The 288,358-nt window shown below is 37.7% G+C and overlaps 1 pseudogene across 1 annotated transcript; it reads right to left on the bottom strand.

Moving 5' to 3' along the window:
* Positions 1 to 20,306: 20,306 nt before the first annotated feature.
* LOC307102290 (DNA-directed RNA polymerase II subunit RPB3-like) lies at positions 20,307 to 21,131 on the bottom strand (annotated as a pseudogene). Its single transcript has one exon. The product of its transcript is annotated as a DNA-directed RNA polymerase II subunit RPB3-like (transcript).
* Between the last annotated feature and the right edge of the window lie 267,227 nt (positions 21,132 to 288,358).

The following is a 288,358-nucleotide window of genomic DNA, read 5'->3' on the forward strand; positions in this document are numbered from 1 at the left end:
CCAGATAATAAACTCAGTTTTATTTGTATGTATAAAAGTTAATGAAAGCCAATCAAAACACATTAAAATGAATTGCATGTAAAAAAAGCTGCACCTTATCCTCCACACTTTTCAAATTTCTTTTGTTATTTTTATAGTCATACTTTTAAAAAAATGTCCATTGTGAATGTGAAAATTGACTCCCTAAGATACAAAAAAAAAGTGTAAATATCTGATATTAAGCTAGTCCCTTCAGGACTTTCAGATTTGGGTCCGAACATGTCCACGCCAATACACTTATGTCAACCTTAGAAAGTAATTCAACCTTCTTTGAATCTCAAAGTGTGTAAAAAAAAGGGGGGGCAGATAATATAGAAAACATTAGGTTTTATGATAATTAAATTCACGAACATCATAAAATACAACTTCAAGTGTAAAGGCTGACTGAACAGATGTGGCAAAATGTAGTTTTGCTTATAAGCACACACACAAATGTAACAGCAGCTGAAAAAATGTAAATAAATACCTGAGATTTCTGGTTCATGACAAAATGACAAACCAACACAGTATGCTGGTGGTGGGGGGTGTGTGTGTGTGTCTGGAGATGCCAGTGAAGAAGTGTGAATATGTGGGCTTCAATAATTATAGCATATATGTGTGAAAACTCTCAAGGATAAGATGGCAGGGGCAACCTAGTCCACAAAGGAAACATAATGCATGGGAGAGGGGGCGAGCTTCCATGACTTGGGGGGTGAACAGGCAGTCTGGAGTTTTTTTTGTGTTTTTTTTTTTTTTTTCTGTTCATTTTCTCCATTTGTTGGCTGTCCCCACATCACTGAGGGTTAACAAACAACAGCCACAGCAGAGAGCCACAGTCAACGGGGGTAATATCAAAATCATGTCAAGGGTGGCTGGGATTAAGAAATGATAAAATCGATTGCAGGCTGATTACCAGGACCCACTCAGCTCTTCTCCTTTCTTCCACTCACACCCTGAGAATTCGTCAGTCAAGGGAGATAAAGCATTTTAAGAAGCAGAGTGCTCAGGGAGCTGATACTCTGTGTAACACCCAGCCACATGCATGCCACAGGAAGAAAGAAGAGAGAAAGGAACAGGGGAATGGATTCCATCTGGGTGAGGCCAGGGTCGATGGCTGTTTCACTCAGCCACTTTTAACTGCAAGGATGTAAGCGCATTTGTTTCAGATTGACAAAACTACAGTTATCAACATCAAATGGCTTAAAACAGCAAAATTATCCTCTCACGGTTCTGGAGCCAGAGTCCAAAATCAAGGTGTCAGCAGGCCATACTCCCTCCAGAGGCTCTAAGGGAGATTCAATTATTTTCTTCTTTCAGCTCCTGGTGATTGCAAATGTCCCTTAGCTTGTGGCCGCATCACTCCAATCTTTGCCTGTCTTCTTATTGCCTTCTCTCCTTGGTGGTTCAAATCACTCCCAGCCTTCTTACAAGGATGTATATATGGAGACATTTACATGGAGGCATTTAAGGACCTCCAGGGTAATCCAGTATAATTTTCCTCACCATCCTTCACTTGATCACATTTGAAAATACTCTTTCCAAACAAGATTATAATAACAGGTTGCCAGTTGAGGGCCTGATATTTAGGGAGGCCATCTTTTACTATATCACAGTGAGTACTGACATCCAGGCACATTGTTGTGCTGAATCAATATCGGTTTCTGTCAATAAGAAAAGGGAAGAACATGAATATTCAGTAAACAGCTAGAAACAACCAATCATAGGCAAAAATTATAATATAAAAAAATAGAATTTAAAGTAAACAACATCATGAAGAACGAAGCTGTTATAAACTGATAAAAGAAATAATAAGAATATACAGTATTCATGTAGATTAACAGATAAGCTATTGCATCAGAATTGTTGTATTGGTCGGCCCATTGGTCTTGAATGCACTTTCCTCTAATATGTACATTGCTTGCACCATCATCTATTTCAGATGCTTAATCAAAGCAGAACTGTTTAAACAAGTCTTTCTCCCATCCCTGTAACTTTGTTCTTATTGCCTGCTGTATTTTTTCTATAGCACTAATTGCTATCTCAAATCCTATATGTTATGTTCATTTATTCTCTACCTTGGCATCAGCACCCCCAAGAATGGAACCTTGTCAAGAGTAGATATTTTTCAGATTTTATTCAATACTCTGCACTCAGTGCCTAAAAGAGTGATTGACATACAGTGGGTACTAAAAAAGAATGCTGAGGAAATATATTGATTGAACAATTATGAGCATGGATACACTAATTTAGCCAGAACAAGAAACAATTAGAAGACTTACGGATAGAGATAAATCAGTGTTCGAGATTTTAAAATACCCATCCTAGAAATGTTAAAGGTCAAACAAGTAATACATAAGTAGAAGATTTAAATAACACAATAGTTACAAACAACACACAGCTACAAATCATTCTTCACTGAGGACACAAAATTGATTATGTTCTTATATACAAGGTAACAATATTACACAGACTAGGTTTTCCAAATAAAACTCAGTGGAGGGAGAGTGGGATGAATAGATGGGACACAATGGATTTTTAGAACACTGAATACTATGCTGTGTGATACTGTATTGGTGACTATAAGTCATTATATACTTGTCAAAACCCATAGAACCCATGTACCACCCAGAGAATGAACCGTAATGTAAACTAGGTTTTATTAGTTAATTAAAATGTATCCATATTGGCTCATCAATTGTAATGAATATACTACACTACTGCAAGATATAGGAAAAACTTGTGGAAAAGTAGTGGGGGGTATATGAGAACTCTAGGTACTTTCTGCTCGATATTCTTATAAATGTAAAAGTGCTCTAAATATAAACTCTATTTAAAGAGTGGAATGGGATTGGTAATCAATTACATGTAGTATCTGATATAATAAAAAGCTAATATGCAAATTGTCCCCTGGGAGTTCGACCAACCAGGAGTTTGACTGACAAAGAGTTCGACTGTTCACTATAACATGCACTGACCACCAGGGGGCAGAGTGGAACTAAGAAAAGTCCTGGACGACAGCCAGCAGCTGGGGAAAGAAAGGCCCTGGCCGGCAGCTGGAAGGCCCCGATCGGCCCTGATCTCCAGCCAGGCCTAGGGACCCTACCCGTGCACAAACTTTGTGCACCAGGCCTCTAGTGTCTATAATAAAGCAAAGTATTCTTAAGTATATTTTGTGTTAAAAAGAAATTTGTATGGAAACTTCAAAATAATGAAAATATTATATGCCAAGATTTGTGAATATCATTTAACTGTTACTTACAGAATAGTGTATAGCTTTAATTAGACTGATCAGAAAACAGTAACCCAATACAAAAAGGTATAAAAATATAAAGAAAGCAAATACCAAAAAAAGTAGAAAGATTTAAAAAATTGGATTTTAAAGAAACAGAAAAACAACAAAAAGTCACCAATGAACAGTATGAACAAACATCAAATGAAGTAGATACAGTTTTTGAAAACAGACCCAAAGAGGAGGGAGAAAAAATGAGAAATATGAAAGCAAATAGAAAAATAACTGCAGATACAACAAAGACAAAAAATATGGGATAAAAATATAAAGTTGTATATATGCATTTATTTGTATGAACATGTATAGAGTAATTACCAAATAAAATAGACATATTTATTAAAGATATAATTTTTCAAAATTTATATTTGATTTAGAAAACCATTAAATATTCAGAGAATTGAAAGGTCATTGAAGACCTTTGTCACATACTATTGCCACTTTAAAAAAACACCATGCCTAACTAGTTTTACAGGTGAATTTTTCTATAATTTCCAGACTGATAATTCCATATAGTAAAAGTCTTTCTGAAAAATATAAATAAAGGAAAAAAATTCATAGCCTTGGGAGAGGGGAGGTAAGGGAGAGAGAGAGAAGCTAATATATATACATATATATGTGTATGTATATATACACACACACACATTTACATCTATATATATATAAAAGCCTAAGCGACCAGCTGACTGGCTGACTGGCCGGTAGCTATGACTTGCAATGACCACAGGGGGCAGACGGTCTGACCAGTAGCTATAATGTGCCCTGACCACCGGGGGCGGACGGTCAATGCAGGAGCTGCTGAGCTGAGGTGACTTGGCAGCTGCAGTTCTCAGGTGAGGCACCTGGAATCAGAAAGGAGGGAGCCTAATTCTGGGGTGCGTCAACTGAGAACCGCCCTCTCACAATTGGGGACCCCTCGGGGGATGTCAGAGAGCTGGTTTTGGCTCCATTCCTGCAGGCCAAGCTGAGGGACCCCATTGGTGCATGAATCCATGCACCGTGCCTCTAGTATATAATAATATACATTTTAATTATAGGTAGGGATTTAAGAAAATATGAATTTTTAAAGCCTATATATCAAACAGAATAGTTTTCTATCTTGTACAGGAAATGGAAGTAGGGATGTGAGGGGGGAATAAAACAAAGGCCATGAATAACCAGTCACAGCAATACTCTATGAAGTGAGGTCTATGATTAATTCATTCCTCTGCACCTGGTTTCCAGTAAAAATTGAACAAGAGTAAAAAGAAAATAAATAAATAAGCTAATATCTAATGTGTCAAAACCAGCAGCCACAAGACAAGGAAGAAGAGGAGGAGGAAGACTGCAGTGATGACAAAGAAGTATCTCTGGTCCCCGCAGACAGAAAATTTTCTTACCAAAAAAGGACCAAAAGTCCACATGTATATCTGAATCACACACACACACACACACACACACACACACACACACCTTATGTCACTTGTTCTCAGAATGTGGTCCTAGACTGCAAGCATCAACATTCTTAAGTTTCCATCAATATGGGAATTTGTGAAATGCACATTCTTGAACTTTACCAGGGATCTTCTGTATCGGAACTCTAGAAATGGAGCCCAGAGATCTGTGTTTCAACAAAGTGCATGCTGTGCGGAGCAAAGGGAGATAATGGGGGGTGGGGGGGGGGGGAAACAAAGGGGAAAGCTGTAATACTTTCCATAATGACAATAAATTAAAAACAAACAAAAAAGAAAACACACACACAAAATAGTGCATGCTGTATTTGAGAACCCCTTCTTTAAAAAGAAGTTTTACTGGTAATATAATACAGGAAGTTAAGACCATAGGCCTTGTGTTTGTAAGGGGCCCAATAATTCATTGTCCAATCTGAGACACCTTTGTGTTTAAAAAGGGAGTTAGTAACAATTACAATTTTTATTGTAATAAACTACCGTGCCAGATTTACTTTATACTATGGATAGGAAGAGAGTCCCTGTGAATATTTGGCAATGAGAGCATGCATTTAGAAAAAACAAAAAGTTAACTTTGTACTACTCATGTGATGCAGCTACCCCTAGCCTGGAGATGAACTAAAAGCTGGTCCTGAATCAATGAGCTCCATAGGTCATTGCAGGGACAACTGCAAAATCACATCATAAGGTCACCTTGGCCGTCCAGGGCCAATATGCGTAGAAATGTGCAAGAAGCTGGTTCCTGAGAGTGAATTCACAAAACTTACAAATTACCAAATGACATTACAGTCATAAGAGTGAGTCACACTAGAGCCATTAACAATTGAAAGGCTCGTGCTAACAAAGCAATCTGCAGGAGACTTTAAAAATGTTTGAAATAAAAGAGGGTGGTTTGAAAATGATTGCTTTGGGGGGAAAAACTAGATTATATAAACAGAATAAATTGTATTTAAACTATAATATTCAATGAAAAATAATTGGATCATGATCAGTTTTGAGATTCCTCTCTAGTAATAACTGGTACAAAAGCTCCAGGATCTGAATATATGTAGGTGTGTGTGTGTGTGTTTCTGTGTGTGTGTATGTGTGTGTGTGTGTTTGTGTGTGTGTAGGTCAAGAAATACTTTCACTAGCATAGTTTAGTTATAAATAATAATAATAACTTTAAAAATCACTACATGCCATCCACATTCCTATAAACAAGAAAAAAAAACAATTTCAGATTCCAGAAAATATGTAAGACATAAATGCTGACTATATAATTTAGTTTTGGACATCATTACAAAAGAGAATCACTTGTTTTGATGTCCAGCTTTTTATTTCTTGGATTATGGCTTTCCTAAAGAGATACATTTTGAGGAAGCTTGCTGAGCTAGAATTCACTATTTGGAAATAGTGGTTATGTTGTATTTACAAACGGAATAGATGTATTTTGACCTGAGGACTATTAGATAGACATCACACTCAGGCTGGGCACACTCTTCCATCTTGTGGATCTTTGTAGCCTGGAATTAATTCTGATAATCACCTTGAGAAGATATAAAGCAAGCTACTCAGCCCACCAGATGTACATCTTCTTCATTTACATTCTATTATCTAGAATAAAACCTGAAGTTAGATTTTTTCATATTTAATATACAAGATTTTATTTAAAATATTTTATTTAAAATATTAAAGATGTTATTATACATGAAAATAAAGTGGGGAAGTCACACTACCTCTGCTTAATAACTTCTGGTAAAATATATTATTTCAACATCTAAGAAAAGTATTTTATGAAAAAGTGTAACAACTATTAAATGATTTCCCCCCTAGATTTATTTTCTGCCTCATCTGGCTAATCACATTTCCTTCAGTGATTTTAATTAGTCTTTCCCAAGGCGTGTGGTTATGGAGAGCTTCATATAAAATAAAAGAAGTAACACCTATAGAATAGGTTAGTAGAAATGACAGGTTATGTTACTGATTCTTCAAGTCTTTAGGATCACTTCAAGACAGAATTGCTAATTAACTATACCAGTAATTTGCTCAAGGAGTGACAGATTGGGTACCCAAGGCTAAATCAGTGGATAAGAATATAATCACATAATTTTAAATTTTTATAAGACATTTTCTGAAATGATCTTTGTGGCTTTGGCTCAAAGCTATTTAGACATATGATGAAGACTATCTTGATGAAATAAAAATTATAGTTGCAATTGTTGCCATGTGTTAGACTATCATTGCTGTTTATGTTTCTTTCTCCTTTCCATTTATATCCCCTCCTCCTGCATAATGACTAACTTTAATTCTTAAATTTACACATTTCCAGCAAGGAGTATTGCTAAACAACAAACAAAAAATGGATTAGATCTCCATAATTCATATTGATTCATTTGTTCACTTAATAAGTGGAGTTTAAAGATAATATGAAATATCAGGAAATTGTTAATAATCTTAACATTCTTAGTCCTACCTTTTGTTTTCTCTTTCAAATTTTCAAACAAAACTTAATGCCATTTCTTTAAGTACCATCCATTTTTTGAACATTTAGGTAAAATATAAACTTGTTGCCCAGTAGAATTTCTTAGGTGATTAGAAGACACCTCTCTTCTTCTTCCTCTCTTTCCTTCATCATTTCTTTCCCTTTTCTTTCAATAACTTATTGGATTTTATTCCTAAATAACAGAGGCTAAATCCATATAAGAATTTCAGAACATTTTGATGAAATAAGAAAGGCAGTTGGTGGATCCATTATTACTGAGATGTACCAATCAGATATCTTCTGTTTAAATTCAAACTGTTTTGGGATTGCCTAATACACACACACACACACACACACACACACACACACACACACAAGTGTGTGTGTGTGTGTGTGTGTGTTGGGAAACATACATGCAATTCATAATATAAAATACATTGTACTCTACAGATGATCATAATATTACTTACATTTTTACTTACATATTTTATTTTATTTTATATATTTTTAAATATATTTTATTGATATTTTACAGAGAGGAAGGGAGAGAGATAGAAAGCTAGAAACATCGATGAGAGAGAAACATCGATCAGCTGCCTCCTGCACATCCCCCACTGGGGACGTGCCCGCAACCAATGTACATGCCCTTGACCGGAATCGAACCTGGGACCTTTCAGTCCGCAGACCGACACTCTATCCACTGAGCCAAACCGGTTTCGGCTACTTACATATTTTAAATCTTATCAAATATATTTATATTTTTAAAACAATTCTTTCCTTTTGTTGAGTGCTCAGCATTTTAAGTTGACAGCTTACTAGTGAGTGAATGTACTATTTCTGTAATGCACATTTTTTGTAGGAAGGGTAAAAAATAATATGTTTCTCAGTCTTTCTCCTCTCCTTGCTTATTGGGGTTCTGACCTAGTCTGGTTCTTCAGATCTGCACAATGAGGATTGTGGAAAGGAAAAAAGGTAGAAAGGACAAAGGCAACTCAGTCGGATTATCACAGGAAAAAGGCTAGGGTGAAGGATGGACTGCTCTCCACTCCGGCATAGCAGAAGGCATAGCAATAAGTTCGAGGACCGATTGGAAAGAGCAATGGGAAAGTGAGTTCAACCAAAGTAGCAGGGTGAGCCTCTCAGTAATTTTCAAAGTATAGACAGTAGAATAAGACAGATATTTTTAATAATAATTTCTCTGGACAATACTCTTGGATGCCCTGTAATGTTATTGAGATATGGTTGCAATGACTAACATTTCTTCTGCTCTAAGTATGGATCACATGATCATTGTTTTGATACAGTGACATATTATAATTCAAGTGAGTAGTTAGATTACCAGTCATCTCAGGCCTCCCAAAGACCTATAAACAGGACTTGTAAAGCATAGCAATATAAATTGAAATACTGTTAAAAACTACATTGCAATAACTCTTTGCAAAAAATAGCTCTATAAATATTGTATTAATTGGTATTGTTTACTAGTTTCTGTTAATTGATATTGTTTATGTTTTAGCCTATGATGGCTCTATTAAAATAATTATCAAGACAAGATCAGGTGAGTAAAGCCCCAGGGTGGGATTAATAAGAGAATGTCACAAAATTTTGTATGTGAAGATGAATTTAAAGCAATTGAAGATATACTTTTTTTTTCCTAATTCTCTCACCTTGTAAATTATACAGTTCTAATATGAGTGTCTTTGTTTTCTTTGGGTATAAAATAACATGAATATCTCCTTTATTATTTATTGAGTAATTGAGAGGAAGGAAACAGGGAGAGTTGTTGGTTTTACTGGGGCAAAGACGACCCAACCAAGACTTCTAATTTTGTAGATGGGAGCACCAGAAAGCCATTTCTGATTAAATTAAACTTGCTTTTGGGGTCTAAGTACATTTTTTTTCAAATCATTAGTGTCTAAAAATATTAGAGTCAGACTCAATTTATTTGAGGCCAAGTTTAAAATGCTATTGCAAAGGTGATTGCATATTTTTATTTAAGCAATAAGGTCAGATTTTAATTATTAAAAATGTTTTATTTTATTATTCATGTCATATGCATAGAAATATCTTCATTTATTAATTGATAGCATAATAATTATTAAATTTTGAATTATAAACTAAATTCTCTTGAACTTAGAAGTGTTTATTTTTGCACCCTTTTGGCAAAATAAATCCAACATGCTGAGTTTGTCTGATGATTGCTGGGGAGAATTGCCATTAAACCTCAAGCTGTTCAAACTATTTCTCAACAGCTTTCAGGGTTATCATTGCTCACATGGCATTGAGATAGATCCCAGTCCTGTAAACAGTGTTCAAAGCTGATGCCTTGCTCTGTAAAGCAGTTCCTGTTACATAAATCTTAGATGCCATAAAATCTCTTGACAGGAGAGGGGAAATTGATGGGCGATTACTACTGAAAGAATGATTGACAGCAAGACAATGCAGGGCATCTTTGACTGAGGGAAATGTGACCCACAGAGGACTGCTTTTTCAACCAACAGAATAAATAAGAAAATGCTCTTAGCTGTGAAAGTTCTTCTAAAATGACTGCTTATGACAAAAGCAGGGGGAAAAGAAGTACAACTCTATATATTGAAGGATAACAGTGACCCAAATTTTGCTTTTTATAAGGTAATGATTCTCAGACCTGTACATATATCACAGTGATTAGTGGTACTTGTGAAAAATGTAGGTTTTTTATTCTCACTACAGATCTAGAGAATTATAACTCAAGGATGGAACCTTGGTTTCAGCATTTTTAAAGAATCATAGATAATTATCCTAAATAGCTGAGTTCCAGAACTACAACTAAGGAATACTTTTAATGTAGTCCTTAAAAATATTTAGCTTCTAGCCAACAGAAAGTCTATTTTTACCACCTTTATTTCCTCTATACTAGTGGTCGGCAAACTCATTAGTCAACAGAGCCAAATATCAACAGTACAACAATTGAAATTTCTTTTGAGAGCCAAATTTTTTAAACTTAAACTTCTTCTAATGCCACTTCTTCAAAATAGACTCACCCCGGCCGTGGTATTTTGTGGAAGAGCCACACCCAAGCGGCCAAAGAACCGCATGTGGCTCGAGAGCCGCAGTTTGCTGACAACGGCTCTATACCATGGATTTTATATTACGTACATATATACTTTTTAATCTTTGGAACAGATTGAGCAATACCATTTCCTTTTTTCTAATAACTTCAAATATTATCTGTTATCTAAAGACTAAGATTCAATCTCTTTGATCAAATTTGTAGTATTTGACAATTTCTCTTTATTCATTCTTAAACACTTATTTATAATATCATATCCTCAGCATTCTTTGGTCATGCCAAGCACTTCCAGTCAACAAGGTTGGGATGGCAAGAATACTGGTTTCATTATTTTTGTCAATGATAGCATCCCAGAAGTAATAGTTGACACAGAGATATTTGAAGTTACCCAGGGATTTAAACTAGCAAGGTAGAATCAAACAAACAAATAAAAAATAACAACATGATTTAAGGAGTTGAGTATCCAGTATGCTGGGGAGTGAATATTGGAACAGTGGATCAAAGTGATTAAGATTAATAGAAAGGATTATAGAACTGGGAGGGATTATAGGCTGCGATAGTTAGAAACATATACATGAAATAGAAGACAGATGAGGAAACAATGAAAGTTTGATAGAAGAATGACAGCAACTGAAATTATTGATGGATAAAAATACCAGAGAGTGGTATTACCAATTTTGCTATAGAAATCTTCTGGAATTGTCCAAAATAAACCTGAATTGGTGGGTTCCTGCTGTGGTGGAAATAAATGATTATTGGCTTTAAAAGGATAAGCATCTGTGAGATAAGAATGTTGAATAATTGATATAATATCTCAGAATGTTAACAAGAATTTGGGTAAAGGGGGAAATGGTGAACAAGAGACAAAAATATTATTAGAAAAGTGGGGTGTGTGGAAGAGTGAAGGATGACTGTGACAACAATGGAAGAGGAGATGTAAAATCATGATATGGACTTTAAATAAGGAGATATTTTTAAATGTGGTAGTATGATTTTCTAGAGTAGAAAGAAGCAATGATGATCATCCCCTCTTTTTGTCCTGGACCCAACATGGTATGTATGGAAAAGGTAGTTTCTTATAACTAATATGTTTTAAAGTGTCAACAAACATAAATTATTTGTTATAAATTTAAAACTATGTTATATTTTATAATAGAAGAGGGGTGAGCTTAAAATATAATTAGGGAGACATATCTGCACTCTGACAATGTATGAACAAGAGACTAGGTTAAAAGTAGTTTAAAACATTTGAAAATGACCCCTGTACACTTGAGAAGAATGTATATTCTGTGGCTTTGGGGTGAAATGTTCTGAAGATGTCAATTAATTCCATCTGGTCTAGTGAGTCATTTAGGATTGATGTTTCTTTGCTGATTTTTTGTTTAGAGGATTTGTCCAATGGTGATAGTGGGGTATTGAAGTCTCCTACTATGATTGTATTGCTGTCAATCTCTCCTTTGATATCTTCCAGGAGTGTTTTTTTTTAATGTATTTCGGTGCTCTTGTATTGGGTGCGTATATGTTTACCAGAGTTATTTCTTCTTGTTGGATTGCTCCCTTTAGTATTATGAAGTGGCCTTCCTTATCTCTTGTTATGTCCTTCACTTTGAGATCTAATTTGTCAGATATAAGTATTGCTACCCCCGCTTTTTTTTTTTTTTTCATTTCCATTTGCCTGAAAAAACTTTTTCCATCCCTTCACCCCCAGTCTCTGTGCATCTTTTTTTCTGAGGTGGGTTTCTTGTAGACAGCAGATATATGGGTAATGTTTTCTTATCCAATCCATTACCCTATGTCTTTTGATTGGGGCATTTAATACATTTACATTTAAAGTTATTATTGATAGGTACTTGTTTGTCGCCATTTTTATTCTTTACCTCTGTGTTCCTACTTCACTTCCTATTTCTTTTTTTTTTATAGCAGACCCTTTAGCATTTCTTGCATTGCTGGTTTGGTGGTGATAAATTCCCTTAGTCCTTTTTTATCTGTGAAGCTCCTGATTTCACCTTCAATTTTGATTGATAGCCTTGCTGGGTACAGTATTCTTGGATTCAGACCCTTCCTTTGCATCACTTTGTATATTTCATTCCATTCCCTTCTGGCCTGATGTGTTTCTGTTGAGAAAACAGTCACTAGGGATCCTTTGTAGGTAACTTTCTGTCTCTCTCTGGCCGCTTTTAAGATTCTTACTTTGTTGTTGGTGTTTGCCAATTTAATTATAATGTGCCTTGGTGTCAATCTTTTGGGGTTCATTTTGCTTGGGACTCTGTGAGCTTCTTGGATTTGTGTGGGTTTTTTCTTCCCTATATCAGGGAAGTTTTCTGTCATTATTTCTTCAAACAGGTTTTCTATTCCTTGCTCAGTTTCCTTTCCTTCTGGCACCCCTATTATGCGGATGTTGTTTTGTTTTATGTTGTCCCAAAGTTCCCTTAGGCTCTCCTCTTGCTTTTTAATTTTTTTTTCTAGAAGTTGCTCTACTTGGGAATTTTTTCCTACCTTGTCTTCTAGCTCACTGATGTGGTCCTCTGCTTCTTCTAGTCTACTCTTGATGCTTTCTATTGAGTTCTTTACAGCAGCGATGTCATTTTTCATTTCTTCTTGATTCTTCTTCATTTCCTCTTGGTTCTTACACATATTGTTGAATTTGTCTTCCATTCTTTTCATCCACCTTATGGCCATTTCTCTGAATTCTTTCTCTTACAGGTTGCTTGCCTCCATTTCGTTTACTTCCTTTTCTGGTGATGCCTGCTTTTCTTTCATATGCAGGCTGTTTCTTTGTCTCTGCATGGTCTGTCTTCTCCGGGTGTCTGCTTATGTAGTTCTCTCTCTCCTTTCTGTGGTGGAGTGTAGAACTCCTCTGAATCTGCGTGCTTGTGCCACTTGGGAATCAGTGTTCTCGGGTTCGCAGCTGTTCAGTGGGTGCCATAGTTGTAGATTCCCTGTGCTTTTCTGGCTCCCGATAACATCCCAAAAGTAGTTTAAAATATTGATCATATCCTAAGTATGAAATAATTATGCACCAGGATTCTAAATCATAAATATTCTATTATTGTGTGGAGAACCCATTTTAAGTTAAGTTCAGTAATATAAGAGATTATTTATCTTCCTAGGCTAGAAGCTGGAAATAAAAGGTATAAATGTGTAACTCATATCTGTTATTATGTAAACAAAAATATTAGAGGCTTAAGTTGATGCCGAAGATGAAGTTAGCGTTTTTATTGATAAAAAGTGAAATATCTCATGGGAAAATACCAAGAAATCACAGAGCAAGGGGATGAATGGATACTCAATCTGACTAATTTATTGTATCAAAGTGAAGCTGATCAATGTATAATTTTTACTTGCTTGGACTTACGATGAGAAAAAGATAACTAAATGTATATACCAAATTTGTTTTATATTGCTTACAATTTGTTTAATATACACATAAATTACTTGCCTTGGCCTGGTGGCTCAGTTGGTTGGAGCAGATAACCAGGTAGCAGGTTCAATCCCTGGTCAGGTTGCATATAGGAGGTCATTAATTGATATTTCTCTTTCTCCCTTCCTCTCTCTCTAAAAATCAATAAAAACATATCCTCAAGTAAGAAATTTTTTATATTTATTTTATTATTATTTTTTAATATACCTTTTAATTTATTTCAGAGAGGAAAGGAGAGGGAGAGAAAGATAGAAACATCAATGATAAGAGAGAATCATTGATAGGCTGCCTCCTACACATCCCACACTGAAGATCAAACCCACAACCTAGGAATGTGCCCTGACCTGGAGTTGAACCATGACCTCCTTGTTTGTAGGTTGATGCCTAACCACTGAGCCACAATGGCCTGGCCGTGTCTCAGGTAAGGATTAAAAACAAACAACCACACACACACACACACACACACACACACACACACACAAACACACACAAACAAAACAAAAAAACTACTGTGTATGTATTATTGGACTAGCAAATGTCAAAAATTGTAATTACTAAGAGACTTGAAAGTCGAATCACATCAGGCTTGGATCAACTCTTTCATTAATTCCTTCATTTAACATTTAAATAGCCCTATTATTATTAAAGTCTAATGGTGGAAACCAATTTGCAAAATCATACAAACAAATGTAGAATAGTAATTATGTCAAGCTAATCCTGAAGTAGTGGTGCTTCAGCTGACAGTCTAAAGGATGAGAAGGAACTAAGTAAAGAAAGAAGAGACATAAGGTGTAAGTCCCTGTCATATGAGGAATTATTGGTGACTTCACAGACCTGGAAGAAGGCCACTGTGACTGGGCACAGGGAATTAGAGGGAGCTTAGTGTAAAATTAGAATGAACATGCATACAAAGACTAACTACACCAGATCTTTTTTGACCATATTCAAGATATTTTACTTCATATTTAGAACAATAATAAACCATAAATATCATTTAGCAATGGCTTCAATAATTCTACAGTATTAGCAAATGCACCAATCTCAGCAGCAAATAATGCTAAGATTATTTACCTGATAAAACTATGTGGGTTTTTTTTGGCGGGGGGGGGGGGGGGGAGGTGAGCTAAGTTAAATCTTCTCTTCATGTCTCTTATTCCCATTTGGAACATAAATTAGGCCAGATAAGATCTTTTTAGTGATGGTGGAGGCACTAGAAGGCAGGTGAAAATCACTATGACCTGGGTTTGGAACTGGATCCTTTTCAGTTCCAACTTCAACTATTGGCCAAAGCAAGTCATATGGTTGGATATAAGATCAAGGGGTAGGGAAATATACTCTTCTACTGGGAAAGGAGAAGCAGTAAAAAATTATGCATATTAACCAAATGTACCACAATATGGGAAAAAGTTAAGTGTGTGTGTGTGTGTGTGTGTGTGTGTGTGTGTGTGTGTGTAAGAGAAAGAGAGGGTGGGGAGAAGGGAGTTAGAGAGATAAAAGAAACATAATAAAAATACCTTTTAAGACCTAACTGGTTTGGCTCAGTGTATAGAGCGTTGGCCTGCGGACTCAAGGGTCCCAGGTTCGATTCCAGTCAAGGGCATGTACCTTGGTTGTGTGTACATACCCAGTAGGGAGTGCGCAGGAGGCAGCTGACCGATGTTTCTCTCTCATCAATGTTTCTAACTCTCTATCCCTCTCCCTTCCTCTCTGTAAAAAATCAATAAAATATATTTTTAAAAAAACATCTTTTAAAATATTTTTTAAAAAGGATTTTCATTCAATATGGAAAAATGAGATTTATCTATCATCTATCTGGGACTCTGTAGTATTCTTCATGAGAAACCATTGTTCTTTGGACTTGGATGATGAGATAGTGAAAAATAAAAGTGTATGAATTTGGAAGATATTTAACAGAGACAATCAACAAAAGTTGATGATATTTTGATTACAGGGGTAGAGTGAGAGAAATTTAGTGAACAGTAAGGTTCCTGAAATGACAGCTTTGAACATATGATGATGCCATTCATTGGAAAGGAAGCAGAAGAAAAGGGATAAATTTAAAAGCCTGAATCATGATAAAGAGTTCTCCTTTGGAAATATAAAACTGAAAGTGCTTATGACATTTCCAAAAAAGGAGTAAATAATCAGAGAGTTTGATATAAGATTAGAATCTTAGAGGAATATATTTCCTGAAGATAAAAATGTTGAGTAGATGAAATTCCCAAAGGAGAACACTGAGAAACATTCATGAGGGAGGTCTTCATGAAAGGCCCAGGTGGAGGAAGGTTAGTCTTCAGAGTGTCAGAAGAAGGAGAGCGGAAGATAAAAGAAAAGCCAGGGAATGGTGGCATCATGGAGCCAAGTGAGGAGTGTGTTTCAAAAAGAAAGCAGGTAAACAAGAGTCAAATGCCACTTGGAGGTTCATTAAAATAAAAACTAAAAGGTTTCCATTCAATATACTGATTGCTGACATCATCTGTATATATAAAGCCAAGTGACCGTTACAGCCGGAACCAGTGGAAGGATAGGAACGACCAGTAGCTGTGACTCACACGCACTGCGGCCTGCCAGACTCCACCTGTGCATGAATTTGTGCACCAGGTCTCTAGTGGTAAGATAAAGACATATGTGATTAGGTTTAAGACTGGAATATAGAGTGGTAGGTTTTAGATAAGAAGTATTCTAGCAAGGGTTTCTTTGTTTGCTTTTTCTTTTACATTTTACTTAATTTTACTGAGAAAATCACCAATGCCATCATCATCTTCACCCTCACCCCCCAAAAAGCTAAAACAACCAAATCTGTGGTTATAGGACTGTGTGTCTCATATCCCTAGGTTTTTATCCTTCTTTAGCCTCTAATTCCTTCTAATTTAAAAGTAAATACTCCTCAAACTTTTACTAGTGTTCAAAATAATATGTGCACATAAAGAGTACAGAGTAGTGTTTTAAGAGAATGTGGTACTCCTCTAAAAGCAATTACAACAAATAGTGGCATGCCAACAGGAGCTGTTAAAAGTTATGTTGCTTACCTGTTGTTGGATGGCAGCATATTAGATGTCAGTGATGTGAGTGGCAAAATAATGCTCTAATAAAACACAAAAAGCAGATGCAAAGGCTTAGGCTGAGTGTTATACAGTTAAAATTATATATTTTAGGTTCTGAGTGTATTGAGAGTAGAGAGTGCTACATTTCATTAAGGGATCAACTTTCTGTTTTAAATGTCCGTACTCTACATTATGTTTTGAACAGGCTTCCCCCAAATTAATGTTTGCAGTAACAAATATATTGAAACCCAAATGAATGTGAAATCTTTGGTTTTGACGAGAGAGAAGCTACTCTGATCCATTTAATGCTAATTACATAAGTGCTGACTATGAGCACCAGAAATGTTCAGTCAAGTAATTTTTTGTTTTTGTATGATTTAAATTCACATTGAAACTAAGTGTTAGAACAGGGAAATGTGATACCAGCCTTTCTCCCAGGAGACCATTATCAAAGTCAACACTACTCAGAAAATACTAAGTACACTGGCAAATATGCTGACACACACAGATCTTTACAGTTCAGTTAGAAATGGATATGCTTGAATGGTCCAAAAAAGTCATGTGAAATAACATGGAATAATTCAAAACAATTAGTAAAAATCCCTACAAAGCTGCATTTTTACATCCATGACAATAGCAATGTGTATTATAAAATATAAATTTGATTCTTTAAGATGATATCCAATATATAAAAGAGCTGTGTTTAAGTAATGAAGATACTGTTTTTTTACATTATAGCTACAGCAGTGACTATATAACAGGTAACAAATAAGTGGTTGTTGAATAAATAAATTTCATAAAATTATTTCCTGACACATAGAAAGTAAAACAAGAGACTTCAGGGTTTTGTTCCATATTGATTTTGACCTGCCTGATGGCAGGTAGATAATTCTTTAGTCAGAAACACTGATCAGTAATATGGTTAGGGGCAAAATAACTCATTTTCCACTTAATATTAAAAGGCTGCAGATAATGTTTTCAAATTAATTCTCAATTGTTTACTTTAATTTCTTAAAATATTTCAACTATAAAAAATTGCTTTAGGTGGTACTTAAAGAGTTTGAGCAATTTATTACATGATCTGTTCTGATTTCTTTTTTGTTGTTGTTAGATTTTCACTTGTAGGTAACAGAGCACTTGATTACATAATCCTAATGTAACAGACAGGTACAATTGTTAATTTTATTTATTTATTTTATTAAGGTATTATATTTATACATATCTTACCATTGCACAATTGTTAATTTTAATGTCAAATGCCTTCTTTAAGGTGATCATGGGATTCTCTATTTCTGCAATCAATTCTGAAATCTGAATAAGGTGTATTTATATCATTGTTATATTTATGTCATCTTTGGATGTTTTCCCATTTTTTCAACCTATATGTTTTGCACTTGCATCATAATAGTAAATGATAGCTTCATAGTTTTTATTTTCAAAAAGAGGAAGTGTTAAAAAATCTGTCATGTAAAACACTAATTCTGATTACACTAGGAGCACCTTCAGTTATTGGTTATGTTAATTGAATGTGGTTTGGGGAAAAGTGTCATCTGCCTTACAGCATTCATTTGCATATTAATAACAAAACTTTGTTCAGTAGAAACGTTTTCTGATTAAAGTGCTAATGTAAGAGCTCCCTTAGAGATTATATGATCTCAAATTATGAACTGGAATAGTCATAATTTCTAAAAGAAAAAAGTCTTCTCAGACAAGCTATTTTCATAAAGGAGCAAGGGAACAGATTGAAACTACTGGTACTATGTCTACACACACCAAAGAGTAAAGAAAGCAATGTTCTAAAGCATGTTACTGAAAATTACTGGTTCTTTTGCAAAAAGAAAAATTTCCCCTAATATTTACAGAACTTTATGGTGGCTGGATGAGGTTTCCAGTGTTCTTGCAAGGAGGACTCCTGTGTGAGCTTACCCCTGAGGCTGGCAGGAGGTTGGGAATTCTGGCACACACACCCACTATGGCCAGCAGTGACTGAGACTTTGAAATAGTGATATCAATACTCAGAAATATTTAAGCTGCTTCATCTGTCTGGAAGCCCTCCCATCCCATATGTTTGAAGCCTATGGAAAGACTCTCTTCTAAATTTTATTTCAAAGAGCTAAATTTCTAACTTTCCTGGGTCAACGTTGCTTAATTTAGATTTTTAAATACATATGTAAAATTATGTAGACTATAGTATCTTTTGCGAAAGTTTTAGAAAGCTATGTTTTCTAAAAATAATTCTTTTTTAAAGAACTCCAATTATTTAATCCAGCTGCTTCAGACTCTACTTTGCAATTATGCAGCTCTTTGGTTGAATACACACTCATCTTATCTCATGAAGATCATAATTTTGTATTACTCCATTGTGGTTTTACAATTTGTATTATGTAACATTCTTTAGGACTTGACATCCATTCCCTTTTCATATTCATTATTTCATTTTCCTTTTGGGAAAGAGCATAAAGTTTGAATTCAATTTATAATAGTTTGTAATTATAAATATATGGGCATCAGCATATAGTAAACTCTTACCTTGTAGGTTTTTTATGTATCATTTTATTTGCGACTTAGATTTTTCTTTTCAAATTACTTCCCTTTCCAAACAGGCATAAGATATAAAAAAGGCAAGTTTTTACTTTCTTCAACTTATAAATAGGTACTAAAAAAGAAGATAATACTACTGACCAACAATGACTTATGACAATGTATTTGCATTTAATCTTTTTTTTTTTGTGCTTTTTATTGCCAAAAATAAAAACTCTACTGTTAATAAATATCCCTTCCTTTCTGTACTGTATCTCCGGTTTTCTCCAATGCCTCCCGCCAGACTGCCTAATTAACTGCTTTGGGTCTATTCCTACCAACAGGACTAAGGGGTCAAGGCCAGACCTTCATTAAGGCCCTTGCCCACCCCTTCCTTTCCCCTCCCCTTTCCTCCCCACCCCAAACTAATTAAGCAGCTCAGTGGCAGTGAAGTCGTAACTGATGGGTAGAGAATGAAATACAGGGTTTATTTGGGGGTGGGGTAGGGAGGAGCGGCCAGGGTCTAAAGACACTTGGGAATTTGAGCGAAGCGTAGGCTGACCATGGGCAGGGGCTGGGTTTGGAGGCGGCCTGAGTGAGACTTCTAACACTCAATCCTAACAGCGGAAACCTGAGGAACAACTGTGAAATGCTAACTTTCACACAGAAAGTAAGTCAAGAGCTGAAATGACCAAAAGAGGGGCGTCTAGCTCAGTAGTTTTCAACAGGGAAGCAGTACGACCTCTATAAGCAGACAAGGCGGGAGGGAGGTCTGGGTTCTGGGGAGACTAGCCATCAGCCGGCAGGGCCAGGGATGCTGCATGCTCAGTGAAGGACTGTCCTGCCTCAAATACCAGGGGCACCCCCGCAATCTACCTGGGACCAAGCAAGACTGGGAGGGCACCCTTGCCCTCTGCTACCTCTCCAGTTGGTGCTGATGGCTTGCCAAGAAGTTAAGTACAACTGTCGGGACTTCAGGAGCTAGGAGGGTCTCAGGAGACCTGCACACAGCTGCTGCTCGGATCCTTTTCTGCTAGGTCGGATGAGCTGCGGCTAATTTATGGTGAGGAGGTCACTCTGGATCTCGTGGCTCAACTGGGTCTGTAAATCACTTAGCTTCTTCTTCAACTCAGAGAGGGCTGAGAGGACGATGGTTTCAGGGCGCAGAGAGCCACAGGACTCCACGTTGTAGTCAAACCTCTCCTTTGCCATTGGGGTCATTCGGAGCCTGGGACTCATCTTCACCCAGCTCTGAGTACTCGCTCTTTGGCCACTCCTCTGGCTTGGGGTACACTGTGTGCCTCAGGGCATTGTCGGGATCATATTCAAAAGCCACCCCTGCAGTCGGGTTCCACTTAGCATGTTCCTTGCCAGAAGCCCTTCTCGGCATAGGCACAGAGTCTCAGCTCCTGGCCCTTTCGCAGCCTGACGATGAGGATGTCATCCCGGTCCAGATAGTCATTGGGGTCGTTATCTGGGTTCGGGATGTCACTGGAATGACCCGGGGGCTGTTGGAGATGAGGTCCCGAGATGTGACATGACGAGTCTGGTCTTCGTTGCACCGCACGTGGAGAGTGAGCTCCACCGAGCACTCGGGGCAGAACTCCTGGCACGTGCGGTCCCAGGAGCACTGCAGCCTGTCCACAATGTCATCGCTAGTGAGGGGGTCAATCCAAGCCTCTGAGCCATGAACTCGTCGTGAAGGACTGAGGAATTGGCGTCAATCTGAACCCAGTCAATGGCTACTATGGGCCCCTCGGCGATGAAGACCCTCCGAATAGAATTGGCCACAGCTAGGTCCATATTCTCGATGATGAACTTGACATTCTCATCGGTGAGCTCCGTGATCCGCATGGTGGGTTGGTTGGCACATGGCATCAAGCTCCACCAGCGGCGGGCCGCCGGCATCAACCTGCATTTAATCCTTTGTTCTCTCTTACTAGTCTCACTTGGCATTGGCAGAAGTCTGTCAGTTAAGTCAAGAAGAAGAAATTGAGACCCATAACTTGACCTCATTAAAGCACTGAGCTACAAAGGATAGACATAGATAACACATGAAGTCCTATTACATTATATTACACTTAGAAATTTACATACAACTTCCTGTTGGACATATCTATCAAAATGCTTCAGAGATAATTATATGCATAAGTTTATTTTCTTCCTCCCTTCCTTGACCTGCCTTCCCTGTCTTGTTGAATAGTACCATCAGATACCTACTTACTTATACCTAAGTTAGAAAGTTGAAATTTATCCTGTTTCTTCTTTTTCATTTAGCCTTTAATATCACTGGGGATACAACTATCCATTTTGCCCTAACATTTCTTAAATTCTTCCTTCCTGCCCATCCTCACTATAATTCTTTATTTCATATCTCTATCTCCTCTCTTCTGGGCTCTACTAGAATCCCCATGACGGGTTCCATTTATGATGTATAAATGTGACCATGCCATTTTTCTGCTAAGAATGCTTCAGTGGTTTCTTTAACTTTTAAGGTGAAGTCTTCAAAAGACTTTGGCATGTAAGAATCTTTCATATCCTAACAATTATTACCTACCAAGTTCTATCTCTTGCCATCTCTTTTTCAGCTTCCTTCCTGCTGTCCTTTAATCATGGCACTCTGTGTTTTTTCTGAGTCGATGTACATGTTTTTCCTTCAGCATAAGCATGCCTTTCTTTTTAGCTTAACTAATTCGTATCCCTCCTTCAAACTATTAGAAAGATATTTTTGCTCTCTTTGCTGTTCTTCTGGGTTTTCATGCAGTTTCTATGAATTGCTAGAACATCCCATTTGATATTATTCAGTTCTGATTAGGTTAAATCACGATTGTCTTCCACTCAACCTAAACACCCTGAAACCAGAGATTGTGTCTTTTGTTTCCTCTAATTTCTCACAGTTCACAATTCATATGATTTTGTTGAATGAATAATTGAATGAAATAAGTCAGATTAATTTACCACTTATTTAATTTGTCTTGGTTTTGCTGTTAGGAGGTTTTCATAGCATTGCAAACAAGCAAACCTACATGCAGCACAATCAATATGTCTGCCTAGGTAACAAAGGACTGAAACCATTCTATTCATGTGGAAAAGTCACTGCTACATTATATTCCTTAACTCCATCCGTATAGTGCCCTAAGCCTAAAACCTCAGAAATATCATCGGCCCTTATTCTCTTTAATTGTCCACACCCAGTATTCAGTAACTCCTTTTGATTCTATCCCCTAAATGTCTTTTGGAGCCTTTACCTAGCTCTTCTCTTAATTCCTACAGCCACTGTATTAGCTCCTGCTCCTGCTCCTGTCATTTCTCATGGAAACTTATCTCCTTAAATAGCTTCCCCTTCTCTGCTCTCAACCATGTGTAGACTGAAAAATAGACTCATCTCTGCAATATCACTATGGTCATAATTATAACATAGAAATTAAGGTATGACAGAAAAATCCCATATTTATACCCAAACTACTTTATTTTTCTCTTGGACACACAGCTAGATTTGATGTTTCAGATTCCATTAGTGACAGACAACATTTCAACTGTAATTCATGTTGGACCGTAACCTGAGTAAACAATGTAACTTTTATTTTGTTAATGTGATAAGATTCTGGAGCTTGTGTGTTAAATGATCTAGATTTACTATTTAATGAGATTAATCCATTTGATAACCATGACATTGTGGTTAAGAACATGAGTTCTTAAATTGCAAATGAGTCCTGGCTCCAACTTTACCACATATGGGTATTTAGGAAAATCATTTTCTCACACTACATCTGTGTTGTCTGTTCTAGAAAATGGTAACAGTCTCATTGGGATTTGAATTTAGTAAGTACTGGCTATTACTATCTGTAAAGCAAAACATGATAGTTCTTACCATTGTAGGTGTTTTTTTTTTGAGGATTAAATGAGATATGAAAAATTATTTAATACAGTACTTGAAACATTTATGTGCTTAAGTAAATTAATAGATGTGGCTATTATAATTATTACTAGAGGCCCGTTGCATGAAGATTTGTGCAATAGGCCTTCCTTCCCCTGGCTGCCAGCACCTGTTTTCCTCCAGCACCCAGGACCCAGGCCTTCGTTCCAGCCGCAGCAGAGAAGCCAAGCCTCTTCAGTCTTCAGTCTTCAGTCCTCTTCAGTCTTCAGTCTTCAGTCTTCGCTCCTGTGCTTGCGTATGCAAATTAACCCTCCATCTTTGTTGGGTTAATTTGCATACTCACTCCTGATTGGCTGGCAGGCATCACGAAGGTACAGTCAATTCACATATTTCTTTTATTAGTGTAGATTATCACAAATGTGAATTGTACCATTCAAAGTCCTGACAAGGTATTGAATGATATTGACCCCAATCTTATTACAACTTTAAGCAATTCTAAAACTTAAAACATAATAATCTCTCAGCTATCCAACAAGATGCTGCTTATACAAATGTTATCTACTTTTAGTTTGGAACAAGAAGGAATGCAAAGACAGCATCGACCATTTGAAACTTCAAAGATCACTCCCTTCCACCCCAACAAGTGGTGAGTAAATAATAAAATGCAAATTGCTTTTTGGCTATGGGCCCAGAGGTAGGAGGGGAAGTTAGTCCAAATAATGAACAAATTGACAGTTGTTACTTCAATGAGTGAAGTTTGCTCTGCATGCTGTATCCCTTCATTATAGTTGACAGTGGCTTTAAAATCCCAGTCATGTTTTTTTTGTAACAGGTACTAGGTCTTATCTCAAAAAGCTAAGATTTAAGATATCACTAATATGGAGAAAATGGGAAAAATGACATTACACGATTTAAGTATATATAAGAAGATATTTAAACCTACTTCAGACTCTGATGTTTCTAATTTTATGAGTCAAGAAACTTAAACAATGTCACAAACACATGATTTTCACTTATAGGTACAATTGAATTATGAATAACAGCTGTGGTTTTAGATGCTGAGAATGAAAATGAAATAGTATAATATTAAACTCTTCTTAGAGTATATTTAGTCTAATTAAAATGTGCTGATATAGACTTAAGCAAGTAATAATTGCCTGGATTTTAAGACTGGAGGCAAAGCTCAGTTGTTAACTCAAGCAGGTCACTAACACACTGGTAAAATGCTCACAGGATATATCATGTGTGTCTTTCTATTTGTGCATGTTATATATTGTATTTAATATTGAAGATGCTAAAACTATTTGGGTTAAATAATACATTTTGGTATAACTTGATAATTTATTATTATTACCTTGTAAATTGACCATTTTCAATGTGTTATTTTATCATATTTTATTTTCTTCTTTCCTACCCACCTTATTTCTTTTGATAGTAATAGATAAATACAGAGTGGTCTCTACTGCTTGGTAGTTAGAAGCTATAAAATCTACTAGGCAAAAAAGTAATATTAGGTCTCCCAAAAGCTTAGGAATTTATGTCTGCACTTGGTAAATACCAGTGAGTTACTAATCAAGTATTTAGCATTTTGACCAGCAGATCAATACATTAAATATTTTAAAAAATTAGAGAGCTGAGCCTTTGGCAGGGTAGCTCAGTTGATTGGAGCATCCTCCCAATACACCAAGGTTGCTGGTTTGATCTTCGTTCAGGGCACATACAAGAAGCAACCAATGAATGCATACATAAGTGGAACAATATCTTTGACTTCTCTCATTTCCTTCTCCTGGCACTTATGATTATTTTTCTGTGTCTATCAAATAAAGCCTTTTCTCATTAGAGGTATATGATTTCCACTTAACCCTGCACACCTCAAAACAATCTGCTCAATCACATTCAAGATTTCCCATCTTCCTCAGGGATTTTTTTCTCTAGAGGTCACAAACTTAAGTCTTTTCAGGAACCAGTTTTCTAATGTGAATATGTGGTGACATTAAAAGGAAGTGGTGGGGCCTGTGGCAAGGGTATAGAGCATACCCTACCTAAATACATTCAAATGTAAAATGTATAAAACCTTGTATTTGCCAAACGAAACAGAGATTCTACTGCTAGCTGCCAGTTTGCTAATCTTGGCCATGGGATAGAGTCCCAAATCCTTGCCATGCCCTATGCATCTGGTTCTTGCCTCTGACTCAGACCATATTCCCATCATTTTGTGATATGCACCCAGGACTCCAGTTGTTTGCACCTCTCTCTATCCTTTCTATCAGACCTTGTGCCTTTTCACAGACTTATGTCTCTGTCTGCTTTCCCTTCCCAGGGATCCCTTTCATGCCTCTCTAGGACTGCTTGGAAAACCATTTCTTAATCTTCAAGTCATATCTCCTTTGAGAAATATTCACTCGAGTCAAATAAGTGGCCTGTAACATAATGGCTGCATAACTATTACAGAATCAATCTCGTTTATAAAACTGTAATTATTTATGTACCTTTTGACATCCCCAATACATCTGGCTGATTTTAAGGATGTCTTACTATAACCATATATTATTTTATTCTTATTATTTCTTATATAGACACAGACGCCGGTCTCCTGTATCAATTAACAATTGATTTCTGCTATGAGGTTTTGTTCCCCTCACATAATGAAATTAGAAATGTGAACCACAATGCTATCCAATACCTACCTTTTCAATTAGCCTTTGTTAGCTTATAGAGATTACATCAAGGTTATAAGAGAGCTGCTTCAGTTCCAGCATCACAACCATAATTGGGGCAAATGGAACCAGAACGGCCAAAGGTAGAAGGTATGTGCTGCCTACGGTACTTCTCTTTAGAGTTGTTTCTCATAAATAATCAAATAGTTACTCCCGATTATATTATGTTATGTAAGCACTTTTAGCTACTAGGATAAAGCTAGGAAATAATAGATTTTTAGTTGGATCTATCTTTACCCTGAATAAAATTGGGCTTTGCTAGTGAGGAAGAAAAGAATGACTTGTGGCTTCCTTATATGTCTCCTGGTCATCATTATTTAACACTTCTTTGTGGACTTCACAGCGTTTTTTGAACAAATATATTTTAATAACTGTCTGCCAATCGATGGGTTGATATGAAGAGGAAAATAATGGAAGCACTACAAGACATCACCAGGACAAATTTAAAAAACGCAGAAGGACAGTCTCACTGTTAGAGTTCATTTAGTGTATATGGAAGCTTATCTATAAGGAAATGAGTAAGTCTGAATTCCTGGACTGGAATGTGGTAGAAATAGTTGTGGATGAGCATGATTTCTAGTAACTGCCTCTGCTGAGAAAAAGTAATATTTATGCGGGATCAACTTGGTTTGGACTTTCCCTGGACTCTCCCCTCCCCCAGAGAGCTCCACATTCAGTTGCACTTTCAGCAGTGCTACACTTTCAACCTCTGTGTGTAATCATTTGTAAATCACACATGAACACGGCTCATTTACTTTATTCTCTGATGCTCTTAGGGATAGACTTCCTAGAAAACATACAACTACAAAATCTCTCTTTTTTTCTTCACCTACTATTGATTTCACAGACCACTCACCTTCTCTGGGAAACCTTCTCCTTGCTCAGAATGTTCCAGAGAAAGCTGCCTACTCTGAGTATACACGGTCCGAGCCTGGTCAGGCCCTGACCACAGGTTCTCTGCCTCGTCTTTGGGAGCTGGATTTTCCCAACACTCTGGTAATCAGTCTCCTGATGTCCAGGCTCTCCTCTTTAATCTCTCATCCCCAGGCTGTCAGAGGACTTTCTGAACAAGAGTCTGAAACATGCTATTCTCCTGCTTTCCCTTCTTTAACAATCTCCATTGGTCAAAATATTTAAGCATGGTATCAAAGGCTGTTCAAACCTAGACTTTAAAATCTACAGAGAGAGTAAATAGATTAATGGATGCCCGGGGAGGGAGGAGGGACAGGGATTAACAGTAAATGTACATGAAGGGTTTTATCAGTGATAAAAGTGTTCTAGAACTGATTTATGGTGATGCACAACTTGGAAACTTACTAAAAATATCATCAAATTGTTCACCTGTAATGGGTGAGTTTTATGATATGTAAAATATGCCTCAATCAAAATGTTTCTTTTCACGAGTGCATTGCATCTTTGTTGTTTAGGCAATTACCCAGGAACTGCTGCTTTCTGCTACTTTGAGTTTGGGCAATTTATTAAAAATTGACATGGAAATGTATTTTAATGCATTATATTGAGGTTTCTTTCAAATTTGTGAGTTGGAGCTGAGTGATGTCCGGATAAATACAAGGGCAATATTAGTGAAGGCTACACTGAAATCAGCTCTAATACCTCAACTTCCCTCCGCATCGACCCACTCACAGCTTCTTCAGATTGTGGAGGTCTTCTTTACCAGGGAAAATTTCCCAAGACGTACTCTGAAAAAAAATTAAGGCAAATATAGAATAGTAGTAGGGATGCTTCAGGGACATAGTAATTGCCCTTAAACCTCCAACCTCAGAGTTAGAAGTCTTAAAAAAGAAACATAAGCCTGCAACAAAATGGTATTATGATCAACAAGACAGTGGGTTTCTTGTGTGTGTTCTTTTGTTGTTTTTATTCCTATTCCCCTGACCTGAGTGCTCACTATAAGTTCTCACTAAGACGCTGCGGCCCAAATTGGATATCACTAAAGCAACCTCCTCTCTTTAGTAGCAGTACTTTCCAAGGCTACACAAGCAGTGAGTCCTGCAGTTAATATGTAAACACATGTCTTTTTATCATTAATTTTGTAAGTCATATAGTTTTCAAGTGGACAATTTTATAATACTTGATCTATATATTGCATTGTCTTCCCACCACCCAAAGTTAAGTCTCCTTCTGTCACCATACACTCAATCTCCTCTACCCTTCACTTCCCCTCCACCCCTTTTTCCTCTGGTATCACCATACTGTTGTGTGTGTCTATGAGGTTTTGTTTTAAATGCAGTCCTTTTGACATCAAATAGTGTGTGCTTTACAGAAAAAAACTAGATGCTATCAGTATCAGGACAAATTGAGCTCATGAATTCCTCCAATCCACCAATTCATTTTTTTAAAATATGTTTTTCTTTATTTTAGGGAGAGAGAGAGAGAGATAGAAACATTGATGAGAGAGAGAGAGAGGGAGAGAGAGAGAGAGAGAGAGAGAGAGAGAGAGAGAGAGAGAGACATTGATCAGCTACCTCCTGCATGCCTCCTATCAGGGATTGAGCCTATAACCCAGGTATGTGCCCTGACCAGGAATCCAACTGGTGAACTCTTGGTTCATGGGTCAATACTCAACTATTGGGCCACATCCACAGGCACCAATTAATTTTTGCAGAACAAAAGGAGAATTTGTCTTACTGGTAGATGTGTACAGTGCTGACTCAGAACTTGTGTTGGAACTTCTTGGCCTCCAGGTCTTGCAGGTCATGAATGGCAAAGGCCAGAGATTTGCAGTATTCGTGTGGGAGAAGGCATCTTGTTTCTCAATGATGATATCTTTGCTCCCAGTAATGGCATGTCAATGAGCATGCAGGGACCACCCACAGCATTTAGCTCCAGTGATGAGATGCTGAAACACTCTCTGGGTAAAGTGAGTCCAATTGACAGCTCTCCAGAGAGAAGTTTCAAAATCTTATAACTATTTGTCTCCAATTGGAGGTCATATAGAAAGGATAGGTAGGGTGACCTCCTAGGGGGCCATGACCACTTTCCTCTATTTTATTTTTTTTTAGCTCATATAGAACCATCAGAAGTCAATCTTAGATACCTACATGGTCAAAAATTGTATTTGTTTAAGAGCTTTGTGGCAGGTTCTCAGGAAAATATCATTGTATTTTTTATGAAGAAAAATAAAACATTTTGCTAAGCAATATTTATAATAGTTATGTTTGATGCTTTTATACTTGCTTCTCTTTCTCATTCTACATGCATTTATTTTCCCCCTTTTGTCACTTTAGAGTATAAAAGCATGTTCCACAGCACTGAAAAATGGTAAGTATCATCTCTCTTCTTTTCACTCTTCATTTTTCTGCTACCATTGTATACTGGCACTATGTGCATTATAGGCTCTGACACATCTTTCCTATTTCTGAGAGATACACAAGAAAATGACAGGGCACCTTCAGGGACTATAATATGTCTGGGGGAAGAATATCCAGATATTGTCTAGAACCTCTAACAGTGCATTGTCCATAAGTATGGGGTGTTTGAAGAACTATCTCTCTTGATTAGGAGGTATTTAAATTTAAATGGTCTTATATATGCTCTGACATACACAGGAGACACTTATATTCTATCATGAGAGTAACTCTTGGGCTGCTACAATAAATATGGTTTTATTTTGTTGAACAGTTCTCAAGATTGCCAATATTGATCTTCTTTGATAGTATAGAAGTGCACAATATTAGATATTTGGAAGAGGGAGGGCAATTAAATACATACAAAACATTTTGACTCTATTATATTCCCTTCTAAAAAAAAAGACAAAAAGTAAATGTGAGAAGATACAGAAAGTACAGGTGAAATCATGAGGAAAAACATACTGTGAGGCATTTCCAATGCTAAATTAAATTTGAAAGAATGTTTTTAAAAGTAACTTATTTTATTTCATTCATGAATTAAATATAAGAAATGTTTACTATTTTACTTCTCAGAGATGTTATAAGGGTTAAATTACACTATTTGGAAAGTCTATCAAAGATGTTTCTTTAAACTCTACAAAAAAAGCAGTTTCTGATTTATAGTTTCCAATATTTTCTCATCAACTAATCTAATATCAAGAAAAAATAGTTGATTTTATTTTTATAATGGCAAAAATACGAATTGAAAAGACAACATACTTTTGTGAGAATCTGTGTTGCATAATACAGTGGTATAAAATATCTTAAGTAGGTTAAGGCCATTCTATTTCAGAGAGGCATGCTTTTATTATGAAAGCATATAACTATTCAATTGTATTGCTTTTATAAGTATAATTCCATTGTAAAGTTGATTAGAAATTATCATGAAGTGAAAATTTGGGAAACATGGTTTAATCTCTATACTCCTGGAGCACATTTGCCATATGTGAATTCACTGACCATTTTCTGTTCTATTTTTATTTATTATTTTTACACTTCCTTCTTGAAAGTATCATTGAGTTTTATGAGTTAGATTGTTTAGTGGAAGTTCACTGGATGCATTCCAAAATCTAATTACTTGGCTTAATTGAAAAACTCTTAGATTTGTGCTGGGTGGTATTTTCTTATTCCATAGATAATAACTCAGTTTTCTCTTCCAAGTAACCTCTTCCCCAAACCAAGCAAAGACTACAAGTACTTAAACTGTGACTACCTCCTGCTTATCATTAAAAAAAAAAAATAGAGAAAAAGCACAGATTTTCTCTTTCCTGCAGTATTGATAAAAGAACACCTCAATCTTAGAAAGGAAAAAAAATGTTTGCTGGAATTTGGAACTAACAAATTGTCAATATTCCACACATAAAGTGAAAGTAAGTTTCTATTTTACTTCAAAACATGTAAGGACCTATTGTGAGGTTTGTTATGAGTGACAGTTTAAAAATATTTTCTATAAACAAATATGGAATATAGTTATTTGACATTTAATATAGCTCATGTAAATATATATATTCATTACCTAAAAGAGAAGGAAGGAAAACAACCTTTCTGGGTATATGTGGTATTCCATTTGGGACTTAAAACTTTATATTTTACATTAAAAGGAAACACTAGGACTTCTGGTCAGGATGGTGCAGTAGATGAATGCTTTTGTCTTACTACCTTTAAGATACTCTCTTTGTCTTAGATTTTTGCTATTTTAATTATGATGTGTCTGGGTGTAGGCCTGTTAGGATTCGCCTTACTTGGGACTTTCTGTGCCTCCTGAACTTGTGTGACTTTTTCCTTTACTGGGTTAGAGAAATTTTCTACCATTATTTCTTCAAACATGTTCGCTATCCCTTACTCACTTTTTAGACCTTCTGGTTCTCCTATCATGCGAATATTGTTATATTTCATGTTGTCCCACAGCTCCCTTAAGCTGTCCTCCTGTTTTTTAATTGTTTTTTTCTTTTTGGTTCTCTGATTGAGTGATTTTTTTCTACCTGTCTTTTAATTCACTGATCTGATCCTCAGCTTCCCCTCATCTGCTGTGTATTCCTTCCAATGTGTTCTTTATTAGTGCTGGGTCATTATTAATTTCTGACTGGTCTTTTTTTTCATAGTTACTATATCTTTTCTCATGCTGTTGAGCATCTTTGCCATCATTATTCTGAACTCTATATCTGTTAAATTTCTTATCTTCAGTTCATTTAGCTCTTCTTCTGGAGAATTCTCTTGTTCTTTCATTTGGGGCTTGATTTTTTGTCTCCCCATTTTGGCTGCCTGTTTGGGATTGTGTCTATGTATTAGATCAATGTGCTACAACTCCCAATCTCTACTGTAGGACAATGTCAGACACTGTTTCTAACTAGCCCTGTTTGTATCTTTCAGCAATCCACAGCTTGTGGCTCCCTTTGCTGGGACTGAGTACTGCTTTTCCTAGCCCGGCCCAGAATGAGATCAGGCAAAGATTCAAATCCTCTGCCTGCAGTCTGATTGTTACTCAGTCTTGATTAGCCACAGTCTATCAACCACAGGGTCGGGTGAGAGGTTTTCCAACAGGGTGGGGCAATTGGTTCCTCCTCAGGCAAAGCTGCCTGGATGGTAATGGTCTGCTGTAGAAAGATGTCCTCTGCAGCATGAGGGAATGACTCAGCATAGGAAACCAGGTGGTTGCCCTCTGAGCTCCAGCTCTAGAAGCCCCAAACCTAGATTCCACTCAGACAGCTCTAGTCCACTTTGCCCTCCCTCTGCCAGAGCCCAAGGTAAGTGGCTGCACATGAAATTTTGTGATGGCAGAGTTCTCAGTGGAACCTCCCGAGGCTGAGATATCTCTCCAGAGTTTCAGCTACTGTCTGTGGGAGCCCAGCCAGCCCTTTTGCACCTCCGCACTTCCTACCATTCTGTATACTATTTGGTCTCCACTTTCCCTCCTTGGTTATCAGGCTTCTCTCCAGTGAGTCTTCCATTGATTATTGAGGATGGTTTTTCTGTATTTTAGTTATAATACCAGTTTGGTCCTGGGAGAGTTTCAGGGTAGTTTCCACTTACTCTGCCACCATTTTGGATCCCCCTAGTAATAAATTTAACCAAGAACACAGATAGACACCTGTATTTGAAAAATTATATGACATTGAATAAAGAAATTGAAGACAATGCAAATAAAATGAAGCATATACTATATTCAAAATAGAAAAGATTAACATCATTAAAATGTCCATACTACCTAAAACAATCTATAGTTTCAATGAAATCCCTGTCAAACTACCAGTGGCATTTTTCACAGAATTGCAACAAATAATTTTAAAGTTTATATGGAACCACCAAAGTAAAAATTGAACAACCTTATGGCCCAGCAATTCTACTTCTGGGTATTTACCCAAAGACATCCAAAACACTAATTCAGAAGACATATACACCCCTGTGTTCATTGCAGCATTATTTATAATAGCCAATATATGGAAGCAACCTAGATACTTATTGATAGATTAATGGATATATCCTATTTAATAAAAGAGTAATATGCAAATTGACCATCACTCCAACACAAGATGGCTGCCCCCATGTGGTCAAAGATGGCTGCCCCCATGTGGACACAAGATGGCCAGCAGGGGAGGGCAGTTGGGAGGGATCAGGCCAGCAGGGGAGGGCAGTTGGGAGGGATCAGGCCAGCAGGGGAGGGCAGTTAGGGGTGACCAGGTTGGCAGAGGAGGGAAGTTGGGGGTGACAGGGCCTGCAGGGAAGGGCAGTTGGGAGGGACCCAGGCCTGCAGGGGAGAGCAGTTGGGGGGGACCAGGCCTGCAGGGGAGGGCATTTAGGAGTGACCAGGCCTGCAGGGGAGGGCAGTTAGGGGTGACCAGGCCTGCAGGGGAGGGCAGTTAGGGGCAAACTTGATGGCAGGGGAGCAGATAGGTATCAATCAGGCTGGCAGGGGAGTGGTTAGGGGGTGATCAGGCTGGCAGGCAGAAGCAGTTAGGGGCAATCAGGAAGGCAGGCAGGCGAGCAGTTGGGAGCCAGCAGTCCTGGATTGTGAGAGGGATGTCCAGTTGCCCTACCAGGATCGGGCCAAAATGGGCAGTTTGACATCCCTTGAGGGGTCCCAGATTGGAGAGGGTGCAGGCTGGGCTGAGGGACACACCCCTCCCATGCACGAATTTCGTGCACCGGGCCTCTAGTATATATATATAAATATATATATATATATATATATATATATATATATATATATATGTATATATATATATATATATTATCAAACTCCATGTTCCCTGTGCTGTTCTTTCCATTACATTATATCAAAACTGTCAAACTTATCTATTCAATAATATTCAACAAGAGTTTATATAATATTTATTTTGTTCTGAGTTTCTGTAAGTGATGGGTTTATAGTGATAAGAATAACTAACAAAGTATTTGCATGAAGGAATTAATGTGTTGTCTAGCATCTAGCTGAGGTTGAGAGGGCTTATGTATTGCCCAACTATCACACTGAGAAGAATTTTGAAGAAATATTTTTATCAGACATAATCAAGTGGACATTTGTTGCACTTTGAAAAAGATGGTTATAAAGGGGCTCACAAAATATATGCACAAAGTAAATGTCTAATTAAAAAGAAACATATAAATGACCATTAATTTTTGCAAGTCCGAGCCCCTTTCTCTAAATAAGGTAAAAAAATAACAACTTTATAATCTATTTTTGCATAAATTACATGCATAACACCTTGCTCAAAATTCATATATTTGCTCCTTAATAATGGAATAAGAGAATTAAAAATACTTGAGAAGCAATTTAAATGTATAGTCCTTTTAAAATCTTGCAATTCCCTCCTCGCCCCTCAACTTTTTGGTTGTCTTACCCACAGCAAATATGGCAGCATAATTAATTTTTTTTAGCTACTACTATATTTATAATTTTTAAAGCCATTCTATTTAATTTAACTGGAGCATTATTTTTGCAGTTATATGTCTATGACTTAATTTCATCGGTTTATTTTACATTTTACTAATTACATAATATAATAAGGCAATTTGCATAAATTAAACATAGAAAGAAAAAACTAATGACTTTTGATAAGCATGCAAATTGAATTGTCAGACAAAAAAAATGCAAAGGTTACAAAGTACATGAGGGTGTTAACCATAAGCATTTATTTTGCCATAATTTTCTATTGGTGAACTTTATGGGGGAAATGATATGTCAGTTAATTTAATGAATTTGTTAACTGGCGGTAAATTAATTGAAATATATAGACTATAACAATATAAAAAATTTAGTCCATTATTCTACAGCATTTTAATTTATTAATTCTATTCTCTATATTTAGTATTAGTACTAATAGTTATGAAACTAATATATACATCTAAAATAATAAAAGCATAATATGGAATTAGACCAGACAGCTGAACAACCTTCTGGACGTCATTTCAGATTTCCTTCTGGATGAAGCCATGGCAGGCAGCAGGGGCTGAGGCAGAGGTGGGTAGGGGTGATCAGGCAGGCAGGCGAGCAGTTAGGGGCGATCAGGCAGGCAGGCAGAGTGGTAAGTGGCGATCAGGCAGGCAGGCGAGTGGTTAGGAGCCAGCAGTCCCAGATGTGAGAGGGATATCCGACTGCCAGTTTAGGCCCAATCACTCAGGGATCCCTGCGGGATCGGGCCTAAATAAGCAGCCGGACATTAGACATCCACCGAGGAGTCCCAGATTGTGAGAGGGTGCAGGTCGGGCTGAGGAACCCCCTCTGCCTGTGCACGAATTTCATGCAGTAGGCCTCTAGTTAGTTTATAATAAATGCAATAGTTGAAATAAAGAAAACAACATGTTGAGCATCTTCTAGGTCAGTTTTTTTTTTTTTTGACATCTAATTTTATACTTGCAATAGCATACTGTAGTTTGCCTGTGAGCAAAAGGGGGCTCACAAATAATATTATTTATCAAAAGTCATAGATCTAGTAAATTCTGAATTGGAGTATACATTAGTTTAGCACTAAAGGCACTAAAAATTCAACAAGATTTTATATAATATTTGCTTTGTTCTGAATTTCTGTAAGTGATGGGTTTATAGTGAAAAGAATGACTAACAAAGTATTTGCATGATGGAAATTGCTTCCTGGATTAAAATCAGAAATTAAACAAGTTAAATAAATATGATAATTTTAGATAATGATGAATGTAAAGTAAAACAATTATAGTGTTATGTGATAAGTTTTGAACAGGAAAGAAAATATTACAGAAAAGGTAGATTTTTATAATTTAAAATGTTTTTTAAAATTTATAATATTGAAATCTTTGCTTTGAAAATATCATTAGGGTTATTAATAACATTGATAAAAAGTTTACTTCTTAACTGCATTTTAATATATATTACCCACCAGTTAATGATTATCAATGAATTACTTCAAACTTCTTAATGTATTATAATCAAATAAATAGTATTTTAACTTATGTCAAAGTTAAAGCCATATTTCCTTCTATTGACATTTATGATGGATGATTTCAAATTAAGATTATGATTCTAGTAAATATAGTTATTTGAATAAAGTTTTAATGGACAACTAGGAAATTAAGAGTTGAGAAAAGTATTAACTGGCTTTTTTAGGGTGGCATATGGAACTTAAAATATATGCTCTACTGTTAGGCATCGTCTTCTATTTATATCATAGAGCACTAATTCTGAAAAATTTTGACAATTATTGTGGAAAATTATAATAAGATTATAACTGTGCAAATAAATCCTGAATTTAATTCCATAATAACTGAAAAGAGGTGAGAGATTAATAGTAGCAATAGAATAATTTATTTTTTCTTTGCTGAATGTCTTTGTAAGATTTACTTTATATTCTATTTATTAGAGAATTACATATTAGCAAGTTCAAAATGCACCTTGATTGCCATTAAGTAATTTAATTCATTATCATTATTATTCAGAATAATACAATATATTTACATGACAGTTTTCCAAGAATTAGTAAAGAGCTTAAGATATATATATGGTGTGCTAGTCCTATACAAACACTGATTAACTCAAGGCAAAAGGAAGTATATTGGAAGTCTATTAGCAGGTGACAGGATCAATGGGAAGGCTGGGAACTGGTTCAGGAAGGATGCTGAAGAACAGGGTAGAATAAGAGGGCATTACAGAAGCTCAGGGTTTAGAATTGTGATGTTTACTGTTTTTGCTGGTTTTGCTGCCACTTGCCCTGGTAACTCTGGAATTTTATTTCCAAACTACTGGAGTTTTCGTTTCATTTCACTAACAACAGTGGGAAAATATCAATAAATTTTTCTGTCTCTGAGACTAGTTTTTAAAAGTCTTACATTGACTCAGCACCCTAAGAATCCATCCTAAATCACACATCCAATGAAATTCTGTCAAGTAAGAGCAATAGAATTGTTTTCAGGCAGCAAAACTTCCCTTCTAGTTTTTTGTTTGTTTTAACATTACTGTGGTGAGTGCTGGAATCTGGACTTACCAGATAGAGAGAAAGCAGAGTGGAGAGTGGGAGGCATTAGGAGAAATGGTTTCTCTCTTCTAGGTAACTTTATCAGCCAAGGTTGTCATAGAATCTTTAAATCAGTAGAATAACTTTTCAGATAAAGAAGATCACTTGGGTTTGAGCATACCCTGAGTCTTTCTAATCTGTTATATATCTCTTTTTCAATGATCAATATTCCAATCCCCCACAAATGTCTTACATTTCACATTGGGATCTTATGAGGCTGGGGAATTATTTCCTTGTACAATCTGACAACCCCCTGGAGCAAATGCTAACTTCTTTTACTGACACTCCTTAGGTGTCTGTAAAAGGAACCTAGGAAAGGCTTATGTTTCAATCTTTACATCAAGCTGAGAATTTAGAAATCTGACCTTGGCATTTTCTTTCAAATTATGTATGATATTGACTGGTTTATAGCAATTGCCACTCAAACCTTAAAGACTATTTTCAGTGGGCACTTTTTTTCCAGGTGACCAGAGAAATAGATCAGATATTTTTTCCCAATGTATGCTGTGAAATCACAAATCTCTATTTTTTAATGCTAATTGGATGTTCACTCTTTTCAGGCCCAGATTTGCCGGAAGACAAAGCCCAGATTTCTCTATGTCCCTACAGGTCTCTGAGAAGCTACTCCAATTTTTATGCTAGTCATGGTTTGCGGTTACAAATAACAGAAATAAATTAAGTGGGAAAGGAGTTTTCTTGGAAGGGTTTCAGGTGAACTATAGATAGAACCAATAGGAAAGCTGGAGAATCAAGCTTGAGGAACAGCCAAGGCAGGCGAGGCACGGCCAATATGGTTCCACAGGGACCGTGTGCATCCCATGGAGCTGTGAGCCAGCTGGACCTTGGCCATTGCCTCTGGCATTTCTGCCAGTAGCAACCTCAGCCTTTCTCATATTCAATACACGGCCTCACAATTCCATTACATTCTGAATGCCTTGCCAATTTACTTCAACTACGCACCCCTGCTAATTATAAAAGATAACCAGGTAATCATGGTTTACAATGTACTGTGTGTCAGATATTTGCTGGCCTTTAATATTTATATCTAATCTAAATATTACAACTGGAGTTGAATTGTCCTCATTTTAAACATGAAGAAATTTGTCTCAGAATTTAAGTAATTTTCAAAAATATCACATAACTGATATTGATGTGGCTGTGTTTGTACTTCAGTCTATCCAACTCCTAAATTTATGGTCTCTCATTTTACCTCCTCCATCACTAGCTAGATTTCCTGGTTTATTTTTATTTTGGGTTTTGGAAGTAAACTGGCTTTGCTGGTCTTTTGTATTACAACTCAAGACAAATACTTGTGTTTGCTCTGTTTTTAAGCCAGCCCTGCTTAGGTATACTGCTGTCTATTAAGAGTGATACTACATTGCCTCCCACTTGCAAATATTTAGAACAAACTATTTTAAAAGTAAGCAATAGGCATCAAAAGGAATGTTATTAGGAGAATTACACAAAGCCCAAATAATTTTTTTAATCCTTACCCGAGGGTATTTTTTTCCATTGATTTCTAGAGAAAGTGGAATGGAGGGAAGAGAGGAAGAGAGAGAAATATTGACATGAGAGAGACACATCAATTGGCTGCCTCCCACACACACCTGTATGGGGGCTGAGAAACCTGCAACCAAGTACGTGCCCTTGACCAGAATCAAACCTGCTGACCACTCACCGAATGATGCTCTAACCACCAAGCCAACCCAGCCAGGGTCCAAATAATTTTTTTTTTTTTTAAATTCAGTAGATTGCTGGGAAAGGTTGTTGGATTTTACTCTTTGTCTTGTTTTCTAACCAGGAAATACAACGGTATATAAATAAATATAATATTGGTCCAATGTAAAAACAATGATAAATTAGTAGGATAAAGGAAAATATAAAGGCTTAAATATTTGCAAAAGTAGAACCTAAGAATAAAACAAGGCCAGAACTTGTACGTGACCATGAAGTGTAATCAAAATATAGGTGGTGGTCAAATGTACAATGGCCCACAGGCAAGGCAATGAACTCAGCTCTAACGTTATAGACTTCAACTGTCTCAAAGGTCACAACTCTATTTTGTGGAAGTGTAATTTAAGCGAGACAGAGATGAAACAGAGAAACACAGAACAGAAACAGTGAGGAAGGAAAGTTCAACTAATCTTGTCCTTGTTTTTAAAATAACCTGTTTACCTTTTTGAATAATTGCCATTTTAGTGTACTTAAAAGTACCTGCTTTGGGAATTGGTTCTCTAATCATTTATAGACCTTTACGAACATTATTAGATAAAGAGCATAGTAGCTATTTAAGTCAGTCATGAACTATTTGTATTTATACAGACTTAATTTTGAGTTCCACCTCTACCACTGACAAGCTGAATGATCCTGGCCAATTTTTAACTCTTAGTTTCTGCATTATGCCATTGGGTTATTAAAAAGGTGAAGTTAGAGACTGTATGTAAAATACTTATATTGTATACAACATACTGTTACAGCTTCTCATTAAATGTTAGCTGTCATCATCATCACCATAATTGTATTATAAAAATGATAAATTAACCATTTTAAGCTAATTGCCAACATCATAATTTAATGACAAATTACTAAAACTACAACAAGGATAGGTTCTGTCTTCATTCTCATTTACAGACTTGAGGCATGAAACAAAAATACAAGTATTAATCCTTACAATGAGTAAAAGTAACATTATTAATAAAGAATAAAAGTTATACCTAGAAATAGAAACAAAAGGAATAAGGTACTTTTATTCAGTAGCAATATATTTACTAAATAAATAAAATCCAAAATTTTATATATTAGTTTTGGAAATTCAGTCATTAATTTTGAAAATTAACTCATTATTTAATTTGATTAGATTTATAGTATATTAGTAGATTAATTTTGAGAGTAAACATGAATAGCCCCTGAGGAGAGGGCAACTATTATAAAAGTAGATGGTCAGGAGGAATTTTGCTTTATATGTATAGTTCATTTTCTTTTTTACAATAATAATTTTGAATTTATAATTATTTTTAGAACTCTGAGAGGAGAAAATATTGTAAAAAATATGTATAGTCATATTCCCTAGTTCCTCTTCTGCTTTTATCCCTTTGACCCATTCAGGTTAGGCTTTTACTTTCATTGCTCTAAAGAAACTGCTTATCAATGTCACCATCTCACTAAGTTTAATGGCCAATTCTCAAATTTTATTTTATTTGACCTACTGGCAGCATGTAATCCAGTTGATCATTCCCTCATTCATAAAACACTACCTTTATTCTTCCATGTTACATTTTTCTTGGCTGTCTTATTTTACTCTGCTATTTCTCAATGACTTTCAATATCTCTCCAACCTCCAAATATCTGGGATATCTGAGATCTCAGACTTCGGCCCTCTTCTCCCCTTTACCTATGTGTATTTCCTTTATGTTTTTATATAGGCTCATGGTTTTAATTGCTGTTGATACACTAAAGATCTCCATCTGTGTATCATCAATCTAGGTCGCCTACCACTGACTTTCAGAATCATTTAATTGACTTGCTGACATGTCCATTTGATATCTAATAGGCATTAGAATGTAATATGCATAAATTCAAATTTTTCTTCCCATACCTGCTCTTAAACACCTTCTTTCTTATTATGATGACAATTCTTACAGTTGCTTGGACCAAATAACTTTGGGGTATCCTTGATTCCTCTCCCCATATATTTATCTGCTTATCAACAAATATCATTGATCTACCTTGAAGCATACCAAAATATAAATACTTCTCACCACTTTTGTCATTATTTTCCTGAATCAATCTACCAGATTCTTTAAATCTCTGTTCAAATGCCATATTCTCTTTGAGTCTTCTATAACAATCCCATATAAAAATTTTTTTAAATATGCTTTTATTAATTTGTAGAGAGAGAGGAAGGGAGAGGGATAGAAAGAAAGAAACATTGATAAGAGACATACATCAATCGGTTGCCTCCTGCACACCCCCTACTGGGGATGAAGCCCACAACCTGGGCCTGTGCCCTGACCTGGAATCAAACCAGTGACCTCTTGGTTCATGGATTGATGCTCAACCACTGAGCAACACCAGCTGCGCTCCCATGTAAAATTTTCACAGCCATACACATCCAAAAATTTCCCTTCCATGCTACCTTTTCCTCTTTTTCACTTATCAATCACTATATATTTTGCTTATTATTTTTATTAATTGTTTCTCCTTTTTATAATATAAGCTCCATAAAGACAATGGTTTCTGTTGCTTTTGTTGGTGGCTGGATATACAGGACCTAGCATATTACCAGTTGTTAGCTAGAGCTAGAAATTTTAGTTGAAAGAATGAAACAATGAAGGAATTACATAAAGGTCAATCTCATAAATGATCATAGCAGTGCAAATTAACATAACCGTGAGATATGTCTTAAATTGATAAAAAATGAACAATGACTAAACATTGTAGAAGGAGTAAAGCAATATGAGTTAAAATATTTGGAATGAACAGTTCGACTTGATAATTCTATATCTAGATATTTATGTTAGATATAGTATGTTTATTGCAGTGATTCACATTTGTACAAAAATAAAATAAATTTATTTAAGTAAATGAAATAGTGAAATATTATAATAATTATACATTGTATATTTATTGGACACAAGATGATCTCTCTATTGAGTATATAAATATATATGTTTTAAATAAACTTTATTTTTGAGGAAAGTTTTAGGTTCACAGAAATATTGAGTGAAAAGTGCAGAAAATTCCCTTATACTCACTGTTTCCATACTATCAACATACTCAGTGGTATATTTGTTGCAATAGATGAACCTACATTGATCCTGTCAAGTGTTATCTATCACCCAGTATCTTCATCATTCCTCATCCATGGTTTACAGGAGGGATCACTCTTGATATTGTACATTCTATGTCAATTAATTCTTCAGAGAACAATATTATAACAAGACAGTTAAAGCATAATATTCATTGTTAGTTAAAATATAATTAGAAAAATTCTTGATCCATGAAGCAAAATATTAACTTTGATTTTTCTCAGGGCATTAGTAATGAAGATGATTCTTTTGGCTACCTATACTTTATACATTTTATGTATAAGGGAATTTCATATTCTTCTAAAATGTGCTAACATTTGCTTCTAGATTTCTACCATTATAAGTAATTAATTTGTATGTGTCATTTTTTAAAAAATGATCAACTCAGAAAACTTACAAAATTATTAAAATTGTCTCTGAATTCATGTAACAGAATGGTTTATCACAATTATTAATAGGTCCACTTTCCTGCACATTGTATTGTATTAAATATTTACAATGAAATAAAATGCATGTTCAAGCTATTACATTATCAAGCGAAAATCTGAGGTCCCCAGTGATCTTAAACTGATCCAATATCCCGGAACTAGAACTACATTCCAAAATGGGGGAAAAAAGGGCTATCAACCTACTTTCACTCTTGAATTTAGTGCTGGAAATAGTTTTTTCAGCTTAGTGGTGAGGGTAACGGGTTTTTGAAAGATCACTTCTCAGTGGAGAATGTTTAAGATACCCTAGTATCTTGCTTGCCTCAAGATATCAATTCCCATAAATTGTACAAAACTAATCAAAGGGTCTAAAAGTATTTCTACTAAACATGTAAACTATTTTTTTAAAATTGAGAATAACATAATGCCTTCAATATTTCTTATTTTTGTAAGTATTCATGGGACAATGGAGAATGCACATTTCAGTAAAAAGAAAAATATAAATTAATAGAAATAGGTATATTGATTGCTTTGTTCTGTGATTTCAGTATTTCTACATAAAATTACCCTAAAAAGAATGAAAGGTCCTGCGACCTGATTGCAAAAATCAGACTACCACAAAATTTTAGAAATTTGTTCTTAGAGGATGAAGTGATAGTCTTACATAAATTCTCAATGTGCTTTCTGCTGGTTTAGAGAAGACAGATGTAAATTGCTCATTAGAAAATGTTGTTCAGTAGAGAATTTTTTACTGCTTCTAAGGAACTGTTAATCTATTTTGAAATTACTCATTTTATTTTACATTAAGTATAGAAGATAAGTGTTTTACAAATATCTCAGGATTTGGGGTAGTAGCATGAATTAAAGTTGTAGAAGTACCATCCTTTTAGCAAAAATGCAGAGAGCTACAAGTTTAAAGACAGAATTTTCCCTGTAGCTCTGCCATTGAATAGTTGGTCCACTTGGTTGAATCAATTAATCAACACTTTCACCAGATTTTTCTAAAGGAAAATTACGCTCTAACATCACATAACTCCAGGAGATGTTATATTTATCTGAGTTTTATTTTTTTAAAAACACATAAGCTTTCTATATTAGTTTTATGCCCACATGCCAGTAGATCATGTCTTTTTAACCTTCCTTGTTGTTTTGCTTGGACACTTGCAGAAAGATAATTTACTGTTAAAATGATTTGGAGATAAATTCTGGTGGCTGCATTGAAAAATGAAAATCTTGAGAGATAATATAAGAAGTATGTGTGTGTGTGTGTGTAGTGCAGAAAGAATTAAACTTTGATCTTAGCCTTTAGAATAATTTAGATATATCACCCCAAAGATATACTTAGATATATCTTTGGAAGATCTAGTTGCTACGCAATTGAAATGGAGCAGGATGGATTGCAGTAGAATTAGTTTGTTATGTCTGTATTTGGTAGTCTCTGTATTTTATGCTGCTGCATAAATATGCATAAAACCAATCATTCAGAATTTTTTATTTTTGTTTTGAAGTCAGAAGACATAATGTTTCTTTAGGTCTACTTAAAGAGAGCAAGGAATAACTTATTTGTGTGTTCTGTCAATAAAAATAACACTTACAATGTTAAGAATAAGTTCACATATCCCTAATTGTGTGAATCTCTGCTATGTAATATTTATCCCAAATGGAATAAATAATTAATGAGCTAAGGAGAAGATAAGCATAAAATTTACAATGCAATTTTTTTTATTTAACTGGTATCATAGTATGTCAATATTTTTTAAATTAGTAGTGTGAATAACCATACCATGTAATAACACCTGGAGCAGAGCATATGTTTGTACCTGTATAGATATTGTAAAATATCTAATTATCCAGAATTATTACACACAGAAATATATTAAATATTAAAACTGTAATTCTTAACAGAGCATCCAATTAATGCTGCAGTTGTTGGTGTTTCTTCATTCACTCTATACTCTGAGTTCATGGAGGTCTGGGATTCAGTTATAACTGTTTGTTTGTTATTTTGTATCCCATGCAGTGGACACATTTCTGACACTTAATTGGTCGAGTTACTGTTTGTTTCTTGCACTCTTTCGGGTACCAGGACTATGAAAGATGAGGTTACTACTACTACTACTTCATTCCTGTAGCTTGCAGTCTACTCAAAAACTATGCAACAACTAAACATTCAAACAAAGGTAACCTATGGTCATGACCAATGTTATGACAGCCAAAGCTGTCTGTATTGGAGAATTTAACCTGATTGTTAAGGTAAGCTAAGCTTCCCTGTGGCAGTATTGAAGAATGTGCCATCTGAAGGCCATCTCAGGCCAAAGGGAACAGCTTGTTCCTTCCTCCTGTGGCGGGAAGAGCATGCTCAGCACAGAGACTGAAATAAATCACATTTAATTAAAAACTAGAGACAAAACTAGACTATGTCAAGTGGCCACTCGATAGGATTCTGCACAGGTTACTCTGCATTATACTCCCCAGGTGTGTTTTCATTACAGCATTTATCAATTCCCATCCAAATCATTTTACTTAGCATGTACATTTTTTTTTAAATTTCCGCCAGGAGAATACAAACTCCACAAAAGCAGGAACCTTTTCTTATTCGCTCTATGCCATAACCTCAATACTGAGAATAATGCCAGAATATTGTAGATGCTGAATAAATGGTTCATTCAATGAAAAAATGATGAAAAAAATGCCATTGTCTTTTACTACAGTGCCAAAAAGTGATAGGACAGAACATGTACAAAAGAAAGCTCATCCATCAGCTGGGAAGTACATGTCATTTTTTTAAAAGGTAGAGTTAGAGCAGACACAGCATGGTAGCAGATAGGTGGGCTGTCCAGAAAAGCCTTTGCCCAGTGAGTTAATAGTTTATTCTTTCTCAACACTTCTCTCCCTTCACTCTTCATTCCATTTACATTTATCTAATGAGATGTATTAAGAGCGTTGAGCCTTCATGCTCTGATTGGCAAAATGGTGTTATAATAATGTATCTGACATGTTGTAAGGACAGCAAGAGAAAAATAATCGAGCATAGAATATATATTATGGTTGATAATCCACATACAGGATTTAAGAAGCTCTTGTTGCTCCTGCTGATGCTCTTGCTACAGTCAGTGTCTTGGTGTTGGAGGAGCTGACTCTACAATGGAGTTTAGTGATGATCCTAGGAAGTGGCCTTGGAATGAATGCCTGTGGAAGGAAACTGGAGGAAGTAGAGTACACAAGGGAGCTGGGGGCAGGGGGGGAAAGAGGGGGGATTGCAAGGTGGCTAGTTACAGCCTTAGCTGACCCCATAGGTAGTTCCAAAGCTAAATGACCCTTTAGAATTTTTCTCTAATGGGCTTACATGACCAAGCTTTTACTTTTCTTACTTCTTCACTCTTTGAATGTAGGTATCCAAGGAGACATGTGACCTTGTGGCAGGGGGGCTCTTTGAGCTGAGACAATTCGTGGAGGGACTGACAGTGAATGCAACAAGTTCTTTGATAAGGGACTTGGGTATATGTCACTATGTCCAATATACCGGCTTCTTGTTTCAGATGCCAAACTTTTTATATCCCTGACCCTCTCTCAAGATCTAGGAGAAAGATTGACCTGATTGAGTAGCAAGAGAGCTCTAATCCAAGTTATTCCTCACATTGCTCAAGAAAAACTTTTATTCTATTCTAGCCAGTATGCCATTGTTTCATGGAATTACCCCTGTGTGACAACTATGGTGATAGATATGTATATACACACATCCTCTTTCTTGCAAATACAACATTTTTATTGTGGTAAAAACACATTACATAAAATTTATCATCTAAACCATTTTTAAGATTAATGTTAAGTAACCTATTTAATAAAGAGGGAATATGCTAATTGACCATCACACCCTCACAAAGATGGTGGCACCCACAGCCAATAAGGAGGGAATATGCTAATTGACTGCCACGCCCTCAAAGATGGTGGCACCCACAGCCACAAGATGATGGTACCCAGTCTCAGCCGCACCAGGGCTGCAGGCATGCGGCACAGCCGGGCCCGCCCCTAGGCAGGTCTGGCCGCTCCACGTGCCTGCCTCTGGAGTCTCCCAGTCCCCTCAGCCCCCCAGCTGCCCAGGGCCGGCCCGAGGCAAAGGCAAGCCTCGGATAGCAGCTGCCCAGCCACCCAGGGCTGGCCCAAAGTGCAGGCAAGCCTCAGATGGTGGCTGCCCAGCTGACGCCCGAGGCGCAGGCAAGTCTTGGACGGCAACTTCCCAGCCGCCCAGGGCCAGCCCGAGGCAAGGTAACCAGAGCCAGCCGAGGCTTGCGCTGCCGGCAGTGGCAGCAGCAGAGGTGTGATGGGGGCATCGCCTTCCCCTGATCACTGAGTCGCCTCCTGCCCTGGAGGGCTCCCGGACTATGAGAGGGGGCAGGCCGGGCTGAGGGACCCCCCCTCCAGTGCATGAATTTTCATGCACCGGGCCTCTAACCTGTTAAATATATTCACATTATTGTGAAACATATCTCCAAATCTTGCAAGTATGAAACTTTACATTCATTAAACAAAAATTCCCATTATTTCCTCTCCTAAACCATTCTACTTTCTGTTTCTATTAATTTGACTACTTTAGGTAACTCATATAAGTGGAATCATACAGTATTTGTATTTTTGTGACTGGTTTATTTTACTTAGTTCAATGTGCTTCATTAATATTCATGCTGTAGCATGTGACAAGGTTTCCTTTCTTTTTAAGGCTGAATAATAAATATTCCATTGTACATATAAACCCTATTTTGTTTATACATGCATTCATTTACATATCCATTGACAAAAATACTATTTTTGTAAACAAATAAAAGGAGGTTCAGATTGGTGAAAACATTACCCTACAATAAGAAGTAGATAGGAAACAAGTTCAAGACTCAAACCTAGTATTTTGGTCTCTAATTCAGATTTCTTGAACTAATTGATATCTAAGGTAATTTCATTCCCCAAACTCCAAGTTTATTAATGAACTGAAATATATCTTCACACAACAATAATCAGTATATTTTACTTTAAAAATACATTACTGATATAATGCCAATGCCTTGGCCAGGGTCTTAGAAAGAGATGTTCAAAGAATGCTCAATATTTGTTGATTTACTTTAAAGGGATAAGAACTTAAGTTCCTGTCCAGGGAGTTTATAGTATATAAGTAATTATTACTGAGTATATTTAAAATGATACTATTGACATTGTTTCATAATGTAAAATACAAATTTAAAAAAAGATAATAACCAGATATGACTTACTGTACCCAATGAATATATGAAAGTAATATATTTGGCTTATGGTTATATTGATAAAACAAGTCTATATTTAATTCAATCATTTTTGTTTGGTTTGTTACAATTTTTAAATTTTACAACTTTAATCATTGATAGCATTTCAACTTAAAGCAATACCTAAAATCTGAAAACTCAGTTACTAAGAAGATTGTTCAAAGTTGTAACCCTCTTCCTCTTTTGGGGAAATTTTCCAATGCTCTAAAACAGTGGCTCTTCTCGGACCAGTAGCATTGGTATCATTTTTGTTGTTAGAAATTAAAATTCTGAATCAGAAATCCAGGGTGAGGAACCAATTAAGCTGAAATTTAATAAGTTTCTATATTGGTGCATGTTATAGTATTAGTGCAATTGAGAATCACTGATCTGGATTATTTGATAGGAGAGAGGTTGATGTACTTAGATAGCGTATATGAAACTTGGGAGTGGTCACATACATTGAAGGAGGGAGAGACTGCTGACAGAAACTGACTCTAGGCTGGGAAAAAAATGAGGAAATGTCTAAGGGAAGATAGAATATTTCCTTGTATTAATCTTAATTGATATGAAAAAAAAATATCTCCCAGAAAAGAATCAAGCTTAGAAATGCAAAAACAAACAAATAAAAATATATCTCAGACTTTTCCATGGAACCCAGATCTACAAACACCTGGGGAATATTAAAAAATACAAATATCTAGACTTCACCAGTATTTTCCCCTCCACAGTTTCCTTAAGGGCCCTGAGATTTCCATTCTGTGAAACCTTTGCAGGTTGAGAAATTCAGCTTTACTATGACTAATCCTGCAATAAGCATGCCTACCCACCTGACTACAGGAGTGATTCCCAGCCTGAGCTTGGGAGAGAGAAAGGAACTTGTTTTATGTTTCTTGTGGTTTGTTATTGTTTTCATTCAGATAATTCTGATATTTATTCTGGCTTGGGAATTGCTGCTGATTTCAGCATCTTAGTGATTTCCTAGTTGAGAAAAATGAAAAACTTTAGCAATTCTTATTTTGTTTTTTTCCAGTAGTTATTTTTGAAACAGCTATGTCTTAGGTAACTGGGCATTCATGAGACTAAAATATAATAAACTTTGATAAACTTTAGAAACACCAATAAACTTTTGTTTGTTTTCCAGTATAGCACTATAGTAAACATAGAAGCAACAATAAAAATAATAGGTAAATGTTATAGAACCCCCACTGCTAAGAATGCTACTAAGGACTTTACTTATATGCTAACCTGTATTTCTCATATCTCTCTCTATATTTTTTTTGGGGGGGGGTTGGTTGTTTAGTTTTTTTAATTGAATTTATTGGCAAAGCGGGATTTTTGGACTGGAACATGTGGTGTTCCTCTGAGCAGGGTGGTTCCCCAGGTTCTTTGTCTGTGGGAGTTGAAGAATAAATCCATGGACAGAAGATGGTATAACAAAGGTGGAAATTTATTGAAGAACAAGTACAGGCTCCCATGTGGGGAGGGGGAAAGGGTCCCACTGAGTTCCTTTTCCCTACTGTTTATAAAGGCTGCAGACCTTTGTGCCTTGATGTCCCCTGTGATTGGTCACTATTCCCTTTACTGGTTACTATGGTAACTCCTGAGTTCAAAGGTGGAACCTCACTTGGGACTTGTGAGGTTTTCCTCCCTTCCTTTCTTTTTTTTTTTTTTTTAATATATTTTATTGATTTTTTACAGAGAGGAAGAGAGAGGGATAGAGAGTTAGAAACATCGATGAGAGAGAAACATCGATCAGCTGCCTCTGGAACACCCCCTACTGGGGATGTGCCCGCAACCAAGGTACATGCCCTTGACCGGAATCGAACCTGGGACCCCTAGTCCGCAGGCCGATGCTCTATCCACTGAGCCAAACCGGTTTCGGCCCTTCCTTTCTTATTGTCTTCCCATTCCCTTTGAGCTTTCTTCTTCTTCCTTTGAAGGGCTTCCTTCTCTTTATTTTGTAAATATAGACCTTCTGCTGTTCCCAGATCCCTTATTCTATGGAAATGTACCTGTTGCAGCTTTTCAGCTTCCCTATTGTGGACGAAAGGAGCCACATGCTAACCTGACAAGCTCAGGGGAGGCCTGCGTGGCAGTCTTGCAAACTCAGAGACCTGGAATAACCACAAAGGATGGTTTGAAAATTAAATATTTAACTACAAACAGGTTATAGTGGGCAGTCATTCCTAAGCTGATACCTTCCCTGACAAAGATCAACTTAGATCTTCTTTCCTGAGCCCATTTGCCTTTTTGCCTCTAAGATAACATATCTGTGAGATGTCTGGGTAACTTGTAACTTCCTTCTTTTGCTGGAGCCCCTGGGGCACAACCAAATGTGGTAGGCGCCAGGGCAGATGCCTCAAATTCCTTCATTATCCTGTTAATTGTTCCTGTACCCACCTAAGTATGTGTCCATCATTTTACTTTTTGTCCAATCCCAGGGGTTTCCCACCGTTTGACTTTATCCAATGAATTTCATGTAGCCCACCTATGTCCCTCCTTTGATGGCAATGTATAAATACAGATGTAACCCACCATTCTTCGGAGCATAATCTCAATTCGTTGAGGTTCTGCTTCCCGGCATATGTCGACAGTTTGGCTCAAATAAACTCACTAAAATTCTTTACAGGTTTCAATGGTTTTTTCGTTAACATTACTTGGCGTAGTCGGCAGGATTCCAAAGAAAACTCACCCAGGATCATCCTATGGACTTGGACTTGGAGCTAGGATCCAGCAAAGGGCCCGTTGAGCCCACCGGTTCTTCGCCCATTGGGTGAACGTGGGTGAGTCGTCTCTTGGATCCAGGACCTTCCCTCGCTTTGGTAGAGGGTCTGACTTTATTTGAGCTGTTTTAAAATCCTCGAGGTGGAACCAGGGTTGACAGAACCCCAGGTTAAGGGTTGGCAGAACCCAGGCTAAGGCGGGACTGGAGAAAAAAAAATGGGTGGCTGGTTTTGATTTTGGCTTTTCAATTGGAATTGCTGAGAGTCTGAGCAAAAGTAACTTTCGCCGTATAAATGAGCTGAACTCATTCAGCTCCGAAGATAAAGGGGCAACATTTTCTTTATTTTTAAAGAATAGTCCGATTCTGAGGTGTTCTTAGATGACTAAGAATTTTGTGGAAGTGTCAGAAATGCAGGAGCCCCATCTGGAAGTTCCGACACAACTGCTAAATGGCTTTTCTAGGGGGCCACCATAAGATTTGGTCTGCCCGGGCCCCAAAACTTTTTTTGTGGTTTTAGACAGCCGGGAGAGAAACTGAGGCCACATTTGACCTACTACATAACATATCTAAAGTTTGCTCAGACTACAGATATCCAAAAATAAAAAAATTTAACATGGGAAATTGTGCCTCCAAGGCTAGAAGCTCCCAAGACCCCAGCCCTCATTTAACACTCCTGATAAGAAGCCTTTACTTGCAAGTACTTAACAGAAATGAGAAAATTTAACTAGAAAATATTAACTGAGGAATGACCAGAAAAAAGAAAGAAAAAAAAAATGCAGTTTGTTTGGGGTACCTATGTTAATATTTTGCATGCAGAAAAAAAAAAAATGCCGGCTCTGAAATTAAAGTGAATGAGTATATGGGAAGCGTATCTTGATTTGGAAACTAGAAGCTTCTAAGAAAAAATTTTCTTCCAATAAGATGGAAATTAATAAAAAAGATTTTCAGAGACTGTTTCAGAACTATTTTGAAGTTAACAAATGTCTACAGCCATTTTTGAATAGTCCTTTGGGAATGTACTGAAATTCTAGAGAGAGGCAGTTCCCGAACCGGGGACAAAAGACACTGCTTTGGTAATTTTAATGCTAGACATTCTCTGGTGTAAATTCTTAGTGTGTTTTCTGCGCGCCTGTATAAGAGTGTTGATGTTTTTGTGTCTCTTTGTTGTTGTTTAATTTGTTGAAAGAAGAGGCAACTCCCGCTTTGGGGAAGCCTAGTTGTGTGTGGTGGGGTTGAAAGCGTGAGAGAGATTGCAAGAACGTCCCAGCAGCTGCCAAGAATTCTTATTAATCTTGGGGGCTCTTCTTGCTCTCCCTCTCAGGGTTCAGCCTCCAGAAACAGCTAGTGAGATTTCTGTCTGTTTGTCTGAAAATATAATTGTGGCTGTCTATCTTTTAGGGATTTGGTTTGCTCTTTCCTTATTTGTTGTGAGAATAAACAAATCATCTTCTCTGTCAAAGAATAGTTTAGACAGCCTCCATTTTGGACTGTGACTTGGCAGCCGCCATGTTGGCCGCATGGTTTGCTTCTTCCCTTGAAAGAGCAAGGGCCAACCCCTCCCTTTGAATTAGCCAATCGGGAAAGACCGTGTGCCTGAGCTCCAATCAAGAGCAAGGACAGGTCACGTGCGTTGTTAAGGCACTCTGCTTCAGAAAGAAACTTGCAGAGATTCTCAGAGCCAAGTTCAAACAGGAAACTTTAGGAGGGTAGCATGTGTCCAGTCAGGGACACTGGCAAGCCAAGAGTCATGATTCCCTGTGGGGGCGTCTGCCAGTGATACTCTGGGTATTTGCGTTTCACATATTGGGAGTTTATGTATTATTTTCAATGCTCAATACACTGCTTACAATAAGCCATGTGCCTCATTTTAAACTCTTACATATTATTCTTTATATGTTGAAATTATAATTGAACCTAAAGGTATACAAATTTTATATTATTCTCTATGTCATTTTACAGGGATTATTACTTACCAAGAAGTTGTTGTCTTGGAATGTTATATTTTATAGAAAAGCAAAGTTTTTATCAAATCTATAACCATGCCACTTTTAAATTTTTGTCATTTGTGGACAGCTTTATTCTGATGCATTTGTAGGTATATATGTCTAGAAAAATCCATGAAAAGGACTCAGATTTACTCTAACTTGCAGGCTTCTAAGCAGGTCATATTTTGAACTGGATGAAGATTTATAGAACTTCAAGGAATAAATAAACAAAAACAACTATGGGACTAAATGAATTGAAGATAATTATTCTTATGATTCTATTTAAAATATTGTTGACTCTTAAATCTCTTGTTTCCTGAATATAGGGAAAAGTAAAGAGCAGACATTCTGCATTATAGGAACTAACAAATTGGTAACAGATTCATTTCACAGTGCGCTCCCGGGAGACGAAGCGTTCAAAGATCATGGCTTACAACCAGGAGATTTGCTGTCTTAGAAAAGACACCAAATAAAAAACTCTCCAACCTCATTGGAGGGGACCTTACCAGGTATTACTAACTAACCCATGTGCAGCTAAGCTTAAAGGAGTTAGCTCATGGATTCACATTTCTCATTTAAAAAAGGCATCTGACTGTGAATGGACATCTACTCCCATCTCTGACACCATCTCCGTCTGCAGCGGAGATCACAGACTTTTCAAGGACGAGAAGTCGCTGACCACGGAGGCAGACAGCTATCCCAAGATGACGTCAACAAGGCCTGTATACTCACAAACTGATAGCTTGTTTTTATATCATCTGATTGATACTGATTGAATGTACATAAAATGATTTTCATATTATTATCATCCTTATGGTTCCCTAGTGGAAACAATGTCTACCCCCCCAGACCTCTTTCTTTATTAGATATGAAAAATTTAACTTAGATACCTGCTAACCTTTCCTACCTACTATACAATGATGTTCTGGTTATCAGGTATGATAGTGAAATTAATGCCTTGTTAGCCACACATTGGTCTTCTCCTATCAATATAAGCTTTGGTTGTTGTTGTTGTTGTTTTCTGGCTCTATCTATTATAAAGGACCCACCTTAGGCAAATACCTCCAAGAATATTTCCCTGATAATTCCACTGGTAGAATTGTATATGGATGTAATCTGGATGAATATTGTATGGCTATAGAGATGGGTGATGAATAGCTAAGAAAAACACCTGGATATGATGGCCAAAGGCTTGCAGCAGCCTGTCCTATCTGTCATAGCATACCATGTCCTCGGACTCACCAGCCATGCTCTTGTGGCTGGATGTCTGTGAAACAAGAAAGAAATCAATGGATCCCATTTCAGAAATTATTGACATCATTTGGTGGGTAGAGATGTTTATAATTACCCCTCCATCCTTGCATCCTGGATGCTTGTGGGAAGCCCTATGGAATACTCAAACTCTAGCTCATTTGGGGGTCACCTTCCCCATTTAACTATGGCATGGGAAACTCAACATTTTGGGCTCCACTCAGTATACCCTAACTGCTCCCAAGCCATAGCTACCCAATGGCAACAACATTCCTGGTGGATCCAACAACATTGGTCCCCCTAAAAGAAGCAAAAGGGGAATACTTGGAGCAGTAGGGGCTGGCCTTGGTATCCGGGACAAGCTGAAGTTGTATGTAGCTAATGAAGAATGTCATTCATTAGAAAAAGATTTTTATCTCAAATAGGTCACATAGAGGGAATGCTGTTTCTGGAAGAAGGAAAAACAGTGGGAAGCAGCATGGAAAGATAATAAAGCCTTAGTTTAATGGATAGAACAGGCTCGACAGACTAAAAACTCATGCCCAAACCCAACAATGGGAACATGCTTGTGCCCTAATTCAACTGGGCCTGTTGTCTATGCTAATGCAAGGAATCTGAAGTGGCTATGAAACAATGGCCAACTATAATGGCTGCAGAAGCCCAGGCCAGACACTTATGGGACTCATATGGTTCCCCAGGCATTTGGAAAATTTTAAATGGGAAATGTGATCTACAATATTGTGTTTTTAAAAGCCCAGGTGCGAGTTAAATCCTAGGCTTAAATTCCCAGTAGTTCAACTGGCCGGCATAGGGACCATCCTCAATAATACTAGAATACTTCCAATGGGAAGTAGATGGGCCATATTTAAAAATAATAAACAATGTGAACCCATCTCACTGTCTGAAAATTGGAAAAGTGAATGGTTATGCCCTCAATCCATATGGAATACTGAATTCACCCAGTCCTGGCTTATTGTATCTACCCCAACGAATAACAATATAGTATATAGGAAAGGGGCGTTTTTGCTGGGAAGGGTTAAAAGCAATCTTTACTGTAGTATCACCAAGTTTACATTAAATAATACTAGAATATGGTGTAATACTGAAATTATAGTCAGAATGACTTTGCCTGGTGTTCATAAAATCTGTGATAATATTGATACTGAAAAACCAATGTATTGGGAAATTGAACTCCTCCCCATGAAGCCATTTTTATGGGAACTAATTGGCCAGAAGAAAATTAGAGCTTCTAGATAATGAAATAGTAGAGTCTTAATTCATTTGGCCAAACATATCATAAGGTACAAATGACAGTGGATGAAGGAGGAAAGCATAATTAGCTTAATAAAAGATTATGATAATACATGTAAAGGGTTTTTTGGTTAGCTGTGATGCTTGTTCCCCTTAGAATTTTCCTTGTCTAGTATTAGACATTTTCTGTTCCTAATCAGTGTTATTGGTTTACTATTGTTACTTTTGTTCTTGATATGTAAATGTTATATTAGATGCAGAAAAGCAAAACGTAAGACAAACAGCAAAAAGACTCGGATCATGGTGGCTCAAAATTAGAAATGATCCAGAATACTTTTTAACAAGGACATATAGGATTTGACTGCCTCCCATTTACCTGCCTTTTTAAAATATATAATTCGACCTTAAATGCCATCTAAGGTTATGGTCTTGCCCCATCCCCAGTGGTCCACCTGTTCAGCAAGACATGCTGACACTGAGACATCCTAGGAATGAGCCTTCCTAGCACCGTGGGACTCCATTATCCAACCAAAAGGTTGGTCATCAATGCATCCTTTGGATTGATTTATGACCAAAAGGGGAATGTGTGGACGAAAGGAGCCACATGCTAACCTGACAAGCTCAGGGGAGGCCTGCGTGGCAGTCTTGCAAACTCAGAGACCTGGAATAACCACAAAGGATGGTTTGAAAATTAAATATTTAACTACAAACAGGTTATAGTGGGCAGTCATTCCTAAGCTGATACCTTCCCTGACAAAGATCAACTTAGATCTTCTTTCCTGAGCCCATTTGCCTTTTTGCCTCTAAGATAACATATCTGTGAGATGTCTGGGTAACTTGTAACTTCCTTCTTTTGCTGGAGCCCCTGGGGCACAACCAAATGTGGTAGGCGCCAGGGCAGATGCCTCAAATTCCTTCATTATCCTGTTAATTGTTCCTGTACCCACCTAAGTATGTGTCCATCATTTTACTTTTTGTCCAATCCCAGGAGTTTCCCACCGTTTGACTTTATCCAATGAATTTCATGTAGCCCACCTATGTCCCTCCTTTGATGGCAATGTATAAATACAGATGTAACCCACCATTCTTCGGAGCATAATCTCAATTCGTTGAGGTTCTGCTTCCCGGCATATGTCGACAGTTTGGCTCAAATAAAGTCACTAAAATTCTTTACAGGTTTCAATGGTTTTTTCGTTAACACTATTCTATGGAGATACACCTTCTGCTGCTCTGCAGCCCTGCGCTTCCTCCATGGTCCCCTTAATTTCTAAAATTTCTAAAATTTAAAATTTCTGTTTCATTGGGGTGACATTAGTTAATAACATTATATAGATTTCAGGTGTACGATACTGTAATACATCATTGCATATTGTACTGTATGTCCACCAGCCAAAGTCAAGTCTCCTTCTATCTAAGGTGACCAGATTTTAACATTGGTAAAGCGGGATACCATTGACCGGGTGGGGGGGGGAAGGGGGGGGGATTCTTGATTAAAAATTTGGTCTATATGGAACAACAAAAATTTTCATAGAACACAAAAATAGTATTGTAATTTATTTTTTTAAATTTCAACATAAGTAAAATTTACAAATATAATAAATAAATAAAATTATGTATAGTATTATTTTATTCTTTGGCATATTTCTCATTTGAGTGAATTTTTTTTTTTAGTAGATTGCTGTCGTTGTTTAAACGGTCATTAAATTTTTCACAAGAATTTGTTAAATTATATTTCACACATAAAATGGCTTTCAAGGTCTCAACACTTAATTGTGATTTTTCTGATGTCCACACTTTATTTACCATAGAAAAAACGCGTTCAGTCGCAGCATTAGCTCCTGGTAAGGACAGCGCGTATTCCACAATTTTTAGTGCATTATTTATCCTGGCTAAATAGCCACATGGCCGCCGAAACCATATATTCCCTTCCCGTTCTCCCGCTGTTCCCTAGCTTGTCTTGCATTCTTTCCAAAAATCGGGACTTTTTTAAAATGCCGCGGGACGTGGGACAAATTGTTAAAAATCAGGACTGTCCGCCAAAAGCGGGACGTCTGGTCACCTTACTTCTATCACCATTTATTCCCCCTATACTTTCTTCTACATCTCCTTACCCCACTTTCATTCTGGTAATCACCATGTTGTTGTCTGTATCTATAAGTGTTTTTTGTTTTGCTTTGTTTTACTTAATCTCTTCATGTTTTCACCAAGTTCCCCAAACCCCCATCCACTTTAACAGCTGCCAGTCTGTTTTCTGTATCTCTGAGTCTGTTTCTATTTTTTTAGTTTAATTTGTTCATTAGACCTTCACTCAAGAAATTTTAAGATACTGAAGAAAAAAAAAAGAAGAAGATACACATAAATGAAAGCATATACTTAGTGTTAATGGATAAGAAGAATTAACATCATTAAAATGATCATACTATCCAAAGCAACCTATAAGTTCAGTGCAATTTCTATCAAAATACCAATGTTGTATTTCACAGAACTAGAACAAATATTCCAGCAATGTATGTAGAACCACAAAAGACCCTAAATAGCCACAGCAATCTTGAGAAAGAAGAACAAAATTGGAGGTATTATGCTACTATTGCAGAAGACCGGAGAAAACCAAGCAACGCTTAGAGAGATTGGAGTTCCACTTTATTATCATTACGCACAGTCCCAGAGAAAAATGTCTTTCAAATTCTGGGCAAAGCAACCTGCAGAAGTTTCCATTTTATTAAAGAGCCAGCCCTATGTGTGCTTAGTGGTTATCTCACTGGAAGCTTGTGGCCTTGAAAACAACACAGTTCTATTCAATTAAAAAAATACATCTGGCATGGCATGAGAGCATGGGAGTATCGAGTCTCTGGCCTACAAGGTCAGACAGCTAAGTTTTTCTTCCTTATTATTCAAGCAGGTTAGAAAGCAAAGTTATTTTTGCAGAATAAGGGGCTGTCTAAAAATAGCAGAGTTGACTTATAGAATAAGGGACTATCCAAATAGCAGAAAATTTCAAACAGTAGTTTTATAGGGGTTAGCCTTCTCACTACCTGATATCAAACCATACTACAAGGTCATAGTAATCAAAACAGCAGGGTACTGGCGTAAAAATAGACATGTAACTCATTGGAACGGAATAGAGAGTCCAAAAATAAACCCATGCCTTTATGGTCAATTAATATTCAACAAAGGAGGCAAGAACATACAATGGGGTAAAGGTAGTCTATTCAATAAATGGTGCTGAAAAAATTGGACAAATATGTGCAAAAATATGAAATTAGACCAACTTCTTACACCATAAACAAGAATAGACTCAGGATGCATTAAAAATTTAAATGTAAGACTTGAGGCCATAAAAATCCTAAAGGAAAACATAGACAGTAAAATCTCAGTCATTTCTAGCAGAAACATTTTTTTCTGATTTGTCTCCAACAGTCAAGGGAAACAAGAAAAAATAAACAAATGGGACTATGTCAAACTAAAAAGCTTTTGCACAGCAAAGGAAACCATCAACAAAATGAAAAGACAACTCACTGAATGGGAAAATATATTCACCAATGATATATCTGGTAAGGGGTTAATATGCAAAATTTGTAAGAACTTATAAAACTCACCAAAAACAAACAATCCAATAAAAAAAAATAGGCAAAGGACTTGTATAGACAATTCTTCAAAGAGGACATACAGATGGCCACTAATCATCAGAAAAATACAAATTAAAACCACAATGAGATGTCACCTTATACCTGCCAGAATAGCTATCATCAATAAATCAACAAACAACAAGTGCTGGTGAGAATGTGGAGGAAAGGTAACTCTCATGCACTGCTGGATGGAATGCAGATTGGTGCAGCCACTGTGGAAAACAGTATGAAGTTTCCTCAAAAAATTAAAAACAGAAATGCCTTATGACTCACTGATTCCACTTCTGGGAATATATCCAAAGAAACTCGAAACACTACTTTGAAAAAATATATACACCCCTATGTTCATGCAGCATTATTTATAATAGCTAAGATTTGGAAGCAGCCCAACTGTCCATCAGTAGAGTGGATAAAAGAAGCTGCGGTATATTTACAAAGTGGAATATTACTTGGTCGCAAAAAGAAGAGAATCTTACCTTTAGCGAAAGGATGGATGGACCTGGAGAGTATTATGCTAAGTGAAATGAGCTAGGAGAGAAATACAAATACCATATGATTTACTTATACATGCAATCTTGTATCTCCCTATAAAAGATTCATTTTTATTCACTCCATCAGACTCACAGGGAAAACAACAGAGGCTCAGGTAGTTTAAGCAATTTGCCCCAAATCACCAAGTTTGAGAATGTAGGATTCAGAACGAGAAGCCAAACTTCTGATTCCAGAACTTCAGAACTTAACCACCATGTTACACTTAAGAATGAATTTTAGCCAATGTAAGATTTGCCATTCAAAACTCTGTTAATCCAGTTTTAAGTATGGTCTTATTGTCATATTTTTAAGTAAAATTATCGACAAGTCTTTACATTTTGATCCAAATTCATTGTACTCTATATATTTTTTAATATACTTTATTGATTTTTTACAGAGAGGAAGAGTCAGGGATAGAGAGTTAGAAACATCGATGAGAGAGAATCATCGATCAGCTGCCTCTTGCACACCCCCTACTGGGGATGTACCCGCAACCAAGGTACATGCCCCTGACCGGAATCGAACCTGGGACCTTTCAGTCCACAGGCCGATGCTCTATCCACTGAGCCAAACCGGTTTTGGCTTACTCTATATTTTTAATTTTAAAAGTAGAGTGGCATTTCCTATAGTTGCTACCAGCTTTGGAGGCAACTACCCATGGGATATGAAAGCATGCTCTAGTAAAACAGTTGTTGGCACAAACTTATTTATTTATACATACACTGAGTGGCCAGATTTTTATGATCTCTGAATGCAGAATAATCTGGCCACTCAGTGTATGTATGTATATGTATGTATGTATATATATATTAGAGGCCCGGTGCATGAATTTGTGCATGGGTGGGGTCCGGCCAGCCTGGCCCGGGGGTGGGGACATGGGCGGTTGGCCGGCCTGCCTGCTGGTCGAACTCCTGGTTGAGGGGACAATTTGCATATTAGCCTTTTATTATATAGGATATACATTGAGTGGCCAGATTATTATGCATTCAGAGATCATAATAATCCGGCCACTCATTGTATAGTATAAAGATATTAATTTAGGCATAAATATATGCAACATGTGATAAATATGAATACCATGCAGAGAGAGTCTGATGATCACTTAAGCTTCCCAGCATTTCCAAGGCAATGGCTATGTAATTACTTCATATTATTAGGGATTCCATTTGAAGATCATTTATTTTCCTCATCCTTTGTATGGAGAGGCAATGGAGATTTCATGAAATAAGCTGTTCCTAAAATGTTTCCCCGTTGATGACAGCCTAGTCACTAAAAACAAAAATGTTCACATTGTGTGCAAGGAAAGTTTTGATCAATGTTTTACAATGTGTCATTATCAGGTAACACTTCTTCACAGTAGGTAATTAGCAGGTGATAATGAGAATCAAGTCCAAAATTTCACATATGCCCCTAAAAACTATACTTCCAGCAGGTGGAAAGAGCTGAGAAATCGAGGTGCAAAATGCTTTTCCACACATTGCTTAAATAAATAGAAAGGTAAATTCTTTTCAAAATCAGAAAGCTGGACAAATGTCAGAAAATCAGAATCTGCAAATAATCAGATGGTACTACTGATCATTAACTATGGATTATCTATTGCTTGCATTATGCCTTGGTTGAACTAATTTTAAAGTAACAGAGAGTATTTTCATGATAACTGATTCTGCACAAATATCTTGGCTCATTTATAATTAATAACAAAAGTTAAAACTTATTGAATATTGAGCTCCAGCTGAGTATACAGGACAATACCCAATGTAATATGTGGTATACTTTTATGTTAACAACCTACTGTCTTAGAATCTCTATCACCAAATTGCCACAGTAATAGACATATGCAATTAAATACAACATGATGGTTAAATTCTAAAGCTGTGGAATCAGATGTCTGGGTTCTCATTCTGAGACCAATATGCTTAAAGTGGATGATTTTAAACAAATTGCTTAAATTACCTGAGCCTCTGCTGTTTCCCCTGTGAGACTGGTGGGATAAATAAAAGTGACTCTTTGGTAGGGAATACAAGAGACAGGTGAAAATAAAAGCACAGTCCTTAGCAGAGTACTTGGGAATGCAGGATCCATAATTTTAGCTATTATTTTTACTATTACTTCTACTTCTATTATCATCATCATGTATCTAGCAGAGCGCTGGTATTACTTACCTAGATATTCCCAGGGACAGGTAGAATCGTAAGCTGTTACAAACCACTACTAAAACCTGGAATAGGATCTGGAATTAGCTTCCCACCTAACATAGAAAATGTTTTATGGAATGGAACACATGGCTGGTTGGTTTTGAGAAAGTATAGTGGTAATAGGAAGAGATGGAGGAAAGACTTTAGCGCTCACAGGAACTGTTGCCTCAGGAAGGCAAGCTTAGCTGGGTCCTAGGAATTGAGCCCCTCATTACTGCATGACAACACTGGACTATCAGTGACGCAACACATCAAAAGAATAATGGAATGTTTTCTCAAAGACAGAGTGAAGGATTAAGGAACAAAACTGAAATTATGCAGAAGGAAAAACGTTGGTAATTATATTGATATTTATGGAGTGATAGGCTTGTGCACAGACTATGCCAGGAGGGGTGGCAAAGTCACGCTTCTGTAAATAACATTGCTGCTTAGAGTTTTAATGTGCGCATTAAGCAATCCCAATTGAATTTCTAGAGTGATTTAAAAGTGTGCAAACACATATAATTTGAATATATATATATATATGTACATATATGTATATATATACATATACACATATATTCTGCTAATGAGAGAAGAGGAATGGATATAATATATATGAGTTATAGTATATTCAGATATTACAGATATTACATTTGTGACTATTTTTTTAGTAAAATTACCACACAACAGCTTACCTTCAACTCCCCAACATTTTAAAGGTGTTTTAATGAAACAATTTCCTTCTACACAACTCTTATTACTTGTGCTATAACAGATTATGATATACCCCATGAATTTCTACATAAGATAAAGCAAAGTGACCTTCCACAGGATTTTATAGTAAATCTGTGAAAGTTATAGCCCTATATTTCCCTTAATTAACCTGCTATAATAATAATAATAAAAAGAAATACTTACCCATTTTAGCCCCTCTAAGATTGCTCATTCAGACTCTACAATTGTTATAGTAACTGGCTACTGAGAAATGCCAAAGGCATTCATAGAAATCTAGAGTTCATCAAAAGGTTCTACTTTATTAGTCTTTGCTGTTGAGTAAAATCATACTTAGTGAGCTGGAAAACAAGGTAGAGAGGCAGGACTATGTTTTGAATAACTAGATAAACATTTGCAAGGAAGCACATATTTCTGCATATTTTTCCTAGATCCACATCCCTAACCCCTAAACCTTGCTCCGTTTCTAGGATTTATATTGCTATTTATTGCTACAATTGGTCAGTGAACATTTTAAAGTATATTAGCTAATGATGGCTGGCCTCACATTATCTTTGAGTCTGAGAGTAGTACATATCATTGTGATGAGACAGAACGGCTAACGAGAGAAGAGGTAGATGTTAATTTCCAGTGAGGCGATTGCTTTCCTGTGTTGAATTAACTATTTCTGTTGTTTAGCATATTCCCAGATTCCCATCACCTTTGACAAGATATGATATGAAGCTTTTTGGAGAAAGAATGCCACATTATTTTACTCTGAGCCTCATGTCTCTGTTCCTTTCTTTTCTTTTTTTCTTATAAGCTGGAGGTTACAAGCTAAATTCATTTTTAAGGACAGTGGAAAGTCATCAACGAATTATTATAAATTTTATGATGCTTAATGCCACTCTTTGTGATGAGTAGTTTTTGTGTTTATTTGTTTAAAAAGATGGCATTGCAATGGGAAACACATACTCTAGCAATTTTACAGACCAATAAATAAATCCGTATTATTAATGACCGCTGTCAGAAAGTGTCTTGTGTTAGATTACTGGCAATGGTTGGTGCCGAACAGATTCTTGGTAATAAGATCCTTGATTCTCTGGAAAGGTAGCCTGACAGATTAACTAACCTGTGATTTATCCAATCAAGGACACTCTCAGAAAGATTTGAGTGTTTCCCTCCCTTTCAATCATAATAATGACTCTAGTTAGCCCAGGATTAAGATAGGCACTTTTTTCCTTTAAAATGTTAGAGGGAAAAAATCAAGCCATGCTTACTAGCTTTTGTTACATTGCGGTATTTTTCTAGATATATAAAATGGTGAAAAATCTTGGTTTTATGACTACAGATATCTACTAATTATTATCATTCTTTTTGAAAACAGGATGGGTTGGCTAAGGAATTATATTCATTTTATATTCCTGCTGTACCAGATTTTCACAGATTTAGTGGATTTCAACAACATAACTGTATCCTATCTAATAAAGAGGAAATATGCTAATTGACTGCCACGCCCTCAAAGATGGCAGTGCCCACAGCCACAAGATGGTGGTGCCCAGTCCCCTCAACCCCGCCGGGGTGGCAGGTGTGTGGCAAGGCCGGCTGTGCGCCTGCCTCCGGAGTCCCCCAGTCCCCTCAGCCCCCCAGCTGCCCAGGGCCAGCCCAAAGTGCAAGCAAGCCTCGGATGGTGACTGCCCAGCCAACACTCAAGGCACAGGAAAGCCTCAGATGTCAGCTGCCCAGCCACCCAGGGCCGCCCGAGGCTCAGGTAACCAGGCCGGCCGAGGCTTGCGCTGCTGGCAGTGGCAGCAGCAGAGGTGTGATGGGGGCATCACCTTCCCCTGATCGCCGGGTCACCTCCCGCCCCTGAGGGCTCCTGGACTGTGAGAAGGGGCAGGCTGGGCTGAGGTACCCTCCTCCAGTGCATGAATTTTCATGCACTGGGAAATCTGAATTGATCTCTCCAGAATAAAATCAAGTTGTGGGCATGGCTGTATGCCTTCCAGAAGCTCTAGGGAGAATCTGTTTTCTTACTTATTCAACCTTATAAGGCTACCGCATTCCTTGGCTAGTGGTCTTTTTCCCAGATGAAAGCCAGCAATGACCAGTTGAGTTCTTTTTACACTGCATCCTTCTGATACTGACTGTCCTGTTTCCCTCAGTCACTTACAGGGATCCTTGTAGTTAGAGGGGGACACATCTGGATAATTAAGGAGAATCTCCACATCCCAAGTTCAGCTGATTAACAACTTCATTTTCATCTGCAACCTTAATTTCCCGTGTACCATAACATACTAATAGGTTCCAGAGATTAGGAGGTAGACATATTTGGGAGGACAGTATTCTGCCTACTTCAGGATATAAATCAATTTTTCACAATTCATATAGAAAATAATGTAACTAAATTCACTGTAGCTAAATGTTTTAAAAGTTGGAGTCTGGCAATTGTCTTAGGTTCTTTTATCAGTTCAATATTACTTACCACTTAAATAATCTCTGCCCAACTACTGGAATTAGATTCCTGAAAGCCTTAGAGATAAAAACTAAACCCAAGGAAATTGAATTTAATAGAAAATATTAATAAAAGGAGACATACATGTATATATGCACATATACATTTTAACTACTCACTGAAACAAAATATATCAAGACAACCAAAGAACATTCACTTACATAGTATATATTTTATTGGTATAATAAGTGTTTGGATGATAAAATTCAAAATTTGTCATTTTTTTAACATTTCTGAATTTGGAATTCATCATTCAATTGTGATTTTTCAAGTGGGAGTTATAAAGTACTCATTTGTCTGCACATTGCATCAAAAGTTACAGAATAATTTTAACTATCTTGGAAGAAAACCCAGACACATAGTGAAAGCACTTTTAAGAAATGCTGTAGTACAGAAACTCTCACTGGCAGAAAGGATAATGTGTAGAAATACACACACGTGCACACACACAGACACACACAGTTGAAGAGTTTCAGAAGATTTGGACACTGAGTATGAAAACGTTTTAATGGCACTTTAACCAATATACTGTACCTATATTTTCTTTTTAAGGTAAACAAAAGTATAACATTATACTAAAGAATATCAATAAACACAAAATAAAGTATACATGATAAGAAAATTTAACAGTTTTACTAGCAGCATTTCTTTCTTTTTTTCAGATATCATAGATACTAAAATTTTAATAATAGAATATTATTTTAAAGGTATGCTAATAAATTTGATAGCTAGGATGAAATGTTTTAGACCCTTTAAAATTTATTAAAACCACCCTGATCAGTGTGGCTCAGTTGGTTGGGCATTATACCATGCACCGAGGGGTTGCTGGTTCATTCCAGGTCAGGGCACATGCCCGAGTTGCTCCATCCTCAGTAGGAGATAGAGGGAGGTGCAAGAGACAGTCTATCTGTGCTTCACTATCAGATTGATGTTTCTTTTTCTCTCACTTCCTCCCTCTCTAGAAATCAATAAAAGACTGTCAGCTGATTTCTCAACAGAAACTTTGTAGGCCAGAATGAAGTGACAAGAAACATTCAAAGCGATGAAAAGCAAGGACCTACAACCAAGATTACCCAGAAAAGCCATTATTTAGAAATGAAGGTCAGACAAGAAATAGCTAAAGGATTTCATCACAACCAAATCAATATTATATGAAATGTTAAATGGTCTTTAAGAAGAATAAGAAAAAGAAGATAAAAATATAAACAATAAAGTGACAATAAATACATATCTATCAACAATTGAATCTAAAAGTAAAAATAAATAAACAAGCAGAATAGAGACACAGACCCACAGATAGAACTTTTGGATGGATGCCAGATGGGAGGGAGATTTTGAGGGTGGAAAAGGTGAAGGGGCTTAGAAGTACAAATAAGTAGTTATAGTGTAGTCATGGGGGTATCAAGTATAGCAAAGGAAATATAGTCAATAATATTCTAATAACTATGTATGGTGTCAGATAGGTATGAGAGAGAGTACAGGAAAGTTTGTATGTTCTGTTGTATAATACAGATGATATGTATTATATTGTCTGTGCAGCTACTGATTTGCCACAAATTCAATGAGAAAACAAGTCAATTATATATTTTTGAATACCTGCTATGCATAATGTACAGTAAATTTATATGAAAGTTAAATAGGTCATAGTCCCTGCTCTCAAGGACTTTATATGTTATTATTTTTCCCCTTTTTAAAATGTTACACCAATGAACCTTAATATTTCAAGAAAAATGATCTTAAATATAATAGTTACATGCAATAAACATTAATATCTCAAGAAAAACGATTTTAAATATGATGTTACATGCAATAGACACCAATTATTCAAGAAAATGATCTTACATATAATAATATTACATGCAATAAACATTAATATTTCAAGAATAAAAGGATTTTAAGTATAATAATATTACCCAAACTGTATTAATATAGTATAGCACAAAAATTATAGGAAATGTTAAAAATCTGCAAATAACAAGATTACTTCTATTATATCCTAGAATATTTTTCCCCCTCTGGGTCTAATTTTGTTCATCAGATTCATCCAAACTTGGAAATACATAATTATGTATTAAAAAGAATATATATATTAAGAGTCAAAAAAAGAACTTGAATAAATCTAATACTCAAAAGGCTAAAAAATGTATCATGAAATCAAGAAATATAACTCTTTTTCTTTTAACTGCCTACCATCCTATATAATAAAAGCCCAGCGACCGAAATGGTAGAAGAACCAAAACAACTAGAGACCAGAACACCACGGCCCCTTGCCCAGGCTGGCCCCGCCCCCCAGGGAGCGGTTAGGGCGCCCCTAGGCAACGCGACAGGGTGCGAGTTTGATGGGGGGAAAGTCTAAGAAATATGGGAGAAGGCTTAAGGGTCAGCAGGGTTGGTGTGGTTGGCCCGGAGTAAGTTTGGAGTGTGCTGGGGAAGGAAGAGGAAGATCCGATTGGAAAACGGCTCAGCACAGTACCTTTCTCATTGCAAAGCGGGACAGCGCCAGCCGTGGACTGAACGGGCGGTTGTTTCATGAGTGCACTTGGGACCGACATGTTCATGGCAATGACAGTACTCCCGAAACAGCACTGATTCCAAATAGCAAACAGCTATCAATGTCACAGAACAGAAAAATCCTCTCCAACTAGAGGCCCTGGACTTTGCAATGTGACTGAAGGAAACACCACTTAAGGAGGAGCTAGAAAAACCGGAAGTATGCGACCAGAGGATTGTAGGATTGTGGAGGGTGCCTGGGCACCTACTGCTAGAATGTGAGCCTGTTATTGCGCATGTACATAGTCAGCCCTATACTAGTAGTCCTCAGTCTCACAGTATTAGGGCGTGACTTCTGGAGGAAAATTATTTTGATTGAGGTTTGCTGTTCCTTTGCTGTGAGGAAGATCAGAATTAAAAGTTTCCTTTGTTACCTTGGTTTGAAGTGGAGGAAAATGGGATAGCAACGAATAGGAAACTTTGGAGAGAGTGAAGGGCAGTTTGTCCAGCTGAGAACTCAGAATTAGAGTTTAATTGGGATAGAAATCCTGCTAATAGCACCTGATGCCTGAAATCTGAGCACTCTACTTTGAGGTTTACCAGTTCAAGTTTTTGGAGACTGCCTATTAAAACATTCCAAAGTGCAGAACACCATGGCCCCTCGCTCAGACTGGCCCCACTTCCCTGGGAGCAGTTAGGGGCAATCAGGCAGGCAGGCAGAATGGTTAGGGGTGATCAAGCAGGCAGGCAGAGGTGGTTAGGGGCAATCAGTCAGGCAGTTGAGCAGTTAGAGGCTTCAGGCAGGCAGGCAGAGCGGTTAGGAGTCAGTGGTCCTGGATTCGGAGAGGGATGTCTGACTGCCAAGTTAGGCCTGATCCTGCAGGGATCCTCTGAGGGTCCTGGATTGCGAGAAGGTGCAGGCCATGTTGAGGAACGCCCCCCCCCCCCAGGCACGAATTTTGTGCACCAGGCCTCTAGTACTACTATAATACATTTTCCATACATTAAAAAAAAATTTAAATATATTTTTATTGATTTCAGAGAGGAAGGGAGAGAGAGAGATAGAAACATCAATGATGACAGGGAATCATTGATTGGCTGCCTCTTGCACGTCCCCCACTGGGGATCAAGCCCGCAACCCAGGCATGTGCCCTTGACCGGAATTGAACCTGGGACCCTTCAGTCTGCAGGCTGATGCTCTATCCACTGAGCAAAACCAGCCAGGGCTTCCATACATTTTTGATAAATATTTTTGATTACCTCTTTATATAATGACAATTTTGCAATTTTTTAGAAATAAAAAAAATCAATTGACATTTCTTTAGCATGGTTGATTTAAATTAATGTTTATTGTTGATAGTTTTAACAAGAAGTAGATGTGAAATAAATTATTCACTTACACTTTTGTCAGTTTACCAATTTGAAATGTTCATATATCAGCTTTTGGCCTCAAACTTTTCAAATCTTGTTTATCCTCTAGTAAACCACATACTTCCAAAATAGAGTACCACTAGGGTAAGGTTTTTCTGGAAGCTATCCTTATACCAGAGTTGATGGTAATAATTTAATTATACAGGGAACTGGCTGCAATTCATATCATAGTTCCTAATAAATGCAAACAAAATGTGCCCCTATTCCTAATGTACCTTAGCCAGACCCTAAAATCACCTGCTTATTCCAATGTTACCAGTCAGAAAGGGTGGGTGATGGGGGGAAGTAGACTTAATCATTGAGATGCTATCTTCAACCAACTGTGTAAAAGCATCTTATTTTTACAAATTTAACAAAATTATATAATTATATGAACACATTGTTGAGGTCCCTCCTAGGAAACTGAATGAGATGAAACAAGTAAGGGCCTTGAAATTCAAACTTCATTCTCTTCCCAGTAAATTTTCCTCTAGGTCTTACATAATAAATTTAAGTACCTCATCTTTCATTTTAAATAGTTATGCATATACAGCCATTCACATTAATTTTGTAAAAAACTATCCTGCTCCTATATTGTCTATAACATTAATAGATATGAAAGAATCACATTATTGGGTTGATTCTCACTTAATAGTGGTAGATAGTAGTATATTCCTTCATTGCACCTATCTCGTCATAGTAGTTGCTTGTGAACTTTGTCACCTGTCTGTAACCATGAAGTTTTCACCAGATCATTAGCAGGCCACAGGCCAGGTTGGAGGGGTAGATTCAACTGAGCTCCTGTGGCCTCTTCATTTCAACATTTTATTTTTGTCTTAAGTTCCATGAAGTTGTTATTCTTGGCATACTTATCATATCATTATGATTATTTTACCTTTCTTTCTGTTTTCATCCTAGGATGGCACAGAGAGAAATGGTGAACAACTGAAGTTATTTCTCTTTTCTCTGAGATGATTTGGTGGAACAGAGGGTCTTCACATTAGCAGATATTGCCAGCGCTTACCCAGCACCCTGGGATGTCTATTGAACAGCCTAGTCTGCTTCTCTCCAAATCTGAGAGTTGTATTGAGCACTGTTAATGCCCTGCCAAGATCCCCTTGGATCCCTTTTATAGATTCTACACATCTATTCTTACTTTCTTCGTGCTTTGTTTCTAATGGCTTTGCAAAGGGTTAACGATTTTTTCCTACAACACTCACAGGATCAATAACTATTTCTTTGGAAAAACTGAGAGCTTCAACTTTTAGACTAAAGTGCCTTTGTTTTTTCCTTGCTAAACTCCAAACCAAGGAGTGTAATTACTTTTCTAGGCTTGCTCACTCTTATCTATTTCTGAGAATGAATAGATGTATCCATTTTTATTCCATACATATTTGCCTTATTCCACTCATTCTTGTTTACATATTTCTTTGCCTTATGACCAACCTAAGTAGATGAGACATATTAAATTTATGCTAATTCCCAGGGGCAAGAGCAATCTCATGGACTGAATTTTTCTCTTTTTCTTTTTTTCTATTTGCTGGTGCTCTTACTTGGGACCATTGATAGCTCAGCAGACTATCCTTGGAGATTCCAGAAAGATGAAAGTGGCTGAGAGTTTATTTACATCCCTTGAGGCAGCTCATAGGTAGTGGTAGACTGGTGCCAGAAAATGAAGGCTCAATTCCATTGCCTGAAGGTGGGCAAACTGAGATATAATTTATACCAAGGGATCCCCTGCTGGGTTAGCCTGGGGACTGGAATTGGAATCACTTGGAATCAAACTCTTGCTTAGATTCTCTTTCTATGTCTTGCTTGCCCCACTCCCTTACTGGTTTACCCTGGGAGCACTTTCCTTAGTAAATCACTTGCACATTAATACCATCTCATGGTCTGTTTTTCAGGAACTTGAACTAAGACAGTGGTATTTTTGAAAATTTATTAGTATTCTCCCATTAACTAACAACAGAATTGTCTATTTCTTTCCATGGCTATAACTTCTCACATTTTGTGTCTGAGAGTTGTATTTATGGACAACATGGGCACACACGCGCGCACACACACACACAGCAACTACTCCAAACCCAGACAGAAAAGTAAGACATGTGGATATGGATTATCTCCAGTCAGTTTCCTATTGTTAACTCATGTGTGAGCATAGCATCTTGGAATGCTATGAATACTCAAGAAAATTTTAGGAACCAATGAAAGCAATTTTTTTAATATTATTAATTGTGTCAATACAGTTACTAAGAGAAGTGCCTACTGGAAACTTTCTTTTCATATTTTTCTTTCCATCTCTGTCAATCTTCTATCTACATATCAATCAATATATTAGTTTCCTACATATTTATCATTTATCTATTATAGATAGGCAGATAGGTTGTATGGGGTACACCTCTCAAATTATAGGATGAAAGTACTGTGGACATGTTATCTTTTTTCCATGTTTTAGTATGTTGAGAAATCAATAATATCACCAATATCTGACTTGGTTTAGTAGTTAAGTTAGCTGAAATCAGCAGCTTGGTTCACTGTGCTATTACCAGACTAGAAAGCTTACATTCAATCAGTTACATACACCATGTCAAACTTCTCTTTATGACGTATATGTTTACCCTATTAAAAAAATCACACTCATATTTCAGTACTCTCTAAAGTGAGTGGTTGATAAATGACAAGTGGAAAAGAAAGGTTGAAGTAACTGTGTTAAATAAAACATCTGAAGTGCACTTTATTTTGCAGTGACAGCTAGTAAAATAATAGTTATTTATTCTGAGTATTTCCTGTTCAAAGGAAAATATGTTCTCGGGAATGAAAAGTAAGAGGAGATATAACAGAAATTCTGATGATTTCTTCTCAGGAGGAACTTGAACTCCAGTTAAGTGGTTTCTGATCTTTTTTTCTTTTAATCTCTGACATCTATCTAATAAGCAAATACAAATTTGAATTGTCATTCTCTGTCATTTTTTCTCAAACCATTTCATGTCTACTTTTAACAAACATAAAAATATCTCCCCCGCCCCATTTTCAATATGCTTTGCCCCCAAACCTCCTCCATAGCTTTAAAAAATATATATTTGTTCAGTTATAATTTGTCCAGCATTCTTTTTCATTCTCACACACAAAAAAAACAGTTTTCATTAAACCCTAAAAAATTCAAAGACTGTTCTGTCTTCAAAAGAAGTTTCAACGCTTGCTCTATCAGGAAGGGATGATTATTGGCTCTTGCCAGTTTTATGTTGGGAATATTGATAATTAAAATCAGAATATTGGTCATATATTTTTCTTGCTTTTGTTAGAAGAAAAATCTCTGTCATGATAACTCCTATAAAGTTAAAACTATAAAAGTAAATTAAACATTCTTATCTGTTTATTACTTTCTCAAAATTTGAATAAAATATATATTGAGAAATAACAATGATGCTAAAAGAAGAAATAACAGTAAGAACTCTTCTAGAAAAACAATTTTGCCAAGTGTTGCTCAAATCATTAGTGATCAAGGAAAGGCAAGAAAAATTTAAAATTAAATACCACTAAGCACCCAATGAAATGACTAAAACTTAAAATCAGTATTAAGTGTTAGTAAAAATGTGGAGCAACTGCACTTTCATACATTTCTGGGGCAGGATGGAATGGTACAACCACTATGGAAAACTACTAGGTGTACCGGTTAATAATGCAGATTTTGTAATCAAAGAAAACACGATAATTTCAAGAGAAACATCAAAAGTGCTTTATTCAAAGTAATATCCATAGCTAGCTACACATTTCCCCATCTTTGAGGTAATTTGTGGATACCGTCCCAATAGAACTTTTCTTGTTTTGAGTCAAACCATTCAGAGACCCAATTTTCCACTCTTCATACGTTTTGAAGTGCTGCTCAGAAAGTGCGTGTGCCATCGATCAGAACAAGTGGTAATCTGAAGGAGCAAGGTCTGGGGAATACAGCGGGTGGGTTAATACTTCCCAGGCAAGATCTTTTAATGTGTTTTTAACTGGTTTTGAAGTGTGTGATTGTGCGTCATCATGAAGCAAAATTACTTTGCCATGTCTTCTGGAACATTTTGGTCATTTCACGATCAAAGCATGGTTCAAATTGATTATTTGTTGTTGGTAACAATCAGTATTAATGGTTTCACCTGGTTTTAGAAGCTCACAATACACCACACCTTCCTGATCCCACCAAACACAGAGCATTGTCTTCTTTCTGAAGCGATTTGGCCTTGTAGTCGATGTTGATGGTTGACTGGATCAACCCGTGATTTTGTGCATTTGGGATTCTCAAAATAAATCCACTTTTCATTGCCAGTCACAATTCGATGCAAAAAAGACTTTCTTTCATGCCCTTGAAGCAACATTTTACTGATAACTTTTCGGTTTTCCATTTGTCTTTCGTTCAGTTGATGTGGCACCCATTTTCCTTCCTTTAAAATCTTTCCCATTGCTTGTAAATGAGCGGAAATTGTTTGCTGAGCAATGTTTAATCTTTCTGCAAGTTGTTTTTGAGTTTGACAGGCATCTTCATCCAATTATGCTAGTAATTGTTGGTCTTCAAACTTTTTCGGTTGACCTGGACATTCTTTGTCTTTCACATCGAAATCATCACTTTTAAAGTGTTTAAACCAGTGTTCACAACTATCTTTAGATGAAGCATGTTCACCATAAGCTTCCTGAAGTATACGATCTCTTTCAGCAGCATTTTTTTTCAAAATAAAGTAATGAATTATAACTTCCCACAAATGCTATTTTTTGGCACAAAATTCGACATTTTTAAGCGTAAAAATATCTATGATGTTAACACCTTCAGCAAATTTGACATATGAAGTTTTGACAAAAGAGCATACATATCAAATCGCATATATATCAACATATGTGTAACTCCATCTGTTGAAAAAAAATTGCCTTATTAACCGGTACACCTAGTAATTGGCAGAGTCTACAAAGTCAGCCTTAAGATGCAGCAATTCTATTGCTGAGATAAATAAAAATATTAATCACAAAAAGTCTTTCATAAAAATATACATAGTAACCTTACTAATAATAACTCTAAATTGGAAACAAACTAAATGTCTATCATCAGGAGAATTAGAAGTATAATAAAGGTAGAAACTATAGATATAATATCCAACCACACTGATGGATCTCAAAACACATGATGAGTGAAAGAAGATTGATGCAACAGCATAAATTCTGAAGGATTCCATTTTTGTGAAGTTCTGGAATAGCCAACACTAACAAATGAGGATATCTGACCACTTACCTTGGGAGAGGTATTGACTGGAAATGATCATTAGGAAACTTGCAGGGACAATAGAAAAATCCTATAAATTGATCCAGATAATGGTTACCCTGGTGTTTAAATTTGTCAAAAATCATAAATATTGTATAGTTAAGATCTTAACTTTTTAACCTTTATTAGTGAAAGAAGAACTAAAACAACTATGTGTAGGTGCTGTGCTATAAATTGTATACAATGTGAGGCAAAAGTAGGCTTACAGTTGTTCATATGGAAAAATAATACAATGATTAATAAGTAATAATATAAGAATTAACTCCGTTTTGCTTACTTACAACTGTAAGCCTACCTTTGCCCCACCTTGTATGTGTTATCTCTTTCGTTTTTACAGCAGTCCAGTGAATGTACACTGAGTGGACAGATTATTATGATCTCTGAACGCATAATAATCTGGCCACTCAGTGTGTGTGTGTGTGTCTGTGTGTGTGTGTGTATTTGGCCCAGTGCATGAATTCGTGCATGGGTGGGGTCCTGCCAGCCTGGCCGGGGGGAGGGGACATGGGTGGTTGGCTGGCTTGCCTGCTGGTCAAACTCCTGGTCGAGGGGACAATTTGCATATTAGCCTTTTATTATATAGGATATACACTGAGCGGACAGATTATTATGCGTTCAGAGATCATAATCTGGCCACTCAGTGTATATTCTGTTTTCTAACATATAAATAAAGACATTCTGTATCTGATGCATTCATTTATTTGACCAATGTATATAAAGCAAATGGAAAAGTCAGTATTCAATCTAAATCTATGATTATTATACTGTTGCTTTTTTCCATTATAATCCTGAAGTGGCTAAGTAAGTTTTATATTAAAGTAATATAGCAAATAAGTTAAAAAGAATATAAAAGAGGTTGTGAAAAACATAAAAATACAAGTAAGCACAAAAGAGGATAAGTCAAAAACAAGCACTGAGAAAATGGAAAACATGTAATTAACAGAAAAACTATTATTAAAAGGAATCCATTGTTCCTTGTCAAATATTAAAACACTAGAGGCCCGGAGCATGAAATTCGTGCACGGCGGGGGGGGGGGGGGGGGGCCCTCAGCCCAGCCTGCACCCTCTCGCAATCTGGGACTGCTGGCTTCTCACTGCTCACCTGCCTGCCTGCCTGCCTGATCGCCCCTAACCACTCACTTGCCTGCCTGGTTACCCCTAACCACTCTGCCTGCCTATCTGATCACCCCTAACCGCCTCTGCCTCAGCCCCACCACCGTGACTTTGTCTGGAATGAGGTCCAGAAGGTCATTCAGCTGTCCAGTCTAATTAGCATATTATACTTTTATTATTATAGATGAATACGTAAAATTACAACATTAAGATAAAATGTTTTATACCAGAGAACACCAGGAAGAAAATGCCAAAGGAAGACATAGGGGCAACGTGATGGTGCACAGGATCCTCAGTGCAGGCCGCAACTCACTCTCTGTGACTTGGGGTGAGTCGTTTAACCTTCACCTTATTTTTCCTGCATGTAAAACTAAAAAGTTAAATAATGGTTTTCATTATAAAACTGTGGGGAGGATTAATTAGGTAATATTCTCAGGAGCTTTGAGATTAAATGCCTCAAATAAGTGCTAAGTATAAAAAACAAAACTAAAGAGGTACAATCAGAAAATACACAGGTCAGAGAGATGAAAAGAGAAAAACAGGCTTATGAAAAAGAGGAAAGATGGAGTTTGAAAGATATAGAAGGGGGCAGTTTGGAAAATTTGATAAGTTTGGAAAAAATTAACTCCAAATAAACACATACAAGAAAGCAAATATGTTTAAAATGATGCTGATATGTGCTAATTTGTTAAAAATATGACATTCTGAAAACACACATCAACATAATTGTACTGCAACAGAAACCGTAAATATTTTCTTTGCGAGATCACAGGATGTGCTAGATTTACCACATCTATCACATCCACGCTGTCTCCTTTCATTTTTGTCAAATCTGCTTTTAGGTGTCGCATGCCTATCCCGTGTGCGACCTTTGTTCCCAGGTTCTACTTATCCCTATCGCCTACTCTAACTGTGTGAGATTCATGAAGTCAACCCCAAATAAGATGGATGGGACTCACTGACCACAAAGGGTTTCAGTGAACTGTGAAACAAGGAAATGAGCCAGTTTCCAGAAAGAAAAAGAAAAAATTGGATGGGCTAAGCAACTCTAAAGCCAGTTACTGTAGTAAGCTTGACTGTATAATTTCCTCAAACCAAATGAGAATTTCAAGGAGACAAAAAACAAAGTGACAGTCTGCAGTTTTTTCAAAAGCATTGGTGTTTGCATGAAGAATTTAGTTGAAAATGAGTTTGGAATAGAACCGAAATATTTATTAGGAGTTACCATATGAACCACAGGTAAAATGGGAGCTTGAAGTAGAACCAGTATAGTTAACAGTAGATACTGCAGGAACACTGACCAGTCGGAACAGATGCTGGCAATCAGCAACTGAACTGGTACCTGCCCAGCCAATATTTGTCCTGAGTTGGACCAGTGAGTGGTAAGCAAAACAGTGTGGTTGGCTTGGTTTAATTCCAGGGCCTCCTTCTTTTCTGATTAACCTTTTCTCTTAAGTTTTACACACCTGGTTGTTGACCCGTGTTCTGTTGCCTTTACTAGTAAGCTTCCCACTAGCCTTTCAGGTTCACTCAGCATATCATCTTTCTCATCTTGACTCTGTGATATACATGATCTTTTAGCACCTATGATATCCAAATTCTAATTTCTTTTGGTCTGAAATTACTTTTTAGGAAAAATGTGACCTGATAAACTAATTTACACTAAGGCATTATAAAAATGTAGCACATTGGGGAGCTACTCTTTCTGTGACCCATAACAAACTGCATTCAATAAAAAGAAAGGAAAGGAAAATAAACGTTTGTGTTTTTTTAGCAGGTACTTCCAGGTAGTAGATTAATCTAGAATCCCTCAAATCAAACGTGTTTTTTTTAATCTATATGTCTTTCACCTTAGGATGACCTCTAAAATAAATATAAAAACCTAACTTACTTGAATCTAATGCTTAGGCCACCATTTCATGATACTATCTTTCCTTGATCCCCTTTGTACCTCTCTTGAAATTTACGGTTACTTATGTACTTTTTTATCCTGTCTTCTAAACTATGAATGGTAGTGTCATATCTGATTCATCTTTGTATACCATGTAATGAATATAGTATATCTGTCAGATTAGGTAACGGATACTATATTACTAATACAGCAACAGGCTCCTAACAAATTTTTGTTTCTTTGTTTTTTTTTGTTTTTAATTTGAATAATACAATGATTGAAGGATGGTTGGGTGAAGCAAATATGGCCATTATTTAGGAAACTATCCTTTGATGCTACCAAAAAGAAATTACGATATCAGATTATCTCCCAAATCACAATTCTGAACATATTTCCTTCCAGTGCAAAAACCTTATAAGACTCCCATGGCATGTAAAAACTCAAACTTCCCATATAGGAATTAAATTTATTTCCAGGATTGGGATTCAAATTTACTTTTCACCTGCATTGATCATTGTATACACTTACGTGTCCAGGGAAGGCATTTTAGCCAAATTAGATTTTCGCTATTTCTTCACCATGCCATTACATTTCTCATCCTTCATGTATTTTGAGAGCAGTAACCACATTCTCCCCAAATTTATAATGTTTACTAGTGCTCCTGTGAAACATTTTCCCCTATTAATATACATTCCACATCTACTTCTCACTATTTGTTGTTTATATCTGCTGAGGGCAAGGGTTACATCATATCTGTCATTGTACACCCTGTTTCTTTTAGTGCAGTACCTGTGATGTGGCCTCTCCTGTGGCATCATGGCGAACTCATCTCAGTAATGTTGGTTACCAGACTTCAAGGAAATAAAAAAACAAAAAGATCCGAGTCCTATTTTATATGAATAACTACACACAGAACCACCAAAGGCTGATGAGCCTGGAGTAAGTCTAGAGAAGTATCTGAGAAATTATTGTTATGGATGAGAAAATTTTAGGTGTCTTCTAAAGCTGACTGAAAAATCTGAAAGAAATATGTAAAGGAGGGTTCCGGTACAAGGTATAATTGTGCCAAAGGATTCTGTGGATGACTATAAAAAACAGAAACAAACACTCAATTAATATATTTATCTAAACAACCAATTTCCTCCCAGAAGGAAACAGCACTTAATTAATTTGTCTGAACAAGATTCTTAACTGTGAATTCTCAGCTATGCTGTTAATAGGGTCACCTAAAAGACCAACTAGAAATACACATGTATTGGAAGGAGGAATTGGAAAACTATGTATACTAAGAACCTTCAATTAGAGGCAATTATTTGATAAAGTTATTGTCCTGCTTTAAACGCATTATTAGAGATACTTTCCCAGAGGAAATTGGTGCAAAGGGAATTGGATTAAGTATAAAAAGCTAGTTCAGATTCTATTGGTTTGAAAGGAACCTGCTAACTCCTTGCTGTCTTTGGGCCCATCCCTTATCCCCCTTCTATCAGGTGCAAAGTGGATCACCTTTGACTCTTATCAGTTCTATCTATCTTACCTTATAATAGAGAAACATGCAAATTGACCGCACCTCCGCTATGCCCATGATTGGCCGGCAGGAGGCTGAGGGCGGGACTCCGGGTGGCATATCCGCTGTTGAGTAGATCAAGATGGCGGTGCCCAGTGGCCGGGCCCATGCCACCGCTCCCGGGGGTGCCTGGGGCCATCGGCACCCCGGGGGGCGTGGCCGGGCCCATGCCACCACTCCCCGGGGTGCCTGGGGCGATCAGCACCCCAGGGGGGCATGGCCGGGCGATCAGCACCCTGGGGGGGCGTGGCCGGACCCAGGCCGCCACTCCCCGGGGTTCCTGGGGCCATCGGCACCCCGGGGGGGCGTGGCCGGGCCCATGCCACCACTCCCCGGGGTGCCTGGGGCGATCAGCACCCCGGGGGGGCGTGGCCAGGCGATCGGCACCCCGGGGGGCGTGGCCGGGCCCATGCAGCCGCTCCCAGGGGTGCCTGGGGCAATCGACACCTGGGGGGGCGTGGCCAGGCCCATCCCGCCCCTCCCGCCGCTCACGGGGGTCCCGGGGGTCGATCGGCCACCCGGGGGGGGCGTGGCCCGGCCCCTCCCGCCCCTCCCGGGGGTTCCGGTTCGATTGGCCACCTGGGGGGGCTTGGCCGTGCCCATCCCGCCCCTCCCACCGCTCCCGGGGGTCCCAGGGGCCGAGGCTTTCCGGGCCTTGGGCACCAGCGGGGAGCCTGCACCGATCACAGGAAACCACTGGGGGTCGGCTCCTGTGATCGGTAGCAGGTACGCTGGGTGCGGCCAGCCCAAGGCCAGGAAAGCCTTGAGCGGAGGCTTTCCCGGCCTTGGGCACCAGTGGGCAGCCTGCAAGGATGGCAGGAAACCACTGGGGGTCGGCTCCTGAGATCCTTAGCAAGGATGTTGGGTGCCGCGGAGCCCAAGGCCACCGCCCGGGGCCAAGCCCCGACCCTGAAAAAGGCAGAAGGCGGTGGCCACAGCCAAGGCCTGGGTTCCTGGTGCCGTCAGAAAACTGGTGCAGGCAGCCAGGTGAATGAAGGTCTATTGCACGAATCTTCGTGCAAACGGGCTACTAGTTATATATATAAAAGCCTAAGTGACCACCTACTGGCCAACCATCCGGTAGCTATGATGCACACTGACCACCAGGAGTCAGACGCTCAGCACAGGAGCAGAAACCATAGGCATGGAAACATGAAACAGACTTATGAATCTCAGAGGGAAGTGGGGAGGGGAGAGGGTGGGAAGAGATGAACCAAAGATCTTATATGTATACTAGAGGCCCGGTGCACGGATTTATGCACTGGTGGGGTCCTTTGGCCTGGCCTGTGCCCTCTCGCAATCCGGGACCCTTTGGGGGATGTTAGACTGCCGTTTCAGCCCAATTCCTGCAGGCCAGGCTGAGGGACCCCAATGGTCAATGAATTAAAAATAGCTTGGTTGATAAAATTATATAAAAGGAAAAAGAAACTTCTAGCCATGTCCAAGAGCTATTGAAATCATTTTTTCTCCGAATGCAACATTTTTAGAAAGCTTCAGAAGAATATTTTCAATAGTGATAGCAAATGCCTTAATTTGATGTTAGATCAGAGATACCCAAAAATTCTTAGAGTATCAGGATAAACTCAATATTTAAGGTCTAATACAAATTCAGGAAAATTCCATTGGCTAATTTATGTTGGATCTTTACTTAGGCTTTTCTGCTAAAGGAACTTGGGTCAACTATGTCTTTAAATTAAACTTGTGATTGAAATAGGCTTTGGAAAGTGCATGCACAACTATAGAATGACAGATGAACTGAACAACATTGCCAGATATTTTATTTTTGACACTGTTTTATGTCTGTGCCAGATAAACATATTTGTTTGGCATATAGTAAAGAATTTAAAGCATTTGTGTAAAGTCTGATCTGTAGTAGTATAAAAGGGAGCTATTTGTATAAAGGGAAGCTCTAGGGTGTAGAAATATGCATCAACAGACCAAAAAAACCAAACACTTTGCATATCTTAGAATATCAACTGAGACAACAAATAATAAACACTTATCTATTAAGCTCCTAAGCGTTGCTGCTTTATATTCTCTATTCAGGAAAATAACTAAAAAACTTAATGTGTTTATAGAAACAACCAGAGAAAAGAAAACCCTTTGAGAGCATAAAAAGGTCCAGAATTAAAGAAAACACTTTCAAGAGAGTTTTTTGTTTGTTTGTTTTAGGGGAATAATAGAGGTGAGTCAGAAATTCAATTAAAGTATATTCAGCACTTGGAAATTCTAACAATCTAAAGGGTGATGTGACATACTACTTACCCAAGGCTACTTTCTTCCTACAGCGTCTAGCTCTCAATAACGTATTCACCACAGTGGAAATCTCATCTGAATTTAGAAGGTGTTCTGATTTCCCTCACACCAGTCATATTAGGGGAAGACAATTATGCTTGGAAAATATTTCCTATGCGCAGTTATGGTTTGATTTTGAAATTATGTATAACTCACATCACCATGAGATCCAATTGACTACAAAAATAAGTACGCATTTTGAAATTTTATGTATGGGACATTAACCACCAACACATGTATGGGGCATTTAATATCCATCAAAAAATGAAATTAAATCAGAGAGATGTCAGAGGAATGGCAGTGTGAGAGATCCCCTTGGTCTTTCACCTTGAAGTGTCAACAATTAGAACAGCTATAATTCAACAAAGGATGCCCTGCTCAACGCATAAACGCAACAGGGAGACCCACTTATTGTAACATCCAGAAGTGGGCAAGTGGGAGCGAACTGGGGAACCAGGGAAGAGAGAAGTAAAAAAAGCTGCGAGGAGCCATAGACACAGCCCTACAGCCAGGAGCTTAAGGTGGGGCTCAGCCTGGAAGGGGAGGAATCATGTTGTGGCTGGCACTCTCTTCAGCCAGGAGAAGCAGAGAGAGTTGGTGGGCATTCCTGCAGGAGTGGGCAGTAGTAACTATGGCTGATCCCAGTGACATGGGCAAGGGCACAGCATAGAGGCGCTGCCGCATCTGTCTGGTGGTCAGCATACCAAACAGAGAAACAAGCCACAGAGCCTGGCCGCCCCTTAACCTCCCAGAGCTCCCTCCCTTCGCCCTTGGTTTTGCGTTGCCAAGTACATTATCTGCAAACCCAAGAACTGTTACTACAAAATCACTTTTTCCCTGAGCAAAGTATACTCTGTGACTGGTCCCAGAATTGGGGGGACAGGGGGAACTCTGCAGAGGTCAGAGGTCATCATTATTGGGAGGGCAAAGCAACTTAGAAGGCTGCCTAGTTACCCAGGCCCACCTCACCCCCATGCATCATGGTTAACTGACAGCAGCCTCTGGCTACAGGGAACTACACTGGGGTTTCAGGGATTTGGAGCCCCACCCCCCACCTCATTTCCATGTGGGGTTGCCCCCTGGGACTGGGGTGACCAGTTCACTGGAGGGACTGCTGGATCATATGGCACCTTAACCTACATTCCCATTTTCCTGCATCCCACAGAGATCTGAAATGCCAGAGAAGTGCAAGAGAGCTAAAAACTTGTGATTCAACATCACCTATTGGAAAATAATAGAAAGACTTCTGTGTATCAATCGACCAGAGAAGTGACGATCATACATAGAGGCCTCAATAGAGAAGGAATCCATCAAACCCAGGAATAACCAAGATAGCAAGGAAACTCAGAAAGAAAATTCTAAAATCTCCAGAAAACAAACTTAAGGACATGGAAATATGTGATTTAAATGACTGAGAGAATTCAAGCTTGCAGTGTTTAAAGAACTTAATGAGGTGCAAGAAAATACAGATAGGCAGTTTAATTAGCTCAGAAAACACAACCAGTACTTTACCAAAGAAATTGAAACTTTAAAAAATTACCAAGCAGAAATTTTGGAGATGAAGAACTCAATAAAAGAGATCAAGAATGAACTTGCGCCCTAGCCAGTTTGGCTCAGTAGATAGCACATCAGCCCCATGGACTAAAGGGTCCTGGGTTCAGTTCCAGCCAAGGGCACATACCCTAGCCCTAGTTGAGGCTCCTGAAGGAGGCGGCCTCTCGATGTGTCTCTCTCACATTGATGTTTCTCTCTCTGTGTCTCTCCCTGCTGTGGGAGGCAGCCTATCAATAATTCTCTCTTATCATTGATGTTTTTATCTCTCTCTCCCTCTCCCTTCCTCTCTGAAATCAATAAAAATATATAAAAACATACAGTGACATACTAGTAATAACAAGTGTTAGAGATGTCGTGGAGAAAAACAAACCTTCATTCACTGCTGATGGAATGTAAACCAGTAGGGTCACTATGGAAAAGAGTAGTTGTGGTTCCTTGAAAAATTAAGGATAAAGGTGCCATATGATCCAGCAGTCCCTCTTCTGGGTATCTGTCTGAAAAACTCAAAAATATTTACTCACAAAGTTATATACACTTCTATGTTCACTCCAGTATTATCCACTATAGCTAGGACATGGAGACAACCTAAGTGTCCCATATAGAATATGGATAAAGAAGATATGGTACATATATACAATGAAATACTACTCAGCGATAAGAAAAGATAAAATACTGCCATTTGTGTCAATATGGAGGAGCCTTCAAAATATTATGCTAAGTGAAATAAGTTAGTCATAAAAAGCAAAGAACCATATGATTTCACTCATATGTGGGATATAAAACTGAAAGTTTAGACACAGACAGCACTATAGTGATTATCAGAGGAAATGTGGTGGTGGGGTAGCTAAGGGTGAAGGGGCCAAATATATTGTGACAGAAGATGATTTGACTTTGGGTGGTGGGCACACAATGCAATACACAGGTCATGTATCATAGAATTGGAAACTTGAAACCTTACGAACCAATGCCACCCCAATAAACTTAATAAAATATAAAGAAAGAAATAAAAAAATTAAAAATGAAATAAAACCAGTAGGCAGTACTTTGGTTCAAATTTAAATTCTTTTTAAAATATTTGATCCTAAGGCAATCCTAGAAATGAAAAATGTTATTGAATAGAATATAAACTCTGTGTCAAGCACTGGTCTATTCTGATAACTATTGAAACACTTTTGTAATACTAAGTACATTTTAAAACAAAATAACTGCAATTTTTCCCTCCAGATGATTGTATTGTATGGTTGTAACATATGCCATTTTAAAATTTTTCTTTTTGGAAAATTAAGCAGGTGGTTTCTAATTGTACCATTCTGTAAAATGTCATTTGAGTATTCTCAGGAGAAACAAGCTATTGCTTCCTGGTTGTGGAAGAAGGGGTTCCTAGAAGTGAATTTGCTATATAAAAAATATGTACATTTTAGGAATTGTTAGGTACTAGAAAATATCTGCTGAAAAAGTTTATCCCATGACCAGCTTCATGATTGACTGTATTACAGCCTTCCCACGTCTAGTCAAGATCTGCCTTGAAAAGGATGTAAGCATAAACTTTTCATCTCACCCTCCCCAGACCTAATAGAATTGTCTACCCACAAACATTCTGCTGAGTTAGTATTTTAAATAAATCCGCTTCTGGTTTGGCCATTTATACTCAGTGCTGTTCCTTTCCTCCACACTGCCTCATAAATCATCTCCTTTCCCATGTACATGCCAGACTTCTCTACTAAGAAATTCAATCTTTTTATTTCAGAGTGTTTTAGTCACTCTTTTTTTTCAAGTTCTAGGGCAATTCTTTGAAAATTCTAAATATTTAGCAAATGTTTGCTGAATAAAATTAGCCATGGAAAATATATCCTAATGTGTATAGATACACTGACATATGTGTGTGTGTGTGTGTGTATACACACACACACACACACATATATATATGGACATAATACATTGATATAAAAGTTTATGTATTTATATTAACATTTATATAAAATATTAGAATGATATTTCCTTTCTGAGTCACATGGTGACCATTTTAAGCAGATATAGTGTTTGAGTGTATTTATATTAATATATATGTATATATATATATATATATACACATATGTGTGTATATATATATATATATATATATATATATATATATTTATATGGCTAATAAGCTAAGTGTCTGACTGTCTGACCCATCGCTAATGACACACACTGACCACCAGGGGACAGATGCCAATGCAGGAGCTACCGAGCTGCAGTTACTTGGCAGTGGCGGTTCTTGGTTCATGCACCCCAAGACCAGAGAGGAGGGAGCCCGATTCCTCACAAGGCCACATGATTCCACCTTCAGTCATGGGTTATGTTGTTGCTGGGGCACTGTTGGCCCTGAATCTGGTTTACTGCACACTGCGTTTGCATTCCACACCCTATACAACAACCACTTTGCAGAGTACCCTCCCCTAGGGGGATGTCTGAGAGCCAGTTTTGGCCTGATCCCTGCAGGCCAGGCTGAGGGACCCCACCGGCAGGAGGGATCCCGCTCACTCCACAGATGCCAGGGAGAGACTGCAGGAGGTTGGCTCCGGGGCATGTCCGGCCCATCTCGCCGAGTCCCACCTCGCCGGCCACCTTCTAATTAATTTCCTTTCAATGTGCATGAATCTGTGCACTGGGTCATTAGTATTTATATAAAATACTAGAATGATATTTCCTTTCTGAGTTACATAGTGACTATTTTAAGCAGATATAGTATTTCAGAAATGACATCTTTGTAATAGGGAATTCTCTTTGTATTTACAAAGACAGCCAATGCAACCTTAGTTGTATTTATCTGCAAAGGAGCCAAATTTAGATAAAGTGACAAAATAAAACCTAAAAATGTTTCCTTAAATGAAATCAGTTAGATCAAAAAAACTCACTGGAAGTGGAATGCAAACTTGTTTATGCCAAACACCCGACAGAGGTTTTTGCCTCTTTGTTAAGTTTTCTGACTCTGCATACTGGATAGAACCTGATAGGAACTTCCTGGCATCATCTTGTGGGCTTGCTCAGAGTAGAGCTGTGATTTTTCTAGTATTACTGCTGATGGTTGACAGCTAATCCTAATGGAAAAGCAATGCCATATTTGCTAATCCTAACAGAGAAGCTAAACCACTTTCACTTTCAATCTGAAAATCCAAAATCAGATGAGTTTTTTAAAACAAGTTGCCATATTAAATTCTGTCCCAGTAAATATAAGACATGTTTAGCTGTGAACATAAATATTTCAAGTCAATTGCTGTGTATGAGAATATCAATATAATAACTTTCCCCCCTTGTTATAAAAAATAAAAGAGAGTCATTTTCACAACTGTATTTAAAAGGCCCACAAAATTTATCATAGATTATTAAAGAAATGACAACCTTTTCTTCACCATAAACAAACCACTTTAAAATTCATAGCATACACATGAATTCATGTATAGTTTTCAAAATTTTATTTTTGGAAAAAGCTAATGTAAGAAACCACATAGCTAATTTTATGTAAGTACTAGTGGCCCAGTGCACGAAATTTGTGCACGGGCAGGGGGGTTTCCTTAGCCCAGCCTGCACCCTCTTCAAACGGGGACCCCTTGTGGGATGTCCAACCGCTGGTTTAGGCCTCATCTCTGTGGGATCAGGCCTAAACCAGCGATTGGACATCCCTTTCACAATCTGGGACTTCTGGCTCCTAACTGCTCACCTGCCTGCCTGCTTGATTGACCTGAATTGCCTCTGCTTGCCTGCCTGATTGTCCTTAACCCCTCTGCCTGAGTGCCTGATTGTTCCTAACTGCCTCAGCCTGCCTGCCTGATCACCCCTAACTGCCCTCCCCTGCTAGCCTGATCTCACCCCAACTGCCCTCCCCTGCCAGCCTGGTTTCCCCCAACTTCCCTCCCCTGCTGGCCTGATCTCACCCTCAATGGCCCGCCCCTGCTGGCCTGATCTTACCCCCAACTGCCCTCTCCTGCTGGCCTGATCACCCCTAATGGCATCTGCCTCGGCCCCCACCACCATGGCTTTGTTCAGAGGAAGTTAGACGTCCGGAAGATGGCTGGTCGACCGGTCTAATTAGCATAATACCCTTTTAGTAGTGTAGATAGATTATGTAGGATAGGATTGCTTAAATGGGGGTGAGGAAGCCTTTTTCATTAGGAGGAGATGCTCTTGGCAGACAAAAATACATAATCCCTATATCTGGACTAATAGCCAGCCATATGCACTATACTGCCAACTGGTCATTAAAAAATTGAACCACTTTCTTACACCTTACACCAAATAGCTGTTGCCCTTAAAACCCCTCCTCAGCCCCCACCTTAGGTTCTGCCTTCACACTTAACCCAGATTTGGTTCTGATTGGTTGGTTTCTATGCCAGTCAGTGTCTCCGGGCCTATCAATGGGCCTGATCAGAGAGGCGGGGCTGATCAGCAGCCCCATCGGAGGCCGGAGAGAAAGAGAGAGGCAAGTGCTGATCAACAGCTGCCATAGGAGGCTACAGATCAAACCCTGCTTCTCTCTCCCCGGGCCTCTCTTGGGGCCTGATCCACAGCCCCCTTGGCAGTCAGTGCTGGGTCGGGGCCCCATGGTCAAGCCTTCAGTTGTTTTGGATGTTACAGACCCTGGGATTTTATATATTAGGATTTAAAAATGTTATTGGCAAATAAAATTTGTACATTATACACATTAGAAAATATTTTCTCATACGTATCTTACAGTAATCCACAAATGAATAGTAATATTTTACTAGAATATATTTTAACATCACAGGTGAAATCAACTACATTATGAGGGGCTTGAGTCAGTGGTGTAGTGGAGTGGAAATAGCTCATACTGATCACAAGAGCTGATTGCTAAACTTCCAAGAATTTTCCCAGCTAGTTGGCAGCACATTGGTAGCTTAATGTGAGCCATGTTGAGAATATTTACATCAAGAAAATTCCAAAGAGTAGAGCCATACCACTCCACTCTAATCCATAGCAGTTTAAACATTTACCAGTATATCTTTGGGATGGACTATATCTTTTACTTCTCACTTTAAAAAATATATTTATATTGATTTCAGAGAGGAAGGGAGAGGGAGAGAGAGATAGAAACATCAAAGATGAGAGAGAATCATTGATCAGCTGCTTCTTGCACACACCACACTGGGGATGGAGCCCTGACCGGGAATCGAACCCTGACCTCTTGATTCATAAGTCAATGCTCAACCACTGAGCAAAACCACTGGGCCACTTCTCATTTTTTTAGGTACAATATGGAAGCTATGATAATCTGTTTATAAAATAATGACTGTCTGAGAATTAATAAATAGTGGTGGTAAGATTAAAATATGCTCTGGCCTGGCAGTTCAGTTGGTTTCTATCTCAGGTCAGGGTACTTACAAGAATCAACCAATGAATGCATGAATAAGTACAACAATAAATCGATGTTTCTCTCTCTGTCTCTGAAGTCCATGAGTAAAAAAAGATTAAAATACAAGATAATTTAATAAAATCGCCATTTCACTATATTTTTATTTTTTATACTAATGGAAAAATATATTTTAAAAGTACTGAGCTACTGGATGGAGACTATGATTTAAAAGGGGTTCCTGTTGTCAGGAACTATTTTCCATATGTCCTATGGAAAAGCATGTTAAGTCCATTTCAAGTTTTCAAAGCTCTTTTATATTATTTTAAATTTAATTCCCACATTAAACAATAATCTTATAAAAAATATTAGAATGGTGACAGATGTAGATAAAAATAGATCATGGACATAAAATCAAATGTTGCCCCCTCCACCCACCATTCCCAGAAAGATGACTGGAGGTAGGCAGTCCACTGAGTGTGGGTCCTCTGTAGCCAGTGTGCAGAACATTTGCACTGTAGACGTGTCACGGATCAATTTTAGGTTCTTACCAGCCCAGCCTGATTCGTTTTGTCTTTGCTTCAAGAACAAATCTATATTTTAAAATGTTACATTATATTCATTTTATTTATCCTTTATTTATATATCCACTTGCTTATTTAACTTAAATTTAGTTCCCTTTTTCCTCTGTCTCTCCCCCACCATTTTCTTGGTAATTGCTATAACACTCCTGTTCTTCCTGCAGTGTTTTTCAAGAAGAAAGGGAACTCATTAACATCATGTCATACTGTTGTTTCCATAGAAACAAACATTGTCAACTGGAGATAGCTGATCATGCATTTGCTTACTCAGTAACTTCTCTATGCCCTCATAAGGCCTGCTTAAGAGACGTGCCTCTCTTTAAGAGAAACCCTTGGAGTACTTCAGGTATTCAGATCTTGTAGTGAGATGAAATAGCTGAAATAAGCCTTATAAGGAGTTGGATGATACCATGCTTCCAGATCAAATTAATTAGTAGACTTGCTATGATATTAATAAAAGTACATATTTAAAACATGTGGTTATTTGGGTTAAAATTACAACTAATTCTTTATGAAGCTAAAATGTGTTAAATACTTTAAATTAGTTAAGATGCAAAATATATTAACAGTATAATAATAGTTTTAAAAAACCTGTGGCACAAACAAAGCAATTATACCAAAGCAGAGGAGACAGACTGATCTAAGGTATGTGGTCATTCTCCTGGTAGATCCATTCAGTATGTAATATAGCTACCATATGTTATTTTTCCTAGGAAATGACCCAAATGATATTTTAATATTTAATTGTAACATGATACAGTCTTATTTATTTAAAAAACTTATATTTTTACCTCAAGTAATATTTGATTTAATTAGTGAGTTAACTGTACAGGTTAATATACATATCACACAAAGGCTTGCTGATCCAATTAAAAATTAGCTCAGACAAAAATTCCCATGAAAGATTTCTAAAGTGCTAACAGCAAAGACTATTTTGGTATTTACTATGCTTAATATTGATTCTTCAAAGACATGTTTTATATCTCTGTTCTTTTGTAACTTAACTGTTTTTTGGTATAAATTATTTGAATTCAAATATAACTTCACTTTTAACAAAAAGGTTTGTAAGTTTACTAAAATCATAGTGGCTTTCATATTATTATTTAAAGCCTAAGGAGAAAAGAAGTTAAGGATTTTTTAAAGACTCATTTGTGCATGTTTTCATATGTCTCTTGGCTCTCTGAATGTCCTCATTCGACAAGTGTCTATTTAGGTCATTTGCCCTTTCTTTCTAATTTTTCAAGTTGCAAAATTTTGATTGGGTTGTTTATCTTCCTTTTGTTAATTGTATGAGTTCCCTGTAAATGTTGGAGATAAAACCCTTATCGGAGATAACATTGGCAAATATGTTCTTCCATGCAGTGGGCTTTCTTGTTGTTTTGTTGATGGTTTCTTTTGCTGTGCAGAAGCTTTTTATTTTGATGTAGTCCAATTTGTTTATTTTCTCTTTAGTTTCCATTGCCCTAGGAGCTGTATCATTAAATACATTGCTATGACAAATGTCTGCTGTTTTTCTGCCTATGGCTTTTTCTAAGATTTTTATGGTTTCCCATCTTATGTTTAAGTCCATTATCCATTTTGAGTTTATGTTTGTGTATAGTGTAAGTTGTTGCTCTATTTTCATTTTTTGCAAGTATCTGTCCAGTTTTCCCAATACTATTTATTGAAGAGACTGTCTTGATTCCATTGTATGGTCTTGCCTCCTTTGCCTACATTGAGCATAATGGCTTGTGTCAATTTTTGGGTTCTCTGTTCTGTTCCACTGGTCTATATGTCTATTCTTGTGCCAGTACCAGGCAGTTTTGAGAACAATGGCTTTGTAGTATAGCTTGATGTCTGGTATTGTGATCCCTCCAACATTGTTCTTCTTTCTCAAGATTGCTGCAGCTATTTGGGGTCTTTTTATATTCCAGATGAATTTTTGAAGAATTTGTTCTAGGTCTTTGAAGTATGCCCTTGGTATTTTAATGGGGAATGCATGAATTTATAGATTGCTTTGGGTAGAATGAACATTTTAATGATGTTGATTCTATCAATCCGTGAACATGGTATATTCTTCTATTTGTTCATGTCTTCCTCTATCTCTTTTTTCAGCGTCTTGAAATATTCTGAGTACAGGTCCTTTATCTCCTTGGTTAAGTTTATTCCTAGGTATCTTAATTTTTTTGTTGCAATGGTAAATGGGATTGCTTTTTTAATTTCTCTTTCTGTGAGTTCATTATTGGTGTATAGAAAAGCCATAGACTTCTGGGTGTTAATTTTGTATCCTGCTACATTGCCAAATTCATTTATTAAGTCTAGTATTTTTTTGATGGAGTCTTTGGGGTTTTGTAGGTACAATATCATGTCATCTGCAAATAAGGACAGTTTTACTTCTTCTTTTCCAGTTTGATGCCTTTTATTTCTTCTTCTTGTCTGATCGCAATGACTAGCAATTCCAGTACTATGTCAAACAGGAGTGGTGATAGTGAGCATCCCTATCTCGTTCCTGTTCTTAGTGGAAATGGTTTTAGTTTTTGCCCATTGAGTATGATGTTGGCTGTGGGTTTGTCATATATGGCTTTTATTATGTTGAGGTATGATCCTTCTATTCCCACCTTGCTGAGAGTTTTCATCAAGAAAGGGTGTTAGGTTTTGTCAAATGCTTTTTCTGCATCAATGGATATGATTATATGGTTTTTATCTCTGTTTGTTTATGTGATGTATCACATTTATTGATTTGCAGATATTGTACCATCCTTGCATCCCTGGAATAAATTCCACTTGGTTATGGTGTATGATCTTTCTAATGTAATGCTGGATTCAATTTGCTAGAATTTTGTTGAGGATTTTGGCATTTATGTTCATGAGGAATATTGGCCTGTAATTCTCTTTCATTGTGATGTCTTTATCTGGTTTTGGGATTAGGGTAATGCTGGCTTCACAGAAAGAGCTTGGAAGTGTTCCTTCCTATTGGATTTTTTGGAATAGTCTGAGGAAGATAGGTTTTATTTCTTCTTTGCATATTTGATAAAACTCCCCTGTGAAGCTGTCTGTTCCAGGGCTTTTGTTTGTTTGAAGATTTTTGATTACTGCTTCAATTTCCTCCATAGTTATCAGCCTATTCAGATTTTTAGATTCCTCCTGGTTGACTTTTGGAAGGTCGTGTTTTATTTTAGGAATATATCCATTTCTTCTAGGTTGACCAGTTTGTTGGAGTAGAGTTGCTCATAGTATTTTTTTGTGATTCTTCATACTTCTGTGGGGTCTATTGTTATTTCACCTCTTTTGTTTCATATTTTGTTTATTTGGGTCCTCTATCTTTGCTTCTTGGTGAGCCTGGCTAGAGGTTCATCAATCTTGATAATCCTTTCAAAGAACCAGCTCTTGGTTTCATTGATCTTTTGTATTGTTTTTTTTTTTTTTTTTTGGACTCTATGTCATTTATTTACACTCTGATCTTTATTATTTCCTTCCTTCTGCTCACTCTGGGCTTTTTTTTGTTGTTGCTTTCTTTCTAATTCTTCTAGTTGCAGAGTTAGATGGTTTATTATCAATTTTTCTTGTTTTTTGAGATAGGCATGTAATGCTATGAACTTCCCTCTCAGTACTGCTTTCATTGTGTCCCAAAGATTTTGGATTGTTGTGTTTTCATTGTCGTTTGTTTCCAGGATGTGTTTTATTTCTTCTTTGGTAACACACTCATTGTTTAACAGTATGCTATTCAGCCTCCAAGTGTTTGAATTTTTGTGATTGTTTTTACTGTAGTTGATTTCTAATTTAATGCCATTGTGATAGACTCTTTTTGAAAGAGGACATTCATAAAGCCAAGAGACATATGAAAACATGCTCGAAGTCACTAATCATCCGAGAGATGCAAATCAAAACAACAATGAGGTACCACCTCACATCTGTCAGAATGGCTATTATCAACAAACGACAAGTGCTGGAGAGGATGTGGAGAAAAAGGAACCCTCGTGCATTGCTGGTGGGAATGCAGGCTGGTGCAGCCACTGTGGAAAACAGTATGGCGTTTCCTCAAAAAATTAAAAATGCAACTGCCATTTGGCCCAATAATACCACTTCTAGGAATATATCCCAAGAAAACAGAAACACCAATCAAAAAGAATATATGCATCCCTATGTTCATAGTGGCACAATTTACAATAGCTAAGATTTGGAAACAGCCTAAGTGCCCATCAGCAGATGAGTGGATTAAAAAACCGTGGTAAATCTACACAATGGAATACTACGCTGCTATAAAAAAGAAGGAATTCTTACCATTGGCAACAGCATGGATGGAACTGGAGAGCATTATGCTAAGTGAAATAATCCAGTCAGTGACAGAAAAATGCCTCATGATCTCACTCATTTGTGGATAATAAAGAACATTATAAACTGATGAACAAAAATAGATACAGAGGCAGAGAAGCATCAAACAGACGGTCAAACTACAGCAGGAACACTGGGAGGGTTTGTGGGGGAGGAAGGTAAGAGATCAACTTAAGGACTTGTATGCATGCATATAAGCATAACCAATGGATGCAAGACACTGAGAGGGAGGTGAGGGCATGTGCCAGGGGGTAGGGGAGGCTGGGGAAGGTCAATTGGGGGGGAAAAAGGAGACATATGTACTACTATTTGTAATAATTTAAACAACAACTCATTTGTAAGTATACACATCTCTTGCTATTAACTTGATGACTAGATTACTCTTTCTCCTAAGGAAGGGCTGTACAAATTCTCTCTTCTCTCTCATTGGTGTTTCTCATCAAAAGTTTAGAAACTGTTAATTATTTTGGCAAAATATTTATATTTTAAATAAGTAGGCATATTATCTTCATTTTCTATAACAAGACAGATTTGAAAGTGATTTTTTTTAGTTATCTGCTGAAAAAGTAGATATAGTCATACTGTTATTTGAAAATCTCTAGATTAATAGAAGCCAGTTTTAGTCATAGTAATTTTAAAATATTATTTTTTATTTTAAATCTCATCATCAAATGTGCACAGTTAGTACCTGCTTGTCATTGACACTGTGCTGATTGTCATAAAAAGAAAAAGAAAACATGTATGTCTCACATTCATTATTAACTTATTTTAATAAAATAAAATTATTACTTTCCAGTTTCAGTGTCTGTAATAATCAGCTGGGATGTTTTTTAAAAAATAAAAGTGTTAGCAGCCCACCAGCAGAGAAATAATTTATTAGATGTTAGGGGAGATCAAAGTTGTGCATTTGACCCAGCCGCAAGCAGGAAGACCCTCGCTTCCACCTCTGCTTGAACACTGGCAAATACTTGTTTGGGCTTGTCTTTCTCATAGAATTTTGTCAAAAGTAGCAGGACTCAGAATTCTGTGATCCATCCTCTTCCCTTACAGCTACAAGTTCAAAGGTATTTGTTGTGACTCCCAATTATTGCAAGTTATAGTTCACCAAATGTTTGTCCTAAAGACAAGTATCACAAGCTAATCATCAGGCTGGATAGCCTTTTTTCTGTCTGCTGTCCACATACCAAGACAAAGCCCATATGTTTAAATTTTACTGCTACAAAGCCCCACTTTCAGGTACCAGTTCCTGCATTAGTATTCGGGCTATGCTGTTGTAACAACAAAAACACATTTAGTGGCTTGAAAAACATGGGAGTTTACCTCATACAAAATAGTACAGAAGTAAATTATTCAGGGCTGGTGGAAATTATCTGCTGCAAGAAAACATTTAGGGATCCAGGCTTCTTTCATCTTGCTCTATCAGCTCTAAGTGTTCTGTCCTTGATCCCATCATCAATGTTAGTTAGCATCTATATCCACATTCCAGACCTGAAGGAGGTGAATGAGGAAATTCAGGGTTAGTGGCTTTATATTTAAAGTAATGATCCAAAAGTTGCTCACATAATTTCTCTGCATATACCACTGGCCCAAGTGAGTACACGGGTGCATCTACACTAAATGAGGCTAAGAATTATATCTTATTGGGTTATTGGGTTGTAACTAAAACTTGGGAGCTCCACTATTAAAGGAGAACAATCAGCACTCAATGCCACAAAACAGTAGCTGTGAAGGATGAAAAAATTGAATGGAAAAATATTATTTGCTATTCAAATGTTAAGTTTTAAAAATTATAATCTCTATTATTACTAAAACACTCTTTTCAGATCCCCATTCATTGTGCAATATTCCTCCTATAGAAAACTACAGGCTTGGTAAAAATAATTTTACTATTTAATTTACTAAATGAGAAATCATCTGATTAAACAAATAAAATAAACCTAAGGCCCAACAATTTCCGAATTTGTAAAACCAAAAGTGAACCCATTCCACACACAGTCCACACTGACTCAGCACTTTTATGCAGAACTAGAGGCCTGGTACATGAAATTCGGGCACAGGTAGGGTCCCTATGCCTGATCGGCAATCAGGGCAGATTGGGGCCTTCTGGCTGCTGGCCGGGGCCTTCCTTCATTCCGCATCACCCCCTGGTGGTCAGCGCATGTCTCCTGGTTGAACTCCCGCTGGGACAATTTGCATATTAGGCTTTTATATAGAGAGATAATTAATATGAAATGATATGTTAGGGTTATTTGGTCTCTAATGTCCCTTCCAGCAATAACACTCCATGATTCGTACTGCAAAAAGTGAAAATTTCTTTATATTACTAAATATTAGCATAACATATTTACATTATCATTTTTTTTCAATTTGATTAACTTAAACCTATCAGATAAAGAGCTATACATCTTTTGAATTTAATACCTCTTACCTTAGAGATAAAACTTTTCACATGCACCAGAGCCATAAAATTCTGGATCCTTGTCAGCCATCTAGAAATACTAAAAATAACTAGCCATCCTGGAAACTTATATTAGCTTCACACACTAAAAATTTCATTTTCTATTTTCATACATAAAATATACAATCATTCTGTATGTACTATAACATTTATATAAATGAGATAATAACAGTAAATGTTAATATTTGTACATTTGCCCTTTTGCTTAGTTATAAGAAACTTTTTCTTAGTCAATCAGACACCAGATTTACCTATCTTTCATACATATTCTCAGAGGTTCTATATTTCCATACCAAAGTTATCTAATATAATTGGCCCTTAAAAAAATACAAGAAAAACGCCGAAACCGGTTTGGCTCAGTGGATAGAGCGTCGGCCTGCAGACTGAAAGGTCCCAGGTTCGATTCCAGTCAAGGGCATGTACATTGGTTGCGGGCACATCCCCAGTAGGGGGTGTGCAGGAGGCAGCTGGTCGATGTTTCTCTCTCATCGATGTTTCTAGCTCTCTATCCCTCTCCCTTCCTCTCTGTAAAAAAAAAATCAATAAAATATATTTTTAAAAAAATACAAGAAATTGTTTATCTTGTACAAGGGAAACAAAGAAACAAAAATTACCTACTGTAATTTAGGTGATTCATGTCAAGACACCTGAATAAGATGGTTATATAGTTGCTAATATTCATCTAACTGGTAATACCCTAATTTATGGGACATTGTCTATCCTTTATTGCAAGCTCAATCCTTCATCTTTCCATTATCCTAGAAGAAATTCCATAATTTTAATTTACTCAGAATTGAGTTTTGAGCCATAAATGAAAGAACTCAAACTAATCCAAATATATTTTTATAACTTTCAAATAGAAGGATAAAAAAATAGGTGGAGAAGCCCTAAAGCAAAGTAGTAAGCAGATCGAGGTTGATGACAAATTTTCAAAACTCCTACCAACGTTTATATTATTTTTGTTCTATACTGAATTAAAGAAATGAGCCCACACTATGTGTTAGGATAGAGGGAACACTCTCTGAGTGGGAAGATAATATTTTAAGGAGACTTTGCTGTTTTCATATTAATACCAATGACTTGCACTGCATAGAGACAGGAGCATATAAACATATGGCAATAAAAACAGACCCTAAATTAATCCTGATGAAGAAGTTAACAAATAAGTTCTTTAAAACAACTATGATTAATATATCTAAGAAGCTAGAGAAATAAATGGAGAAAGTTTAAAAATGAAGAAAATTCAAATCTAAAAATATCAAATAGAAATTCTAGATTTAAATAATACAGTAACTAAAATTATTAAAAAGAAACTCTATGCAGGACAAGACTGGATTGAGATAATGAAAGATAACAATATATGTGTTAAATCTGAAGAAAACAAATGCATGCATTAGATAGTTTGATTTATATGTGAAATAGTTAGAATATACATCCTTCATCTCTCAGTGAAAAGAATCCTGGAAGAAAGAGTGAGAGAAAATGAGGCAAAAGCAATATGTAAAGAATTAAATGTCTAAAAATTTTCCAAAAATATTGAAAGACATGAACCTTAAGATTCAAGAAGACCTATAAACTATGTGTGGACTAAAAAATAAAAAGAAAAAGAAGAAAATTATACGTAGGCACATGACCATAATACTGCCAGAAAGAGAAATAAAAATGTTTAAAGAAAAAGAAAAGAATCTTGCAAGCAGCCAAAGGAAAAAAGAGACATTACTTTCAAAGGGACAAAAACAACACTGACAATTGATTTGTCAAATAAATGATGAAAGCTAGAAGTCAGCAGGATTACATTGTTGAAGTTTGAAAGAAAATTCCTCTTACACTTGAATTTTAGTTACAGTGAAAATAATCTTCAAAAGAGAAGACAAGACTAGGCTGTAGAATTGCAAGAAAACATTGATCACATCCAAACACAGCTGAAAAAACTAGAAATGCTAGAGCATCAGTTCTCTTGAATATATAAGAAAGCTGAGGACAAGACATCTATATGAATGAATGTTCAAACACTTTTTAGTGCTTGCATTCTCTGTGAAGCAGCAAGAAGAGAAAAAATATATATAGTATGGGCTAGGGGAAAACAGCCAAAACTTTCACATTTATTGACAGAGTGTGGCCTCATTTATTTATGGAAATTCCAAGGAATCTACAGAGCAAGATTACATTAATTGTCATTTCTTACACTCAGGATATGTTTAAATATATTTATTGCATGTGCTTTTGTCTAGAATGAGAATCCCTGCTGGGTACACTGCCCTCTTAGGTCAATGGAAAAAAATAGTACTAAATATCTAAAGATTCAAAAGATGTTAGAATAAGGAACTAAAATATTCCATAGAGACAATAACAAACTCTATATTTGGATTTGATTATTGGATCGTCATTGATTTTGTAATTTCCAAGTCTTAATGGTGAAAGCAAACTGCGAATTCACAAGAAAAGCCATGTTGAGTATGTAAAGCTGTCATGTGTGAGTGTCATCTAATCTTCACAATATCTACCCATGACATAATCAATGTTACCATCATTTTTTGGTTGAGTAAACTTAAGCCCATGGTTAAATAACTAGCTCAATACACAGAGAAATTCTAGTTTCTCTGACAGCAAAACTCATAGGGTCAGAAATAAAATAAAAAATTTTCTAGTAAATATGGGCTATGCTTTACCATAAAAGAGGCTTACTACATGTATCTGCATACGAACATTGCCCGAAGTGGAAATATACCTTATTCTGACATTGATGTACATAATAACGATAGAGCGAAAAGTGAGAGTTGTCAGAGTTCTCTTATTTGGTAGGGAATTAATTTATTTTACATTACAAAAAAAAAACAAAAAAAAAACAGACACTTGTTTCTCTTAATAATGACACTTGAGAATTCATTAAAGTAACAAGTCCGCATTGATTGACAGTGTTAGTTACTGAACACAGCACTCTCTGTGTCACCCTTTCATTTGTTCCCTTGCTTGTTCTCACATCTTTCCTCAGTGGAAGTTCTATTTCAGTATGCCTGTCCTTTGAGGATGAAAAAAAAGAAACAGTTTTACAACACTTTTTTTTTTCCTTAAGAAAAATATTTAGTGTAGAATCACTGGCAATATTATCAATATATTATTATTATTATTATCATCATCATTATTATTATTTTGTTTCCCCTTGATTATAGGTTTGACACTTAGACTAAATCAGGATCAAGTGAATGAACTGGCTGTGGCACAGCTGGTCCACAAATGTCAGTAGGGATGTGTTGGGGGATGTATTTCCATGTTATTAACCGCACAACTAATTTAGCCATGGAAACTGATATTATTTTGAGAGTTGGGAAAGAATAGATCAACTCAGCTACAACTATAACAGACAAAAACTCAGTGCTTTCAACATAGGCATAACACTCTTTAATTTTAATAAAAACTTTTTTGTTCACCTTGAGAGATGTTTTCAGTCTTTGTTATAATTTGAATCTAGTCAGATTTGTGATTTTAGGTTCTTAACTCTGGTAATTCATACAAGAATGTCTTTCCTACCAGTATCTTTGTCCCATCATTAATGAATAACATCAAATCTGAGAAATATGCATTTAATATGTGTTGGAACGTCTATTTGAAAATCTCATTTTTTAAAGCCAAAGGCGGAATATTTTTGCACATCCCAGTCCCCTGGAGGTTCTGTCTATGTCTACAATATGCTGACAAGGTACCATTCTCTCAAGCAAACCTAATTTCCTTTCTTTCAAAATAACTCCAAATGTTTGTATCAAGTCAGTTCAGAGAAAGGGATAAGTGGTTCAGGACACTGCTCAATATTATGCTTTATTGGAAAAACTTTTTTGGCATAATTTGTATACTAGTGGAATAACCGTTGTAATATAAATACATTTAGAAGAGCATAATGGTTGTAATGCATAATGCTGGAGTTCTAATCTTAGCTTTGCCACTTAAAGCTGTGTGATCTTGAGCAAATCTGTAATAATATAAGTGTAATATGCTAATTAGACAAGACAGCCGAATGACCTTCTGGACGACATTCCAGACATCCTTCAGGATGAAGCCGCCATGGTGGGGCCCAAGGCAGAGGTGATTAGGGGCAATCAGGCAGGCAGAGTGGTTAGGGGCCATCAGGCAGGGATCAGGCCTAAACTGGCAGTCAGACATTCCCTGAGGGGTCCCAGATTGCGAGAGGGTGCAGGCGGGGCTGAGGGCCCCCCTCCAGTGTACGAATTTCATGCACCAGGCCTCTAGTTAATAAATAAATTATTCTGTGTCTCAGTTTCCTCAAACATAATTTTATGAATCTCCTGTGAGAATGAAATGTATTAATGTATACATAGAGGTGCAATGCTTAGAAAACTCATTCCCACATATTTAGAGTTCTGTAAATGTTAGCCATTTTTATTATTGTTGTTGCTGCTGCTCTTGCTATTATTCAGGCACTCAGTATTGATGTGCATTGGGTTAATAATAGTAATTCTTTAACTGTGTAGAAAAGCACTTCAGTCATGTGGATAAATATTCACCATCCCCCTGTGAAACTGGATCAAATCTTCACAGCTAAGTTCCTTTTTTGATGAATATTCAATTGGCCTTGCAATTTCTATCTTTTTTCAACGTTTTTTCTCTATGCTACTTATATATGCACAATGAAGTATTGGAGTCATGTGTGTGCACAAGATTTTCCTATGTGCACTTCAGCAATTCGAAGTATACTTGAGAACAATGTCAAAATTATATTTTTGCAAATTCCACAATCCTTGGCACAACTAGGACTTGAGAATCTTTCAGAAGAAAGATTTTCATTAGTGATAATGAATATATTTTCTCCTTGATAAGCTGAGATAAAAAATAATACTAATGTCTAAATCCTCAGTACTATTTAGTTTCAAATTCTTATGATTTTTAATCTCCCCAAAAGTCTTAGGTGGTTCAGGGTTGGATGGGTTACAATTCCAGAAACAGAGTACATAGGTTAGCCCTAGACGGTTTGGCTCAGTGGATAGAGCATCAGCCTGCAGACTAAAGGGTCCCAGGTTCGATTCCGGCCAAGGGCACATGCCCAGGTTGTAGGCTTGATCCCCAGTAGGGGGAGTGCAGGAGGCAGCTGATCAATGATTCTCTCTCATCATTGATGTTTCTTTCTGTCTCCCCCTCTTTCTTCCTTTCAATAAATTAAAAAAAAAATTTTTTTTTTAAAGTACACAGTTTAATATGGCTCATTGGGGGAGAAGTGGGACCAAATGGTGGATATTTTAAAATTGTCTATCAGGCAATAAAATAAACTATGAGACGATATAATCAAAGTCTCTGAGCTTTCCAAACAGTAGCTAAGGGTATGCAGAAGAAGTAGAGAATGAGAGTATACAACTTCTACCTTTCCTCTCCTTTTGCGTTTTCAAACATCCCTATTGCACCCAAATATTTAGAAAACTACTTGAATATATTTTGATTTCTGTCTTGCCAACTGGTCTTGTAGTATCCTTTGAGATAATCAGAGATAATCTTGGTGTTTCCTAACCATTGTTGAAAGTCACTGGGCAAAAATAATTTAACTAAATAGAGGAAAATTAAGGTCCTTATCTTTAAAATCCACAAATCAAAGAAAACTTTTCTTTTGTCCTAAGAAGCGACTTTGACAATTGATGCAAAATTCTAGCTGGTTTTTAAATTATTGCTAAAAATGACCCAGTATGGCCCAGTTACACTCTTTTTTGTCTTGCTGTTTCTGCTTCCCAAAAAGGATAACACTTTCTTGACTCAGAGTTTTATTGTCACACATAGTAAAAGGAAATGCCAACAAACTCACGAAACAAGACAAAGAGAGAATTAGTTAACTTTATATCATGTGTGTTTAGTATGGTTTTATATCTGTAAATGCTCTTTATAATTGGGATTCTTCCACTTTTAAAGTTGTTAGGTTAGAGGTTGCTTTAATGTGTGTTTCCCAGGAGGAAACCTTGATATGACAATATCAGGGAAAGTGGCTTATTTGGAACTTGCAAGAAACATTGGAGGAATGTGATAAGTAAGACAAGGAAGGGAATGCAGTTAATAAAGAGGATATTATAAAGGGAGCAGCTACTGTGGGTGACTAGAGCTTAGATCTGCAGAAAACATTGGGGGATGGTATAAAACACATACCTCACATTTATTCCATAGGAGAGGTAAATGAGCTGGGGTCTTTAACCTCTATCTCCAGTTTGTCATTGATTAGGGTTGGTTCTTAGGGAATGGGGGAGAGTGATATTAATTCATTGTTATTCCTAGCCTGCTGGGTCTTGCCACAAGGGTTTGTTTCCCCTCATAAGAAAGCCTCTGCCAAAGAGATTTGGATACTCTTTGCAAGTTGGGCAGCAGGCATTAAAGTGGTAATGTCAAAGTGCAGAGTACCAATTGTATTTGCTACAAATGGTCTCCCTCAGTGTCTTTTAAATAAAAGCTATACTGATTCTAGCTGTTCTTCCTACATGCTTGCATAAAACACCTTGTTTTCTCATTATTTCATTACATTTCAATTGCTTATTTATCTGTACACCTCATGTTGTTCACCAATGAAACAGTAGTTGCTCAACAAATATTACTGTAATAAATTAAAAAAAAATAATAATGTCCTCAAAATCCAGAGTGGAGGATGGCTACTAGCAAGAAGGCAGGGAGAGAGAGTGTATGAGAGAGTGAGGGAGCAATAGAGGAGTGTGTGGATGTGTGTGGGGTGTGTGTGTGAGCTAGGGACAGTTAGATCCTGCAGGTCTTCCAAGGGGCTGCCAAAATGGACAGTCTTAGATGGCAAAACCCCATTGCCACTGCGGACACTCCAGAGGTGGCCAGCATCAGCACAGAGACCACGCCATCTTGAAAAACATAACTGCTTGAGACTAGGATCCTAACCTCACCACCACCCAATCTGGTCTCAGACACAAACTGGGACCCTGCAGCCACTAGGGACAAAGACCTGCGACCACAGCTGCAGACCCATAGACACCAAGAATCTAGACATCCGGGCCACAGATTTCTGTGAGTCATAGAGCCCATCCCTCTTCCCAAAGGCTCGCTGCAGGGCCATAGGAACTGCTAGACCCGCCCCGCACAAGCAGGCCTCCTGCCCACACAGGGCGGCTCTGGCTCCACTGCCCAAATTTAAGACTGGGCACGTGGACACGGGGAATCTGCTTCCCACAGAGCACACTCTCGCGACCAGACCCCACGCCCACATAGGGCGGCAGTGCCACCTGACTTTGATTCTGGGCAAGCACACATGGAAGTCTGTTTTTCACAGCACAGGAGTGGACCTCCTGCCGACACAGGGTGGCTGTGCAACCTGGTCCCTCAATCATATCAGGGACCCTGATTCTCTGCATGAGAGGCAGCACTGAGCACCAGTGACTTGACTTTGTTTTTCATCATGCGCGCCTGGGATCCCTGATTCCCAGTGCACGCATACTAAGAGCCAGTGAATCCAACTCTCGGCACATGTGCACACAGGGAACCTGATTCTCAGAGTGAGGCTGCACCAAGCAAAAGAGACTCCAATATTTGATTCTTGGCACAGGCATAGGGGGACTCTGACTTCTGGCATGTGCTAGGGGACTCTGATTTTTAGCACACGCCAGCGGGTTCTCTTTATCAGCGTGGCTCAGGCGGGGTTCCTGATTCTAGGTGTGTGCACGAGGCTGCACTGAGCACTGGTTACTCTGATCCTGGGCAGTGTGGCTCCCACCAGACCATAGCAGCTACATGTCTTGGTGTCAGAGCTCTTCAGTGACACTCAGGTAGTGTGAAGCTCTCACTGCACATGGCCCAGGCCCCCGCAACTTGGCCTTTGAACCTTCTGGTGATAGTTAGAATGGGGAGACAATGAAATAATCCCCAGAGGAAAGAAAAAGAGGAATCGCCAAGAAAGGAAATAAGTGAAATGGAGGCATGCAACATGACAGAAAAAAATTCAGAGTAATGGTCGTACAGTTCATACAGCGGATGGATGAGAAAATCAACAACTTATGCAAAAATTAGGAAGCAATCAAAAGTGATATAGCTACAATCAAAAACACCACGGAAGGTTTCAACAGTAGACTAGGAGAATCAGAGGAACGAATAAGTGAGTTAGAAGATAAGGTAGAGAAACAAGCCCAATCTGAACAGCAGCTGGAGAAAAAAATTAAAAAGCAGGAGGAGAGCCTAAGGGAGCTTTGGGACAACACAAAACGAAGTAACATACATACAATAGGGCTGCCAGAATGACAAGAAGAACAGCAAGGATTAGAAAATTTATTTGAAGAAATAATGACAGAAAACTTCCCTGATATGGGGAAGAAAAAAGTTACACAAGTACAGAAAGTCCCAAGCAAGATGAATCCCAAAAGACCCACACCAAGACACATCATAATTACAATGGCAAATGTTAAAGACAAAGAGAGAATTTTAAAGGCTGCAAGAGAGAGACAGAGAGTTACCTACAAAGGATCCCCCATCAGATTATCAAATGATTTCTCAACAGAAAGACATCAAGCTAGAAGGGAATGGAAGGACGTATACAAAGTGATGCAAAGCAAAGGACTGAGTCCAAGAATACTCTATCCAGCAAGATTATCAATCAAAATTGAATGGGGAAATCAGGAGCTTCACAAACAAAAAAATGCTAAGGGAATTTATCACTACCAAGCCAGCAATGCAAGAAATGCTAAAGGGAATGCTGTAAAAAGAAGAAATAGAAAGGGAAGAAGGAACACAGGCATAAAGTACAGAAATGGCCACAAACAAGAACCTATCAATAATATTAAAAGTAAATGGATTAAATGCTCCAATCAAAAGACATCAAGTGACTGAATGGATAAGAAAACATGACCCATATAGATGCTGTCTACAGGAGACCCACCTCAGAACAAGGGACTCACACGGACTGAAAGTGAAGAGATGGAAAAATATCTTTCAGGCAAATGGAAATGAAAAAAAAGCATATAGCAATACTTATATTTGACAAAATAGACCTCAAAGTGAAGACCATACAAGAGACAAGAAAGATCACTTCATAATTCTAAAAGGATTGATACAATAAGATGATATAACTCTGGTAAATATTTATGCACCCAATGCAGGAGCACCCAAATACATTAAAAAAAAAAAAAAACTTTTGGAGGATATCAGGGGATAGATTGACAGCAACAGAATCATAGTCGGAGACTTTAATACCCCATTCATATCATTGAATAAATCATCTACACAAAAAATTATCAAAGAAACATCAATCCTAAACAATTCACTAGATCAGATGGACTTAATCAACATCTTTAGAACATTGCACCCCAAAACTACAGAATATACATTCTTCTCAAGCGCACATGGGGCATTTTCAAAGATAGACCACATGTTGGGACACAGGCAACATCTCTCCAAATTCAAGAGGATTAAAATCATATCAAGCATCTTCTCAGATCACAATGGCATAAAATTAGAAATCAACTACAGTAAAAACAATCACAAAAATGCAAACACTTGGAGGCTGAACAACATACTATTAAACAATGAGTGGGTTACCAAAGAGATCAAAAAATAAATAAATAAATAAAAACATCCTGGAAACAAACAACAATGAAAACACAACAATCCAAAATCTTTGGGACACAATGAAAGCAATCCTGAGAGGAAAGTTCATAGCATTACAGGCCTACCTCAAAAAAAAAAAAAAAAATACAAAAAACAAAAACCAAGAAAAACTGGTAATAAACCATCTAACTCTGCAACTAGAAGAATTAGAAAGAGAGCAACAAGAAAAGCCCAGTGTGAGCAGATAGAAGGAAATAATAAAGATCAGAGTGGAAATAAATGACATAGAGACCAAAAACAAAACAAAACAAAACAAAACAAAACAAAAAACAATACAAAAGATCAATGAAACCAAGAGCTGGTTCTTTGAAAGGATAAACAAGATTGATGGACCTCTAGCCAGGCTCACCAAGAGTAAATAGAGAAGACCCAAATAAACAAAATCAGAAATGAAAGAGGTGAAATAACAACAGATCCCACAGAAGTAAGAAGAATCTTAAAAAATATATATACTATGAGCAACTCTAACAAACTAGTCAACCTAGAAGAAATGGACATATTCCTAGAAAAATATGACCTTCCAAAACTCAACCAGGAGGAATAAAAAAATCTGAATAGGCTGGTAATTATGGAGGAAATTGAAGCAGTAATCAAAAAACTTCCAACAAACAAAACTCCTGGACCAGACAGCTTCACAGGGGAGTTTTACCAAACATTCAAAGAAGAAATAAAACTTATCTTCCTCAGATTATTCCAAAAAAATTCAAGAGGAAGGAGCAATTCCAAGCTCTTTCTACGAATCCAGCATTACCCTAATCCCAAAACCAGATAACGACAATACAAAGAAAGAGAATTACAGGCCAATATCCCTCATGAACATAGATGCCAAAATCCTCAACAAAATTCTAGCAAATTGAATCCAGCATTACATTAGAAAGATCATACACCATGATCAAGTGGGATTTATTCTGGGGATGCAAAGATGGTACAATATCTGCAAATCAATAACTTTGATACACCACATAAATAACCTGAGAGATAAAAACAATATAATCATATCCATTGATGCAAAAAAAAGCCATTTGACAAAATCCAATACCGTTTCTTGATGAAAACTCTCAGCAAGGTGGGAATAGAAGGATCATACTTCAACATAATAAAAGCCATATATGACAAACCCACAGCCAACATCATACTCAATGGGCAAAAACTAAAACCACTTCCCCTAGGAACAGGAACAAGACAGGGATGCCCACTCTCACCACTCCTGTTCGACATAGTACTGTTAGTCCTAGCCATTGCGATCAAACAAGAAGAAGAAATAAAAGGCACCCAAACTGGAAAAGAAAAAGTAAAACTGTCCTTATTTGCAGATGACATGATATTGTACCTAGAAAACCCCTTAAGACTCCATCAAAACACTACTAGACTTAATAAATGAATTTGGCAATGTAGCAGGATACAAAATTAACACCAAGAATTCTAAGGCTTTTCTATATACCAGTAAGTAACTCACAGAAAGAGAAATTAAAAAAGCAATCCCATTTATCATTGCAACAAAAAAATTAAGATACCTAGGAATAAACTTAACCAAAGAGACAAAGAACCTGTACTCAGAAAATTCCAGGATACTGAAAAAAGAGACAGAGGAAGACATGAACAAATTGAATAATATACCATGTTCATGGATTGATAGAATCAACATCATTTGTTTATTCTCTCTTTAGTTTCCATTGCCCTAGAAGCTGTATCAGTAAAGATATTGCTCCTAGGGCAATGGAAACTAAAGAGAAAATAAACAAATGGGACTACATCAAAATAAAAAGCTTCTGCACAGCAAAAGAAACCATCAACAAAACAATAAGAAAGCCCACTGCATGGGAGAACATATTTGCCAAAGTTATCTCCGATAGGGTTTAATCTCCAACATTTACAGGGAACTCATACAACTTAACAAAAGAACAATAAATAATCCAATCAAAAAATGGTCAAAGGACCTAAATAGACACTTTTTGAAATAGGATATTTAGAAAGCCAAGTGACATATGAAAACATGCTCAAAGTCACTAATCATCCTAGAGATGCAAATCAAAATGACAATGTGGTACCATCTCACACCTGTCAGAATGGCTATCATCAACACTGCAACAGCATGGATGGAACTGAAGAGCATTATGCTAAGTAAAATAAGCCAGTCGGTGAAAGAAAATTGCCTCATGATCTCACTCATTTATGGATAATAAAGAACATTATAAACTGATGAACAAAAATAGATACAGAGGCAGAGAAGCATCAAACAGATGGCCAAACTACAGCAGGAACACTGGGAGGGTTTGTGGGGGAGGAAGGTAAGAGATCAACTGAAGGACTTGTATGCATGCATATAAGCATAACCAACGGACACAAGACACTGCGGGGGGGTGGTGAGGACATGTGCTTGAGGGTAGCGGAGGCTGGGGAAGATCAATGGAGGGGAAAAAAAGGAGACATATGTGCTACTATTTGTAATACTTTAAAAAATAAAATAAAATTTAATAAAAAAAAATCCAGAATGATGTTTTACAGTCTTCCATTAATGATTTTCCTAGTTACCTTATGCTGATCTAGACTACTTGCATACTTCTGATTCAAAAGCAAGAGTATGCTAGTATTTTAAACACAATTTACAACTTTCTGTTCTTAGAAGTTCTTTTTCAGTTACTCCCATTGATCCACCCCATTACCATCCTATATAATAAAAGGCTAATATTCAAATTGTCCCCTCCAGAGTTCGACCGACTGGGAGTTCAACTATTTGTTATGATGTGCACTGACCACCAGGGGGAGGTGTGGAATAAAGGAAGGCCCAAGCTGGCAGCCAGCAGCTGCCAGCCAGGGGAAGGAAGGCCCAGGCCGACAGCCAGAAGGCCCCGATTGGCCCTATTTGCCAGCCAGGCCTAGGATCCCTACCCATGCACAAATTTCATGCACTGGGCCTCTAGTTTAATTAGAAGTTTGAGTGAAGAAAATAAAATGCCATACACATGTCTTGGCATACCCTCATTTTGAGGTAAGTGCCTTAAATACCAAAAACAAGGTAGTGCAATTACATGAGTAAATATGCGACTTTACCTGGGAATTCATTAAAATTTAAAAGGTTGGCTCCACAGAGAAATGGGAACAATAGCTTGGTAATAAAATGTTAAGTGTACAAGAATAATTCTTCCAGTTTGAGAGTGACCTAAGAATACGCATTCAGTAGAAGTGCTGACCAGTTGAGCTGTGGCAAAGTATACATGGAGGAGTAAGAGAGAATCTTCTATCAACTTTATGTCTCTTGCTTTCATTACTTACATTTCATAGATATAATAAAACCAGAGGCCCGGAGCACAAATTCATGTGCAGGTATGGTCCCTAGGCCTGGCCTGCAATCGGGGCCATCTATCCCAGCTGCCCACAGCCGGCCCGCCCCCCACCACTCCCCACCCCCAGTTCCCCATTCGCCATTGGGTGATCAGAGCCTGACGGCCGGGGAAAGGACCGAGAGGTTGGCCATTCCTGCCCACTCGCCGGCCCCACCCCCGCCGCAGGTCACCCTCTGTGTGTGGGGCGACCGGTGGGGCAGGGGCCTTGGCCTGGTGCTTCCCATGTCCCCCGCCACCCACCTCCGGTTCCCCATTTGCCATCGGGCGATCGGAGCCTGCCAGCCGGGGAAAAGGACCCAGAGGTGGTCAGTGCACCTCATAGTGACTGGTTGAGCAGTCGTTCTGGTCATTCTACCGTTACAGTCAATTTTCATATTACCCTTTTATTGTATAGGATAGAGGCCCAGTGCATGGGTGCGGGCCAGCTGGCTTGCCCTGATAGGGGCCCTGGACCGGGGTGAGGGTCCCTACGGGGGGGGGCGGGGCTGGCCGGGGCAAGGGGCCATCAGTGATTTGCAGGCTGGCCACACCCCGGGATTGGGGTAGAGGTCCCCGCTGGGGTGGGGGCCGGCTGGTGCGAGGGATCTGCGGTCGGTCGTTCTGGTCTCTGGTCATTCCACCGTTTCAGTCACCGTGCTTTTATTATATGGGATACTTTCAAATTAATGAGGTTTGAATAATATATTTTTAGAACTTTTGTTTTTTGTTTGTTCTTATACCTACGTTTTATGCTATTTGTTCAATGGCTTATGTTATAAAACAAATAATCTATGGTATATCAACCTCTTAGCTACCATCCAAATATGTAGTGATAAAACACTTTAACTTTTTCTTAAAGAGGGCACATTCTAAGATATTTCTTTACACTTATTCCAAATGCATTTAAGTCCCTAGAGACATTGTGTGTGTTTGTGTGTATGCATGCACATATTATCTATCATCTATCTATCTATCTATCTATCTATCTATCTATCTATCTATAATCTATCTATCATCTATTTATCATCTATCTCTATGCAGAGATAGGGAAGAGGAAGAAGATATATTTGAGGAGAATTGCTTTACACCTAGGGAAACAGTGATGATCTCTTCATAGCTTCTTTTACTCCCATGTCCTATAAGGGTAAGGCATGCCTCTAACCTTTAATACTTGAAGATTGCCAAGTCTGCAAGTTGGTAAGAAAGGCATGGACTTTTTATAAATGCAAGGTGAAAATTTTATAGCTTTGGAGCTCTAGGACTTCTAAGTTAAGGTAATGTATTAAGAAGAAAGCTATTAGAAAATGGCCCCTTCAAATGAGTTCCAGACCCTTTTAGCTAGCCATTTCAAACTTTAGATTTAGAAAACAATGAGTTAGTAAACAGGAATTAATAAGATCCAACACTTTTTGTCATCACTATTTAATAAGTGACATAAGTATTTCACATACATTTTTTCATTAAATGATAATAAGTGTAAGCATAGGTATATTATGATCATCCATATTCTAAGAGGGTAAGTTTTGAAAACTGAAGTAACTTGCCCAAGGTCCATAGCTCTCAAAGGTTAGAATACACACACACATGTGCACACACTCACACACACACACACACATGCCCACACACACAAAATTTGAATGTCTTCTTTTAAAAACAAAATACTATAAACATTTTTAGGTAAAAACTATAGCATCTAAACACTGCAGTTGTAATCACTTGCACTTTTGTAGTCTCTATCTCTGTAGCAAATTTGTAAAAGTCAATGAAAATGTTATGATTCTTTTAAAAGAATTTTTAATTTATTTTTAAAGCATTCTCATAGCAATCTGTTTTTATTTCTCACATGCCATTATGTGTTTCCTTATAATTGCCAACATGTTTCTATTCTATGTGAGACACCCTCCTGAAATCAGCTTTGTTTTTTATTACTGTTTTTTTCTCCTCAGAGTAACTTTCAAATAGAAAGTATTCAATAATTATTACATTTGTGTACACTAATGATATATTAAATATTATTTTATTATATGTAGTTATATGTCACATGCAATTATATATACAACAATAATAATATATACTTCAAATTGGGTCAAAATTGTTCTTTGGAAAACATACAAAAATATATTTTATCAGATATTAAAAAGGCCTTACTATGTTAAAGAAGAAAATGTATAATCCAGTGTGGAGAAATAAGTCAGGTCCTCAAATATCTGGTACACATATATATATAAAAAGGTAAAGTTTCAAATTAAGGGCTCCTTTTACCAGGTAAGTTAGAGTTCAGTTCAAACATGAAGACACATGTGGGAAAAGGCAATGTCTGCAAGTATCTGATTTATAATCACATCAATTACTTTGGTACTTAGATAACTTTTATTTCATCTGGCCCAAACTGGTTATAATTGGAAAAGTGATAAATTCTCTTCCATTTTGTTTATGCCTTCTCTCTTTTCACAGTGATAACTGTGGGCTGCAAATACAAGGGTAAACATATACAGATACTATAATAAGTTAAATTAAAAACATTCTCATGAACCAATTTTGCTTGCACAAAGCAAACATGCATTTTAATTGTCATTCATAATATTGAGACTTTGCAAACCTAAAAGACAAATCTTTCCCATTGAAAACCTTTACAGGGATAAAACAAAGATTTACCATTCCAAATGTCAGTGTGCCAATTGCAGATTTATAGAACATCCTGAACTTGACTAAGGAGGAAGAAATCAAAATCCAATTTATATAATCCTTTGATAACTATTCCAGAGCCTTCCCAGGCACTGCAGCTTATTAGCAGGTGTTAGATTACCCCAGCCAGCTGTCAATACCTGCTGTCACCACTATAGATGCAAATTTTACACAGAGATACAGCAAATATATTCCCCTGATATCCTTCACCATTACATTTTCAAGTTAAAAACTGTAGACTCTGCTGACCTATCATTTTCATGCTGATTCGTTATTCAAAATAGAGATATGTAAGATGCATAATTTTTAAAACTTACATTTTCTCTATCAATTGTTATTGTTGATAAAAAATGAAAAAAGTTCACTTTAAGATAGTTAGAAATATGAACATTGTCATGTAAGCAAAAACTTTTACTGAGTGTTCCACAAGTTAAATTATGGGGGAAATTTCCATGAAATTGCACTTATTTCCAGAATGCAGTTTCCTCTTTTTATTTATACCATTCTTTGATTTCTGTGTCATTTACAAGTCAGCACTCTTTTAGGCTGAGGCAAAACTCAGAAACTCTGAAATTTGAGATGGATGGTTCAGTTGAGGCTGAGGGTCAGTAGTAAGTTGCAAAAACCTGTGGTTTTGTTGGCTAAATATGGCTCACTTGGTTTTGTAAACATGGGAAAGCTTAGTTTCCCAATCTGGAGGTTATAGACCAAGTATATGGTGAGAGGTGAAAGGAATAATTTAACAGAGAGACAAAAATAGAAATGCTGACATGAGCTCTCCAAATGTTTCAGGATGTTTTCTAAACTATGTGTGAAACCTGGGAGGATGCTGAAAAAATAGAAGCCTTGGGAGATTTGAGACCTGGCTTTGACTTTGTAGGTGTCTCTCAAGTCACACATACCCTAGTTTGCTAAAGGCAGAAGCATGATGGACTTGAGGTGTATGAGCACAACATCCACATAGCTCATTGGCTGATTACTAAATGATGAAGACATAGGTATTAGTCCTCCTGGCCCCTCGCCCCCAACCAAAAGAGAGAGAGAGAGAGAGAGAGAGAGAGAGAGAGAGAGAGAGAGAGAGAGAGAGAGGAGCTGCACAGAGATAACTACAGCTGAATGCCATGAGGGAGAGGAAGTCTGGTTATGAGTCCGGTTGTTTTCCTGAGCAGGATTCAAGGGTGATTTCTTTCCAGGGTTTTTGTCCAGATGGATTGGAAGAATAAAGCCATGGACAAAAGATGGTAGATGAAAATGGTGTAAATTTATTGGAAGCAGATACAGACTCCCATGTAGGGAGGGGTTCCCAAGGGGTAACCCACTAAGCTCTTTATTGCTAAGGTTTATAAAGGCTGTAGTTCTTTGTTTCTTGATACTCCCTTCTCATTGCTCACTCTTTTGGCAGAATATCAGCTTCAAAACTCAAACCCCACATGGTGGCCCCCTCTTTCTCTTCCCCTTCATTGGTAGAATTCCCTATCTCCTGTGAAAATCTGTTTTCCTCTTTTCTCCCATTTGTAAGCATTTCTCTATCCTCTGTGAAGGTTTGTTTCCTTTTTCTCCCCACACCCTGTGGCTTTTCCCTATCTTCTGTGAATGGATGTCTTCCTCTCTCCTATCCTGTGGCACCTTTTTTTTTTCTTTCTTTCTCTGTGAATGTATGCCTTCTGGCAGCTCCAAGCCCTCCCTATGCCTTCCTCCCCCGTGGACCCCCATTATTCCCAAAACTCCCTAAATCTGCCTATTTCATCCCTAAAACTCCTTTCAGTTATATAATTTAGTTCCTGAAAAAGATATTAAAAGAGTGAACACACTCAGAATAATAACACAGAACCCAGAGTTAGTATAATATATCATTTAAAAATGTTAGGACATAAGCAAAATTCCTACATATGCAAAGAAAGTGATGTGGCATTTCTTCAGGAGAGAAAAACAAATAAATAAAATAAAACCTTAGTGGACATACAGAAGGCCAAGAGACATATGAAAAAATGCTCAATGTCACTAATCATCAAAGAGATGCAAATTTAAATGGCAAAGAGGTATCACCTCACACCTGTCAGAAGAGTTGTCATCAACAAATCAACAAATGACAAGTGCTGAAGAGAAAATGGAACCCTCATGCACTGCTTGTGGGAATGCAGACTGGTGCAGCCACTGTGGAAAAAGTATGGAGTTTCCTCAAAAAGTTAAAAATGGAACTGCCATTTGACCTAGTGATCCCACTTCTAGGAATATATTCTAAGAAACCGGAAACACCAATCAGAAAGGACATATTCACCCATATGTTCATAACAGCACAATTTATAGTAGCTAAGATTTGGAAACAGCCCAAGTTCCCATAACTTTATGAGTGGATAGAAAAGCTGTGGTACATTTACACAATTGAATACTATGCAGCTATAAAAAAGAAGGAACTCTTACCATTTCCAACAGCATCGATGGACCTGGAAAGTATTATGCTAAGTGAAATTAGAACATGGAACAGACTGATGAATTTCAGAGGAAAGGCAGGAGATGGAATGTGTGAGTGGGGAGTGATTAACTAGGGAACTTATATGCATATATGCATAACCCATGGATACAGAAAATAGTGTGGTGAAGGCCTGGGAGGGGCAGTTATGGGTGGAGGGTGTCAATGGAAAAAATAAACAATCAAACAAAGAGGATATCTGTAATACTTTCAGCAATGAAGATAAATTAAAAAAAAAAGGAACATAACTAAAAATGGTCCCATCTCTCCCTATGTTATAATTAGTAAATGAAAACTTTAAAGCAACTATTATAAATAAGGAAAATAATTAAAGAAAATATATTCAAGCATTTCAAGGAAATATATTAACAATGAGACTACATATAGGGACTCTCAAGAGAGAAATGGAAAATACATACAGAACCAAGTGGAACCCATAGAGATGAAAATTAAAATAACTAAAATAAAAAAATAGTAGATGACCTCATTCACAGATATGAGATGGGAGATGGAAAAATATGACCTTAAAGATAAATAAATTGAAATTACCCATTCCAAAGAACAGAGAGAACAAAGATTGAAAGAAAATGAGTAGCACCTCAGAGTATTTTAAAATATATGTAATAAATGTCACAGAAAAAGAGGAAAGAAAGGGGAAGACAAAAATAAAGAAATAATAATGAGCCCAAATTATTTCTCACAGTTAATTAAAACCTCTAACTTATATACTTACATACTTACATTCAGACATATAGTAATCAAACTGCTGAAATTTAAAAAAAAATGAAAAAGTCAAGTAGTAAGAAAAAAAAATGACTGATAACATACAGGGAAAAATGGAAACATCATTAGAAATAATAAGGGCTGGTAAGGCCTAAAATTAAATACTCAATGTGCTGATTGTTAAGGAATAAATAAAACTATCTTCCTTGGCAGACAAAATAATCTTGTATGTAAAAAATCATAACAAATCTACAGAAAAGTTATCAGGACCAATAATAAGTTAGGCAAGGTTGCAGAATAGAGCGATACCCCTAAATCAATTGTATTTCTGCATACTAGCAAATAAGTATGATCATGAACTTAAAAATAGCTCCATTTAAAATAATACCAAAAGAGAATACTATATTTAGGAATATATTTAATGAAAGTAGAGCAAGGCCTGTATACTGGCAAGTATGAAACCTTGCCAACAGAATTTAAAGAAGGCAAATAATTAGATACATACACATATTCCAATTCATGAATAGGTGATACAATATACTAATAATTAAATTCTTCCCAAGTTGACCTATATATTTAACACAAACCCTAATAAAATTCCAATAGACTTTTGGGGGTAGAAATTTAAAAGCTAAGCTTAAAACTTATATAGCTGAAACCGGTTTGGCTCAGTGGATACAGCGTCGGCCTTCGGACTGAAAGGTCCCAGGTTCGATTCCGGTCGAGGGCATGTACCTTGGTTGCGGGCACATCCTCAGTAGGGGGTGTGCAGGAGGCAGCTGATCGATGTTTCTCTGTCATCGATGTTTCTAACTCTCTATCCCTCTCCCTTCCTCTCTGTAAAAAATCAATAAAAATATATTTTTAAAAAACTTATATAGAAACATAAAAACCTGAAGATAACCAAAATCAAAAGAGTTTATCACTGGCATAAGAATAGACATATAGTTCAATAGAGCAGAAGAAAGAGTACAAAAGTGTCCCTCACACAAAGTGTCAATTGATTTTGGATAAAGTGCTATGGTAATTAAGTGAGGAAAGATTATTCTTTTCAACATGGTATAGTAATATTGATATATTCATAAGAAAAAAATCACCATCAATCCCTCCCTTACACCATACAAATAATCAAGTGAAGGTCAATTATAGATTTAAATGTAAGAAATAGAAGTATGAAATTTCTTGTGGTGAATACAGAGAAAAAAATTTTATGACCTTGTTATAGGCAAAGGTTTCTTAAGTATGACACAAAAAGCACAAAGATTTTTAAATGGCTGAGAATATTTTATTGAAATTAAAACGTCTTTCAGTATGAATCGATAAGCAATAGCCTGTAAGAAAATAATTACAAAACCTATATATTAAATATCCAAAGTATATAAAGAACACTTGAAACTCAAAAATAAGGATTTAAAAATTCTCATGAAAATGGACAAAATATTTTTAATAAACAATCCCTTCCTCCTCCCCAAAAAATATTATTGAAGAGCAAGAAGGATATGAAAAGATGGCCAACAATCCTTAAGGAAACACAAATTACAATCACAATAAGACTTGCTGGTGGGAACTTGGCATAGACATTTGAAATAACAATATGTCTTTTTTTAAAAGCTAAGCATATACTTAATCATGTAATTCAGGCACACCCCTCTTCAGAGTCTACTCCAGAGAAATGAAAATACATATCTACAAATTATTTTATGCGGATTAATATCAGCATTATTTATAACAACAAAAACTTAGAAACAACTCAAGCATTCAACAGTTGGTAGATTGATAAGCAATATGTGGTATATAAGTATAATATCCTATATAATAAAGATGTAATATGCAAATGGTTGTTACGCAGTGAAGCGTAATGACCAACCACGTAACGACCGGATCACGAATCAGCAGGAGGGTGGGGCAGCGAGCTACAAGTGGGTGGCAGAGAGCTACAGGAGGGGGCAGGGCAGCAAGCTATGAGGGGGGAGTGTGGAGGAAGGGGGGCGGGGGAGCTACAGGAGGGTGGGGCAGTGGGCGGGGAGCTACTGGAAGGCAGCAGTGAGCTACTGGCGAGCTAATGGCTCATAGATTTGTTAGCAGGGCTAGTAGTATATATATATATATATATATATATCCTATCTAATAATAGACAAATATGCAAATTGACCATACCTCCGACACACCCACAAGCCACGCCCACCATCCAATCAGCACGAGTATGCAAATTAACCCAAACCAAGATGGCTACAGCCACAGAGAGCAAGGTTTCCTAGGTAACAGAGGAAGCCAAGCTTTCTGCCAGCCGTTGTAGGCCTAAGCCTCCACTCAAGCTACAAAGTTTCAATTATAGAAGGTAAACAAATTCAAACAAATGGCAGCAGAATGGAGCTTGAGAGAGCAGGCCAGGGTTGCTGCTGGCAACAGGGGAAGCAAAGCTTTCCACACACCCTGGCCAGGCTCACCCACTTAAGGCAACAAAGTTTCAATTATAACCCCAACACAAATGGCTTCAGGCCTCGGAGGGAGCCCCAGGCTTGGCTCTGCTCCAGGCTACAAAGTTTCAATTGTAGAAGGAAAATAAATTCCAGATACCAGGGCCTCCGCTTGCGTTGCCAGGGGGCGTGGCCGGCCTGCAAACCACCACAGGCCCCTTGCTCAGGCCACCCCACGCCCCAAGGGTACCCCACCCTGATCAGGGACACCCTTCAGGGCAAACCAGCTGGCCCCCACCCCTGTACCAGGCCTCTATCCTATCTAATAAAAGAGTACTATGCAGATTGATAATCACTGCAACACACAATATAGCTGCCCCCATGTGGTCAAAGATCCTGCCCCCATGTGGACACAGGATGGCCACCACAAGATAGCCAGCAGGAGAGGGCAGTTGGGAGGCACCTGGCCTGCAAGGGAGGGCAGTTGAGAGGGACCAAGCCTGTAAGGGAGGGCAGTTGGAGGTGATCAACCCTGCAGGAGAGGGCAGTTAGGGGTGACCAGGCTGGCAGAGGAGGGAAGTTGGGGGCAAACAGGCTGGCAGCAGAGTGGTTAGGGGGTGATCAGGCTGGCAGGCAGAAGTGGTTAGGGGCAATCAGGAAGGCAGGTGGGAAAGCAGTTGGGAGCCAGCAGTCCTGGATTGTGAGAGGCAGGCAGAAGCGGTTAGGGGCAATCAGGAAGGCAGGCAGGCAAGCAGTTGGGAGCCAGCAGTCCTGGATTGTGAGAGGGATGTCCAACTGCCCGTTTAAGCCCGATCCCAGGGACATCCCTTGAGGGGTCCCAGATTGGAGAGGGTACAGGCTGGTCTGAGGGACAACCCCACTCCGTGCACGAATTTCGTGCACTGGGCCTCTAGTATATATATAAAAGCCTAAGCGACCATTACGACCGAACAACCAGAACAATCTGGAATGACTGGTTGACCAGTCGCTATGATGAGCACTGACCTCCAGGGGCCAGACTCTCAATGCAGGAGCTGCCCCTTGGTGGTCAGTGAGCTCCCTCAGCCAACCTCCCCATGACCCCTCCCCAAGGCCAGCTGGCCCTAATCATCCTAATTGGAACCTCCCACAGCTCCTCCTCCCCAAGCCAGCCAACCTCCCACAGCCCCTCCCCCCAACCGGTTGGCCCTGATTGACCTGATCGGAACCTCCCACAGCCTCTCACACCTGGCCGGCTGGCCAACCTCCCGAGGCCCCTAGCCCCCAGCCGCACCCCCTTCCCTCCCCCCCCCCCCCCCGCCGGCCGGCCCCAATCAGTCCTGATTAGGACTGGGCAAGATGCCCCAATCAGCCCCGATCAGAGGCCAGGCCAAGGGACCCCATCTGTGCATGAATTCATGCACCGGGCCACTAGTATTAACATAATTGAGTACATAATTTAGCAAAAAAGAAGGAACTGCTAATACATGCCATAACAGTTCAATCTTAAAAATATCATGCCATATGAAAGAAGACAGATACAGAAAACTACATATAATATGATTCCATTAATATGGATTTCCTGGGAAAGGAAAAAATAGACAGACAGAATCTAATATATGATGTTTGGGGCTAGGTGTGTGAGTGGGGATTTTCTGCAAAGAGCACAGGGATTTGGGGGGTATGATAGGATCCTTAACCTGCATTGTTATGATGGCTACACACTATACATATTTATTAAAATCAGTAAAATAGATGAATTTTATGGTATGTAATTTATACCTTAACAAAACCATTAACAATCCTTTATTAAAAAATAAGAAAGAAAATAAAATTAAAGAAATTAAGGTTTGGGGTTCTGATTACACTAGTCTATTAAATTGATTTATGTTCATACAATTTCACTTTTATTGGTTGTCTACAATGTTCCAGATTCCTTGGGGACATAAAACAATCTGCCCTCAAATCACAATAATGACTGACATAAAACTGAATAACTGTGAGGAAAAATATAAGATAAAAAGTTAAAATTGAGCTATGAATTGTTATGAAAATTAAGAATTAATTAATTTTAACTGAGGATTCTACAGAATACATCAGAAAGGAGAATATGGTAAGCTGGTTGTTGAAAAAAATTATAGGATTTTAAAAATGTATACATGATGTGGAAAGACATTTCTGGAGGAAGAAGCAACATGAATAAAGGTGGGTAGGCTTAAACATATCCCTTCTTGTTGCTATAAAAAAATAATAGACTGTCTCATCAGTGAAGTGAGAGCCTATAATTAAAAAAAAAGAAAAACACAACAATCTTATTCAAACAGTAAATGTTGGCAAGAATGTGGATAAAAGGGAACCCATATGACTGTTGGTGGTAATGCAGATTGGTGTGGACACTATGTAAAACAGTATGGATGTTCCTAAAAAAAAGTATTAAAAATGGCATTGCCTTATGACCCAGCAATTCCACTTCTGGGTATATATCTGAAGGAACTCAAAATACTAATTCAAAAAAATATACTGGGTGGGGTTGATATTATACTCTTGATAGTTGATAAAAAAATAAATCTCAAATGTTTTCACCACAAAAAGAAAGTGCTAATTATGTGAGGTGATGAAGGTGCTAAAAAAAAAATCAACCTTATTAAGAAGTATATATTAGCCGAAACCGGTTTGGCTCAGTGGATAGAGCGTAGGTCTGCGGACTGAAAGGTCCCAGGTTTGATTCTGGTCAAGGGCATGTACCTTGGTTGTGGGCACATCCCCAGTAGGAGGTGTGCAGGAGGCAGTTGATCGATGTTTCTCTCTCATCGATGTTTCTAACTCTATCCCTCTCCCTTCCTCTCTGTAAAAAATCAATAAAATATATTTAAAAAAAAGAAGTATATATTAGCAGCCTTTTTAATTAAAATAAGTGGGCTATATAAATTTATTTTAAAGTTACAATATAAAAATTGAATTACCATGATCTTATTTATAACCTTCCATTGGTTTTAAACATATTTTTAAATCTCCCAACCAAGAATCTGTAAATCACATTTTTACCATATATATTTTTTTCTAAAAACTCATAATATAGGTGATAAAAAATTGTGATCATGTAAATAAAAGAAAACCAAAGCATATAATTAAATTAGGCACAATTATAAGTGGGTGTGCTTTTTTAGAAAATTAAGGACATAGAAATATAGATTAAGAAAACAAAGTAGAAGGTATCTATCTACTCATGTACAGATATTATTTAACAAAAAATTTACAATAGACTTTTTCTAAAGTATTACACCCAAGATAGAGCAATCAAATAAATTTACTTAATAATCAATTATAATAAATTTAATCAATTTAGAGAGTAATGTTTATCTGTATTTACATAATCTTGGGAATGAATAAATCTGATTAAAACAATGGAAATCATAGAGTATGGGAGAGATTGCTTAATAGAGTTACTGTTCCAGTCAAATCTCTGCATTTATAGCTTTCTATGCTCTATTCCAGTGGTCAGCAAACTCATTAGTCAACAGAGCCAAATATCAACAGTACAATGATTGAAATTTCTTTTGAGAGCCAAATTTTTTAAACTTAAACTTCTTCTAATGCCACTTCTTCAAAATAGACTTGCCCAGGCTATGGTATTTTGTGGAAGAGCCACACTCAAGGGGCCAAAGAGCCGCACATGGCTTGCTAGCCGCAGTTTGCCGAACACGGCTCTATTCCATCATGCGGCTTCCACATGGCTCACCTTGAAAGACACTCTGAAGAGTAGTTCCGATCACACATTTTTCAGGTGACCTGCAAATGGCTTCAATAATTTGGAAGAGTTGGTAATAAAACATTATTTATCTTTTTATAAAAATAATCACTTTGTTGATCAGAATCGATATTATCAGCACATAAGATAAATGGGCAAGGTGTGTAAGGAAGATAGAAGTCCAAGAATTTACTACATTGATTGCATGGGTTCACAATCTAAAAGTGAATTTGAATATTTCTTTTACTTTTGTCTGCTGAATACAATGTAAACTTATATATATTTAGAAGACCCTGGAGCTCACAGAAGGCTACAGAAAATTTAAAGTGCTGTTATGTAAGTTATAGCAGATCTTTTAGAATCTAATCTAATAATAGACAAATATGCAAATTGACCGCACCTTTGTTACGCCCAAACCACGCCCACCAGCCAAGCCACGCCCACAACCAATCAGGACGAATATGCAAATTATCCCAACAAAGATGGCGGCTAATTTCCATATTGCGACAGCGTAGAAAGAAGCCAAGAGCTGCAGAAGGGAGCATAGTTGCAGAGAAGCAAGCAAGCTGCAGGGAGGAGAAGGGAGGAGCAGAGGCGGGGCCGGGGGAGAAGGAAGTTGAGCAGGCGGGGCCGGGGGAGAAGGGGCGGGACCGGGGGAGAAGGGAGGAGCGGAGGCGGGGCCAGGGAAGAAGGAAGGAGAGCGGGCTGGCAGAGAAGTTAGAAAAGCAGGGGGGCTGGCGGAGATTGCGGGGCGGGGGACAAGGGAGGAGAGCAGGCAGGGTGGGGTAGAGTGCAGCAGGAAACCCTATTGCAGGATTTTTCCTGCAACGGGAATGCTAGTATGTAATATTGCTGTGTTTAGGATGGCTTGGAAAACTGAATGAATTGGAGAAAACAGGGTTTCAAGAAATTCCTGGGTGTTTTGCTACATAGCTCATGGAACTTACTCAGATATAAAGAAGCAGGTGATAATGAGAAATAATTTCAAAATATTACCAAGATGAAAAATAATAAGAATATTAAGATAATTAATGTTAGTTTTATTGGTCAGTAAAAGACTGACCAATTTTAGCTGCACTTACTCCCAAGCTTTAATTTTTACCCTTTTGCTAATAATTAACAAATATTTATACTAAATAAACACCACCATTTGCATAGTACTGGCGATATATTTTCCTACTAATTATTACTAAATGCTTAGGAAAAATAACTATGTCCTAAATAGTAACATAAAATATTTAGCAATCATTCTTTTAAAGTAAAAAGATCATAGTAGTTTTTAAAATGGGCTCATCCCTTTGGAGAGTTAAAATCAGGCAAGTATTGAGACAGAGTATGTAAAGTAAATTTTCTCAAAGGAATTTATATGAAAGCTAAAGAAAAGAGTACATTATTGAATTATTTCAGATATGCTATGCACATATTAAATGGTACTACAGGTCAGGTGTTTTCATTATTCTGTGACTCCTTTTGATATCATCCCAGGTTATAACAATTTTTCTTCTCTATGTATTAAGTTTGAAGAATAATAATCACTCAAAAACATTTATAGTATTCCTAAGTAATAAGTATTTAATAAGCATGCTTAGCTAAAAATAATCGTGATATAAAACTTAGTATATGCGTTCTGCATATAGACCATATTTTAAAAGCAAAATAATTTAAAAAATTTTGAGCATTTATCTGATAGTTCTTTATGTTCCTACTTATGATATACTCTAATATAGGCTGTCAGTGAGATATTCAAATGGAAAATGCCCATTGAAATGCAAAAAAAAATCTACTTTTAAAAATACAATTGAATAATTACATGAAATGTTATGCTATAGATAAAATCATAGTGTCACCTCTACTCCTAAAATCAAATCAAAATCAAACTTTAGAGGTCAGACTTCAAGTGAAATTCTGTAAACCTGTGTCAGATATCAGACCTCAATCCCCAGCTCAGATGTGTGGGAAGTTTCCAGCATGTGGGTCAAGCCTTGTTCCTGACAAATGTAGCACTCACCTTTGCTCAGGAAAAACAGAATGAAATGATATGCCTCCTTGTATTCATCCATACCAACAGAACAAACAGTACAAAACCATATTTAACCCAAAATATATAATTTAGTTTACAATACACTACATGTTGTTTTCTCTGTCTTACCTTTACTAATCATGGTTTACTGAGGTGAAATCTAATAATAACAATATTAAGTAGCACACACTTTCTGAGGTGACTTAGCATAGCCTAGGTGACAAGCTGGGAAACATTCTGAATCAAACAATTGTTCCTGTTAATCTTTAAAATGGAAAGGTTTCCCCAGCTGGCATGGCTCAGTTGTTGAGCACAACCTATGAAGCAGGAGGTCACAGTTCTATTCATATTCAGGGCACATGCCCAGGCTTCAGGCTCTATCCCCAGTAGGGGGAGTGCAGGAGGCAGCCAAACAATGATTCTCTCTCATTATTGATGTTTCCATCTCTCTTCTCCCTTCCTCTCTGAAATCAATAAAAAAAATATTTTAAAAAACAGAAAGGTTTTGCATTTATCCATATATATAAAAGGCTAATATGCAAAGTGTCCCCTTGGGAGTTCAACCAAGAGACTGGGAGTTCGATCGCTCGCTATGACGTGTGCTGACCACCAGGGGGCGGGGCGGAACATGGTGGGTGGCCAGCAGTGGTGGGGGAGGGGTGCTGAGGGAGCAAGGGAAGGAGGAAGCGGGGAGGCGGGGAACCTGATTGGCTCTGATCACTGGCCAGGCCTAGGGACCCTACCCGCGCACGGATTTCATGCACTGGGCCTCTAGCATAATAATAATAGTAGGTCCAGGTTTTGTTGTACTTCAAATGTATATAATTTTGGAGACCCTTTGAAGTAAATGAACGCAAATTTATAAAATCTTTTCAGTAACGCGAATCTTAACTGAAAGTGGTGTTAACTGGTTGGAGTCAAATACCTAACTGGGGCAAATTTTACAAAAATGTGTGAACATATTTCTAGGGCCCTTGAAAGAAACCAGTACAAATGAGGGGCTCCCAAGCTTCATCTTTAGTAGCTTCAGTGCACATCTTCCATGACCTGCAAGCAGTTTGAAATGCACTTCTAGGCCTAAAGACTCCTACAGATGACAATTTGGATGTTCTCCAGTTAAAGGTCAGCAAGGAAGTCATGAGACTGGAGGCAGGCGATGGTAGGGAAAGGAAGAGATTGTTCACAACTGAGCAGGGCCTCTAACAAGGCACAGCAGAATTGGCCAATAGCATTATTAAAGGAGCCGTGGTATTGAACAATATAGGAAAGGCGGTATAGGAAACATGGCAGCAAGAAGGAATTCGTGCTTGCTGTGGTGATTTTGAAATAACATGAGTGACAGAGGGATAAGGATAGTTAAACTGAATTCAAAGTTCTAAGCAAAATTTCTTCTACAAAATTATTAGCCAATTGCTGGAATTTAACTGTGGCTCTTCTCTGTTTCTCAGGCTTTCTGTAACATAGATTATTTATCAGAAAGTATACATATTATCACTTAGGAATAAACCTGCTGTGATTTTTGGTAGCACAGAGACTATTCCCCATGTACATTATTCACTTAGCATTTCACCATGCATGAGTCCCTCAGGATTATTCAGGTAAGGGAATGCCTATGCAGATGCAGCTTGCTCGACATATTCTTTCCTATTATTCTCAACCTCCCCTATTATATAGTTTTAGCCCAGAAATATCTTTCTATTCCTTGATCACTTATGCACTCTTTTATTTAAAATCATTTATGGAATTCTTTTTTAACATACACATCAGTATTACTCCAAAAGCTGGCAGGTTTGATTCCCAGGCAGGGCAAGTGTGGGAGGCAACTGATTGACTCTCTCTCTCTCTCTTTCTACCTTCTTTCCTCAGTTTAAAAAAACAGTACATTTGGAATGGATTCAACTTTTCCAAACTTCTGAAATGTGAAAACAAATCTACACTAATAGAAATCAGATCCATGTTTGCCTAGAGACAGAGGAATTAGGGAATGTGAAATAAACAACAAAGAGTCTTAAGGAAACTTATGGGTGATCCTATATTCATTATCTCAATTGCAGTGATTATTTTAAATATATATATGTATTTAAAATTTTTAAAAATGTATATTTTAATAATGTGCACTTCAATGTACAACAATAATAGCTTTAAGAAACCTGTGAAGAAGGTGGACAATGAGAACATGGAAGATGAGAAGGGTGACGAGATACTATTGCAGATACTACAATTACTATATCACTGGTTTTAATAATTTAAAAAAATATTGTCATCCATGTAATCTTTCTAATATAGACAGCCTGAGACTTACAAACCACACTACATAAAGTTAACAATACAGTCCTAAAATGTCCACAAGGCTGAAATATCATGATTTATAAACAGAGCATGATCAATTGCAAATGACTGGTTAAATTTTAAGGGCTATGTAGATGTGGTTTGGGTCCCGGATAAGGATAGAAACTACAGTATTTATGTTATATGGTTTTATAAAACATCTGTATTTGTATTATATTTCATCCTACTAGTATCATATGAATTAAAGTGTATTATAATTGCGACTATTAACATTTTGGTAGCAAGAAGGAATATATGTTACAATAAATGTCTTGGCTAGTATTATTTAACTTTGGCTTTTATCTTTTTATTCTAAATCCCATACTCATTTCACCATAAAATTCTGTGCATGTGCATTAGGAACAATAAATGCATCCATAATGCTCAATGCAAATTTTAGTAATAAGACACTAGGTCAGGAATGGCTAGTGTGAGGACAGAATAAAAGGATGTTACATATTGCTTCCTAGAGTAAGTGAGTGTTGAACCAAATCTTGAAGGGATAAACTAGGATAGATTTATTAATAGAAATTGTACAGTGTCTGGATCATTAAACAGTATCTCAAAGATATTTCAGTAATCAAATAATCCTATTAGCAAAGTCATGGGATGGAAAAGAAGAATATTTAAAATGTCTGTGGAGGTTCTAGTAAGAAGCCTGGACAACATTAAAGGGAACTTCTAAGTGGGACTGTAGACCACCTTAGAGATCTGGGGAAGTGAGGCTTAGGGGAAGGTTCATAAAAGAAGTTTCAGAAATACATGTATTGCCCTTTAAATAGAGTTAGGGTGGGCTAGGGGTTAATAGCCTAAATACTGTAGCTAGACTACCTACAGGTCACATCACATCCTAATATATAAAAACCCTGGATTGTAACAACCAGTAATGACAAAGGCTCAACCAACTGGAAGACAGTCCTGCAGTCAGCTCTGGGTTGCTTCCGCTGCAGGTGCGGTGCCCCAGCACTGACTGCTGAGGGGGCTGTGAATCAGGCCAGAGAGAGGCCTGAAGAGAGAAGCAGGGACTGATCCGTTGCCTCTTTGGCAGCTTTTTATCAGCACTTGTTTCTCTCTTTCTCTCCCAGTCTGGCTGCACCTCCATTTCTCTCCAAGCCTCCACCAGGGCTGCTGATCAGCACCGCCTTTCTGATCAGGCCCCACTGATAGGCCCAGAGACACTGACTGGCATAGGAACCAACCAATTAGAACCAAATGTGGATCCTGTGAAGAACCAATGGCTGCCTAGGAGGCAGAGCTTATGACGCTGACTGGCATAGAAACCAACCAATCACTACCAAATTGGCCAGCAGGGGAGGGCAGTTGGGGGCAACCAGGCTGGCAGGGGAGGGCAGTTAGGGGTGATCAGGCTGGCAGGCAGAGGCAGTTGGGGGCAATCAGGCAGGCAGGCAGGTGAGCAGTTAGGAGCCAGTGGTCCCAGATTATGAGAGGGATGTCTGACTGCTGGTTTAGGCCTTATAAACCGGCAGTCGGACATCCCCCAAGGGGTCCCCAATTGGAGAGGGTGCAGGCTGGGCTGAGGGAACCCACCCTCCATGCCCAAATTTTGTGCACTGGGCCTCTAGTCTATCTATAATAATAAAAGCATAATATGCTAATTAGACCAGACATCCTTCTGGATAACCTTCCAGACGAAGCCAGGGCTGCAAGAGAAGCCCGGGTCCTGGGTGCCTGCCAGCATCTGGAGGGAAGCCTGAGTCCTGGGTGCTGGAGGGAAGCCAGTGCTGGCAGCCAGGGGAAGGAAGGCCTACTCCTGCATGAATTTCATGCATCGGGCATCTAGTATATATATACAATAGGCTAATATGCAAAGTGTCCCCTCGGGAGTTTGACTGGGAGACCGGGAGTTCGATCGCTCACTATGATGTGTGCTGACCACCAGGGGGCAGCGTGGAATGAAGGAAGGCCCCAGCCGGCAGCTGGAAGGCCCTGATCAGCCCTGATCGCTGGCCAGGCCGAGGAACCCTAGTTTTGTAATAACTGCTGCTGTAACAGTGCTCAATTCTGTGACTTCTCCACATCTCAGTTTCTTCATGGTGAAATGGGAGTAGTGACAATACTTTTTCATTTTTAGGATTAAAGCTGTCATTACCTACAATGCATACAAAGCGATGACTGAGATGGTTAGCATCAAAATGACATATTTACAAACGTGAAAGAAAGGGAGGATCTGGAATGTCTGATGAACTGATTGTACAAAATAAGTTGTAATTAAATTGTTTGACACATCAATATTAGAGCTTTCTTTTGTTTAAGGTGTTGTTAGTAAATACGGGCTTCTCTAAAATCATTTCATTTGTGGGTTCTTTTGAGCTCTAAAGGGGTTACTGGCATTGCTTACACTTCTGGCACCTATCACTGTATGGAAGTACCTATTACTGCTGCCAGACTGGTTTCAAAGCAAAATAGAATTTTTCATTAATGGCTCTGTAATTTACTATGTCTAAGGTGTAAAAGTTAGTGGTGTATAGCAGTGCCTTTAGAGGTGTTTTATAATTTAATTGGCCTTTTCTTCTCCCTCTCTCTTTGTTAAATTCATTGCAGATTAAGTAGGCATTATGATTTCCATGGAACAAGAGAGTTTTCTTCAAAACATGTCACAGCTGCCTGGGAAAGCTGGTAATAAGAAGCTGCTAATTAGGGCCTGTTAATAAGCAGCTTAAAGGTATCTCTAACCCTACCAGGAACTTCTCCAGCCCCCCATCCAACCCGGACACATCAAAGAGAAAGAATACAGAATAGAAATGCATATTGATTATTACCTGCATTTTTTGTTGTGGGGATCTTTTGTTGTGCACAGTGTGAGAAGCTTAATATGTACAAAAGAAGGGAAGTAGCTTAAGGGAAATGAAATGTGAGTCCCATTATTAATAGAATGTCTCTATGTTACCTCATGGGCTGAATGAGCTAATGTAATGCTTTATCCTTTTCTTTTAGCAGAAACCTCACTTTGGTAAAGTTTGCTTACAGGGGATGCATCCCGACTAAAGTCATGTCTATAATAGCTTGATGATACATTTCCCTAGATGGGGTCCAAAGGTTAAAAACACCCCAGTAAATTGACTGTTCAGTGAACATTAGTTACATTTTCATTCCCAAAACAAGGAAATCATGTGTTTGCCCATTCCTAGTTTTGTATTTTGGGTAAAAGTCCAGATGTCTTTTGACAAACAAGGGTTTATATGAGCAATGTCCCTTAGAATCAAGCCATCACATACTTCTGAATTCTATGACCAGAAAGATGCTCACATGACAACTAAGTTAATTAGAAAGAGTGACTGCTTGAAATTTAGGGAAAGGATTTTTCCTCTTACTACTGGAAAAATTGTAAGAGGTATGGTGCATCTGCAGCCACCTTGCAACAGTGAGAAAAGAGCCTGTGTGAGTATTGCATCAACTTGAAGGAATATTAGCAAAATGTTTCCCTTACCTAAGTTTGCTACTTTTCATATTTCTTATGAGCACTTGCAACAGGAAGGATGTTGATATTTGGCAAAATATTAACTACCTGAAAAAATAAAATTATCTTCAACCATTCACTTCCTTAACTAAAAGAAAAAAAAAGTTACTTAACTGCACCTTTGGGGTACTAAATTGTAAGACTCATATTTTTCTTTGTTGTTGAAAAGCAACCATGTATTATAATTTTAGTTATAGATATTACTGAAGTTTAACAATCATATTGTTGTTAGCAGACATATTTGCAGTGGGGTGTTTTTGTTACTGTTATTATTATTTATTAATTTGTAAATATTACCTTTTCTGTTCAGTTCATTTCTGGACATGTTGTGAACAGAGGAACCAAGTATATAAGATATAATAAATATCCTGTAAATGGAAAACCAACTGTCATCTTTTTGTGATCTTGTGAAATTTAGATCTCAAGCCACTAAATTTGAAAGAGTGAGAAGCTTAAAAATATAAATTGGTTATTTTTAGCTAGGTTTTTAGAGAAAATGACAGTGAATTCAACTACATATATGTCACACAGTAATTGAATGTGTTACCACTAAACTATTTTTTATTATTTTTTGAAATGTATTTCTTTATATATGTTCCCTGTGGTTTATCAGTCTAAATATCTGTTTAATAAAAATCTGAATTATAAATATGTTAAGTGAATGATACAGCAATGCCTATATATTGTCTTTTTAAAAGTTAATTAGTGAATTCCAGTTCCAAAAATGGCAAAGTAGTTCACATTGGAATAACCAGCCCAAAGATAACAATTATAAACTCTGGTGGTAGGAGGAACATTTATAAGAACACAATAGAGAGTTATTCAAATCAGTATTCAATTTCAAGGGTTTCAATCCTTACAACGTAAGTTAACTGGGTGAGATCCAAAGTCTAGGTATCTTTGCCCCAGTCCATGCAAGTATGGAGGCTACAACTCAAGCAAAAAGTATGGGTTCTATCAGCTTGGGGATTCATCAGACATAATTTTAGGCAATCAGAGTGGTTGGGAGTTAAAGAGGTAAATCATAGAAAGGATAAAGTCAAAGCATGGCCTGCCTTCCCCGCCCCCCCACCCCCCCACCCCCACCCCATAGTATTTAAACTCTTTTAAAGCAATGGCTTTCCTCTGAACTGCACAAGCATGTAGGCCATTCAAAAGAGCCAAGTGGAAAATAAAAAAATAAAACAAAATTTGGAGAACAGAAAGACTAAGAAGAGATTTCAGCTTCTCCCCAAAAGAGGGGGCAGAATTTGGAGTTTAAGTCCTGTCCAGTTACAAGTACTTACTAAAAACCTTGAGTTTTCCAAAAGTCTGCTCTAGTAAAGTATAAAATAAAACTTCCACAATTTCAAGATAAATTGCCAGTGACTTAATTGTCTGCTTAAGCAAAGTTGCAAAATTGAGCCCTTATCAGAACATAATAGAATCCAGGAAACCTACAAATATTATTTACAATGTCCAGCATACAACATAAATTTATACAATGTGATAATAAATAAGATATTGTGACCAACTGTTCAGAAAAAATATATACCAGAAAGGGTGAAATGATAATCCAGATGTGGAGGTAGCAAACAAAATCTTTAAAGAAGATATAAAAAATAGGTTCAAGAACTTATAACTTGGTTAAATTGAACATAATTGAAAAAACCAACAGCAGCAAACTCGGTAGAAATTCTAGAATTGAAAATTGCAATATCTGACATGGTAAATAAAATTACTGGGTAAGTTTAATAGGAGAAATAGGAGGCAGAAAAATGGGTTGATTTTGCAGATAAATTAATAGAAACTAATGTCAAGAACTAGAAAAAAAATGACTTGAAGAATGGATGGAATTCCAGTGACTTGTGGAGTAATATTAAGAGATCTAAGCTATGTAGAACTAAGAAAAGAAGAGTGGGAGAATTGGGGCATATTTTGTCAAATGTTATTAAAAACATCAAATTTAATTACTAGTATACAAATCTCTGCAAATCCAAAGCAAGATACATTTTTAAAAGAGCCACATCTCTTAAAACAGCTGAAGTAAAGAAATCTTGAAAAAATGAGAAAAAAATAATACATTATTAACAGAAGAACAATATTATGAATAAAGGCTGTGTTTTCTTTGTTTCTGTTTAATAACAGAGCTTTAAAACACATAACACGAAATCTAAAAGAAAGTTAAAAGTATAGATACCCAACTAAATAATACAATGATAATTACACTATATTCTCTAGCAATTGAGACTACCAAGACAAAATATTAGTAACAACAATATCAACCAACATTAATCAGCATTTACAAAATATTACCCATAACAATGATTGTTCATAAAGTAAATCTCAATGAACACAGATAAAGAATTAGAAATTTTCTTTTCTGAATATAATATAATAAGTTGTAAGTAAATGCCAATATGATATCTAGAAATTCCATGCGCCAACTCATTCCCAAGTCTGACAGCTGCTGGTTTTCTCATTAGTATCTCTTTCATATTCTCATGCTATAAAAGCTGGCATACCAGACAAGAAGCTACTTTTTTATTATTATTTTTTGTTGTTGGATGCTTGCCAAAATTCCATAGCCCATGCTCTTCTTTTGCACTCTTTCATGAGCTTAAATAGTCATAATGTATTCTGCTTAATACTTTCTGGCAAAGGTTATTAGAAATAACTAGGCAATCATCTTTCATCCATACACCATTCACCATTGTAAAATACCCTTCCTGATGTTCCCATATGCCCATTAGGGTTTTTTTAAGTTTCTTTTACTTTGTAAGCCAACCTACTTATAATAAAATTAATATGTTGTTAACATCAGGTCCATGGCTATCTTCTACGCCATCCATCTGGACTTATCTTCCATAATAGGGAAAATTTTATGAATGGTTTCAATCTGTTTTTCCAGACCTGTGATATTTTAGACAACACTCCCAAAGTTAAAAAATTTTATACATGAACTGCAACAGGCACTTCTAAAGCATTGGGCACATTATCAAATTTGAAATTTAAGATCATGTTTATGCTGAAAATTAGAGTTTATTATAGAGGGGTCTTCTATGTTCTTCCACTTGATGATCCTAAGTTTTGAGAGTATTTTCTTTTATTATTGAACTGGAAGCCCAATGCATGGTTTTGTGCACGGGTGGGGTCCCTTAGCCTGGCCTGTGCCCTCTCGCAATCAGGGACCCTCAGGGGATGTTGGGCTGCTGGGTTTTGGCCCAATCCCCACAGGCCGACATCCCCTGAGGGATGTAGCAGTGCCGAAGCAGCAGGCAGCAGGGGCAGTTCTGCTGCCGCTCATCCTGGCCCCACTGTACCTGCCACCACTGCCACTGCCACTGGGTAGCAGTGCAGTGGAAGCTGGAGAGGCTCCCACCGCCGAAGCTGCGCTCACCAGCCATGAGCCTGGCTTCTAGCTGAGTGGCACTCCCGCTGTGGGAGCATACTGACCACCAGGGGGCAGGTCCTACATTGAGCAGTAACTACCAGAGGCTGACCAACCAGAAGTCAGTGCTGGCTGCGCCCCCAAGCAAGAAGTAAGGGGCAATCAGGCAGGCAGGCAGAGGGCTTAGGGAAGATCAGGTAGGCAGGTAAGTGGTTGGGAGTGATCAGGTAGGCAGGCCAGCAGTTAGAGGAGATCAGATAGGCAGACGGCCCCTCACTGGGCTGGCCCTGCACCCAAGTAAGTGGTTAGGGGCAATCAGGCAGGCAGACAGAGGGGTTAAGGGTGATAAGGTAGGCAGACCAGCGGTTAGGGAAGATCAGGTAGGCAGATGGCCCTTAGCTGGGCTGGACCTGACTCCAAGAAAGCATTAGGGGCAATCAGGAAGACAGGCAGAGTGCTTAGGGGTGATCAGGTAGGCAGACGGCCCCTCGCAGGGCTGGCCCCACCTCCCAGCAAAGAAAGAGGGAGGCCCAGGCTAGCCAAGCCATTGCACCTCAGCCTGTCGCCTGCAGAGGGAGGCCCCTGGTGGCAGGAAAGGGGGGTCAGCGCTGCACAGATGGCAAGCAGTGGCAGCGGTGGGGGTGGGGCTAGCTGCCTGCAGCCTGGGGAAGGACAGCCCTGATAGGCCCTGATCTCAGGCCAGGCCTAGGGGTCCGGATTGTGAGAGGGTGTAGGCCAGGCTGAGGGACCCCCCCCCCGAGAGTGCATGAATTTTCATGCACTGGGCCTCTGGTATTATATAATCCTATCTAATAAAAGAGAAACATGCAAATTGACCATATCTCCGCTACGTCCACAAGCCACGCCCACCAGCCAATCGAGAGTGAGTATGCAAATTAACCCAACAAAGATGGAGGTTAATTTGCATACGCAGGCACCGAGTGGCCTGGGTCCCGGGAACATCCTCGGGATCCAGGCCACTCCTAGCCTATAGGTCCGCACTTAGGCCCTGAGCGGCAGGGGTCCCAGAACACCCCCCTGGCCACTCCGGGACTATGGGTGCAGCTGCTTGCACGTGCTCCGGTGCCAAGCAGTGGTTTGGATCCACGCCCCCAGCCCAGTGCCCACAACGGGGGCCTGGCTGCCGGTCTCTGGGGCGTATGGAGACCCCAGCTGCCACCACCGGGTGGCGGGGACACCCCCCTAGCCCAGTGGATACAACGCAGGGGCCGCATGAGTTGCAGAGGAAACACTATTTTCTTAAAAATATATATTTTATTGATTTTTTTACAGAGAAGAGAGGAAAGGGATAGACAGTTGGAAACATCAATGAGAGAGAAACATCAATTAGCTGCCTCCTGCACACTCCCCACTAGGGATGTGCCTCTGACCAAGGTACATGCCCTTAACAGGAATCAAACCTGGGAATCTTCAGTCTGCAGGCCCACAGTCTATCCACTGAGCCAAACCAGTTCGAGAGTAAATACCTTTTCTGACTGCTCATTGGCTAAGCTCCCTGTATGCCACTGGTAATATTCTTGGTAACTTGGGTTATAAGAATCCAAGAAGGTGATCTAGGGTTTTTCTACCACACTCCTGGAGGAAAAAACAAAGGTCCCCTGCTGGAGGGGCTAAGAAATGTCATATCCTGCCATAGCTGGTTTGGCTCAGTGGATAGAGCCTCAGCCTGCCAACCGCAGGGTCTGGGTTCGATTCTGATCAAGGGCATGTACCTAGGTTATAGGCTCCTCCCTGGCTGGGGCCCAGGTCAGGGCTCATGCAGGAGGCAACCAATCAAAGTGTCCCTCTCACATTGATGTTTCTCTCTGCCTTTCCCTCTCTCTTCCATGCTCTCTAAAAATCAAGGAAAACATATCCTCAGGTGAGGATAAAAAAAAAGAAGAAAGAAATGTCATATCTTATGAAAGACACATCTTGAAAATGCCTAAAGAAAGTTGTCATTTTTTCTTGGTGAAGGGACTGGAGTCCATGTTGATGAAAACATCTTGGCGGCTGCAGGGGCTGGTGTCTTCCCTTGATCAGCCTGGTCACCTCCCACAGAGGGTGACCAGACTAAGCCGTCAGTAGGACATCTCCTGAGGGCTCCCAGTCTGTGAGAGGGGGCAGGCTGGGCTGAGGGACCCCCCCACCATGCACGAATTTCATGCACCGGGTCACTAGTGGTATAATATATGTCATTTATATTTCAATGAAAATAAAAGATATTTTGGATCTCTTTGTTTACTGTTAAAAATATTGTATATCTTCATGCATAGAAGTTTGTCTGATATTTTAACCAAAATCTATTAGAAAAAATCTTTGTTTCTAACACTTAAAGTGACCTCTATGGTTCTCTATATTACACAATCCTATATAATAAAAGCCTAATATGCTAAATGTTCAGTCGTCCGGTTGGCCATTCAGCCAATCAAAGCGTAATATGCTAATGATATGCTAAGGCCGCTCAACTGCTTGCTATGATGTGCACTGACCACCAGGGGGCAGACACACCAACTGGTAGGTTAGCTTGCTGCTGGGGTCCGGCTGATCAGGACTGAGTGAGACAGGCCAGACACGCCCTGGAGCCCTCCTGCGGTCCCTCCCTGGCTGGCCAACCTCCTGCATCCCTCCCTGACCCCGATTGTGCACCGGTGGGGTCCCTTGGCCTGGCCTGCGCCCTCTCGCAATCCAGGCTGAGGGACCCCCCCTTCCCCGAGTGCACGCATTTCGTGCACCGGGCCTCTAGTTTTTTTAATATAAATAGAAAAAGTTATGACCCATTAATAGAATACAAGAACAAATAATACATGTTCTCTTTATTCTATGATGAGTAAAATAATGGTTGTGAATTAGTACTGCCCAAATGCTTAAAGTGTATTTAATTTGCATGTCACTAAAATAATAGTCAAACAATTTCTGATATACATTTTGATTATCAACTATGTGACCTATTTGTGGACTGTTATTCCTTTACTTATTTTTGTAAAGGTTTTAGAAAAAAACATAATAATTATAATCATAGGGGAAAAAAACTTCATCTAACTTGATAAAATTTCATAAACTGAGTTTCATTTAATAATAAAATTTAAATTAAAAACTCAAAATATAACTTGATGATTTGTATGATTTTTTAATTAAATTGTTTATACACAGTTTTTCTTGGATAACTTTTAATCAGCATACTTTCCACCCACTGCAACTTATAGTATGTCATTTTAATTAACAAGAGAGGATAATACACTGTTAATTATATTCATGTGAAATAGGTGTGCATGCTAAGTTGAGTGTCACACATAAAAATGAGTGATGAACAGCTCATTCTTCTCAGTGCTGTCAGAATTACTCAGTATTTTAGCACTTTGAAAGCCTCATTTCACCACCATCTGTGCACTGTATGGTTTTTACACCTTTTGCTTCTTACTGAAAAGTTTGGGATTTCTTTCTCATTACCTGTCATAACCAATCACTAGCCAATGGAGTGTGATGTACATTGATTCTAATGAAAAGATTTCTCTTAGACTGGCTCCGATTCAGTTATCTCTTTCTTTACTGAATATTGAACTTATTTTATTTGGCCAACACAAGCTTGGACCCAACAAGACTCAAGGAGGTGAGACTAAGTGTAATGGTAAATGATTGCAAATTAGAATGAGACTAGCCTGTGCTATCTTTTCTTAGGTGACTTGTGTAAGTAGCCATATAATGTACTGGTAATATTCTAGAGGTAAGCGTTTTAGAAAGGCAACATAGAAATCTTAAATTCTGAATAGCAGTGAACATTTTTCTCTTTCTCCTTCCTCATTCTATTAATATTAACTTAATCATATAAATAAGTTTTATAAAAACATTCTTTGTTTTATCCACTTTTAATGACATCCTTTGGCTTATAAAGGCCTGATCCATTACTCTAATGGTATATATAATAAAATCTAGGCCCAGAGATAACATTATATAACATTTTAAAGATCACAGTTCCAAAATGAACTGTATGGGTCTGTATATATGGTACATGCCATCACTTCCTATTCATATGCTCATAATAGATGTCACTATCAATCATGATATAATTCATAAATTAGAATTTCTAACATAAAAAAGATATAGAATTTAATGAGTTGGTCAAAAGTACTTCCACATTTTGGAAAACAAATCTAGCCTAAGGGAAGTACTGAGCCCAGCAACACAGCATATATTTCCTAAGGGGAGACAGGGATGCCGAGGAACACTTTTTATGTTAGTCTATTATACTTCTTTCTTCTTTCTAAAATAATATATTCTGGAGGTTAATTTTCCAGGCTATTGTCTAGTAAAAGTATAACATTTTGGAGCATATCAGGTTCTTATCTATCAACCCTTCTGACCTCCATCTCATTTTTTTCTCTCTGTCTCTCTCTTTCCTTCCTCTCCCTCCTTTTATTTTACATACGGAGAATAGGAATATATTGCTTTTATCATACAGTCTTCAACTTATTCACAATTGTTTTATTATATATTGGAAAACTTTAAGTATTAAATTATATATAAATGGTTGAGATACATTTAAAATAATCAAAGTGACAAATATTTCCAGACCATTTAAAGTACCTGTTATCTTCCCAGAATTATAAAACTTATAATGTGGTCCTGATTCCCCTTCACACATTTAAACACACACACACACACACACACACACACACACACACACACACTTTGCCTAGTATAATTACATTTACTTATCTAGTAAAAGCAAGATAATATAAGCATATCTTATCATTAGACATAATGACACAATGACTCATGAGCTGCTATTATTTGCACTTTAAGATGAAAGCAGTATAATCATCAATTTGACTTAGTAGTCTTTATTCTGCTTCAATAATTTTATGCTTGCTGTTCAGTGCTTTTATAAATAGAATTTTATTAGATCTTTGATTATTAGTAATAATTTCTTTGAAGTCTGGACAGAAGTAAAATTATTTTTTAAATAAATATTATCTTATTTGTTATTTATATCAGATTTTTAATAGCCTAGACATAAAACAGATCTCAGATATATTATATATTGCTTTAGGAAATTATATAATATTTCTCAAGCAGTGATAATCCTATATAATAAAGAGATAATATGCAAATTGACCCTCACGCCCCCACACAAGATGGCCACCCCCATGTGGTGAAAGATAGCTACCACAAGATGGCCACCAGGGGAGTGCACTTGGGGGTGACCAGGCCAGCAGGGAAGGGCAGTTGGGGGCAACTGGGCCTGCAGGGGATTGCATTTAGGGGTGACCAGGCCAGCAGGGGAGGGCAGTTAGGGGTGACCAGGCAAGCAGGTGAGGACAGTTGGGGGTGACCAGGCAAGCAGGAGAGGACAGTTGGGGGCAATCGGGCCACCAGGGAAGCAGTTAGGCGTCGATCAGGCTGGCAGGGGAGTGGTTAGGGGGTGATTAGGCTGGCAGGCAGAAACGGTTAGGGGCAATCAGGCAGGCAGGCAGGCGAGTGGCTGGGAGCCAGCAGTCCCAGATTGTGAGAGGGATGTCCAACTACCGGCAGTTGGACATCCCCCAAGGGGTCCCAGATTGGAGAGGGTGCAGGCTGGGCTGAGGGACCCCCTCCCCAGTGCATGAATTTTGTGCACTGGGCCTCTAGTATTATTATAAATTGTACTAAGGAGCCAAAAGTTTGCCCCTGTTATGCTCTCACTTATCCCCATGACTTTTTGTTTTTTTCAATATTGAGACATGCCATCAGGTTCTCAATTTTCTTATTTACTTTAGGAATAGTTAGAGGTTGAGTTTACTTATCTTCTTTCACAAGCTCTCATATTTTATACCAAATGGTGGGATCATCAGGATCATAATCATTCTTTAGAACTCTCATTCTTTGGTGGATTTTTTGTTTTTTGTTTTTTTGTGTGTGTATTTTTTTTTTGGTGTTTTGTTTTGTTTAGAACTTAATTTTCTTGAAAGAGTAGTTGATATTCGATGTCTCTATATGTTATTTTTGCATTAATTCTCCACCTACTACCATTAAGTTAGTTTTCCCTTCTTTTATTGAATCTGTTTTAAAATAGTTTCCAAATGGCCTTCTACATATAAAACCAAATGAACTTCATTCAGTTTTATCTTCTTCCTATTTTTTATTTTGTAACTTAAAACAATACCTATTCTCTTTTTTTGAAATTGTACTCATTTTGTGTCAAGGATACCACTTGTTGATATCTAAGGTTTATTATGGAACTCACCACTTACCATTATCTCCTAGATGTCCTAATAGCTGAACTAGAATATATACCAAATGTATTACTTTATAGTCTCTAACCAGTTTTCTTCTGATTTCTCTGTTTGTATTAGTTGAAAAGACCTAAAATCTAGAGGCAAACTACATCTTCTTTTTACCAACGAGCTGTATCCAGTCAGTTATCGAGTAGTATGCATTCTCTGAAGGGTTGTTTTGTGTTCTTTTTAATCCATTTGAATTTGTTCCTTCAATAACTATGTACTAATTACTACTATGTTCCAGTTATTGCTATAGGAACTGTTAATATTAATGAGACAAATAGACAAGTCCTGACATTCATAAAAGTATCAACTTAAGAAGATACAAAAATAAAGAACAAATGGATAAATCAATGAATAATTTCAATTATTTGTTGCTGCAGAACAAACTATCACAAAATTTAGTGGCTTACTAGCTTGTTCACTATACTCACAATTGTGAGGATAATTGTGTGTTGGGACTTATCTTAGCTATAGAGGTTTCAGGTAGCTCGAATGGGTCAATATGTTTAAGACCACATATCTTCTCCGCTTGGTATTTAATGGTGCTGATTTGTCTAAAACAGCCTCTTCACTGATATCTGGGCTGGCCTTTCTCTACATGTGGCCTCTCCACATAGGAAGGTGGCCTCAAGGCAGTCAAGGTTTAGTCCAAGGTAGCATTCTAAGACTAGCAAAATGGAAACAATTGGTTCTCTTAAAGGATAGGGCCAGTATTGCAGTAGCATTATTTTTATCAAATTATATTGGTCAAATCAGTCTCAGGCCACACCAATGGCACATGGGGAAATTTCTGGAGTATCTTGGGAGATTGATGTTCTCACCAGAAACATTCAGAGTTCTGTGCAATTCTGTTAAATCCTGTTGAGGTGGTCCTAAGGAGGAGGTGGGTTGACTAGGAGTACACTGACTGCATTCTCTTAAGACAACATAGTATGCTAGAAAGAACCCTAGAGCAAGTCCAAACAGCAAGTTCTAATTCTAGCACTTGTTGGCTATAAAATATATAGCAAGTCATATAACTTCTTGGAAACTCAGTTCTTTATTTAGGTCGTCCGTCCTTCCTTCCTTCCTTCCTTCCTTCCTTCCTTCCTTCCTTCCTTCCTTCCTTCCTTCCTTCCTTCCTCCCTTCTCTTACCTTGAAAGCTTGGTAATGGCTCTCATTACATCAAGCAATAGTTTCTTTTTCTCTATGCTATACACTGTAGACAAGACAATTTTTCAAATTTAAATATTATCTCATCATTTCTTGTTTAAAACTACTCAATGCTTCTAAAATTTTGAGATAAAGGTTAATTTCTGAGATCTCATTGCTTATCACGTGAAGTATTTATTATTTTATTGCTGAAATTCTTTTGTATTCTTGACCTCTAATCACACACAGCTTATATTTGCATCATAGTTTCCTGAGTATGTCATGGTGACATAGGTACCTCTTTAATTATTTTTTTTTTATCTTCCCCACCTCTTTCAGACATTTCTAAAGTATTTTTATTACAACTAGATATGTAGTCTTTGCTATTTTCTTATTCATATCTCTGAACTGACTGACCCAACTTATAGATTCACCCAAATAGTCTGTCTTGGTTCATGCTGTAGAATTTCCTAAAATCTCTTAAAGATTCACAGATGCCAAAGAATAGCATCTGGCCTCAGTGTGCCTCATAGCTCTTGAGCACAGTACCCAGACCAGCAGTAGCAATAACCAGCCTCAATTTACAGCTTAGCTTCTTCCAGATTCATCCAAGCCCAGTACAAGTGGCAACTATCTGAAGATCACTTTGTAGCTCATTCCAAATGGCTCAGGCAGGACATAGGCAAATGTTGACTTTAGCCTGCACCAGAGCCCCTTCCAAGATTTCTCAGAATCAACAAAACCTATGGACAGTGTTAAACCACACCAGAGTACCACCAAACCAACTCCACAAATGACCCACCCAAAGGGCAGAGACTAAGAAGGCACCAGAGTCCTGCTAAAGCAAATCCTGCCCCATAAGTTCGGACCCTACACAACAACTCTTCCTCTGTAGTCATGGCCAATCCTTGCAACAAATAAGTAATCAAGACTCAACTATAACAAGAGGGCACACCCAACCCACACAAGAGATACACATGAAGCACTCAGCTCAGTAAGAGAGAAGAGTGTGATGCTGGGCCCCACAAGATACCTAATACATAAGGCCATTTTACCACGACCAGGAGAAAGAGCACATCTGCCTAATACATAGAAATAAACACAGGGAGACAGCCAAAAATCAGTAGAAAAAGGAACATTTCCCAAATGAAAGAACAGAACAAAATAAACAAACAACAAAAGAGAAACAAACTCATAAATATAGAGAACATTTTGATGGTTGCCAGATGGAAAAGGGAGCAGTTGGGGGAATGGGTGGAAAAGGGAAAGGGATTAAGGAGTACAATTGGTACTTACAGAATAGTCACAGTGATGTAAAGTAGAGCATAGGCAAAATAGTCAAAAATATTGTGAAAACTATGTATGATGTCAGATAGGTACAAGTTTTATTGAGGTGATATCACTTTATAAGTTATATAAATGCCTAATCACTAGTTTATACTCCCAAAACTAATATAATTTTGTATAACAATTGTAATCCTATCTAATAAAAGAGTAATATGCAAATTGACCATCACTCCAACACACAAGATGGCTGCTCCCATGTGGTCAAAGATGGCTTCCCCCATGTGTCCAAGACGGCCGCCACAAGATGGCTAACAGGGGAGGGCAGTTAGAGATGATTGGGCCAGGAGAGGAGGGCAGTTGGGAGGGACAAGGCCTGCAAGGGAGGGCAGTTGGGGGAGACCAGGCCTGTAGGGGAGGGCAGTTGGGGGGGACCAGGCCTGCAGTGGAGGGCAGTTGGGGGGGACCAGGCTGGCAGGGGAAAGCAGTTGGGGGCAACCAGGCCTGCAGGGGAGGACAGTTAGGGGAAATCAGACTGGCAGGGGAGCAGTTAGGCATTTATCGGGCTGGCAGCAGAGTGGTTAGGGGGTGATCAGGCTGGCAGGCTGAAGCAGTTAGGGGCAATCAGGCAAGCAAGTGGTTGGCAGCCAGCAGCCCTGGATTGTGAGAGGGATGTTCCAGATTGGAGAGGGTACAGGCTGGGTTGAGGGACACACACCCCGTGCATGAATTTCATGCACCGGGCCTCTAGTTGAAAAATAAATAAAAAAATATTTAAAAAATTAAAATAATATAAAATAAACTCTGACATTTAAACATCAGTGTAAACACACACACACACATACACACACACACACATACACACACACACACACAGGTGTGTCCATGTGTATAACACATATAAATATATGACATAATAATATAAACATAGAATTTATACATCTATATATTATACATCATTAAATATATAATTATACTAGAGATCCAGTGCATGAAAATTCATTCACTGGGGGGGCGGGGGTCCCTCAGCCAGGCCTGCACCCTCTTGCAGTCCAGCAGTCCTCAGGGGATGTCTAACTGATGGCTTAGGCCTGCTCCCAGAGCGGGCCTAAGCTACAGTCTGGCCTCCCTCTGCAGGAGGCAACTGGGCGGGCCCATCAGGGGACGGCACAGCTGGTTGCCGCCGCCCCCTCTGCCCCCCTGATTGTCGTCCCCTCCCTCTGCCCACTGGCATGCACCTTGGCTGGCCTGGTGCTGCCTGCTTACTGGCCCTGCCCCCCGCCAACTAGTCATTCCACCATTCGGTCAGTTTGGATTATTACGTTTTTATTATATTGGGTATGTAAAATTAAAACTAAAGAGTAATTGTAATGATTGTTTAAAACATAAAGAATGACTTAGTTTTATTTTTTCACTGCTAATGTTTAAATTGCTAGTGAATGGTGATAATAATAGACTAATTTTGTTACTTTTGTTGCTGCTTTCGAGTTCTCTACAGAAAAGGTCCTCCACTTATGTCATGTACCCAAATTGGTCACTTCTACTACAGTTGTTTCTACCCAGAGGGAGGGATGCCTTTCTTCATTCTCCAAATGTTGCTTGGCCAAGTCATGTTGCCAAAGGGCTACATTAGGGTAGAGGGACCACTGCTTTTGTTTTGGTTTTGTTTTTATTCTTGTTTTAATTGCACAAAGTTATCTTATGTGTTAAAGATGACTTGGAATTCTAGTCAGGAAGAATAGAAGTAACAAGTCACCCTGGCATAAAAGACTATGGCACATTCAGAAAACAGATATTGAGTAAAGTGATGAGTAGAGAGTGAAAATAGAGAAAGAGGTCATGTCAAATTATCAAAAGCTTGAAGTGCTAATCAATGCTAAGGAATTGGAAATTAATTCTACTTTCTTTGGAAGAATAATTGAATACTTTCATACAAGAGTGATTGAGATTTTCAATTGGAAATGTCTCTCTTGCCACAGTGTGGAAGATAGTATAGCAGAGAGGAAGAGTGGGAACGGGATCATTGGGAACCTTTTGAAACATTAAAGAAAAACTTATGGCCCTGAACTAGGGCAGAGTTATTGGTAACAGTCCACTTCCCGTTGCTGCAGGACCAATGCAGCAGTAGCTATGAAAAGTGGCTGAACTCTGAATACCTCTGGTGAGATCACTGAACCCCAGGAGTCTCCTACAGCTGTTTCACATAGTGGCTTTTATTTCTCCCATAGCTCACATGAAACTGAACCATAGGATAGGATGAGTATGTTATATGACTTCATTGCCATTTTCAGGCTAGGCAAAATAAAAAATACAAGTATCACACGATCTCACTTATTTGTGACTCTAATGAACAAAACAGACTGATGAGCAAAAAGGATCCAGAGACATTGAAACACGCAACAAACTGATGTATTTCAGAGGGAAGGGGGAGGGGTGGAACGGGGAGATTAACCAATGAATTTACATGCATATATGCATAGCCCAGGGACAGACAATAGTGAGGGGAAGGCCTGGAGAGGGCACAGGAACATGGTGGAGGGAGTAAATGAGGGGAGGGGGGAAGGGGCATCTGTAATACATTCAACAATAAAGATAAATTAAAAAAACACTTTAAAAATTGTTTTTTATATAAAAAAGCTATAGCCTCCATAATATGTATTATCAGATTGTTACACACAATCTCTCCATGTTGCAATTATTTAACACTCTAATAGTCACTGCCCCACATCTCCTTAAGGTTTTAGCACTTGTATTACCCTCTCTCACTCACTACTGTCATTATCCCTGATGATTTCTTGCATCTGAATGATGCATCTCATTGATTTGCTTGCTTCAAGTAACTGTTTTTCACTTTATTTCCTTGACTACCACACCCATGCTGTCAAATTTGTCTTTATCAGAAAACAGTACCATTTCTAGAAACTCAATTTCAAGCACCTTACTGTCGTGGCACTGCTTCGTATAATTGTCTCTCTGTATTTCTCATACCTGTACTTCAACAGTTGCTCAACCCTGCTAGTACCCCCTCTATCATTGATGCCCCACATTTCACATCTACTCTTCTCTTCATATTGTCATTTTCCTTTTTACTCAACTCATTTCATGCAGCATCATTAAAATCATCCCATTGCATGCATCTCAGTTCCCTTGTCTTCACTTCCTCTATCATTCTTTCCAGGAATAACCTCAGATATGTATAATTATATTATTTGCTCATGCCATGTTTTCTTTCAAGTAGCTGAACATGGCGGGAGACAGATAAATAAAAAAACATGCAGACTGACCTCACTTTAAATGTATTATCACAAACTTCAAGTGTGTCTTTCTAACTTCTTGGCAATCCTATAGCATTTTTCTCTTTCTCTCTGAGATGACTATTTTACACCTACTCTTCAATCTATTCTTAGTTTACTTGTTTCTGACATCTCTGGAAAATGTAAGTGATCTGAAAAGGACTTATTCTCAACAACCAGAACTACCATCCTACCTATTTCCATATCCAGAGATTCTTCCTTTCATCTTATGTAATGAATGAATTGACTCTATCAGAACTTGCAGCCTACTGAATTTGAGCAAGAAATTAACTTGTAATTTCTTAACTCTTGAAATTGAGGGTTTTTTCTGCAACAAAACTAATTTTTTAATGATCACAAATTTAGTAACTTAAATCAATATACATTTATCATCTCACCATTCCTGTGGTTTAGGAGGAGTCTAGGCATGGCTTAGCAGCATCCTCTTCTCAGTAACTCCCAAAGGCTGTAACTGATGGCTTTTTCCAGCTTGTACTCATTCAGAGGCTTGGCAGGGGAAGACTCTACTTTCAAGCTTCTTCAGGTTGTTGGCAGAATTTGTGTTCTTACAGATGCGTCGCTAAGGACCCTGAGTTTTTGCTGGCTGTAGTCTGAAGGCCTCCCTTGGCTCCTCGAGCTTATACACAGCTCCTTGTCAGATCAACTTCTCCATCAAAGCTGCAAGTTCAGCAAACCTACAAGGAGAGTCTGACTTCTTTTAAGAGCTTTCAACTGATCAAGTGCCTCTTTGAGGGGATTCACCTGATTAATTCAGGCCATGTAGGCCTCTCCTCTTTAAACTAAAAATAAACTTAATTACATCTGCAAACCCCCTTCAGTGTTTCCTTTTCTGTTGGCCAGTGTAGTCCCCACATTCAAGGGGAGGAATTATACAGTGTAAACACTAGGTCATGGGAATTGTGGAAACTACCTCAGAATTCTGTTTATCATAATCACTTAAACACATTTAAAATTATAACTAAAAAGTACAATTTAGTAGAGAAACACAATGCTGTTAGTTTATAAGTATACTTTGCATGTTTTGGTAACTGAGATTGGATTAAACTATTGATATCAAGCCTAGAGAAAAGATGACAAAGTTAAGTATATTTTATTAGTAAACTCAATAGAAATAACTTTAAAATATGGTTCAAGATAAACAGATTTAAAAGATAACTATGGGTTTCTGATTTAAAACTGATAGTTAATGGTTTAATTTACTAAGTTGGAAATAATGAAGAAAGGCAAGATTTGGGTGTTATTTTAAATTTGGTTTTCAATACTGATTTTGAGTTGCTTTTGAAAACCTGCAAGTAGACAGCCTAGGGAGTATTAATTTAATAGGTACTTAAAGCTTAAAGGTGAGGTATAAGTAAAGATATAAATTGGATTTTAGTGTCGACATACAAGCATAAAGAAGATTGTATAAGGATAGTGAGAAAAGGAATGGCCTGTAACAAAAACTTGAGAAATATTAATATTTAAAGGTGGTATAAAAGAGGATAAATCTGCAAATGAGATGTTACCGACATACAAGGGAAATGAGAGCATTGTGTTATAGCACAGAGATGGCTTCAAGATGGAAGAAGGTATCAACAATAATGCTGAGTGCTGCTTAGAGATGGGGAAAAATGAACTGACAAAGGTTTGTTAGCTTCACTGGTCCAGACGTCTCTGATAGTTTGGCAGATCAATTTTGGTCAAATTATGAGGCTAGAAGATAGATTGACATATGTGATAAGGCAATAAGTCAGAGACAAGCAGGTTATGACACTGAAAAGAACAGAAGCTTAAGGGGCTTGATTCAAGTGATAGTTTTTTCTTTCTTTCTTTCTTTCTTTCTTTCTTTCTTTTTTTAAGAAAGACTTGGAAATTGATAACCTGGGGTCCCAGTGGCTTGAGGCTCATGGAGGTCTGTAGTTATTTTGGATTATGGCAAGCCAATAAAGTTCAGGATCATCAAAGTCCAAGCAAGTAGCATGGACTAGGCAGAGAGCCAAACTAGTCAATCTTGTGTAAGCAGAAATAAGGGTTGTCAAAGCAAAGTAAGTGGACCGGCAATTGCAGCCTGAAGGATGCCTCTTTGTGACCTGCTGTTACAAAGGTTGCCTGTTTAGACTTTCTATTAATGACTTTAGAGAATTTTCCTGTGCTGCCTTCCTTATAAGGAAATGTCCTTTTAAAGAGATATAACTAACATGGAATTTAATCAAATGTTCACTACATACCAGGCTGTATTTATGAAGGATTATTATAATCCTTATTTCTTTTTAATTGAACCACAGAAGCCCAGAATTAGATTAGTTACTGATTAATGGCAAATTATAAATATGGGCCATATAGTCCCTCTTTGATTTTGATTTATTTTTATAGCTCTGTGGTTCTGTAGTTTTTCTATGCTATCTCTGTCAGGGTGGGTACATTTAATTCTGAGGTGAAGAATTAGCTGCTAACCTATTGTTTTCAAATTCATAAACCACATTTGTCATAAACCACATGACAAAATAGCATTTGTCAATGACAAAGCCAATATGTTCATTTTCATCTGTCTGATTTCTGTAACCATCTCTTGAATAATTCTTTTATATATATATTATTGATTTCAAAGAGGAAGGGAAAGGGAGAGAGAATCATTGATCAGCTGCCACTTATACACCCCACACTGGGGATTGAGCCCATAAACCGGGCATGTGCCCAATCAGGAATCAAACCGTGACCTCCTGGTTCATGACCGACGCTCAAACACTAAGCCATGCCAGCCAGGCTCTTAAATAGTTTTTAACTCATGAAGAAAATAGGAGTTTTATACAGGGACCACTCAAAGTCCACATACAACAAATTGCTTCTGATTGAATCTTGGAACACTGGTTCTTATTTTTTTTTATTATGGTGGCCATATAATTTACCACCCAGACCTGAGTGTTTGAGAATGAAAAGGAGCACTATCAATAATTAACCATTCTTTCCAGCAACTATAGAATATTTCTTCAGTTAGCTTTGTTGCATAAAAACTGCTCCACAATGTAGTGGCTTGAAACAACTATAATGTATTATCTCATTTTCTGTGGGTTGGCCGATGGTTCCTCTACTTTCAGAAGTTTTCCTAGTCTGGGAAAACGAGGCTGGATGATATAAGGTGGCCACATTTATATATCTAGCTGATGTGGGTAGGACTCCTATGGGTTGGCACTCCTCTGCTTGATGTGGTTGCATGTTCTCTAGTAGCTAGCCCAGCTGTTTTCACATGGCAGTTCCAGAAGGAGCAAAGAGAGGACAAATATCAAAGCATACACATTTGTCAAGTCTGCTTGTTTTCTAAGTTTTCCAGATTTCACTGGCCCAAACAAGTTACATACCCAAATGCAGAATTGACATGGGAGTGGCTTCTCCAGGGTGTGGGAGCTGTGAATAAATGATGGCCAGTACAGTAACAATTTACCATAGCTATCCTTAATCGTTATTCTGGAAGTGTTTGGCATATTAAAAGGTAGAGTCCCCACTATAAATATTATCTTATTCCATTGAAAAGAAGCATGAATTATTTCTTTTGATTAGAAAAAAAGCTTAAAAATTTTAGGTTTGTGATAGCTATAAATCAGTCAACAAATTTATGCTAAAAATTTTCAAATTTTTAAAATATGTGTTTCTCTTTATTTTTAGAGAGAGAAGAAAGGAGAGGGATAGAGATATAGAGGCATTGATGAGATGAGAGCGAAACATCATTGATTGCTTGCCTCTTGCATGCCCCCTACTGGGGATCAAGCCCACAACTGGCATGTGCCCTGACTGGGAATCCAACAGGTGACTTTCTGGTTCCTAAGTTGATGCTGAGCCACACCAGCCAGGCACATTTTTGTTTTTAATAAGCCAGACCAATTTTGTTTCAGAAGGTACATCGTAACAGGCTTACAGAAATTTGAAAACTCCTGATGCATGAACTCTTCTTCTATAATGTTGCACCAAGTTATTGAGATTTTTATCAAGTGCAAAATATGGTTACCATTGAGATAGCCAAAAATGTCTCCTGGCATAGTTCCTTCAAATATTTTCATTCTGTTCCTTGCATTCAAGTTTGGGGCCCAGGAAATTGTATGAGTTTCATAACCTTGGTTTATGGTCCTGGCTCTTCTCTCTCAGATGCATTATTTGGTCATTTCCTCTCTTAGTGGTTGCTTCCTCTTTTGAAAAACTGCCAGAATCAAAGAACCAAATGCTGTTTCTCCCAATATCATTAAACTTTTTATTCTTTTCAGCTGAGAGGAATTTAAAATCTGTTTCTGGTCTGCAGAAAGTCTCTCTATTATCTGTTCTCTCCAATAATAGGCTTAGGATTTCTTGGTGGAAATGGAAATGGCTTTTTTAAATTTGTTAGCTGAATTGAATTATTTATTTTTATTTTATTTTGGAAAGAACATTTAACATATTTACTTTCTTAACAAACTGTTAAGTGTACAATATATTATTACTAGAGGCCCGGTGCACGACATTCATGTACTGTGCGGGGGGGGGGGGTTCCCTCAGCCTGGGCTGTACCCTCTCACAGTTCAGGACCCCTTGGGGGATGTCCGACTGCCGGCTTAGTTGGATATCCCCCAAGGGGTCCTTAGTGCTGCTGCAGAGGTGGGAGAGACTCCTGCCACCACCGCTGTGTTCGCCAGCTATGAGCCCGGCTTCCCACAGTGGGAGCGCATTGACCACCAGGGGGCAGCTCCTGCATTGAGCATCTACCCCCTGGTGGTTAGTACGTGTCATTGCGACCAGTTGTTCTGCCGTTCGGTAGATTTGCATATTAGCTTTTTATTATATAGGTTTGACTGTAGGTATAATGTATTACAACAGATCTCTGGAACCTACTCAACTTGCTTGACTGCAACTTTATGCCCCTTGATTAGTAATTCCCCATTTCCCCCTTCTCCTTTGCTCTTGGCAACCATCATTCTACTCTTTGGCTCTATAAATTTGAATATTTTTGATACTTCATATTAGTGCAATTAGTCAGTATTTGTCTTTCTGTAACTGGCTTATCTCACTTAGCCTAATGTCCTCAAGGTTCATCCATGTTGTCATGTGTTACAGAATTTCCTTCTTTTTAAAGGCTGAATAGTATTACGTTATATGTATATATCACGTTTTCTTTACCTATTTATCTGTCCATGGACATTTAAATTGTATCCACATCTTAGCCATTGTGACTAGTGCTACAATTAACATAGGAATGCTAGTATCTCTTCAAGGTCATGATTTCAATTCTTTTGTAAAATTACCTAGGAGTGGGAGTGCTAGATTATGTGGTAGTTCTATTTTTAAAACTATTTGAGGAACCTTTGTACTGATTTCCACAGCATCTGGGAAATGATGTCTTATGGACTACTTCTAATTAGATTCTGCTATATACTTCCCCTAAAAAGCAAAGCTTCCTACCTGCTTGAGAGAAGACAGGTAGAGGCGAAGGAGGGAGCAAAAAAATGAATACCTTGAAAATTTTTCCAATTACATGCTCATATCAAAATAGTATATATATATATATATATATATATATGATAAACTTTCCAAGAATATTTTGAGAAATAGCAGCATAATTGAAATACATAAGTACATCCTATGCTTTAGCTTTAAATGACAAAATATTTGGATGTATTAGCTCTTGGACATTTATTTTCCCCTCAAAATGTCATTCATTTATTAACACAGAAATCACTGTTTTTGTGGTAAATAATGCCTTGGTGAACAAGTGACAAAAAATGAGCATAGTACTTTAAATATTTTTGGTATATTCTTAGGTTTATAGGTTCCTAAATATCATATTTGATGTACAAAAAAGCATTTTTTTAAATTGCTAGGTGAAAATGGTATGGCATGTAAGAGAAGTAAATAAGCAAAAATGAGGAAAAATATGCTTTTTAACTATTTAACAGAGAAGAAACATTTTAAAAAATATTAATAGAGAAACCCAAGGAAAAGTAAGATTGCAGTGTAATAAAAAGAGATGGTAAAAAAAAAAAAAATCAGATGGTTGGTGCCTGCTTACCAGCAATAAGCCTGGGGGAACAGACTACTTCTCTAGGCATCAACAAATCCAGCAACCTGTCAAGTAGTCACTCAACAAGGCATTCACTTCCCAGACAGCAGAGAGTAAGGGCAAAATTGCTGTTATTTTTGGCATTTATGCCTTTCAGGGTACAAGTAACTCTGGGCTGGGCAGTTAAGTTCAATTACTGTGCTTTTTCTTTTTCTTTTTTTAAATTTGTGCACTTGTTTTGATTTTACTTGGGTATGGTAGGACCTTAGATTTTAATACAATTGATAATTTGTTTTTTTAAATTTGGTACTTACAAATTAGTTCTACATCTCTAACTGTTCTGCTTTAAGCAAATTATGTACTGTATATACTGCCTAACTTTAATACACATGAAAATTTGTGATAAGTGAATTCTACTTAACTTTTTTTCTCTGAATTTGAATCAATATATTTTTAATACTCCAGAAATACTAATTTACTCTCTAAATGTGACTAGATATATACTTGGGTTAACTGTTAAATTAGTCGATGAGGGAATTGACTGTCAGGGTCATTTTTATAAATTATCTTATCTTGTTCTCCTAAGATTTTGGGCTGAGCTGATGGAAATTTATAAGAACCCGATTTTTTTTTCCTGATAAGTAAATGCTCTATGTTCTTTGTTTCTCACCTTAAAAAACCAAACAAACAAAAACAACCTTATTTACAATAATTCACATATCTTAGCATAGTATAACAATCTTGGTACTTTTGATTATATTTTAGTAGTTAGAGGTTCAATACTCATCCTTTAATTATATAAGTATATGAATTGCTACTTTTATTTCTTTCTGGAACTTAGCACAATTTCATTCCATTCACCATCCCCTAAGATATATGTTATTATTGTGAGCTTTAATTCTCTCTCTACATATATAAACCTGCTTAGATATTAGAGTACATATTATTTTACTGGATTTTAGATACATTTTTTCTTTTTTTATATTTTATTAAGTGTATTGGGGTGACCTTGGCTAATACAATTATACTAGTTTTAAGTATTCAATTCTATAATCCGTCATCTGTATTTTACATTTATGCCCACCACCCAAAGTCAAATCTCCTTCTGTCACCATATATTTGACCCCTTTCATTTTTACTACCTCCCCTAACCCCCCTTTTCCTCTGGTAACCACTGAACTGTTGTCTGTGTCTATGAGTTTCTGTTTGTTTGTTTGAGTGAAATCATATGGTTCTTGACTTCTGTCAGGCTTATTATACTTAGCCTGATACTTTTAAGATCCACCCATGTTGTCGCATATGTCAGCATTTTAAGTTTTCTTATGGCTGAGTAATATTGCATTGATATATGTGCATCTTCTTTATTCAGCCATCTATCAAAGGACATTTCACTTGTTTCCATGTCTTCGCCACTGTGAATAATATTGCAATGAACATAGGGGTGTATATATCTTTATGAATAAATGTTTTCAAATATTTTAAAAGATATTCCCCCTCAGACCTATTAGAATGCCTGCTAACAATAAAAGAAGCAATAACAAGTGTAGATACATATTTTCAATTTTATTATTCCTTTTTGCATCCAGACGATTTTATATAGGATTATTCTTCTGATTTAAAAATACCTTGACTTCAAATTTTTCCTTTGGTTTGGTGAGTGCTCAAAATTGTATCTATAAATATCTTTATTTCACCTTTAGTTTTGAAAGCTGATTCACTGAGCATACAATTTTAAGATGGCAGTTCTTTTCATTCAGAAGTTACCAGTTCACTGTCTTTGGGCTTACATTATTTTTGTTAAGAAGTCAGTTGTGAACCAAATTATACTTCTTTGAAAGTACCCACTGTTTTGGTGTAAATAATGCACTGCATGCACTTTAGATTTTCTTTTGGTCATTCTTTAAGTCCTATGATATGTCTTTGTGTTGTTTGGTTTTCTTTATGTAATCAGATTTGGTTTTTTAGTGCTTCTTAAATATGTGTCTTAATGACTTGTCTGTTTAAAAAAAACCTTTCAGTTATTTTCTCTTCAAATATTTCTTCTGCATCATTTTACTTTATTTTTTGCTCATTTTCTTCTGGGTACCTATTACACCACTATTAGACATTCTCACTATATACCTTTGTCTTTTTTATCTTCTGTTTGTCACCCTTCCATTTCTCTCTTTTTATTATCTTTCTTGTCTTTTTTTCTAAATATTTTATGACCTATTTCACAATTTAACCATTTTCTTTCCAGCTATTACTAATCTGTTACTGAATCATCTAATAACTTCTTAATTTCAGTAATTTTATTTATTAGTTGTATAAGTATAATTTGGTACTTATTATCAATTTCATGTTCTTTGCCATAATTTTCAATCGCGTATTTTATTTTCTTGATTGCTTTAAACACAGTCATTTAAAATCTGTGCTGTTAATGCTATAGTCAGCAGAGATTTTTTTTTTTTGTAAATCTATTTATACTATGTACTAGAGACCCAGTGTATGAAATTTATGCACAGCACGAGGGCAGGGGGGTGTCCCTCAGCCCAGCCTGCACCCTTTCCAATCTGGGACCCCTCAGGGGATGTCCGACTGCCCGTTTAGGCCCGATCCCGGGCAGTTGGACATCCCTCCCACAATCCAGGACTGCTGGCTCCCAACCTTTTTCCTGCCTGCCTGCCTGATTGCCCTGAACCGCTTCCACCTGCCAGACTGACTATGCCCTAACAAGTACCCTGCCAGCCTGATTGATGCCTAACTGCTCCCCTGACAGCCCGATTGCCCCTAACTGCCCTCCCCTGCCCACCTGGTCACCCCTAACTGCCCTCATCTGCTGGCTTGGTCACCTCCAACTGCCCTGCCCTGCAGGTATGGTTGCCCCTAACTGCCCTCCCCTGCATGCCTGGTTCCCCCCAACTGCCCTCCCCTGCAGGGCTGGTACCCCCCAACTGCCCTCCTCTGCCAGCCCAGTCACTCCCAACTGCCCTCCCCTGCCAGCCATCTTGTGACGGCCATCTTGTGTTCACATGGGGGTGGCCATATTTGACCACATGGGGGAGCCATCTTGTGTGTTGGAATGATGGTCAATTTGCATATTACTCTTTTATTAGATAGGATCATTTCCCTTGGTTTTCTATTAAATTCTTTTTTCTTATTATGTGCTGGTTTATTCTTATTATGTCAAATATTGAGACAGGATAATATCTTCTCTCAGATATGGATGATTCATATTTATTTCCATGGGTATCAGTGGCTACCAGCAATTTTAAGTGACCTTAATCAAATTTTACAGATTGAGATGATTCAAAGCTGGGATCCCTGTACAGGCAGGTCTATTTCAGGTTACTCTTACTCCTAAGGGTTAACCTCTTTTCATTCTAATCCAAAGCCTTCAGCATTTTTACCAGTATCTTGGACTTTCTGGATGAGGCTTAAACTTATATTTTTGTTCTTTTAGCCCACAAGTCAATCAACAACTCTATTGAAGTTCTCAGATGCCTCTGGGGGGAGAAGACTGTAAATGCCTGGCTGAGCACTCTGAAATTCTCTCTTCCCCTGGATATTTACTTTCTACTCTAGCTGCCTTTTTGGTGATATCTGATACCTTTGCAGTAGTCAGTTTAATAACTGTTATTAATGTGTTTCTTTGTCCTTCCTTCCTTCCTTCCTTCCTTCCTTCCTTCCTTCCTTCCTTCCTTCCATGTATTTCCTATAGCTCTTTTCTAAAGACTTAAAGTTCTTTCTGGGAATTTTTGTTTGACTCATTTTTCTAATTTACTGCTCTTTAACTAATTAGAGATTTTTTAGTTGCCTGTATTTATTCATCTGCTACAAAGAAAACTCAATTTCTTTTTGTGAAATCATCTCTCTTCCATTACATATAATATTGCAAGAATAATATAGTTATTATTTTTAAAATTTTGTCTGTCCCCTTATGTAATTTTCTTTTTTATAGTTGGGAAATTTCTCTACATTTTGTAATCTATTCATCTTGCTTTCCTCTTTAAAAGATAAACATGCCAGAAACTCAGTTTAGGCAGAAGTATATTCAGCCAGTCAGAAAACTTCCCCTGAATTTTGGCTCATGACTTGATGAGTCCAAAATCCAGGAACCAGGAAAAGTACTTTCTGATAATTCATGAAAAAAGTTGCACAGGCGACATCCAGTTTATAAACTAGCCATGGTGATAATTAGATCGACAGTGTGAGAGTTTCATTGCAGCATCATTAGTGCAAGTTGGTGTGTCCAGAGGCATTCGGTATTGGTAGCAATGTATTCATCATACTAATTCTAAAGTGTAATTTGGGCTGTAATTCTAGATTCATTGCTTCTAAAACTGCTTCCTTAGACTTTTCAGTTTTCTTAAGATACCTAACAATGCCTTATTCCTCAATAAGTCTCCCTTTTGCTTAAATTAATCACTGACCATTTATTTTCCTTGAAATTTAGAGAATTTACTTAGACAAAGGATTACCCCAGCTCTTTTGTTCTATCATCTTCAAAACCTGACTGTGAACTTGAAGTCCTAACTCCCAGTACTCAGATTGTGATTATATTTGGAGATAGAGTCTTTAAAGAGTAAAAATGTGTGAGTACATTGGCCCTTAATTTAATCTGACTGGTGTCCTTATAAGAAGAGGAAATTTGAACACTGAAAGAAGCTTCAGAAATGTGTAGTCACAAAGGAAAGGCCATGTGACGACACAGCAAGAAGATAGCCATTTGTAAGCCAAGGAGCATGGCCTCAGGAGAAACCAAACCTACAGAATCTTGGACTTCTAGCCTCCTGAAGAGTGATAAAAAAAATTCCTATTTTTTAAACTACCAAGTCTGTGCTATTTTGTTATGGTAGCCCTAGCATAATAATACAAATGTGATAGAAATTTGTGTAACAGAACATAATAATATTTTAATACTGTTGCTAAGGTATCTTGGTATGTCTCAGGTGAGGTCAAAAGGATGGATTTGGTTAAATTCAGTTTAGATCAATTCCATAATTAATAAAGGAGATGTAATTATAAGAATTACAGTGGAAATGGTCTACAAAGTTTTAGCTGCTTGACATGTTAGAAGAAAAATAAAACACAGGAAAACTGGGATATAGGAATAATACAATTGGTTGAGACTGTATAGGCCTCCAAAAAAGCTAATTTTTCCCCTTTAATTTATTATATAGGATTGTATTACTCCTATAGGCCCGTACAGTGAACTCAAAAGGGGAAAAGAACAGATGAGTGAATTTTGCATTCCTCTTTAGAGGCATAATCTGGAAGTGCCTCTGTTTACTTTCCACTGGGAAAAATATAGACTCCAGAGGGGTGGCCATGTGCTGAACTAATCCTCAAGGAATAGTTCAAGAGAAATATTGAATTTTGTGGACAATCAGCAATCTCTACAATACATAGAAGCCTCATGGTCTTTAATACATTTTTGGGTTTGATGCAGAGCATGAAGAAAATACTACCAAGATTGTTAGAAAATAAAAGCAGAGAAAACTTAGATGCAAGGCATTCAGGGGAAAAGAAAAAAAAAAAAAAAAAATATATATATATATATATATATATATATATATATATATATACACACACTCCAGGGTTATGCAGTTACTTTAATTAATGAATAAAGTAGCCAATCAGCATGGTAAAGAATTTGAATGTGAGAAAAAAATTCCTTTCTATAAATTGGTTAAAATTTAGTATATAAAATTAACTTAGCCATACTAAGGGCCCTAAAAGCAGGAATAAGATACTTCAGTACATTGAAAGTGTGGAAAGATGCTATCTGATCAAAAGTATTGAAAGAGTTGGAAGAGCCAAAGATATTAGTCACTAAATCTATTCTCTTAGTCATGTGGGATAATGGTCACCATCAAATCTCCATTGAGGTTGAACTTAAAGTGAGTGTTAAAAATTTGACTAATATTTTTCTTACAATATTTGATTTCAGATTTGATAACTCTTTTTCATTTTCATTAAGTCTGAGAGTGTGATGCTCTCATTCATGTGTCTCAGTAGGTTTAATCTTCAACCATTTATAATTAAAACTAGAGGCCCGGTGCATGAAAAATCATGCACTAGAGGGGGGTCCCGCAGCCTAGTCTGCCCCCTCTCACACTCTGGGACCCCTCACGGGCAGGAGGTGACCCAGCAATCAGGGGAAGGCGATGCCCCATCACACCTCTGCTGCTGCCACTGCCGGCAGCGTAAGCCTCAGCCGGCCCTGGTTACCTGAGCCTTGGGCAGCCCTGGGCAGCTGGGAAGCTGCCATCTAAGGTTTCCCTGTGCCTCAGGCTGGCCCTGGGTGGTTGGGCAGCCACTATAAAGGCTTACCTGTGCCTCAGGTCAGCCCTGGGTGGCTGGGGGGCTGAGGGGACTGGGGGACTGGGGGACTCCAGAGGCAGGTGCACGGAGCAGCAGGCCTGCCCGGGGGCAGGCCCAGCCTTGCCACATGCCTGCTGCCCCAGAGAGGCTGAGGAGACTAGGCACTGCTATCTTGTGGCTGTGGGTGCTGCCATCTTTGAGGGCATGGCAGTCAATTAGCATATTTCCTTTTCATTGGCTGTGGGTTCCGCCATCTTTGAGGGCAGGGCAGTCAATTAGCATATTTCCTCCTTATTGGCTGTGGGCACCACCATCTTTGAAGGAGGGGCAGGCAATTAGCATATTCCCTCCTTATTGGCTGTGGGCGCTGCCATCTTTGGGACGATGTGAGGGTCAATTAGCATATTCCCTCTTTATTAGATAGGATTATGTTATCCAAAGTGGGCAAGAACAGGCAAACTTTCTTACAGAACTCTGTCTTTATATGCTAATTTACCCTAAGCTATATATTGGATCATTTGTTTGAATCCAACCAAATATGTAATGATTAATAATGAAACATTCCATTTAATTTAATAAGCTTATTAAAAACATTATCATATTCTGCACTGTCAGAGATTAGTATGTGATTGTTTGAATATATAACCTATGTCTTTGTACAGTGCATGTTAATTGTATATTATGTAAATTACAAGATATAGATTTATATGGATTTATATTTTTTGGTGGGTAATGATACTATGAAGGCCATAAAATTTGTCACAGCTGTGTAACTCTTCCAGGGAGTTTGGGTCACTAAATAACAGAAAGCTTATCCAGAGAGGTACATTAGCTAAGTCATCAGGGTCCAATCACTTGTTCTACAACAATAAGTGTTAGAGAATTTGAAATGCCATTTTATCTTAATTTACTAGATATTTACAAAATAACACTCAACTTGGCCATCCACCATATATGTATTCACTACGATTTTTATTACTATGAGACACAAATCACATTCATGAAATGGTGTAAGTCATTACCAGTGGATTGATTGAGCTTTGTATGTCTTGAAGATTTAATTGAGTTTGTTGATTCATTTCTAACAATACACTAGGAAACTTCTTTTTGTAGGTTTATTTTTCTCTCAGCAATGAAAAATGGACATCTTAATGATTGAACATGCCCTAAACTTATGCAGACTAGATATGCCTAAAATAAATGGTGAGAGTTTAAAAGCCTGATTATATATATTAAACACAAATTAGTAGGTTTAAGATCACATCAGGTGATAATAGACTTCACTCTTTCCTACTGACAATTATTGTATCTATGCTTTTATCTTAGGTTGCACAGTAGTAATATTCTATTTTTAGCAACTCTCAAACTATCAATGTATTTGATGCATGTATCCTTGAGCTCTGAGGATCTTCTCTGTACAGTAAACATCTCTCCAGACAAATCCCCAGAGCTACTCTTCAAAATGCTCCCTCCTCATTTGATAAATCTTCAAAGTTCTGCAAATAACATCATTTCCTTTTACTTTCAAAACATCAATAAATTCTAGCCTGTTATTTTAAAGAATATGGTTACAAATATATATGCCGAATTTCCCCTTTCTTCCTCTTTGCAGAACTCTCAGTCTAGATATTACTTAATCTTTTATGTGACTAACTAGAGGCCTAGTGCATGAAATTTGTGCATGGGGGGGGGGGGGGGGGGGGCTCAGCCCAGCCTGCACCCTCTCCAATCTGGGACCCCTCAAAGGATGTCCGACTGCTGGTTTAGGCCCAATTCCATCGGGCCTAAACCGGCAGCCAGTCATCCCTCTCACAATCCAGGACTGCTGGTTCCTAACTGCTCACCTGCCTGCCTGTCTGATCTCCCTTAACTGTCCCCCCCCCCCATGCCAGCCTGGTCACCCATCACTGCCCCCCCTGCCGGCCTGGTTGCCCCACACAGCCTGCTGTTCAGTCATTTGGTCGTTCCTCACTAACCCCCCCTGCCAGCCTGGTTGCCCCATGCAGCCTGCTTTTCTGTCATTTGGTCATCCCTCACTAACCCCCCTCCGGCCTAGTCACCCCATGCAGCCTGCTATTCTATCATTATTGTGAGGGCATCCTGACCAATTTGCATATTACCCTTTCATTAGTATAGATGTGTAGATGGAAGTTAGACAATAGCAAAAAAATGTAGAGAATCCTATCTAATAAAAGGGTGATATGCAAATTAACCGTCACTCCGCTACAAAGATGGCGGTGCCCATAGTGGCCTGGGCAGGACACTGGCATCGTAGCCCCAGCAACGAGGCCAACTTCCCAAGCCAGGCTGCAGAGGGAGGGAGGGCCTCTGGGCAGTGGGCACACGCCAGGGGTGGGATCGGCTCAGAGCATGCCCTCACCCTAGTGGACAGGGCTTGGCAGCTAGCGAGCAGTGGAGAGCTACCAGCAGTGGTGGGTGTGGTGGCTAGGCTGCCGGGAGGCTGACTTTCGGATGCTGGGGCCTGCGCTGAGGCTACTGGTGGAGCGGGCAACTGCGGGGGCATGGCCAAGGCTGGGGCACTGGGAGACATGGGACTGCAGCACAGGAGGTGAGGTGCTGGAGGACCTGTCCACCCGGCACTGAAGCCACCTCCTACGAGATGTATCCTAGCCTAGGTGTGCAGGAAGCGGGTTCAGGGACCTCTCCCTTTGCGGCGCCCAGAGCCCAGGCTGGCCAGCACCCCAGAGGAGACCCCCGCCAGGATTGGGGGACATGTCCAGCCTCCCAACCCAGGGTGGCCATTAGCCCAGGCCTGCCAGTACCCCAGAGGAGACCCCTACCAGGATTGGGGTCCTGGCCGGCCTTCAAACTGTGGCGGCCCCTAGCCCGTGAAGGCCTCCTGGCTGAGAATGCCTGAGTCTGTTCTTGACCTAGGGCCTTGCTCTCCCTGTGAGCAACTCGGAAGCCACTAGTGTCCAACCACCAGTCTCTGGGAGGTGCATCAACTGTCCACCAAAAAGTAGGACCATCAAACTGTTCAGTCTCAGTACAGACACAGGTCTGTGGCTGATGGGGTGGAGGCCAGACCAAAACAAAGCAGCAGAAACACCCTGCCCACCTGAGCAGGTACAGCTGCAGTCCACGTGGCCTGGGTAATGAAGAAAGTGCTACCTTCTCCCGGGTCATGTGCTGGCACCACTGCCTCGCTCACCCTCAGGCCCCCTGAGTCCTGACAGGGAAGTGTGTAGGGCATCCTGAAGGAGTTGTACCATTCTGGGTTCTTTTGCCCAAAGACACCCTTTGGGATGAATTCAGAGCCACATCTCACTTCCCATGAGACTGGAAGAACCATGTAAAAGGATTTTGACAAAAGTTTTCCACATCTCTGTTTATTCTTTTGAATCCATAAAACGACCTTAAAAAAAGCATTCGGGCCACCAAGAGAGAATGCACTTTCTGGCCAGAGCATGCAGGATTCTTTTCCCCAGCAGGTTAAAGGAAGCAGAGCTGGCACATAGGTCCTGGTGCCCTATGAAGAGACCGGGGGAATGGGGTTGCAGAAATTGCATAAGCCTCTTGACACCTTCTCCTTTGCAAACCACACCATCCAGATCTGCCAGGACTGGAGGCAACTGGGAGTCACAGCCGTGATTTGGGACGTGGTAAGCAAATATTGGGGGGCCTCTGAAAACATCTGCAATTGATTATAAGATTAGTCTTTATTTAAAAAGAAATAAAAGAGCAGCTTTGTTGAGATCTAATTTATATACTGTACATGTCACCTAAAGTGTACAATGAACTGGTTTTTTAAAGTAAATTCAGAGTGGTACAACTATCACCATGCTCAATTTTTAAATATCTTCATGACCCTATTCCCTCCAAAAAAAAATTTCTACCCACTAGAATCACTTTCCTGATCATCTTCCCCAAAATAGACTGCATTTTAAGGGTGGGTAAAGGAAAGTTGAGGGAAGTTAAAATACTGCACAAAGGATATTGTAAAATGACAAAGCCCAAAGTGAAGATCATGTGTTTTCTTTAAAAAAAAAAAAATATTTCAGAGAGAAAGGGAGAGGGAGAGAGAGATAGAAGCATCAATGATAAGAATCACTGATCAGCTGCCTCCCACAGGCCCCCTACTGGGGATTGAGCTCGCAATCCAGGCATGTGCCCCTGACCAGAATCAAACCTGGGACCCTTCAGTCCACAGGCTGATGCTCTCTCCATTAAGCCAAACTGGCCAGGGCCATGTGTTTTCTTTAAGTTCTGTGTGGTGGTAATGGTCCCCAAATCTATAGTAATAAAAGGATAATATGCTAATTAGAGTGGTTGTCTTCCTTCCACACAAAGCTGCAGTGGCTGCAAAGAGCTGAGGCTCAGGCCAGCAGTGGCAGCAGCAATGGGATAATGGGGGCAGTGCCCCCAGAGGGAGGCCAGACTGGGGGCCAAGGCACAGGCAGTTTGGGGTGATCAGGTCGATAGGGGAGGGCAGTTGGGGGCTATCGCGCCAGCAGGGGAGGGCAGGTGGGGGTGATCAGGCCTGCAGGGGAGGGCAAGGTAGGGGCGATCAGGCTGGCAGGCAGAGGGGTTAGGGACGATCAGGCAGGCAGGCAGGTGAGTGGTTAGGAGCCATCAGTTCTAGATTGTGAGAGGGATGTCCAACTGCCAGAAGTTGGACATCCCCTGAGGGGTCCCAGATTGGAGAGGGTGCAGACTGGGCTGAGGGGCACCCCCCCACCCCCAGTGCAGGATTTTCGTGCACGGGTCCTCTAGTAGAATCGATAATTACATTTCTAATTGCTTTGTCCAGAGTCACGTTTGTCCAGATTCAAGTGGCCAAGAGATTAGAAGGATCTTTGAACACAGTGCAATGTGGGATCATCTCTTTAATCTAATTATTGGAAAAGAGAGAAAGGGCCTCTGACAGAGGAAACATTTTGGACTTAATTTCAGTGTTTATTCTCCATACCTCACAGTCGTTTCACTTGTGAAACAGCAAACATGGTTTGGTTTTACCTTAAGCTGTTTGGTATGCACATGCCAGTGGCTTCCCAGCGCCTTTTCTTAGGAGAAAACTCCTGCACTAGGTCTGCAGAGACCTGAATTATTTAGCTCAGTGGTCGGCAAAATCATTAGTCAATAGAGCCAAATATCAACAGTACAACAATTGAAATTTCTTTTGAGAGCCAAATTTTTTAAACTTCTTATAACACCACTTTTTCAAAATAGACTTGTTCAGGCCGTGGTATTTTGTGGAAGAGCCACACTCAAGGGGCCAAAGAGCCGCAGTTTGCCGACCACTGATTTAGCTCTTCCCTAACCTCTTCTGATCCCAAGCTTCCCGCATTTATTTATTTATTTATTTATTTATTTATTTATTTTTACTTCGGCTGCAAGGATCTTTTCTCTAGTTCCTCGTGTTCTTCCTGTGTCCTACCACAACATAAATTTTACAGGTGCTTCCCTCTTTATCCTAAGTTTTCATCTTTTACTTCCCTGATCTCAAGTCTCAGTTATATGTTGTTATATATAACAATCAAAGTTTACATGTCATTTAAAACTTCTCCTCCTTTAACTATGGTATGAGGTAGTGAGGATCCTGAGGTGGTAAGAAGGTGTGTGATTATCCTCTTCTCTTTGTCCCTGACATGTTTCTGTCCTCGTTTTTTGCTAATCATTCTTTCTGGCCCAGAGAGGGTAAGGTGCTAGCGATATCTAACTGGACTGGCATTTCTTAGCATAGGACTGGCATTTCTGGGCCTGGAAGGTATTTAAAGCACATTAATTCCTGGATGTAAGATTTTCCAGACTTTAAGGAATATATCCTCTGGTTCTATTTTGTTTACTAGTTTATTTTGTTCATTAGATTCCACATATAAGTGAGATCATATTTGTCTTTCTCTGACTGGATCATTTCACTGAACGTAATCTCCAGGTCTATCCGTGCTGTCTCAAAGGGTAAGAGTTCCTTCTTTTTTACAGCTGCATAGAATTACATTTTGTATATGTACCACAGCTTTTTTATCTGCTCATCTACTGATGGGCACTTGGGCTGTTTCCAGATCTTGGATATTGTAAATAATGTTGCTATGTACAAGGGGTGCATATATTCTTTCTGATTGGTGTATCCAGATTCTTAGGTTATATTCCCAAAAGTGGGATCACTGGTCAAAAGGCAGAAACTCTTTTTTAATTTGTGGAGGAAACTCCATACTATTTTCCACAGTGGCTACCCTAGTCTACATTCTTACCAATTCTTAGTGTACTAAGTAGGACTCCTTTTCTCCACATCTTCACCAGAACTTGTGTGTTGATTTACTGATGGCAGCCATCCTGGAAGGTGTGTGGTGATATCTCATTGTAATCTTAATTTGCATCTCTCTGATGATTAGTGATGAACATTTTTTCATGTCTATTGGCCACCTGTACCTCCACGTTGGAGAATTGTCTATTTAGGTCTTTTGGCCATTTTTTTAATTGAATTGTTTTTCTTCCTGGTGTTAAGTTGTATATGTTCTATATATATTTTGGAAATTGACCCCTTGTCAGATGTATCATTGGCAAATATGATTCTCTCTGTACTTTTTTTTACACTTTTCTTATCCATCCTTTCCTTTTGTTGGTTTAAGGTGAGTAGTAAGCTCAGAATATAGCACCTCACTTTTAATTATGTTGCTTGCTCACTGTCTCCTTCTGCTCTTAACCAGAACTGTCAGAATTAGCCAGAACTGTTAAATCTGCCAGTTGCAGGGCATCTGATCATCATCCCATTTCTTTAGTTCCCTTCAAATTCCTTATCTGTAAAGTGAAGATAATCACAAAAACTCATTATATTTTTTTTCTGTTTCTTTTTTGTTTATTTGCAGGTAAATTTTACTTATAGAAATAAGGAGACTACTACCATGCTTATTATTCCATAAGCAGTAAATAAATACTACCATTATTGTTAAGACAATATTTTTTCTCCACAGTTTTTAAGAAAAAAGTTTAACTATTATATCAACAGTATTCCTTTTGTTAAAAAATGTTCAAAACATTAACTCCATATCTTATGCCACTTTCTCCATAAGTAAAGCACCATGTGATGAAACAGGAATCAGGGGATCTTTTTTTAAAAAGAAAAACAAAACAAAACATACAAGTTATTTTGACTGGTCCAAACCTACAGTTAAATGATAAATTTTAAAAGGAAATGAGAAAAGGCTTAATTGGTATTACCAGGAAACAAATCAATGCTGCTGAATATGACAAACTGCAATTTGAATCATCATTTAAGGATTGCTTGTCTTATATAATTTCACAGATAAATACTTGTCTAAAGAAGTCAAGATGACTGATTTCATCCCAATATACGTATTGATCAATAGCAATATGAAAGACTCGAGTAGATCTAGTAGAACTAAGTACTTTCACTAAGAAATCAATGCAGGAAAATACCTGAAACCTTCATTGACTTAAAAAATAAGATAATCAATTATAATTAAAAAAGATAAATGCCACTGGTTGTTACTGAAACAAAACTTTTTTCATTATAGGTGTGAAATTTTTCTCATGGTCACAATTTGTTTGAGATTTAGTTGGCTAAATATATTTTTAATCTAGGCTGTTTTAAGATTTCCTGAAGTGGTTAGCTCTGCCTCCAATTTCCACCTGATGATGGGCAGAGACTTGCATCTAATTCTCTCTGGAGTGCCACCTGTAACAGACCGGAGGGAAAGATCCCCATATTTCTGAGCAATCTCTTCAAAGTTATGAGAAACTACAATGATAGATTTTTCTCTTTCCTGATCTATACAGTTTTCCATCAAAATACCCTGATGTAACAAACTTATTATCTATGCTTAGTATTTATACATTATATATATATATATATGAATAACCATTACTTAGAAAATTGAATATATATTTACTATCCTACCTAATAAAATAGTAATATGCAAATTGACCGCACATTCATTACGCCAAGTCACGCCCACCACCCAAAGCCACGCCCACCAGCCAATCAGGGTGAGTATGCAAATTACCCAACAAAGATGGCGGTTAATTTGCATATGCTGAGGGAGGGAGGAGTGAAGACTGAAGACAACTTAGAAGGAAGACAGAGGAAAAGTGGAAAGCAAGATGGCTGCCAGAGAGAAAGCCTGGACGGGGTGGGGCGGGGCAGGGCAGAGTGGGGCGGAGCGGGGCGGAGCGGGGTGGGTGGCAGCGGCATGTGGGTGCAGGCACTGCGGCTGCAACAGCGGCGGCAGCAGCGGCCGAGCATGCGGCCGCAGCGGCCGCTTGCAGGATTTTTCCTACAAATGGGCTACTAGTATAGTATATATTTTCCTTTGAATTGGGGGTCCAAAACTTTGAGTATATACATCAAATAAAGAAAACTGATCCTATCTAAATTTGTTTCTTTACTTTTTCCCTGGAATTATTTTTGTTACTCCAATTGTTTGTACATTTTTTGTCCTGATTTTTAAAAATACTATGTAATTATCTATCTATCTATGATCTATCTATCTATCATCTATCTATAAAAGGCAAGCAACCAGAATGACCAGAACAACCAGTCCTTATGACATGCACTGTGGCCGGCCAATAGGCCCAATCGGGGGCAGACTGGCCGGACCCCAACCATGTACGAATCCGTGCTCTGGGCCTCTAGTTTTAAATGAAATCAGAATGAAACCTTCAAAGTCATTTCTTCCAGCTTTTAAAAACATTTTCACATGGTGATGCTTTGATGAAGGCCAACATTTCAAAACAGCATTCCTTATCCTATACCCCTTTTTGATCATCTTTCTACATTGCATGTAATGATGGTCACTCTCAGAAAGCAATGGGGCAGAGAATAACAGCTCTTTTGGGAGGTTATTGCATCCTCTGTGTTTAGTTTCAAAACTTCCACTCGAAAGGAGAGAACAGGAGGGGATAGGCAGACTCTTGGCAGGAGTAAATGCTGGGATCACAGTTTCAACCTTGTGCCTAAAATATTTTAAAATCCTAGTAGCAGTTTAGTTAGAATATATATGTTCTTTTTCACTCAGGGAGGATTTGCTTGGGAACTCACTAGACATGACTCTTTGGGAAACGTTTTAGAAATGTTTAGAAAGTTGAAAAAAAGGATGAAGGGTTTATACACTCACTGTTATGTTTCAAAGTGCCTGACTTCTAGATTTCTCTTGTTGAAAAAACAATATTAAGAGCACAGATAGCAAATGCTTCAATCAAGTGTCTTGTGGATTATTATTATTTTTTTTCATAACCATCTCTTAACCCAGCCACAGATAAAATTGAAACTGTTTCACCTTTGTTCTTATCCTTGAGGGGCTGATTTCAAAATGTATACTTACAAACAGGTTCTCAGGTTACCAAGGATAACACTGAAAGTTCAGACAAAATGCAATGAGAGCAAGGAAGAGTATCCAAAACAACCTTATTTGATTTGTGACTGACCCTGAAAAACATGTTATGCTATAATTCATTCAACAAGTTTCTTACAACTTCTTTTCCCATTAAAAAATAAAATAAGATATAATATCCTAAGTCCACACCTAAATGCAACTATTTGTTCTAGTAACGTAATTTAAGATTGGAAAGTTCTTCCATTATTTTTTATTCAAAAAAATTTCAAAGACCCTAGTTATAAGGGAGTATTTTTATAAGTTGGCCTTACAGAATTCTAAAAACCTTGTGCAATGATATGTGTCTTTTAAATGTTATCAGTAGTTTAACTTCTTCCATGTAAAAAGTAAAAGTTTGTTCATCCACTAAATAAATCTCAAATATTCTTTCATTAGGTTTAATTCTTCTCTTCTTTTAGGGATCAAGAGTATAGTGAGATCAATGCAATGAAACTTTCTCATCTAGATTTTTACATGAAAACATATGTCAACTATCATGCAATTTATTTTGCTATATAAAGTAATTAATTTCTTCCAATATAACATTATGAAGACTTAATTTCTCATGAAAAAACTTATTGGACATTTCAAAGAAAATTTTGCTAGAACACAAAAGACTATAGTTTAAAATAAATTTAAATGAAAAAAAATATTTTTGATGGAATTAGCAGATAAAATTAAGATAGGAGCCCTAGCAAGTATGGATCAATTGGTCGGGCATTGTCCCATGCACCTAGAGGTCATCCATTAGATCCCAGTTCAGAGCACATGCCCATGCTGTCGGCTCAATCCCCATTAGGGGCGTGCAGGAGGAAACTGATTGATGTTTCTTCTCCATCGATATTTCTCTCTCCTTCTCTCTTCCTGTCTCTTTAAAATCAATAAAAACATTTTTTTTTTAAAATTATGGTGGGATGTTTGACTTGGCCTTATAGATAATAATAAAAAAATTTTGAAATCCAATCACTTTAGCTTACTGTTTTGTTTGTAATGAATGCTAAACACTGTTTCTCAAAGGTAAGTTTTGGTAAACAGAATCCTGTCTCTAACAATTCCTACAGTCAGAAATTGACTCTCTTGGATCAAAGGGTACCAGCAATCTGCAAGACTTTGAATTGATGGACAATGAAATAATTTTCTTTTTCTTCAATCTAAGCTATCCTTAGAAAATATGTTACACCTTATTTATTGACTATTTTAGGAAGAAAATAATTTAAAAACTTTATGTTGACTGTAAGTTTATCAGATAGAAGTTCCTTCAAAATAACTCTGCAGTGTTTAATTTTCTTTGTAAAGTTCAGCCTTCAATAAAACAGGAAAATCTTTGTCACTCTCAAAATACTACAGAGATAATTCATATAATTTTGAAAAAAATTTGCATAGTTTTCGACCTATAATCTTATCTTTCAAATTGAGAACTCAGCAAAAATAGGTTATATTTTCAAGGACATCCATAATGATTATGGCATGGCTTTGACAAATAGCTAACACTCACTTAAGGTTGGCACTAAATGAATGTCTTTCTATCTTTCTATTCTTTCTGAAAATGAAGTTTTCTCTTTTTTTCTAAATAAAAAAAAGCTCTTCCCCAAATTCCCACTTTACTTCTAATCTTCTTTAATAAAATGGTAATATGCAAATTAACCATCACTCCGCTACATAAGCCACGCCCACCAGCCAAGCCATGCCCACCAGTCAATCAGGGCGAGTATGCAAATTAACCCAAACCAAGATGGCTACAGCCACAGAGAGCAAGGTTTCCCAGGTAACAGAGCAACCCAAGCTTTCCATAGCCGTTGCAGGCCTAAGCCTCCACTCAAGCTACAAAGTTTCAATTATAGAAGGTAAACAAATTCAAACAAATGGCGGCAGAATGGAGCTTGAGAGAGCAGGCCAGGGTTGCCGGCAGCAACAGGGGAAGCAAAGCTTTCCGCACACCCTGGCCGGGCCCACCCGCTTAAGGCTACAAAGTTTCAATTGTAGAAGGTGAATTAACTGCCTCAGAAATGGCTGCCGCCCCGGAGGGAACAGCAGGCATGGCTCCGCTCCAGGCTACAAAGTTTCAATTGTAGAAGGAAAATAAATCCCAGATACCAGGGCCTCTGCTTGGGTTGCCAGGGGGCGTGGCCGGCCTGCAAACCACCACAGGCCCCTCGCTCAGGCCGTCCAACGCCCCAAGGGAACCCCCACCCTGATCCGGGACACCCTTCAGGGCAAACCAGCTGGCCCCCACCCGTGCACCAGGCCTCTATCTTATCTAATAAAAGAGTAATATGCAGATTGATCATCACTCCAACACACAATATCGCTGCCCCCATGTGGTCAAAGATCCTGCCCCCATGTGGACACAAGATGGCCACTACAAGATGGCCTGCAAGGGAGGGCAGTTGGGAGGCACCCGGCCTGCAAGGGAGGGCAGTTGAGAGGGACCAGGCTTGCAAGGGAGGGCAGTTAGAAGTGATCAACCCTGCAGGAGAGGGCAGTTAGGGGTGACCAGGCTGGCAGAGGAGGGAAGTTAGGGGCAAACAGGCTGGCAGGGGAGCAGTTAAGCATCAACCAGGCTGGCAGTGGAGTGGTTAAAGGGTGATCAGGCTGGCAGGCAGAAGCAGTTAGGGGCAATCAGGAAGGCAGGCAGGCAAGCAGTTGGGAGCCAGCAGTCCTGGATTATGAGAGGGATGTCCGACTGCCCGTTTAGGCCCGATCCCACCAGGATCGGGCCTAAACGGGCAGTCGGACATCCCTCCAGGAGTCCCAGATTGGAGAGGGTGCAGGCTGGGTTGAGGGACAACCCCCCGCCGTGCACGAATTTCCTGCACCGGGCTTCTAGTATGTTAATAAACTTTAATAGTGATATCATATCGTATTCCCATTTCATTATAAAAAATATGAAATAGTACTAATTTAAGACTCTCCCTCACCCCTTAAACACTCTCTCTCCCAAGAGTTTATAAATGTCTTGCCAGTAAAGGAGTCTCCTACTAAGCATTACTTGGTGAGTCTTTGGCAACAATGAGTATGAAAGTGGAAATACATGAATCCTGAGGAAAGGGGTCTTTTTTAGAAAATAGCAAATGTGTAGCCAAGCATTAGAGGTATTTCACCCATGTGTAGAGGTAGAACTCTATCCTTCACCTTAGACATTTTGCTAAATAAAGAAAATTGTATCCATTTTAAGGATACTCTTGGCCTTTTTTTACATTTCTATAATAAATACGTGAAGTACTATTTTAATATATTTTTACTTATTTCAGAAAGGAAGGGAGAGGGTGAGAGAGATAGAAACATCAATAATGAGAATCATCAATTGGCCACCTCCTACACACCCCACACTGGGGATCGAGCACACAACCAGAGCATGTGCCCCAACCGAGAATCAAACCACAACCTCCTGGTTCACAGGTCAACGCTCAAACACTGAGCCATGCCAGCTGGGCCACAAACTACTTTTTATGCATCATTCTACACATAACATACCAGGCAATGGTACCACCTACTTTAAGGAGTAATTTACTTAAAATATCTATATAATAATAAAAATGTAATAAGCTAATTAGACCAGACGACCTTCCCGACTACGTTCCAGATGAAGCTGGGGCTGCAAGGGAAGCCTGGGCCCTGGGTGCCTGCTGGAGGCCAGAGGAAAGCCCGGGTCCCGAGTGCCAGAGGGAAGCCAGTGCTGGCAGCCCGGGGAAGGAAGGCCTATTCTTGCACGGATTTTGTTCATTGGACCTCTAGTTAAGTAATATCAGAATATCTGTAGGAAAAGGTATTTGTCGAAAAATAATATTGAAAACTACTACCAATCATTAAGAAAAATGATCCAGTAGAATAAAATGTTAAAAGACTGAATAGGTACCTCATGAAAAATTATATTGAAAGGAATTCTAGTGACAAAATAGGCAGGTTTAGGGAGTCTTCATGATAAAGAGGGTCCATGAGAGAGGAATGTATAAATGGGGACTTGAAGACACCAGGGTGCTTTGTCTTACTTGTACAGAGGATAGGGAAATGCTCCAGGTAGATGGAAACATTTCTGGTCTGAGCAATTAAAACAGCCATAAACCAAGGACATAGATATCTCTGGCCTGAGCATCTGGGAGATCAAAGGCAACTCCAACCAACAAGATAAGGGGGAGAGAAAGAAGAGGGTACCACGTGGGCTTTGAACTTTGAAACTAATTGTAGCAGAATGACCAATGAGGAAAGCATAGAGGGTGCCAAATTAAGTAAAGGGACCAATTAAAAAAGGTTGTTCAAAACAAAGAACTGCAGCATATATAAACCAGAGTCAAAGGGACATGAGACACATTTTTCTAGACTGATTTTTCCATAGAGAGAGAAAGAGCAGGCTTTTCCCTTTTGGGGATCCCTCCCCAGGGGGTCCCCTTTGGGGACACCTATGCTTGGATGGAGTTTGTATCTGCTTCCAATAAACTTCTACTTTTTTTATTTTTTTATTAAAGAAGCCTTTTTGTCTGCGAGTTTATTTCTTCAAACTTTGTAGGGCAAGAACCCATGGAAGAAGGCCCATGCCCTGAACTCCACATTTCAATATCCCAGTAGGAATAATCATGAAAAGTGATCCATTCTACAGTCATTGAAGATACTGCTACACACAAATCAGAATAACTAAAATTGAAGAGATTGCCAATAACAATTTTTGATTACAATGTAGATCAACTGGAACTGTTATCACTCATAAAGTTGTTTATATAGAAAACTAGAAGCTCAGTGCACAAAATTCGTGCACAGGGATGTGTGTGTCCCTCAGAGAAGCCTGCACCCTCTCCAATCTGGGACCCCTCTCACAATCCAGGACTGCTGGCTCCCAACTGCTCTCCTGCCTGCCTGCCTGCTTGCCTGATTGCTCCTAACCACGTCTGTCTGCTAGCCTGATCACCCCCTAACCACTCCCCTGCCAGCCTGACCAACACTTAACTGCTCCCTGCCATCCAATTGCCCCTAACTGCCTTCCCCTGCTGGCCTGGTCACCCCAAACTGCCCTCCCCTGCAGGCTTGGTTCCCCCAAACTTCCCTCCCCTGCAGGCCTGGGTCCCCTAAAACTGTCCTCCCCTGCAGGCCTGGTTGCCCCCAATTGCCCTCCGCTGCTGAGTCAGTCACCCCTAACTACCCTCCCCTGCTGGCCTCACCACTCACAACTGCCCTCCCCTGCTGGCCATCTTGTGGCAGCCATCTTGTGTCCACATGGGGGCGGCCATTTTTTACCACATGGGGGTGGCCATCTTGTATCTTTGAGTGACAGTCAATTTGCATATTACTCTTTTATTAGATAGAATAATACAATAATTAATAATACAAGAATAAACTCAGGTTTTCACATAATCACAACTGGAACTCTATTTTTGCCCCATCCTGTAGTGACTTGTGTGGTTTATCAAATAGAAATTTATTTTCTCAGAGTTCTGGAATATCAATAACCAAGTTCCATCAGACTTAGGTTTCCAAATGAGAGCTCTCTTACTTGCTTGCATATGGCTTGCTTTTTACTGTGTCCTCACTTAGCAGAGGACAGAGACAGAGAGAGAGCTCTTTCTCTTCTTCTAAGACCACAATGCTATCAGATTGAGGTCCCACCCTGATGACTTTGTTTAACTGTAATTCTTCCTAAAGATCCTGCATCCAGAAACAGTCACACTCGGGGGTTAGGGCTTTGACATATGAATGGTGAAGGGGGGGACAATTCAGCCCATAGTGTTCTATCTGTTCAACAACAGAAAATAAATTTATGTAGACATTCAAAGGATTAATATACATTAACAAAAATGAACAAAATGTAGCTACACACAACATGGATTATTTCACAAATAAAAACAAGAAAGCACAAAAATAGAAATACAAAAACAAAAAAAGAATACATGTGGTATGGCCCCATTTTTATAAAAGGCAAAAATATTGAACCTAATGTATGATATTAGAAGTCAGGGAAATGACTACCTTGAGTAGGACAGAAGGACAGACATTGAAAGGGAGCATGACAGGGAGCTACCAGTGATGTTCTATTTCTAAGTTTGGTGGTGGTTAAGAGTTTTGTTCATTTGTGATCATCAAACTGCACATATCTGATTGTGCCCTTGTGTGTATGTATCTATATATATAAAAGCCCAAGCGACCATTATGACTGAATGATAGGAATGACTGAATGACCGATCAACCAGTCGCTATGATGTGCACTGACCACCAGGGGGCAGACGCTCAACACAGGAGCTTCCCCTGGTGGTCAGTGTGCTCCCACAGCCAACCTTCCACGGCCCCTCCTGCCTCCTCCCAACCAGCCAACCACCCATGGCCCCTTCCCACCCCCACTGGCCAGCCTACCTCTTGCAGCTCCTCCCCTATTCCCCTAGCCAGCCAACCTCTCACAGCCCCTCCTCCCCTGGCCGGCCAACCTTCCACGGTCCCTCCCCTCAGCCCCCCAACCAGCCAACCAACCTCCTGTGGTCCCTCCCCCCTGCCCGTCAGCTAGCCTCCCAGGTTCCCTCCCCCTGGCTGGCTGGCCCCCTGATATGCTTTGATTGCCGGTCAGGCCGAGGGACCCCACCCATGCACGAATTCATGCACTGGGCCTCTAGTATTCTTATAAGAGAAAAGTTTCTTTAATTTTTAAAGGGTATTTAAAGGTTATATGGTTTTGCTTTTCATGTACTCAAAGACACAAAATAGTTTATAGGTAATATCTATAACTTGAAAATTTAGTAAGCCTTCTCCAAAAATGTATAGTTTTTTTTATTTTATTCATTTTGTAAAACAATAAAATGTTCTGTGTTGGCCTTCAAGATAAATTGTATGTGTTAGGAAAGAATTAAAATTTCTTAAACTTATTTTTATGACAAAATACATTTATAATTAGACTAGAGGCCTAGTGCAGGAAATTTGTGCACTGGGGGAGGGGGGGGTGTCCCTCAGCCCAGCCTGCACCCTCTCCAATCTGGGACCCTTCAGGGGATGTCTGACTGCCGGATTAGGCCTGATCCCTGTGAGATTGGACCTAAACCGGCAGTCGGACATCCCTCTCACAATCCGGGGCTAATGGCTGCTAACCGATTCTGCCTGCCAGCCTGATCACCCCCTGACCACTCCCCTGCTGGTCTGATTGACACCTAACTGCTCCCCTGCCGGCCCAATCACTCCCAACTTCCCTCCCCTGCTGGCCCGATCACCTCCAATTGCCCTCCCCTGCAGGCCTAGTTGTCCCCAACTGCCCTCCCCTGCCAGCCATCTTTTGACAATGTGGGGGCAGCCATCTTGTGATGATGTGGGGGTGCCCATCTTGTGGTGGCCATCTTGTGATGACATGGGGGCTGCCATCTTGTGACATGAGGGTATGAGAGTCAATTTGCATATTACCTTTTAATTATATAGGATAAATTTAATATTACTACGCCCCATGATTACTTCATTATTGTGTAGAAAAGAAATATAATCATTCTGACATGTATGTTAAATTATTTCTGATAAACTAAAGCTAAAGTTTATGTAACCATTAACATATATCTTTGACATTGTGCATATTAATATAACCATGAGGTAAATTAAGACAGTTACCTATTATAAGCACTGTAGGTTACTTTAAAATATTCTGATTAAAAATATACATTAGTATAGATCCTGTTAAGATATGATATCGATAATTTTATATTATCTGTCTACTGGTAACCTATCAAATTACCCAAATTTTGCTTATAGGGAAGTGATACTTTAATAGTCTGATTTAACAAAATAACACATACTTTCTCAACATAGACAGTTTTCAAAATAACAGGAAAGAGAGTGAAGGAATAATATAAACATTTTATTCCAAATCACATATCCTTTAAAGCTCATCCTTGGTTCCATATTTTAAGCTAACTCTTTCTTTCCAGGTCCTGTAAATCCCACCCCACCGCAGTCTCACCCCCACTGTAGCATTCTATTTCTATAATGCCTTTACTCATAATTGCTTCACATGTTTGGTTGAACATTGATTGAGTTTTATCTTCATTTTTAGAATGACACATTTCTCTGATAATCACTGTGCCAAAAAATCTTTCTGGGCATCTTGAATATCTGTGTTGAATTCTGCATTAGTAAAAGTACACTGCGGACCAAGATTCTAAAAAACACAAGGCAAAGCTTTTTAAAGTGAGGTCATGAATTGATAGAGGCAAAAGATTAAAAAAAAATCATTCATAGGAAACATTGAACTCCTTATCTCTTCTCATAATTTAGTATGCCATGCATTCTAAAGTGTAAATTTAATAGCACCTCCTTATTATTCTTCATTTATGCAGTGGGTATATTATTTGTGGCTGCTTAGTTATCTTTGTTAAAAAAAAAGACACTGTAATTTTTTTATTGTATTCTTCTACCTTGAAATATCACATCGTTCTTCTTAACTTTCTGAATGTAACATAAAACCAAAGAAGCCATGGCAGTTGGAAAAGAAATGAACATACATATAGTAGTCCATACTTATCCTTTGCACATACCTTCCAAAACCCCAGTGATGCCTAAATCTGCATGCAGTACCAAACTCTACATATACTATGTATTTTACAAAACACACATACCTATGATAAAGTTTATAAATTAGACACAGTAAAAAAATTTAAAACAATAACTAATAATAAAACAGAATACTACTACTACTAATATATGGTAATAAGTTATGTAAATGTGGTCTCCCAAAATATTTTATTGTACTGTACTCACCTTTTTTCTTCTTGTTATGATGTGAGATGATAAAATGCCCACCTGATGAGAGGAAGTGAGGTGAATGAAGTGCATTGTGACTTAGTGTTAGGCTACTATTGACCTTCTGACACAAGTCAGAAGGAGAATTATCTGCTTCAGGTGATCCAGGATCATCCAGTCATAATTTTGGCATAACTAAATTGCTAGCATCACTACTCCTATGCTTTGGGGACATTATTAAGTAAAATAAAAGTTACTTAAACAGCATTACTATGATACTGACCAGTGGATCTGATAACCAGATGGGTACACTGTGACTAATGGCTGAGGAGCGTCTACTTTATGGATACCCCGGGTAAAAGGATGATTCATGTCCTGGATAGGGCCGGGCTAGATCGATCAAGATCTCATCATGCTACTCAGATCAGTTCACAATGTAAAATTTATGGATTATTTATTTCTGGAATTGTTCATGTTGTATTTTTGGATTGTGGTTGACCTCAGGTAACTGAAATCACAGTGAAACTGTAGATAAGAGGGGAATACTACTACTGTATCTCAAAAGCAGTGTTAAATAGGTTCTTAAAAAATAATAGCCCTGACTGGGTGGCTCAGTTAGTTAAGATGATTCTTAAAAGATAACACGTGAGTGTATCAAGTGGGTAGAGCAGTGCATTGCAATGAGAGATATGGACACTGATGAAGGTGTGGCCTAAAGCCTTCTTCAGTACTTCTAATGATGTGTAAACACTTATTTCCCTGTACTGTGTCTCTTTAAGAAAACTAGAATGGTTTCTGTTTCTTGAAACTAAAATTTAATCATATTCCAGACCCAGCAAAAGTTATTCATAGATTTAGAGGCATGGTGTAATCAGAGAATACCATGGAGTTAATAATAACTAGAAGCCAAAGCTAAGTGTAAAGAAACAGATGTAGGCCTTTGAATGTTATATACTAGTAAAATTGTGAAGGAGCATGTACACTATGGATTCACCTTCTAATTTCATTTTCATAATAATTTTATGTGAAAATTATAATGAAGAAATATATATGTATATATATATTGTGGGCGTGTAAAAAAACTTAAAAATTTTCTCATTATAATTTTCACATAAAATTATTATGCTATTACACTTGCTTCTTCCCTTAATATATAGCCCTCTTCAAGGTTTAAATTTGAGCCTCTTTGAAGGCACATATTATTTTTCCCAACTACACATATAAACTTCTACAGCCTGGATGAATGCCTGAAAAGTAAATGGGGTTAATGAAAGTGTGTTGGATATATGTTGAATGCGATCATATAAGTTTGTGGTTAAAGCCAAAATCAATACTAGTAGTCATTTGTTTGCTTTACTAAACAGTGAATTGTAAAGAATAAAATGCATGTTTATATGATTGCAACTTGAATCTTTTTCTCAAATGTGAGAAAATGTGGTATTTATCAATCATGCAAAGGATCAAAGGCTATCACATTTGAATGGTGAAAAATTATTTGGTCAAACTATAAAATTTCAATGATCAACATTTGATAAATGAAATTTATTGAATAGCTGGCTCCTTGAGAAGCATTACATGATTTTCCCTCTGTTTGCCTTGCATATGGAATACAATGTCTAATATCTATTAATCCTTGAAAATTTAAATGATGGATAAAATAATAAATTGAATAATAAATACATTTTAAAATATTGATTATTAAAAACTATAGTGAAGAAAAATATATTTAATGACAAATTTTTTTGACATTAATGCTATTTAAAAATTTTACTGTGCCTGTTTTGATTTCGATTTTCAGTTATTTCACTAGGTAATGCATTTTACTCTTTGTTTAAGACCAGTTTTCTTATATTTATGTTTATTTATCTACTACAGCAGAGCTTGTGGGTGTGTAAAAAAACTTAAAATTTTTCTCAGCCATGTTGAATATTTTGAGAGAAAAAGAAGATTGGACTTGTGCTTCAACTAAAGATGAAGTAAAGGAAAAAAATGCATCTTTTAAGGTAGAATGGACAATTAAAATTTAGGTAAATTTAAAAGGCAACCAAATGATCTGCTGGTATCTAATATAATTCTAATCTCCTTTTAGTATATTATGGAGAAGATTTTGAGAAAACAACAGCCAAGTATGGTAAAAGAAAAGTTAATACATCTATCTAATAAAATAGTAATATGCAAATTGACCATTACTCCAAGACACAAGATGGCTGCCCCAATGTGGTCAAAGATGGCTACCCCCATATGGACACAAGATGGCCTCCACAAGATGGCCGGCAGGGGTGGGAAGTTGTGGGTGACCAGACCAGCAGAGGAGAGCAGTTGGGGGGGACCAGGCCTGCAGGGGAGGGCAGTTCGAGGGGACCAGGCCTGCAGGGGAGGGCAGTTGTGGGTGATCAGGCCAGCAGGGAGGACAGTTGTGGGTGACTGGGCCAGCAGGGAGGACAGTTGTGGGTGACCGGGCCAGCAGGGGAGTACAGTTAGGGGCGACCAGACTGGCAGGGGAGGTCAGTTAGGGGTGATGTGGCCGGCAGGGGAGGGCAGTTAGGGACAATTGGGCCAGCCAGGGAGCAGTTAAGTGTCGATCAGGCAGGCAGAGGAGTGGTTAGGGGGTGATCAGGCTGGCAGGCAGAAGTGGTTAGGGGCAATCAGGCTGAGGCAGGTGAGCAGTTGGGAACCAGCAGTCCTGGATTATAAGAGGGATGTCCCAAATTGGAGAGGTGCAGGCTGGGTTGAGGGACAATCCCCTCTCCCCCGTGCATGAATTTTGTGCACCAGGCCTCTAGTATTTACATAAAATGTATAGTAAATTGCATTGGAGCATTAAAATAGAAGTTGAGATTGCAAATTAAAGCAAGTATTTGATGTTCATCCTTTAGGTCTGAGCACTAGGGATTTTGTTTGCTTCTCACTATGGTCCATATATGTAAATATAATGAACATTAAGAAATACATTTATTCTTAAGGACTGGCTCAATAGAAAATAGTTCACTAAGAGTTTCAGCCAAAAATGTTTCAAACATAACGTGTTATATATTCTTATCAATTTTGAGTGTTATGTTAGAGACCCAAACTGTTTCTTAGGAAAGTAAAATTATATTTTCTATGAACAATTCTATTGACTTCATCTTTATAACTTAGGAGACTTATTTTCCTTGGGATGAGAAAAAGAAAGAGCTTGCTCACACATTTTTCTCTTCTGAGATCTAACAGCTCTAATTAGGATAATAACCTCTCTTTATGGGAATTGCAAAGAAAATGGGGACAATGCAACTCCAAAGAAGTATTATTAAAATGTCAGCCTCAAAAAAGCCACATATTTTAAAGCATTCCATTTTCTTGTCTCAGCATTATTTCCTCTTATCCATCTTATCATTGGGAGTGGCTTTTTTTTTTGCTACTTATTTATATCTTTATAATAAAAAATATATATACATGTCTGATATATTATCTTGTGGACATACTATTTTAAATTGAAAGTTTTAATGCAAAAGGAGTAGATGACAGATAGGTGACTTGCCAAAAAGAACAATGGTGTTATAATAGTATAATATCCTGAAGTTATAATTAATATTTTTTTCAAAATGAGAGTTTATAATGGAAAACTAAAAATGGAATGTGTCAAGCCAAAAAAAACAAAAATAAAAAACCCAACCAACCAAACAAACAAAAAAACCAACAACACAAAAAAAAACACACAAAACTGCTTTTAAAGAGCCTCATATAGACATGAGTCACAAATATAAAGGTCAAGCAATTAAAATAAAATGCTGAGGCAAGAAGTTATTGTAGTTATGTAACTGTAGACCTTAGAGCCTCAGATTTGGGGAAAATTTGATATACTTGGGAAACAAAGGATGGTTGACAATTTTGTGAGAAGAAAGAGCTTTCTTTCAGAATAGGGGAGAGAAAATGCAACCATTTTCTGAGTATTTGAATGAAAGAAAAGAAAAAAAAGGTAGAGATTTACATTAAATATAGAAAATAGAGGCAGTGCTAAGTTTCATATAAGATTGGTTTGAATTAATCAGGTAAAGTTAAGATGCCTGTATAGATGAGACTTCCAGTATATATTGTGTACAAATTTGGCTTTATAATTTAATTAATTTTACTTGTGAACACACCTTCCTTCTTATTAATATAAGATTATCTCAGTATATTAGGGAAATGTTTAAAATAATAATTAACAAAAAATATTTATTTGATGAGAAAATATCTCCCATGAGAGGGAAGTTTTACTGAGCAACAGAAAGGGTTTCATATTTTTAGAAGAAATATTTTGTTATCTTAATGGAGAAAATTATCTTCTCACAACTCATAAAATATATGTATTAGTTATTTAGCTTTAGCTAAATGTGTTAATAAATGAAAGGAATAAATCTAGTTCAAAGAAAATAGTCAACTTTGTCTTTATTACATTGCAAAGTAAATATAAGATTATTATCTACTAGAGATTCAGTGCACAAAATTCATGCATGGTGGGGGGGTAGGGTTTCCCTCAGCCCAGCCTGCACCCTCTCCAATCTGTGACCCCTCAAGGGATATCCGACTGCTGGGTTAGGCCTGATCCCGGGGATTGAGCCTAAACTGGCAGTCAGACATCCTTCTCACAATCTGAGAATGCTGGCTCCTAACTGCTCACCTGCCTGCCTGCCTGATAGCCCCTCACTGCCCCCTGCCAGGCTGATCACCCCTAACCGCCTCTGCCTGCTGGCCTGGTCGCTCCCAACTGCCCCCCTCCTCCCACTGGTCACCTCCAAATGCCCCCCCCGCCTGCTGGCCAGGTTGCCCCTTGCAGCCTGCTGTTCAGTTGTTTGGTCATCCCTCACTTACTCCCCTGCCGGCCTGGTCACCCCATACAGCCTGCTGTTCAGTCGTTTGGTTGTCCCTCACTAACCCCCCCTGCCGGCCTTGTCATCCCAGGCAGACTGCTGGTCGTTACTGTTACTATGATGGCGTTCTGGACAATTTGCATATTCCTCTATTATTAGTATAGATTTGTCTTTTTTTAGCTAACTCCACTTTCTATTCTGCCATTCAACAAATTTAATGAAGTGCCTGCAACTAACGTCTTACATGGCATCATATTATTGATGTTTTAAAAATGTCTTTCTATCCCAATGAGTTGAAGAGCAAGCTATATAAATTATCTTTCGCATCATAAGTCTGCAATGATTAGTGTGGAACAGGCAGAAAGGACTATAGATTATATGCAATTTTATATAACCACAAAAAATGTCTAAGAGCTACTTTATGAAAAAAAGAGTTAATAGTCTGGATCCTCAAGAATTCTTAGATTATGGACATCAACAAAATGAATCCATTATTCATATTATATTGTTATATTTTTTGCTTGCATTCATAAACACCTGAAAATTTATTTTGACAAATTAAAAATTTCTTTATAAGACTTTCTTAAATGGCATAAGATAAAGCATATTTTTAATTATTTTAGAAATACCTCTACATAGCACTAGTTTATATAGGAATCTGTGATACTTCCACCAGTAGAACTAGTGATTCATAATAGTATTTATTTATTTATTTATTTATTTATTTATTTTTTTAATTTCTTTATTGATTAAGGTGTCACATATTTGTCCTCATCCCCCCATTCCCATCTCACACCCCTCCCCACGGATGCCCCAACCCCCTGTTGAACTTAACCATTGGTTAGGCTCATATGCATGCACAGAAGTCCTTTGGTTGATCTCTCCCCCCTACTCCCACCCTCCCCTATCCTCCCTCTGAGGCCCGATAGTCCGATCAATGCCTCCTTGTTTCTGGTTCTTTTTCATCAGTCTATGTTGTTCATCATTTCCCCTAGATGAGCGAGATCATGTGTCACTAGAGATATACTTATATGAACTGAATGTGAGATGAGCGATAATAGTTATGCTGACAGGCAAATGAATCAGTCTGTAGTGAGTTTCTTTCTGGATCAACAGTTCTTTTGAGACTCAATATCAATGTCCACCAGTTCCTTATGTGTACATGTCGGCACTGACCCCTCAGCTCTGGATGGTGGACAAATGGTGGTAATGCAGGTTCGATTCCCTCTGGTTGGGTCTCGGCCGGACCCAGGGGCACAGCTTTATCCGGACCCAGGGGCACGTGGCCTCACCCGGACCCAGGGGGTGCGTGGCCTCACCTGGACCCAGGTGCGCGCGGCATCCCCTGGACCCAGGACCCAGCCTCACCCGGGTCCAGGGGCACACGGCCTCACCCGGACCCGGGATCCAGGGGCACATGGCCTCACCTGGACCCGGGATCCAGCTTCACCCGGACCCAGGGGCACATGGCCTCACCCGGACCCAGGGGCGCGTGGCCTCTCCCAGACCCAGGGGTGCGTGGCCTCACCCGGATCCAGGGGCACATGGCCTCACCCGGACCCAGGATCTAGCTTCACCCGGACCCAGTGGCGCGTGGCCTCACCTAGCCCCAGGGGAGCGTGGCCTCGCCCAGACCCAGGATTCAGCTTCACCCGGACCCAGGGGCACATGGCCTCACCGGGACCCAGGGGGGCGTGGCCTCTCCCGGGCCCGGGACCCAGCCTCACCCAGATCCAGGGGCACACGGCCTCGCCCGGACCCGGGATCTAGCTTCCCCAGGACCCAGGGGCGCGTGGCCTCACCCGGACCCAGGGGCGCGTGGCCTCTCCCAGACCCAGGGTCGCGTGGCCTCACCCGGATCCAGGGGCGCACGGCCTCACCCGGACCCAGGACCCAGCCTCACTCAGATCCAGGGGCACACGGCCTCACCCGGACCCAGGATTCAGCTTCACCCGGACCCAGGGGCGCGTGGCCTCACCCGGACCCAGGATCTAGCTTCCCCCGGACCCAGGGGCGCGTGGCCTCATCCGGACCCAGGGGCACGTGGCCTCTCCAAGACCCAGGGTCGCATGGCCTCACCCAGATCCAGGGGCCCACGGCCTCACCCGGACCCGGGACCATAATAGTATTTATTTAAAAGATAAATCTTTTTTGAAAGAATGCTTTTAACAGTCATTGAAGAGAATCACAGAATTAATTCAGAGGTTTGTGCCCGGACCGGGAATCAAACTGCCAAGCTTTCTGTGCTAGGATGATGCTCTACTAATGATCCACTCTGGCTGGGCAAGACAGTCATGAATTAATTATTTTTAAATAGCTTATTATTTGTTTTCTTTGAACAAGAAGCAAATGCACTTATTTAATAACACCAAAGTTAAAATGAGTAGATCCAGAGACAAATGGTGAGGGTGGGGTGGTGGGGTGGTGGGGTGGTTAAAGATCAACCAAAGGACTTGTATGCATGCATATTAGCATACCAATGGACACAGACACTGAGGCCATGGGGGCTTGCCCTCAGGGGTGGGAGGGGTGGGGGCGGTCAATGGGGGAAAAAGGAGACATTTGTAAAACTTTAGAAAATAAAAAAAAGTTAAAATGGACATGCATTAATAATAGTCATATACTTTATCTACCCAGTTTTTCCCACTGGAAAAAACTGTTATCATTTATGTATATTTTCAAATATGTACTCTATATATACATGTATTTGTGCTTTTTGTTGCTATTTGGTTTGTTTTAAAACAAGTAGTAAATTACAAATCCCACTACTCTGCACTTTAAATGATTTTTGGAAATAATTTATAAACATTCATATTAATGGCGTCATTTGAAATAAATATCTAAATGTTGAATATTTGACTATCATGATATTGTACAGATATAATAGCTGATCTAATAGGTGAATTTGGCCCCATTTGCAAGTATATAGTCTTAATTCTGTCATCCATTTTTAGTTATTTTTTTTTTACTGAGGCATAATTTAAGTATAAAAAACTACCTGTGAATTTTGACAGATGTATATTATTATTTACATTTTGAAATATTTCACAATACATTCTATTATTATCTTTTGTGTATCTGCATGTGTGTTACTTTTAATGATTGGGAAGGTTAATTGAATGGTTAATGGTATTCCATTTACTTTTTTTTTTACTTTTTAATAAATCTTTATTGTTCAGATTATTACAGGTGTTCCTCTTTTTTTTTCCCCATAGCTCCCCTCCACCTGATTCCCCATCCCACCCCATGCCCTTACCCTCCTCCTGCCACTGTCTTCATCCATAGGTGTAAGATTTTTGTCCAATTTCTTCCCGCACCCCTCATACTCCCTTCCCCCTGAGAATTGTCAGTCTACTCCCTTTCTATGACCGTGATTCTATTATATTCATCAGTCCATTCTGTTCATCAGATTTTTTTTTAATATATTTTATTGATTTTTTACAGAGAGGAAAGGAGAGGGATAGAAAGCTAGAAACATCGATGAGAGAGAAACATCGACCAGCTGCCTCCTGCACATCCCCCACTGGGGACGTGCCCGCAACCAATGTACATGCCCTTGACCGGAATCGAACCTGGGACCTTTCAGTCCGCAGACCGATGCTCTATCCACTGAGCCAAACCGGTTTCGGCCTGTTCATCAGATTTTTTATTCACTTGATTTTTAGATTCACTTGTTGGTAGGTATGTATTTGATGTCATTTCGGTGTTCATTTACTTTTGCTTCTTGGCAAATCACTGAAATCTTAGTGCATAAAATGACTATTTTATTACGCTCATTGATCATGTGGGCTATAAATTTGAACAGGACAGAGCAGGGATGACATCATTTTGCATGCACTGTCCCTGGGAACACTCAGTGGTGGGACTGGAAACACCCTGAGGTGTCCATACACATCCTTTGGTTGGTGTTGGTTATTCGCTGAGATTCCGCCTGGAGCCAGGGCAAAAAGAACTACACGTGGTCTCTTTATGACTTATAGATCTCATAGCACAGTGGTTGCAGGAAATTCAAACTTGTTTTACCCCCACTTCTTCTAGCCTTGGTTAAACTGTAAAATGGAATCATTGCTTTCCAATAGTTCTTTACTGTATTTTTCTCATTGTTTTTTTAGCTGGCTGAAAGAGTGCTGTAGGAGTTGTGGGGTTGTTTTGTTTTGTTTGTTGTTTGTTTTTCAAGAAAGGCTTGGCTGAGCTAAGTTCCACTGATCTCTCAATTTTATATTTGAGCCAAAGGTTAGATGGGTATATGAAGTTCCTGCATAGTGTTCTTTTTTCATGAGTGCTCAGTAGTCATTGTTCCACTGATGTCAAGTATTGGATATTTCTATGAGGAAGTCAGAGACTAGGTTTGTAGCTGATATGACCTTTTGCTTAAACCCCTGAAAGATGCTTTTTTTTATTACTTTTTTATATACGGGTATTAATAATTCTGTGTGTAATTCTTTCCCCTATAATATGTTTCCCATTTCAAACTGTGAATTCAAGTATTTGTTAGTCCCTGGAAAAGTGTTCTCAAATTATATTTAGTTTTATTAGGTTGGAATTTTTCTTACAAAGATAAAAGTATGCATTTTGGATCTCATTTGTCTTCTAAATTTTTCCTAATTTTTTAAATTTATATTTTATTTTGTTCACTTTTTACATAATCCTGACCTCAATGCCCGTTAATACTTTTTAGCACTACCTATCTTCTTTGTATAGCACCAATGTGGACTTCTTTTCTAAATGAATTTATTCTTTAATTGTGCTAGTTTTTAATTTCCTTTTATTGTATTTCTGCATAGTCCCCAAATTCCTGAATCTCTGCTTTGACATTAAGGAAGTTCTTTCTCTCCCTTGATTTCTATGTAAAAGTCTATGTATGTCCCATGGTACTACTTTTACTTGGGAGCTTTCTTCATCTGTCCCTTCCTTTTCTCCCTCCTTCCTTCTTTCTTCCCCACTTCCTTACAATTTTATTTTATCTGGAATTCTTGTACTGTTTCTTTTAAAAATATTATGTATATTTGAATGAGGTGATTTCTACCTATAGCAGCTCTTTACAGGAAGTTCCTGTTGGGTAGGCTTGGGTCAATTTCCATCCTTCAGAAAATCTCTTATCACACAAAGCTTCATGGATATATTTTGTTTTCACTTTTACTTTAATAGATTTCTGAAGAAAAAAATTCCTTAAAAAGCCACATTTCTCTTCACTCTGGATCATTAAAGGATGGTTCCCTGGAAATATGAATGTTTCTGCGATTATTAATGCAGTCATTTCCCCCCGCTTCTCCTTTATAACAACCAGGATCCAGAAACATTCCCAACACAAATTCAAATGCATTGTTTTCATTTTCTGAAATGGTAGGTTCTCTACTTGGAGAACTATGTGTACCTTCTTTGTCTGAGGTCTTCAGTCATGAGCATCCTCTCAGTTCCTGCCTGCTTCTCTGTTTATGACGGTAGTCCTTCCTCATGTGTTGTCATTCAGGCATATTTTACCTTTATAAAGGATAGTCCTTCAATTTTATATTCCTCCTTTTCAATGATTTATTTTAAAAAGATTAATAAACTGTTGGTTACAAACCTCAAAATTTTATATTACCACCTGTTAACATTTTATTTTGGACTAATAGCCAAATGCTTGTAATTTATTTTTTACAAAACTAGTCATTTTCATCTTTTTAACATCACTTCCAATGCCAAGTCTTTCCTGACTCTCCTTCCTGGACCTTTCACTACAGACAGAATTAATGACTACATTTTCATCATCCCAACATCATATAACCACCATTAATGTTTTAAAATATCCCCTCCCAGATATTTTTGCCTTGTAATAATATGGGAAAGTATAGTAGTGGGAAGTATGGAGAAACTTTGGAATCAACAGAAATATTTTTCTGAAAATAATAATCTAATCTATTTAAACCTCACTGTTCACATCTACAAAATGGGCTGGGATATATAACTACCGTATAAAGCAATTAGAAAAATGTATGCTTGATAAAAAAAAAAACACTCTAAAATCCTCAGGCCAGACCACAGTCCAGATTTTATAAGTACTATAAGTAATTTAATAATTCTCCTTTATAAACATTTTTTTTTTAGTTTCTTGTTTCTTGGGTTTTTGGTTTTTCTTTGTTTGATTGTCAGTTCATATAGCTTTGCAAGATTTGTGAATGACTTTACCTGATTCCGGGGACTTGATAAACCTTGGGCCATTCTTGATTCCTTTAAAATTATGACTTAGATATCTGAGTTTTAGCTCTCCTAGTCAATTTTATGTCCAAGGTTTATAGTCTCTCCCAAAGAGTTGTTATTGACATTTGTTCGAAGAAAAAACACAAACAAAAAAAAAACCATTTCTACTGGTTCTTTCATTGGTCCCAACTCTGAGTTTCAAGATTATGTGTTGGATCATTATTGTTTTTTCATTGGTTGTGTGTAGCGAGGGGAAAGGGATTACTGGGTGGTCTCTAGAAATTCTCTCTATTTCCCTAAGTGCTAAGAATTGTATTCAAAACATTTAAATTGAGGACTTGCTGTTTTGCAGTGGGAGGATGCTAGATAATGTAGGCCACCATGATCCTGAAAACACATGCTCTTCTCCCTTGGATACATGATGAAATTCTACTCTTTCATCAACAACCTATGCTGTATTCCATTCAAGCTGCTGTAACAAAATTCATAAACTTGCTAGCTTATAAACAACTGAAACTTTTCATAGTTCTGGAAGCTAGAAGTCTGGAATCATGGTGCCAGGAGTTTGTCAAATCCAGCACCTGTCCATCATTTTGTCTTTACTATTTATTCTAATAACTGACTCATTGCAAATGTTCAATAAGTGCTTTATTGATAAAACAAACAATCTATGGTTATCTGATATAGACCTAAAGCATCTTACCTTATAAAATAACAAAATTTAAGTTTGAGATTAACATATGGATTGTGTCACTCATCATTAAAATATATCTGACTTTTAAAAAGAAGAGACTGAATCTTATGGTAACTCCTCCATTGATCACATCAGAAGGTGTAAGCTGAAGTCCTGAAAGGATATATGAGACCAAACTAGTAAATGTTGATGGAATTATTGAGAAAGAAAACCCAACGTCTAAGGAGCATATGTTTGTGTGTATGTGAAACAAATTGGCAGTTGGTAAGAAAGACTTTTCAGGATATCAGAAGTGGCAGAGGAATAGAGCAGAGAGAGTGGAAAAGGTGGAAGTGATGAGGGTTGTCAACGTGATGGGGTGAAGAGGAAGAGGATGATGCAAATTGGTCTGACAATATATAAAGTCAGATGTCTTATAAATATTTTCATAATAAAAATAATGTTTCATACAGGTGATAAATGACATCTCACAGATTAAATGTTGAGGTGATGAACATGAAGACTGCCAGTGACAGCAAAAAGTGAAAAACATTAAATATGTTGTAGGAAAATGAGTTTTCCCAAATGTAAGCTCTTTCTAAGTCTTTCAATCCTTTTACTGTTTTGAACTTATGGTTAAAGTTATGTTCAATTTAGATTCTCAACTGCAATTACTTCAAAGTTCTTTTGTGAGAAACTGCAAGACCTAGCTCAGTGAAAAAAAATAAAAGATTAATTGTTCAGTATTATTGCCCCAACTATATCTCACATACGTACAAGTCTATATTGTTTCTTTATCCAAGAAGAAATTTAATTTTAGCTAAGAAATGAAGGATGGAAGTCAGAGAGAGTTCATAATATTTTTTTAAGAAAGGTTCATTTTACTTCTCAAATCAACAATAAAATCAGGATTAGACTTTATGCCCTGCTTCTCATAAATGTGTACTGATGGTTGACTTTTGCTATAGTAAAAACATTTTCTTTGATAGTGCAATAAAATTAGATGTACTCAAAGACTTGAGCAAGTAGTATTTTTAAGTAGAGAAATACAATTTTTAAAATACTAGCATTAAGATTTTTAAAAATCTGTTATTTTTTAATATCTGCCAGAAAATCTATTTAAATAACACAATATGTGTCATGTCTGAGCTGCAATATAACCTGTGTGGGAGAAGAGATTAAATGTGAGATTTTAAAATATCCTCTTTAAAAACCCCCACTAATATGCATCTTTAAATTAGAGTCGGGTGGGTAGCCTACCATCTGCTACCTGCTGCTAATGTCCACAGTTATTAAAACTATCCTAATCAATCTGGCATTATTGTTAAACTTAATTTTAGAAAGAAAAGTAATATTAAGTCTCATTTTATGTCCTTCTCTCCCCTTAAAAGATATTTGTGTAAAACAAAATCCAATCTTAATTTAGGCTTGTTATAACCTGTATTCAAGGCATTATTTGTGGAGCATCATAAAGATAGCTATCATAAGACACTGAGTAATGGATAAATAAATAAAATTAGGTACCTACTTGAGAGGACCTTGCTGTTCACTGAATATGTGATTCAAATGTTTATTGACCAATTCCATCTACAAGTCAAAACAGATACTAGTTGAACTAAAGTGCTTATAAACTCAGATACTTTTCATTTGTACAGTTACCAATTATCATTTGACATCTCTGTTCTTTCTGATGTGCAATCATAGTGGTTATGAGGAGACAAAAGGATGCTAGGTAGACAGGGTCAGAAACATGGGAAGAGGAAGTAAAACTGGGAACCCAGCTAGGTGGAATTACTAAGGCCCCCCAACTGTGCAGTAGGGTGTGCTAGGAAGACATGAGCTTTAAAATGTATAAATGTGCTAAGACAGACAGCTTGCAGATAACCAATCACAAGGTAGTAAGGCATATAAACCAATCCCAAGGATGTTGCTAAGGCAAAATTATTTGAAAGGACCAATCAGGAGCCAACAAGCATGTATACAAAAATGTACACACTAGATTCTTGGGTTGATACAAGAGACATGCTTCCCTGTGCCCACATAGCTCAGGCCATGTGGGAACTCTACACATGGACTAACAGACTTTAATTGGCATGGATGCTCTCAATAAACTTTGGTTTTACTAACTGTTTTTGTCCGTGACTTCATTCTTCGATTTCAGAAGACAACAAACTTGGACTCCAACACCCCACATTTTGGTTTCAGTTACATGTATCCTACATGGCAGCCTCATAAACTTTATAGATGATCACTTTTATACAAATGGTTCTATCAGTTCAGATGGATTCACAGAACAATGGTATAAGAGTTTTAATTCCCTCTTTCAGGGAAATGTCATAAGGACAAAATATTTTGGCAGCTTCACTTTAAAATATAAACATTTAGCTAAAACCAGTTTTGCTCAGTGGATAGAGCATCAGCCTGTGGACTGTAAGGTCCCAGGTTCGATTCCAGTCAAGGGCACGTAAGTTGGTTGCGGGCACATCCCCAGTAGGGGGCATGCAGGAGGCAGCTGATCGATGTTTCTCTCTCATCGATGTTTCTAACTCTCTATCTCTCTCCCTTCCTCTCTGTAAAAAATCAATTAAAAATAAATAAATAAATAAATAAATAAAATAAAATAAAATATAAACATTTATTTACTTTCCTTCACAATGAAAAAGTGTCTGCCTTTGGAAATAGACAAATAATGAACTTGTGCAGAGTTTTCAACATGGGTATTTTTTAATTTATTGATTCTTATTTTTGTGGTATTATAGATATCCCCCACTTTCCCCTTGTTCCCCTCCATCAGGCTTCTGCCTCATCTCAGTCCTTTATTTAATAGCACTATTGTCTGTGTCCATGGGCTATGCATATATGCATATAAATTACTTGGTTAATCTCCCCCCTCCCACTCTGATATTTATCAGTCTGTTCCAATCTTCCATGTCTCTGTACCTATTGGTATAAATGCATGTAACTTCTGCCTGTTGACAGAGAAGATCAGGATTTTAGGAAAGCCCAACTATACATTTTTTCAGATAAAAGAGAAATTTGTTTTTGTGAGTATACTTGCTGAAACAACATTTTTACCCATACCTCTTAGTTTATTGGTTCATTGCTAATTTTCTGTCCACCCACCCTCTGCTTTTTTCTTAAAACAAAGCCTTAAAGTAAGAATGTTGTGATAATTAAATGGGAATTTCACCACCTTATTTAATTGCTTATTAAAGACCTACTTTAAGTTAATCAAAATTATTGAATATATGGCAGCAATATGGATATTAGTGACAGTGAATATAAGCAGGGATTTCATGTTATTTTCTGAAAGAATTAGTTAGTGCACATAAAATAGATATCATACAAGGAAAATATGTGAGAGCTATTATATTAATCTGTAAGCATATAAATAAAAACTAACTAGTCACTTAACTGCTATTGTTCTTTTCTTTTGGCACAATTTAGTAATTACTGCATTCACTCTATGTTCAGTTCTTTAAAGAGCATGTTTGTAAAATTAATGAACCTTCTGCTCCCTGTTGAACATACAGATTTCACAAAAGCTGAGAAAATAATCATAATTTCAATGAGCACAGGCATATATATATTAGAAGCCTGGTGAACAAAATTCATGCCCAGGGGTGTGTATCCCTCAGCCCAGCCTGCACCCTCTCCACCTGGGACCCCTAGAGGGATGTCCGACTGTCCAGATAGGTTCGGGCCTAAACAGGCAGTCAGAAATCCCTCTCACAATCCAGGACTGCTGGCTCCCAACTGCTCGCCTGCCTGCCTTTCTGATTGCCCCTAACCACTTCTGCCTGCCAGCCTGATCACCCCCTAACCATTCCCCTGCCAGCCTTATTGATGCCTAACTGCTCCCCTGCTTGCCTCTTTGCCCCTAACTGCCCTCCCCTGCAGGCCTGGTCACCCCTAACTGCCCTCCCCTGCAGGCCTGGTCCCAATCAACTGCCCTCCCCTGGAGGCCTGGGTCTCTCCCAACTGCCCTTCCTTGCAGGCCCAGTCACCCCCAGCTTCCCTCCTCTGCCATCCTGGTCCCCCCTAACTGCCCTCCCCTGCAGGCTTGATTGTCCCCTACTGCCCTCCCTTGCAGGCCTGGTCCCTCCCAACTGCCCTCCCCTGTTGGCCATCTTTAGGCGGCCATCTTGTGTCCACATGAGGGTAGCCATCTTTGACCACATGGGGGCAGCCGTTTTGTGTGTTGGAGTGATGGTCAATTTGCATATTACTCTTTTATTAGATAGGATAGAGGCCTGGTGCATGGGTGGGGGTGGGGGCCAGCTGGTTTACCCTGAAGGGTGTCCCGGATTAGGGTGGGGGTTCTCTTGGGGTGTGTGGAGCCTGGGTGAGGGGCTTGTGGTGGTTTGCAGGCTGGCCATGCCCCCCAGCAACCCAAGCGGAGGCCCTGGTATCTGGGATTTATTTATCTTCTATAATTGAAACTTTGTAGCCTTAAACAGAGCCAAGCCTCCTGCTTGCTCCATGGCCTCAGCCATTTTTGTTGCAATTTATTTATCTTCTATAATTGAAACTTTGTAGTGGAGGCCAAGGCAGGCCAGGGCTGCGGGAGCTTGGCTTCCTCCATTGCTGGGGGCAACCCTAGCCTGCTGCTCTCTCCAGCTCTGTGGCTGCCACCATTTTTTTGGATTTATTTATCTTCTATAATTGAAACTTTGTATCCTTGAGTGGAGGCCTGGGCTGGCCAAGGTGTGCAGAAAGCTTGGCTTACTCCATTGCCGGGGAAACCCAAGCCTCCTGCTCACTCTGTGGCCGCAGCCATCTTGGTTGGGTTAATTTGCATACTTGCTCCTGATTGGCTGGTGGGCGTGGCTTGTGGGTGTAGCAGAGTGACGTGACGGTTAATTTGCATACTCTTTTATTAGATAGGATAGGATATATACATATATATTCATATTAAATGTGTTCATTTTTTAAAATATCCAGTCATTTTTGAAAGTATATAGACAGCCATAAGTGAAAAGAGTTCTAATTTCTGCCTTCTGATCACCACATAAGACTGTGAATACGGACAAGATAAAACCACACCTTCTTTGTATGACAATTATGCATTTTTTGGTAATTAATTTTAGAAGCACCCGGTTTTATTTTGGGGAACTCTTCTCCTGTTGTTTTAAATATTTGTGAGGCTTCAAATCAAACTTTTTATTTCCTTCAAAGTTCAGGAAACTCCCAAATAGCCCAATTTGAAGGTATGTTCTTCGAGTTTTAATCTTGACTGATTGCCTTTGACTGTGAGCACTGTCTCAGTTGATCCAGAATTTTATGCAAATATTTGCTTTTTAAGTGTGTTTTGAAATAGAAAAGGTTGAGAAATAGTAATTACAATGCCTTTTCTTCTTTTGTACATTACTACTTTTTTGCCTCTCAGGTAGGTTCTGAATACAGTCATGCACCATGCATCTGACTATGATCTTATAAGATTATCATGGAGCTGAAAGGTTTCTGTCACCTGGTGATTGAGCAATGATTACACGTTTGTGGTGATTCTGGTGTAAACAAGTCTATTGTGGCACCAGTCACATAAAAGTATAACACATACAATTATGTACAGCACAGGATACTTAATAACAATTATGTTATTGGTGGATGTATTTAGTATGCTATACTTTTTATCATTATTTAATAGTGTATTCTTTCTACTTATAAGAAAAGAATGCTGTAAAACACTATGCTGTGTTATGCTGGCAGCAGCCTCTTACATGTCATGTTTAATGCATTTCTTGATTGCATAATTTTCTCTTGTGTTTTATTTGTCTGTTGTTTTGTACAGTAGCATGCTGTACAGGCTTATAGCCAAGGAGCAATAGGCTATGGCATATAGCCCAGGTGTGTGGTAGGCCATACCGTCCAGGTTTGAGTAGTTCACTCTAGATGTTCACACAAGGATGAAATGAAATTGCCTAGCGATGCATTTCTCAGAATGTATCCCATCGTTAGGCAGCTCATGACTGCATATTATGCTCCTAATTAGACAGCTTTGAATCTGGAATCTTGATGTATTTCTGAGCAAATGGGAGCAAGGGAGAAGAGATTTTAACTTCAACATTTAAAATTTTTCATTTATTAATGGCTTTGACTTGAATCAATCAATAAAGAAGAGAGTGAAAATTCTTTACTTTATGAAAAAAAAATCTTCCTTACCGATTTTTGCAAATGGGATAAAAGAGTCACTAGAAGAAATTAGGCTTTTCATTCTAATCATTCTTGTTAAGAGATTGTAAATAACAACAACAAATTAACATTTTTCACAGTTGTATTATCAAAGAGCAGAGCAAGAAATAGTTGAATTGATCATTTGCTTCCTATTTTTTATGAGAGACACAGTTTTTGGTTTTACTCAATCTAAATGGATATGTTAAGTACTTTTTCTTTTATCCACATTTTTTTAATAACAAAGTAACATAAAGACTTGGACATCAAGTCATTTTACACTTAATCCAAAATCAATGTATAGTAGCAATAAATATTTCCTTTTTCGTTTGATATTATTCAGTTTTTCCAAAATAGGCAATTGGTAAACATTCATGTCTTGTCCAGTTTTAGTCCTCAGCAACCTGGATTTCAGAGATCTTCATTTTATGCATCATTGATAATATAAATCTAGATAAGGTTTTTATGTAAAATTGTTAGTGTGATAGCAGGCATTCTAGGAATGGGCTGCAGATATTATAAAACTTTATACAATTAAAAGTATTTGAGAAACTGTGCCCTTTCCAGTGTAACGTATGTCATTCATAATGAAGAAGTTTAGAGTAAAAGAACTATGTAAAATATTTCCCAATCATAGAGTAGAAGTAAAATGGAAAAACTCTCTACAAAAATTCAAACTATACTTTGTTATATAATTAATAAAGTATAATTATACCCTTCTAACGTTTAATAACAATACTTTCTGATGGTAGAATTTTCTGTAACATTACTTATAAATAATGAATAACATGATAGCACCAGGCCGGTAACAGGTTTGCTGTCATATGTCTCATACAAAGTTGTGCCAATCTTTGACCCATAACTAGTTCCCTATAGAACCTGAAGTATCAACAAATGAGAGCAGATTTTTTTTCTTTTTTTTTTTATGTGACTGCAAGTTCTGAGAAGGCAATCTAGACAAATCCTCCAAAGCATTTCCAATTACTTGGTATGTCACTGATGGATTTTTACTTCACTCTTGGAATTAGTAACATACACAGTTTGAACCAGCAAATATCCCACTCCTCACTCTGAGCGTGTCAGCAGTTGAACTGGAGCATATTTATGTTACCACTTGATGAATTGGAGAATAAACAATTAATCACAGAATTTCTTTCCTTCTTCTAACCTTTGATAAATATGTTTGTATACATGATGAATATTTATTCCACTTCTGTAAGAGAATCATTGATCAGCTGCCTCCTGCACACCCCACACTGGGGATCGAGCCCACAAACCAGGCATGTGCCCTGACTCGGAATCAAACTGTGATCTCCTGGTTCATAGGTCGACACTCAACCACTGAACCACACTGACACTGAGCACCACACTATCTTTTAATATCATTGAGTATTTTTGGATTAACTATTCAGAAATGGTTCATATTTGCCTCTCTTACTATATCAATTATGTAACTTTAGGAATGTTTAATCTTTATTTTTTTAGGAATGCTTAATTTTTAAATAATATTTCTGACATTAATTCCTCCCTTTGCAAATGAAAGTTATTATTTATTTCTAGATAATGTTAATGAAACATATACTAGATACTTCTCATTCTTGGTGGTGTTTCAGAATCATCTTTATTGAATAAAATACATATTCATGGGCCCTTTCCTCAAAATCCAATTTGCCTTTGTCCTCCCCTGCACCCCCCCTTTTATTTATTTATTTATTTATTTATTTATTTATTTATTTTTTACTAATCTCACCTTCACATATTCTGTTTCAGTCACTTTGGCCTCCTAGCTTTTCTAATATCTGCTGGGCAAGCCCTTGCTTAGAAGCTTTGGACTCTTCCACAAGGTATCTGCAAGACTTTCTTCAAATGTTAACTTTTCAATAAGGCCTACTTGGTAAACTATTTAAATTAAAACAACTCTTATTCCCTTTGATCAGATTTTTTTCATAGTATTCTTTTACTTTATATAATCTTTTAAAATGTATTTATTTATTATTTTTTCTATCAATTTATCCTACTAGAATATATATTCTACAAACACATTATTTTCTTTTGTCTCTGCTATTTCTCAAGTGTCTGGTATAGTGCCTGGCACATAGTAATTGCTCAATAAATGAATGCATTTATTGAATGAAAATCTCTAATGTTGGAAGCCAAGAAACTTTGCTACTGAAAACTTCACATGCAATTAATTATGTTATTTGTTAGGATTGCAAACCGTTGGCCTAGAGAGTAGCATGTGGATACAAACAATAACACCTTTTTAACAGACAATAAAAAATAGTTCTAACCAGAAGACTTATTGAACCTTCTTATTATATTAGTTAAACTAAATCTTTTGTCTTGGGGTAAGAAGGATTCATTATTTAATAGACACAAAGCTGTCTAATCTGACACTATTTTATAAATAGAATAGATTACAGTTCAGTTTTCCTTAAAGCTATTAGAACCTGTGGTTTTTAAAATCTTACGCCATTTGATTCAGCAAGTTACAAATAGGAGATATGATAGGTTACTCGCTGTTTATACAGTTATTTTTCTTACTTTATTGGCATTTAAAATTTTGCTGAAAACTATAACTAGAGCTTTATTTTATCCACATATTACAACTCTTGGATTATCAATGCCACATATAAAAATATAGTTACTTTCCTCCTAAATATTTTTTCACATGGTACTACTTCTGGGCTAATAAGAAGATCAGTAAGACCTGGACTAATAAGATGGGCAATTAAACAAGCAAAATTAATATAATGTGTGAAACAGTGAATGCTTACATTAACCTTTGTGATGGCAAAATGGCCAGAGTCTATTTACAAGTCAGACTGTAGATTCACTAACTCCTATAGAAATTGCTGTGGGTCATGAAGACAAATTTTATAGTAGATAGAGAGTGATGGGGTTCAGAATAGGCCTTCCTGAGATGTACTACATTGGAATGCAAATTTTGAGCTAAGGCAATTATTACTTGAATTTGGGGCCTTGCCCATAATAAAAATTTTCACCAGAAATAACTTTTATGACCTGTTGATAGGGCAGGACAAATTTCTACTTATTGAACACCTGCTCTTCTTATCCTCCTGTGAATGACCTTTCTTCCCTCTGAATCCCCAAGGCCTTTTCACTCATCCTTATCTCAGAAAACAACATATAGAAAAAATCTATCTTTCTGTCTTGACCTCTCATGTATGTGGGGTTCCTGACTCTCACATGTATATGGGGTTCCCATACGCATGTATGTATTAAATTTGGCTATTTTATCTTGCTAATCTGTATTATGTTGTTGTTAGACCAGCCAGAAGAGTATAAAAGAGTAGAGGAAAATATCTTCCTCCCCCCAAATATATATATATATATATATATATATATATTATATATATATATATATATATATTTTTATATATATATATATATTTATATATATATATATATATATATATATATATATATATATATATATATATATAATTACAGAGATATATATTTTTAAAAAGAATTCTTTACTTGTTTTGGTGTAAATACAGTTACTTCCAGATCCAGAGTCTGACTTTTGCTGTCCAGATTCCTATGCAAAACTCCTATTTTGATATTTTAGCTCAGGCTGCCTTACTATGCATCATATTACAAACTATTAAGGGGAAAAAAAAACTTAAACTCTTCTCTATTTGTTTTAACAAGTGAAATATATTTGTATTTACTTAGATTAAATTATTATACTTAAATCTGCCTTAGCATTAGGAGATAAAAATGACCTTTTATGGTATTTCCAAAATAATATTTATATTTTTAAAACATTGTTTAATATATTTTTAAAAATTTAATATGATATTTGCAAGGAGAAAGTATTAAGCAATGTATGGTACATGTCCATATTCATAGCAAAATACAACATACAACTTTACTCTCTTAAATAGATAGGCATAGCCTGAAATATTAAGAGAGAATGAAGAAAATACTTGATAAAGAGTGATCAGATATTCTCTTGACATATTCAGACATGACATTATTACTAGAAAGAGAAGTAAGGGGCATTATATATAGAATACATTAATTTGACAGGCTATTTCATAATTGTATTTTTTAAAACTTACTTTGATCCAGGGCACTCTGGGATTAACAGCTGATTTTTTCTGTATTTATTTAAATCCTACACCTTTGAACTCCTAATATGGCACACACAGTGAAGAGAAAAAGCAGCTGCTGAAAATGATAAGTGGATGGGACTGTATGCATTTTGCAATAGAACCAAGACAAGATAGAATACATAAACCCTCAAGTCTTATGTAAAAGCAATGTTCAGCTAAAGACAATTATGGAATGCTTTTTTTTTTCTTCATCCTCCATAATTTTTAGCCAAATATACTTCTATCATATACATACACAATAATATTCTCTCACTCCCACTTTTTGTTTTGTGCTGACACCTTCAAGAGATGGAATAGTAAAGTCACCACCCAAATAAAGAATCATAAATGGAATAAAAATAAAACTTTTTTATGTCCTTTTAGCTTCATTTATGGTGAGAATTGAGTTTGCAAATATAGATGTGTCTGAAGGATACTGTGTTCATAAATGACTCCGATTGTAAAATGTGAATCTCTGGATAAGCAGAGTGATGACCCCTTAAAAATACCCACATTTTCATTCCAGAGCATTATTCTATATAATAAAAAGTTAATATGCAAATCAACTGAACTGTGGAACAACTGGTCGCTATGACGTGCATTGACCACCAGGGGTCAGACGCTCAATGCACAGCAGGAGCACCACTCAGCCAGAAGCCCTGAGCTGGGCTCAAGACTGGCGAGCACAGTGGCAGTGGTGGGAGCCTCTCCCACCTCTGTGGCAGCAATAAGGATGTCCGACTGCTGGCTTAGGCCCGCTCCCTCCAGTCAGACATCCCCTGAGGGCTCTCAGACTGCGAAAGGGTGCAGGGTGGGCTGAGGGACTCTCCCCAAGTGCACAAATTTCATGCATCAGGCCTCTAATAATATATATACACACACACACACACACACACACACACACACACACACGCACACACTCTAGGGGGTGGGGGTGTGTGTCCGTCATCCCAGCCTGCACCCTCTTCAATCTGGGACCCCTTGAGGGATGTCCGACTGTCTTTCACAATCCAGGACTGTTGGCTCCCAACCGCTCGCCTGCCTGCCTGCCTGATTGCCCCTAACCACTCCCCTGCCAGCCTGATCGAAGCCTAATTGCTCCCCTGCCAGCCCGATTGCCCCTAACTGCCAGCCTGGTCACGTCCAACTTTCCTCCCTTGCCAGCCTGGTCCTCCCCAACTGCCCTTTCCTGCAGGCCTGGTCCCCCACAAATACCCTCTCCTGCAGGCCTGATCTTCCCCAACTTCCCTCCCTTGCCAGCCTGGTCCCCCCCAACTGTCCTTCCCTACAGGCCTGGTCACCCCCAAATGCCATCCCCTGCAGGCCTGATCTCCCCCAACTTCCCTCCCTTGCCAGCCTGGTCTCCCCCAACTGCCCTTCCCTGCAGGCCTGATCGCCCCCAACTGCCTTCCCTTGCAGGTCTGGTCCCTCCCAACTGCCCTCCCCTGCTGGCCATCTTGTAGCAGCCATCTGTGTTCACATGGGGATGGCCATCTTTGACCACATGGGGGCGGCCATCTTGTGTGTTGGAGTGATGGTCAATTTGCATATTACCTCTTTATTATATAGGATATCTACACTTAATAAAAGAGAAACATGCTAATTGACCATACCTTCATGATGCCCACCAGCCAATCAGGAGTGAGTATGCAAATTAACTCAACAAAGATGGTGGGTTAATTTGCATACATAAGCTTCGAGTGGCCAGAGCGGGGCGGGACGCTTGTGTTGTCACCATGGTGACGACACAGGCATTCTGCACCACCCCAGCCCCTCTGGGCCTCTGGGCAGCATGGGAAGGCGGAAAGGCAGCTCCGGCCAGAGTGTAGGCGGTGCCGGCAGCCAGGGGAAGGAAGGCCCATTCTTGCATGAATCTTCATGCATCGGGCCTCATATATATATATATATATATATATATATATATATATATATATATTGTTTTTTCAATTATAGTTTATTTCTAGTACCCATCTGGCACTGTAGTAGACAATTAGACAGGCATGAGCAGAGCAAGGACAATAGGCCAGGTGCAGAAGGTCACCAGGGGGAAAGCCCCAGGATCCTAGCAATGGGCAAAACTGGGAAAACAAGGACCTCACACACAAGGTGACTTTTCCTCCCCTGGCTTAGGGCTGGTCATGTGTTTTGGACCTTCCCCTGACCCTACCTCCCCTAGTATGTTGCTAGTCATGTGGAGGAACAAGGGGGCTGGAGAACCTCATCCAACTCCTATACAAGCCCTTGCAGGACCACTCCTTTAAGCATTAAGAACTAGAGTTAACATCTAGGCCTCAGTTGTGTTTCATCTCCAGGCCCAGGAAAGCAGCAAGGCTAGGCAGGTTGATAACATCCTTGACATCAGGACCAGATTGGATGACTAATAATCCCCTATAAATCAGCAGAGACCACAACCTTGAGAGGACACACCTGGAAAACTAATGAGTTTTCTATTGAGATTCCCCCCTGAGACATCCCTTACACTCCGCACCTTTGAAACTCTCTCTCTCCTTGTCTCTCCCAAGCATTTCTCTACCCCCTGCTTTTGCTGTGGTATTCTCTCTTTGCAGCACACCTGCACGTTTCCCCCTCTCCTTCACCCAGGCATATTATCTCCTTCTTTTCGTGAACTCCAAGGGCCTTTCTTTTGCTTTAGTAACTTGTTTCCTGAGCCATGCAGCCCAGCTGGCTCACTTCTTCCACAGCTCACTTCTGTAACTTTTGAAATAAACTTTTGCTCATACCAGTATTTGAGTCTTGGCTCTGAATTCTTTCTTAGCCAGAACTCAAGTTCTGAGATTGTTCAACCAAGGTTCAGTCTCCAGTAACATTCTGGTGCCATTTTACCATTAACAGCACCATACATAGTTATTGACTATGTTCCCCATGCTGTACTTTACATCGCTATGACTATTTTGTAATTACCAATTTGTACTTCTAAATACTTTCACTCTTTTTACTCTGTTCCCCAACTCCCCTTCCCTCTGGCAACCATAAGTCTGTTCTCTGTGTCTATGAATCTGTTGCTGTTTTGTTTTGGAACATAAATTTATATTATATTATAAAGAGATTCGTGCAATAGGCATTCCTTCCCTTGGCCTTCTAATTTGCATACTCACTCTGATTGGCTGTGGGTGTAGAGGAGGTATGGTCAATTTACATGTTTGTCTATTATTAGGTAAGATTATATCATATTATTTGGCAAAAAGGAATCTGGGTTGGAGGTGGAATCACATTTGCTAATCAGCTGACCATAATATAGGAAGATTATCCTGGATTATCTCGGGTGGGCCTAATGTAATCACAGGGTTTCTAAAGTGGAAGACTGAAGCAGAAGTAAGGTTAGAATAATACCTTGTGAAAAGGACTTGATCTGCCATTGCTGGATTTAAAAATAGAGGAAAGTGCCATGAGTCAAGGAATGCAAGAAGTCTTTTGAAGCTGGAAAATTCCAAAACACAGATTCTCTCCACAAACTTCCAGAAAGAATGCAGCCCTGACAACACTTTGATCTTAACCTGGTTGATTTCTGCACTACAGGACTGGAAGATAATGAATTTATGTTGTGTTAAGCTGTTGCCAGTGAAAATAAAATTTGTCCATGGAGTCGCGCAAGAGAAAAGCATAGGGACTCATGCACAGGAGAATGTGAGCAATGGTGACAAGATTTATTGGAGCAAAAACGAAGAACTTCCCCCAGGTGCCCGTTGTCTCATCCACAACCAGGTGGCTCAACTCTGTCTCACACAGAAGTCCAGGCTCTGTGGCCTCAGTCCCACACCTGCTCCTGTCAGACTCAGGACGGCCAGAACCCAGAGATGCAGAACATCTCTTTGTCTCATTTCCCCATCAGTACGTCCATCGTCAAGGCCCAGCGTCACCTGGGCCACAATGGGTGCTGCTCTTAGGCCTGTGCTTGGGCCTGTGCTTGGGCTGGTGTTGCTGCCAGGCCCATGTGGCTGTTACAGAGAGGGCTCAAGTGAATGAACAGAGAACCTCAGATCTTTTTAAAACTTTGATTATATTACCTTGGGTTTGGAAAGGGGTAAGCTTTCTTTCACATTAACCAGTTTTCTTCCCAATTTTTTGTAGGTTTGTGCTGAGCCCTCCCCCTATGCAATCCCTTTACTGATTATTCCAGGGTTTCATGCCCTTATTCTATCTGATACTTTTCTCAGAGTTCCCAGGCTAGACTTGTCCCCATATGGTTACCATTTTTCCTCTTACTGCACATGACCCATAGTTTTGCCTCCTCATTTGGCTTCTACTACATATGCCTCAGCAGAGGAATTCCCCCTTTACTGGTTCTCCCTTCCCCTGTTATCTATGGAAGGGGTAGGTTATTCTCTGGGGATATTGGAAAGCCAGGCTTTACTCCCTATTTGGAGAGAGGGGGACCAGGACAGAGGGATGTTAATCCCCTTGGTGGGGCAATGCTGCTATCCCATGGAGTGTCTGGAAGCTGTAGGTTCTAGACTTAATCCAGCTTAATTAGATGTCTGGCTCCCTTCTCTTTCCTTAATATCTAACTATCTGTCTACTGGTTAATATCTAACTAGCTGCCTAACAAAGCCACCAATTTTGTAATGATTCCTTACAACAGTGATAGAAAACGAACATCATATTGAGGAGACAGAAAAAGCTAGGTAGACAGGGATGGGGACCATGGTGGGGAGAGGAATTAACTCAGAACCAACTAGCCGGAGTTACTAAGACACCCCAACTGGGTGGGGAAGGAAAGTCATGTGTGGGAGACATGAGCTTTAAAATGTATGGATGTTGCTAAGACAACCAGCTTGCAGATAACCAATCACAAGGCAGTAAGACATATAAACCAATCCCAAGGATGCTGCTGAGGCAAAATTCTTTGAAAGGACCAATCAGGAACTAACAAATATACATACACACACACACACACACACACACACACACACATATATATATATATGTATATGTATATAAAAGCGCACATGCTTCCTCTCTCCCTCTGGGTACACTGGTGCTCCTATGGCTGGCTGGAGATGGGCTCCTTGTCACCCGTGTGACTTTCGGCCATGTGGGCCTCCACACATGGACTAATAGACTTTAATTAACTTGGATGCTGAACTACTCCCGGCTGAAACATGGAAAGGAAGCTCTGGACAGTGGCCTGCTCCTGGAACCCCAGCTGCACCTTTTTCAGGGCTCGTTTTTGGTTCCACTAACCATTATTGTCCAAGACTTCATTCTTTAATTTCTCGAGACAACAAACAGCCCACACTTTAGTGTCACTATCTTTGTTTAGTAAGTGTATAACCCCACTGTATTAACCATCAGGGCATAATCTGAAAATGTTTCTTATGACTCTGCAGATTTTTATTTAGTTTTTCTCTTATATAAGGAGTGCTACATTTTTGGTGTATATTTCTGAAGAGGGAAAAATTCTCTCTACCCTTCTTTGTTCTTCTGGCTGGTATAAGAATTAAATTGACACCAGACATTAACAAGAGAAAATCAAGTTTAATTTCATACATATGGAGGCACCATAAAATATGGTGTCCAAAGGGCAGCCAGGTAAGTGAAGTTTGTGCCCTAGAGAGCTAAGGAAAGGAAGAGCAGCCTGGCAGTGCGAAAGAGAGTGAGGACATTCACAGGAAGGCCAGAGGAGATGTTTGGAAAACAGAAGTTTTCTCTGTGATGCAGATAAGTTACTTAGGGGAAAGAGGAGCCTCAGGTAATGGTTCTTCCTGGTACAGAACTCCATCCAATGTCAATTTAGGCTGTTGAGGGGAAAGAAATGAGCTATACTTCAATCTACAGGGTTTTAATAGCTTTTTGATCAAAATAACATTTATGCTAAAGTGGCACACTTCAGAAAGATTTGTTCTGAATCCCTTCCATATTCTTCAGGTAATAGTTTTACATATAACACAGATAAAATTAAGCACCAAACATATTTTTAAATCTACATTATATGCCACTCAAGGAACTTTAACCAGTACCAGTGATTTTGAACATTATTGTTGTTAAAATATTATTTTAAAAAGTTTTGATAATACCATTTGCAACAGCATGGATGGAACTGGAGTGCATTATGCTAAGTGAAATAAGCCAGTCAGAGAAAGATAAATATCACATGATCTCACTCATTCGTGGAATATAATGAACAACATAAACTGATGAACAAAAATAGAACCAGAGTTATAGAAGCATCCAACAGACTGTACAACCTATGAGGGAATGCGGGGGGTGAGGGGGTAAGAAATCAACCAAAGGACTTGTATTCATGTATATGAGCATAACCAACGGACACAGGGGGGGGCGGGGGGGAAGGGGAGGAGATGTGTTGGGAGGTGGGGGCAGCCTAGGAGAGGTTAATGGGAGGAAAAGGAAACTTATGTAATACATTAAACAATAAAGAATTTAAATTTATAAAGAAATAAATATTTAAAAAAATAAAAAGAAAGTTTTGATAATTTAATCTTCAGGAAAAATAATAAAGTGAAAGTTAAAAAAATTATTATATTGAAATTTTTGCTTACAAAACCTGGGCCTTTTTTATGAGCCCTTTTGCTATGATCATCTTTCTACTTAGTAGTAAAATTTTTCCTTAGAATTTTATTTGTGTGTAGGGAAATATATATTCTATATAAGTATATTAACATTGCCTACTCTAGATCATTGAAAAAGTTTTAGAAAATTTTTGTTTTCACAACAAATCCTGGAGCCTATAGTTCCACAGGGTTAATTTCATATTTCTACCTGTTCATTGACAAATTTATAACATGCATTCAATAGTAAATTTTGCAGCATGCTGCAATGGGTTATATAGTTCCTCTTATTACATTTATTAATTTCCAAGAATATTTTTCTTTGCCCAAAATTTATATGTTTCTGTATTATTTATCACCATCTCTCTATTGATCATTTAGTTTAGGAATGCATATTGCTAGGTTTATTTCAATGAGGAAAACAGAAAGACAGTAAGGCTTTGAGTATTAGTGTAAGCTTGTGGGAGGATACATTATCACCCTCAAAGAAACCTGACATTTGGTGGTTGACTTACATAAATTGTTCACAAATGCAGTAGTGAGGAGACAGAGAGAAGATTGGTAGATAGGAATGGGACCATGACGGGGAGAGGAGTAAAACTGGGGAAGCCAGCTAGGCAGAATTGCTAAGACAAACCAAGTGGGCATAGAAAGAAGGGCACAAGACAAACTTTAAAATGTATAGATTGTTGCTAAGACAGGCAGCTTACAGACAACCAATCACAAGACAGTAAGGCATATAAACCAATCCCAAGGATGTTGCTAACACAGAATTCTTTGAAAGGACCAATCAGGAGCTAGCAAGGCTATAACTACTCCCTAGATTAAAAAGCACATGCTTCCTCACTCTCTTCTCCCTTCCCTGTGTGCTAGATTCTTGGGTTAATGGCAGGAAACATGCTCTCCTGCACCCATGTGGCTTATGGCCATGTGGATGAATAGACTTTAATCCACTTGGATGCTAAACAGGAACCCAAGCTGCACCTTTTCCAGAACTGGCTTCTCTCAAACTTTGTTTCCACCTTCTGCTTTTGTCTGTGACTTCATTCTTCAATTTTGCAAGACAAAGAACTTGAACTCAAACACCATATTTTGGTTTCAGAAGGAGACTGTCTTCTAAATCATCCTATATAATAAAAGGGTAATATGCAAATTGACCCTAATGGCAGAATGACCAGAATGACCGCTGGATCAGTCACTATGAGGTGCACTGACCACCTCTTGGTCCCTTTCCCCAGCCGGCAGTCTCCGATCACCTGATGGCGAACAGGGAACCGGGGTTGGGTAGTGGGGAATGCGGACAGTGCCAGGCCAAGGCCCCTGCCCCGCTGTTTGCCCCACACACAGAGGGTGGCCCACGGCAGAGGTGGGGCCAGTGAGCGGGTGGGAACAGCCAATCTCTAAGTCCCTTCCCCTAGCCATCAGGCACCGATCACCTGATGGTGAACAGGGAACCAGGGGTGGGTGGCAGGAGGGCATGGACCTGGCTGCGGACGCCAGGGAAGATGGCCCTGATCACAGGCCAGGCCTAGGACCCATACCCATGCACGAATTTCATGCACCGGGCCTCCAGTTGCTAAATAAATAAACTTGCTGATACACACACACACGCGCACACACACACACACACACACACACACATACCACACAACTTGCATATATATACAGTGTGGGCAAAATCAGGTTTACAGTTGTGAGTACAAGAAAGAATTTATTATTTATTAATTATTGTGTTATTTTCTATATGAACAGCTGAATATATATATATATATATATATATATATATATATATATATATATAGTATGTGTATATATATAAAACCAGGCTACCAGAATTAAGGTACAATACTTAAAGCACAACCTTCTCACTCCTGATTTAAATTAAGCAGAAATGATTCTTCATAGAATTCATAAGGATTCATTTACTCCACTGAGCACACACTTCCTTTAAATAGTCATTAAAGAATGATGGTGAGACCAGTTACATTTGGGTGAAATATTAACTGAAAATTTTCCACAACTGCAAACTGAAAATGAATCTTTAGTTATATAAAGGAAAAATTTTAGAATTTTTCAACAATTTTAGAACTTTATTGATTCAACAATAAAAAAATGTGTGAAGAAAACCAAGTTGCAATAAATATGGTCTTGAACTTTAAATGTACACTAAGCCTAGTTGTGCCCCACAATTACATTATCTCTATTGAAATTAAGACAATTGGTTTAGAGTATGGACATAAACTGGTTGTGAGGTTGGGATTTGTCACTGAGAGAGGCATTATGAAAGAGATCAGATAATCCTTTTGTTATCAGAGAATCCCTTTGGTGGAATTTCTCCAGTTCTAGTGGGAGTGGGGTTCTTGGGGCGTGCTGGAATAAGCATTTCTGCAGATCCCCCGGGGAGGATGAGATGTGGTAGAAACCTTGCTATTTGTGTGGGGTTCTATCCCTTGGTTTCCAAAGTGCCATTTTTCTTAAAACTATCCGAAAAGGTGCAGTTGGGGATCCAGCAGAGCTAAAAGCAAAGTCAGTGTCCAGAGTTTCCATCCCATCATGGAGTTGAGTCCAGCATAGCATCAAGCTAGACCCAGACCATAAGCCCATATGCTTTTGGCCATGTTAGCAAGTGCAGAGCGTGAGAGCACAGCCCCCGTAACAAGAGTCCCAAGAGAGCCAGAGGGCCAAGAGAGAAAAATCCCTTTGTTCAGAAGCTTATGTATCTCAGATTTTGTGCCCTTGCAGTGGCCACGCCTATTCTGGCCAATGGCCTGCTCCTAGGTGTGATTGACAAGTAAGTAATCACCTTTCCCACCTCATTCAGACCTTACCGGGCTGTGCATCTATTCTTTCTTTGTCCAGTCCCTTCCTCCAGGATTTGTGTGGAACAGACGTAAAGGTGTTAGACTGCAGCTTTCTGGCACACATGGCATAGCTACTATACTATCTGTCCTTCCCTTTGTTCCTTTCCTATTAACAATTGAGTTAATTACAATGATATCACTTTGGTTTTGGTTTGAAAACCAAAAATTAATTCATTGTGAAAGAATAGCCATTAAAAGAAGGTTCTTCTTCTCTACACTTTTAATTAACTTGATAATTGTAAGGCTTATCATGTACATTCTCAGGCTATCCTTATGGATGACCATGAATAAGCTAAATAGTGTTTATATCTGCATTTTGTTTTTATTTCTCAAAACTTTCACTTGACATTAGGAAGATATGTTCAGGTCAACTCATTAATATGAAAGTACTTTTAAGTAGGATCCTATCTAATAAAAGAGTAATATGCAAATTGACCGTCACTCCAACACACAAAGATGGCTTCCCTATGTGGTCAAAGATGGCAGCCCCCAAGTGGACACAAGATGAACGCCAAAAGATGGCCAGCAGGGGAGGGCAGTTGGGAGGGACCAGGCCTGCCAGGGAGGGCAGTTGTGGATGACCAGGCCTGCAGGGGAGGGCAATTTGGGGGGACCCAGGCCTGCAGGGGAGGGAAGTTGAGGGGGGACCAGACAAGCAGGGGAGAGCAGTTAGGGGCAATGAGGCTGGCAGGGGAGGGCAGTTGGGAGGGACCAGGCCTGCAAGGGAGGGCAGGTGGGGGCGATCAAGCCTGCAGGGGAGGGCAGTTAGGGGTGACCAGGCCAGCAGACGAGGGAAGTTGGGGATGACTGGGCCTGCAGGGAAGGGCAGTTGGGGGGATCCAGGCCTGCAGGGGAGAGCAGTTGGGGGGACCAGGCCTGCAGGGGAGGGCAGTTAGGAGTGACCAGGCCTGCAGGGGAGGGCAGTTGCGGGGGACCAGGCCTGCAGGGAAGGGCAATTTGGGGGGACCCAGGCCTGCAGGGGAGGGAAGTTGAGGGGGGACCAGACAAGCAGGGGAGAGCAGTTAGGGGCAATGAGGCTGGCAGGGGAGGGCAGTTGGGAGGGACCAGGCCTGCAAGGGAGGGCAGGTGGGGGTGATCAAGCCTGCAGGGGAGGGCAGTTAGGGGTGACCAGGCCAGCAGACGAGGGAAGTTGGGGATGACTGGGCCTGCAGGGAAGGGCAGTTGGGGGGATCCAGGCCTGCAGGGGAGAGCAGTTGGGGGGACCAGGCCTGCAGGGGAGGGCAGTTAGGAGTGACCAGGCCTGCAGGGGAGGGCAGTTGCGGGGGACCAGGCCTGCAGGGAAGGGCAATTTGGGGGGACCCAGGCCTGCAGGGGAGGGAAGTTGAGGGGGGACCAGACAAGCAGGGGAGAGCAGTTAGGGGCAATGAGGCTGGCAGGGGAGGGCAGTTAGGAGTGACCTGGTCAGCAGAGGAGGGCAGTTGGGGGGGACCAGGCCTGCAGGGGAGGGCAGTTTGGGGTGATCAGGCTGGCAGGGGAGGGCAGTTAGGGGTGACCAGGCCAACAGGGGAGGGCAGTTAGGGGCAATCGGGCTGGCAGGGGAGCAGTTAGGCACCAATCAGGCTGGCAGGGGAGTGGTTAGGGGTAATCAGGCTGGCAGGCAGAAGCTGTTAGGGGCAATCAGAAAGGCAGGCAAGTGAGCAGTTGGGAGCCAGCAGTCCTGGATTGTGAGTGGGATGTCCGACTGCCCGTTTAGGCCCGATCCTACCAGGATCGGGCCTAAACGGGCAGTCGGACATTCCTCAAGGGGTCCCAGATTGGAGAGGGTGCAGGCTGGGTTGAGGGTACACACCCCACCCCTGCACGGATTTCCTGCACCGGGCCTCTAGTATAAACATAACTTCTTTTAATCTTTATAGTTAAGAAGTGGAAATATATGAATATGAACCCTGGTTAACTTGTTGATTGCTATTAACCACTCTTCCCACTCCCAATTGTGGATCTTGTCATTTTTTACTAAGTCATCAGGCTCAATCCCATTAATTGAGATATTTAGGAATATTTGACTCCTCATAAGTACTCATTAAATTATCTTTAAATATATCAATGTATTTTCCAGGGTCCTTTAAAACAATCTGCTATGCCTTTGCCAAAATCACCATCTGCTCAGGAATTTTTATAAGTACAAAATTCTTCTTTTGTTCTGTGTAGAAATAGTTGAGATTAGTTAGTTTTCTCTCTTCTTTCCACCATTCTTTAAACAAGTGATGTAAGGGCTTCCTATTATAGTCATGAATAAAAATCATAATTTAAATATAGTTTCAATATAACACATCTAAATTAAATTGGCAGAAGAATTTGAGGGACATTTATTTAAAATATAGACTGTTTTTTTCTATTTACAGCTCTTACAGCAAGATTTTTAAAAGGAACCATCTTTAGTGACTCCCCAGATATATTACCTGCTAGTTTTGTTCATGACAGGTAAGCATTCTATTAGGTAGTACAGAAATCACACTTCCCTGTAACTTTCAGGGTATATATTTGTTCTTATTTTGAACTTAAAAAATATTTTTGCATGAACAGCTTCATTTCAGGTTAAAGGTATATTCTTATTATAAAAGTTGGCACTAAAATCTATCTTTCCAACATTGAGCTTCAGAACAGGAAGATGTTTAAAATACATACTTTTATTTTTGGCAATGTATATTGCATTACACCCGGAGCTTAAGTCACACTTTTTCAACTCTGTCAAACATGAATCCTGACAATAAACTTGTAAGTTGTTATGTTGTTTAATTAAAATGACAACTCTTATCCATTGTTTATAATACTGGGGAAAATATAAAAACAAACCAAAACACCTCCTACTTTTCAAGTGAATGCGCACTCTTATGTTGGCTATCACTTTTAGTTCAATCAGTTCCTTTTAAGGCAATCTGCTTTCACCTTCCTCTCTTAGTGTCATAGATATTATAATAATACTTTATGTTTATATCGCATATTGTGATTTTCATGCCACTTTTAAACATGTTTTATTGTAGCCTTTCAATAATCGCATAAAATGCACTTACTAATAATTTCTACAGTATCATTCAATAACATTTGAAGAGACTGAAGATTTAAAGAGTACATGTTACTATTGAGTGAGGAGAGGTTTTTGGCAAGGGTAAAAATCATAACTATAACCAGGGTCTCTTTTTTTAAAATATATTTTTATTGATTTTAGAGATCGAGAAAGGGAGAGGTAGAGAAGCATCACTGATGAGAGAAAATCATCGATTGCTGCCTCCTGCATGGGCTGTGCTATAACAAAGTTCTCATGCTTTAACTTATTCTAGTGTGTTTTTTTGTTTTGTTTTTGTTTTTCACTAAATTGCCCTTACTTAAAACAGAGAAGCCTGGCAGGCATGGCTCAGTGGTTGAGCATCCACTGAGCTCAGGAGGTCACAGTTCGATTCTGGATCAGGGTACGTTCCTGGGCTGCAGGCTCCATCCCCAGTGGGGCAGGGCGGGTGGGGGGGGGGGGCATGTGGAAGGCAGCCAATCAATGATTTCTCTCATCATTGATGTTTCTATCTCCCTCTCCCTCTCCCTTCCTCTCTGAAATCAATAAAATTATTTTTTTTAAAAAAAGAGGAAAAAAATCCCTTTTAGTAACATGTCTGAATAGGGATGATGTTGGAAAAAAGTGGCAGTCGTGATAAAATCAAAGGGCACTACATAAGGCTGTATGGTAAAACCAATGACAAAGAATCACCAATTATTAACTAGTTACCTGGCATTGAGCTAGTGCTCAAACATATGCTCCTCAATTTTCTCACCTCTAAAATTGAAAGATTGATTCAATAACCCTTATCTGATAAGAAATTCTATGAATCAGAAGCAGAACTAATTGGGTCTCAGATATCACTTTTATTTGAAAAAGCAGATATTTGTCAATAATATCAGCAATACATATAAGGAGTGATTATTGAGCACTTAGTACATGCCAGGTAGCATGCTAAGGCTTTGACGTGAATTAACTCAACTATTTCAGATACATAGATGAGGTCACATTATTATCTCCATATTAGGTGTGAGAAAAGGCGACTTTAAGTTTAGGTAATTGACCCCCCACATCACTCAGCTAATAGGTCATATAAAGCCAGAATTTGAAAACATGTTTCTCTTAATTGGAAGATCCCGCTCTTAAATTAAATCTTAATATTTAACCCTTTTCAGCCTTAAAATTATATTCTAATGTTACTTAATTTGTTTTCAATTAATTTGCATTGCAGATCCAATTTAATTTGTTTATTCATTTAATATAAAAATGTAAAGTCATTCAGAATGTACATTTTCATGTTCTGTCATTTACCTATGGTAACCCTGTTGGCTTTAAATTAATTAAATTTGTGTAAGAATAGATTTATAAATTGTTTAATGCTTACTATCACATTTGCCTTGAGAATTTGACCTTGTTCATAGAGAATTAGTTTATAACTGAACCTCAAAAAGATTATCTATAGCTTACAAGACCATATAGTGAAAACATTATTGTTACTCATCCTCATATTATCATTAAAACAAAATTAATAGACTTTTTTGCACCAATTTAGATTTAAAGAATAATTGAGAAGATGGTACAGAGAGTTCCCATATACGTCCCCAGCCACAAACACAGTTTTTTCTATTATTAGCATCTTGCATTAGTGTGGTGCCTTTGTTCCAATAAATGAAGCACATTGATACATTATTATTTACTTTATCCACAGTTTACATTAAGGTACAATCTTTGTATTGTACTACTCAATTGCTTTTGACAAATACATATGTCATGTACCCATCACTACAGTATTATACAGCATAGTTTAACCCTAAAAATTCCCCAATAACAACCTATTCACCCCTACCCTTCGCACCTTGAGCCCCTGGAAAGCACTGATGTTATTACTCTCTGTAGTTTTGCCTTTTACCGAATGTCATATAATTAGAATCTTGTCATATTTAATGTAAGCTTTTCAGACTTGCTTCTTTTGCTTGGCAACATGCATACATGAGAAGTTAAGAGACAAGTAAAATGAGGTATGTATGACATTCTGAGCTAAGGATGAAGAGAGACACCTGAGTCTTCAGAAGGGAGGAGGGTCATTGGCAGGATGATTAGAAAACGTTCAGTAACTAGAAGTTTTCCCTGCCCTATAGTTCTGGTACTATGTCTGGCAAGACCCTTACTTTAAATTATTTAAGGGAGAGGTGTTTCTCTGTGAAAAACCTGTCATGCCAGAATCTAGTTTCTCTGTATGCAGTGGGCAAAGGACCAACAACTTTGGTTTGTAATAACTATTATTTCTTAAAAGTCATTTAAGTAACTTAATCACTGATGATATAATATAAAAGAAAGCTCCAAATCACAGTTGTTATCAAATGACTACCTGTCAGGTTGCAACATTTTTTTATTCCAAAGATTTATTATCTCAGAAAAAGAATATATATATATATATATATATATATATATATATATATATATATAGAGAGAGAGAGAGAGAGAGAGAGAGAGAGAAATTTTTTCTACTTTTCTGTTATATATTATAGAATTGTGTATTATATCTGTATATTACATATTGATATTGCATTAAATGTGTGTCATAATAGTATAGTGTGTGTTCATCAGTTATTTGAGGATCAAGAGCAACATTCAAAGTACTGCTATAAATTTAAACTATGTTTCAATTTCAGTTAGTCCTCTACCATTTCTTAAAATGCAGGTATGCAAAGGAGTCTAGCTGCAATCCCTATATTAGCCAATATCCAAGTAATTTCAAAGCATTGAGAAATAATTGTATACAGTCATTGCTCCTCACAAAATGTCCTGGTTAAGCTCTTAGGCCGTCAGGGTAAATTCTTGGGTTTGAATTCTACCACTTATCAGCTGTCTAAGCTTAGACAGGTTACTGAAGATAAGCAGAATATGCCACCCCCAAATATGCCTCTTTGGCATTTTGAGTTGGTTATTTTTTAAAATACAGCAGACACTTGAGAAGTTCTGGAAACCAATAGAAGATACTCTTTTATACCTAAGAGACATTTACATTTATGAGGGGAAATCTCCATTTGTAATGGTATCATCTCCCTGTCTGTATCAGGCAGAGGGAGATGACTAAATCTTGAGAAATTCTTATCAGTGAAGAAGGAAAGGACTTAAATCTACATAAGAACCTTACTCTTGCTTTCTGTACTTTTCCTAATAAATTCCCAGGACTGGTTCCCAGCCCCAACATTTCTTATCTTTAGCTGGAGATGGTATTTAAAGTGATGACTTGGGCCGTTTTGCATGTTACTCAGTTTCCCATGTATACAGAAACTGAAGGTATACATGCTACTAAGCTTCTGTCTGGTTTCCCCCCCCAACCCCCCCTTAATTTTTCTTTTTATTTTGGGGGGTTCAGCCAAGAACCTAGAAGGGTTGAGGAAAAATTATTTTTCCTTCCCTACATTATTTAACCTCTCTGTATTGAATTCCTTCTTCATTAAATTATAATAATAGTACCTGATTTATAGATTATTATAAGGATTATAGTCAGGAGTTTAGAAGAGTGTCAGGTTTATATTATACACTCGGTGCTAGTAATCTTATTTAGGTAATTATATATAGTGTAGTCTAAATGCATAAACGTATTTAATACCATGATGTGCAGAAAAAACTTGATAACTCAAAAATACCACATATATTTGAAAGTAAAAACTTTTAAAGTATCTTTTTATTTATTTATGTGGTATTTTCTTCCAATTGTAAAGTTTATTTCCTTGACATATATTGAGATAAATATATCAGCCAGAATTTATATATAGACACATAGAAAGAAGATGGGCAATCCATGTGTGCACATAAAGCAGATAATTTCATTATTTCAGCTGTTATGATTCATAAAACAAACAGTGAAGGATACCATGCTGCATATTGTGGAACTTTGGAATATGGGTTTTCATATATCTCCCAGGTATATGTAAATAGATACTTAGAGAGCCAGTGTTTTTCATTTGAAGGGGGGGGGGTGGTAATGAGGGAAGGATGATTAGATCAGTAATTGAAGAGAAGTTTCCAGGTAACCCTCCTCTATCAGTCCAAAGTGACAGGTATTGAACATGTAAAAAGGGGCCAGAAACTAGTGCTTTGAAGCTGTTTTCATGGGGGAGAGGAGGGGAATTGAGACCAATAACATTACAGGGTTAGGAAAAGGCACATGCAACATGGAGCAAGTATGGGGGAACCTTGAGATTTTTCAGTTTGAGGCAAGAAAAGTTAGCGTCTTTGGCAATTAAGTTTGCAAATATTGTTCTCTTGTTTAGGCCATTTGTGCAAATTGGCACTGGTCAACGTTAGGCTCTTACCTTCTCCCCTACAAAAGGGAGATCAGAGGCCCAGAGTTAGGAAGAAGCCTGCCTAAAATGTAATCAAGCTGAAGGGCACTTCAGGACATCTTGGTTATACCTGAGGGATTTGACTTGCAAAAGGGTGAGTGTTACACAGTTTTGGTCATCAGCGGAATTGTGACCCATAATATATTAACTGTAGGAAGGTTTCTGTTTCATACTCACTAGATCTTCTATGTAACTGCTCACCCCTTTGTGGAAATCCCCACTTCAGTAGTGGAAACTTGGATATGGGGTAACATTTTACAATACAGAATCTCAGACTCCACCCCTCCACTCCCATTCATGAAAGGGATCTGCATTTTAACAAGATCCCCAGGTGATTCCGGTGCATCCTAAGGTTTGAGAAGCACTTCCAGTCATTGTTTGTCTTGTTTGTATTCATCCCCATCTGATGTTGCCTATTAGTATTAGTTCCAATTCCACAGGCACTCTGTCTCAGACATATGGTGTTACTAGTTAATCTAATAAGTGACAATAGTACTATGTATCAATTGGGAATGATGTATTATGAGAACAGGAGATGAACAGATCTTTTTTGCAATCGATGTTTTTTGTTGGTTTTTTTTTTCTGGATGGGGTTAGTCCTCTACCATTTCTTAAAATGCAGGTTAAATAATGACAAGTGCTCTATTTCTGTCATTGCTTAACCCAACTGAAGAACAAAATCAAATTATATAACAAGTGAAAATATACTTTGTACATCCCTTTATACTAACCTTTCCTAAGAATCTGTATATAACACCTATTGGTAAAGGAGTCCTACATTTATACATTTTGATAAGAATAGATAAGATAATGCATTGTTACCATGACAATGGAAATATTACAATTTTTTTCTCCTGCTGTAGTACAGGGTTTTTTGTCGTTTGTTTTTTCTCTTGTGTGCTCTGCAGCTTTCAGATGAACATTTCTGGTGATTTTTCTCTCTTTTATGTTTTTCATTGTTAAAATCCCATCACATGTAACCTACTTTGCAATAAATAATCTGATTTATTCCTTTATGTGTCAGGCAACTTTCGGAATTGAGAAGTTGATCTAATGAAGTAGAAAGCATTTTCCAGCAAGGGTTTGAGGGAGCCCTGGCCTCAGAACCAAAGAACCTGGCTTCTAGCCACAAGGATGACTCTGACTCGGTGCATGATATTGTTGAACCACTAACTCACTGTGGGACTCCATTTTCTCCCTCATAACATTAGGAGTTCCAGGAGAAAGGTGCTCTCAAAGAGGCTTCTAGATCAGTGTTCTATTTTTCCATGAATAAGAATCTTCTCTTAAACCAGAACATCAACCTGTGTAGTACATGTAGCTTCTCTGTACCTACTACATTTTTACCGATAACTTTTTCAACTTGTGTGAACTGGACTGCAGATTGGCATTCATTTTTGTTGACTTAACCTGATGTACAGCATGTGATGTCTGTTCAAGCACTTTAAGCAATTTCTTCAAGCACTTTGATAGTAACAGCAAAGATTAGGTATATGGATGGCGACTGAAGTTTCTGCAAAGCATTTGCACTTTTACAACACCTACTCTCCAAAGGTTTTGTACTTCAAATAATCATACATCTAAAACAAACAAACAAAAAATGGGATGCCTACTAAGTGCAATATGAGGATGAGGTGTCTAACCCTGATAGATCAGTAAACAGTTTGCAGTAAGTTGAATAACGGGCACACAAAGATATCAAGTCCTAATATCCAGAATTTATAAATGTTAACTGATTTGGAAAAATGGGATTTTTTTTTAGATGTAATTAAATAAGGATTTTGAGATGAGGAGTTTGCCTGGATTATGTGGGTGAACTCTCAATGCCATTCCAAGAGAAAAACAAAGGGAAATAACACAGGCACAGAGAATAAAGCAATTTGAAGACATAGGCAATGAGAAGAGGGATGTGGCCACAAGCCCAGGCATGCCAGGACAGCCAATAGGTGTTAGAAGAGGAAAAGAATGGATTCTTCCTTAGAACAACCAGAGGGGGCATAGCCTTGCTGAATTTCAGACTTTCAGCTTCCAAAACTGTGAGAAAATAAATTTCCATTGTTTGTTTGTGTGTGTGTGTGTGTGTGTTTTTTGTCACCAATTTGTGAAGATTTATTATAGCAGTCTCAGAAAATCAATATACTCACAGTTTATTTTGTAGAAATAAATCTTTTATAAAAAGAAATCTTTCCCCTCAAAAAAAAATAGTAAGAAGAAAATATTCAAGTCAAAGAATTAGATAGTAATCACTGAATCAGATTTATATGACTTTAATTATTTTATTTTTCCATCACCATTTATCTCCTCTATGCCCTCTTTTACCTCCACCCTCCCTTCCCCACAATCACCACACTGTTGTCCATTTCTCTCTTTTTTTTACTGTTTTGCTCAATCTGATGTATACTACTTTTAAAATGGTAATTGCAACTCTCAAATATCATCTACCACCTCAGAATTTCATAGAGTAGAGGATGAGCTCATAAGTAGGAAATTGAGACAAAAATTGAAACAGAAGATGTCTTGGACTCATTTCCAAATCAGAGCAGAAGTAGATCTGGACAACTTGTGGTAAAAGAGCCTCATTTTAAGGCAACAAAATTTTCTAAGTAGCAGCAATGAGAATGTGGAAGTACTTCACTCTAAATTCTATTTGTTGTAGAATTTTCATCCTATTCAATGACATGGAGTTCCATTGGATCTTTATGAGAACAACTAGAGGCCCAGTGCACGAATTTGTGCATGGATGGGGTCCCTCAGCCTGGCCAGCAATCGGGGCTTGGGAGGTTGGCTATGGGAGTGCACTGACCACCAGGGGGAAGCTCCTGCATTGAGCATCTGCCCCCTGGTGGTCAATGTATGTCATAGCTACCAGCCGGTTGTCTAGTCATAATGGTAGCTTAGGCTTTTATATCTATAACTAGAGAACTGGTGCATGAAATTCGTGCATGGGGGGGGGTCCCCTCAGCCCAGCCTGGACCCTCTCCAATCTGGGACCCCTTGGGGGATGTATGACTGCCAGTTAGGCCCGATCTCAGGGACATCCCTCTCACAATCCTGGACCGCTGGCTCCTAATTGCTCACCTGCTTGCCGGCCTGGTTGCCCCCAACTGCCCTCCCACCAGCCTAATCGCCCCTAACTGCACCCCCTGCTGGCTGGTCACCCCCAACTGCCCCCCTACCAGCCTGGTTGCTTCTTACCACTCCCCCACCGGCCTAGTCGCCCCCTGCAACCTGCTGTTCAGTCATTTGGTCGTCCCTCACTAACCCCTCTACCATCCTGGTCATAGGCAGCCATCTTGTGAGGGTATGAGGGTTAATTTGCATATTGCCTCTTTTTTATATAGGATAATAAAAGTGTAATATGCTAATTAGACAGGACATCCTTCCGGTTGAGCTTCCGGATGAAGCTGGAGTTGTGAGGGAAGCACAGATCCCGGTGCCAGAGGGAAGCCAGTACCAGCAGCCGGGAGAAGGAAGGCCTACTCTTGCACAAATTTCGTGCATCGGGCCTCTAGTATACAGATAATAATGTAAGCTTATAATCATTGCTTATAATACAGCTAGCAAATGGTTCATTAGTTTTTCAAGTCATTAAATCTTCTCAACAACCCCTTGAAGTATATTTAAAAGTTTACATTTAAATGATTTGAAATTAAAAAAAAAAAAATTAGACCTCCAAAATTTAAATAACTTGCCTGAAGTATCAAAGCTGTCAAATAGTGAAAACATAATTCAAATCTGGTAGTTAAAATTCAATAATACTCTGTTGCTCAGCTGGCGTGGCTTAGTGGTTGAGGTCACGGTTAGATTCCTTGTAGGGGTGCATACCAGGATTGTGGGCTTTACCCCCATGGGGTGGGGGGAGCAGGAGGCAGCACATTGACCATTCTCTCTGCTGTTTCTGTCTCTCTCTCCCTCTCCCTTTCTCTCTCTGAAATCAATAAAAACATATTTAAAACAAATAATATTCTTTGTTAACTACTATGTTGTATAGAAAGTACCTGACAGTGGAAGGTTTAAAGCATCCTTTTGTTATTGAAATAAGATTGATCCAGACTTCAAAACTCTGGGACATTTTATTTATTTATTTATTTACTTACTTACTTACTTACTTACTTATTTATTTTTACATTCAATATTATTGTGTATTAGTTTCAGTTGTACAGCATAGTGGTTAGACAATCATATACTTTACAAAGTGTTCCCCCGATATTTCAGGTACCCACCTGGAACCATAATACTTATTACAATATTGTTGACTATATTCCCTATGCTGTACTTTACATTCCTTAAATGTAAAGAGGGCACTCTTAAAGAGGGAACTCTTAACTTACACTGCCTACTGGTGTACATTTGAATTAAGGAATGTTGAGCAGATTGCCTCCATTTGAATTTGATTTGGAGACTTATACTGTCTTTTCCCCTCCATTTTTTCTTTGTGGAGAATAATTTAAACATTTTTGGTACAGTGCAAGGAATCTTACTGGCATAAGAATTTTTAGATATAAATGTGACAGTGTTGGTATAAAATCCAGGTGGTTGAACTCAACACTATATATTGGCTTATTTTAAACTCTTGGGACTTCTGAACCCAGTTGTTTTCTTGAATGGTTTCTGACTTTTGAAAATTGAGAAAAATAATGAACCTTTTTCTAGCTGAGGCCCAGCTGTAACCCAAAGGTCAAGACAATGCTCTGCCCTGCATATATCTAAGATATTAGTCAATGATTGACCTTCCATGGATTTCACAGCCTGAGTTTTCTTAAGGTTACCATTTTTTTTTTTAAAGTGGCCAGTTTAAGTCCTATCTCAACATTGTTCTTCAAGCTTTGCCTTGAATAAATGTTATTTCTTATGAGGTTTATTTACTTTTAGGTGTCTTAGACAAATCTTTTATTGTTCCTTTATCTCTCACCCTATATTTACCCAGAGCTTAATATACTTTAGATATTATTCTGTCTACTCATCATGTATTACCAAAAGGACCATTCAAAAATAATAATTTACAATTATAAAGTGGCTAGATTTGCCTATGAATATCATTTACCTATTTATATGCATGCTATTATAATTCTAATACACATATATAAAAAGTGGCCCATGGCCCTGTTGTCTTATGGAACCTAATATGCCACTTGAAAACTAAGTATCTATAACCTATGGCATATTGGTTCCCATTTGTCAAATAGAAAGACATTTCTCTTTCCTATCTTTCTAGGATCTTTCTAAGGGCAAAATTGTTTCAGACATTATCAAACTTAAACTTTGCAGACTTCTGCTTCAGCTGTTTCTACTGCCCTCCTTCATAGCCCTTCTCTTCTCTTGTTTTTTCTGCCCACATTGATGTTGCCTGATCAAATCTCCTTTTGTCAACCTTCCTCTTAAGTGGCCTACACAACAGCATTATGGCAGAGACTGCTAGGAAATCCCTAAATTACTGTTTCACTTCACTCTCAATGTAAAAATATTCAATTGTTAGCAGAACCATATGGCTTTCCATAATAAAGACTGCATCCCCTGACTTCCCTTTAAACTCTATGTGGCCATATAACTAAGTTTTGGCTAATGGTTGTGAGTCTAAGCGATAAATGCAAATTTCAAGGCATAGTTTATCTCTCTTACCCTTTCCCCCTTGCCCCATGACCCATTAAATTGTGGAAGAACTAACTTGCCATCTGGATCTTGGACACAAGGGCTGCCACCTAAGGATAGCATAGCAGAATTACAGGATTTTGTAGAATTATGCTGTGGAGTCATCATCCAGGCCTAGACTGCTTTTGCCATTAGGTAAGTAGGAAATAAACTGTTACCGTATTTTCTGGTGTATAAGACGACTGGGCGTATAAGACGACCCCCAACTTTTCCAGTTAAAATATAAAGTTTGGGATATACTTGCCGTATAAGACTACCCCTCTTGCAACGCACACCAAATAAAAATAAAAAAAAACACCATCAGATTTGATTTCAATGTGGTAATTTTAATTCAAATACTTATGACATGCAGGTACTTAGCAGGAAAACTGTCACTTATAAACATAAGGCTGTTTGTCATCAAACATGTAAACATAAAACAGTGCAAGTGGATTAAACTTTTCCTAATTCACTCTAAAGCTGAAAGAAAGGATGAGACAATAAACCCATGGGAGCTGGCATGACGTTTGTTTTCTAAGCTGTCAACCAAACAGGAACTGATGATGATAGGAGGAAGATAACAAACAATATAGAGAGAGCAAGTGCCAGGCAAGTCCCTGGCGAGTTAGCAACGCCCATCATAACTGCAAGCTACGGTATTTTTACAGGTTTTGCTGGCGTGACAGTTTCCCTTTAAAAGCCTTCAAAATCCTCCTGTTCGTCATCTGATATCATAAGTACTACATCAATGACATCTTGTGATACATTTGTAAGGCAGTCATCGTACGGATCGAATTCCGTATCAGATGGTGTGGTCTCAGCTGCGGCTTCTTCTTCATCTTGCCACAAGTAGTCGTCCTCCATACCATCTAATGAATTTGATATGCCACACTTCTTGAAAGACTTGATTACTGTTTCTGCATCAATACCATTCCAGGCTTTTATGACAAACTTGCACAAAACATCCAACTGTGGAGCACGCATGTTTCCTCCTTTTGTGAATGACTTTTCGCCGCTAACCATCCATTCATTCCACTGTTCTCAAATGCGATCTTTAAACGGCTTGTTTAGGCACACATCCAGTGGCTGTACCAATGATGTCAATCATGCCGGAATAACTGCCACATCTGTGTTTGGTCTTGCAAGCCTTTGCTTGGTGCTGGGAGTTAAATGAGCCCTGAACATATCCCACACCAGTAGACTATGTTTTTGAATAAGTCCACCTGGTCGCCTGCTCCATACATTATCAAGCCATAGCTTTACCCCTTCTTCATCCATCCAGCCTTTTTCATTCACAAGTACAAAACAACCAACAGGGGACTTGAGTTTCGGCATTGTTTTTTTTTTTTTTTTTTTAAATAATCATTGGTCTCAGTTTGGAGCCATCAGCTGTGCATCCTAGTACCACTGTAAAACTGGACTTCTCATGTCCTGTTGTTTTAATTAAAATTGTTTTTTCACCTTTTTGATGGACAGTTTTATTTCCAACCATATCAAAATTCATTGGAGTTTCACCCATATTTCCAATACTACTTAACGCAGAGCCATGTTTAGTGCGCTGTTGTATTACGTATCAATGGAAACTATTTACTTTGCTATCAAGATCTGCAGGTGATTTTGGGGCAATTTTCGTCTTTTGCCTCAGTACCATATTATGCCTTCCCATGAATCTAGTACACCAGGATACAGTGGCCTTAAATCTGTTGCTGTGATCTGGGTTAGATTTGGCTCACTGAAGTGCAAACAAACTTACAGTAATAGGATACAAGGGCGGGCCAGAAGGGTGAAAGAGGCGTGTTTTTCTGGGCACAGTGCCGCTCTATCTCTTTTTTCCATACCCCGGGCTTCCTGGACTCCTGCAGCTTGCTCTGCCCTTCACTTACACCTTCCCGGTGAGGCGCCCCCTCACCTTGTCATCGGGACCGTGTTAAGTCACTTCTTTCCACGAATCCTGGTGAGTGGATTTTCTTCTACCGTACTTGTACAGCGCCGCCCTTGCTGCTTTCATACGGTCACCACATATGGTGATGGTGTGGGGGGGGGGGTGGTCAAAAACGGCCACGGCCTCATCCCCGCCATATGCGGCGAGCACCGGGCCACACTCCATTCATTTCAATGGAGCCAGACGGAGACCGTATGAGGCACTAAAAGGAGCTGACCAGAGACACTTGCGGTCTCCATTGAAATAAATGGAGTGCGGCCGTTTTTGAGCTCCCCCCACCGTATGCGGAGACCGCAGATTCTCTAGTCCAGCTTGGAAGTTACAGCACCCGCCCTATAAGAGGATACCCGGTGTATAAGACGACCCCCAACTTTTGAGAAGATTTTCCTGGGTTAAAAAGTCGTCTTATACGCCGGAAAACACGGTACCTTGTTTAAAGATTGTTATGTTGGCTCCTCCTTGGTGACAGACCCAATATCCTAATACAGCCACTAATCTGTGGTGACCTCCCACACAGCTGATGGCTGCTGCTCTTACTTTTGTTGCCCCCATGGTGCTTCATCTTCTGCCTCTAGGTTCCCAGTCTCTTATGTGATTCATACTGACCTGCCACTCTTTTCAGGACACCTGCATGGTAACGAGAAGCTTGTTACGACCTCATTGCCTCTCTTGCTCTCCATCTGCAGGGAGGTAAAGGGCAGAGAGATCCCCAGAAAAATCTCAGGGAGCACTAGTGACAGGGGTTCTTTCCATTTCATAATACACTGGTTTCACTCCAAGGGATCATAAGAAAATTTGGACTTGGACCAGGAAAATTCAAGTACTAGTTCATTTTTGTACTTTGAAAAAATGCTTACTTCTCCTTAGTCTTTGTTGCTAGTTGAAAAACATAATGCCACACTCTTATTTTCATATGTGTTTCTTTCTTCCATTCGCTCTCTCTCTAGCTCTCTCTCTCTTTCTTGCTTTCTCTGCCTCAAAGGTCCTCTGGTCCTCTCTGATATCTCATTTTTATTGGGATACACTCTTTCTACATGATGTGTTTATACCTAAGTTTTGTGGATAAAATTTTAGTTATTTTCTATAGTAATCCACCCAAGTCAGGAAATCTGACTAAATACCACAAATAGGAAGGGTATTTACTATTTACTTATCAATTACACCTGAGTCTTTGAAATACCCTGGCTGAGAAGACCCTCCCACCCATATTTATTTGGAGAAATTATTATTCATCACAAACTGCCAATGGGAGTATAAGCTACAGAAAAAAAATTATAAATTACTGTTAGTTTTGCTATTGAAGGTATCTTACAAATACACAATATGTCAGTTTCTGATCCTGGATCTGCTACTTACTATAAATATTTTCTTGAATAAGTCACCTAATCTATCTAAGTCTCAGTTTTTGATTCTATGCAATGAATATATTAGCTTTGCTCATTTCACAGGGTTGTTGTGAGGATAAAATGGGAAAAATATTTATGAGAGGACTCTGCAAACATATTTGAAACTTTACTATACAATAAAAACTTCTTGCCTATTGCAATTTTGCAATGGTGGGTTTCATGTTATCTCTTCATTAAATTGCAATTTAAATGCTTTACTTCATAGTATGCTAATCCAATTAATATGTCAGTAATCGTGTATTTTTCATTCTGAGTAATTATTAATTCCTTTAACATTAGCATGTACTACTATGTACCAGGTATAGTAAAATATATGATAGTTTGCACTCTTCAAGGATCTTAAATTCTAACAGAGTATAAAATAAAAATAAATCAATAAATAACTGCAATGCAAGTTGATACATTCAGTGATAGACTTTAATGTAGAATGTTGTTGAGACAAAGATTTCCAGAAGGGATGAGGCATTTTAATATATTGAAGTATATTGTGCAGATTCCCAAGTAAAAAAATAAAAAAGGTTTCTCAGTTAACAATAGTTTTAATCTTAGTAATTTGAACCTATATGCATATAGTTAAAAATGTACAAAATACATTGTGTTACATTATATGATTGAATGTTTTAGGAATAAACTTGGATCAGTCATAATTGGAGCTGAAAATACCATCAAGACTCTCATCTACCTCTGTTGCTTTCTTTTGCATTGACTTTATTTTCCATTAAGATTTCTCTGTGTGGTGTGTAAAATGGCTACCAATGATTCTAGAAACACATCCTTATTTTAGCTAAAGGTACTGAGAAAAGAGAGCACTTTCTCATGACTAGCTCCAGCAACAGCTTGGAGAGAACTTATCGCTTTTATTTGGGTCACATGCCTGTCCATGTGATCTTATCGCCCACACAAGACAATGGGTTCTCTGCCCAACCTGAGTACTATGCCCACCCTAAGGTTGTTAAATCAGAGTTAGGAAGGACAGCTGCCTCAAGTGGAAAGGGTTAATTACTACAAATAATTTTATGTATGCATTTATGTAATATACTAGAGGCCCAGTGCATGAATCTGTGCATGGATGGGGTCCTGCGCCCCCCCCCCCACGTGGGGGCTGCAGGAGGAGGAGAGTCTGAAGGCAGTTGCCAGGCCAGCCCTGCCCCCAATCGGGGTGGGTGGGCTGATCAGGGGTGGGGCCAACCAACAGTCTGCAGCCCCTCCCCCCTGCCAGCCCTGACCCGATTGGGGTGGGAGGTAGATCGGGGGTGGGGCCGGCCTGGGGGAGGGATCACAGGAAGTTGGCTGGCTGGCCCCACCCCCAATCTGGCTGGGACCGGCCTGAGGGTGGGCCCATTGCCTGGTTGCAGTGCACATCATAGAGACCAGTCATTCCAGTCCTCCCGGTCATTCCTGTCATTCCGGCATTCTGGGCACGTGGCTTTTAAAAATATAGATATTTGTAATTGTTTGCTTAATGTTTTCACTCTTCTAGGCAATAAGTAATTGGCCAGGGATTTTCCATATTATGTTTACCTCTCCTTACCTGTGTGTTTCACAGTGCCTGACAAGTAGGAAAGACTTACTAATTATTTGTTTAATAAATGAATGAAAGAGTGAAAGTCAAAGAGCCATTTTATATAAAAAAGAAATAAAGTTTGCATCAAGAATAATAAATTCAATTATACATTTACCTTTGTATCACTATATCTAAATTCAGAATTCCTTTTGAAATCTTTCATTAGATTCCAGTTATCAATATATCCCTTGAAAAATTACCCTTTTCACTTTATAATTAAATTTGTGTTTTCTTTAACAAATCCTTATTGTTGAAAGTATTACATATGTCCCTCTTTTTCCCCATTGCCCTCTCCAACCCCCAAGTCCCCCCCAAGCCTTCACCATCCATTGTCTGTTTCTTTGGGTTATGCATATACACGTATGAGTTCATTGGTTGATCTCTTCCTCTCCTCCACCCTCCCCTGCCTTCCCTCTGAGGTTTGAAAGTCTGTTCGATGTTTCTATGTCTCTGGGTCTATTTTTGTCCATCAGTTTAAATTGGTCATTAGATTCCACATATGAGTGAGATCATGTGATACTTATCTTTCTCTGACTGGCTTATTTCACTTAGCATAATGCTCTCTAGGTCCATCCATGCTGTTGCAAATGGTAAGAGTTCTTTCTTTTTTACAGCTGCATTGTATTTCATTGCATAAATGTACCACAGCTCTTTAATCCACTCATCTGCTGATGGGCACTTGGGCTGTTTCCAAATCTTAGCTATTGTAAATTGTGCTGCTATGAACATAAGGGTGCCTATATTCTTTCTAATTGGTGTTTCTGAGTTCTTGGGATATATTCCTAGAAGTGGGATCATTGGTCAAATGGCAGCTCCATTTTTAACTTTTTTGAAGAAACTCCATATTGTTCTCCACAGTGGCTGCACCAGTCTGCATTCCCACAAGCAATACACAAGAGTTCCCTTTTCTCCACATCCTCACCAGCACTTGTCTTTTATTGATTTTTTGATGATAGTCATTCTGACAGGTGTGAGGTGGTACCTCATTGTAGTTTTGATTTGGATCTCTGGGATGATCAGTGCCTTTGAGCATTTTTTCATATGCCTTTTGGCCTTCTGTATGTCCATTTTGGAGAAGTGTCTAATGGAGATCCTTTGCCCATTTTTTAGTTGGATTGTTTATCTTCCTTTTGTAAAGTTGTATGAGTTCTCTGTAGATTTTGGACGTTAACCCCTTATTAGATGTGTCATTGGCAAATATATTCTCCCATGGAGTGGGCACTCTTGTTATTTTATTGATGGTTTCTTTTGCTGTGCAGAAGCTCTTTATTTTAATGTAGTCCCATTTGTTTGTTTTCTCCTTAATTTCCATTGTCCTATGAAATGTATCCATAAACATGTTGCTGTGAGAGATGTCTGAGATTTTGCTGCCAATGGTTTCTTTTAAGATTTTTATAGTTTCATGTCTTACATATAAGTCTTTTATCCACTTTGAGTTTATTCTTGTGTATGGTGTAAGTTGGTGGTCCAGTTTCATTTATTTTTTATTTTTTTGCAGATATGTGTTGAATTTTCCCAACACCATTTACTGAAGAGACTGCCTTGACTCCATTGTATGCTCTTGTCTCCTTTGTGAAATATTAAATGAACATAATGACGGGTCAATTTCTGGCTTCTCTGTTCTGTTCTATTGGTCTATATGCCTGTTCTTGTACCAGTATCAGGCTATTTTGCGTACAGTGGTTTTGTAGTACAAGTTGAAATCTTGTATTGTGATTCCTCCCATTTTGCTTTTTCTCAAGATTGCTACAGCTATAGAGGGATCATAACTCAACAAGATAGGGCTGCCCACTTTTACCACTCCTGTTCAACATAGTACTAGAAGTGCTAGCCATTGTAATCAGAGAAGAAAAAGAAATAAAAGGCAACCAAATTGGAAAGGAGGAAGTAAAACTGTCTGTATTCCCAGATTCAAGCAAAAGTATTTGTTTGTTTTTATGAAAAAGTACTAAAACAATATATTTTATGCTGTTAGAAATAACCCAGGAAAAAATATACTAGTATATGGCAAGAGGAAAGAATTGCTAGAGCAAAATGGTTAAAAAGTGAAAGGAGAAAGGATCTGATAAAAAGATGGAGAGATTTACTTTGGATGAACATAAATAGTAGTTTAATGAGGGATGGGGCAGGAAAATAGAGAATGTCGGAGCAAATGTTACTGAGTAGGAATATAAGAATATCCATTTGGTTCCTTCTTGCCTAAATAAAGCAAGAGTGAGAGTGTTCACTTCATCTTTGGTCTCAAAATTATTCAAATGACCTCTGTTATCAAGTTGTAGCCATTTGTTTATTCTTTTACTTTACATAGAAGAAATCTCTATTCTGGGTCCAGGAAATATGTCTGTGACAGATGTTGTAGTCGACTATGTAATATACTACATTGTTCCTTACCAAGAAAACCTCAGGTGGTTTTCTGTTTGTTTGTTTTTTGTTTTTGTTTTTGGTAGAACTGTGCCAGTTAAGATCCCTTCGCAGAGAGTGATGACATTATTCCACTGTGGTATCTGAGAAAATATCTTACCTCCTGATGTATCCTTTTTTCTCCTTTTTGAAATGAATATGCACGAAATGTCATTGTAGCGAGATTACGGCAGCCATGAAGTGAAAAGTGCGAGGATGAAAGCATCCATACTAAGAAAAGTAAAGTAGAAAGACAGAAGAGCTTTGGTCCCTTATAGTATTACTGAACTACCATACCAGCTGTGAAAAGTCTAATGTCATATATTTCCTGCATAATATTAATTTTTTTTTCACTGTAACAGGGTTTTCTTTATTTGCAGTCTGGTTTCTTTAAAAGTTTTCTAAGGTACTTTGGTCATTCAGAGTTTGGATATACTTTTCCTAAGGCCATTTTTTGATCTGTTATAGACCCTGAGAATAGATGCAAAAGGGCAAGCCTTGTGGTGAGAAAAGCCAGAACAGAGCTGACCTTCACAGATACCTAATATCTCTCTTTGTGAAATGGAGGACTGTCTTTTTAAAACCAGGTTCTATTTTCCATAAAGAAAAGGCAATGCCTTTGATCTCCCTAGTGCCAAATCTCTCTTCATTATGAACCCTCTTCTTTCTAAAGTTAAATGCCCCTCCCCACACATAGATATAAATTCTATATCATACTTGCTTTCTATTGAATTTGACTTATAAAATCTAAATAACTAATATTTACATATTAGTGGGACCAAGTACAGTAAGGAAAAGACAATGTAATAAGAAATACACTATTAAAAAAGTTGCCATTAAAATAAGAAGAAGAGAATATGCAGAGTAGTCATTAAATTCAAACAATTTTGGGGGTAAAAATGGGTCTGTAACTGAAAATGGGAAAGTAAGCACTGTATGGAAATTTTTTTCTCCCTCTGTGTTTATTGCTTGCTTATAAATAGTGTGTGTGTGTGTGTGTGTGTGTGTATTGTTGTTGTTGCATGACAATTCTCCATTTATCCTTGGCATTTCTGCACATCTTGTGACAGCTTTTGTCTTTCATTCTAAACTATATTTTCATAGATGTTGGTACAGCCAACAGCCTAGGATGACAGAGACAATGTCTTCCTTCGGGGCAAGGGCAGATCTGTTTACTATCTAGGATAATAAAGATAATGTCTTCCTATGGGACACAGGTTGGGTAAATTTGTTAGCAGCCACCTTATTAGTGGGGAGTTTTTTCCTAAACTCACAGTTCCTCAGCTGGGAGGCAAATCCTCTATAAACGCAGCATCCATCTGGACTGCTCTGTATCATTCCCATGAGACTTGGTGGGTACAGGGAACTGAGGAGAACAGAAAGCACATGCTGCCTGCTGTGCCATTAGTAACAAAGAATTCTGTATCTGAGCCAGCAGTCTTGTGTCTGCTGCCAGCATCCTTGAAATCATGGCAAGCTAATCTTTTAGCTTGCAAGTCGTATAAAATCTAAATCCTTCACAGTTCTGGGTATATTGATAGTATTAATCAACATTACCTCAGTAGCCAAATGTTACCTAAAAAATACTTCCCACATTTACCTCTTAAAGCTTTTGATATTGTAATAAAAGGATGTGTAATGCCATATCGTATAAATTACTTTCTCCATGAATCTTTTGCAGGTGCTCTTCTGAATCAATTACTCCTATTTTTTTTCTCTCTTTGCAATTAACATGTCATTTAATTAATCTTACTCTTTAACATTAACTTTGTATATGATGTCTTTCCATTTGATTGTGAATAACTTGTGAGGAAGAATGGCAGTTTGTTTATCTTGGATTTGCTAAAGCACCTTGCCTAGTGATTTGCTTAAGTATAGAATAACACATGCTTTTGAATTATCAAAAAGAATTCTATTATTAAAATACATTTGTTAATAATTATTGGCACAAGTACATAATTCGTGTAGCACTTCAGAGTTTTCAAAGGGTTTTCACATATTATATAAGGTAATTAATTTTATTCTAACATTCATTTGCAATAGAAATATTATATGTAAGGAAAAAATGGACTGCATGGACCCGAATCTTTCTAGCTCCATATATTTCCTTTGGAATTGTCATTACTCTGTCATCATCAGTTGTTTGCTTTATTTTTAATTTCATACCTCTCACAAATAGTAAATAAAGGTGCCATTTTTTTCTCTTCTTCTCTCATATTGCCTGAAGGTTTTCTTCCAAAAAAGTTCAAAGTCATTACTCAATTTAAGAAATGTTACATGAAAAAAGATACTAAAAAGGTCCAGAGCTGTATGTTATGAGCCTTCTAAAGAAAACAGGCAATTATTTTTCATGCTAAGGTGAAAGAAAGTGTCAAGTTTATGTTAATAAAGAGTCATTTTAACAGAACATTAGAGCAGATTAAAAGTCAGAAATATGAATTTCATATAAAAACTTGTCAAATTGTAAATCATGTAAATTGTCTACTGTAGTTATTATTATTATTTTAATCCCCAGTTCATAGTGCTCTTCATAATCACTATAACAATCCTAGAAGAAAATAGACATAAGTACAAGTTTCAAGAAATAATAGGGTCTAGAACATATTATATTATGCTGGCTCTTGCTCTTTAAAATATTACATAAGACACGATGAATTAACATATTTCACTGAAATGTCCCAGTGGACATTAAATTATTTTACTGAAAATGAACCCCTCCTCTGTTTATTGATTGCTTATGAGTGTTTGTGTATGTGTGTTTGTATATTGGAGGAGCAAGAGGGTAGTAGGAGAAAATTTGTGTATGTAGAGCTATTTACCAACATAGCTGATTATTTTGAATCACAATGAGGAAAAAAAATAACACAATATTTATTATGATACTTTGTCCAAAAAAAACAAATAAAAACTTATCAAAACAGTTGTCTATATATTATCTCTGGATTATAAAATATACAGGATTATTTAAAAAGTAAATTTCTGTATTTACAGTAGAAATAATAAGAGAACTGTGTTAAGTAAAGTAACTTGTTATAATCGACAATTGAACAAAAGGTTGCAATAGTACTCTATGATCTAGAAATCCTTCATATGCTTTTACTGAATATTTACCTAAATATTTTGCACATACTACTGAGATATTTTAGAACATGAATGTGCAGTTTAGGAAAATATAATTTTCCCCAAATAAGTGAGAATATTTAATATCACTAAATAATTGTGAAAATCATTTCTATGGTGAAATATTTTTAACCATGCATTTGTTTTCATAGTGGCACATTTATTGAAATACAAAGGAAAAAAATAGTGAAATGATACTATTTTAATTAATAATTTTAAAGTGAAATTAATTTGATAACATCTCCTGAAAGAAATAGCTTAGGACTATTTAAACAATCCCTTATATGTATACATACTTTTAGGACAAGAGACTGTCATTTAATTGTATTGCTAAATTTATATCATGTGAATAAAAAACACATTTATTTTATGAGACTAAATCAGAGAATTGAGGCTGAAAAGGCAGTGTAGCCCAGGCTAGTAATGCCGGTGACCTGCCATGGTACTCTCAGTCTTCCTGACCCTTTCTGAAGGAAGAAGCCACCACTCAGCTCCAGCTTGGCCTTTATTAGAAAACATTATAATAGATTCTTTACCCTTAACTTCACCTATCCCCACTCTTTCTTACACTCCAGATTGAATCTATCAGAAAAATAAAAAATCCCCTCTACCTTTAAAATGTATCTGGATTTTAACTCAGTTGAATTCTTTATCTTGTTATTGGACTAGCTTCCTAACAGATATCTCTGTTTCTGCCTTTACACACACACACACACACACACACACACACACACACACACACAGAGTAATTATTTTATTAAATCAAGTTATGCACTCAAAGGCAAAACTCTCTGTTATCACTCAAAGTAAAAGATAAAACCCTTACATTCTCTGTCATCATTGATGCCTATATCTCTCTCCCCCGACTTTTCTTCTCTGAAATCAATAAAAATATCTTTAGAAAAAAAAAAAAACTCTTACAATGGCCTACAGGGTCCCATATATTCTCATTCCATTCTATCTATCTGATTTAATATACTGCCTATCTAATTTCCTCACATCTCTTTAGCCACAAAGAAGTAAATGCTATTATTGGAACACAACAGGTGGCACATACTCCCACCTCAAGGTCTTACTTGTTCCCTTTGTTTGTGAAGCTCTTTCTCCTCTATAACACTATCTATACTAATAAAAAGGTAATATGCTAATTAGAGCGGGAGATCTTCCGGATGTCCTTCCGGACAAAGTCATTGTCGTGGGGCCAAGGCGGAGGCAGGTTAGGGGCGATCAGGCCAGCGGGGCGGGGCGGGGGGGGGGAGAGGGGCGGCAGTTGGGGGTGAGCAGGCTGGTGGGGGGTCAGCTGGGGGCTATCAGGCAGGCATGCAGGTGAGTGATTAGGAGCCAGTGGTCCTGGATTGCAAGAGGGATGTCCGACTGCCGGTTTAGGCCCGATCTGTGGGAAATCGGCAGTTGGACATGCCCTGAGGGGTTCCAGATTGGAGAGGGTGCAAGCCAGTTTGAGGGACACCCCCCTATGCACGAATTTCATGCACTGGGCCACTACTTTATAGTAATAAAAGAGTAATATGCTAATTAGACTGGGAGACCTTCTGGAGACCTTCGGATGTCCTTCTGGACAAAGCCAGGAGCTTGGCTGGCCTGCAAACTGCCCCCAAACGACCCTCAGCCCCTCACCCAGGCTGGCCACGCCCCCCCAGCAGGGACACCCACCTCGATGGGGCCTTGGTCAGGCTACAAACGGCCCTCAGCCCCAGGCCCACCCCCCCCCAGCAGGGACCCCCACCCCAATGGGTGCATGGCCGGCCTGCAAACCATCCCAAGCCCCTTGCCCAGGTTGGCCCCGCCCCCTAAGGGGACCCTCACCCTGATCCGGGACCCTCTTCAGGGCAGACCAGCTGGCCCCCACCCATGCACCAGGCCTCTATCTGTACTAATAAAAGGGTAATATGCTAATTAGACCGGGAGACCTTCCGGACAAAGCCATGATGGCAGGGCCAAAGCAGAGGTGGTTGGGGTGATCAGGCCAGGAGGGGAAGGCAGTTGGGGGTGATCAGGCTGGCGGGAGGGCAGTTGAGGGCAAGCAGGCCATTGGGGGGGCCAGTTAGGGGTGAGCAGGCCGGCAGGGGGGGCAGTTGGGGGAAAGCAGGCTGGCAGGGGGCAGTTGGGGAGATCAGGCCATGGGGGGCACAGTTGGGGGTGAGCAGGCCGGCAGGTGGGAGCAGTTGGGGGCAAGCAGGCAAGCAGGCAAAGTGGTTAGGGGCGATCAGGAAGGCAGGCAGGTGAGCAGGTAGGAGCCAGCGGTCCTGGATTGCGAGAGGGATGTCCAACTGCTGGTTTAGGCCCGATTCCATGGGGATCGGGCCTAAACCGGCAGTCAGGCAGTCAGACATCTCCCGAGGGGTCCCAGATTGAAGAGGGTGCAATCCGGGTCGTTTGGGGGCAGTTTGCAGGCCAGCCAAGCCCCTGAGGCACACCCACCCCCCGTGCACGAATTTTGGGCACTGGGCCACTAGTTTCCTTATAAGCTGGTAAAAATCCAACTAGTGTGACATCAACAACATTTACTGCAATACAATTCTAACACTATCTTCCTGGAGTTAGCATCAGAACCCACAAGTTACGGGCTCAATTCTGTATGAGACCACCCTTATTTCAGATGCCAGACACACTGTGGGGCCCCCAAGCCAACTGGCTATAAATGCAGGGCTTTTCCTGACCCCCTAAAGTTCAAAAATTCACTAGAATGACTCACAGAACTCAGAAAAGCACTATGTGTAGGGTGAGGTCTGGAAAGGTCCAAAATGCAGAACTTCCAGTGCCCTCTCCCCATGGAATCTGGGTCCTGCCTCACCTTATTAGTGATCAGTGTGTTCACCAACCAGGAAGCTCTAATGAACTGTGTCTAGCATTTTTATTGGACCTTCATTAAGTAAGCATCACTTATGAAATCATTGGCCTTGTGATTTACTAGTAACTCAATCTCCAGCTTCCCTCCCTTCTTGGAGGGTGGGATGGCACAAAATGCCAATCCTTTAATCACATAGTTTGTCTTCCTGGTGACTAGGTCACATCTTGAAGCTATCTAGTATCCCACCATGAGCTGCCTTATAACCATAGAGTCCTACTTCTATCACTTGGGAAATTCTATGGATTTTAGACGTTCTGTGCCGTAAATCTGAGACAAAGACCAGAAACTGTTATGCCACACCTCACATCTTCTAAGTCGTTTCTCCAGTGTCACATTTGTCACATTTCCAGTAAGACCTTCCCTAATAAAAGAGTAATAAAAGAGTCTGACTTCATTGTTTCATGTTTGACCACTGACTTCTTTTAGAACTCACTTTCATTCCTCTTTGGCCTCGTGTCCAGACAGGCTGACAAGAACGCCCATGCATGCCTCCTTCTTTGATCCCAGTGGGAAATTCAAACTTTAAAGTCTTCAGCTTGCACACAGGAACTCTCCCCCATCTACCTCCTAGCAACTTGAAAGGCCTAACCTAGTTCTCCCGCCTTCATCAAGCCGGTCAAAGCCTTCTTCTGCATATTTTTCTCTCCCCTGGGAGTCTCTTGTGTGAAAGATAAACTTTCTCTCATATTCTCTTGGCATGTGGGGTGTCAACAGTCTTGACATTTGAACCACATTTTGGTGGAGAGCTATCTTGCCTCTCTCTATTTGTATATATGCAGGGTGCCCCAAAAATGTATACACACTTTGAATAATTAAAAAGGCAGTGTTTATTAAAATACATTTCATTTTCAAAATGTAATAGAATCAGCTGTTAAAATGTTCATACATTTTTGGGGACACCCTGTATATAAGGTTAAAAACCACATCTCATCCCCATCTCCCTATAATTTGTCAGTTGATGCAGCATTAGTTTATTTTGAATTAAATTATCAGCTGATTCAGAGAAAAAAATCATAACTATTTAACTAACACTCTCTGTGGGTCAGTAGTTTGCCTGGATTCAGGTAGCCAGTTCTTCTAATCTCCACCAGGCTCACCCATGAGTCTGGTCAGTTGTCAGTTAACCAGGACATTCTAGTCTGGTTTGGCTGCATGTTGATTGGGGCAACAGGAGCAATAAATCCTGTGACTCTTACCTTCCAGCAAGAGCCTATGCCCTGATAGCTTAGGAAGATTGCAAGGATGAGAATGAAAATGTCCCAATCCAGCAAGATATTGTTTCTACCACATCCTACTGATTAAAGTAAGTCACAAACCAAGCCCAAGTTTAAGGGGTAGATAATTTCTCTTCATTTTTTTTTCATTCTTTTTAACATTTTAGTATATATTGTTCCAGATCTATGATATATGTACTACAATATGCTCACATGTTGGTTTTTTTGTGGTTTTTTTTTTTTTGGGGGGGGGTGGAGGCCAGGGGAAGGGAAATGTCACTAAAAAGTTCACTATTTTGTAACTTGCTTTTCCCCTCACTTAGACACTGTGAAAGTTTGTTTTATTAACAACTGCAAAGCATTTTATTGTATGACTTAACCACAATTTATTCAATTGCTTCCCCATGGTAAATTTAGTTTCCAAATTAGAGGAAAAAAAATAAGCAGTTATTTTGAAGTCAGCAAAAAACATTTAAAGATACATAGTTGCAAAAAACAATACACAATGTAACCAAATTGTCACAATGTAAAAACTCAGTGCCTACTACTATCCATTTTTGACCAATTTCTTATTTTGTCCAAATTGTTATTTCTAGTTTCACATGGCTCCATTCCACTCCATTCCTTCACTTCTTGGATGAGAAAAGATAAAAAGACACATTGTGAGGGGCATAGATTCAGGGAAGGAAAACATACCGTGCAGTCAATACACAGGTCCATTTGCTCATTTCCTCTAGGCAAAAAAAAAAAAAAATCTGAAAATTCCTAGACTAGTGGGAGATTGTTATTAGACTAGTCTATTTCATAGAAATAAGTTCACTCAGTATTCTGTTATTTTTATTTGTTCCTAAGGGGGGGAATGAATGAATAAATCAAGCATTTATTTCATACAAGAGGTAGGTGTTTTAAATTTTTAATTTGTGTGTATTTGAAAACTAGTGTTCTGAAGACCAAGGAAGAGCAGAGTTTGAGTAACACAAGAGAGTTGGGTATGTATACCATGTATCATAAAAATACAGGTATGGGCCCAAAAATGACATGTAAATTTATTTTGCAGTCACAGGCAGGTGAGCCTTGAGTTACAGAAGTTACATGTTTTTAGTGCTATAAGTTTGAAGAAAAGCTCACATATTGAATGATACTAACAGCAAGGTACAGTGGCTTTTGTAGAAGTATCCATTTAATATTTGCAATGTTCCCATATTATAAGCATTAGTCTTTTTATTTTATATATATATATATATATATATATATATATATATATATATATATTACTTTATCATGTCATAAAGCTAATATATAATGGAGCCAGTATTTGAACCATGAGTTTTCTAACCCAAGAGACAGTGTTCATTTTTATATGTACTGTGCTTCATTCAAATTATGCATTAAATCCACAAGTGAGGTAATAAAAATATGCTAAGGGTGCACATAAATAGAAATGAATAATTCAGTTAGAGATTATTGAAGAACTCTTAGGGGTAGGTGTTGAGATTTAACATAGGTCTTCAACCAATTAGCCTGAGAACAGCTTTTCAGACAGAACAGAACACACTGAAGGCAAAGAAATGGTTGATTTGTGGAATCATGATGGAAGGGTTAGCTGGCTAGCTTTATTAGGAAGGTTTAGGGAGTGAGGAGGGTCCATGGGGGAGGAATACATAGATAGAGACTTGAAGACGCCAGGGTGCTTATCTTACTGGTACAGAGGATAGAGAAACACCACAGGCAGATGAAAACATTTCTGGCCTCAGCAATTAAAACAGCCATAAACCAAGGACAGGGGTATTTCTGGCCTGAGCATCTGGGAGATCAAAGGCAACTCCAACCAGCAAGATAAAGGGGAGAGAAAGAAGAGGGTACCACGTGGGCTTTGAACTTTGAAACTAATACCATGTAGCAGAATGACCAATGAGGAAAGCACCAAGGTCCTAAATCAAGGAAGGTCCAATTAGAAAGGGTCAGGTTCAGACAAAGAACTGCAGCATATATAAACCAGAGACAAAGGGGCAGGAGACACATTTTTCTAGATTGATTTTCCCATTAGAGAGAGAGAGAGCAGACATTTCCCACTGGGGGTGGGGGGCCTCCCCATGGAGTCCCCTTTGGAGATACTACTGCTCAGATGGAGTATGTATCTGCTTCCAATAAACCTCTACATTTTTTATTAAAGAAGCATTTTTGTCCATGAGTTTATTCTTCAAACTTTGTGAGGACAAGAACCCATGGGAAGGAAAGTCTGCACCCCGAACCCCATGTTTCAATGAGATATTCAAGGCAGCTGGTAGGGAAGGTGTGTCAGAAGGTATCATTGAATCCAAGCCTGGGGCCATACACTAAAGGCTAGCACCTTGAGGTTTGTATTACAGGCATAGTCATTTTTCAGGAGAGTAACATAATTCTATAAATTGGTTGAATGACTAAATAAATGTGTATGTCAAAAGAAAAGTATTTTAGTTTTGAGGTTTCTCTACTACATGACATATATGACTTTAGAGTTTTCCATTATGTTACTTATAAACAAAAAAACATTTCCTTGAAAATGGTTCATTAACAGGACAAATAGAGCGGCTTATTTTTATTATAGACTATACTTCTATAAGAGTATTCCTGAAAGTTTTTTGAAATGGTGACGTTTTCTGTGATAGGTGTTTTATGCAGCAGCTGTTTAATTGACAATTTTTGAATTCCATCTTCATCTCTCCACTCATTAACTATTCATTTTGAGTTAAAAAAAAACAAAACCCATCTGCAGTCTTTTCCCCTTGCCCAATAGCAATTTTACATTTCCTGATGTGCCCAGTTTTGCATTTGAAAAGGCATGTGCTTGTTATCTGATGAACAATGTGTCATCTTGTTCACAGAAGAGGTGTCAGATCCCTTCCACTGTTTAGTGGTTCTCACCTAAATTACTCTTAAGAAAACACTCTGAGGACACAACCAGATGGTTTTCCTCACATACCTGAGGTGCAGTTTTAGTTATGTTTCAACACTTATTGAGTGGCTATTTCCTCTCTTCTCCATGGTTTAAGGTGACAACTAGATTTATGTCCAAAACATACATGGAAAATAAATTCTCAGTAAGTTCTTCCTTAGCAAGTCATTATATAGAATTCTGGCAGACTGAGTTCACGGACTGAGCAACTCTCAGTGCTGCAGAAATGTTTCATCTTACTGGGGTTATTTGCTGCAATTGAAATGAGGTCAGGGAGTCTCTTGAATTCATCATGCCATACCAATTACTCTGATTCCTCTTCTAATGCTGGGTGAGATCATGTAATTAGCATTGCCAGAAAAGGCATCATCTGAGGGGTCATTTTTATAGTTTTGTAGTTAGAGTAATTACTACTGTACGGAGCTGGGAATGAAACTCCTTCTACTAACCTTTACCAATCAAGTCATAACAATTGCTTTTCATCTCCTGTCTTCTACCCACATCTCAGAACCCACAGGTGTCAGTGCTTCAGAGTGCAGTACCACTATTTGCATTGTCAAATATAAAGCCATTGTATAGGCTTCATGCTTTTAACCTTCATCTGCCATTGACCAGTAGACTGGCTAATGCTAATCATTTCATTCCCTCACATTGTCAAAGCTTAAATAATGTCTTAATAACAGTGACTGATTAGGAAATTACTTCCTTTATTCCACTGGCTTTCTGAATTCAGGGATACAAAGAAAACAAAACTCTTACACTCCAAATGTAGTTTTTCTTCTTCTGAATATGTTAGAGATTGCTCTCACTTTAATTTGTTACTGTGAATCAAGAATGTTATTTGCATTCTCCCAAGTGTTTGAAATTTTATATTTGAGTTTTACTGATTGTTCAACTTGAGCAGAAATAATTCTAGTTGCTTATCAGGATGTAAAGGAGTCAGTATGGTAAGCAGAATCCTCACAAGTACCACCCCACCCCAATGATGCCAACATGCCTATCCTTGGATCCTGTGAATATGCTACATTATCTGGAAAAGATGACTTTGCAGGTATAATTAAGTTGCACACGTTAATAGAGACTAACCTGGATTATCCAGATGAACCCAATCTTTTCAAATGAACTCTTGTAAATAGAGAAATTTATCCCACTGGAGATGGAGATCTGTTGCAGCAGGGGAAGTCAGCTTTGAAGTGTTAGAAGGACTTCAACTACTGCTGGCTTTGAAAATGAAGGCGGCCACATGACAAGGGATACAGGTGGCCTTGAGGAGATGAGAGAGACTTCTGGCTAATAGTCAGCAAGAAAACAGGGACTTCAGTCTTACAACTGATCATAGAAACCCAAAACAGACATTTGATTATCTCTAAAAAAAATTGTGAGTGTGGCTTCTGTTTATTGGAGTAAATCCTCCTCAAATCCTCCTTACCTTTGATAAAAGTACTCCTTGTTAAATGCACGCTACCTTTCATGAAGAAGCACGAATGACTTCAAGGTGGAACCAAGAGTCCAGAGGCCTGAGCCAAGAACTAAGGAGGACTCTTCCCAACCCTTGAAACCTAAGGCACTTGGCTTGCCTTCAGTTTAAAAATGCTTTGGACTGGTAACTCTGTTTAATTATCCATTTTCCCACTTTTTGAATGAAGGTATCTGTAACTGTTATCTATGTATGTCCTTCTATACTGTGTTGGAAGCAGATAACTTAGATCCTTAGTTTTATATGTTCACAGATGGAGAGGAATTGTGCCTCCACATTGTTTAATAGATTATACCAATGCCTTCATTCTCACCATTTAGGTGATTTAGCTTCATTAGATTATTTAGATGATGAAATTTGAGATTTTTGAGCTGATGAGATTTAAATGGGTGTGGGGTTTGAGTTGATGTGGTAAGGGGGAAAAACCTTTAGGTTTTTAGGATGGTCTAAATATATTTTGCCCTTGGGAGGGACATGAAACTTTAGGAATCAGCAAGTCGACAGGGATATGACTTACTAATGATATTCACTCCCTAATCCCTGGATCCCATGAATATGCTACATTACAGGGAAAATGGGACTTTGCATAGTAATTAAATTTATGGACCTTAAACTAGGGAGATTTTCCTGGATTGCTTTGGTGGGCCCAACCTAGTCATATGAGCCCTTACAAGTAGGGAATTTTCTTCAGTTGGAGTAAGAGAGATAAGGAAAATAAAAGTCAGAGGATTTAACCTGCCACTGCTCTCTTTACAAATGAAGGGAGCAAATTGACAAGGGATGTAAGAGGCACCAAAGATCCGAGAGAATCCCCAGACTGCAAAGAAGAAAAAACTTCAGTTCTACTTCTGCATGTAACTAAATTTTGCCAACAACCTGAATGAAACTGAAAACAGATTTCTCCAGATCCTCCAGATAAGATTTTAGGCAAGGCAAAATCTTGAATATACTTATGACACACAGAATTTTGAAATAATATATCTGTGCTGTTTGCAGCTGCTAAATTTGTGGTAATTTGAAATAGCAATAATAAAAAATTAATATAGCCCTTAATTCAAATGTAATAATGAAGATGTCAAAACATGTTAATCTAGGTCAGTATTCACTGTTATAATTTTATCTGTTTCCAATGGAGCAAACTTTGTGATTATACCTATTTGAGCATGGTTATAGGAAATTGATAACAATAATAACCCCAATTCTTGACCCCTTTCTCTATCCAAAGCCCTTTTCCATGTTAGCCTGAAGTTCCTTTCACTAAAAAGATAGAATCGATTTCCCTAGCCATTGATTTTAGGGCCAGCCTTGTGATTTATTTGGCTATTACTATGAAGCAGAAGTGACAATATGGTGAGTCGGCTTTAAGTCTAAGCATAAAAGAGAAGCTTACTTTTTTTTTTTTAATAATATCTCTTGTCTCTGTCATCAAGTGAATATGCCCAGGCTATGCTGCTTGCTATATTTTGATAGACATTTGGACAGAGTCAGGTTGTCCTAGTTGTCTTAAATAAGGGCACTTGGAACATCTTATAGCCAGCCACCCCATTAACATGTGAGTGAATCCAATCAAATCCATCAAAGCCACCTTGCTGACACCTGGATGATTAATAATCCTCTCTTGTGTGTGCCACTATGGTTTTCTGGTTATTTGTAATGTAAGATTATCAACCAACAAATAACTGTTATAGTGATTATTTATATCAATTTATCTTTCCAATTATACTGTATGCTCCATAAGAGTATACACAATAGCTCTATTCACTATTTTATTCTCAGAGTCTAACACTAATTGTGACATTTTTTACTTATAAAGTGTATTTGTTCAATTTAGTTAAGTCTCTTTTGATCCTTACAATTCAGTGAGGTAGTCAGAGTAAGTTAGCAATTGATGTTGTGTTCAAGATTACAGAGAATTTACTTGAATCACAAAAAGGATATTTGACGTTTCCAACATCACCCTGCCTAAAAAATATTCAAAGATGATTTTCCATGAATTCTCAAAAGGGAGAAAATTATTTTCTGCCATTGGTTTTGATTTATTAATCAAATATATTATGCAAATGCCTCTTGGAGAGTGGATTAGAAAAGGGCTCTCTTAAAACTGGAATCATTTGTTTTAGCTAAAGTTTCTCTCTATTGTACATCCCACTTGTTTATTTATTTTTTGTTTATTGGAAACCACCCAATTCTTGGATATATAATTCTGGCTTAAGAATGTGGGTCACTAATCTTTAGGTTGCTAAAGAGTATTTGAATTGCAGAAAGTCAAACTTTACTATATTTATTTTACTTTTGAATAAATATTTATGAATATTAGTAGCATATTAAGAACTAGAGAGACTTCAAAGTTTGTTTGTTTTTTCTCTCTTCAACTACCATCTCATAACTAACATCTAACTTCTCATGCTCAAGAATGGGTCACCACAGTGTTAAAAAGGAAAAAATGAAATCTGGATTCATAATTAGACAACGGTGTTATAGGGTGGATGTTCTAAGGAGAAACGTTCAGAAATTGGAAATAAATATTGATTACAGAAAAATGTTGTCCTGATATTTCTTTCTTTCTTTCTTTCTTTCTTTCTTTCTTTCTTTCTTTCTTTCTTTCTTTCTTTCTTTCTTTCTTTCTTTTTCTTCCTTCCTTCCTTCCTTCCTTCCTTCCTTCCTTCCTTCCTTCCTTCCTTCCTTCCTTCCTTCCTTCCTTTCTTTCTTTCTTTCTTCTTTCTTTCTTCCTTCTCTCTCTTTCTCTCTCTCTCTCTCTCTCTCTCTCTCTCTCTCTCTCTCTCTCTCATTCTTCTTTCGAGAGTGGAAGGGAGAGAGTGAGGGGGCTAGAGAAATATCAATGTGAGAGAGAAACACTGATGTGAGAAACATGGATGTTAAAGAGACAATAATTAGTTGCCTCCCACTGAGGCTCTAACCACTTACCAGCGTCATCCAAGGCTATATATATACTCTTGGCTTTTTTACTTACTCATAGCTTATGGCTCTGCTCTTCTTTTTTTCACTTTCTTTGGAACTCATAAGACCCAATAGTATGACCAGCTTTTTCCTGCTCAAGAAGATGTCGCTTCATTCTCCCATTTTAAAAGGCTAGCTAGGAATAGCATGGAGCCTAGGAGACAAAGTTAAGAGATGGGAAGTTTAAGATTGAGATACTCTTAGCCTTAGTGAGAAAGTCTATCCTATGGATTTTAGCTTTAGAGGTGTTTTTTTTCACCATTTAAGTGTGAAGACACGGAGGACCCTGAAGCTGCCCTTCTCAATTGTTTAGGCCAGAATAGCAAGAATTTTATTCATAGTGCATTACAATTCCTCCATAGTATCATATTAGGTACCAATTTGAGTTCAGTGCCTCCATCCCACAAAGCATGGGTGATAACCAAGACTGGCATTGGTACTTGTCTATTAAAGGATTTGCTTTTCCCTAGTGAATACACAGCTGCTGTACATTCGCAGTTCTTCATAAGTGATGAAGAACCTTCACATATGTTACAATAATTTCTTGAGTATTGTTGTTATCACTTTATGATTTGGGAGACACTGACTTAGATGGTTTAGTTGACTTTCCTAAAACCACACATCTTGGCATAATCTAACCTCTACTCAGAATAGTCTATTTTTTTTCTGTCTAATGCAACTGTTTTCATAGTATCTCATTCAATCTTCCTTTATATCAACAGAGTAAATTCTTAGTTGGGCAATTAGAATTAGATTTAGTCAGTTCTTTTTTTAAGGTGATCTTAGCTCTTTTAGTCATAATGTGAGTCATTGATTTTAGCTTTAAATGCTATGATGTCCTGCTTGTTTGTACATGTGTTATTGAATTAAATCATTTTGTTCATTGGCTCAAGATGTTCATCTTTGAAAGAGCAACATCCAACACTAAAAGTTATTTTAATTTTTGTGTTGTGTCTAGGCTTCAGTTGTTTCTTGGCTTTATTATTATTTTGCATATTATTCTCTATTCTTTTATATTAGCCTAGAGCAAAATAAAATGATTTCTATATTGCTTTCATGAAAAAATTATTATTTATATTTTCTTAAAATTTTATTCTAGAAACAAATTAACTATCCATTCTTTCTCTCATTATGTCCTTTTAATTACCTATTATCTATCACCTCATGTAGACTCTCTGACAATATCTTCTCTTTATCCATGTAAATCAATTACATAAATACATTTGTCTTAATATTATTCCAGAGATTCCTACATCTTCTTAAGTATTCTAATATGAAAAGTTGAGAGATATTCCTAGAAACTATATTTGCCAAGTTTTGGACTACTTACAACAGATAAACATTGCATGATGATTTTTGGACCTCCCTTAGAATTATTTTAAAATTAAGGTAATGGTTTCAGCACTGCAGCTCAATACTATTTCATAAAATCCCAGGATGTTAAGACATGCTTTCTAAGAATACACAGGAAACCCTTCACTGATTTTTGTTTTTGGCTAACGTGAGATCTGGGAAGTCTTTGGCTTGTTTTCCTTCTTTCTTCTAAATGAGTTAAGCCATTAGGAATTCTGCTAGCTTCTTATTTTTTACTAGTGGCCCGGTACACAAAGTTTGTGCAGGGTGGGGGGGTGTCCCTCAGCCTGGCCTGCACCCTCTCCAATCTGGGACCCCTCAGGGGATGTCCCACTGCCAGTTTAGGCCCCATCCTTGTCAGTCGGACATCCCTCTTACAATCTGGGACTGCTGGCTCCTAACCACTCACCTGCCTGCCTGCCTGATTGACCCTAACTACTTCTGCCTGCCAGCCTGATTGCCCCTTAACTGCTCCCCTGCTGGCCTGATCACCCCCAACTGCCCTTGCCTGCTGGCCAGATTGCCCCCAACTGCCCTCCCCTGCCGTAACCTGCCTCCTCCACTGGGACCCGCTTCCTCCACACAAGGTGGTAGAGAAGCTGGGACCGGCCTCCTCCACACTACGCAGAGCCACGGGACCCTCAGGCCTCACCGCATGGAGCAGCTGCTGGGTCTCACCTCTGCTGTGCGTGTGGCCATCTTGTGGTGGCCATCGAGGGTCACCTAGGCTTTTATCAGTATAGATTAGTATAATGGTATATTTAAAGCATAAGTACCAACCTACTATCTGATATTTGAGTGCAATAGCCATTTCTCCTTATGTTTAAATACATTTACCCAAGTTAAAAAAACAACAACACGAAATCTAAACTTCCAGTTATGTAATAAATTTTTTTTAGTTTCCTAGTAGACTTTTGGAGGTTATTTTATATTTTATATTAGAGTCGACATTTTGTTCATTTTAAATGTATATTTGTGTCCCTTAAGATAGATAGATTAATTAGTTACTATATTAATACCTTCTAAATGTCTTTTTAGGCCATTTGCTTTCTTGTGTAAGTAACTTCAGGTACTGTCATGACATTGTGCTTTAAGACAACCAGAGTTCACATTAACATTATTTGTTAAGCTCACCAGTTAAAAATCATAACCACAAGTTTTTTCTTCCTAAATTCAATAGCACTGATGATATTTTATGGATCAAATTCTTTCAATAGCTGTCAGATTATTCCCAGAATTGAATGTTACAGTCTGTGCTTTCCAAAGTGGAATGTAGAAATTTTAGAGAAATAACAATCTAAAAAGCTAATCACTCTGAGCACTACCTACTTCCTTCTCCTACTTTAATTTTATTCTTAGCACTGATTACTAGCTAGCTTAGTATATAGTATTGTATATATATAAAAACAATGAATACAAAAACATTTTAATGACCCTCCATATTTTAGTTTAGTAACTTCTGCATTTAAAGTGTGCTTACACAGAGTATCCTCACCACTGAGGATTAAATATTAAGAAGCCATTTTAATTACTACACAAATAATTTAACCCTTTGCACTCGCTTGCTTTTTTCTCAATTCCTTTATTCTAATGCTAACCGTGTTGAGTCACACTCGACATCCGAGTGCAAAAGGTTAAGTTCAATAGGATGATTGATTCCTTGACAGTATTAGTTATTATTAGAAATAATTTTATGATGGTTTAAGTAATCTTCTCTGGAGTAAGAACATGATTAAATACTTTTGTAATCTTTATATACAATCTTTTAAAATGTTTTTTTCTTTGTGCCTTTTCTATTTTTAAAACTCTGATACACATGCAAACTTTCTTAGAAATCTAGACTATTTAGATTAGCTTTGTGGTCCATTTTGTAGTTTTTAGTCAAAAATTGCTATTTTCATTAAACAAAGTAGAATATATTTCCATATTTTTATGTGTTTTTACTATTATATGATATTGAAATTACTTATTGTGAAACATTTTAAATAATTAACTCATCAGTTCTCTAAGCTCAAAATTTCTTTCTTGGAGTGTGGAGGTAAGAGGCAAGATTTAAAACTATTTTTATATTTATTTTCTTGTTTATACATGGGTATGCATTTTTATCTTTCCTATGATGATTTATTTTTGTTAAACTTTCTAAAAGTATTTTCGTTTCTCTAAATTTTATGCTGTTGTTTAGTAGATATGTTTATGGATACACATTTTATTACCATCAAATTATTCCTGTGTTATACACATATTTTAATTCTAACAATTTACTTTATTTGATACTAAAAGTAGTATTTGGCTATTTTTAAATTTAAAATGAATCAATCTATGTCATTTTTGTTTTTAAACTTTGCATTTATTTATATTTACATTTGTCTCTTGGAAGAAAACTGGTGTTTAATTTAAAAATCATATATGTACATTTCTTATTCTTAAAGAAGAATATAGTTCATTTATATTTCATATTATCAGAATACGTCTGATTGAAGAATTTGTGGAATGGTGGAATAATGACATCTAAAAACATGCTCTCTGACACAAACAAAAACACTGGCAAGGAGATTGATCAAAGACTTGCAAAAATTCAAAGAGGAATTATCCAAGTAAAGTAACTGTATTCCAGTAATAATTAGATTTATCACACTTAAATTTACCCTATTCTTATCCCCCTAATAACAATGTAGTTGTAAAAACCAATACCCTGATAGCCACTTATGGTAGCAGAATGGATTTGAAGCTCCACAAATGTCTCATCTCCAGATTATAGTTACTATTTGATGGGTCTGAAATTTCCCTGAACAATCCCTATTCCCCAGGCAAATATTTTACCTAATTCAGAGATTATGCAGTGAAACATATTTTTCCTTAGGTTGTTTGTTGGAAATAATCAGCAGCAATTGTATAACATCACTGTTGCTTACGGTAGTAACAGCAGTTGAGCAAATAATAGTCTGCCTCCTTCTCCCAAAAGATACCTTAAAAATAATGCCTTAGAATGAAATATCAGTAGGGAGCTTAGAAATGTCCTAGCATATTCCTGGCTACCCATATATTCTAGCTGTACACATGCCCAGACAATCAAATATTGTTTCAAGTAGAAGTATTACTTTTTCATCTCTAGCTGGTCTTGAGGATCCACACACATGTGAAATGAAGGCTTGTAAATAGAATCATAAACTATCTGCCAAATAATTGAAAGCATATCACAGCACACATAACAGAGAAGATGGAAGGTTTGTTGTGTTAAGGCATTTTATAAAATATTTATCCACTTCCTCATTGACCACTAGGTGACTATGCATAGATTTCAGTGCCTATACATGGCAAAGAATGTAGTCTTTAAAAACATAGCTCAATGAATTAATTTGAAAAATACCAACAAAAGTAACAAATACAAAAAGCAACAAAAACAGACTCTGGGTTCCAGATAAGAAGAAGTTAAAGGAGTTCATCACTATCAAACCAGTATTAAAAATAAATAGTTAAGATACTTCTTTAAGAAGAAAAATAATTAAAATATGAATAAAAAATATCGCAAAGAAAACTCTCACTGACAAAGGCAAACACATAATAAGAGCAGTGAATCAAACAATATTAAGCTAGTAGAAAGGTGAAATGGCAAAAATAGGAAGATCATGTGAATTACAGCAGTAAAATAAAAAAATACACACAAATACACAAATAAAAATGTAAAAAAATAATGATAAAAACATAAATATGGAGGGTGTATGTAAAAATTGCAGTGATTTTGTAATGTTTTTGAACTTAAGCAACCATGAACTTAAAATAGATTGCTATAAACATAGCTTGGTGTATATATATATATATATATATATATATATATATATATATATACAGCATATGGTAATCATAAGCCAAAAATCTACAAATGATATAGAAGAAATAAAGAGAATCTAAACACAACACTATAGAAAGTCATCAACATACAAGAGTAGAGCACAAAATAATAAGGAAGGAATAATGAAGAACCACAAAAACAATCAGAAAACAATTAATAAAATGGCAATGACTACATACCTGTCATTAATTACTTTATTTATTTATTTTTAATATGTTTTTATTGATTTCAGAGAGGAAAGGAGAGGGAGAGAGAGATAGAAACATCAATGATGAGAGCATCATTGATCTGCTGCCTCCTTCATGCTCCCCTCTGGGGATCAAGACTGCAACCCAGGCATGTGCCCTGACCAGGAATGGAACTGTGACCTCCTGGTTCATAGGTTGAGGTTCTTTTGAATTAGTGTTTCATGTTTCTTAGATAAATTACCAGAAGTGGAATTGCTGGGTCATAAGAAAGTGCATTTTTTAATTTTTGAGGTAATGTCATGCTGCTTTCCACAGTGGCTACACCAATCTGCATTTCCAAAAACAGTGCACAAAGGTTCCCTTTTCTTCACATCTTCACCAACACTTATCCTTTGTTGATTTATTGATGATAGCCATTCTGTGAGGTGTGAGGTGATAGCTCATTGTGGTTTTGACTTGAATTTCTTTGATAATTGGTGATGTTGAGCATCTTTTCACATGTCTATTGGCCATCTGCATGTCCTTTTTGGAGGCGTGTCTATTCAGGTCCTTTGCACATTTTTTAATTGGATTGCTTGTTTTTTGTTGTTGTTTTGTTTTTTGGTGTTAAGTTTTATAAATTCTTTATAAATTTTGGATATGAACCCCTAATAAGATGTATCTAACTATACTACAAGGTAATAGTAATCAAAACAGCATGGTACAGCCCTGGCCAGTGTAGCTCAGTTGGTTGAGCATCATCCTGTGCACCAAGAGGTCACCCATTTGATTACAGGTCAGGGCACAAGCCAGAGTTGCAGGTTCATTCCCCATTAGGGAGTGTGTAGAAGGCTGCTGAAGGATGTTTCTCTCTCATCATGTTTCTCTATCTCCCTCTCTCTCTAAAAATCAATAAAATAAAATAAGAAAAGAAAAAAGCAGCATGTTACTGGCATAAAAACAGACATATAGATCAATGGAACAGCAAAGAGAGCCCAGAAATAAACCCATGTCTTTATAGTCCATTAATATTTGACAAAGCAGGCAAAAAGAAAGGTTAAGCTAAAGATAGTCTAGTCAGTAAGTGATGTTGGGAAAATTGGACAGATACGTGCACAAAAATGAAACTAGACCACCTTTTTACACCACACACAAGAATAAACTCAAAATAAATTAAAGACTTAAATGTTAGACTTGAAACCATAAAAATCCTAGAAGAAAATGTAGGTAGTAAAATCTCAGACATTTCTTTTTAAAAAAATATATTTTTATTGATTTCAGAGAGGAAGGGAGGAGAGAGAGATAGAAACATTAATGATGAGAGGAAATCAATGATTGGCTGCCTCCCTGCACTCCCCCCTACTGGGAATTGAGCAGGAAATCCAGGCACGTGCCCTTGACTGGAATGGAACCTGGGACTCTTCAGTCCATAGGCTGATGCTCTATCCACTGAGCCAAACCGGCTAGGGCTATTTCAGATTTTTGACAGATGACAGACTTTTTCAAACCATTGATCTCCCTAGAGCAGCACTGTGCAATAGATATGTAATACAAGCCACATATTTAATTTTAAATTTTCTAAAAGCATTTAAAAACATAAAAAAGAAACAGATGAAGTTAATTTTAATATTTTATTTCATGTATCAAAATATTATTTCAACATGTAGCCACATTTTTATATATTATTGAGACATTCTAGCTTTTTTACTAAGCCTTCAAAATTTGATATGTGTTTTGCATATATACTTTTAGTACACTTCAATTTAGAGACCAAGTTTTGATTGAAAATACTTGATCTATATTGAAATTTTTATAAATTGTGTAGCTAATAAGTAGATTAATTTATCCAAATTCGTCCAAACTAAAGAATCAATACTTTCCAGTAACTGAATCAAGTAGTATTTTAAAATTTGAATATCAACTGATCAAATAAAATTAAAAATTTGGTTTCTGACTTGCCTCACTCATTTAGAGTGCTCAAATATGGCTGTTGGCTACCACACTGAATAGCATAGACCTAGAGAATTAACATTCCTCTATTGTATAGACATATAGATATATCTAAATATTTTTAAATAAAATCACTGATTACTCTTTCTATTTTGTCAGATATAGTTTGTAGTTTTCGTCCTCTTTTTCTTCTTCTTTTTTTAAAATTTTAACCCAGTGTAGTTTTTGTTGTTTTGTTTTATATTATTCTGATTGTGCTAGATATCATCTTTCTAGTTAGTTATCTGTACATTTTGTCCCTTTTTTGACCTGTAAAGGCTATTGGTATAGGTCATGCTGCTCTTCTAGGGACAATAGGTTCTGAATGTGTATAGAGGCCTGTCTGTGAAGGTTGTTTTCAGGTAAACAATTTAATTCAAATTGGTCAGACATTTCTTATAGCAATATCTTTTTCTGGTGTGTCTCCTGGCAAGGGAAATAAAAGAAAAAATAAACAAACAGGACTACAGCCAACTAAAAAGTTTTTGCAACAATATGAAAAGAAAACCCACTAAAATGGGAGAACATATTTGCTGTTTTTTTGTGGGTTTTTTTTTTTTCATTTTTAATCTATATTCCCTTAATAACCTCTGCTCAGCAAAACTCCTACTGGAGTAAATGATCTATACCTTAGAATTTTTTGTACCTTTCCCAGTACTTTGCAATCAGTGACTGATGCATAAGAGATGTTTTAGTTACTGAATGAAAACTGACCAGTGGTTTAATAATTTACAATATATTCCTACTCGAATAAACCATTATGTCACTCCCCTGGCTTCATGACCTTCCTCAAGCCTAGTTATATTATACCATATTGCAAAAACTTCATGTTTGCTCATTTTTTCTGTTGTTTTTGCTAGATTAGCTATTTGATTTTTCCTTTTAGTTTTTATCTTTAACCTTTTGTGATAGTGAACACTGTATTTAAAGTTGAAAGTAATTTAGAGCTTGAATATTTACCTTAGTAGCTTATAACTTCATCAAAAAAAATCTTTTTGAGATGAATTTTTTTCCTAAGGCTAAAGGTATTTTTGGAGATTTGGCCAAAATCAATTTAGTAGGTTTTTTTCTTACATGAGAATGAAAAAAAGTTAATATTCTCACTCTTACAAAAATCCCTCCAGCATCTATTTGCACTCACATTACTTGAGAGCAGCTAAAGTTATAACCCTGAAACTTGATAGGACAGTAGCTCTTATTGTGGGAGAAAAAAAAATCAAGATAAATCTAGAAAAAAATTTCAAGTTTTTTTGGAAGTTGTAATTGTTTTATACATGTAACTTTGTGAAATGTATTATGAATTTCTGTTCAATTTCTCCAGTGAAAAGTGCTATTGATTAGTAGACTGAATATAAAATTAAAGTTAGAAATTCACAATTCTAATTTTCATCCTTGCTGTCAACTTATTTTAGCTTTACTTTCTCAATTTCCATTTCTTATAACAGGGGAGAAAATAATAATAATCAGTTTGGTATCCTGCACTATTATAAAATGTGAGAAGCTATTTTATTAAGAATTTTCTGAAGATTAATATTTATATGAACTTTACTGAGCTTCAATTAGAAAATGTATTTAAAGCTCATTAAGGAAATCAACTAGGATCACAGAAAGGGATTACTTTTCATTCAGATACCCTAATCCATGCATTTTGCATGGTTCCCTGAGAAGAAAATCTTTACTCTGTTATCCCATAAGGTTGCTTACCATACTCCCTGTGTCTGATCTAATTTAAGTCCTTTTTGGCATACTTTACTTGAATATTATTAGTGTTTAAAGAAGAACAAGTACAGGGGAAGGAGTTTGAGTTTGACACGGGAATATTTTAAAACTTTCCTTGGTCATGAAAGCCAAAGTCAAGTCATTTTAATAATATCTACAAGTGAACCAATGCTAGAATTTGTCATTTGTATGACTCTATGGAAACTTCTGAGATTGCCTATTTTTAAACCAGGATTTGTGTAAGTTATTTCACAAGCATGGCATCATAAATATAAAGTTGTGAATAAGGTTTTCACCATTTCACTTATGGAATAGAATTATTTTACTTTTATAAACTTGAGATCAGTTCCTTTGTTTTGGCTGTTAAAGTGCATTAAGATTTTAGATCACATGAGTGCACATTGACATAACCGACATGCCATCTCTACTTCTCCTTCTGTGATAACAGCAACATTCATTATGTTGAGTTCTTAATATAGCCTCCTGAATTGCATCAAATCTATTTTCAATGTTATTTTAACTGACGCATATGTTTGACAACCAAAACCAATTAATAAAGCTTGATACAATAAAAATGTTATTTTATTGGCACCTTATTTTGTGACTGTGGTATTTTAGATTTACATTTGTTCACTATGGGCCATATGATGCCCTATTACAGGGAAAAATGAAACAGGAAGAAAATTTACTGAAATCTACAAGAGTGCAATTTGCCACACAGCATGCCCTCTAATATGCACAAACAAGAACTTGTCATAACCATCTGTAGCTCTGTTTACAAGAAGACACACACAGGCCAAAAACCAGAGGAAGTCTGTTTGAATTAATAAATGTGTGGAAAAGGAGCTTGCAAGAAATTCATCCTTAGCAGATACGGGCAAGCCTGACTTCAAGTGCAAGGTAACTTAGAATCAACAAAAATTCACTGTCAGCCCAAGTTTGTTTTGTTGTTTTTTTTTGTTTTTGTTTTTTTTTTATATTTCAGAAACATGCCATGATATCAAAAAGATGTGCTAGAAGCAGGAGAGTCAACTAAAAGGAGGTATATATTAATTGCATGTATGTACATTACTAACAATTTGATTTGTTAATGCGTTTTTAATCCTCACCCAAGGACATGTTTTCATTGATTTTTAGAGAGAGGAAGTGAGAGAGAGAGAGAGAGAGAGAGAGAGAGAGAGAGAGAGAGAGAAACATTGATTTGTTGCCTCCCATATGTGCCCCGAACAGGGTTCGAACTCACAATCTGGGTATATGCCCTGACTTGGAATCAAATTTGTAATCTTTTGGTGTAAGGGACAATGCTCCAACCAATTTAGTCACCTGGCCAGGGCTATGAATGTTTTAATAAAGGTAATATGACAATGTAAAAATGATAGCATTAAATGAAATTTGTTGTGGAAGAAATGGGGTTGCTCTATATATATATCATTTTAATCCTTCATACTATATTTAGATTCTCAGTGTTTTCATCTTAAACATTGAGGCTCTAAGTACTTAACAAAGGTCAAATAGTCAGCACAGCAAGGCAGAGCTGCTATTAGAATCTAGGCAAACAACTACTTGTATATCATAACTCCTGGAAGTCTAGGAATGAATTACTGGAGAATGGAGACTACATGCTAAAGAGTCCTTAAGGACTAACTGCATCCTGGTACACCCTCAAATATTTATTGAGTGGATATTTGTAGCTGACTGGATGTTGATTTTGCCTAGGGCATAACATGTGTCTCTTAATAGAGAATGATCTTAAGACATAGACACCAAATGCAGTACTGTTTGTACTGAATCACAAAATTCATTGGTATTTTACTTAGTTTTCTAGAGTGACTAAAATTCAAAATCTCCATTTGACCTGCAAGAACCTACACAATCTACCTGTATTCCAAGCCACATCTACTCTTCTACCCTTTGCTCATTTCTTTATGGTCACATTGTCCAGGTGTGCTTTCATTAGGAAATTTGGAATGCTGTTACCTCAGGTAGCTAGCTGTATGGTTCTCTCTCTCAATTCTTTAAGGACTTTTCTCACATGTCATCTTCTCTGTGAGACCTTTTTCTGGCTATCCTATCTAAAAATTCAGTTACACACCCCCATAATAATTATTTACTTTCCATGTTTTAATTTACCAGTTGGCATTTATCATGAGCTAACAAAATATATACTTACTTAAATATTCACTTTTTATTGTTTACCTCTCCCACTAGGATGTAATCTATGAGAGTAAAGAATTTTGTTTGCATTCCTGCTACAGAATCGTGCCTGACATATAGTAAATATTCAATAAATAATTGTTGGTTGAATAAATAAATTAATAAGGACCACATTTAATTTCTCATCCTAATTTACACACAGGGATTTCTGACAGTTCTCTGCCTACACTCTTTCATTCCCCAGTTCTCTGTTGCATAGAAAGTCTCTCTCACTTATAAATCTGGTGCTAGGCATGCCAGCTATTGACAACTTGTCTGGACCTCTCCTTTTTTGTGCTAAAGATTCCCTCTGAATAATATAATATAATCCAATTGTAACTTATCTCCTCATTCTACCAAATTTATTCCAATGTCTAGGATATATTCATTACAGAAAATTATTTCTCAGCCTCCTCTCTTCCTAGCTATTTTCAGGCTTTCTACATCATATTTTTTTAAATTGATTTTAGAGAGAGAGGGGAAAGGAGAGAGAAGTTGGAAAGAGATGGACTTGTTGTTCAACTTATTTATGCATTCATTGGTTGAGTTTTGTATGTGCCCTGACTGGGATCGAACCTACAACCTTGGCATATCAGGATGACACTCTAACCAACTGAGCTACCTGGGTAGGGCTCTACATCACATCTTCATGAAACTATATCCTCAAATGACATACCTCTGAAACACTTGCAGACTTAGAGAGACTCACCCCCTTGCAAAACATGATCAGGTTATAAAAATTATCAGGTTCTATTCCAAGATACATTTCTTTCTTGTCAGTTTTCCCCCCATATTAATTAATTTTCTTGTTAAATTATTCATCACTTAGTCATGTTGGCAAAGCTTCCAAAACATAGCTTTAACACATTAATATATAGAACTGCACTTTGATCAATTCCTCATACACTTCAGACTCTACAAGTATCTTCATCCCCAGGTTTGTACTTGCCTATGTCCTAGAACAAGCACTTTGTATTTCAAAAATGGGCTAAAAATCTTATAGATTTTGTTGTAATTTTCCACAAGCAAGATATTACATATAAAAATATTTTCCTGATGGCTGGGATTCATATTTTTGTGCATTTCAATTTTGGCTAATACAAACACTCATGTTTATCTGAAGTGTTATAAGTGTTTGTGCTTGTAGTAAGGATTTCTTTTAAGTACTTTCATGAAAATTAAATCTGAAGCACTTTTATAATAAACAACATAATAGAGAGCAGGACATTTTGTTCATGCTTGATTACTTAACACAAATACAGAGAAACCTCACAAGATACCCACACCCACAACACTGTTCAGCATTTTCCTTCTTTCTCTTTATATGAAAACCAAAAAATATCTTGTGGAAAAAATAGTTTATTAATCACATAAAAATTATCTTCTCCCATTATTATTGTTTTACATATACTAATGCCATGCATTAGCAACTTTCACAACTTTTTAAAAATAACAAAGTGCCCTAAATTGGAAAAAACACCTCACATCAAGGATAACAGTCACTAAGGACACCTCAAAATAGTGGCCATTTCAGGTTATAAGACAATCACAGTTCTCTTCTTTCAAACCCAGATCCCCAAACCCGGAAAATATTTTCTATTAAGCAAGGTGGTTCTTTTTCAGTTAAAAGCTCATTAACAATCAAGTAGCTAAAATGATTTTTTATTAAGTACAGAAAAATAGCATTAATTAATGTTAGCTATGAATATTGCTCATAATTTTTCCTTAGCCCCTAGCTATGGCCCTAAAATCACCAATGGTTTTATATTGTGAGCCATTTATCAGGATCTGTACTACTCCCAGAGATGGGACATGGTCTTGGGCAAGGCATCTCCTTTCAGGTCAACCTAATTTAATTCAGCTGTGATCTGTCAGTAGCTAACACACCTAGTAGCTGGAAGAATGAATGTTTGGGTTCTGAATGGGAAATATGGGTCTTATGCCAGGGTATATTCTGCACCTGCCAAATTGATACATTTCATAGATCCAATTTTTTTTTTAATGGGACCAGAAAAGACCTAGAAAAGACAAAGCAATCTTGAGAAAGAAGAACAAAGTAGTTAAAAATATGGAGTGGAGAAGAACAATCTCTTCAAAAAAATGGTGCTGAGAAAACTGGACAGCCACAAGCAAAAGAAAAAAATACTAGACTAGTATCTTACCCCATACACAAAAATTAACTCAAAATGGATTAAATTCTTGAATGTAAAATGTGAAACCTTAGAACTCCTAAAAGGAAATATAGGTGGCAAGCTCCTTGACATCAGTCTTGGCGATCCTTTTATTATTTTGTACTAGAGGCCCGGTGCACAAAATTTGTGCACTGGGCAGGGGGTCCATCAACCCAGCCTGCACCCTCTCCAATCTGGGATCTCTCAGGGGATGTCCGACTTCCGGGACAGCAGTCAGATATTCCTTTCACAATCCGGGACTGCAGGCTCCTAACCACTCGCCAGATTGCCTGCCTGAACGCCCCTAACCACTTCTGCCTGCCTGCCTGATCACCCCCTAACCGCTCCCCTGCCAGCCCGATTGCCCCCAACTGCCCTCCTCTGCCAGCAGGATCTCCCCCACCTGTCCTTCCCTGCTACCCAATTGCCCCCAACTGCCCTCCCCTGCCAGCACGATCGCCCCCACCTGCCCTTCCCTGCCGGCCCGAACACCCACAACTGCCTTCCTCTGCCGGCCTGATGGCTCCCAGCTGCCCTCCTCTGCCAGCGTCCATCTTATGGCAGCCATCTTGTGGCAGCCATCTTATGGCAGCCATCTTGTGGCAGCCATCCTGTGGTTGCCATCTTGTGATGATGTGGGGCAGCCATATTGTGACAACATGGGGGTGGCCATCTTGTGGTGTCTATCTTGTGATGACATAGGCGCGGCCATCTCGTGGCAGCCATCTTATGACAACGTGGGGATGGCCATCTTGTGATGACATGGGGGCAGCCATCTTGTGGTGACATGGGGGCGGCCATCTTGTGATGACACAAGGGGGAGATGCCACCTAGGCTTTTATTAGTATAGATTTTTAAAAATATATATTTTATTGATTTTTTTTATAGAGAGGAAGGGAGAGGGATAGAGAGTTAGAAACACTGATGAGAGAGAAACATCGATCAGCTGCCTCCTGCACACCCCCTACTGGGGATGTGCCTGCAACCAAGGTACAGGCCTTTGCTGGAATCGAACCTGAGACCCTTCAGTCCGCAGTCCAACGCTCTATCCACTGGGCCAAACCGGTCAGGGCAAGCAAAAGCAAAAATCAATAAATGAGACTAAATAAAACTCTAAAGCCTCTGCAGAGCAAAGAAAATCATCAACATTATGCTAAGTAAAATATGCCAGATATAGAAAGACAAATACCATATGATCTCACATGTGGAATTTAAAAACTAAAACTAAACATAAAAACGAGCTCAGAGACAGAAAGAACAGATTGGTGGTTACCTGAGGAGAGGATTGGGTGACAGGTGGTCAAAATGGGTGAAGGAGGTAAAAAGTTACAAGCTTCCAGTTATGAAATAAATACATCATGGCCATGTAATATGCAGCATGGTGACTATAGTTAGTAATACAATATTGTATATTTAAAAGTTGCTAAGAGAGTAAATATTAAAATTGTTCACCACAAGAAAACATTGTAATTATGTATGATAACACATGGTAACTAGATGTATTGTGGTAATTATTTTGCACACAAATATCAAACCATGGTGTTTACCTGAAACTCATATAATGTTATTAGTTTAATTGATATAAACTAATGTTATATATCAATTATAATTCAATTAAATAAAAAAAGTTGAGAATCTAGAAACTGGTTCTCTTAAACAAAAACAAAAACAAAACAAATAATCGCCCAAATAATAAACAATGAAGAGTAGAAAATTCTCAAAAGCCATGCTTTATTGAATATTAATAAAACCTTATTAATATTAAAACTATAAATAATGGAAATATGCAGTAAGTTTTCAAATGTTTTATTGGACCGAGTAAGAATGTGAAATACCACAGACATACTCATTCATCCATTATATACTATTTAAAATAATTCTAAAAAACAAAGCATCCTATATAATAAAAGCCTAATATGCAAATTTTCCCCTCAGGTGGGAGTTCCACCAACCAGGAGTTCAACCGCTCGCTATGACGTGCACTGACCACCAAGGGATGGTGCAGAAAGAAGGAAGGCCCCAACCAGCAGCCGGAAAGCCCAGATCAGCCCTGATCGCCAGCCAGGCCTAGGGACCCTACTCATGCATGAATTTCGTGCACCAGGCCTCTAGTTTAAACATAAACAATATGCAGAATAAATTTAAGGAGAAAGCGTAATCTTTACATTTAAGACATATATGCATGTGTACAGATGATACAAGTATCTATCATCATTTTTCTTATTTTCCTTCTGATTATAATTAAGAAAAAATATAATTAACTTCAATATTTGTACTCATCCAATATTTCTTAGGAGAAAGTAGGATAGTTTTCTCAAAAAGACTCACTCTTGTCCTTCAGTAATGATCAGATCAGCCTAAAACTCCTCTTTCATTACACCTTTGGTAAATTAAATATGCAAAAGTCAACAAAGTCAAAGAGTTCTTAACCAGTATGTCTGGCTTTTGAAAAGAAATTGTAATAATTTTGGTTCATCAGTATAAGAAGACTTTATTAGAAATACTACTCTGTTTATTATACCAACAATTTCATGACATCTGCAATTCATATGTAATAGAGAGCATTTAAAATTATTTAACAACCTTAATTTTGTTCACTTGAGACTATTTAAACATATTTATATTTTCCATGAAATTCAAAATTATATATTTTATATCAACACTCTTGAATCTTCATCTTTGACTTTTATAAAGATAAATGAATTTTATATTTTTTTGGCTGTCAGTCTCTAGAGAATTGAAGGGGTCATTGCTATCTTGTCCTGCACATTGCTGAGCTAATGTAATTCTTCCCTTCCTTTAAAATCAGTGGGGTTCAAGTCTTAGAAATTATTGTTCATGGCATAGAGACAAATGAGAAATAAATTTACTATTGAAATAACATTGTAAAATGAGTCATATTTGTTAAGTCATATTTTTATAGTATTGCTTAAAACCAGTAATTGATTTTGCTTAGCTAGAGAATATGTAATCTAAAGATAAAGAAAGTATTTCAATGTTATTAGAGAGAATCAGCATTCTATATTTTATATGTGAAGTACCAGTCTATTTTCATCTCAGTTTAAAATTATACTGGATAATTCTAGACAATTATCTTGGTGTTTCATATGTTATATTATTAGTTTAAAACTATCATATAATGCAGATATTTTTACCAATTTTAGAACTAATAAAATAGAATCTGAGAAGTTAAGTTTCTTGTTCTAAGTCAATAGTAAGTCCAACCTAACTTACAAAATTCTAAATTTGTCTGGGGTCTAATTCTCATGACTTCTTTTAACTAACTATAATTACAAGATTACAGTGGCATAACAAAATCAGGTTAAGAAATGCATTCTCATGAATTAACTTATATGGAAATACATTCTCACTTGATTCTTTGGTGTTCTAAACTTATGGCCTGTGAATCTGAGGAAAAAGCAAAATTCCTTTTTATTGTAATTGTGTAGTAATGGTAATTCTTTCCATATATTAATATGTTTATTTTTATCTGTGTCACATACACAAAGAAACACACACACTCACACACATACACAATGAATGTAAGCTTTGGATATTTAAAATCCTTGTAATCCTAATAATGATTTGTGTGAACTGGGCAAATTATCTAACCTTCCTAAATCTCAATTTAACATCAATGAAATGGAGATCATCATGATAAGATTATTCCCAGATATATACATAATACTTCTTAACCATTTTTTGTTTAATAATCAATAAATGCTGTTAGCAAAATCATATATTGAAAGTCATTTATAATTTGAACTTTAAATCATTTACTTTCTTTCAATCTAGTTAGTAAAAATAAAATTTAAGTAAAAAATAAGTAAGTGACAAAGGCTTGCAAGATATATAGTTCTCTCATTTTGCATGTATTTATGTAGAAATATAATCATTTTTTCAGCACTAATAAACATGTATTTTGGAAATTGTTTTGATTATTTTCTCCAATTGCCAAATCACATTTTTTCATTGCAGAAAGACTCTCATATTGATTATAAAAACATTACAGAACTATTTAAAATATAACATTAAATTTATCACATTAGTATTTTGTAGGCTGCATTATAAATTAGATTTAAGAACAAGATTCAACCTGCCAACCTAAAAAGACCTTTTCTCTAAAAACCTTCAATAGAAGATATGTATTCCCTACATGTTAATATTTGAATACTCTTATTTTTAGAGAAAATTAATTTTTCTAAAATTAAAGGAACACATAATTATTCCTATCGAAATTCATAGAGAGGCATTGATAAGATTATTATATTATTACTACTAGAGGCCTGATGCATGAATTCATGCACCAGTGGGGTCCCTTGGCCTGGCCTGAGAGATCGGGCTGAAACCAGCTTTCCGACATCCCCTGAGAGGTCCCAGATTGTGAGAGGGCACAGGCCAGGCTGAGGGACCCCACCAGTGCACGATCGGGGCTGGGGAGGGACCACAGGAGGGCTCCAGGGCATGTCCAGCCCCGTCTCACTCAGTCCCAATCAGGTTGTCCCCAGCAGCAAGCTAACCTACCGGTCAACTGTCTGCCCCCCTAGTGGTCAGTGTATATCATAGTGAGCGGTGAGTGATCTTAGCATATCATTAGCATACTACGCTTTGATTGGTTGAATGGTCAAGTGGTCAACTGGACACTTAGCATATTAGGCTTTTATTATATAGGATTATCATTTTTTTTGTTAATCCTCACTGAAAGATATTTTCCATTGATTTTTTTTTTTAAGAGATACTGGAAGCAAGGCAAGTGGAAGTCGGAGAGAGAAACATTGATGTGAGGGAGACACACTAATTTGTTACCTCTGCTTGCGCCCCTACTTGGGCTGGGGATCAAACTCACAATCCAGGTACATGCCCTTGACCAGGAATAGAACAGGAGACCTTTCCATGTGCGGGCCAATGCCCTAACCACTAAGAACATTGACCAGGGCAAGAATGCTATAAGAATATTAAGTAGTACACTTTGTAATAAGTTCAATTGTTTTTCTTTTTTTTTAAGGTATACAACATGATGATTTTATACATATGTATACTGTGAAATGATTAATTACAAAAAATTAATATTTTTCTAAATTACAGTTTTCATTCAATATTATTTTGTATTAGTTTCAAGTGTACAACATAATGGTTAGACAATCATATGCTTTGCAAAGTGTTCCCCGAGGCACCAACACCATTTATTGAATAGACTTTCTTTAATTCTTTGTATATTATTGACTTATTTGTCAAATACAGGTGTGGGCAAAAGTAGGTTTATAGTTGTGAGTATGCAAAATAGTTTATTCTTGTATTAATATTTATTAATTATTATATTACTAGAGTCCCGGTGCATGAAATTCATGCATGGGGGGGTCCCCTCAGCCCAGCCTGCACCCTCTCCAATCAGGGACCCTCTGGGGGATGTCCGACTGACGGTTTAGGCCTGATCCTAGGGATCGGGCCTAAGCTGTCAGTCAGACATCCCCTCTCACAATCCTGGACTATTGGCTCCTAATCACTCACCTGCCTGCCTGCCTAACTGCCCTCCCCCCCGCCCCCCCCCGCTGACCTGATTGCCCCTCACTGCCTCTGTGTGCCAGCCTGATTGCCACTAACTACCACCCCCTGTAGGACTGGTCACCTCTAACTGCCCCCTCCTTGCCAGCCTGGTTGCTCCTAACTGCCTCCATGCCAGCCTGGTCACCCCACGCAGCCTGCTTGTTCAGTTGTTTGGTCCTCCCTCACTAACCCCCCCTGCTGGCCTGGTAGTAGGCAGCCATCTTATGAGGGTGTGAGGGTCAATTTGCATATTACCTCTTTATTATATAGAATTTTTCTTACAAACAACTGTAAATCTTCCTTTGCCAACCTTTGCATTAATTGACCATATAGGTGTGAGTTTTTTTCTGGGCTCCCTATCTGTTCCATTAATGTATATGTCTATTTTTATGCTGGTACCATGTTGTTTTGATTACTATGGCCGTGTAGTATAGTTTGATAGCAGGTAGCATTATTCCTCCAACTTTGTTCTTCTTTCAAGATTACTGTGATTATTCAGGTTATTTTGTAGTTCCATATACATTTTTGGGTTATTTGTTCTAGTTCTGTGAAATATGTCATTGGTATTTTGATATGAATTGCATTGAATCTATAGATTGCTTTGGGTATGATAGATATTTTAATGATGTAATTCTTCTTCTCCATAAGCATTTATTTATATTTTCTTCAATTTATTTCTTTAATGTCTTATAAATTTCTGAGTAGCAGTCTTTTACCTCATTGCTTATAGTATTCCTAGGTATTTTTGATGCAATTTTAATGGAATTATTTTCTTAGTTTTCCTCTCTGATTGTTCACTGTTGGTATAGAAAATGAAACTAATATCTGAGTATTTATTTTGTATCCTGCTACTTTACTGAATTTATTTACCAGTTTTATGATTTAATTATTTTTAAATTGCTTTTTCAATTTGATTTTATATTTAACTAGAAGCCCGACACACAAAGATTCATGCTAGAATGGGCTTTCCTTTCCCTGGCTGCTGGCACCACCTTTTCACTCTGACCCAGCCCCTTTCTGCTCAGACCCCAGAGCTACCTCTTTCCACTCCAGGAGCCGCCTCTTTCTGCTCCGGCCTGCCTTCCCAAGCTGCCAAGAGGCCCTGAAATACCAGGGGTGGGGCAGAATGCCTACGTCATCGCCATGGCGACAATGCAAGCATCCAGCCTCCTTCACTATTTAACTGAATTTAACTACATCCTGTAGAAATTTTAGTAATTCTTCGGTGGCCTGTGTATGCAAATTAACCTCCATCGTTGTTGAGTTAATTTGCATATCACTCCTGATTGGCTGTTGGCATAGCGGAGGTATGGTCAATTTACATGTTTGTCTATTATTAGGTAAGATGCTCAAGAGTGCATATACTAAAATTCATTGAATAGATGCTATAATTCAGGAACCATGAAAACTATATCCAAATAGAATAGTATAGTAGGGGAATAAAGTCAAGTGATGATGCCATCAGATTAATTTCTAACACTTATGAAGAATTACTAAAATTTCTACAGGATGTAGTTAAATTCAGTTCTAACAGTGTGTAAGTTTTGAAGAAGATACAAGTTGAAAGCAGAAAGAGAAACTGGAGCAAAGACACCATGGAAAGAAATACGTGACATACTTATGGAAGGATGATGGTTTTAGATTGGTTAGATAAGAGGGGAGTTGCATTTACTGCTAAAAACCTTATGATCTAGGGATCCTCACAGGCATAAGCTCCTTCCAAGAACACAGAAGATACATGTTCTTGTGGTCCTATATTTTAAAATATTTATAAATTTGATATGTTTTGTATATAACTGATTAAGACCAATTTGATTTAACTCTGTTACATGTTCTCTCATGCCAGGTGGCATTGGAGAGACTATTATTGTCATTTTGTTATTTGACTAATGGAAACTGGAGTGGGAATATATGCTGTATGTCTATAGTGGGGCATATTTATGTGATATGAAATTATTTTTCAATATTGTTAAGTTATTGCTCACCATCTGGGTGTAAGTAATGATTTCCAAGCATCCTTATGCCCAGTGTATAAACCCTTCTTTAGTCATAACATGCAAGGGTGACATAGATGTTTGGTCATTTTCTGGATTTTGCAATGCTTGCTCTATATGTAAGATTTTGTTTTAATTTTTAAAAATATTTTTGCTCATTTCAGAGAGAAAAGAAGAGAGATAGAAACATCAATGATGAGAGAGAATCATTGATCAGCTGCCTCCTGCATGCCCCCTACTGGAGATGGAGCCCACAACCTGGGCATGTACCCTGACCGAAATCATACCAGGACTTCCCAGTTCATAGGTTGATGCTCAACCACTGAGCCACACCTGTCTGAGCCAGATTTCTTAACACTTTTAAAACTTTCTGTGCCTCATATATGCATTCTAAGTAAAAATGCACTTTCATTCCTACTTGACATCATAAATTCTTTTCTCAAAAAGCCTCTCACTCCTGCCACACAAGTGTTTAGGCTTCAGGCACCAAAGAATGTATATCTTTTCCTAACAATTGGTTTCACAGAGGATGAGATATGAAGGAACATGGGAATGAGGTTATAAAGATGGGTAGAAAATACCTTTGAAAGACCTGTGACATTGAATGGCTGATAGGACAAAATTCTGCCCACTACCTGTTATTGAACAAAACACAGCTACAAAGCATCTTTACAGCTATGATTGACTTGATGTTGAATAATTTACAACTCCAGTATTTATTTTTCCCAAATCATTCTCATTAGCACACCTATATTACAAAAAGTACATTTTATTATTATTTCTAAGATCATTACATAAAATTAGTTTCTAAGGTTTTTATTGACTGCTTACTCTCATAAGATATATTGCATTTATATAAAGAAGAGATTACTAGTAAAGTAAAAATTTTCTGCCAGTTATTGAATAAATTATTCAGATTTTACTCTTCCCTACAGAACACTTTTTGATAATGATTAGCATCGGATGGATAATAAGTACAAATTCATAAAACAGTTTATCAAAATATCTAATATAAAAAAGTTTATAAAAGCCATAGTGGGAAATCAATAAAGTGTCAGCATATTAAATTTAATTTAGAGTAAAACATTAAGCTATGATTATTTAGACTAAATAAAAATTTAATTCCAGAGAAATAAACAAAAGACATTCTTATAAACAGTTCAGAAAAAACATAAAACAATTTCAGAAGTCAATATTCAGTTTTAGAAAGGGATGAAGCAAACAACACAATTCTAAACAAATAGGTATTCTACATAAAAGCTGTAAATGACATATACAACATTCTATATTGCATTTTAATATTATATTTAACTTTTAAGTTATATAATACTTAATATAACTAAAGTCAGTTTTCAGTGGAAAATGCATTTGTTTCTGTCACTAAATTTCACATAAAACTATCTTTCAGCAATCTAATTTCACTTATAAGTGTGTAATTGTCTTATTTTGAAAATATCTAAAATTGAACTGCTATAAGAAAGAAAAATAAATATAATATTTAAGCTTTGTGACTTTAAAAAATATATATGTTTTATTGATTTTAGAGAGAGAGAATGGAAGAGAGAGAAACATTGATATGAGAGGAATATCGATGGGCTGCCTCCTGCAGGCCCCCTACTGGGGATTGAAATCATTGCCTGACTAGGAATTGAACCAGTGACCTCTTGGTACATGGACTAACGTTCTCAATCCACTGAGCCACACATGCCAAGCCACCTTTGCAACTTTTACTCCAATATTCCTTTGCTGTTCTAGCCAGAATCAACCTTGCCAACACTTGCATGATTTCTTAGAGACTGGAAACAAGCAGTTTATGGGCTGGTATAAAGAACCCTGAATCCATTTAAAACAGAAAAAGAAAGTATTATAAGACTTACAAAGTGAGTCCAGGTCTCCTCATCCCAAGCCCACTTTTATGTCATTTAAAATATTGAGTTAGTTTTCATTAAAAATATGTTGAATGGAGAATGAATCAAACAATATGCTCTTCATCTTTTCTCCACAATTCAACCACTAATTATTAATTTTTGAAATGCCAAAAGTTGTTATAAAATGGATGAAACATAAAATTAAAGATAATAAAAGGTAAGGATTTTATAATCACTCCCGAATAGCCACAGACTGGCCTGGCTTTTCAAAGATAAGAAATCCTATTATGCATTGTGAGAGGAGGGCACCAAAGGTCCACAGACTTGAAATAAATTGCTATGAGTTTACCAGAGATTACCAACTACATTCATTCACCCTTTGATTAAAGCAAAACAACTTTGTTGATAAGAAATCATAAAGAAAGCAATGTCAGGCATAGAAAGTGTTCACATTCTCATTGTTTTACATAACAGGGTTTCTACCTTCACATAGAATCCTTCCAGATGCCCACACATAATTTGAAATATATCAAATACACTTCAAAGCCAACAAAGAATAAGTGAGGATTTATTGTTTATATTACAGGACAAACTGAAACAGTTTTCTGCATATTGCTATTAATGCATTAATATATTCTTCATATATAAGGCAAATCTACTTTCTCAGCTCACACACAGAATGATATTTTGCTATTTATAAATGGATTTATTTAAGAGTATATTGTTTCCCTAATATGTGTGAAGCACCACTGAATTCAATATATGAAAATCAAAACATAGACCTTGCCTTAAGGATCTTCTTGTCTAATAATTCTGACCTAATGATTGTCATAGATTCAGATTATTGCAATATGTGAGATTTAACCATACCTTTATGATGGCATTAAAAAACAAGAGTAACATCAGTGTTACTGTGGAGAAGCTAAAAGAGAGAAAATATTATGTTTTTATAAACATGTATATTTCTATATTTAAAGATGAGAAGCTTGCGCTCTTTCTACTATATTAAACTTTCATGCATTCTAATCTAATCAATATTTTACAATAGTACAATAAGAAAGAAACGAAAAATAGTGAAAAATATTAAAAGAAGCAAAATAAAATAACTATCTTCAAAGCATAACTGAATGATTTAAAGTTGACTTTACAATTTAACAAGGTTGCAGGATACAAGTTAACTAGCCAAAAAGGGGAAACAATCCAAATATCGATTTAATAGGAAATGGATAAGTAAAATATAGTATATCAATACAATGAAAAGTGACTTATTTAAAAAGAATGAGCTAGTGATATATAAAACAACAGGGATGAATCTCAAAATAATTAAGCTGAATAAAATTATCCAGACAAAAAGATTACAGATAGTACAGTTTCTTTTGTATATATTTCTGGAAAATGCAAACCTATATATAGCGACAAGAAGTAGATTGGTGGTTGCCTTGGAATAAGTGGGGTATAAAGGTGCAGGAGCGGCGATTGAGCAAACCTTTTGGTCTGATGAGTTTGTTCACTCCATGGATTGTAGTGACAGTTTCCTGGCAGTATACATATGCCAAACGTATCAAAATGTAGCTTATTATATATTATTTTTAAATCATACCATAATAAAGATATCTTTTAAAATAAGTTGAGATTATTTCAAAATACTTTCAGCCCTTAGGGAAAAACGAAAGTGGTGAAAGAGATTAAATTTGCTTCTGAAGGAAACATATGCACAAACAGCTGAATTATTATCCACTTGGGAAGTGCTATGAGAGCAGTGTAAGAAACAAGGTTGTGGATCTCAAGCACAGGAACCTCTGCCTGGGAGAGTTAAGGAAGGAACTCCCTGATTTTGTTGGAAATTAGTTAGTGTTTTGGTTTCACTTCCTTATGTACCATTCAGTTCCTAAAATTGGCAAGTTGAGGATTGAAGACTCGGAATGTACTGAATCTTTCCTGTAGGCGATGGTGCTTAGGGCAAATGGTCCTGCTCCTAGGGGGAGCGTTTTGGAATCTATAAGAGGCCCAGGAGGTCTGATTTTTAGTGACTGGAGAAGCCCTGTTTACATAGAGTAGGCAGGACTAGAGTTGCCAGATGTCCTGCAATGCCAGGACAGTAAAACATTTATCTGTTTACTATTAGGTGATCACAAACAAAATGCTTCATTTCCTTTATCTTCTATATTCCTAATTTATTTAAACTCCTACCTCATAGGATTGCTATGAAAATTAAGTGAGACAATATGTAAAGGTTTTAGCAAAATGCCAGATACATTGTTCACTAAATTTGAGCTATTCGTAGCTATCTTGCAAAATTGAGCTTATTGAAGAAGAAAACATAAAAGGTAAAATGATATGCAGTTCTCACCATGTAACCACCTCTGCCTTGTGAGATGATATATAATTTCAGACTTTCAAATAGCTATAACTTTGAAAAAAAAATCCATTCCTTTTTTAAAAAAAAAAGCACATCTGAAGGACAATAACAACCTATGATCATGCAAACAAAACAAAAAAGGCATTTTACAAATGGGGATGAATTAGAATTCTCCCATCTTCACAACTGTAATTTAAAACAAACCTACTCTTACTGATTTATTGGAACATGGAGACTAAAGGTTTTTATGTAATATTCTGTGCTGACATATACATGAATGATTAAGGTAAGAGGGGGTTACAGTTTATATGCAACATTATGAAAGTATCAAGATAATTTATATTTGCTATAATATATTTTATACTAGTTTTTATGCCATAGAATAATAAGAAAGAATCTGGTTACCTTTGAAATGACTTATTTTATATCAAGAAAGTTATATAAAACATAAGGGAATGACTGAAATCTAGCAATAGTATTGAAAAGAAAAATCCATAAGACACAGAGCACCCTATGTGGAAGTCTGAGCTATTGGTATAGCATAATGTAAATTTAGGAAGCAAAATCACAAATTCTATTTTGTTCTATGTTGTTAGGTTAGCCCAGTGGTCGGCAAACTCATTAGTCAACAGAGCCAAATATCAACAGTGCAACGATTGAAATTTCTTTTGAGAGCCAAAATTTTTAAACTTAAACTTCTTCTGATGTCACTTCTTCAAAATAGACTCGCCCAGGCCGTGGTATTTTGTGGAAGAGCCACACTCAAGGGGCCAAAGAGCGTATGTGGCTCGCGAGCCACAGTTTGCTGACCATGGGGGTAGCCTGTCTGCCAGTTGAAACCCAATACAATCTAAATAACACAATTAAGGGCCTAGATTTTCTAGGACTCTCTGGAGTTTAAAGGTAGTAGTGTGCTCTTGAACTTGACAGTGTATACCACCATATGCTCATGCAATATATTAATTAACTAGAGGCCCAGTGCATGATTAAATCATGCACGTGTAGGCTGTCTGTCCACTGGTCGGGACCGGTGTGGCTGGCAGCTCCGAAGTCCCTGGGCCTCTGGCGGCTGGAGCCCAGGCCGGGGTCTTGCCTTCGCCTCCTGCCCAGGAAGGCTGGGGCCGCCGCCGCCCCCTCTGCCTTCCGGCTCCCTCATGAGCCCTCCCTCGACCGGCCGGGCTGCATGGAAACCCGTGTCCTCTGCGGACACCACCGCGTGCTCCTGCGGCCCAACTGCCGCCAGACTCCTCCCCCCGGGAGCCGCGCCTTCCGCCCACGCCGCCTCGTCAGCCGGGGCCTCCAAACGCCCGGCTTGCTACCCCAGAGGCCCCTTCTGTGCCGCAGCACAGCCATGGCGCAGACGCTGAGCTCGTGCCGCCACTGGTGATGCGAGCTCAGCGTCCTGCCAGCCCAATCACCACCTCAGCCACCCCGAGTCCCGCCCCCTGTGCCTCCTGCTGGCCCAATCGTGGGCATAGCGGAGTGATGGTAATTTACATATTACCTTTTTATTATGTAGGATATCTAAGCACGCCATGGATTTGTGCCTAATAGGCACAATATGAATTCAAGTTATTATGTTTCTTTGAAAATGACTAAAGGACACTGCAGAATAAAGAACTGTTCGTAATTTGAAAATAGAGCAAGACTTGGCAGAATGAAGAAATACTTCAAAGAAGAGGCTTTAAATTCTAGGGTAAAATGAGACTCACTTGTGTAATGCAGGAAAAGGAATGGAAAATGATCATTCTTTCCCTTGAATTTTTTATTCCTAATATAGCAAAATGCATTAATTAATCTTTTTCTTCAGTTTATATCTACAAACATACAAAGTGTATATGCTTAAATAAATAAATAAATAAATAAATAAATAAATAAATAAACATTCTTTCTAGAGAATGGCCCATTTATTTTAAATTATTTTGTGGACAATTTAACTGTAATATAGTAACCACTATACTGTCTTTAAATTGAATTAATTTAATGGCTAGCCACCATTGCATCATCATGATTCAGGCATTTAACCAAATCTTAGATTACTACTTGATCAAACTTAATACAGATTTAATAATTCGTTTGAATTATTGAAAATTTGTAACTTTATTTGACCACAAATTATATATTCAAAATATATCTCAGCATATGGAGAACTCTAATGAGTATTCTGTAAATTACATGTGTTAGTTTTTTACAGATACAATTTAAATTAATATATTTTATGATTATGTTAAAATTTTATATTTTAATTAAAAGAACAGTAAAACAGAAAAATAAAAGACTAAACATGCAAGAGTAAAAAGTATTGATCATTCTAGCACATAGATGACAGTTACTTGAAGATTCATTAAAATATATACTTCCCACTTTTGTTTATAGTTTTAAAAATTCCATAATGAGAACTTTAAAAGATTAATGATGGGCTCAAATAAAACAAGCAATATAATTTAAAAAGCTTTTAAATGTATAGGAGTTTATGGTTAAATTACCATAATACAGTTACTAGACTACATAAAATACTCTATTTTTTCTGTTCAATATACAGTAGTGTATTTGCCTCCATACTTTAGATGGGTATTCTGGTATAAATACTTTCTATTTAAATAACATGTACTAGTATGCCTTCAAATTATAATTCTAAAGAATAAAAGAAGCAATTGATTCTTGACACACTATACAGGAAAATTAAAAGCACTTGTCATCTTTTTTTTATTCTCAAATAATATTTTAAAAAATTGTCTTACACATTTTGGCAAGGTCATTACCAAAATGGAGTATTTGCTATAAAAAATAAAAAAAAAAATTAAACTCTACTCAGTCTCATTTTTTCTATATTTTCATGAAGAAATATTTTTACTAATTAATGTTTGTTCGATAATTAAATATCATTCTTCTACAAATAGGTGACAGTTTTGTCCTGAGTGTATGTTGTTAGTTAAACTATTAGATTCATGCATGCATTCATACATACATTGATATTATCAAAACTCACTTTGAGTAATTTGACAATGTTTCTTGAGAATTATTGAATTTTGACTAGTACTAGTGCTATGAAAATGTAAATAATTTCTTCTTATATCTTTTTTAATTTAAATTACTTATTGTTTATAGTATTACATGAGTCTCCTTTTTCCCCCATTGACTTCTCCACAGCCACTCCCACCACCCATAACATGCCCTCACCCTCCTACTGTCTGTATTCATTGGTTATTCTCATATGCATGCATACAAGTCCTTTGGTTGATCTCTTACTCCATCACTCCCCTGCCCCCATCTTCCCTTATAGGTTGGACAGTCTGTTCAATGCTTCTATGTCTCTGGTTCTATTTTTGTTCATCAGTTTATGTTATTCATTATATTCCACAAATGAGTGAGATCATGTGATATTTATCTTTCTCTGACTGGCTTATTTCACAGCATAATGCTCTCCAATTCCATCCATGCTCTTGCAAATGGCAAGAATTCCTTCTTTTTGACAGCAGAATAGTATTTCATTGTGTAGATGTACCACAGTTCTCTAATCCACTCATCTGCTGATGGGCACTTAGGCTGTTTCCAAATCTTAGCTATTGTAAATTGTGCTGCTATAAACATAGGGGTGCATATATCCTTTCTGACTGGTGTTTCTAGTTTCTTGGGATACATCCCTAGAAGTGGGATTACTAAGTCAAATGGAAGTTCCATTTTTAATTTTTGAGGAAACTCCATACTGTTTTCCACAGTGGCTGCACCAAACTGTATTCCCACCAGCAGTGCACGAGGGTTCCTTTTTCTCCACATCCTCGCCAGCATTTGTTGACTTGTTGATGATAGCCATTCTGACAGGTGTGAGAGAGGATGATATAAACAAATGGAAGAATATACCATGTTCATAGATTGTTAGAATCAACATCATTAAAATGTCCATATTACCCAAATAAATCTATAGATTCAATGCAATCCCCATTAAAATACCAATGGCATATTTCACAGACCTAGAACAAAATCTCCAAAAATTCATCTGGATTAAAAAAAAAAAAGATTCTGAATAATTGCAACAATCTTGAGAAAGAAGAACAAAGTTGGAGGGATCACAATAACAGATATCAAGCTGTACTACAAACTCACTGTTCTCAAAACTGCCTGGTACTGGCAGAAGAACAGATATACAGACCAATTTAACCGAACAGAGAACCCAGAAATCTACCCAAGCCATTATGTTCAATTAATATTTGACAAAAAAGTCAAGAACATACAATGGAGTCAAGACAGTCTCTTCAATAAATAGTATTGGGAAAATTGGACAGATACCTGCAAAAAAATAAATGAAACTAGACCACCAACTTACCCCATACAAAAAATAAACTCAAAGTGGATAAAGGACTTAAACATCAGTGGGAAACCATAAAAATCTTAGAAGGATTGATCCATAGGCAGCAAAATAGCAGACATATGTCACAGCAATATCTTTACTGATACAGCTCCTAGGACAATGGAAACTAAGGAGAAAATAAACAAATGGGATTACATCAAAATAAAAAGCTTCTGCACAGCAAAAGAAACCATCAACAAAACAAAAAAGCCCACTGCATGGGAGAACATATTTGCCAATATTATACCCGATAAGGGCCTAATCTCAAAAATTTATAGGAAACTCATACAACTAAACAAAAGGAAGATAAACAATCCAATCAAAAAATGGGCAAAGTACCGAAATAGACATTTTTTGAAAGAGGACATACAGAAGGCCAAGAGACATATGAAAACATGCTCAAAGTTACTAATCATCTGAGAGATGCAAATCAAAATGACATTGAGGTACCATCTTCTTATATCTTAAATCCAACTTTGCTATATGATTCTATGCTACCTCCAAAATATTAATTAGATCATGGTCTATAAAACCCATGAAAAATGCATAAGTTACCATGGCATATTTTGGAAAAAAAATAAGACGACTTAACATAGCTCTAAATATTTATCTTGGACACTGAATTTTAAAATGTGATAAAGTATGCTGTAAAATAACTCTTAAAAAACAGAAATATAACAGTATATTAGTTAAGCATGGCAGCAAGCTCCTAAATTATTTGTCAAAATTTAAGAAATGAAAGTTTTAGTAATCAGGTGTGTAACTGAAAAAATATAGTAGTCTTCCTATGCCAAAACCATAAGAGATAACGTTTTTATGCTTTCATTAATATTTCTTTTTTTAAAAAATATATTTTATTGATTTTTTACAGAGAGGAAGAGAGAGGGATAGAAAGTTAGAAACATCGATGAGAGAGAAATATCGATCAGCTGCCTCTTGCACACCCCCTACTGGGGATGTGCCCGCAACCAAGGTACATGCCCTTGACCGGAATCGAACCTGGGACCCTTGAGTGCGCAGGCCGATGCTCTATCCACTGAGCCAAACCGGTTTCGGCTCATTAATATTTCTTAATTTTTATTTTCAAGAGACATAGTTTTCGTTGTAGAAACTGAACTGGCCTAATACTTTTTTGAAGTATCAATCTCTTCATCTAATAAATGTTGGTGCATCTCTGTTAACTTTTTAAAAAGGAATCATTTGTATTTTTGCAACCATCATTAAATAAAATTTACCTAATATTGATATTCATAGAATACAAAAAATATAGAAAACTTTTATTTATAATCTGCTTCTGTCTGATAACTCTTGAAAGTGTCTTAATATTCAATCTAAATTTCACTGGTACAAACTAAACCTCCTTGTTCAAATTTCATTGGAAAATTGCAGACCATAATACACATATTTCTAGAAATATATGAATGTGGTGTAGAAGCAAATGAGAAAATTTAGGTACAGATTGTTGACCTTTTTCCCTGAATAAAAATAATCTGCCAATTGAGTATTAAAGCATCTCAAGAAACCATGGCAAAAGGAATAAAGAAGATGCTGAATTAGAAATTCTCATACAACAACATTGGATAACTTAGGTTATACACATTGATATTGTCATTTGTCAAGAGGATGATAGTAAGAGTATATATGAACTATATGAATAAATATTCTAGTCTGAATATCTGCTTAGTCTTAAAAAACATGCGCGCACACACACACACACACACACACACACACACACACAAAACACAAATACTTGACCTGCTCTTTAATTTGTCCTTTTGTTTAGCAATTATTCACTGAGAACATGTTCTGCCTGGACCCTTGGGCTAGAGGTGCTGGGAAGGAGGTTGGGAGAATAGATGAGACAAGCCTGTGGCTGACACAGTGCCTGAGGATGAGTAGTCCCCATAGAATGGCTCTTAAATGGAATGAGACAACTCCAATAAAGGTGCTATAAACAAAATATGAAAAGGTCAGAAACTCTTTCTTGGCTGCCGACTGCAGTGCTTGGGGAAGGAATCAAGCACTTGGGTTGGCTTTGAAGGACAGGAGTGCATAGCGCCTGTCTGGTGAGGTGGCGGACATGTCACCTGTGAACAGTAACTTCACAGGAAGCAAAATATAACATTTTTCTGGTAGAATCCAAGCAGCTCTCTCTCTTATTTTTCAATACATTGATTCAAGAAAGAAAGGGCCTCCCCAGTATAAATAAACATTTTAGTTTTAAGAATAGGCATATTTTTTACTAGATTTATGACATACTATCTTACTTTAGTTATCAGTAATCAACTAAGAAATTGAAATAAATTTAAACCAGCACTAATGATGGCTGATCTCATTGAAATGTCCAGGAAAAACTGACAGCCATTCCGACTTAGCTAATTAACACATCCCTGAGAAACTTTGTCTCTGACCAGGGAAACAAGACTGAATTACATGCCTAAGGTACTGAAGTAAATTCACATATAATCTTTAGATTAAAATAGATTATAAATGTAGTGGATGTTCAAATGAAAAAAAAAATATATATCTACATTAGAAAGTTGTAGATAAAAGTAGAAAAGCCTTGCAAAATTCCAGTCATTTATCTAACATTTCTGTAATCTGGTATGATGACTAAGTAAAGGGAATCACATTCTTCTCTGTGTATTGGTTGGTACACCAGGCCCCAATGTATTTGGGCACTTTAATAGTCAAAACACTATTCTTTTAGGATAAACCTTTTTTAAGGATTCATGATAATACCACACCTTTGTTTTTTATCTGATTAGTATAATGTAATATCAAAAAGGTTAAGATGAAAATCAGAGTATGTGTTTCAATTCTGACTATATTTAAAAATCAAATAAAATATGCCTATATTATCAGGCTTGTATTATCTGTATTACTTCTGCTCTGCATCCTACCTAATAAAGAGGGAATATACTAATTGGCCCTCATGCCATCACAAAGATGGCAGCACCCACAGCCAATAAGGAGGGAATATGTTAATTGACTGCTACGCCCTCAAAGAAAGTGGCACCCACAGCCAATAAGGAGGGAATATGCTAATTGAATGCCATGCCCTCAAAGATGGCGGCGCCCACAGCCACAAGATGGTGGTGCCCAGTCCCCTCAGCCTCACCAGGGCACCTGCCTCTGGAGTCCCCCAGTTACCTCAGCCCCCCAGCTGCCCAGGGCCGGCCCAAGGTGCAGGCAAGCCTCCGATGGTGGCTGCCCAGCCACCGAGGGCCGCCTGAGGCTCAGGTAACTAGAGCCAGCCAAGGCTTGTGCTGCCGGCAGTGGCAGCAGCAGAGGTTTGATGGAGGCGTCACCTTTCCCTGAGGGCTCCCAGATTGTGAGAAGGGGCAGGTCAGGTTGAGGGACCCCCCTCCAGTGCATGAATTTTCATGCACCAAGTCTCTAGTTAGAATATAATTGAGAATTAGTATAAGTTATTACAAGATAGAAGTGTCTTCATTTATCATTGTCTATTTTTCTCTCCATGCATATGTCTTTTTCCAGAAATTTATCAATCCTCTATTAAAAGTCCTTCAACTAAATTGAATTGAATAAATCATCTGTAAATTTGATAAAAAAGTCATACAACTGCTTTTTTGCTTTAATGGAAAAAATACACAAAACAACACTTGTTTTTGTAGCATCAATTATATTAGAAATGGTACCAAAATGAAAGTTTTGTAATATACTGTGTATCTGCAATGGCTCACATGCCAATCCTATATCTTCAATACTGTGTTGGAATTCACAGGTGACTCAAATTAAACACATAGCATCAATTTTCATAAAAAGCAATCTGTTACAACCACTTTCAGACGCAGATATAGTACTATGTGAGATACATCTCTATCTCAGTCATCTTTTAATATTGTAGGAGCAGTATTTTAACCTAAATTATCTGAAATAAATTTTAGTAAATTACTTAAATGTATGAATGGAAAACTCTATGCAATTTTGAGTCACAGCAGTAAAATAATAATTTCAGAAAACAGGAAATAAATCTTAACCACTGTCTAGAAATCTCAAATGTAAAATGCAAAGAGAAATCACATCAATTTTGTATCCTGAAAAACATGTTTGTTTTTATACCACACATTTTAGGCAATGAAATGAATCAAACATTAAGTGACTATTCAGTAAGTATTTTAAAATTGATTTAGATTTATAATTTTCAAGGGAGAAATTAGATAGATGTGTGACAATGCATTTCTAGGCTTCAGGAAATCTGTTTGGTCAAAGTTGTATTGGATGTAGCAATTTTCCATTTGTTCCTCCTGATACTCGTGGTTGATATTGCTAATTGATTATAGCATTCTTTCACAAAGAGTACATATTTGACCTTAGAATCATTTTTAATGTAGCATTTTGGTCAGTTATTGTGAAACAATGAGAACTGGCATTCAATATGAAAACCATCTTCCATGCTTAGCCTGGAGCTAAAGAAATATGAATGGTCAAGGGAGAATACAATATTCAAGTGAGACCAGAGGTCTTTCAAAGCCTGATTTTGTAATGGTACAATTTGCGGGTCAGCTTTCTGTTAATCCTGCTACCTAAGGATATTTGTCAATGCACATGACACTAGTGAGTAGAGATATTCCCATAAGAGAGATGAGTTGTGGCCTTATTTCAACAGAACACACTGCTCTCTTCCCATTGAGAGTAAGTATAATATCTGCAACAAATGCACAAGCACAGACACATGCAAACATATACTTTTTTTTTTACTTTACTTCACATTTGAAGATAACTTAAACTGTGAATATATTTTTCTTCCCTAACATCATGTCTTAGGCAGAAGCCACATCCATATAACCCAGCAAGACAGTGAATACTGTTGAGTAATAAGAAATCCAGGATAAGCTACTTCTATGAATTTGGAGGCTGCTGACATTTTAGTTATAGATTTACTTTCCAGATATAAAAGAAGAAAAACACTAGAAAAATAGTTCAAGTTCTAAAACAAATGGCAAGTAGCTTCTGGGAAGTCTCTCGGATACTTATTTAAAGTTAGCAATACTTCACCTCAACCCCACTTAAGAAAAGTAGTTAAATAAAAGGAGTAAAGGGTCAAGTATAGAACTCTGAGGAGGAGAAAAAAAGAGTCACAAGGAATCAGAAAAGAGCATGTCAAAAAGGTGTATAAGAAAATAACTACAGAGTAAAATATCATATAATTCTAGGAACATAGATTATTTTAAGAAATAATGGTGGATCAAGGTAATGACAGACATTATTTACATTTTTACTCTTGGAATATTAAAACATATTTACAAATAAATATATAACATTACTGGGAAATAAAAAAATGTCTGAAAATGATCAACATCATTAAGAAATTCCCCCAAATTAAAAAAAAAAAGTATACATATATATTTAGACTAAGGGGAGGAGTCAAACTCATCTGGCCAAAGGTGGCTGCAAAATATGAGTGGTTCCAAGGACATCGCACTCTCAAGGCAACAAAAATAGAGAACAAATAGGGAGGTGGGTGAGTATTAGATATACAAAAGCAGCTATTACATTGGTGATGATTAATCCTCTCTGTCAATTTAGAAGATGGTATTGGATGAGATTAACATTTAAATCAGTGAATTTTGAGTAAGCAGAAGGCCCTCTATAAGGTGAGTGGGCCTTATACACTCAGATGAAGACCCGAATAGAATTAAAGGCCTGGTCTCCCCTGAGCAAGAGAAAATTCTCCTGCAGATAGTCTTTGAGCTAGACTAAAGCATTGCCTTTCCTGGTTGTCTATTGGCTGTCAGACTGAAACTGTGCCAACAGCTCTCTTGATTATTCAGCCTAGCACCTCCTCTCTCTGTCTCTCTGCCTCTGGTCTCTGTTTCATATATACGCCCAGAGTGGGTCTAGAGGGATAGAATCTTACTGATGACTTTTCTGAATTGGTTCTAGGGCTTCTGGAATTGGCTCTCTTATCGGATTAGATTTAAAGACACTAATTACTCTATTTCCAGTATTAAAGAGAGCTGAGAGTACATGAAGTGATCTGGCTATAGAGATATGCAGGATATCAACATTTGGTATTCCTAATCAATCATTTACAAGAAGGAAAGATCTGGGTGACCATACATATGATACTTTCAAACATCTTTGTCACACTTAAGAGTATTAAGCTATTGGTGAGTGTCTCCTAATGTCACCGAACAAAGTGAAGAAGAAAAAAGATAAACTCAGGAATTTCAATTCCATTAAGCACCACATAAATAACCTGAAATCTTCTATGTTTGCTATGAAAAAGTCCTTTATCTCCTGCATCTATAGAGATAATACTAATGAAAACCAAACCTAGAATCTCATCATGCTAGTGGGAGAATTACAACTAAATTATATTTATATCTTCCCAGGATGTCTACTGTTAAAGTGAGAGCAATGATTAGGAAAGAATGAGATCTTGAAAGTTGAAATGGGAACACCCTGATAAACCTGGAAACATTGAGCCCCGAAATTCTGATGACTCTGCCAGTAGAAACAATCTCTATCCCTAGTAAAAGCAGCCTCCCTGTCCCCCGTGGAAGTAGCCCCCACACTCTCATCTGAGAAGAGTTACTCTGCATTGCCTGAGGAAACTACAATGCCCTCCTTGAGGCAGTTGCCTTGTAAAAGAGTGTTGATTCTTCTCAAGACCCACCCCACTACCTCTCTTTGCTTCTAGCCTCAAGTCATAACAAGCCCTTAAAATTAGGAACATAGTGTGATTATGGGAAAATTTGCTACACCCAAAAAAAACTACTTGAATTTTCAAATTTGTACAGACAGAAATCCAAGGAATCCATTTGAAATGGCTATGAAGGGTGTGCGATAATGGGGGAAGGAACATTAAGATGGATCTGGCTGAATTTATTGATATGGGTTCACTAAGTATAGATTCTGTCTTTAATGTTGTAACTCAAGGAGTTAGAAAGGTCTCTAAGGTAATGTTTGGTTGGTTGGTAGATTCGTTGGATGGATGGTTAAAACTTGAATAAATGGTGGCTCACCATTTGTGACATAGAAATGTCCACTCCCCCTTGGTTTAATGTAGACAAGGAAATTCAAAGGCTATGAACCTTGTAACGTTAATGTGTATTTATCATTTGATCTACTTAATTACATGGGTGGATCCAGAAGACATATCTTTCATCACGACTGTGAGAAATGAATTTGTGAGGGGAGCCACGGCATCATTAAAGTGCTCTGTGATCCGTACTATCATTTGACAAAGAGAAAACCTGGGCCCACTTTATGGATGATGTTGCACAATATGCTGGCACCACCTGCAAGTGGACAGTTGCCGCACTACAGTCTCTTTTTGGGATCATTGGGACATCCCAGTGGGATAGCAGTGAAGGAAAATCCTCCCCATGGTATGAACTCAAAAGATGCACTTAGTTTTTCTTGAAAGGAAATATGGTTAGATGTGCAATTAATTACATACCAATTCAAAGGCGATGGACAATGGTTTGGCTGGAATGGTCAGGGATTAGAAGGAATGTGATTAGAAAATTGGTGACAAGGAAGTCTTGGGGATAAATATATTAATAAATCTGTCTAAATGGGTAAAAAACCTGAAGGTATTTGTGTCCCTTTTCAATTAATACCACAGAGTGAACTCAGCAGAGAAAATTGTTAATAATTAAATGGATAGATGACCTGTTTTATAGATACTAATCAACCTCTTTTCCCAGCTACCCTACCAATGCCCAATGAGCTCAATAACAAATATGTAGATATTAATCCCACTATATTAATAATCACATTTTCCATGTGTAGGCTAGAAAAATGAATTGCAAATTAAACTCTTTGAATTGTCAGAAACCAGCTGGTCTAAATGAGCCAATTAAAAGACAGATTTTGACAGAGTGGATCTGCAAGAAACTCACTTTAAATATAATGATACATATAGATTAAAAATAAATTAATGAAAAAAATGTACCTCACTAACACTAATGAAAAGAAAGTAGGAGTCAGATAATATCTGACAGAGCAGACTGCAAAACAGAGAAAGTTATCAAGGATAACAAAGGGCATTATGTAATGATAAAGGGGTCAATTCTCCAAAAGGATATAGCACCCTATAATATGTATGCACTTAACAACAGGGGGTCAAACTAAGTATGTGAGTCCAAAAACAAATAATAGAATTGCAAGGAAAAATGATGAATCCATGAACATAGTTAGAGCATTCAACACCGCTCTATCACAAATGCACATACCCAGTAGGCAGAATATTAGTAAGGACACAGTTAAACTCAATGCCATCAACCGTTGGACATAATTGAGAACTACAGACTAATTCATCCAACAACAAAAAAATACACATTTTTCTGAAGCTTACATAAACATTCACTAAGATAGGTCACATTCTGGGCCATAAAACACACATTAACAAATTTAAAAGAAGTAAAATCATACAATGTCTGTTCTCAGATGACAATGGTATTGAATTAGAAATCAATAACAGAAAAACAATTTGATAATCCCCAAATACATAAAGATTAAATGTACACTTCCAAATAATACATGGCACAAAGAAAAAAGTTCGAGAGACATTATAAAATATTTTGAACTAAATAAAAATGAAAATTACATCTTATCAAAATTTGTGGGATGCAGCAAAAGCATTGAATGCATGTATTAGAAAATAAGAAAATTCCAAAATAAAAAATGTAAGTTTCTATCTTAGGAAACGAACAAAGAAGAGCAAGTTAAAAGCAAAGCAAGCAAAAGAGAAGAAATAATAACTATTAGAGCCAATGACAGAAATTGAAAATAGTAAATCAATAGAGAAAATCAATGAAACCAAAGCTGGTTTGTTAGAAAGATCAATAAATTCAATAAGCCACAAGTCAGTAAGCAATGATTCCTTGACTAAGTAAAAATAGGCAAGTTTTATATATATATATATATATATATATATATATATATATATTTAAAAACTTTAAAAGTTGATATAATTTAATATTGATTGTGCTGCTTATACTTATTTTTTGTTAAAGCTATTTATAACTCTGTTTCAAAGTATATGTTTTGAATATGTGTACTTGTTGGCAAGTAGACTTGGTTTGGGGACTGTGGGATTTCTGCAAATGTGTGGGGGAGATAATGGAATTAATTATTAGTGTTCAGAAGAAACATCATTCTAAATTATAGCCAGGGGAAATATATGTGTAAAAAATTACAAAATGCTAAAACACACTGTTTTATTATATTCAGGATAACTCATATTTTAATAGAGTGATTGCTATTGTCCCTGATAATTAAATTATGGTGTTATTATTAATTGGTTCTTAAATCACAATTTAAAGCCTGGCTGGAATCTTGCTTGCTGACATACAATGAAGGAGGGTACATGATATGGAAGCTAGCCAAAAGAGAGTTATAAAAAAGCTATTCTCTAAAGTTAAGATTAGATTTTTAACAAAATATTTCTCTCTGGTGTCATTTTAGAATTTTGGTTTAAGACCATAACTTTGGAACTGAAAAAGTGACTCAGAGGGTTCACATTGTATAATTAAAAGTTTTTTTGTTGTTGTTTTTTTGTGTTTCTTTTTGCGCCAAAGCCAATTTGGCTCAGTGGATGGAGTGTCGGCCTGCGTACTCAAGGGTCCCAGGTTCTATTCCAGTCAAGGGCATGTACCTTGGTTGCGGGCACATACCCACTGGGGGGTGTGCAGGAGGCAGCTGATCGATGTTTCTGGCTCTCTATCCCTCTCTTTTCCTCTCTGTAAAAGGTCAATGAAGTGTATTAAAAAATAAATAAATAAATAAATAAATAAATAAATAAATAAAAGTTTTTTTTGCATATGATAATTTCAAATGAAAATTTTCATTAATGGAATATTGATTAATCAGTTATCATTCTAAACCAAAACTCTAAAGGTGGTGGATATGACAATATAATAGAATAAAGTTTTATATATATATATATATATATATATATATATATATATATATATATGTAAAAATATCTGATTCCATATATTAAGCTGGAAATTTAATTGAAAACTAAACTCTTTGGGAATTGTCAGACACCAGCTAATTACACAAATAATTGGGGTTACAAGAAGTAGTAGTACAAAACAAAAAGACAACTCATTTTGCAGATTAAAACATTTGGCCTTCAAAAAATAATAATGACAGTCAATTAGATTAAATTGATGATATATAAACAACCATCAATCAATGTGGATGACAAAAAGACAAAAAAAACATGGTGTCGAAGAGTATTTTAACAGACATGAATTCTTAGTTGTCAACAATAAATGCTAATGTATTGATCAGTCAAAATTATACAAGTAATTTATATTTATACATACTGCATAGAATTATGATATGATTAGATAATATTTTAAATATTTGCATGTATGCATATAATATTTAAAATAAATATATCTTGAGACACAATGTGTGGTATACATTGGGCATGAAGAAAATGTGGAAAATAGAAAATTAGGATTTTTTTCTAAAAAGGAAAAGGAGACATTTAGACAGATTTATAAAAGTAGGAGAGCCACCCTGCCGGCGTGGCTCAGCGGTTGAGCGTTGACCCATGAACCAAGAAGTTGCGGTTCTATTCCAGGTCAGGACACATGCCTGGGTTGCTGGCTTCATCCCCAGTGTGGGGCATTTAAGAGGCAGCCGATCAATGATTCATCAACTCAAATAGGTGTGAAAATCTCCATGGAGTATATCCAAAATTTCTTCATTTAATTTATGAATATGCTCATTTTTAGGACAAAGAATTGCACATTTAGATATATATTTAATATTTCCAAAGGTATATATATATATACTATTAGATATATATATATACTATTTCCAAAGGTATCTTCAATAATAGATCCATTACAAATCATTTCACACGGGATTTCAATAATATCTATTCCTAAATGAAAACTGATATCAAGTTTGCCATCTCCAAGTTTTACTAACCATTCAGTATAAGCAGAATCATCTGATCTCATATTTGTTTTAAAAGACAACTGTCTGAAACATCCCCAAACACTATAGTACTTTAAACTCATTGACAATGACAGATCAAAACACACGCGTGCAATTGGTGCCAGCGAGAGCTTTATATGTATCATGTATGCGTGAGTCAATGTTTATTTTTAAATTGCCAGTGCACATCATATGTACCAGCCATTAGGCCAGTCGGCTGGATGTACGGTCAGTCACTTAGCCTTTTATATATATAGATTGTTAATTTTATTAGATGTGTGATGTGGATATTTTAGTCATATAGTGGGATTGTCATAATTATTTCTGCAAATATCCTTCAAAGTTTCAGAAAAGTAGTATATAGAGATATGTATGTTAATTATTACAGAATTAGCATGGAGGGACTAATTTTGCAGGGAATCACTAGTAGTTATTTATTCTTAATACTTAATTGGTATAACTACACTGGAAAACAAAAAGAAAGTAGAAATTTTTTCTGTTGTTGAACTTACTCATATCCAATAACCTAAAATTTCATTTTTAGATATATCCAGAAGAAATGCATCTATATGTGCACCAATAAGATGAATTCAACCATTTTGATGGATTATTATCAGTTCTCACTCTATACTAAACAACAGAAATGTGCATTACCAACAGAATGGGAAATACTTTATGGTGTGCATTCATGTAATAGAATTCTATACAGCAATGATAATTATCGAACTACAGCAACATGGCCACTGTTAAATAATGTTAAACTAAAATAGCCAGACACAAAAGAATAGACACTTATAATTTCATATACATATAACATTAAAATTGTCTTAAACAGCTTTTTATAGAAATAAAGATAGTTGTTACCTTTGGAGAAGAATGAAGGATTAGTGATTGAGAAAGAACATAAGGGGATTTCTGGGCTCTGGATATATTATTTTTCTTGACCTGGCAGTATTTATTCAGATAATTCAACAACCTGTGCATATATGATTAGTGTATCTTTCTGTATATGTGCCATGTTGAATAAAATGTAAATCTCTCTAAATCCTATAGCATCTTCTTTCTTTCTATTAACATCCAAATTTAAGGAGAAATGGAATATATTTTCTCTCTGCTTTCTCAACCTCAACTCCTTCCTCTGCCAATTTCTAATTCTACATCTCTCATTAACACATTTCTCAAATGCCTCCTGATTATCTTTCTGCATTTTAGAATGCTTTGGGCAATGCATGAGCACTGAGTGGGCAGTGAGCTGAGACTTTTAATCTTAGACTATGTGCTTAGTCTGAGCAGTTTATACAATACTAAATTCAAGTTTGATAATGAATTTTAAAGGTATATATAGTCCCTATCTTCCCTTGCACAACCCATATGTCTTTTCTTTTTAATGGACATCAAATATGTTATTCTCTGCTCTATATTAGGACCTGCTTCGGCATATTTAGTTTTCTAACTTTTCAATCCTGCTATGAGTCTTCAGGCACTAGTCCTTCCACTTGCTACATCATTTCCACCTGGCTCTTGGGATATTTTTAGGCCTAGGTAGTTCATCACAAACTATAAAACTCCATTATAGGGGCAAGTTAAGACTTCAGATCTGACCTGGCTTTGTCAACTAACTACTCTTCCTTAGGTCAGCTACTTTTAGAGAGGTGCAAGTGTAATAGAAAGTCAGAAATAAGTGATTAGGTAAATGACACTAGCATTATTGGAAAAATAACCTAGAAGATACTTGGTGTGAGCTAACATATCTAACCATCAAAGAATGAAGTCTAACGGTGAACCCTCTTTCTTTATGCCACGTTAAGATAAATTAGACATAAGCACAGAGTCAAACAGAAATTGAAAATCAATATTATCCCTACAGTGGAGACCACAGCCTTGGAGAAGCAGTCTCAATGGACTTGCTAATATTTAACCTCTTAAATATATAGTTTCTGATGCATCATATAGTTATGATGCACATAACCTTATAGGAGCAGCTATGTTACTTAGCACAGATAAACAGATCAGGAAAGGCCTAAACTGATCATGTATTTCTCTCAAATTCCAAATCACTAAAATTATTCTTCTTTTCATTAGGAAAACAGTGAATGAGGGGTGGAAAAGGAGGCCAGGAGTGTCACTAGGTAGATTTCCCTGACATGGAGATAAGGAAACAAACCACAGACTGTGGCTCAAAAGTTATATGGCTTGAGTCTTTCCACTTATGACCCACCACAGAGCTTAACATTTTTGAGATCTCTGCCCTTTTTTGAAACTCTTTCCTTCTTTGCATTCCTTTTAATCCAATTCACGTTTCTTAATCTTCTTTTAATATCACATTTCTATGTGCTTTTCTAATTTATTTTTCACTTCCTGGACATCACATTTTTGCACTTTCTCCCCTCTCCTACTCTTTTCCTCTTCTCTCTTTTCTCTTTCTTCTCTTTTGTTCTCTATATGCATTCATTTGAGACACTTCATTCTTTTTTTATGGCTTTATTAACCACCTTCAATTAGACAAATAATGACTTCATAAAACATTTATTGTGTGATTACAATGAACAAATATGCTAAGTGTCTCAAAGTAACACAGTGGGTTCTCTTTAATAAAGAAATCTTTAGCTTAGCAATTAATAACTTGAAAGCAAAAATATAGTAGTGATTTAGTGCATGTCCTCTGAAGCCTTACCTGCCAAATATCAATCCTAGCTTTACCACTTCCAACTATGAGGCTTTTGACATATTACTTATGCTTTTTGTGCCCCAATTCCTATATTTCTGTGTATGTGTACTCATTTAGGAGTTCAATAATTATTTAAAGTTTATATTTGAATATTGCAATTTAGATTACAAAGCTTTCAATATACCATATATTATTCATTTTTGCAATAATAACCTGGAAGAAATTATTATGGCTTTTTATTTATTATTATTTTTTAATATATTTTATTGATTTTTTTACAGAGAGGAAGGGAAAAGGATAGAGAGTTAGAAACATTGATGAGAGAGAAACATCAATCAGCTGCCTCCTGCACATCTCCTACTGGAGATGTGCCCGCAACCAAGGTACATGCCCTTGACCGGAATCGAACCTGGGACCTTTCAGTCCACAGGCCGACGCTCTATCCACTGAGCCAAACCGGTTAGGGCTATTTATTATTTTTTAAATATATTTTTATTTATTTCAGAGAGGGAGAAAGATAGAAACATCAATGATGAGAGAAAATCATTGATCGGCTGCCTCCTGCACACTCCTAACTGGGGATCGAGCCTGCAACCTGACACCTGCCCTGATCTGAAATGCGACCTTGACCTCCTGGTTCATGGATGGACCTCAACCACTTAGCACACAGGCCTGGCTTGTTATGGCTTTTTTTTTAAAGTAAATAAAATGGAAATTTTCTGAGACTTTTTAAAAGGTTAAGAAAATCACAAAACAGAAATCTAATTTTAACTTCTAACTCTCATCACAGCAGCTGCTCTAAATTTATCTTGATCTCTGCTATTTCCTCTAAGCTCCAATTCCACAACTGTTTACCTGGGCATCTCATTGACACCATAAAATCAACCTCAAGATAAGCAGGTTCTAAACTAAGTCATCTACTCCCCAAAACTGTTTCTCTTTTTGAATTCCTTATCTTTGAGTGACAGAAATTTTCCCAGGCAAGAAATGTCAAAACATTGATATTATCTTCTGTTCTCCATAATTTCCATAGACATCCCATCTTCTAGACAGCCTCCATCTATAGCCTATAGTATTCCTTCTATCATATCCCACTTGCCAATCATTCTGCAATAATGTTAATCAGAGCTATTAACTCTAGTTAATATTAATTAGCAATTTATTTTCCTGTGTGAAGTCTCTGTAGAGACTAATCTAATATCTCTGGCCAGCTTGCACTTATGTGCTTCACACACATTATTTTATTCAATTTTCACAACAATCTCCAAAATATAAATTACCAGTGAGCTTAACAGATGAGGCAATCGAAGCTGAGTTTCTTCCATTTATATAGTTGGAATTGAAACACAGACAAGCTTAATTCCAAATGTGTGTATTATCTCTCTGATTTCCTCCCTTTCATCATTTACTTCCCGCTCAGAATAACACTGAGACTCCCACTCTTCACCCGTTGTGCCTAATCACATTAGACTATTAGTCTCAATTTACCATTTTAACTCAATTTTCTTTTCATTTTATAGATATTTCTCTCATAGTCAAACACTAGTCAATCTAAATGAACACAATTTACACTGTTCTGCTTCCAATCTGGTAAGACAATTAGTTCTTCTAGTTAGATTGCCTTCTTCCCGATCTCTAGCTGTCCAATTCACCCATCCTTGTAAGGCCTAGCTAAATGCTTCCTTCGTAGTGTGATCATCTGAGTTCTTTCAACAGAATTATTAATTCTTCTTCTAAACCTTCACAATTTCTATAACTTTCTAATTTGTATTTGAAGTTTAAAAAATATTATATGCTTTCCTAAAATATTATATGTCTGTATCTAACTACCTTTGCATCCTCTAGGCCTCTGTATTATAATCAAGATGAGAAGGACTACTGTCTAAATTTTACTTTTCATTTTGCATTAAAATATTGGTAAGATATTATAGGCAGTAATGTTAAAATAGAACCAAGTATATTCTATTTGGCATGGAGTGACAGGCACCAAAGTTCAGTTACTAGATATAATAAATAAGGCTATAAATTTTAACTCCTTTGACAGAGCATTAGAAAATTGAGCTAAAAATAATCAATACGGCTGAAATGTTTTTAATAGCTCCTTAAAATTTCTTCATTTTGTTGTGTTTTAATGGAAATCAATTAAAGACTTTTTTTCTTTTAAAATGCTTTTTCAGAGATAATTTTCTTTGTTAGTGGGCTCCATATTATTTATGGAGAAAAAAATCTATAAAAAACAGTGTTGAAAATTTAACCATAATTGCTTATAATGAGGCTTAAATAAAGAGTAATAAAGAAGTTCAGAACAAGTCTCTTAAATATTAAATATAAACTATTTATACTTGCTATCACTTATTTGAGATGATGCATACAATGCTTTATTTAATTAGGGAAACCTTAATTAAACCTGCCCATTTCAGCCATAATGAATATTTAAAGTTAGAAAAAATTTCTTCATATAGTCCAATTTTAGTCACAATAATGCATTTTTTATATTATTACCCCAAAGTATAAATATCTGTTTATTATTTTTCTCAATAAATCTCTAAACATAAATAGAGTATTGGAAGAGTAGGAGAGGCAAGGGAGGATTTATCAAGATCCTTTTGAAAATATTTAAGGTATATGAGGAAAAAAAATATTTTCTTGTTCAAACTTTATTAAACTAATACTTAGATTCAAATATTTTCTTAGTTTAGTTAGTATAGTTTAGTTTGTTAGTATAACTTAGCTTTAAGTTAATTATCTCATTTTTATTTCATTATATTATTTTGGGGTGGTTTAAAGCTAGTTTATTCAATTTTACTCAACATTTTTATCAAAAAACTTTATGACAATAGTTAGAGGCCCAGTGCATGAAATTCATGCACGGGTGAGGTCCCTAGGCCTGGCCAGTGATCAGGGCCGATCAGGGCCCAAAGGCCCCTGCGGGGTTGGGAGAGGAGGTGATGGAAGCCAGGCTGGGCCGGGTGCAGAAGGAATGGACGCCGACGCTGCATCATCGGCACCCCACCACCACTCATTTCCCCGCCTCCCCAACTTCTCCTTCCCTCACTGTTGTGCTGCCAGTGTGGCAGACTGGTGGTAGGCCGATCGGGGCCTGTTGGCCAGAGGGAGGAACAGGGCACAGGTGGTTGGCCACTGGCCCAGAGGAGGGAGCCTGGGAAAGGGACTGTGTCCGCCACCACCCACCCCCAGTTCCCCGTTCCAGCCTGAGGCTCGGCCTCGATCAGGCAATCGGGGCATGCCGGCTGGGGGAAGGGACCACGGGAGGTTGGCCGGCCGGGGGAGTTTGGCTATGGGAGCGCACTGACCACCAGGGGGCAGCTCCTGTGTTGAGCATCTGCCCCCCGGTGGTCAGTGCACATCATAGCGACCGGTCATAACTGTCACTTAGGTTTTTATATACATAGATATGTTGCACCCTTATATATGAGTTACCTTTTCTGGGCATGAGAATTCTTAGAACAATTGTGAGCTCAGAGCCTTGATCCAAGTGATCAAGGAGTATCTCTTTAATATTACCTCTATTAATTTTAGAGACACATTTCTGTATAGGCTCACATTTCTATATTATAGTCTTCACCAACTGTAATTATATTGTTCTACTATTCAGTTATTATTAACTATAGTAGTGATATACTCTTCAAAATATGAATCATAGCTTCTGACAAGTTTCTTATTCTCTTATAATTGGTGATTCAAGTGCACAGATATGTAGTAAGAAAGGAATGTGCAGGTTTAACAATCTCTTGGTAAGTTCTTTTTCCTCTCTTTATTGAGTTATAATTTGTATACAAAAAATTGCACGTAATTAGCACAATTCAATTTGCTGAGTCTAGACATACATATATACTTGTGTTATCATCACCACAAACATATCCATCATCTCTCAGAGTTTCCTCATATCCCTTCTTTTGTGTGTGAGTGTGTGTGTGTGTGTGTGTGTGTGTGTGTGTGTGTGTGTGGTAAGAACATGTAACATGAGATCTATCCTCTTATATTCTTTTTTTAAAATTTCTTTATTGATTATGGTATCACATAATTGTCCTCATCCCCCCATTCCCATCCCAAACCCCGCCCCACGTATTCCCCCACCCCCCTGTTGTCCGTGACCACTGGTTAGGCTTATATGCATGCATACAAGTCCTTTGGTTGATCTCTCCCCCTTTCCCCCACCCTCCCCTACATTCCCTCTGAGGTTTGACAGTCTGATCGATGCTTCCCTGTCTCCGGATCTGTTTTTGTTCATCAGTTTATCTTCTTCATTATTTCCCCTAGATGCGTGAGATCATCTGCTACTAGAAATACACTTATAAGAACCGAAAATGAGACAAGCCATAATGGTTATGCTGAGAGGCAAATGAATTAGTCTGTAGTGAGTTTCTGGGCCAACAGTTCTTTATGTCCTAATTTCAATGTCAAATAGTTCCTTATATGTACATGTCAGCAATGATATTTCAGTTCTGGATGGTGGACAAATGGTGGTGATGCAGGTCCGACCATCTCTGGTTTGGTCCTGGGCAACCTTCAGTGACGCACAGCTGCTGACTGCTAGTTTGGCAAGGCGTCATCAGCGTCTTCCATCTCTGGACTGTTTCTCTTCTATCTTCATGGCTGGAACAGTCCTGTCAGTTCCTCTCTGTTGCAGGAATCCACATGGTCTTGGAGTTGTTTTCTGATTAATATACAAATATATTCTCGACCAAAAGTTAATAATGGAATATTTTCTATAAATTTGACTTGGGATCCTTTTTAATTTTTTGCCCAAATGATTTTCCTCTGGCTTGTTTTGACACCATGTGTGTTTTTCATGGGTGTCTTGTTGTTAGCATTACAAATGAAAGTTAATTTTCTAAAGTAAAAATTTTCTAGATGTAATTTACTTACAGGATATTTTTCCTTAGATGATATTCTTCTACTATCCCCCGTTTTTTATTTAAATATTAGGAGGCTTTTGGAAATTTTATAATGTAGTCTTGATAGCTTTTAAATTTTAATTTTTTGTGCTAAAATATGACTGCTTTAGGTTCATGAAAGGATTTAATCCCTTCCACGGTGTAGAGGGCCCCCTGGGAAGGCATCTGAGCATTCTATATTGGCCCCTCTTGCCCTTTTGGCCAAGAGGGACCCTCTTCTCATGGTCCAGTTCCCCACAGCTGTTGCCTGAGCTTTCCATTCATGCCAAGGTTGAAGCACCATGGTGGCTGGTACCATGGATCTGTCTCTCGCCCAGTGGGGTGAGCTGGGCCCTCCCTGGAGAAGAAACCTGGGTTCCCCAAGATATGAGATCAGTGCCGGGGCCTCGCCAACAGGCGAGGGGATCCCAAGGCAGGTGCTGGGCGTGGAGGCCACGGGGGCATAGGCTACCAAGGAGACAGAACTGAACCTCACATCACCCTCTTGGCCCCGGAAGATGGCTGGTTAGCCAGAGACAGGTAAGATTCCTCAGGGAATGAACAACCTAAGACAGGCACAGTCACAGAGGGGCCATCAGGAGAGAACTTGGGGGTCAACAGAGGTGGGGCACAGACCCTTACCCCCCCCCCAACTTTGCAGGGGCCTGAACCTTCACCCCTTCTGAGGGAGGTCTCCTGCCCCATGGCTGCTTCACTTCCCATGCACAGCTCAAATCGGGACCCAGGTAATAGGCAGAAACTTGGCCAACAGCAGCTGCCCTCTCACTGCAACAAGACTTGTTGGAGATGTCTTGTACCCATGGTGTGGGGAAGTGGGTTTTTGATATCTAAATCTAGCCTAGTACCAGGAATGCTCAGGGCCTACTCAAGAAGGCAAATAATCCTTTCCACTAATATACCCAGGGTAAAATAAGATTGTTGTTAGAGTTTTGAGTTTGACAGTAGAATAGTAGTCAAGTTTCCAGAGTAATTTAAATTGGCTAATTAAAATAAGTGAATATTCTAGAAAAATTGATTGTACTGTACAAAAAGCTGTTCCTAAAGTGTTAACAAAAAATTTTATTGGCAGTTCAACTCATGGTAAAATTGCATAACATGTAATGAACCTAAAGCAGTCATATTTTAGCTCTTATATTCTTAAGAATACAAAACCTGACATGTGCTGTGAATTGTTAAATAGAGTTACTATATTGTACACTAGATTTCTGGGACTTACTCAAATGTATAATTAACTTTGTACCC

The sequence above is a fragment of the Cnephaeus nilssonii genome (assembly GCF_951640355.1).
Source record: "Cnephaeus nilssonii genome assembly, chromosome: 6".
Lineage (NCBI taxonomy): Eukaryota > Metazoa > Chordata > Mammalia > Chiroptera > Vespertilionidae > Cnephaeus > Cnephaeus nilssonii.